Genomic DNA, 233,475 nt, shown 5'->3' with positions numbered 1-233,475 from the left:
CTTAACACTTTACGTTTCGTCATAGAAGAAAAATGTGAACACGAAGAAACTTTGTTAAAGAGGAAAAATATTATCCTTTCTTTCTCTTTCTTGTTTTCTTTTTTTCTTTTTTTTTCTTCAATTCAAATGAAATATAAATTATAAGTTCAAACGATTATAAAAATTTAACGATGCTATTTTATCATTTTGTATTTCATTATTTTCAAGAAAAATGTTAAGAAATCGTAGCGTAAATTTCATTTCTAATCGCGTAGTAAGAATCCTTACCGTAGATCAATGGTTTTAAATTTATATTCTGACGACAAATATTTTGCTTTCGATTTGGATTAACGGCCGTATATATTCTAGCAATCGTATATATATACATACATACATGCATATATTATATCGAGTCGCAATGATATTTATATACGAGCATCTTTATATAATTAATCATTTTACGATTGTTGGTTCCATTATAATATTTAAAACGAAGTACAAACTATTCGTTATTTGGTTTCCGATCGACGTGCCTAGTAGTCAGCAACATTTTGCGTTTTCGTAGACAAGTAGATGTAATTGTTCGAAATGATCTTTATTCGTTTTCCATATTATAAACAATAGCATTTAAAAAAAAACCCCGTGTAGAATTAAAAAAAAAAAGAAAAAACATTGCACGAAGAAGTATCGATCGATATAATGCACACACACACACGCAGACACATACACAGATACATAGACAAGCAACAAACAAACACGCGTGCGATAATTATTACTAACTCGAATCCTTCTAACGCGAATCGTTTTTTGTATTGTAAATAAACAAATTTCCAGCGTAGGCAACAATTTCGTTCTTGTAATCTCGTTAAGAAAGAAAGAAATGGGTAAAAAATAATATTAGACAAACAATTTGTTTAATGATTTTTTAAGAACGCCAATCATTTTTGCTATCCCCAATAATAAAAAGGGGCGGATAGAAATCGAATGAAATTTGGGGAAGAATTAGGTATATTCTCGCACACGAACCCGAGTCCCGATTCTTTGACCAGCAAATCGGCCGCACGTCGATATTGGCACGAGACCAGCCTTTGCTAAACGCAACGGCCGAATTTCTGGCTTGATTTTAGGCTGAGTTATTTACATACGAATAGAGATCCGAAACGGAATGCATTTGGCAAATATTTCTTCGTACGCTCGATCGTTTTGACGTCCGCATATGCGTTCGATGTATAACGATACAGTCAAAACCGCACACGGTAACACGTGCGATTATGAAATATAAGTTACGAGCTCGAGCTCAACCAACCCTCACCACCTACCCCCCCTTCCCCCTTTCATCTCCAGCCTCTCTTTCTATCTATTTCTCTTACACACGCGCGCATATACAAACACACACACACATACACCCTCTCTCTCTCTCTCTCTCTCTCTCTCTGTGTCTCTTTCAATCTGTCTCTGTTTCCTGCAAAAAAAAAATAGGAAAGGTACAAATTCTTTCGGTTTATCTCTGTCCTTTAAATTTTCAATACCACACCTCTAGCAGCAGCAGCAGCAGCAGCAACACCACCACTACCACCACCACCACTACTATCACGAATAGCAAACATTAATTATCAGCGGATCGATACTCGGCTTTGATAATTTTCCGAAAAGGCGCGAAACGAAATAATGGCAAATGAAAAACACATATCAAACGTAGGGTGTTCGGATAAAATTACCGTATCTATATGTACATTCAAACAATCTTTTTTTACTTTACCGAATTATTATAACGAGGCGTAATTTTTGAACGATCTCCGATAGATTCGATCGAGTAGTTGAAAAATATCAAATACACGTATATATTGTACTTTGTTAGATTTACGAATTCAAAAAAAACGTATTTCCCGTCCAAATTGTATTTTAAAAATGACCATTTAACAATAAGTCAAATTTGTTACATTCGGTCACCCTACTTCGAAGGCGTCAAGATATTCGAACGGAATTTTTAACAAATCTTGTATTCGATGGGAAAAATGAGACCGAGAAAGAGAGATAGCTTAAAAGCAAATGAAAGAAAAAGAAAAAGACAGAGAAAGAGAGAGAGAGACGAAAAGAGAAAAAACACGAAAAAGTAAGAGAACAATATATTTTCCGACGTAGGATCGGCTTTAAATAAAATTGGATGCGTCTGGATGTGCGCGAGTGTCTTTATCGATGTTGTGAACCGTGTTACGAGAAAAACAAATAAAATGAACAAAAAAAAAAATAAAGAAGAAGAAGAAGAAGGAGAAATATACACGAGAAAAATAAATAAAAAAAACACGAGAGACTACAGGAGAGGACGAAAAAAATACCTTTAAAAAAAAGTGAAAAAAATTAATAAAGAAGTAATAATAATAATAAATAAGACAACAACAGCAACAACAACAACAACAACAACAACAACAACAACAAACGTACGAAAAAGCCAATAAACACACCACAGCGACTCACAATTAAAACAAAAACAACAAATAAAACCAATAAAAATAATAATTAACGATATGACGAAGGAAGTTTACTGCGACGACGCGAGAGAAGAGAATAAAATAAAATAAAATAAAATAAAATAAAATAAAAAGGAAAAAGAGATACACACACTCTTAACAGCGTACCACGAACAAAGACGACAAGACACTGTATATTATTGCTATTATTTATTATTACGAAATGTTCGTTGACTTATTATGTTAGAAATAAAAATTACATTGAGAGAAATGAGGTCCTTTCTTTCAGATATATATATATATACACTTCTCGAACTATTTTATTCACCTTGTTTTTGCTTACTAACCTTTTTTTTTTCCTTTTTTTTTTTAATGATGTTTTTTCTTTTCCTAATGTTTTTTTTTCTCTCCACTTTTTTCTCTTTTTATTAGAAACGAAAAAGAAGAATGAAGAAAGTGCTTGCGAGGTGAGGTTTAATACCAGTTACCGCTAAAAATAATGAAATGGAATACGGGAATATAAGAGTGGGAAAGATAAAAAGAAAAGAAAAAAATAAAAAAAGAGAAAGAAAAAGAAAAAAAAGGGGAGAAACGGTGAAAATGGGGAACGATGCGCTACGGAGATATTTGAAGTAGTGGCATAAAAGGCGCTTCAAGGATTATAACTCTTGAATCCTTTTCTATCTGCACGTTGATCTTTTTTCCTTTTTACGTATTTCCATCTCCCCATCTCTCCCTCTCTCTCTCTCTCTTTTTATTCTTCTTCTATATTATTTTACCGTCGTTATTACTCGTCGTCGTATTCGTCACTCGAATAACGAATATATATATATATAAGAGAAAAAGGAAAAATAAATAAGTATCCTCGTGACGTTTTTCGAAGGACAACAAAGGATCGGCGGAGTCATTCTCGCAGTGGCGTCGTCGCTAAGGAAAGGTCTAGGTAAATGCGGATGGATTTCCTGGCAAGGAACAACCTTAAATCTGGGTCGTCGAAGAAATTTACTTGCCAATATTCGATACACCATTTCTCCGATTGCGACAGAATTCTCTTTCAATGTGTTGTTCCTCGTAGGGTGTGTTTCAAAACGGGGAAGTTACGTATTTCAAACAACATTTCTGTATAATTTTATTCAATTTTTTTTACTTACCATATTATTATTATTATAAGGACATATACATTTAGATACACACGTTACGTATGTATTTATATATTATTATTGTTATTATTTTTGCAATAAATTAATAGTTAAAACAAAATAGTGATCATCCTCGTAGGGTGTGTTTCACAGCGGGGAAGTTACGTATTTCAAACAACATTTCTGTATAATTTTATTCAATTTTTTTTACTTACCATATTATTATTATTATAAGGACATATACATTTAGATACACACGTTACGTATGTATTTATATATTATTATTATTATTATTATTATTATTATTATTATTATTATTTTTGCAATAAATTAATAGTTAAAACAAAATAGTGATCAATAATGAGAAAGGGTAAATTGTAAGTTATATAAATGTAGATATATAAAAATAGGAAAAGAAACGTGTCATCAAAAATTGAATCGTACATCTGATACTTGTTTTTTCTTAACTCGGAAATCGATTGGAGTATTGGATATAAATATATCAATTGAAATTTATTCTACTAGATCGTTGTAGCTTCTTCCCTTCCTCGATAACTAAAATACCGAAGCTAATAAAGATTCAGTCTTCTCCATAAAGATCGTATGAGTTGGTACGATAATAATAATAAAAAAAAAAGGAAAAACGAAAAAAGAAACGATCGTTCCTGTCATACAGATCGAAGTTATTGGACATCACGTGGCAGGAATAATTTGATCAAACCCTTTGTATTTGTCTTTGAAAGAATAATGGTGGCTCGGATGGCAACCAGTTTCCCTCGGCAGTTCGAGTTGGTAATAATCCGCTGTTCGAATATATCGGCGTAGTTAATACTCTTGTATTATTTTGATCGATCGTTTCGATTCCTTTGTCGTCGTCGATTCTTGATATTTTTATTTGTACCTTCGAGTCTGCACCTTCTGTAACCTGTAACAAACGAACGAACACGTTGGTTTGGTATTTTCACTTTCACTTTTGACATGCATTTAAATGTTATATACAAGAAAACACATACACAAACAAACATATATATATATAACATTTAAGTAGGAAGATTCTTACTTTAATTCGTACTTTCTTCTCACCGATATGAAACGCTCTAGAACCGAAATCCTCATCGTGATCACTATAATCCCCAATGTATTCGCGATCGTGAGCATCATCGTCTCTATCGTAGTATCTCTCGTAATAACGATTTTTACGTTTTTCTTGACGTTTCGGTAATTGAATAATTATAGTATAAGGTTGATTGTCCGAGACCGAAGGTTCTTCGTAAAGAGGAGCATATCTAGAAAGTATTATTAACCATCAAATTATATTAATAATATCATTTACGGATAATGTGCTTTTATTTTCTCACGCTAATAACCGTGACTTTTCGAGATCTTTTTGTTGATCGACATATTAATTATTACGAATTTTTCTCACGTTGAAAAATTAAGTGAAAGCTAATGGATAAATTCGACTCATTGTCTCTTCTTCAGTTCAAAAATTGATGATCGATCGTTCCAATTTATCTCAACGATATTAAATATTATATATCGATTATTATTGATGAATATTTTAATGAAGAAACTAAATGAATGTCATTGAAGTGATAAGAGAAAGTTCGAACTATACGATGAAAGATGAATTTTATAATATACCAATTGATTAATGTTCTTTACAAATTAATGTCATCATTTTAATTATTACACGCGTATAAATTTCACCGTATACGACAGCGTGAAATTTATTACACATTCCGGTAAATAGTTTGGACTCTGGTTACACGGTCGATAACCTCCAAGATTACACATAATGAGAAAACATCCGTTTGGAAAAGTAGGACGAGTTCCCTTTATTCGTTAAGTACCAGACTGATCTTGTCCGAAAACGGAAGTAAAGATCAAAAGACTCTTAGAAAATGGTGTCTTTATCACGATTAAACTACATTCGGTAGAGATAACGAAAATGAGAGCTCGTAATTAGCCTCAACGATAATCACACTCATCGCGAAATTTTGAATAGGCTTCTTTTTTTAAATCGTACTGCTGCAGTACTTCGTACTAAAAACCCCCGAAAGTGGGTTAACGTTACTGAAAGATAACGCAACAAAAAATATGGGGGAGAAAGAAAGAAAATTGTGCGAAAAAAAAAAAATACAAATAATATAATTATAGATACGATACTTGTTCAATTAGTAAAAAATAAAATGTTCTCTCGAATGTTCTCTCTCGCGTAACGATATTTTCTTCCGAAAAACGAATTATTAAAATATATTGTTAGAAGGACAATCAAGATGATATTAAAACAATTATATACGCGACCAAGTTGATTATGGCAATAATTTCATTTTCATATCATTCATCGTTAACTTCCAGACAATCGCTATATAAATTTTCGACGTATAATAAACGTTGCTATCAAAGCTGTGCAAAGTTCGTGTCTCAAAGTTTCTTCGAGCACTATTAAAAAGTACTCGAGTGATATGAGATATGATGTACGAGTAGTACACAGCACATAAGAGAGTGCCAAATATCCGTGGATGCCCAACGGCGTTGTAAGTGCGAATGAGGAACTATCGATTTTACGCAAAACCATGCCCCATGTATTATACATAGCATAACTACGGTCGTCTAGCAACGAACTCTTATTTAATTAATAATCATTCCTCTGAATAGCTTGTAATGTTTAGACTAATTCGATTATAAACTAACGGATTCGTGATAAACCCCAATATCCACAAGTATATACCCATCAATCTTTATACAAAATATCCAACGAAAATAATGATACTAAACGAAAAAATAGAACGGGTTTAGAAGTAGAGCGAATGAATTATTCGAATGATCATTAAAACTACGTTTTTTTGCAATCGTAAACTCCGATCCCGATCGATGATCGATATTTATCTTCGATATATTTTTTAATGACTGACACGTTGAATGCAATGTAAACTGAACGCATGGTTAAATCGTTTCTCTGGGATATTATTATTTCTGTTTATTTGTTTATTTGTTTATTTGAAATCTTACCTCGAGTATCCAGGACGAGAAGATGTGTAATGATTTTTCGTCGACTTTTTAACTGCTGAATATTTCGGCGAACGAGAGATCCAACGTGATCGGTGTCGTGATTTTGGATTGTAAAATTTGTACGGTCTCACGTATTTGTGTATTTCGAGAACATCGACGAATTCCATTAAGAGTATAAAAAATAAAATCAACGCTAATGCCTACGAAGAAAAGAAGTATTTGAAAATGAAAAAAAAAAGAAAACCAATGAAAAACGTCGATATTAAATTCGATTGGATTCGATTTAAATTGGGAACGATTACTCGCTTTTAATTTCATATCCGCGTGTCTTTTGATAATATATTTTACGAAAATATTTTCTATTTAAAATAATCGTCGATGATTTTTCTATAGAAATTTTCTAATCTCACGATTACAATGATCATCATTGACTCGATTGATTAATTTATTTATGCAATATTCGATGGATTTTAATTGAAAAATATTTTATACTCGTGCTTGCTTTGACAACAGATATATGTAGATAGACTGACGTCGAATAACTTGAAAGGTATCTCTCAGTGAATCTTCTTTTATACTTTCCCCACCTTTAGCTTTTAAACATCTTCAAGGAATCGGAGAGGAAGAAAAAGAAAGAGAGAGAGAGAGAAAGAGAGAGACAAAGCGAAAGAAAACGTTTCTTTTTCTCTGGTGTTAATTAGACATCGTCGTCTAGTGTCATTCAACGTTATTACGTTTCTTTCTTACCTGCATTGTGATCCGTTAGTTTTCTAAGTAGGTACTGTAACTTTTTTAGAACAGAACGGGATGCTGCAAAGAATTAAACTATTTTTCTCTTTTAACGTTCTCATTTCTTTTTTTATTTTTTATTTTTTTTTGTTTAAATTATGTTGAACAACGGTTAATTTCATAATGTTAAACTTCATTTCTTAAACATTTGGATTACCTGCATTAATTTCGCTATTTCATTTTCCGACACACGGTGTGTTTGGAAAATATGAATAAAAAATTATATTGGGACACATGGGTCCAACCGCACGTACGTATTTTTTTTTCTTTTTCTTTTAGAACACTTTTATTTCTTTATTACGATCCAATGAAATAAATTCATGCATTCAATGCTGCCGTGACGCTCGGCATCATCAATTTAAAACACGACAGATGCAGAGAATCGAGTTTAATATCGTTGATTGACATTCCGTGCATCTCCGCTCTTTCATCGGCACTTTAATGCTCACGAGGATGAAAAGCTCGAAAAGTTGTGACAGAGGGTGTGAGAAAAAGAGGAGAAAATCGGTCTTCTAGAATAATAATAATAATTTTAACTTCTTAAGAACCTGAAAGCCCGTAAAAATACCACCTACTTTCCTCGTTCTCTTCACTTTCGTTAATCTCGGATTCTTCGAAGCGAATGACCGAAATGAGCTCTAGAAAAATCTTAATAAATATTATAGATGAAGAAAAAAATTCATTCACGATATTACGGTTTATCGTAATAATAAATCTGATAATTTTGTCTTCCATCGTTTAATAAAATATCAACGGAATATCATGAATTCTCCTTTTAATTTGAATTCATCGAATAGCGACGCAAATGAATTACTTTCCGTGATAGATAAAATTATATTCTATTTTTTGATTTTGTTTGTTAAATGTATTACGATTTTATTATATCATCTTAGAGCACAATAGCAATTTTCTTTCAAACGTTTTAGTATAGAGTGTCCATTTGAAAAGAAATATCTTTAAGGAAGGAAGGAAGAGTCCGAGACGACGTGGCAAGCTTTGGAATCGGTTCTTGATGGATGATAAAGCAAAAGGATTGTCGAGTCTCGAAGGAAAGCTTTTTCATTTCCGATTCAGTTCGCTTCCATGAAGTTTTGAAAGGAGCGAAGCGATCGAAAAGTCGCGGTGAGAGAGCATCTCCGATGTCACAACGTTGGAGACGATGAATAGGAAATAGGGAATGAATCAACGTTGGGTAAGAGAAAGAGAAACTACACTGCTGAGCATTCCGATCGATAATTAAAGAACCAGAAACACGGCTATCTTTTTTCTCATCATCGAAAATGAAACTGTATCTAATGTTACTGCTCGTTTCCTTATCGAGATAAGATCAATGATCATAAAAATAATACTTTCAGTTCAATTATAAAATATCTTAGATTATTTCGGTGTTGGTAGAATGAACTAACACGTTATAGATTGACGTATATACTTATTCACGCCAGCTTATAATAATTTACACTAATACTTATAGATATTGATTAATTTTTTTCTTTCGGTTTTGATTGATAAATTTGAAATAAAAGACTGAACGATTATTATCGTATATATTTTATTTAACTTTCGAAAGAGGAAGAGTTTGACGTGCAAATACATCGTCAAATGTTTTCTTACATCATATGTTACATTTAAGTACAAATGCTTACGCTTCTTTATAAAACGTTTTTGATTATATGTATAAACGATTTATATAAATAAAACAACAGGAAGAGAGAGAGATACGTGTAAACATAATAAGCGATAAATATTGCGTATTATGTCAATTTTTGATACGATTTTGAAGCGATAGGCTGCACTAATTTGAATGAACGGTATTCAGAAAATATTGCAGAATACCATCGACAATAATGATATAATTACTGAGATCATCTAGCTCGGCATTTAAACGCGAAGCAATTTTGTTCCTAATACTTTCATCAACGTGGACCATACGACACATTCTAATATTTTATACGTGACTCCCAAATCGTATGCCATCTGGAAGAAAATGCAATTAAATATTATACATACACCTATATCAAAAACTTGGATATAAATCTATAGGAAAGTTTTACAGCGAATTGGCATGCTGCACTTTTCTGCATTTATTCGAACTATAATAAAATGCGATAGCCTCGATATCTCTAGTCTTCAATAATAATAATAATAATAATAAATATAAAAAAATTAGAATGTAGGGGGAAGCTGAAATTCGGGCTCGTTTTCTATTATTCTACTCATCAATAAATAAGAGGCGATCAAAGAGCCCCATTTAACTAAATGCGTAATACTTATGAATAGAACTTATTATTGATAAAGGACACGTAGAAACTGTGGCACTAGTTCTTCGAAGAACACGTAGGAAGCCTTGGCCAATCTATGAATTAGTTTCTTGAGTTTCGGTGCAATCCGTTGGCTTGATTTCCAACCACCAATCATTGGGGTAGTGATATTTTTGTAGTTCGATGCCCTCTCTTGGTACAGGCATTAATCGACCACCAAATTGTTTTGCTGGTAAGGGAGGAATCACCAGTTGGGGCGGAAAGCACTGCAAACTCGGTGAAAACTCGCAATCCGGTGGTAGGACCCTTCTTGTCCATCCCACCCTTCTTACCATTTGAGTCTGCAAATATAAAGCAATAGCACAATTGAATTAAACAATAATACCCTTCCACAAAAAAGCATGGACTCCAAGGAATCCATTTCTACGGACAACTCATGTAAATAAAGTTTTCCAATAATTTTGCAAGTAACGAACAGCTTTTTAACCTTTACCAATCCTATTCAATGGTTTTACGAGAATAAAAAAACCAATAGGAAAAGAGTGGTCTCTGTTTCAGTAAAATTGGCAGAGAAATGTTGACAAGAACCGCCAATCTCAATAAAACGGCGCCATGATTTACGGAAATACGTAAACGGGAAGTTCTCCCTGTCATTTTATTGCCGAATATGTTGCCAAGGAATGATTTTCGGTTGGCCTGGTTATGTGACATGGAAATACGGGACGTTAACATAGCAGTTGAAAATTTTTGACCGAGACAGTTTTCCAAATTCTAGGTTTTACAAGCTAACGATTTATATTCGCACAAATATGAGTAATTTACTATATATATTACAATAATAATAAGGAATAAGGGATGATTCGTCTTATTCGTGATTCATTTATATTGGAGCTATAATTTCTAGGCTGTCTACTAAAGCAATCTCAATATTCATCAGGATGTCCTATTATATTGAATTTAATCTCCCTTCTCCTCCTCTTCCTATATTCGGCAATTAGAACAATCGTCTCATTAAGCTCCCTACACCGACACTGTCGATATTATCGTGAGAATAAACCCCTTTAATCTATCTACCCAAGCTTCAAACAATTATCGATCATATTACGATCCCCTTGCAATTAATTTAAACAAAGCACAAGTCACTGTATACAAGTACCTGTATTCGATTAATTAAATATTTTTTTAAAACAATATACATAATTACCACAGCATCCTCTTCGAAAACGACGATTTCCACTTTAGGAGAATCTTCCCCAGCCTTATCCTCCTGGACACGATAAATTCCAGCACTGTGAAGATACGTAGCGCTTAAGCCTACCTCTCGAAACGTTTTCGTAATGAGAGCATCGTCCCTTAAGGTATCAACCAGGCAGAGTTCGACCTTGCGAGCCCAGGGCAGTGCCCGACCTATTCGAACTTGACCCCACAGAGCGCCCAAACAGAGAAAATGCACGATGCCCAGTTTAGCTAACACCAAGTGTGACCTGTTTCAAGAAGAAGAATTAAAAAGAAAAGTAGCTATATAATAAAACTATTTGATCGAGGATAACTTTATGAGTTGACCAAAAGAGAAATTTGTGATCAGTGAAAGTCTACTTTGCGCAATACGAAAGTTGTTTTTTTAATGAAGACGATGTATTAGTGACTCTTATATATAAGATTAGTAAATTGTTCGTAATGTACTTTGTGGTTTCTAGCACAAAAAAGTTGGAATAGAACCGCAACAGTAAGCTATTCGAGTGAGCCACTATAATGGCCCAACGACCTGGAAAAAATAATCGCAAAAGCCACTTTAGTGGCAGGCCGGCTAAGGCCACATCGGTAATAGTAGTGCTCTACCTTTATTTTTTCGACCGTCGGTAACTTCCACCGTCGGTAATAGTAGACTTAAAATTTTTTTTACTCTACATTGGTAATATTTTGTATTTAGGTTCCTGACGGTCATATATTTGCAAAGTCGGAAAGTTACCGACGGTCGAAAAGATAAAAGTAGAGCACTACTATTACCGATATGCGCCTTAGCCGGCCTGCCACTATAGTGGCTTTTGCGATTATTTTTTCCAGGTCGTTGGGCCATTATAGTGGCTCACTCGAATAGCTTACTTGCTCACCGTTTGAATCAAATAATCGTCTTCATAGTCATTCATATTTAATTGAAATGTTAAAGTTTGAGTATATGTAAAATATATTTTGAAGAAAAATTATAATTTAATCATTAAGGAATCTTTACGTAAAACATACGTACATTTTTTTATATACGGCTGATAGTTTTAAAACATTTAGATAGTAAAGTAGTGCTTTTATATACGGTAACTGTCTATAATAACAAACTTAATTATAATAATATATAATAATTATTCAAAGTGTAATAATTATTTTCAACTAATTAACGATAAATAAAAAATATTTAATAAAATAAAGTTGAGGAGCGTGAAATGGTTAAGGTATTCTTAAGCAATGAAGCAGGACAAACCTGTAGGCAAGCTCATGCAGTTTCTCAGTGTACTCTTCCGGAGCACTACAGGGTTGATGTGGAACTTCTTGCCGACCGAGACTGTACCAAAAGAGTACAATCATGAAGCAAAACGCTGCTACAGCTCGTAGCGGCGTTATACGGAATCTTCTTCGCGGCCAAAAACTCATGCTGGTAACCTTAAATAGAACATAATGGTATTGTCTAAACATTGATTATACTTTAACATCATCATACACCATCGATTATACATTAATAGCCAAATGTAATAGCTAATAATGTAATGCGAATAAATTTAGAAATTTTTGTACAAACCACAAAATATTCCAATAAACGAGGACAGTCTCTTGAAGCTGATCATTCAAACGACTCCACATCGTTACGTAATTCCAATAAAAGCTTCAACCGATAGCTCACAAAAGCGTTCTACTCGTTTACGATTGCGCGTATTTCGAACAAACAAAGTTTCCATGGCCCACGTGCACACCGAATACGTCAAAATTCTTCCCCTCGAGACACTGTTTTTTCTCACCCCTATCGTGCACCACCGTCACCTTCGCGTCTTCTTCAACATCAACCCCTCCCACCTCTAAAAATCGTTTTTCTAGAATTCGTGCACTTGGCAACATCGCAAATGGACGCCATTGATTAATCTGTTTTATCGGCAGAGTTGAATACGCGGTCAGTGGCGTCGTCTTTCGGTCATTTCGAGGAATCCCGTGATCTTGTGGCAAAGCTTCGAATGGAATTTGAATCTATTATTCTTTGGTGGCAAGTAAAAGATGGAGAGAGCAAAAGTACGAAAATAAATTCACCGACGCTCTGCGCAATCGTCTTTTTTGGCTCTCTCGGAGGGTGGGACTTTGTCATTTTGACAGAAACGGTGGCGAAAAAAGAGAGAGTCAAAAGAGCCGGAGAGAAAGCAAATGTCTTTAAGTCTGACATCTTCGTGTTTCTGAACCATTGACTACTGATAAGATATTTCAAGCACTTTTACGCATCCCATTACAATTTATAAAACCTAATGAACAAAATTTTCATTCCAATTGTGATGAAACAAGAGAAAGTACGAAGAAATAATAATGAGGACTATTTTAAATACCTCAGTATCGGAAAATTCAAAATACAATAAGATGTTCGTTTCGAGCACGCCTGTTTTCAAATTCCACCTACATTTTTCTTGACTTTTACTTGAGAAACGAGTAGCAAGCATCCGCAAATTCGTCAACACGAATGGCCAGTTTAAAAATAAGACGTGCTCCCTGAAACGTGCTAGCGTTATTGGCGTTTGTGCTCATTAGGGTAATTGAGTGGGCTCAAGGCTCTACTGCGATAACTCATTCGAAGAGAGAGCGTTCTTCGAGAAAAAGTAAATAGAGCGAGAAAAGGGTACATGAGAGAGGTACAAGCTGGAAAGTCTCTGACGCGAAAGAATTCTTTTTCATTTCTTTTTTTTGTTTTTGTTTCTTTGTTTTCAAAATAGAAAAGAAAGTAAAGAGGACGGTTGAGTAAAAATCACTGGGTTATTATATACAAGGATTTCTTTTTACAATAAAAAGAAAAAAACGTGTCAACACTGTTTCTAAGTAAATCGATCGTTGCAGTACGCACGAACTGAAATCTTTTCTAAGTCGATCAAGAGTCAAGCGTTAATACATTTGGATGCGTTGAAGAAACTCACGAACCGGGCACGAAGAGATTCCTCGCCGAATAAAATCGTTTTTCCTCTCGACTCGCGAAGGGGAAGAAAAAGTCTCGCGCGATGTCGTAGAAACGACCGAAATTCCAAAACAAACGGTCGGACTACTCGCCTTTCTCTCCTTCTAATTTTATCTTGTCGCTTCCCTCCCTAGTTCTTAGCGTGTATTTTCGTAGCACGTGTCACTTACGTATCGGTACCTTATCTTCGTCTTCGTCTTCTTCTTCTTCTTCTTCTTCGTTACTCCCTACGAATGAGAGAATAAGAGAAAGAGAAGACCCTGTTGGCGATCTTTCGAACACGTGTACACTCGTATGGCTGACGAGCTTCCGCTATTACAAAGTTGAATCCTTTTTCCACTCATTTCTCATTCCGCTTATTTCAAACTTGCCATACTCGTATGGTTTCATCGCGAGTAATGAAGCAATCATCGCTTAGAGTCAATTGGCCAGTTTATTCGCAAAAACTCTTAGCCGTTATTAAACGTCGATGAAGAAGTCGAAGAGGGGGTGGAGGGAGAATAGGATCCGAGGAAGAGATCGATTTCTTTGCTAAATTGTTTTGCTATTGCCAACAACAACAAGGTGGTTTGTTGTACGGATAACGAGGATAATTACTTCGCCGACGCCTAGATCATCGTAAAGCAGAGAAATCGAAAAAGAAATCGAATCCGGCTGTCGTATTTGTAGTTACTTCCCGATTGAAACAATTTCTACGAAATAAAAGTTCCAAAGAGAACTCGTACTAACCGGTATCGAACACTAAATCAACAACTTAACGATTTCAATTTTTCTAGTATAAAGAGCGAATCGATTTCTTTCGATTCCAACTGAAACTTTTATTATCTATGAAAATGTATTTAAACGAATGTATAAATAAAACATGCGCGAAACTACTTTCCATATTTTCCCAATAAAATAGTTAAACGTATTACGAAATGTCGACAAGGCAAGACGTTGGATAGAGTTAGATAGTTGAAAAATTTTCCATCCCGTAAGAAGACAACAATCGTCTATCGTAACATTCGATCGAATGAACGAACGAACGAACGTACGAACGATCGATCGATCGATCGATCGATCGTTCGATCCGATCGACAGATTCCAATTTTCGAATTATCTATCGTCGTTTGGTCTCGCACGGATAATCATACGGCACGGATTTTCTCCTGCGACATAGCGCTTGCAACCATTCGACCGAGCACGATCCTACGTTTTTCCACGATAATGAACTCGGCTAATCTCAAGTGTACGCGCGCCTGCAATGCTCTTTGAATATGCCGACTACGTCCGGCTTGTAGAAAGCCATGAGTCCGCGATTCCCCGTTTAAATAATGCAACTCGCGGAAACCTCTGACCTGAATGGCTAACGCGCTCAAAGAATCGGCACTCTGAGGAAGGTTTTCCCTCGGCAAGTCTAACAAAGTTTAAATCGTTATACACTTTTTTTGTACTCTTTTTTTTTCTTTTCTTTTTTTAAACCGCAAGAAATTTCTCGGCATTGTTGTTACGTTTCTAGTTTATTACCACGACTGAATTCGCATCATATTAATTGCACACATTGCTCTGTATTATTCTTTATTTCTTTCTTTGTTTCTTTCTTTCTTTCTTTCTTAGCAAGATTGTCTCAAGTATATCCAACGAATGATTGTGCTGGCACAGCGGGAAACGTCTCGCGGTTGGATCGTTCGTTCATTTTATTTCGGCTGAACGTCGAAAGGGATCCCAAGAGTCCTTAAAGATTTCTTGTCCCGTACCCCGTTTATAGCTCGTAAATAGATTTAATGCTTTACTTTTCTCTCGTCTCTCTAATTAGGGAAATCACTTTGGTAATTGATGAAGGTTTTATCGAACACGATAAATTTATATGATCATATTTTCTTCTTTTGCGAGGAATTATTTTCTCTCGTGTATTTTAGTATATTATTCCGTACCTACCAATAACTAACAATGAAACATTTATATTTAATAAAAGATTTTGTAAACACGGATTACTGAAATCTCAATAATGGTATAACGAGATATAATTGGTATTTTTTGTTATATTTGCGTTGATTCATTTAAATGAAAATTTTCTCGAATTAGTAAAATTTCACTGAGTTTCCCGGGAAATGGAGAGAGCGAGGGAGAGAGAGAGAGAGAGAGAGAGAGAGAAAGCGCGTTGTGTTCCGGGCGTCAATAAATCTAGCGAGTCGAGTATCTTGATGACATTGTTGCCGCCTCGCTTTTAGAAGGCCATAAAATTCGAACAGGTTTAATGTGAAATAAATGAACAGATTCTCCGGATGCCGCGTGTGGTCAACTCGCTCGTTCCCGGCGGTCGCAAGGACAACCAACATGCTCGCTCCCTTTACGACCTATAAACTATTGTATCTTAACTCTTAGCCAGTCGCGTTTCCACAAGGCACCTTTTCCAAGAGATAATATCGAGAATTCGTGCGAAGTTTGCAAGTCCAAAAAGATCTACCCGTTTTCGATCTCTGCATCCTTGAAAATTTCTGTCATCAGCATTGTAATAAAATAATAGTAAAACAATATAGAATCCTGGAGAACGTAACAGTATTTACACGTTTCTAGAAATTTCATTCGACACTTCTAAAATCGTAAAAAACAAAAAGAGATTCTTTTATGATCCATAAGATCATAAAAAAGAAAAAATATACTCAGTAGAATTATTTACACTTATTATCAAATGTGAAAGTAGGCCTCGAAAATCAGGCCGATTGGAAATTGACATTCCTCGGGGTGCACCACCATGGCTGCGGACGCGTCTGGTCAAGCGCAAAACGCGTCCCCGAAATGGCGGCGTCTTTGTGGGACCTCTTTCAGAGCGGCCATCGCCGAAAGGGGTTTTTACCCTCTTGGAATCCGCCAAACACTTTTACGTACGCGTTCGCCGCATTGAAATGCAAGTCGCGTTCGCCAACTGGGCCATCAGCCTCTTTTCAGCCCCGCCGCACCATTCCTCCTACTGATCTGACACGACTCAACCCTCCCTCTCCCTCTATTCCACTCTATTTCTCCCTGCGATCGGGCTACGATAAACCGCTAATCTGCCTCCACCTCCCTACCGTCATCGCGATCAATCTTACGCTTTTTCTTAGGGCACTCTTCCTTCTCTTGGAATATCCTTCAGAGTCAAACGTAAGTACCCAACGGATGGACAATGAGTCTGGGATAGAATAGGACGGCAAGAAGGACTCTGAGCATTCCCGTGAGGCTTATTAATCCTCCACGCCCGACGATTATTCGACAGGTATTATTTATTATCCTCCAGGTTTAGTTCTTCTTTCAAGATCTCGTCAAAAGATTACTTAAAACAAATACCAACAATATAGATTGCAAAACATTATTTTCAACAATTCTCAATACACTCTCCAGAGACCTGATCTAATTATACAAAATTTATATCACAGAATTACCGAGAACCGATATCAAGTATTTTTCTGATCTTCTTGCTGGAAAAGCCGAGAGAGTCTTTTGACGTGATTCAAGACAAAAGAAACGGATTCGCGACCAGGAGTACCGGAAAGGACCTGGAAGGAACCCGAAGACATTCGCATTTCGTTGTTCGAGGGTTCTCCCCGAGCAGGAAGGGAGCCAGAGAACGTTAGCGAAGGAGACGCTCGCCGTCGCGACGTGAGTTACGCCGACGTGAAAACGGTCCCTCGCATTCGAAATAACCGGCAGAACGTTCCGTATATTCGCGCGGAACGTTAAACGTTTACCTCGAGCGTTTAAACGCACATTGACCACATGGTTCGCCTTAACGTTTGTCAACGCCACCCTTTTGCTGGCTCTCCTTCGCTCTTTTAAACATCGCCGCTTCGTTAAAGCTTTTCGTATCCTTTTTCCTTATCCACCTTTTAGCCTCTCTCTCTCTCTCTCTATTTCTCTCATATACTCCTCTCCTCCTATTCAGCAGCCAGCAGAGAAGCAGAAGCGGTAACGAGCATTCCACTATCCGTAATCGCGAAAGCTCAAGCGGTTAAGAAGTATTTCGGTACGTGCGACACGCTGCAAGAACGTACGCGATGTCTTCGGATAATCGAAGTCGCTTCCGACCTCGACGTTCCACGCTCGATAAAGTAAGTCCATGTAGGGGAGGTTGTCACGAGGAGTGACACGCTGGGACCCCGATGACTGCCTGCCTACTGTCTCCTTCCTCCCAACATTTCATACTCTCCTGCATAATCGATTCTAAATTATTATTCAAAATTCCTTTTAATTAGAGAGATCTTCCTTGATAATCTTAAGCCAAATAACTAATACGAATACAATAACATATGTATATATAATCATATGAACATATTCGTAACACGAATTTTAACATGATGATATTGTTACGACTAATAATCGGTGAAAAAATTCATCTCATCTTTTTAACTCTTGTATCAAATTACAATGAGTAATAACGTTATTCTTTACGTTCCACGAAATAAACGTATATAGTGTTCGATGTCGCAAGAAGTATCGATGAAAAAAGATATTGGTCTCGCTTTCGATTACATTATCACGGGTGTCCGTCTTTTTTGTAAAATAGCCGCGTACACGGGACGCCTTTTTACGTAAGACAGGATACATTGATACGACTCCAATCATGATCGAAATACCATAAATAACCTTGTATTGAACCGGCCGCAGTCCAAACATCGGTCGGTGAGGAGAGTCTGGCTCGATGGCAGTCAGCTGCACGATCAGAATGGCCGTTGCGATGCGTGTCGGCGAGATACGCCGAGAAACGACGTTTCCCTGACAGTAATCTATGCAAGAACACAATTGCTGTTACGCGAAACACCTGTGTCTTTGGGAATCGCTTCGAGAATACCGATATCGGATCGTAGACGAGATTCGTAGACTCTCATGGTTATCGGCATAATTAACTTCCTCCGTAATCCGATTAATTATTTCCTAGATAGGGCACAATTCTTGTTATCACAAAAATGTCCCAGAATCCGCATAACCTATCCGTTTTCTATAGTAACACTTTTCACATTAAATTAATGTTACGATCTTAAGAAGAAGAAGAAGAAGAAGGAGAAGAAGAAGAAGAAAAAAGTTGCATTTTTCAGTTCAACTGGATTCCTTTCTCTGTCGGGGTTCAGTAAAAGACGTCCAAGGTCAGAATCGGCCTCTTTAACCTCGTCAATAGTCCTCTTGATTCAGCGAGGACAGACACTAAATCTTTCCTTGGTATAGGAAGGAATCAGTATATCCAACGATCGAGCAGGAGTGAGAAATACTTTAGATTGCTCGTTCGATCTGTTCGATGGCAGGCGTTCTCGGCATCCGGCAAACGGGTAAAAGCAAGAATTATCGCTCACTCGGTTGATCCCTCCTAAGAGAAAAGCGGCGCGTGAGCGCTTTTCTACGATTGCACTCTTCTTCGTTTCTTCGAGAAAGGTAGGGGGAGTAAAGAGATGGACAGTACCGATGGACTTTGATTGGTTGTGAAATCAATATGGCGGCTACCATCAATCGGGGTAATTGACAAGGTAATTGGCGCAGTTTCATACCTTGGCGTAGTCACCAGGACCCAGCCGCGACTACTTCCAACGCAATAAGCAGAAAAACCCGGCGCAAGGAAAATAACGCATATAGGGAAAGTTGTCTCGCGCGACTCTCCGCGGACGCTTGAGTATTTTTACGATATCCCTCCTTCTTTCTTTTTCCATTTCTTTCTATCCTACGCGATAGCTTTGAGGAATCCCATGACGAGCGGGCGCGCGCGCGAGCAAGCGAGCTGGCTGCCTTATTCTCTGGACAGCTTCTAAGAGGTCTTCGTATCATCGATGAAACCTGAAAGAAATGTACTTGACTGATCTCAACTTTTTTTTGATCATTAACACTCAAAAACTCTGATATTATTGCTAAGGACTCCTTTTACGTAACTAACCCTTTACATTACTTTAATTCCATGTAAATTGGGAACTTCGCGAGTATTAAACTTTTCTTTCCCTTTTATTTTTTTCGTCGCTAAATCCTCCATACTATATTTGTCTTAGAAGGTGTGGACTTTTCTAGAACCGACAGCGACGTATACCCGTCTCCACCCCCGAGTCCACCCTCCCGGAAAACACGCTTTAATATCCGCTTATGACGGCTATGTTTCACGGGCTGGGATACCCACTCGTCCCCATTCCGCCCCATCAACCCCTATAGTGCGTTTAATTTACGTGTTTTCGCGAGTTATTCGTCCCCACCCAGTCGTCGGAGAGCCTGGTCGAAGAGGGTCGGTCGCCATGGTGACGGCAACCCCTCCCGACGCCCAATCGTCGTCCGCCTACGACGAGAACCCGTACGATGTTCACCATCAGCCCTACGATGCCGCACGAAGACGATAATAATTGATGGTGGAACGTGAAAGACAGGCCTGCAAATGCGAACTAAGAAGGACGATTTTCCCGTTCCTTTTTTCCTTTCATTTCTTCTCCAGACCTAGAATAAATCCAATCGTCACCCCCCCTAATGTTTCTTTTTATTAAGATCATTTCTCTAAATGTCTAGAAGTTATTTCCAACTATATGTGATCTTATAAATGTTCCAGGTAACTTGTAATAAATCTTTATATCATATCGTAAATGAAAAATTGTCACTAGAATTGCGACCATTTTTACTCTCATCAATATATTAAATGCGTAGACATGATAAATGAATCATTACCTGAAACCTATTCTATGAAACATTCTGGTAAAACATTGGAACTCGTTTCCTGGGTTCACCAATGCGTAAACGAAAAGACATAGTTATTTCTCTCGTGTACAAATCCTCTCCGCGTTGCATACCGCACTAGGAGACGAAGTAGTGCAAACAGAAGCTGAAGTTCAGCTCGCCCGGCACGCTACTCGCGCTACGAATGCAGTCCGAGGGAAGTGGAGCATCTTGAGAAGAGGGTCGCCCGGATGTTGAGAGGGATGCGAAGGATACGAGGAGGGGAAGGAGGGTAGGACTTGGGAATGGGTGGATAGTAAAGGAAGGAGGTGGGGGTGGGGTGGGGGAGGAGAGGCAAGGGCTAGCGAGTGCTTTAGACGCGCGTATATACTGAAGCGAATCCGATCGCGACGAGACGCGTATCAAGCGTCGACGACCAGGAGAACGACGAGACGATGGATTCTGGTACTTCGAGGGAGAAAGAGAAGCCGGATCCATGGACCGCGAGGTACCCGGGCTATGCAACGCTCAGATTCCGTCGACTCGTGGTGTCACTCGCTGAATTCCGCTCGGCCTACGACGATTTCCTGCTTGGAGTCTGCTCGTGCCTTCGTTGTCCTTCCTCTTCGGCTTCCCTTTACCCTCTCTTTCCCTCGTCGGAACATATCTAGCCGAGACGCCTCAATTTGCGAGATTCGATTCCCTAACAGAAATGTTAACATCCTTTCGATCCATCCTCAAACGATGAAAACACTTTACATGTATAATACTATGCGTAAAAGTAGATCTTTACATTTGTAGTTAGAATATGAAGAATATTAATGCACAATGGAAACCTGTTTATCTGGATCTGCGATAAGAACATATTATAATTATCTTTATTAGAAAATGTTAATTGAAATAATCGAACAGATATATGAACAGGTATTGGAAACAAGTTATCCCACGATTGTCTAAATATTTTTCTAACGTATTCTTGAAGAGCAATTAACGTGCTGAAACGGTATGACGTAAATTCGAGCCGAGAGATAAGAACGTCCTATACCTCTGCACATGCTTAAACTCCCGTCGATAAACTCGTCTGGATTCGATTAAAAGGGCTGGATTGAAAATTCTCAAGGGGACCGTCCGCAACTCGAATAAAACAAAAGTCTCGACCATCGATTCAGTGGGAAGGAGCTGCTTCCGAGATTTTATCGTGCTTAATCGGCAACTGATCGCATGCAAATCCACGGCAATAACACGCGCGAAAGACGCCACGGTTGGCACGACGAAGAAGAAGAAGAAGAAGAAGAAGATCCCTCCTAGCCCTTCTCCTCTTCTTCCTCCTACTCCTCATCCTTTCACCACTACCACACTCTTCTATTCTTTCTCTGTCTCCTCTCAATGTTTCTTCTTCTCTTTTCTTATTCTCTTGGCTCTCGACCAGAACGAGACTCTAGATCGAGCGTGCGAGATAAAATCTTTCCTCACCCTCTCCCTCTCTCCCTCCCCATACTCACCCTCTCTTTTTATTTTCTCTCATCGTTTATTTCATTTGCTTCTTCTAAATGCACGATCTCAATACGCTACTTTACTGTTGCACTTTTGGCCCTATACTTTTAAGACTCTCTTACAACATACGGAATTCGAAATTCGCTCGCATCTTTTTCGTCCTCGAGATCACGATCGATTAGTTTGCGAATTTGTTAAATCACGATCGATAACGTGGATTCGTCATCGATAGAGAAGGGACGTTACCAACTACGAGAGGTGCCCGGGCGTTCTCGAAATTACGATTAGGGGTCGGGTCGGGAACCCGGAAAGTTTCTAGACACATAAACATATTCTGGTTGCCGTTATTTAGTCTTACTGCATATATCTACTATCTAAATGAATACTTTAGGAAAATTGTTTCATCGTGGTACCGTTTAGAAATTATTTTACTTGTTATCATAATACTATTCTAGAAAACTTCCAAATAATATTATCACAAATTTAACAAAGCGTATATTTCTGCTCGATAATCTTATAAGATCAATTTGATTTGTTTTAACAATTGGTCGCGCGAAACAGGCAGACAGATAAAACGATTTCTTTTATACGCTTATTATTATATTGACATGTGAGTTTTGAATTTTTCTTTTTTTTTTGCGCAATAACAGAAGTTCGGTGTACGCGATAAGCTACAAGCTCGTTTCGTACCTTGGACAGAAATTAATAGTGAATGAGAAAGGTTCGTTTTACGTCAATGGCCTTTTAGTTTGCACAGATGCGCTAAACGTTCCCATAATCGGTGGTATAAATTCGCCTCTTTGATAATTGAGACGTGACATTAAGTTTTACGAGCTCTCACGGCAAAGTGCGACGTTAAAGGTTTACGATTAGGATAGCCGCGCTGATAAATCATGAATTACGTAAGCGAATGGTGGTTATTAATGATTTCGATGCTACTTTTTCGCGATATCGCAAATCATTTAATCGGATAAATGTTAATTAGTACGTCGAACGACGAATGCAACGTTCGTTTGAAATTCATTTTACGTGGAAGGCTTAATAATGTTTGCCCATTGTGTGTAAATTCAAATAAAAGAGGTGAGCCATTTAATTAATATTTAAAGAAATTTTGTTGATATTTTAAATCTTCGCCAGTGACTCAATTTGTATCAAAACGAGAAAAGCTCGATCGAATATTTCATCGAATTTATTAAAATCTTTTGACGTTATTTTCATTCTCTCGGTAATGAAAAGTGTTTCGAAAACAACAGGTTCGTGATATAAAGACGTAAAAAAGAATGCGACGTAGTTGGGTGTCATGGATCGTGAAATGATAAACTTTGGAATCGTTGGCCTTCGTGCTGAAACGTGCGAAGCATAATACGTACGACGTACTAATTAACACGTGACGCTTTTATAACGCTCGTGCAAACATCTTGTTTAATCCATGTTTTCCATCCAATCAGTCCATGTTTTCGAACAGCCTTGTTACTCCTGCATGTTTTCATTATTAATTAACCTTATCAACCTGAAGAAATATTATTTCAAAAATCACGTGTCCTATTTTTGTTGTTTATCCTTCGATCAAATGCAATGTAATTAAAAGTCAATCATTAAAATTACAGATTTCTTGGAAAACTTTAATCGTCCTATCAGCGATAGCATACGTTATGTTTTTTCGTGATAGAGATGATAGGTACGACCCGATGAGATTCTAATCGATTTCTAATGGACATGAAAGTGCTCGTTTTTGGACCATCGAATGTTCAGTCTCCTAAATCAAGAAAGACGTGGAATAAAAGAGCTCGGAAGATATATAGAATCTTGTTTAACCTGATGCTCGTCTCACCGTGCTTCTATCAGCTTCGACTGTCTATAATGTCAAATTCCTCGCAATGAAACTGATGTTTTGGAGAAGAGAAATGAATGAAAGAAAATAAAAACAAATATTGAATTGAAACCATACCCACGAGGTACGGTGTTATTCCTACCGATTGAAGTGATATCGTTTCAAAGACCATAAATCTACGTCGTAGTCGTCGTTGTCGTCGTCGCGAACCTGAAGAATAAGAAAAAACGAAGCGACAAAGTCTTTGGATGGACATACGGCGCACGTATCATTGTATGCATAGCAGACAGCTGGGCAATGAGCGAAACAGGGAAACGTCCTTCATCAGTGGTCACTTCGCGTTACACTTGCCCGGTTTAGACGACTTATGACGTAGATTTACGAGGCACCTGGAGAGTGTAACCGATCGCACGTAGAACTCCCTTGACATTCCTACGAGTTCCCCCGCTATCAGGCAAATCGAGCAACACGTGCCTTCTAGTTAACAGTATCTGGTTTAAAACGTGTCTAACTATTAGTTAGAAATTAGCTGGTTTGTCTTCAAGAAAGATTAATTATTCCAGTTGTTGTTTATACATATATACCTAATAGTACAATTAATCTAAATATTAATATATAATTATAAAGTAATAAATATAAATTTGTATATTAAATATCGATCAAGATAAGATTTGATGGATATTCAAATTATTATAACTTATAATCAAATCCTTATAATCTTTCCTATCCCAGTTATTTGCCAATGCGAATCCGTTGGATTCGATTTTCTTTCGGAAGAGAACGTATCGGTCTTTTCTTCTTCATGACGTCCACTAGCAGGACGAGGATCGCGACGCGGAGGAATGTTCGAATCATGCTCCCTAATTCTTCGATCGAACTGATCGAGAGTAAGAGAAGCCAATGGCGTGCACATGTACGAGAAAGACAAAGTCCTTGCCAAGCGACACAGAAGGCATCCCGCGGAGCAGGTAGCTTCGGGGAGACTTTCTGTCAGCATCCAACATTATCTAAGCCTTTATCTACCTCTTCGTCTATCTAACCACCTCCCCCTTCTTAACTTTGCCTGCCATCTTCTCCACTGTCTCTCTGTGGCTTCTAGAATGTCTGTATACATCACGTGTATATAGTCAACCATTTATGTAATAGCAGGTAGGAGGCCTGCCCTAAACGTAAAGATTCCACCTGTGGCAAAGGATCTTCCTCGTAAATTCACATCGTGGGAGAATACCTTTACCTTGCGTGGTGCCCAATTATTCTCTCGATGAATTTTAATTACTCCAATCGTAACACTGACATATTTTGAAAATAATTCCAACGAAACATTGTTCGAACTTCGAATCTCGTGAAAGAATTGCGTGAACCTCTGCGAGATCGGCTCGTAAGACAAAGGTTTGTTTCGTCTAAGGATGAATCAGCAAAACTTTCTTTTTATATCTTTGCTTAGATGTTAGAAAAATGAAGATTTATGAATAAACGTTAGATAAGATTATAAGTGTCGTCATACGATCTTTTGGTTAGAATCGCTTGGAATATTTGGTGTCGATATTCTTATCTATTTTACTACACGATATCTGTGTCAACGAGACAGTGGAATGTAGTCTCGATGATCGATGTCGTTGACGATACGGTCCTCCGTTTTAGAGATGACTTGAGTTTATCGTATCTACGTGTCTGAGGAATTTTAAAATCAATTGATAAGTCGATCTGTTCGGCTATTGGGACTTCGATAGATTCAAATAATCGAATGAATACTAAGTGTTTTTCTTTCTCTTCCTCTCTTCTTCGTTACAAATTTGATTAAGTTCAATACGTATTCAGGAATCTGAATCGATTCAATATCCAATTATCGTCTCGCGTTGGAATTAAGTGATAAAAATTCTTGTACAACTTAAAATATCCATATTATCAGCACTCGATATTAATTACAATCAACCTACTTGATTTAATATTGATTGTATATCACTTAAGTATCGATTAGGATCAATTGATAAGATCGATCGAAAGTTTCGTAATATCGTGAAAAGTGAACTATCGTTGAAGGATCGTTTAACTAGAACGCGAATCTTCCTTGATGACGGCTCGGCTCGGCTCGGCTTCAACGGGGAAGCTCACCTCGTTGTGTTTTTGCTCTGCATAAATGATGAGCTCGGGTATTTTAATGAAGACATTCCATGGCTGCTTGCCGACTCCTTGGCGTACGATGAACGGAGATAGAGACAAAGAGAGAGAAAGAGAGAGAGAGAGAAGCTCTACGAAGCTCAGGTCGGATAGACACGTTCTTGATCGTCGGGTTCTGGCTCCTGTTATCAGCGTATTGTCATCTTCAATCGAATGGAATATACAAAGCTTGACGTCAGAAAAAAAAGTATTTTCACCGATCTCTCTTTTTCACCATCACATAGAACTTTTTCTCCAATTAACATAGTACAAATACGAATAAATATAATACGAGTAAGAATTACATAGAAATACGAATCCAGACAGGTAAGACTTACCAGTGCTTACCCATCTTAGTATACTCGATGAAGTCTTGACACCTTAAAGGCTCAATCGGCGCTTTATCTTGATTCCCTTTTCAAGAATAAGTATACCCGCTCGCGCACGCGGCTAGCCGTCGTAAATTCAATTCGAGTTATTCGCATAAGAACGAAATCGTGAATACGATCGTCGTTTTCGTGGTAGGTAGGTAGGTAGGTAGGTAGGTAGGTACGTACCCACGAGAGAAACCAACAACACTCGTCTGCTTAGATCGTCTCGAATGGCTGAAAGAATAAAACCTAGCTTGGCGAATGAAATGGCGTGAACGCGCTAAAGAAAAAGGGAAGAATGAGTGAACAACGGAGATAGATCGGGGGAATGTTTGAACATCCACCCGATTTACGAATGCACGAGGCGTGTTTCGTTCGGTGACAATGCTTAAGTGACTGCAACGAGCGCACGTGTTTCAAAGCGACGAGCACCGCAACAGAGAGAACCTCCCTAACTCGTATCCAAGTCACGTCTCATTTGCCGTATTCAACGACCTATCGATGGGGTACTGCAATACAGAAGAAGGAAAAAAAAGAAATAAAGAAAGAGAGTGAGCAGATTAAAGCACAAAGTGGGGAGAAAAGTAGCAGGTGCAACGTGATTCGTTAGAATCTAGACCGCGATACTGATTTTACTTATGAATGATTTTGTTTCGGTCGGTATTGACACAATGAGAGATTATATTTTTTACGTAATATATTACGTAGCTATTAAATAATTAAACGAACTTTTATATGTGTGTTTTATAATTAATTATTTTAATAAATTAAAAATTATATCACATACACACATATGTAAATATGATTAATTTTATATCTTACTCAATGAAAAGAAAATTAAAAAATAATGATATTTAGTTACACGATAATGAAAAAAAAACGTTTGATATAATTAAAAGCGAAAGGAATCATTGCAAAAATCCATTATAAACTCAATCGAGACGAAACGAAAATGTTTCCAACGAAACAAAACTACAAATTCTGATCTTTCTCCTTAACATTCCAGCCAGCGAAAAATTCATCGTCGGAGAAGAACCTCCGAGAGGTCCCATCCGGAAGTACCGAAAACCGTGATCGGTCGTTCAAAGGGAACGCGCCGGCTACTGGTTTTCTGGTAGCCTTTTGCAAAAAGTCGAAAGGAAGAAAGAAGAGAGGGTGGAAGAGAAGGTGAGGTGAAGCGAATTGAGGGGAGGGAGAGAACAACGTCATGTAGCTCTCTTCCAGGACATCGTACGTCAGTGGTTGTTCGAGCCCGTGGGAACGAGAGGGTAGAGACACCTCTCAGGCTCGCGAGAGGGACGCGGCGCCGACCCCGAGTCGACCTGCAGGTAGACGAAGAAGAAACAGAGGAAGAAGAAAAGGAAGAAGGAACGAAGAAAAGGCTTCGTGCGAAGACGAAAGGATACTTCTTTAGGGTAAAAGAGGTAGAGAGGATAGAACCAAGAGGAGAAACAGGAGGATGAGGGATTTAGATTTGCCGTACCGAAAGGGAGAAAGAAGGAGTACGAGAGAGAGATTTAGGATAGCGTGGGGCGCGAGAAGGAGAAGGATTCTGTTAGTTCTACTAGGGAGGAAATCAAGTTAGAGAAAGAGAGATGGATAAAACGAGGACTCCTCTCTTAGGTGACACCGCCGAAATATGTCCGTCGGCATTCCTAGACGTTTTTTCGGCCTTTGTCGAGCGCGCCGTCACTATGTCATCGAGGCCGCTTCTCGGATACGATTGGCCCAATGATCATCTTACGATATTTCTTCGATAGCCACCGATCTACGCTTATTCCTCTACGACTACATTAATTTTCAATCAATTCTTTACTTAATTCTATTGTTTGTACAACAATTGTACAATCGTGTTAGGTATAAAATTGTTCATGAGATTTTACGTATTGTTAACTAACTATCAAAATCCATAATTCTTTTGAAGCAAACGAACGGTGACCGTGTAAGAAGGGACACGAGCATAACGCTGATGACAAATGGCAGACGCGGAGGTTGGCCAAGTAAAATTAATATTCATATTCACGGTTGGGCCATTTATTCCCTCGTTGCAATATCAATAATCTGACCCTAGTAGCTCGTACGAAGGGTAGGTAGGGAAGTTAGGGTAGGGGCATTCGTGGATCCCACGTGCTCGGTATTTAATTACCAGGAATCGAGGGGTGTGCACAAGTGCACGGCTCGCTTTCACTTCCTAAATAGTTTTATTCGTTCATCCCGAGTATCGACGATTTCACGATTAACGATTTACGATTTTTAGATCCATTGTAAACGTGTTTTTAAAGAACTCGCAGCAGAATTCTTTGGTTATGAAAAATATTTGTGTTACTGGCTGTGAAATTGTCGAGTTTAAATCTAATGAAGAATTCTTCATTCGATCCTCCTACTCTCTAAACACATTTTTGACGTACGAATCTTAATGAAATATCACTGTTGTGTAATACGAGTCGATGGTCACGGCGATCGTTCTTCTTTCCCGGATGACTGCATATCACGTGGCCCTCACGTGGGCTTCCTGCTTGTACTTTTTCCGCGTCTAGCCAGCATATGCACGATTGCGTAACAAAACACACAAATCATACGCACAGCATAAGAAACTCAACAGACTGATTTATGCTCGCGGGGCAATGTTCTGTATCCATCTTGTAAGACACGAGCTAACCCATCGAAGCACACAGAACAGGATGGATCTTCCTTTCTTTTTTATTCATTCTTTCAAATATATTCTCATTTCCGGTCTTCGTACTTTAACCGAATTTAAAATGAATTACGAGACGAAAGAAAATGTTATTTTTTTATTTTTCTAAGAAATACTTCGTTGCGATAAGTAAAACTTATTACCTCGTTAAGCATATACTTGTCAAATAGAACAATCAAGTTGTGATATTGTTGAAGTAATTATATATACTTTTTTTTTTATCAAATTAATTTCAATGACTTTAATGGGATCATAAAGATCGTAGTTTATCAATAAGAGAATCCGGAATACGTTTTCTGAGTTAGTATTGCCATAGGAGCAAGGTATCGCTGAACAAAACTGAGCTTGGTAATTACAGGAGGTTAGAAAACGTTAGGTCGAGCGGTAAATCTTGAAGAATCTATCTCTCTCTCTCTTTCTCTCCCTCTGTTTCCCTTCTACCTTTCTTCCTCTTGTTCCTCGTACATCTCTTGTTCTTTCCTTATCCGAACATCGAAGCCAGCTAACCCCTCCCAGAGAGAGACGGTTGAAGGATTTATTTTATTATTTGATAGATTTAATGCCGACTACTGTTTATCGGAATCCGCGTAAATCAGAAGATCAAAAGGATGTGTTCCAACAAACTATATATATATTTTTTTTTTATTATTATAACTTAAACTGATACTTTGTCACGATCACATTTTCACTATTCCAAATAAGTAATGACAAATGACGCGTATTATTATTTTTTACTAATGAGACACGAAAACAACATAAATCTAAGATAAATGAATAGCTCGGTGAAATGGTTTGGCATGGGAGAAAAAAAGTCGGTGAATCATAAAGGATCCTAATTTCTGATTTTCTTAAGAGTTCAATCAACAAACATATGTTTCACACGTGATTACACGCAAGTCGATCGGTCAACTGCAGTACCGGATCGGTTCCGCTTCTCTCACTGTCTGAAAAGGTGACGATGTTAATTGCTCACTTTCTCATCTCGTTAATGTTACTTCCGTAGCAGAAACCGCTTGTGATAATTTAAGAAACATAAGGGAACGGAAAGAACTGGTGTAAACGATGTATTCGACGGAAATCGTTCGACGATCGGCGCAGATGTCTGACTTATAAGCACCGAAGATGTTTTTTTTCCCTTTCTCTACCCCTCATTTTCACTCGTGCTATTTTTTGACATTAATTAAAAGCTTTTATCCAGGCTCTCGATCTTCAATTATTTTCTTACGTAATTAGTTTGTAAATAATTAAAAAACAAAATGATAGAAATGTGTTTACGTACCTGCGTATCTCAAAGATTCTGCCAATGAATCGATTGTCCACATTTGAATGATTTAAATAATATTATTTAATAAGTGAGATTAGGGCAAGAGTTCGATGATTAAAATTTCAAAACTTTCGTATTATCTGGTGAAAATGAATACAGGAACGTTTAAAGTTATGTGACGTGTGTTTAGGAATTCGCTTTACGAAGACAAATATTATATTATTGTGGTACTGACGAATTGTTTATTTGATCATCTGCCAAAGAAGACAGTTTGTCGTTTAAAAGCAATGGCCATGCTGCGCGAAGCGATCGAGGTTGTAGGTATAAAAAAGAAACAAAATGGCGACACTTCGGGTATAATAACTATATCTCTCGTGTTATTTTTTTTCTCCTTTTTTTTTTTTCATCTGTTTGTCTTCTTGGTGTTTTCTTTTCATTTTTCTTTGTTATTCCTTCTTATTATTTTTATCGTTTAATTCTCGCCGACTAAATGATGTTCTCGGGAATCTTCTTCGTAGCGCCCAGCTTTTTGATACAATAGTAATAGCAATATATAATATTATGGCAAGGTCATTGGTCAATAAATACTTTACTTAAATCGCTCGCATCTAAATTCGCCAAATAACACGCAGAATCGTACCAATTTATCATCCGATGACTTCTTTATCTTTCTCTCTCTCTCTCTCTCTCTCTCTCTCCTCATTTTATCTATTATCACAATGACGATCTAAAATAAAAAAAACATACGTGTAGATCGTTTTATTCTTTATTATTCGATAAAAGTAATCCTTCGTCCGCGATTATTTGGAAACTTTAGATTCGCAAAAATCAGGACAAACTCCCTCAAAAATGTACGCTTAGAACAGATAAGCTTTCATTTTTTTTTGTTTCTTTTCTTTTCTTTTTTCTTTTTGTTTTTTTTTTCAATTGTTTTCCAACTATTTTGGTCCAACGGATAAAAAGGATTGAAAAAAGATTTCACACTTGCAATTCCAAGTTGACGGAATTTGTCCTCTCGACGATCTAATTAACCTACACGCTATGTGAACTAGAGATTCCTTTTCAGCATCGAACAGCAGTCACTATGAAGGTAATAGTGCGCGCAACCGTTTTATCTCTAAATACTATTTTGAGTTTACACTAATCGTAGATCCTTAAAAGATTTAGGTAACACTATGTACACTCCAATTTCCCCCTTTCCTTTTTAAATCTTTCTTTTCTTTTCTTTTCTTTTCTTTTTTTTTCTCCCCCATTCTGTTTTTCTCTCGACGTTCCTAACAAAAGTGTTCATCTCCTTATAATTTATATTGCCCCCTTCCGTTTCGATCGATTATAACAATAAGCTCGTAGGAAATTCTCGTCTAAAGAACGAACGACGAGCTCAAATGGACTCCTCGTGTTGGAAAATCACGCAGTTCACATCAGTTCGGTTCGCGAGACATCGTTGCTCGTTTCTAGAACCAGTAGAGATCTTTGGAATCCTGCACTTGCGACTCGAGACCTGAAACAAAAACGAGATGATAATTAATTCATTGATTTTTATTCACAGAAATAAAAAAAAAAGGTTTTCTTTTAATAATAAAGTAACGTAAATATAAAGATATTATTAGGCATAACGCATAATGATTTAATTAATCGTGTATCGAAATATCAAACGTGCATTCAGAAAACGGACTTAGGATGGTTCAGTCAATTCGAATTATTTATCAGCCTGGCGCGTAATAAAAGAAGAGACAACGTTTTGACGGATGCGAGGGTGCAGAACTGGTGATGGCACCCGCTGAGCAACACGGACGGACAAACCGACGTACGAGAGAACGAACATAACCGAACGAACGGACACAGACGGACGAGCTTCGAGCGATGTCACGAGATCGACCAGTTAAGATCTCACGTTCCCTTAAGACGGACGCAAACGGGACGCGCGCGCGACCGCATGCGTCCGGATTTATCTTCCGTACGATCTGGATATCCGAAAGGGTGACCCCGCAGATCTTCGTCCACTCGATGTCAACCTTTTTAAACGATCCTCTTCGATTCCAAATCGATAATGCTGCGTAATCGAGCGAATCTATCTCAACGAAGTATCATTTATGTGAACACGTCGATCGGGACCCCATTGATCTTTATCTTCGATCGTTGCTTATCTTTTCTTATTTGGTTGTTCGCTAAATTTTCGAAACAATTTTATTGATTTCAATCAATACCGAGAAAGAAATTCTCCAAAAGTCTTCTTCTTCTTCTTATTCTTCTTTGATTTTTTTCTTCGATACATTACGTTCGTAACTGTTCATTTGGCTCATCAATTTTCTATTCTTTTATTCGCACGTGTCTAATATAATTTGTAATTGCAACGCAATAACTGTTATGAAAACGAAGATTATGGATCTTCGATATTGGTGTCTTCATTAAATTGTCTAATGATGAAGTAACGTAACGTTGATATATAAAAAACAAAGTACCGTGCTACGTGGACCGATAACTCACAAGAGATTAAATTCACGTAAGGGTGGCACGTGTCAGCGCGTGGATCTACCTGCTTCAAAGTCAGCAACGTGTGCTCGTCGCGAGAGTAGATTCGTACAAGTGGAAGCACAAAAGATTTGATCGTAGTAGATAGTCATATAGGTATCGTTTTGCTCTTCAACGGTGAAGCTAGAACGGCAAGTATTATTTGATGGAAAGTCACTGAGTTGGAAAATGATCGTAGAAGGTAGCGTGAGAAGGGAAACAGGTTTTCGTGCTCACCCGCTTTTACGCGAAAACCTGACGCATGTAACACCGATCTCTCTCTCTTTCTCTTGTTTTTTTTTTATTGACCATTCTACGTAACAATTAATCTCATCGATGACATGTTGGGAAAACTATTGGCTTTATAGTCAATTGAAGATTATTTTTTCTTTATTAAGTAAGTTTTGTTTTCTAAAATATAATATGATAAATTTAATAATACAATGATTTGATATATTGACTTAAATTAAATTACGTTTCCATTGCGAATGACTTGACACCTAAACTGAGCATCAATGATTTACTATGACCATTCAGGAATATCCCAGAAATAAAAGGACAATTTTCTGATACCCAAAATTATTGGCCATAACGATGAATATGATCGAAACTGTAATGGGAAATTGGGAGATCACGATCGATTGCTAATAACAGATAATCTTCTTCCCTTTCTTTTCTCTCCCTTTCACGAATATCGAAGGGTCGGCTTCTGCGGGTGACTCGACAAATACCGGCAATATCGTCGACGTTATCCGACGCACCATTTACCAGCTAGTACCTCGTCCATTTTGCCAAGGGCTTGCGAACGATCACGCGAATATGGTCGAAGCGTTTACCTACGTATGTGTGTATTTATATGTGTGTATATATATATGCTTACATGTTCATGCGAGAAGAGTATAAATCGTCTCGCATGTATGACACTTATGGCAACGTTATTTGGTGGCAACGCTATCGAATTATAACTCTCTCTCTATCTCCCACGAAGATTAGACCTGGACGAATTGGTGTTGTTCAGAATTTCTAATTAGCGTCCTAATATTCGCCTATAATTTATAGTTTGACATTATTAATTATATGAGAGGTATGTGGGAAATATTTTCTATGATCAAAATTCGTTGAACGTATTCGAAAGTATCCGCATACTTGGATTTATAATATTTCCGAAAAAAAAATATCGCTACAAATTTATTGTCATCTAGTTGAGTGAGAAGATTTTTCAAGGATACAATAGTGATCAATAATAGGGTGGATAAATGTTTGAAATAAAGATATAAAGGATACCCAAGATAACATAGTTGTCTTTGAAAGCTTCAACTGCTGACTACAAAGTAACGGACGAACGCACCTGTTATGAACGTTTCAGTATTCAATATCATGATATCAAAGAGCAACTGTAAAATGTTGTAGGAGGGAGAAGAGTTCAGAGAGCAAGAGGAAAAGAGGGGAGGAGACCTTTCGTAGGAAGTCTAAGGAAACTGGGAGACAAATGTTACTCTTCGAGCATCAAGAATTTCACCGGAGTTTGCCTCAACGGTATAATTATGTTGACGTTGTTGTTTTACTTTGATCGTTACACTATATTTTCGTCTCTCTAAATAATATGATTATTAAATGTAGAGAAAATTTTATCTTATAATATATAAATATATATTTTTAAATAATAAGAAGAAAAATGATATAATTGTTAAAAAATGATGGAATGCATGGAAGAAACAGATTTGGCGATCTCACGAAGAAGAACCGGTTAAACAACAGACAAAAGGGCGGGTACCTGGTACGCGCTGTAAACCTTTTTTTTGAAGGTTCTCTCATCTGCTTCTTAAACGTCATGAAAAATTTGTTTTCAATTCATTGTTATGTATTATTTGCAATTCTCACTCTCTCCTTTTCTTAATTTCGAAAAAAACGAATCTTCATCTCGGCAGAGTTTAACGGAGGGTGTAACTTCACCAGTTTCCGGTTGAAGAACACGAATCGAGCGTAGTGATTAAATCAAAACGAACACCCTCGAGTTCGAACAACCCGAACGATTCCCCTCTCACCGATCGAACCAACCCTCTTTCAAGGGATGCATACGAAAAGCATTGTGATGACCCGTATCAATGGGGGTCAGAACCCTTCGGAGTTTGGAATCCAATATACTCGTGGTAAAGGAGACTCTCCCCACTTCAACACATCCACACCTCTGGACCCTTTCCAACACTCATATGCACGAACGTAAGATTACTAATTAGGTATTAATCAACACTATTACAATGATCATCGTAGGTACCACAAAACAGAGATTACTTTCTTCTTCTTTTTTAATAGCTTCGAATTTTTGCCATTTCTTGACGAGGTTCCGTGACACGCTTCACGTGTTCGACAAAAAAACCATCTATTCTCAAAATTCCCCTATTAAAATAGTTTGCGAATCCCCACGAAGGCATCAGAGATATTCGAAAAGATCCCCCCCTTCCCCCCCCCTCCTAACAGAATTGTTGCGTATTCGCGAATGCAATAGGAAAACCCCGAGTAGGGTCCCCGGAGCGAATCCGAAACATTTCCGTATGCTCTCGTGGACCATGTTTCGCCCCCCCTCCCCCCCCCCCCTTCTTCCTCTCCTCCCTCCCTCCCTTCCCCCCCCCCCCCCCCCCCCCATAGAACCCCTTCCCCCCCAACCCCCCCCCCCCCCCCCCCCCCCCCCCCCCAATTTCACGGGGATGCTGGTGGGATCGTCTCAAATATGGCCTCTAACCGCTTGTAACATGTCGTAATACACACTAATAAATAAAGTTCTCTCACACAGACCTAGTAAGTGTATCTCTATTAAAATTATCCACTATGCAAGAACATAAATGTCACCTGACAAATCAAATGATTATTGAATGAAACTATTCGAAACACGGTGTAGTTGTTGTCGAGCACGATGATGATGATAATGATGATGATGATGATCATTGGTAATGGCACGTATCAAAAGTTTGCAAAGTTGACAACGATTTGTTTTTTTTTCGTGTAAATTTTTTTTTTAAATGACATTTAAAAAGCAAGTTTAAAAAAAGAAAAAACCCCCCCAAAAAAGAAGGGGAAGGGGAAGAAAAATAAGAAACGAAAGGCGTTCGCCGATCTGGCAAAACTCTCGGTTCGCCGGCCTGTCTCACATCGAAGGAGAGGAAAGCAGAGTTCGAGAGATCGATATAGCCGGTGAGTCGACCACTCCCTCCATTCGACAAACTGACCAATCGAGGCTCACTGGCCATCCCCGTGCTGACTCCCGGTAGCCGAGTGCTGCGACGGTGTCTCTCTTTTACGTTCTCTTCTCTACCTCTTTTACTGGCTACCCACGGGTATATGCGAACTGTGGATTACGTGACGTCAGTGTGCGACGCCATTTTCGAGGCGCGTGCCAGAAAGCCTCCGGAGTAAGGTTGCACCCGCCAACTGAATACTTCCCATAAAATCTCCCGCGTCTTCAACGTCTAGTTAGTATCATCTACTATGATCGAACCACGATCATCGATCGTTCTAATTTAACACACGGATTCCATTGAAGTGGAGTACATATTTCAGAAAAATCAATTATATCGTTGTAACTTTCGAAGATGTTCACATGAAACAAAATACCCGTATCACAATACTTTCACTTGAATTTTTTACTATCACGATACACGTTCGAATCTAAAATCTAGAATACTTTAAATGAAAATTTTTAATTTCAGTTAACTTTTTGTTTTATCCCACGTGCAATTTATGGATAAATTAATATGATTCCTGTAGAAGGCATATTCAACTTTCCTTTTTAAATAAAATGTAAATGAAACTATTTGAAAAGCTACACGCGTGACGTTCCACAATCCCACAAGTAGAATAGAGATTCGAAAGAGGTTGTGGTTGGTAAGGAAAAAAACGTCGAAGGGTGGCTCGTTCGTCGACACCTTTCCGTTCGTCGGAGAAAAGAGAATCGGCACTTTTTCCGATCCTCCTGGAAGGACATCGAGTGGCGAGCTCGTCGCACGAAACTGTCGCAACGAAAAGCAATGCGAAGTTCGAGAAGAAGTCTTGCCCGCTTTTTCACCCGAGCAAGCAAGCGAGCGAGCATTTCGTATATCGTACTTGGGTAGTCCTATCTTGGAATCTCAAAGGGGCGGCGTCTCGGAGGACGAGAAAGAGAGAGAGAGAGGAGAGAGGGAATGAGGGAAGGAGAAGAAGGATAAGAGGGTGGGAGGGTAAGGAGGAAGATAAAATTCGGCTTTGATTTAGAGACTCGTACCGACGCAAGGCGGCGCCGGGCCGCACCGTGGCCGCATCGTACCGCTTTCGTGCTAGGAAGCAATACCTTTCTAAAACCCGGTTCCGGTCTTTCGTATTACTTTGTCTGATATCGTGAAAATTATCGTGAATCTAAATGATCTACAATGTCGACTAGAGAAGACAAATTATACCGCAATACTATTGTTACTAGAACGAAAATAAATTATCGATTAAATGAAAATTATGAATAATTTCGCGATTAAACAAGAGAAAACGAAAATTAACGTCAATTACAATTTTTGTTTATTAGAGTTAAACGTAGGGAAATATTACAATTATGTTTTCATAATTTTCTATCACAGCGTGTCGTGTAGAAACACGCGAAATGATAAATTATTCATTTACGTCAGTTCGAATTTGTCCCCCGATGAGGAGGACGAAATCGACAATCGTTGAGAAGGAGGGAGAAACTTGGGAGGGGTGGTGGTTGAGGGTGGATGGAGTGGGGACAGTGCCGACGACCAAGATGAGAAGAGAGTCGGCGTTCTCTCTGACTCTTCACAAACGTCAGCCGGTAATTGCGATTTATTTCTCTTAATAGCGCTTAAACGCCGACCAATTTATTCCGTTCGAGTTAATTTTACGCAATTATATAATTATCACGAGAGAAGAGAATAAGAGAGAGAGAGGGAGACTAAGATCGAAAGAAAAAGATACGCGTACCAGATCGTGTATATACGTAACCTAATCGAGAAGACACTATCGCGAGATGTCGTAATGGTCGACACTTAAATTTAAAGACAGCGCAACTCCTGCTTAACCCCCCGACGGTCTCTTGTTATTCGCCAATGAATACTCGTTAACGAGTGAAACTATTGTTTCGACTGAGCGTCGATTAAAATCTTTTTGAAGTTTTCTCCTTGAATTCAAATCTGTTATTAATTTAGGTATATAAAATAAGTCACAATAATAGTAACTGTTGCAAGATTAAATAATTTTCTTCTTTGACGAGTAATTTTCTTTGATCAATGCTAATTATCGAAACCATTGGATAATTAATTAACTTTATAAAATAACAAGAAAGATAATAAATTAAAGGCCATTTTAAAGATCAGAGCAATGATCGTTTACGCGTAGTATGAAGAAAAAATTTCGAATAAAGGGGAACGTTTGCGTGGAAGAAACTTCGGTTTCAATTATCTGGAATCACATAAGACTGTAATTAATTCGAACATTACTGGGAAACTCGCGACCAATCGAGATCGCGCAAGATCGCGGATTCGTTTAGCAATTTCGTTACTTTCGCGCAACGATCCGTTCTGCCAACAAGTCCGTATTTATTTATTCATTAATTTCGAGAAGAGAAGTCGAGTTTGGGATTACTTGGAAGGAGGGAGCACAGAGAATGAGTTAGAGAGAGGTCTCTTACAGTAGCACACGCCAACTCGAAATGTTCGAATAGTGAACGTTGTCGGCATTCCGCTAAGCAAATTCTTGAAAACTCGTTTGGTCGGTCCGGCCGCTTGAACCAACTCTCAATCTACACCGTAAAAGCCAGGCACGTGTGTAAGAGCTAACCGTCTCCTAAATTGGCCCTAAGTCCCAACTTGTTCTCTCTCTTTCTTTCCCTCTCCCAAAAGTAGAATACATACTTCAAACAAAACAATAGAATTTTGATCAATCTGTCATTTATGTTCAATCGAAATTCATTCGTTTGATCATTTTACAACAAATTGCTGTTTACGTTGTAAATCTCGGTTGTATCGTTAACAATAATGTTTTAAAATACGAACTCAAAAGAATCAAGTAAACTATCTTCGGAGAGGGTTGAAGACATGGCTGCTACGCGTTGAATCAGTGACATCTGGAGGGATGATAGCAGGGAACGGAGGTCTTTTATCGATTTTGAAGTCTCCACCTCACTAAACCTTACGATGTTAAAATATTGTTATTTCCTTTTCTTCCTGTGTCTATAAATATGAACTTCGTCATTTTTATTGTTGGCAAAAGTCATTTGCAACGTATCCGTCACAAATTCTATCTATAATAAATATACTTGGATAATATCTTTTCGCGACTGAAAAAGAAAAGAAAAAAGAAAAGAAAAAAACAATTTGAAATGAAAAGTATAATGATTGACATATTAGAAGATGTAAAAAAAAAAAATCTACACGAAAATAAGAATAAGTTTGGAAGAGGGAGACGAAAAGGACGAAACAGAAGGCGTGTATCCCGAATACCGGCGTGCAGACAGATGGGAGTGGTCTCCGCAATCACGATGGGCGTGGTGTTTTCACGGCATGTTGCAGCTGCACCCCGCAATGCAACCACGAATCGTGCAGTACATTTACATACAAACGTGCAAGCAAATTGTGCGAGCCTTCATCCAAGCTACGGCTTATTTAACGTGTCGGAGCGAGACCACCGTTCTTTCCATTCTTGTTTTTCTTACTTGACCCCACCTATTAAGTCTAACTTTAATTTACTACCCACTCCTTTGGATATCAATAAACGCGCACATCTAAAAGCATTTTTGGTGTAACGCCACTTTTCTACAACTTTCGTTGACACGCCTTGATGGATTGAAAAAGAAAAAGAAAAAAAAAAAGAAAAGAAAAAAAAGGAAAAAAGAAGAAAGAATCAAGTTCTGCGAAACTGGTTACCTGAACATTTTTATGTCATTTATGAAATGAAGAGATACACACTGCCGAGCGAAGCGGTTTTTCTTGATTTCGCGAGCTTCGTAAAACGATTGAAATTCTTTAACTTATTTTATGTACTCCTCTCTTTCTCTCTCTCTCTCTCTCTTTATCTTCAAGCGCAATCGTTTAAAGTAAGTGACCACAAGACGTTTTAAGACAGTTCAGACGTGTCTTGGTACTCTTACAACGGTGATATCAATAATTAGTAATGGAATTCTAACTACTTGAAGAACTTCAAAATATATTTCAAATAAATTCATATATGTATTACCTTGAGAAATACAATGGAAAATTATTTGAGATTAAAAGAGGAATAAAATCAAGGACAATATTTGGAATGTTCGAGGGAAGCTTACTTTTTGTCGGGACGTTTGTCCGAAGAACAAATGGGTTTGTTTGCTAACCAATTAAAAAAAAAAAAAAGGATAAAAATAAATAAAAAGACAAAGAGAAAGAGAAAGAGAAGAGGATATAGTCGTCGAGAGAAAGTTTAAATCGGGGTACTGCAAGACAGCATCCCGTTGAAGAGAAGCGAGGGATCGGAAGATGTAATCGCAAAGACGACCAAGAAGAGTGCCGCGTGTATCCTCTCTCGGAGAGCGTCGAAGCGGTCGTAAGAGCTCGAGTTTCCTCGTCTTATATAATCCGTAGCAGAACGGATCGCCTTTTTGCTCGGACGTGTCCCGAGCACCTCGCTTCGAGCGAAGAGAAATGTTTTACGGTCCGGTCGGATCTTTTTGCTATCCTCCTGCTTACGGATTTCGGCGTGGGAGAAAGACAGAGAGACAGAGAGGGAAGGAAACCAAGTTGAAGAGAGAAAGAGAAAGACACACATACGATGACAGAGAATGAGAGAGAGAGAGAAAGAGAGAGAGAGAGAGAACACGCACTATATCGACCGACTTGGTCCCCCATTAAGCTCTTATTAATTGCGAGCATCTGAGGGACCGCTCAGCCTTTCTTGCTCTACCTGGACGCCATTCTGCTCGAAGAAAGCCGACCAACAATCTCGGCTTCCTTTTGCAACTTTGATCGACCGCTTCAACGAGGATTTTCATATAAATAAGAAGTCGGGGCTATTCTACGACCTGGAATCCCTTATTTCTTCTTGCAAAAAGTCGAATCGTTTGGTGTAGAAAGGGGATGCAGAAGTGATACACTTTTGTATTTTTTTTTCTTCTCGACCATCCCACGATCACTTATCATTCTAATTTCGGTCAGATTATTGGAATGCCACGGTGGATTGCAATTTTAATGAAACGTTTTGTATCCGTATCCGTGAGTATACCTATTTACCTGGTATTATATTGAATTTACTTAATGCGTGGGTTTAAAGGGTAGGGGGGGTTGATAATACTCACCGGAGAGGGAGGCATAAGGACCATGAGGGTAAGGCGGCGCCGAGGAAACGTCAACGAGCGACTGAGAGGGCGTTGCCGACGTCCAGTCCTTGTAGGAGGCCGCGGCGTGCACGTGGTGTGCCGCGTGGTGAGCCGCGTGGTGCGACGTGTGATGTCCTCTCGCACTACCCAAAAGCAACCCACTGTAACTCGCCGCAGCGGCCATGTTATGCTGATGATACTCGTGCACCGCTCTGGAACCGGGAAGAGATTTCGATTAAGGCCAAGGTAAAGAAGATGGATAGAGGAAGAGAAGATCTGTGTAGCGAGCGGTAAGCTCGTCAGACGGGGGTAGAAGATGGGACTGGAAGGGAACGGAACAGGAGAAGAAGGATGAAAACACAAGAGGAAGGTTAAACAAAAAAAAAGAGAAAGAGAGAGAGAGAGAGAACGAAAAAGAAGAAGAAGAAAAAGGAGGGAAGAATTCTCGATATCGTAGCCTCTTCTCAAGCACGGTGACAGACTAGTAATTTATACGACGGTCCGCTCAGCATCAGTGCTAAAGATCTTCCCCCTTGGTACCTGCTGCTCCCGACGGTTTTCTGTATTTTTCACGTCGACTTCGTCCTTTGACTCTTTTTTATTTTTGTTTTCTGTTATTTTTTTGTCTCTCTTTTTTTCCCTTTTTTTTCTTTTTCCTTTCTTCTCTTTCCTTTTCTTTTTCTACTCATTTAACTCGCCTCGGATATACACCGAGGTCCTTGCTTTTATGATACTTTATTTCTTTATCAAGATTAACTTTTGTCGCCAGGAGATTTCTGCATTTGGTCCTTGAACCCGTGAACGCATAGTTTTGCAATAGGTTAAACGAGGACGATCGGGAAGTATATCAAAATGATGATGAGTTTATTTAATGAATTATAGAGCTGACCTATGTTGGTATGGGCCGTAATGTGCGTGCCATGGATCCGCTGGATACTCATAGACGTCGCCAGGATGCTGACTATTCCAAAAGGACGGTGGGAAGTTTCTCATCGACATAGGAGAGATATTTTCTGTAACAGAAATCAACAAAAATATTCCTATCAATATTGTCAAGAAATTTGTCGACTTGATAATCACCGTAATATCCTGTATCCCCGATCTTGACAATATCCCTAACTAAAAGATCGCTGTATTCGGCGGACCTAAATTGTACAGGTTAAAGAGCAAGAGAAAGCGTTTATTAAAATATTTCAGCGTTTTCCCACGAACATTTACGCGATCCTTTGGAAGGTTTTAGGGTTTATAAACGAGTGGTAGTCGGACTCCCACGGGATCGAACCGCGCGACAGAAGGGTACCGCTCGGTTGTTTTACAAGCACCCACTTCGAAGCCAGAAGCTTGTCCCGTGTATTCTCCCGCGGTTCCACCATGGTTTGCTCACGAGATTCCTCTTTTTTATTCTTTTTGTTTCGCCTTCTCTTCTTTTTCTTTCTTTCTTTCTTTCTTTCTTTCTTCCTTCCAATCTTCGAGCCCGACCAATCCGAAAGTGTGGTCGAAGGTTGGACCAACAAGATCGATCGCAAGAGACAATTTATTTTTCTGATTCCACACTCGTGCCATTCCAATTTAACTCACTAGGATCTACCGACATAAGTCATCATCTCTATTTACCATTTATAATCTGATAAAGTTATCGATAAATACGTCGGCATCGTCAATCATCATCAGTGACATGCGCAAGTCAGCGGGATACTGTGTGACTGGCGCTAGTACTTCTGAGAACGAATGAGGAAGATCTCGTAGTCTTCTGACTTGTTAAAAAGCGTCGAATCATCGTCGTTTAACAATGTGGACATCATGAATTTGATGACCAATCGAAAAGAAATCTTTTGGGTTTGTTAGCGTATCGGTTTCGCCCTGGTAACTCGACTAACACTTTCGTTACATAAAGAAGCCATGGATCGCATTGTTTCCCACGCATGGAATGTCGTCGAAGCATGATCGGAAAGAGAAGGAAAGAGAAGGAGAGAGAAAAAGATAAAATATACTTTTCCAAGTTATGCCCAACGCAACTGGTCACGGATTGCTTCAGCTAAAGATTTATTATAAAACAAGATAAGTTTCTACCGAAGTTGACACGAGTTAAATAGTTTTCTGAGAGTTCCACGAAGCGTCCAATATCGAGTAAATCGAAGATAGATTGCTTTTACATATTCCCCACCATGCTGCTCAGAGATCCACCATGGCCATCCCCTTTCCTTCTGCTTCTTCTTTAGATTCACGGCGATCGTCGGTACCAGTGGAGAATGTCCTTTATTTATTAACGCAATTAAAGAAACAGAGTGTCGAGCGTCCGCGCTTGCCTTTCTTCTCTGCCGATGCCGCGGAGGGGACGAGGGATTCCCTCTTTCCCTCTCTATTTCTCTCTCTCTCTTTCTCAGGACCGATATGCGGATGGAACACGGGCTGCTCTTCGGCCCCTGTCAGAGTCAGATGTGCCAATAAGCGTGGTAAAGCGCGTACAAAGGATAAAAGGATTTCGAATCGGCGTTCCTTTATCGGCAAGGATTCTGCGTGTGAATCTGATTTTTTTTATCCGTTTCGTTCGGGGCACCTTGCATAAGCTAGTAATTGAGAGAATTCCTTCAATGTTTTCATACGAAATCATAATGATCGTTCCTTACACAATGTATCTTTATATATCTATCTGCGAATTGTATTAATTATCTTGATATAGTATATGAAAGATGTTTGCTTTCTTTGCATATTTGTAATCTTAACTGACGAGGACTAACTGATCCTCGTTAATATTTGCAAATTGGCTTGATCACCCTACTCAACTTGAATCTAATCAGAATGACAACTGCGAGGAAGCCACTTTGGGAAGATGGGAGATGAGGGAGGATTTTTATAAGTTCATGTAGGAGAATTAACGAGGAGTGATCTGGTTCGAGATGAGATCTGGCGTGGATCCATGAGATAGCTTTTATAAAGACGTTCGGCGAGACGCGATTCGTCAAAACGTAACGGAGAGCAGATTGATGTGCCGCTGCGACTGGACAGCTTGTTATTTCGATTCAGAGTCGGCATGTATATACTGAGAAGAGAAAGAGAGTAAGTAATAAGAGTTGGAGTTGGAATTGGAGGTGGAGAAGAAGAAGAGACGACGACGACGAAGACGACAACGACGACGACGACGATGATTTGACTCGGATGTATCCGCCTTGCACTTTCTCGTCCGTCGCTTTGAAGGCACTTCGTGTCAAGTAATTGCGTTTCTGTTACGCCTCGCGATGGGATACGGGGCGTTAATTTGACGCCACCGACTGGAACGATGCGCTCAATTTCTCGGACTCAGCAATATTGCCCTTTTGAATACGCCCATCTGACTCGACCTTTTCCCTTCAAGCACGTAATTCCTCTAACGTCTGTCATTGCTTAACACTATCTTCCACAATATAAGTATCATTATTTGCGTTAGCGTTAAGATATGTTATACATTTTCATGGTATAACAGGGATATCAAATTGATTATACTTCTTGATTGTGTTTGATCAATTGGAAGAAAAAATTCAATTCTACGAAACTACTTTCTTAAGGATTATCTTCGATAAATGTAATGTACGACTTCGTAGAAAGGACTCTGGTAACGAGCGATAAGACAATTAACTTTAATACGATTTCGATTCCATATCAATGAAATTCTAGATTACTCGTTACAGTATGTTGAATTTCATGGGAGCATTAGATCGCACATCGCTTAGATATCGTAGAGATTCCTTAGATTTAAGATGAGTCTTGATGTTAGTCGGTAAGAGTACGGGCAAAAGGTTTTATCGTCTTGCCGTATCACTCAGCCGTTCCTGTACTGTAACCCGTATCGTTACCTTGCACAGTTAACTTACGTCGTTACCGCTACCGTGGTCGTTTGCTTCTTGCAGGTACCCTACCGAATAAAAGCCGTACCGAATGTATACTTCAAGAGGAGAGCGCCCCCGATCGAAAAAGAAAATAAAAAAGATTGTGGAAAAAGTAACGAAGGAGGCACGATTAAAAGCGCTTACACAAGCGACAAGTTTGTAACGAGCAAATTCTTTACTCGAAAAAGATTTACGACGTTCCGTTCAATCTACATTAATTAATGAAAATTTATGGAAGATATGAGGGAAAACCTGGACTTTTGATATGGTTCAAATTCTAAACGTTTTCTTATCTTTTACGCCAGATAATGGATTATTCTAAAAATTCCTCGCTACAATTTGCGAAAACAAAATGCATCATTTGTACAATACGATACATCGAACATTTGTAAAAATCTGAATAAGATCTTAGTAACGCACTTGTTAGAAATCGAAACATTTATCCAGCTTCTCTTTTAACAGAAAAAAAAGGTCGATCGATAAATCGTAAGTTTCGAGGGGTCAATGTGAAAAGGATGGCCGATCTGTATACGAAATCCCTTCGTCTCTTCTGTTTCCTCGATAAACATGAGAGAAGCTCTCCACTGTTCAGGCAGCGTTCAGGCCTTTTACGTACGTTAGCCGGCATACCGCGGCTAAAACTGTCTCCGGCTTTCTCTCCCGTTTGTTCTCTCTCTTTCCCTCTATCTATCCGCCTATATCCCTCTCTCTTTCTCTCTTCTTACCCTCGTGGAGGAGAGCACGAGGTTTGCGTCGTGCATCTTAAGGCCCGCCAGTGGAAGCTCTTAATTTACCTTTGCTACACTCTCGTGGTCGTGGAGAGATGCTGAAAGAGAGAGAGAGAGAGAGGGAGAGGGAGAAAGAAAGAGTGATAAAGACAGGGAGAGAAGAAGAAAGACAGCAAGGAGAAAGAGAAAGAGAAAAATACAGAGAGAAAGAGAGAGAGAGAGAGAGAGAATAAGTAGAGGTACAGAAGCAGAGGTGCGCAAGGCACATAACAATTAGGTCGTGTTGTCTTGAATTCTAAGCAGGCTAGTGAACTGATCCTGAGCACCGAGAGCGGGATAAATGCGGCCTTAAACGACACCGATATAGACGGACCGCTAACGTCGCCCGTGCTTGCCAAATCCTCTACCCCACCACCAACTTCTTCTTATTCTTCTTCTTCTTCCTCTTTTTCTTCTTTTTTTCCTCCTCTTCCGGCTCGACGACAGTCCCGTGATTCCCGTCGCGATGTTCCACGACTCTTCTCCGACTCCGCACCCTCCAACCCCCACCCCCCTTACCTCATTCCCCTACGTCACCAGAAAGCCAGGTTTTAAGTCTTCGAGTACCGACAACGACGGTACGATTGTTACGGGCCTTGTTAGCGTTGTCGCAAGCTAATGGCGTACTTTATTACCAGGGCTTCGCGTTTCCTTCCAAAAGACGATGCTGTCGTGGATGCAAGACGAGATTGAACGTTAGCAACCTCTTTTTCATGTATTCGTAAAACGTTTTTCTTCGGTGCTTTGGACGAGTACTTGTTTTTCTTTTTTCTTTTTTACCAGTACTGTGTCAATTTTTTGTATAAACATTAATATGATCTTGGTGAAGTCTTAATATATTATAATATAAAATAATTTATATGTATTTAAAATGTTAACGTGTTAAAATAAATAAAATATAAGATTTGTGAACACACCTTTGGGCTTGTCATGAGCCAGTGCCCTTTGGAAATGTTCTTCAACCTCTGATGCGGCATCCCCTCTGTAATTATTGAAGATGACGCAGTTCGCGCTGACATACTGCGCCCTACTTTCGCCATCGTCCGAATCCTCCGCTGCTGTAGCAGCCCCTACTATAAGTCAATTCAATCATGATCAATTTAGAAATACTGAAATTATTTTTTATTTAAATGACCGCTATTATAATTTACAACATACCGTCCGTCGATCTGTCATCGTCGAGGGTTCGCGAAGGTTGCGATGTAGTAGTCGCTAGGGGTGGTCGGGGTTGGGGAGTTGGTCGAGGTGATGCTGGACTCGGTGCTGATCCCACCGAACCCGCGCTACTTGGTTGACCTTGTGGTACACTACCTCCACCGCCACAAAGTTCCAAACCCGCTGCTTCCAAAGACCTTTGGTGTACGTTCAACTGTAAAAATAAAGATGAGTGGTGATTACTAGCGCAGCATTGCAAACGATTTGCACATCGGTTAGGTAATGGGTCATATCGTGACTCGTCTTCTTATTCTGTACCTATTATAGAATCAAACAAAGTACTAATCTTGACTACTTGAGACCAGTCCAATAACTCTGTCGAAATATTTGTTATTGGCTCGTTATAGAAACCCTGAAAACATTGTATTATATTGATGCAACGCGCGTCATACTTTAAGATCGAATATTGTCAATGAGCAGAAAATGAATTAGACGTTAATTCCGAAGTCTCGGGATAGTTTTAATCCGATTCGTTTAATTCGTCCTCCGATGCCAGAGGACGAGTCAAAGAAAGAGAGAGAGAGAGAGAGAGTGAAGTGAGATCCATTGAGCACATAGCGACGCCGGCCGTCGGTTCTCTTCATCGTTTCTCCCGCCCTTCTTGCATGGACTGCAAATAACGCGAGAGCTATGCTATGCGTACCAGCATCGTCACGGCCGTTGGCAATGAGACCAAATAGGACGTAATGCTCACTATTCATTAGATCCTAGCGATGCAAATGCCACGGCTGGTCAGGGCATTCTGTTCGAATTTTTTTCACGACAATCCTACGCGTAAGCAATTAAGAGTGCGCCAGAGATAAAGAGTCGGCCAACTATTCGACCGACAACGAATCGTCGAACGAAAGGTCCTTTGGCCATTTCACTCATCGTCGATTAACATAGCGAGTGACTCGACTTTAGAGTGAGTCTCGGTAAGTCAGAAGCATAAAAACACGACTCTGGCGAGGACTAATGGTAGAATAACACCAAGGATTCACATGATATTCGTTATATCCTACGCTAGGGTATCTCGTTCAAGGTGTTTCTCCATTACATCGATCCTGCAGATCGTTTCGAACACGATCGTAATGACCCCAGGAACCGTAGTGCTAGTACGTGCCACTTGCATACCTGCACGACGCGCACAACACGATGATAAAAGACGCGCATTTACAGGCGCGTTTGCAACGCACGCATCCCGGGCCCCGTATACATTCCCAGTAGCCATTGTTGTTTCGAAGAGCTACCGCCTATAAATCTAAAGAGTCTCTGCGACCGGACGATGGGCTTCTATGATTTATCGATCTTGTCTGATCAACTTAAAACGATATACCAATAAGCAAAATATATTTTTATAAGATATACCTCGTGTACTTTTATCAAATTACACATATCGTATATCGAAATATTGGCAAATTGTCAATTGTTTCAGAGTTATTTTCGTATAAAATAAGTATCACGTCATATTTCTAAATAAAAGTCTCTTAATGAGACCAGAAGGAATGTGTGATCTTCTTTATTTCTCAAGCTCATTTATCCGAGCCTTTGTATAAAACAAGCAGCATGCTTCATCGTTCCTTAAAGCGTTATCTTCTTCATCTATGCTAACACAGCTGGATTCTAATAAAACACCCGATCCAAGGAGCCCGTCCATTATCACGTTACGATCTTAGCCTTCTCGAAAAAAGTCCCATTCGTTTGATCAACAAATCGCCTATCGGGCCTAGCTATTTACGAATCGGAATAATCCAACTTATAGGAATGGACATTTCTAAATGGCGATAGAGTTTTTGGAGAAAATGAAGAAGAAGAAGAAGAAGAAGTAGAAGAAGGTTCCTCCTAAGTAGTAGTCGTCGCGACACTTTGGTTCCCTTCGTTCGTTGCTAGTTGACAGGGAGCCTTTCGGCATATATATCGAGCCGACCACGTACCCCGCCTAACCAATTACGTCCATACATCAGTGGCGAGTAGAAGCGCACGGAAATAAGCTGACGGTGATGTATGCTCCTGCTGCACACACGGGGGTTAGCGGGGGTGCAGAAGTGTGCTGCTGCTGTTGCTGCTGCTGCTGCTGCTCGAAAGCTCAACGAAGAGGAAGACTAAGACTAAGACTGAGACGACGACGACGACGACGATGGCGAGATGTTATCATTATCTACTCTAATAAAGCTGGACTCTGCATTCCATGTGGTAGTACATCACCGCCACGATTTTCAAAGTGCAAAGAGAGAGAGAGAGAGAGAGAGAGAAAGGAAAAAAGATAGAGAGAAAGTTTCGTAAAGAGAACGCCGAGTGACGAGCGCTTTCCTGGCGATTTCACGGAAAGTACACTCGATCACTCGCGTCCTCCAACTCAATGACATCCTCCTCGTCGTTTCCTCATTTTCTCTTTATCCATCGTATTCGTGGAATCCTCCATAGAAACTGGTCTGATCGAAGTAGTAACAGAGAATAAGAACGATACCAAGTTGAGAATTTACTGTTGGAAAATATTATGAAAAAAGAAAAAAAAAAAACTCTAACGCTTGAAATCGTCTCGCAGACGATAATGTTACGATAGCAAATTATTATATGTCTCTAAGAGATGACGAAGTGTCCCACGTGGAGATTCAATATCGTTCGAGCGCATCCCGATTCAATTACATTGGATTGCATGGGGCTAAAGAAGAGTCATCATTTACGAGGATAAAAGTATAAAAGAGATAAAATCGAGGATCAGCGAGCCCTCCATAGATTACCACCGGTGGAACATCTAGTGTTGCTTGGACGACAATGTGGTAATTAATCGAAGCAAGCCTGCTTCCAACAACCTCCCGTTTCCCCGTCTCTCTTTTTCTCTCATCCCATCTCTCTTCCTCTCTTGTTTCTTCAAGGTGCACTGGCTTCCTTCGAAACGGTCCACGTTCTCCACGGCTAAGGAGAAGGAGGTGCTGACTCTAGCTGGGAGCGAGAGGGAATCAGAAAGAAAGAAAGAGAGAGAGAGAGAGAGAGAGGAGAAAGCTGCTCGCGGCCTTTCAAAGCATTCCAAAGCACGAGCGCCTCTTCCACTCGACCTCAGCCCACCCCACTTCCAACCCCACTCGATCCCAGTACTACCACCGCCACCACCACTACCACCACCACCACCACCACCTTCACCACCACCACCTCCGCCGCGTCTCCGCGCCTATGTCGAGTCACTTCGCGAGAGCCAAAGCCCGCGTCTTTATTTCTTTCCCTTTTGTCTTATAGATCTTTGAATCTCTGTATCGGGGGTTCAACTCTTCCCGTTCCAGCCCATTAAAATACTTGATGCCTCGACCAGGATTTGAATTTACGATTGTCCCACAGTGCGGACTCGATTGCGAAAATCGAATTTGCACTTTCATCAATTACCGTGCAGCAACGGGAGATAACAATAAAAAAAAAAACAATGATAATGAAAAAAAAAAGAAGAAAAAAAGAAAAGAAAAGAGTGATCTTGGGATTGTAAATTTACGATTTGAGTAAAGCGTAAAAAAGTAATGTCATCGAAAGGAATGAAATTCGGACGATTACATTCGTCAGAGACGATCGGTGTAGATGGTGTAAAAGCGGACAGCTCACATCGATTCGAAAGGAGATCGGCGGCCTCGCGAGATCTCTCCTTCGATTCCCACATCAATTTAAGTCAAACCTGGAAGAGGGAGATCTTCGTCAATCCACTCCTCGTCTCGTTGTCTCTTTCTTTCGTGTCCTCCTTCGTGGAACGGTAGCCCGAAAGGGAGAAAAGGATTCGAACGACCTAAGGAAGAAAGGACGAACGGAGAAAAGAATAAGAAGAAACAGAAGAAGAAGAAGAAGAAGAGAAGAAGAAGAAGGAAAAGAGGATGATGGTGAAGAGGGTAGAGAAACGTAGGGAGACGGTAACAAGCTACCATACAGCTACGGGGTATCTCGCAATTTGTTTGCTGGACACGACCATTCGTCGACACGATTCTCCTATCTTCCACGAAGATGAGAGAAGTCCGCGTCCTCTCGCTCTCGCACTCTCGAAGCCTTGGATTACGACTATCGATAAGGTACCGCTGAACGAGTTCCCTTTAGTTAAGTTTAGTTCATTAGCAAACTCGCCAGGTGGACGATGGAACGATTCCCCCATCCGTTCGACAAATTACAACGAGATCGTCTCCACCCCTTTCGATTCCCGCTACTCCTCTCTTCACCAAAGTGCATCTCCTTCTCTTACAACTTTACGATCTTTCGAAGAACTTCTAATATAATCTGTTACCGATTGTATTTTTATTCATCCAATTTTATATTTTATTATTATTATTATTATTATTATAGATCACATATTAATTATTTGCTATCCCGTGAACGTAATTAAACGTTCGCGAATACTTCGAATTCGAGGAAAAATTCAAACACCCATTCTAAGATCGGTATTGACACATCGGGATAAAATGAAAAGGAAAAAATGCGTGTTCCCTTATCGTTGTACTAGACGATAAAAATCATATGAGACATCAAAAATAATTCAGTTAGGAATTTTAGGCTCGCGTAGATTATAGCAACCGGTTAGATCCTATCGATAGACTCCCAGGTATTTTCTCCTAAAAGTGGAAGCGATTAATGAACCTTCTCGCACCGGTATTAACTACTCCTCTACAAGCATATAGATATGGGTTTTATTTTATAGGAACGTTTAAGCGCTAGCGTACGTCAACGGATGACTAAACGGTGCACCGCCCGCCGATAACGATACGCATCGGTAAAAAGAGTCGGGGAGAGTGAAAAAAGATCAAACAGGTTGGCATTCGTTTCGTGTAAAACTCAGTCGGCGAGTAGAGAAACAGAGGAAGAAGTGGAGAGAGGGGGAGAGAACTTTTGAGTAATGTCGCCGACTTGCTATATAAATGTATAAACGTATCCGAGGGCACCTTTGGTCAAGATTATCTTCTTGTAACAAAACGTTAGAATACGCTTAAGTGATCAACAAGTTAATGAATTATTTAATCCTTCTTATTGCCACAAAAGTTCACTTTCCTCCTAAAGCAATTTATAAACTTTTTACACGTATTCTCTTTCATCTTAAACCGCATTTACTTCCCATCCCCGTTTATCGCGTCTCATGGTTAGGCCATTAGGTAATTTATTAAAGTTTACAATAAATATTAGTTTGGAAATGCCTAGAATTAGCTATCGATTCTGTTAACAACCTAACTTCATACGAGTTGTGATCAATGGATTTAACCAAGGTTTTTCTACCTCGCTCGATATTGTCTCTTCGGAATCGGTCATCCCTGGAAAGATACTAATAAGTTCTGATTCTTCGAAACTTCTCAGGAGGACACCAAGAGATAAAGAAAAAGAGAAAAGAAGGGTTAGGCTAAAGGCTGACTAAAAAGCCGGCACGGGACCGTCGAGATAGCGGGTCGAAAGAGCGTCTTTAGTGTCCGTTATCAGGTCTGATCCGATACAGTCACCAATAACTTGGGCTACCTACCGCAGAGCCCGTAGTAAAGGTTATCCTTGTCGGAGCTACCGGTCGAGACCATTACGAACTTATTACTATGTACCTTCTCTCCGACGCTTATTGAAAGTTCGCGCTCGGCAATAGTTGTCCAATAAAAACTCCCGCTTTACGTTCGTCGTTGTAATGCCGGTGCACGAGACCGAGCACAGACCGACATGCATAACTTAATGCACTTTATCGGAAGCCTGTTTCTTCTCTCCCTCTCTCTCTTTCTCTCTCTTTTTCTCTCTCTTTCTCTTTCTTTTCATCTTCCGGACCACCTGTCGTTTCGATGACTTTCTAGCAGATTTCTTCTAATATGGTTGTTCAATAATATAATATCAATGAGCATCAGCTAATAACTTTTTTCCACGTGTCTTATAAATTGCATCTATTACATTTCAAATGATCTTAAGAAAACATTTATTTTATTATACGACAAGTCTGCAAAGTTTGTGGAACAAACGATTTTATTAGAAATTTACTACTCAATTAATTGATATATAGAGAAAAAAAAAGTAGGCAGGTTTTAAGACTATTTTTATTCATCCGAAAAAAAAATAGGTAAAATCTTCGAAGGATACTAATACTTGGAAATGCCGGTTTCATACCTTGGTTAATCGTGTATCTGCGAACTGCTAATTAGTATCTCTCGAAAATCTCAACTTCGAGCGTAACGTCGCGTCGCGTTAACATTGCCACGAATATCCTTCGTTATTTTGGTCATTCTTCGTTGGGTAACTGGCGAAAGTAGGCAATATTGTAATTAAAACATAGAGCAATCACGCGAAACGCTTCGTTTCCTTATGAGCGGTGCGCGATATATGCATTCCTACTTGACATTTCATTGCATCAAATAGCACTCGAACCACTCTAGGAATTCCACGAATGTCTAGCATCGGTCTGAACAGGTCGACACGCGTGATTTTCTACGAAGATCGCGGCGGTCTATCGTTATCGCCATTTTTTACTTTCGACCTCTTGGCTCCGATCGACGGCTTTATCGTCTTTGTCCGACGATAGTTTTGATCTTCAACCGATCAGTAAATTCATCGCTTAACCTTCCTTCAATATTTCATCGCTTTCAGTACTTTTTCTTGGTATTTAACTGGAAAAAACTTTGTTTTAATAGTAGATCGAACCTTTCCATTTACGGATTGCGGGATTTAAAATATCTTTTTATGAGATTTGCTATACTGAAAGATTCAGGTCGATCATGGAAATAAAAATCGAAATAAAAATGAAACGCGCGACACCGTAGCACGGAAATTTTTTTATCCCTCGTCTAAATGAACAAGTTATGATTCATTACGAAGAGACCGAGGTTAGATCTAAAACCGCAATCCTCTCTTTCTACTCTTCTCTCTCTCTCTCTTACTTGGACGGAGGTCGCGATTCGATAAATATTGATCAGTTGGTCGATCGCGAGGCTACTGCCAAGCGACATCGACTTGACTTTTCTCGCATAACTCGAAGACCTTTCCACAACGTTAGTCGAGCGTGCTAGACTCGATAAGTTATTTTTTTCTTTTTTTTTCGTCGCTAACAGTATCACGTTGCCCTCGTTGCAAGAACTATCGAGGACATGTCCGTTCCTTTTGAATGCAGCGAGGTCTCCTTATTACGGGAAGTTCTGAAAAGATCGTTTTCCAGATGGATGGGGAGAAGAACGAGAGGTCAGGAGGAGTTCAGACAAAGCAAGAACAAATGGCCGAGATTATGAAACGTTCATGCCGCGTTCATGTCTGGAATAAAGATGATAATCGTTGACCGATTCTTTGTAATAATATAATATATTAAAACGTTAATCGTTCAACCGGTTGAATACAATTTATTGGACACAAAAGAAATTCAATGAAACGGTCAGTTATATCGATATATTATTTAATCGTCGATACAACAACATGGTATTATAAATGTTTTGGAAATGTATTCGAAGAAATAGAATGATAAAATCTATAAAATGGCGTCGGTTGATCGAATGGAATGCGATCGAGAGAAAACAAAGCCCGCACGAAGAGTACCAGCAACGACCAACGACGACGACGACAACAACGACGACGACGACGACGACAGCAGCAGCAGCAGCAGCAGTAGCCCTTTTAGCGCGTGTCGCAAAGAATGGCGCTCCTAGACTAAAAACGGAACAGCGCCAAGGAATGCAACGTTGCAGCACACCTTGCTTGCTCTCGAACACAAGAGAACTGTTTGCGCGCGTGTGCGCACGCGATCGAGAGAAGACGACATAGTCGGCGACCGTGCGTGAGATATGGCATCGTCGTACCGATAATTGTCGCACATCCCAACAATGCCGAGACAATCTCACTCTTGTCGCGCGACTTTGCGTCCTCGAGGAATGACGTGTCACTTTTCTTCCTCGTTCGAATTACGCTCCTGATAATAATACTGTTCGATGACGGATCTTACAAAGCTGAGATATCATTTTAAAGTTCATTTAGAAAATCCTTGAGATTAGAACTCGATGTTAGCAATACTTATTTACCTATATATATATAAAAGTTGAACAAATTTGGATAAGAGGTGAGACGGTTTAAAGAAAAAATTGATCATTCTTCTTGATAGTTTTATAAGCATTACGAGGAATGCGAATGAAGATTGTATGCTGTCTCTTCTTTGTCGCGATTATTTACTCATTGTCGAGTCGATGCCGATCGTTGTTTCATTCGAAGGATGGTCCTCGAGGAATACGAAATAGCAGAGAGAAGATCGGTTTGCGCGGAAGACGCTTGTGGCTACTTCAGCGATTAATGGCGTCTGCTTGGCGATCGTAAATAACAATAAACCAGTTCAGTGGAAGCCGCGCGTATTCTATCTCGGCTTCGTCGCGTGGCTTCCGCGATTCTGAGAAGCATTCGAGGCTGTTTCACCTCGTCAACGCGTGTGACGAGCGGCGATTAATTTTCGCGGACACAAATCACGAGAGTCGATACGATCTCGAGCTGAAGGATCGGCTGAGAATCGAGAACTCTTGAAGAGAAGTAGAAGAAGGGATGTTCGAGGATAGAGTCACATTGGCGTCGCATGCCTTCCGAAAATCTCTACATCTCTATTTTACTCCAAAGTATAAAATATCATTGTAAAATAAATAATCCTATAAAATGTATTTTTCTTACTCATTCCAGGATACATTTCTATATCGTATAAAATCATGAAGAAACATAATGAGGACGAACTAATAGAACATTTTGAGGTTATCTCCAATTTAAGTTCCAACAAGGAAAAGAAACGATTGTTCGATTTTCGAAGTGCTGCGCTCATGGGGACGGAAATAGGACTAAAAAAAGAAAGGAAGGAGGATAAAAAAAGAGAAATAGAGAGGGAGAGAGAGAGGAAAAGAAGGAAAGATAGGCGCCTGGCTTTGACGAACGTAGAGTGGCGTAGCGTTCGTTCTTCGAGAAGTTACGCGTCTTGATGGAAACTGGCTCTCTCTCTCGAAGGAAAACCTTATTCAATTCAATTCTAATGTGTCGGTAGTACCGGAGGCGAATAGCATTGCATTCGAGATTGCGGCTACCTTTCCATCCGTCCGTCGATCCACCAGGAGGAGAGCCGGTACGGCGGTAAACCATTCGCCGTTGGTTTCACAATCGTCCAAATGATGAGAGTATTCTCACCACGTTTCCGCGACAACGGGTATTACGGATCTTCAAAGGAACGGTCCGACATCGGTGTACCGAGTCTGCCATCGTTAATATAAATTACACCCACCATGCCTGTTGTCTCTGGTACACACACACACGCATACACACACACATCCTAGCACATACATAGTACCTACCTATGCTTTTGTAAGCGCATGTATAGGTTGGAGCTAAACGTTTTGCTCGTCAAAGGAAGAAGGAAGACAGGAGGATAGCGGAACATCGAAGACTCTGACACGCCTCAACGTATTAGCAAGGAGAGATACCAAGGAATGTCTATAATTTTACGAGCGTCTTTAATATGCGCTTAGCTTATGCCGCCATCGCGTTTCCGAGAGCTTCGTCGTTGTCGGTAGCTTCGAACGATGGAAGCTTCCACTCGTTTGAAAGAACGTATTTAGCTTGGTATGCCTCTTTCTACGACATTTTCTACTTAACCTTTGAACCTGCTCATTCGACCGAGTCAGGTGCATTCCACCTGCCGACTTGATCGTTTACAAAAAGCTCCGATCATTTAATTGTCCGATTCATCTTTTTTCCTTCATATTACAAACGAATGTATGATGAGTAAATGAAAGAAGTGCGTGAATGTGCGTGTGCCTTTCGTCTAATTCAGCGCAATGTTAATGTAATGAGAGGTGTAACGTTATATCATATTTTATGACTGGTTAATTTGAAAATGAAAGAATAGCATGGCACAAGCAAAAAGTACAACTCGTACACGAGTTCAAATATATGCAGTTATAATGTACGGTTCTAAATTATTCATATGTTTTCTTACTGACGTATATATTACTATAGTATATAGTATCTTAATTATTTTCGCATCTTTATCATTAATTACAACGGATCGAAAGTTGGTACAATAATCAAGATTCGTAATTACCAGAGAAAGGGAATTAATGCGATTACGACTGGGTCGGCCATACTTCGTCGATTACACACTTAAATGGGAACTCGGGAAGTCGCATAGGCTAGTAAAAAGCGCGGCCCTTCACCTGTCACTTAAAACGAGTCGAGTCGAGTCGCTTTCGCGTTCCATACTTGTTCTGCACCTTGAGTAATAATAAATATTCCTTCCTTCCGAGTGCGGACAGTGGATCGTGAAATCAGAAAATTCACCTGGACGACCCGGCGATGGGACTGATCCTTGGCACCTGCGAAGCCCGACTTCTTCCAAAATCGTTTATATATTTCTTCAAGAATATCTTCTCGCGCAACCTCTTTATTTAAACAAACATAACTAAATATTATCAACAATTTATTTCAACTAATAAACGTTAAATATTAAATATTAATCGAGTACACGTTATACGGGACAACGTTTCGCGTAAATTAATCAAAGTAAATAAACGGGATTGTTTAAAAATAAAATATTCGTTGTAGAGAAGAAAGTCTTAGGTTGCTGGCATGGTTCAGTTGATCGTGAGACGAGAGGAAAGGAGACAACACTGGCAGCAGCCAATGACTCAAAGCTCCACTCGGAGACTGTCGATTCGTCACTGTCAGCTGGTGCAATGTCACGAACGCCCGAGATGGAGGCGGACGATTATGAGAGTGAAAAATGATCCGCGAAAAGCTCTGGCATTCCTTTCATTTATTCCTTCCAGAGAGGTAACGTTCTCGCGGTGGGATCTTGTCTTCTCGAATCTACGGTGCTTCGGGAAACAAAGGGTTGAGACAGCAACCTTTTTTATACGAAGCCCATCTTCGAGACGAACATTTACTTTTGTGAGATATGCAAATCAACGTATCAAGATAAAATCAAAGATCTTCTATCATTTTCTTATATATATATATATAGATATATTTTTCTATCTATAATAAATTTAATTCATCTTCGTTAGCTACTGTGTTTCACGCGCCTAAGATTGTAACGTGGAATTAGCAGTAATTGCAATTAGGATATCGAATTAAAATAATAATGAGGAGAAAACAAGCATATACCTTTTAACTCGACATAAAGTGGCAATTAACGAGCTTCTCCTGAAAGATATCATTTTTGTAGCGATCCACGTGAGTCGATAAATTGATGGAATTTACGGAACCGACGGCGCGTAACTCAAAACATGAAAACATTTAATTATCCGGTGTCATAGCTACTAATCATTCTTTTTTATTTACTTACCGATCGCAAATAGTAAGCGGGTTATTAATCAAGCATCAAACGACGAGGAGACGCGCATAAAGCGGTCACTTTCGCTTTATTAATGCGACGTTCATGTCAAACTCTTCCGATGACGCTCCTATATTACTGGCCGTTCTTCATTGTTAATTAACACCTTAATTAACACAAAGAATCGCTACGTGCCGATCGATCCAACTTAACCTTTATTTCTCTTTCTCTTTCTCTTTCTTTCTTTCCTTCTTTCATCTGAGGTCATTCGATTTATAGACGCCGAAGAGTAGTATCTTTTACGAAAGGTAAACTTCGTGTATGAAAGCTGACATCGTTCTTCTTTAACGATCGTAATTAAAGAAACGAACGATGGCTCAATTATCGTTAATGCGGTCGCTTGTATATTTATATATCTATATATATATATATATATATACCCAACTCGATCATGATACATAGAAACCCTAAGATAGCAGAATAGGAGAAAGAAGTAACCGAAAAAAAGAAAAGAAAAGAAAAGAAAAGGAAAAGATTTCTAATTAATTCGCAGTTCATTCGTTAAGATCCGGAAGTGCGACCCTATTTGTGAACTCTTGGTATAATTGTCTTAGTTCGAACTGTTTCCTTGGCTAATTGAAATTCTTATCCAAGTAGTCGTACCTTCGCGCCATCGAGAGAAAGAGACCCGAGACTAGGAGTTCGCTAATTAATCGATAATTAACCCGTCGAAAACCGCACACGTATGTATTTAACTTGTTTCATATCCGAATGGTTGTTAATTGTGAATTTGGAAATATTCGAGAAAAGCGTATAAAGATCTTTTTAATCGCGTTTTCATGTTAATGAAAAAACAAGATTATAATACGGCAAATAAAATTCCAACGTTATTACGATAACTAAATCGGGAGCAGACAACAGCTGCGGTGTCCGAGCGGTTAAGGAGATGGACTTGAAATCCATTGGGTTTTACCCGCACAGGTTCGAATCCTGTCCGCAGCGAAATTTTTTTTTTTTCCTTAAAAATCGCAAATCTTAATAAAACTATTTATCTCGTGTATAGTCTGTAATTAAATAAATTTTTTACGCGAATTGTTATTAATTATTAAGCTACTAGCAACACCGAGGCATAATTTTCTACCTGTTACTCACAAGTCATGCTGTATCTTATCTCTCCGATAAGAGTCGGCGAGTATCAAAGAGACTCTGGAAAAGTACAGGAATGGTAAACCGTGTTATAACTAAAATAAGATCGTTTTTTAAACGAGGACGATTGGAATAAAATAAAACATAGATAATATGTTCCCTGTGGAAACGTAATATTTGATATGGTCATGGGAATAAAAATATTATTTTTATTCGTTCTTTTTAAATTTATTCTCAAACAACAATGGCTTAGAACTATGAGTAGGCGATAGTAAAAAGACAATGCACTTGATAAAAGCCAACGGTGGCATCGTCGGCACCGTCAGAGATCATTTCATAAAAATTCTTTTAGCCAACGTCGTTTCTGCCCTCTCGCATTTCTTTCCTGCCGTTTCTCATTCTCTCTCTCTCTCCCTCTCTCTCTCTTGTTTTTTCTCTTGCTCCACCCACAAGTCTCTCTTTTCCGCATCCATTTCTGGCGTCTAGACGCGTAATTGATGAAACAAAGGGGGCAACAATTACGAGTCACAATTACGCCAGCCAGCTAGCAAGCTTCAGCCCCGCTCAACTCCGCTCTGCTCCTGACCCGTATACGAAAACGAACATGGCGTCGGGTGTATGCTATCTTCCACGCTCAACTCGAGAGTCGGACTTTTTGATGAAATTATTTCCACGAGGAGAAGCATAAAGCAGCCAGAAAGTAGAAGTTTGCGAGATTGGAAGGAAAAACACGATGCCGGAAGTGTTGCACGATTCGTTCTCGACTGATAATGATACCCTAACCTTACTTCTTCAGACTATTTTTCTCCTCTGACACGTTCCTAAGAAAGACGAATATTACTAATATAATCTTCCAATGAGAGAACAACCTAATATATATCCCACCGTCATGTGCGTATTCCAAGTAATTATTTGAACATCGAGAAGCAACTGTGCCGGTATGTTATTCACGCCTCCGTGACCACATAAATCTTGAATGCACTTGATACGGTATAGTACGTGTATGCTTTTAAACACTCGTAAATCCGTGTGTTTTGTTGAGTAAAAAAAAAATTTCCGCAAACATAAGGGATACTATGAAAAAAGTTTACTTCAACTACGATGAGTAAGTCCAGCGAGTCGAGAAAATCCGCGCGTAACGCGAACCCGACTTATGCGCTTTTGCATAAGTTATCAACGCGTCCGTAAGCTTTTGCATAAGCGCTGAGAGATCAAACTTACGATCGGCCATACATCTCCATCTTTTTCTGTTTTCAAACGCTCGTAAAGATGCCAAGAAGGGGCGGAAGGCCACGCCAGGTGCAGCTGCCCATTGTATCGCCGTCGACGAATGTTCAATGATGATGATCAGACAAGAATAGGAAGACGATGAACAAGGAGAAAAGGATAAAAAGAAAAGATAAAGAAGCAACGAGGCAAATCGACGTGCAAATAAGCTAAAGACCTTTAGTTTAATCGTTCTCGCGGTAACAGCATGAAAAGGATTAAGAAAGGTTTACTACTACCATTATCCTTCATGCGTAATTATCATGCCAAGAAAAACCCTGTTTTTCCGTATTGTAATAATGAAATAATTAAATCACGATAGCTTTAGTCGTGTTAACTTTTTTTTTCGTGTCCATCCTTTATTTGTCTTTCGTCACGTCGTCAAATCCTCATCGCAGTAAATTAATTCGGTCAAGAATAAATATAAAAAATTACTACGAGTCTCTCCCATCATGCACTCCAAGTTACACCTTTTTATATACACGCAAAAAAAATAAAATAATTCTATTCTCCTTTTATTGATCTGACATTAAGAATAAGTTCCTCTCACTTCTTAAATTGAAGTTGAGAGGCAAATTGAATCTTTGTTGAAGAGATGGAAGGAGGATCGTTACTCTAAGGAAGATTCTAAACGTTTTTACCGCAATCTTTGCGTTGGCAAGTTAGCCCCCCGTCAGCAGAGAGGCTTTTCATCGCCTGAATATCGAAGAATTTGTCGCTCGGCTTGCTTTCAGCCGAGCGAGAAGACATCAAAGGATTCCATCCATCCCATACCCATCTTCTTCTCTTTCTCCTTTCTTCGCTTCGTCTTCGACGCCACCCTCCAACGTAATAATCATTTATTATCCCGGACGAGTAATAACGAGTACGGCTTGATATTATGAAGTTGCGGAAATTAGGGCTTTGTTTAAAAATTAGCTCAACGCAGCCCCCTACTCTACTCTTTCCTTCTCATAAACTTTGCCTTACCGACTATTCAAACTTTCAAGGAGTTTACGTAAAAAACTTCAAGCCGTTAATGTACCCTAATCATATTCCAGAAGACCCGCAACATTTTATATTTTCATACAACATCAAGATATTTTTAAGATTCTTAAGACTATTATCCCAAATCCGAATCGCGATATGATAAATAAATCTGTTTACCCTAACCCCCAATTGATAAATGAAATCACTATCCATCTACGAAATTAATTTTCATAAAAAGAAACAAAACAAAAGGTTCTCGAAGGAGAATAGGCTCGGTGGTCAGGCATAAAATCAGAGAAAGTATAATTCGTGAAGGAATCGTTCGGGCCCGGACACATTCCTCGTGGACATTTGGAAGACGGGAGAAGGTTTAATCGTCGGTGGGGCAAAGCAAAGCCTCGTGCCAAGTCGCCCCTTTCGATGCAAAGAGAAACTCGCGTTTGCAAAACTCGTCAATGAAATAACTGTGCGCTCTGACTGCGAGACGCGCGAAATTGATGGAACTATGCACGATCCGCGAATTCTTCGAGAGTTTGGACGGCACGGACCGGTCGCCTTCGAAGTTAAGAGTAAGAGAGAGAGAGAAGAAGGAAAACGAGATATGAAGACAGAAAGAGAGAGAGAGAGAGAGGAGAGGAGAGGAGAGGAGAGCAGTATCCGTCGTACGATTCACGCTCCTTGAAAGCGAGAACGAGAGCGAGCGACGAGTCGCGACGAGGGAATCGGTCTTATTAATGAGGAGACATTCTCAACGGGTTTCGGATCTTTGCTTGCCACGAGATATGCGATCCACGCTGCGTGTACGCGAAAACCACGAAGAATTCGCCGATATGCGAGAAAGAGAGAGAGGAGAGCGTATCAACGCCGAGAGTGCCGCTCGTGCGACTCAATGAAAAACAGATGGCGAGCCAGCAGCAATAAAAGGGAGAGAGAGAGAGAGATGGAGATAGTAAAGGAGAGACGCCTTGCACTTTTTCACGGCTCTCCTTTGATCATCGCGAACGTGTCCCCAAGACTTTCCTGTCGATCATCAGTTTCTCCTTTTTTTTTTTTCATGTTTCCTCATCAATGATCTGAAATTGTGACTTTAACCCCAAGTCAGGACCCATATCTTTATGATTAAAGTCTAATGTTCATAAATTTGTATTATCTGATAAATGTATGTCATAATAATTTCTCAGGTATTATTATTATTATTCTAATATCATAGATGTACGATGTACTAACTTGTAATGGATTTATGGATTAGAGTAAAGTGTTCTCTATATTAGTTCACTTTGTGCCGAGATTAGATCGAATTAAGTCTAGGTGCTAGGTTGCTTAGATTAGTAGTAGGGTGGATACCAAGACGTCGAATCTTCTTGATTTGAGAGTTGTTTCCCTTTGACTCCTACCTAATTTCTCACAGCACTTCCGTGAACACGATACGTGGTATTCATTAAGGGTACCTTCGGTTCGAATCTGAAGATCGTGAGTTAATCATCATCCCTTGGGAGATCGAAGTTCGCGAGAGTTTTATCGGTTAACGACGTTGTAGAAATTCCACAGACAGCTGCGGTTAGTAGAAACATTTACGATTTGTGCAACTGATCGATAGTGATCGGCACGATCGCAATGTCCTTTGGGAAAAATTGACCGCTAGCTATGTTAGACTTGTTACGCTTCGATGAATCGTTGATTTTTTTTGTTTCTACGAGCAAGAGACACTTGCTCGATCTACCGAACAAGATGGAAAAACTTTTTTTCGGGATAGAGCGCGTAACGTTAAGCTGACATACCTTATTCGAAAGTCTCACGAAAAAGCGAGAAGAAAAGACAAAGGGTTGTTGTAGTTCGTCCTGCTTTCGAGAAGACCTGCTGTGCGAAAGATGGTAGGATAAGAGGATATAAATGGATCCCGCTAAAGTCTCAGGGCAAATATAGACCAGCGTGTTAGCAAAAGGTACTGGGGCCTTAAATGGGACCGAATGGCACCGGTATGGAAATGCGATCGGCTTTTAAACGTCGAACCGTGGTCAGCTATGTTAATTCCATACGTGTTACTCGAGGTGTAACTTCTGTTTATCTCCAAATCTACCCAATGTACCTTAACGAACATTTAGGACCACCTACGTTTTACCGATCTTCCAACTAACTAAATTAATGTTTTTTTTTTACTTGTCACGCTTTTCAATAAGAGGTATCTATGCTCGCGTGTACTATACTGATTAAAATCTTTAATATTTGATTATTTCGACGAGTTCACTCTCTGTTTTCTGATGTTTCTCCCTTGGCTCGTGATACTGGTATACGAAAAGAGATATCATTTTGCAGTCAATGAATCATTCCGACAGTACGTGGACCACGATTTCTGGTATTCAAAGGAGGCGTTAAGTGATTAAACGCGTGCTTGTCATCGGTGACATTAACATATTATGCGACCAGTAGCCGAGGGTTAATGACTTGTATCTTGACTGTTCTCGCCGCGAAAAAAATCTTATGCCAATGTACGTAGATTCATGCGACTGTTTCTTTAACACTGTTCTTCCTAACGTATAGCTAAAAAAAAATTATACGCGCGCGCGCGCGACAAATATTTTTAAATAAAACAATTATCAACGTTTATTTTTCGTTTGATTTTTGATACCAATATAGGAAAGATTTTTCTTTTTTTAATTGATTAATTTATCATAAAATTCATAAAATTATAAAATAAATAAAATGAAAATAGTCATTAGTTTAATGGTAACAAATTATTCTCTTCGGTATTAGGAATTCTATATGCCGTGCTAGTTTTTGCCGCGCGTCTAACTTTCGAACCGAACCGGACGTGTGACTTTCCGTGTGCTACGAACTAAGTCAGAAGTCATTACTTAAACGCGTTACATTGCTCTCCAAGTACGATCGAATCGTCGGAAGATAGTATGTTTCTCTGAAGAAACCGGGTAGAGACTCATCGTTTTCGCGATTCAAGCTCGTAAATTCTTGCCGAGTGACTCGAGAGCAGTAGTTACCGGCACCGTTCGTTATCCGCCGATATTTCGGCTTGAAAGTTAATTAACGAAGTCTCTCTCTCTCTATCTCTATCTCTCTCTCTGTCTTTCCTTCTACTAAGTTATTTCATCTTTTTAATGAAAAGTTAGTAACTTCTTAGCCGAGCAAGGTGACTTCGTTATTTCTGTTTGGTATGAATTACGATAACGATATCGTAAGAGACACTTCGAATAAAATGAAGTATTATTTAAAGGTACGAACCAATTGATAGCAAAATAAGGAATCAAACGTTAATACCGACTTGTAACTACTCTCTCTAGCAAGGTACTTAAGTGTATTTGCGATGAACGACTGGTAGATACGTGACATTTGGCATGCTAAAGCGAGAAATCTAAGAAAAAGAAGTTGGTAGTAGTGTCCGGCAACAGTAGCTTAGCCGTTCGCAAAAGCAAACCACTCTCGTTATGGCTTGGCATCATAGTAAAGAGAGTCGAAGACCTCTCTTCGTCGTCATAAAATACGGCTTTACTATCGTAAAGTACTCAGCACGTAGTTACACCGGCTTACAAATGACTCTCTTAATGTTCACTGCACGGTGTATATATTTTACAAGGACTCTTCACTCTCCGCCATAACTTATACTTTCTGCTAGGAGCTTCCGTAGGCGTGCAAGAAAAAGAAGGATAGCAGTGGATCCGTTTTCCATCTTAACTCGATGTCTATTCCGTTACCGCGATGATCTTTCTTCGTGGATCGGTACAAACTTCCAAGACGAGGAAGTGTAGCATCCTTTCGAAACGACATTAGAAAACCCATCTCGTTAATTTGTAACAATATTACGGATAATTATTTAAACTCGTTACAATTTTAAATTCTATACAACGTGTTATTTCAATATGAAATCATTTAAAAATCATCGATTAATTATTATGTAACAGATAATTCGTTAGACGAGCGAAAATAAATATCTATTTATTATAAATATTGATTGATTTCAATCGACGAGTATCTTTGATCACAATTGCGATTAATATTATAATATCCGTTTTATAATTAAGATCAAATGCCTATCTCCTTTTTCTATTTAAAGAGCAACCGCAATAATAATTGTTTTACTTTGAGATCGACTATATACATTTCTTCATATCTTACTTGAAACAAGCAAAAAACGATTTCCAGAAGTCCGATTCTTGGTAGTAAGCCTGGCTTTTACGTCTTTTCAGATTCTTGTTGATTCACGGATGAAGATAATTCGATTCTACGTTGAAATCCGGGAACGAGCGGAGAATCAGTCAACCGGGCCACTGACTTTCTCGCATATAAATATAGAGACGTCTTCTTCTTCGTCGTCTTCGTCTTCTTCGTCGTCTTCGTCGTCTTCTTCGTCGTCGTCAAGAGGCTACTTCTCTTAGTCGACTAAAGAATCCGCGATGCATTGTGCTTTCAAACGGAAACTAAAACCACGTGATACCAAAGTACTTTTTGTTTCCCCCGCCGTCATTAGCGGTATCTTTCTACTACTTCTTACCACCTAAAAAGCTTTTCAACTCAACACCCTTTTCTTTGTTACGATAAGAAATACTCTGTTTGTGGGACTTAACGCAATGGTGAGCTGGCTGGCTAACGATTACGCTAATGTGGATGACTACTGAACGATACAATGAAAATGGTGGGTTTAGACTACTTGAAACAACAGACTAGCTTCAACGAAGCTTATTGCCAAAAAAAAAGAAAAAAAAAAGAAAGAAAACAGTAGAAAAGGAAAAAGAAAAAAGACGCGACAGACGTGTATTTTCGCATTATCTCGAATTCGTAGGGTAGGGGGGGGGTTATATACCTATGTTTCTTTGCTGGCTTTCGTTCTTCACGACATTCTCCTGACAAAAAGCGTACATTGTATAGCCAAGGAGGTATGCTAGTTCAAGACAGAATAATATCCGTCCCTTTAAATACCACCGCAACATTCCTCCCGATGTTGTTGCTTCGATGCCGTTAATTACCGTCGCCGATACCCGTGCACTTTAATTTCAATCAATTAGTTCCGAATAAATCAATTAGAGAAGGTCGGATAATTGCAAACCGAGCGGATGGCAAAAGACAACCGCGATCCAGGATTTCCTTGTTTTGCTCGTTCTAATGTAAGAGTTATTACAATCGATTCTAGTCTTGCGATGATGGATTTTTCATTTTTCTTCGAACAATTGCATTACGTAGAAGAATCCTTAATCATCATCGTTAATGAGTTTTACGAATCTTTGAAATCAATTTCTGATTTACACGAGTTGACCTCCTAGTTGAGAAAAATTACGTGTCACGTAGAAAAATGATCATCGACGACTAATCGTTGCGTTAATAGACGTTTATCGATTAGGTTTATATATCTAAGAATTTTATAAATATCAAAAGAAACTATTAATCGAATCACGATAGTTCGTATAAGTCTAACTCTTCTTCATTTACCCTCATAAAGGCCGAAACGCTATTGGCTAGGAGCCAGACCGGTAGCCCTGAAGGTTTATTATAGTTTTGTTATGACAGAAAAGCGTTTCGGTAAATTAATGTCGAAACAAATGTATCTGGTTTTAACGGGGGCCGGCGGTTGTACTTCTAATTGAATTGGTAAACATCATAAGTTAACCGGTAAGTAGTCACGTCAACGTAAATCACTTTTGGAAGATGAGCTGTCAACGTTAGCGACGACGAGAAAGAAGATAAGAGGGACACACGCTTGCGGGTCTTTGCACTCGGAGAATACAATATCATTGATGCAACAACGAAAAAAGAGAAAAAAAAAGAAAAAACAAATTTTAATGGAACATCTTAAAACAAGGAAGAATCCAATTTTTTGTCGAAAACCACCATCGTTGCCAATATCGAGAAATGTATATATTTCGGTTAAAACAATCTTAAATATCAATAAAATATATTAGAGTATTAAAAATATCTGAAATGATTGTTAATTTATTTCTAAAAATGTATATTTTAGTCTAAAAGTACGGAGTATAAATTTTATTTACCATCCTGCTCGAAATCCACCGTTAGACTGAAACGTTGTCTTCTATACGAGTTCTTTTATTCAATGTTATTTATATTACTTTCCGAAGGTCTTATATATGTATGATGAAAATAGTATTCGAAAATTTGTATAAACAACAATATAAGAACTTTCATAGGAGACAATAAACAAGTCTAACGGTAGATTTCCATATGAATGATACATCGAACTTATACTCCGTGATTATCGATTACAATATACGTTTCTTTCGATTAATTAACAATCATTTGAGCTATATCGAATACTATCAAAGTATTTTACATCAACACTTATCTTACGCATTTCGCAATAACTATAGATTGACGTATTTTATAATACACACACACACACACATGAATATCACACTAAACTAAAAATTTCTGTAATCTTGTTCAACTGTTAATCGATTATGGGTTTTATCATACTCTCTCTTTCTCTTTTCATATGATTTCATAAAATGTTATCGTTACAAATCGATTGCAAGTTGAGCTTACAGTCGTTAGTAAAAAAAAAATGTATAACAAAACAAGCACCGGAAAACAGTCATTGTTTCCTATAAATTAAACCGAAACTCGGTGCAATGTGTTTTGGAGACCACGGCAACACTCGTTGCGCTGACATTTTTATTAGACGAAAGAGTTAAGACGCGGTTAAGATACATGTTGATAATAGATTATCCCGCCGCTTTTAGGTTCGTAAGGAAGAATAATATCTTGGAAACGTTGACGCCTTTCCTCATTCTTGCCACCGGCGAAGAAAATCTTATTTTCGAACGAATCGACTGAAGGGAAGTAAATATCCATAAAAAAAAAAAAAAAAAAAAAAAACAAAAAGAAAAAAAAAAGAATATAATTACATCCCGTATATAAATCTTATGGGAAATGAACGAACAAACGTTAATGTTTTATAGAAATTATTAGAAATAGGATAGGTACTGTAGTATATGGTTTCAAAGATATTACGAATTCTCAAGTAGACCGACTATACCACGCGACTATAATTTTCACGAGAGCGACTAGGTACACGTACGGATTACCCTTTGAATAAAATTTCTCCTTTTTCTCCTTCTCCTTCTCCTTCTTCTTCTTCTTCTTCCTTAGGCATGTAACGAGAGGAGAACGTTCGATGCACGTGCGCGCAGGGTGCATCATGACTACTAACGAAAAATAAAGAAACAAAACAAGGAATAAAGTAAAAGAGTGAACGAGAGTTCGAGGAGGAAAGGAAGGGAGGGGACTCCGATAGAAATATATTTTTGCCAAGCCAAATGGGTTTCTTCGGAAAGTCCGGGAGAACACGAGGGCGGCAGCTGGCCGGCGATGCGACAAATCATACCTGCTGGACAGCGTACACGTTGCATCGCCGGCGACTACGAAGCAGTGAGCACTCGTATGCAACGAGACGATGAGCACATGTGAGGAGATACTATGTAGATAGAAAGAGAGAGAGAGAGAGAGAAAGAGAGCAAGAAACGATACGTTGGAAACAAATTTCACTAGGGCTACCAACAACTACGAGGGATGTTCTAACGATTAGATGGAATTAGAAAATTATAGTTAATTAGAATAGATACCAATAATCGAATCTCCTCTTACGTTACCCACCCCAAACGCGAACATAAGCTTACGATAAGACTAAGATTACGATGAGATAAAAGTAGAAAGAAAGAAAGAGAGAGAGAGAGAAAGTAAAAAGGTTCAAACAGTTGGTATTTCAGTAATGGTGCCTTATCTTCGACTACCGCGCAAGTCTCTAAGTACGAATCGGGATTCGCTGATTCTCCGGCGTTTATTAATTCGCTATTAAACATCTCCTCTCCGAGAGCACCGTATATTCTTATCGATAGAAGAGGGATGAGGAATTAGAGCCGTTCATTCTTGTTTCTACTCGCGCTAATCGGGCCCCTGGAAAACGTCGCGCGTGATCAAGGAAAGCAACGCGATCGTAAATAACGGCTGGCCACGCAGAGTGCATCAAGCTGCGATTAACTGGTTTTTCTTCCCCCTTTCCTTTCTTCCCCCCTTTCCTTCTCCGATCTCTATACAACCGCCACCACTCTCTTACCGACGACCACCACTCTCTTTCTTTCTGGAATAAGCCGCGCACCGGGTCTTGATCTATGGAGTGCACCCTTCGATACCGACTTTTATCGTTTCGAGATGCACTTCGCTCGCTTATTAAGCGTCCTCGGAGTTGTACCTCGTGCCGGGGAAAAGAAATCCATGTAACTTGAGAAAGAAAAAACCAGTATCCACTTACAATACAATCGTTTTTAAAGTAAAGATACTTAAACCTATCCTCTATCACTCTTTGACACAGACCAAATTGTTACTCATCGTTTTAAACATTTCTTATCGAATTGAAAAATATTTTAACTATATATATATAGGGAAAGAGAGGAAGAATTAATGCACCCTCGTTGCCCGTTCAAATTGATAAATTTTAATGTTCGTCTTTACGAGCTCCTTACGAGCTTCTTACGACTCCGACCCATTCTGAATTCTTGATTTTGTTTTTTTTTCTTTTTTTTTCCTTCTTATTCTCGTAATTTGCAATACCGAGACCGACGATGGTTGACACGTGTTGAACGTAGTACTATTTGGACTGGTCAGAAGGAACTCTTGCCAAGGTAGAAACTGGTCCGGTCGGACAGCTGACGTATCAAAGAGATACCGACACGCTGGTGTCGTTCCTCTGTACGGCCACGGAGATCACCATGTGAGATACCTGACGAATAATTTCTAATTAATTGTCCCCTCTCCCCTCTCCCTCCCACCCCCTCTCTCTCTCTCTCTCTGTAGAAGACACGATCCCTGAGCAAAACCATGAGCGGGTTCAATGCAATGCACGTTTTTCCGTTTTACCGAAGCATGATGACTTTCTTTTGTCAACATCCATCAACATTGGTTTCGATCACCACCATCATCATCATCATCAGTCTTTTCAATCTCGTAAAAAAGAATTTTCATTATTTATATATAGAAAATGATAAGAAATCTAATGCTAATATCGAAATTATTTGTAATACGTGCTTTTAATTATACAAAGAGACAGATAAACAGAACTGATAGGAAAATCAAAACCGTGTGCAAGGTGTCGTCGTATAAGACTCGAGATAACCCGTTGATATAATACGCTTGGTAAATCTTGATGTGTACGCGGTTGCGTGTGGATTGATACGAGTGCCATAGAAAAGTGGATCGCGTGTGAATTTATGGAGAATGCGCGAGAGGATGTTGTAGTCGTTCTCTTCGAGACTCAACTCAGCTCGTTTATCGGCTGTGAGAAGAGGAATTCCTTTGGAATTCCTAAGAAGAATCGGCCGTTTTGTTGTGCTATTTGTAATCGAATAAAGTTGATACGAAGGTAGGTAGGTGTATCAGGGAAAAATGATCGTTTTTAAAAAAGATGCGAGGGAGTCAGATAAGTTGTGTTCTTTATTAATACGTCATAGAAGGTAAATCTTTTTTTAAGCGCAACTCGATCGAATAATTCCCAACGCGAGATTCTTACGAAATGGAATTGACGCACGTAATCGTTCGAGAAATAATTATCGCGAAGGCCGATCGATCTAACGAACGAACGAACGAACGATTGATCAACGCGTGATTCACGATAGGAATGATCCTCTCTTAAAGAAATGAATCTATCTCTTAGTCGGTGAAGTAAGATTTCCTCGAGGGATCGATCCAGAAACAATGGCGAGAAGTGGCCTCGCACAATTCTACGAGCATCGTTCCGGAAATGAAGTTAGATCGAATCGATAGTAACCGAAGTAGACAAAGAAGGATGCTTTAAGTGTGTCTCGCAAAAAGTTTATTCAAGAAGAAGGTAGTGCGTGTCCCCTAAGCGTGAGAGTCCTTCAACGTTTTCCAGCTCACGTTAAACTTTCAAACGAAATATCGTGAAATTAATCTTGATGATATATTTATTCATAATGAAAATTAAAATATAGAATTTATTGTGTGTTGCAGGAAACAGTGGTAACAATAAAAAGTGTTTTCTAGAAGGAAACACGTTAGAGACCTTGGCTCGAGGTAATGCGATTTATCATTGAAGTTAAAGTGCTATGTGCGTATGTGTGAGGTAACTGAGAAGAAATACGATTAAAGAAAAAGGAAAAAAAAATGATGAAAAAGAAGAAGAAGAAGAAGGAAAAAAACAAATAAAATGGAAAAACAAAACTGCAAACGATAATCGAAGAAAGAGAATGAGGGATAGGGATGGTGAACGGACCACTGGAGAACGCTTGGAATTGCAAATCGCGAGAGTCCAGATGGACTGGTGCGGTTGTCCAAGGGTGAAATTCCTACGGACAGTGAGCGAGTCAACGAGCGGCCCAACTAACCAGCCAATGGAATAATATTTGGGTTACGCGAGCTGCCGTGAAACAGAGAAAGGGGGAGAGAGAGAGAGAGAGAGAGACGAACATACGAAGGAATGACGAAGAAAAGGAAGGAAGAAGAGAAGAAGCAAGAAGAAAAGAAGGAAGTGTAAAGAGAAAGGAGTAGTGGGGGGCTTGCAGTAGCCTCTTTATGCCTTTTAACTGTCCTCCCTGACAAGCCGCGAATGCGTTCTCTTTCTCTTCAGCTATCATTGAATTGCAGATTCGAACGAACAGATGGACACGTCCGCCGACGAACTTGCTGTACTTACGATCGACAAAAACTCTCGGGATCTTGGAAATCTGCCGGGTACTCGAATCGTCCCCTCAGAACTGTTAAACCAATCGACTTCTTTTCCTTTTACTGTTTTCAGACGTCTTCTTTCCTTTTTTAGACGCTATGTTGGTAGAATGTTCTGGATATAAAAAAAAAGAGTACAAGCATTTCGTCAACGAATTTTAAACTGTAATCATTTCTAATGGCAGTGTTTAACGTTCGATAGAATGATTTTCATCATTTCGTTGAATGAATTGTGAATAATTTTGTAATTAGCGTAGCGTATGATTAGTAAGATCCCTAAAAATTCGTTATCCCTAAAATTGTACTATTTTTCTTAAATCTTAATATACCATTTTCAATGAATTAGAGAAAACTATCGCACGTGAAAATTCATTCAGAACATCGTTAATATTTGACGTACCGTAGAAGCGCAACGTGTCGCGTGGGATCTTGAAAGGTTGGACTTAGAATGGAATTTTTACTCGCAATCTGGCCTAAATTCCAAGCGTCTGGTCTTCCTGGCTCGCGTGGCCGCTAATCTGCTCTTCTCAGACGCGTTTCGTGCGAATTAGAAGACAGCTCGAGCGAAGAGAGTACGTTGAAATATGTTTGACGTCGGAATCAGGAAGACACGAATCTCGGTCTGCGATCTATGCGATAACTTTGACGACTAATCGTTTACGTAAAGGAAAACAATGCACACCATAATGTTTGAGAAACCTAACGACTTCAGTTAAATTCATTCTCATCGAATCCGAACGATATTGTTATTAATTTCCTCCCCCCCACATCAAAAAAAAAAAATAAAAAAGAAGACATTAATGGTGCGATGCAGCGACGAATCGATTTCCCGTTCTCGAGAATAGTCCGTCTCTGGTATAATTTGACGATGGGCGTGGTCCCTGTGACAAAGTGCAACCCGTCAGACGTGATCTATCGCGCAACACGTGTTCCACATCTTTCGAAATTCTTCGGGAACACTTTTACGCGACTCCTCGCGACGTGCGCGCGCCATCCGAAAAAAGGCTTCTTCTTCTTCATCTTCTTCTTCTTCTTCTTCTCTTCATCGGTAGAGGATATATTTCCGCATGCATACGTTGTCACGGGGAATTCCCCCGTTCGTACATCATTATTAAAATCTCAAAGCTAACGCACGGTAACGAGTCAATAAATCAGAGTAAGTTTTAAATTAAACTACGAATCTTTGTTCTCAGCTCTGTTACGAAACAAATTCATTGTAATTAAACAATCGATTAGATTTTTACCGCATATGCGATAATCGTAACGTTGAAAAATACAAAATGCGAGAATTGAAAATGAAGAAACTACGAAAACTGAGTGACTTTTGTACGAGATTGATCAAAAAAGCTGCGATCGGAGGACGAAGAGAAAGAGGAGGGCCGGCAAGCTAAGAGGGAGTAGTTTATCGCTCTTCTACCTCGGCGTCTCGTTAGTGACTCAGCTCAGATTGAAAAAGCGAGCAATAAGAGAATCAACGAAACGTCGCGAAATCACAACGGGTGAAGCGGGCAACCAGCCTTACCGGTTTCCCCGAAAAAATTAATACGCGACCCGGGCCGATCGACTCTCTCTCTCTCTCTCTCTTTCTCTTTCGAATTTCTCCTCTTGCCACTAGAATCGAAGAAGAGAAGAGAAGAGAAGTCTCTCAGCTTGCCGAGAGTTGAGTGGTACCAGCAGTCGATGGACACAATCCGTTTGTTTCCTTTCCGATGGCCACCGTAAAAAGTGATCCGACTCGTCGACGGAATAAAACCTGATTCGACTTCGAGGACCGAAGCAGTGTTCCGTTCGGTTCGAAACGTTCTCTAAGAACGTTTCGTCAAGGAAAACGGTATAACGCGTGACTCTAATCAACGCTAAAGGTGGAAACCCTAATTGTCTAAAACTTTCCCGATAATTTTTTAACTCTATTTATTTATTCGTTTTATTTTTATACTTACAAAAAGAGAAAAAAAGAAAAAGAATAATAATAGAAATGATATCAAGTTGAGAAAGGAAATACGTTGATTTTTACGGAGAACGATTTCACGATTAGCGATGGGGCGAGTCGACGACAATCGAGTCAACCGGTTCGGTTTTACGACAATTCTATGACCGCTCGAACTTCGATCGTAATTAATTTGTTTTTCCCTCTTTTAGCGGTTCTTGGGCGCGCGCGAGAGATATGAAAATGCAATGGAGAGACGTTCGCGTGACTGAGCGCAATGTGCAAGGAGCTCAGGGAACCCGAGAGACCGGAGTTGCACGAGGTTATCGGTGTGCTTTGAGCTCCGTGAAATGTGCGCGCGCGCGTACACACACACACACTCATACATATACCTGAGAAAGAGAAAGAGAGAGAAAGAGACGTTTTATACGTGAGCGAAATACACGCGGTTCTGAAAACGGGAAAAGGAGAAACGGAGATACAAAAAGTGTTTAACCAAGACAAGGAAGGAGGAGGAGGAGGATGGTGAAACAGACAATTATAAAATGTATGGCGCTAAGAGAGGTAAAAAAGAAAAAGGGTTAGAAACGAGGAAGGTTGTGAGGGACGAGGATTCATCACGGTTCGCTACTTCAGGAAAATGTTCATCGTCTGGTCAAAGGGTTAAGTTCAAGGCGCGGGTTTCTTTACCTCTTCTTCTTCTTCTTCTTCTTTTTATTTTTATTTTACCCTCCTGCTCCTGCTCCTCATCCTCCTCCTCTTCTCTTTCTCTCATCACGTAAATTTGTGATATGTAACCTATCGTCGAGGTCTGCTGCGCTCTACCATACTCGACTGAAGATCGTTTGCGTTTTTCATGCCGACTTTTTTTTCTTTCCTTTTCTTTTCTTTTATTATATTAAATATATGATCTATAACGCGCGCGTACCTCTCTGTGAACCAACTCGTTTGGATTTCGACCTTTTGAACTGGGTGCTAACTAGGGTTTAATTAAATCAGAACACTTGCTGAGTTGATAGTTCGATACGATGTGACGTGTCAAATAATTTTCTCGCAAAATAAAATATATTTAACAAACATTATTATATATCGTAAGATTATATTATTACTATTATACAAAAAAGTCTACTATCGAGTTAAAAAGGAAAATAAAAAAAACATTCTATAATAAATCTAACGTTGTTGACGAAAAAAATAAGAAACGGCAAATCACGACGAATGAAGATTTCCGATCATTGACAGTGGACTGATAGAAACGAAATAAGAAACCGATGCTCGATACTATCGGATTTCAATCATTTTTGTCGTTGTTGTTCCGGTTGTATAATTTCCCCACCCTTCCCCACACCCCCACACACACTCTTTTCATTATTTCTTTTTTTCTGAAACATAGGTATCTCGCGGGAAGAATGTCTCGCGGTGGTCCGAGAAACTAGTACGCGTGGAAATTTATTCCGTTGAAGCGAGAACAACAAATTACACTCGGTAGTCGATCTCTCCTAATACGACCGGCTGGTATGTTCGTGCTGCTCGAGAGAGATCGGCATCGAGTTTTACGCCATAAGACATCGTCGGTAAGGATAGATCGGCAGGAAGAGAAAAGTAAATCGTCGCCAATCGGGTACGTCCCACTTTTCATGGGAAAAATCGTTACGTGTCAATTCGATCCTTTATATATATATTTTCGATAGGAAAGGAGATACCTTTTATTTCTTTTCTCTTTCTTTCTTTCTTTCTTTCTCTCTTTTTCTATCTTTTGTACTGGTATACCGGGTGAACCATACGTGTAACTGTGATACAACAAAAAAGTATCAAACGAAACTCGATTTTTTTCTTTTTTTTTCAAATAAAATGATATATTTTGTTATAGATACCCGTATAGTTTTTCTAATATAAAATTTTCGAAAATTATCTGGAAACTAAATAAATTTCTTCCCACACATTCTTTTTTCCCATCATCGAGTTATTAAGAAAGTGATCTGTTTTAAATGTCTCACCCGTTATATGAGAGTTATTGGAGTCACGTTGAAATGCGTTTTATGACTTTACAGGAGCCATCATTATCACTAATTTATGCTTATTTTATACGAAACTGTCCTTTTCGATCACGTTCGAATGATCACAAAACACACTTAGTAATGAGATAAACGTCTATGATTTATATTCACAATTAGAAAGGCAATTGAATTTTTTTTTCGTAAAATAATCTATTGCCTACTAACTTTCTTAATCTTTGATGTTAGATTATTTGATATTTTCGAAACAGATTTTATATATATATATATGTAGGTATCTTTTTTAATCGTAATCACGAGGAAGAAAAAAAATATATAGTATAATAACGATAAGATATCTTAAGAAGACCACCGTGGTAGTAGACTCGGAATGTTTTTCAACTATATTCTACGTTCCACGGATTATCTTTATCGCGAAAAAGCTGTCAATGAATTCTACGTCATCTTTTCTATGAATCTCTGAAGAAGAATGCGCGAAAAAAGTCGTCGAATAAGTTCTGAGATATTAAAATTCGTTCATCTAAGAAAGAAAACGTAAGAGAGAGAGAGAGAGAGAACACGTGAGATCGTTCTCAATCTCCTTATTCAGAATAATTCTAACATTTAAATGCCTTTTGTATACGACTTACGTAAATATTTGCACGAAAGAAAGAAAGAAAGAGAGAGAGAGAGAGAAGGTTTTTCCAATGAAAAACGTTCGACGTTTAATTTAACTCGATTAGAACGGGTATTAACAACTAAAAATACCGCAACAACTTATCAGGCAACGCCTCCAATCGAAATTTTTAATCGATCAAATGGATTTACTTCGCGTGTAAAAATTTCGAAAAAATATGTCAACAATTTTAAAGGGAAAATATAAACGAACGACGGCAAACGACTCGTTTGATATTTTTCTTTATTTTTATTCTTGTTTGAAAATACGATGAAAATATCATACGATAGAAATATAAAATAGTAAATTAGATATTAGAGTTTCGTAATTTGTTCGTCGAATTTGATTACTGTCGTTAGCATGTAAAACCACGATGATGACGACGATGACGACCGAGAATAGAATGCAACGCGGTTATTTAAGTATTAACGATATTTTTTCTTATTTTTTTTTTTCCTTCATCGATTAAATTTCTCAGCCCGAGGAGCGATAGATAAACGTAATATAAATAAATTCATGCGTAAGTGTAAATTCAAGATTTGACGTTAAAAACGGAACGATAATAGCCCTTGGAGGACTGACTGAGGAAGTTTCGTCTCGATAGGATGTATGAACGAACAACGGTCTCCACCTTTATAAAAGGATGCCGCAGAAAAAGTGTAAAAGAGCCTAATAAATAAGTTTGCCGGTAGTGTAATTAAAGAGTATAATTACACCTTACTTCTCAACCATGGCAAAGGCATACTACAAGTTCTTAACAAGTGTAATATCGATGAACGAATACGCGCATGCGTCGTCATATTTTTATGTACTTTCTTTGTCTCTTTCTCTCTTTCTGTTTCTGTTTCTGTTCATTCGCATCGGTAAAAGAGAGAGGAGAGAGAGAGAAAGTCATTTGAGCCCTGCAGTGAAAGAGCAGAAGGACGAATAGAAGGAAGAGGAGGTGGAGAGTCCCTCCTCCTTTAATTTATGTAGGAACCTAGGAAACACAGAACGTAAAAAAAAGCCCACAACATGTGACGGCGCAAAAAGCAACCGGAGCCGTTATAATTTATACGCTAAACGCCTTCTATCTGCACTCAGTGAACCGTTTTTACGCTCTCGTCCTGCGTTCTCCGCTATCGTGTCGGGCCACGTGTCGCCACAACAGTCTCTCTCTCTCTCTCTCTCTCTTCCTCTCTTTCGTCTTTTTATATTGGAATCAAAGTAGACTGTAATTCTTGATTAGAAAGGATCACAAGAAAGTAGTTACCAGAAATTGCATTCAAGATAAACGATCGAAAAAGATATTATTATAATCTTTACAATTATTTTTTTATTATTATTATTATTATTTTTCTAATATTCGATAACTAATTGTATTCTTATTAAAGATTAGTTTATTCATTTGTCGGTATATCGATTTTAAAAAAAAATAAAAATGTTGTCTGTAAAACGAAACAGATGATTTTCCAATGTATCATATTCCAATATATTTTTAAAAATAAAAAAAGAATAATTCGTAATATTGCGATATCATTATCATATAATGTTACAATTTAAAAGATCTAATAATACATCTCGTAAAAATAATATCATAAAATAACGTCATTTAAAAATCTTATCAAATAATCGATAAGAATTTAAAATGAACGTCACAACCGTTCCCTCGATTACAAAGGAGAGAAATGAGGACGTTAACATTCGAAAGATACTTTTATTTCAAATCCCCCCCAACGTCCCCTCCTTTTGTATTTTACTCTTTCTCCGAATTACTCGATTTCTTCTTCTTCTTCTTCTTCTTCTAAAGAAGAAACGAACGAGTTATCTCCGATCGGTTAAAGAAAGCACCGAGAGAGAGTCGAATCAAATCGGCGAACGAGATCGTTGCGCGGGCTCGTGTCGGGAAACAGTGTGGAACTTACATACGATCGGTCCTTTGCTTTCTTACAAAGTGTGAGAAGGTAAGAAGAACCAAGAAGAAGAAGAACCAGAAGAAGAAGAAGAAGAAGAAGAAGAAGAAGGTAGGAAGGATGAAGAAGAGGATGAGCAGCAGCAACAGCAGCAGGAGGAGGAGGAGGAGGAGGAGGAAGAAGAGGTGGTGGATGCAGAAAGAGAAAAATAATAAGAGGTACCGCGACGAGAGAGAGCCGGTGCTTTAAGGTTGTCCAGATCCCGCCAGGACGATAACGGGAGGACACATCGCCACCTCGGCGCGACGATCGTAAAACTTGGTCAGGTAAAGGCGCGGTTCGTTTGAGGCCTGCTGCGTCGAAGGACGGACAGGAGCTGCTTATAGGTTTGGTATTATAGTCAGGAAGAAGTTAACTCTGTCTGTCTGTCTGTCTGACTGTCTGTGAGAGAAGATGCTTTGGTTCATCTATCGGAATCTATCGGATTTCTACTATTTCTACTACTGTAGAGAGAGAGATAGAAAATCTCCCGTACCCTTCGGGGTGGTCTAAGCAACGACATCGGTTCATTAATCGTTCAAATACTCCGGAAAAATGTGAACAGGACTTAGCTTCTTCTTCTTGCACGATACGTTAATCCTTATCGTTTTTGAATAATCAGGGCTACTACCTTAGAATTAGGTTGTTCCGATAATTTTCCTCGATGAAGCGTTAAAACGTGTTACCGATGATTCAAAGTATTTCAACTATCTTTATTATTGTCAGAATTTTTGTCATTCCTTTTTTTTGGGGGGGAGGGGGGAAGAAGGTATTTAAAAGGATTAAGGTAATTCGACACCCATCGTCAAATATTGAGGTAGTAAACAAGGGAACACTTTTCTTTCTGATTATTAATGATTCTTATAACATTGTTGTTGTTTTTTCTTCTTCTTTCTTTCTTTCTTTCTTTCTTTTTTTTCTATAATTCGTAGGAATCAAGTTGAAACGAGTTCCGAGCTATCCGAGCAAAATAATCTCTGTCTCGGTCTCTCTTCCCTACTCTTCCTAGTTGACTCTCCCGCGAAGCGAGGAGAAACCGGTAGGCTGGAAGGGAAAAGTCCATGTTGTTCGTGGTAACACGATCGCTTTTTATCGCCATTATGACTTTTTATTGGGCACGGAAAGGCGCGGTGACATAATACGATACTGACTTTCAAAACGGTCAGAGTGGAAAGAAGAAAAGGTAAAAGGAAAAAGAGAAAAGTAACCTGGAAGAAGGGAGTGGCCGTAAGAGAGCAACGGATTCTGTTCGAGTAATAGTGAGGAGGACTCTGAAGAAGAAGAACAACAACAATAAGAGGAAGAAGAGGAACAAGAAGAAGAAGAAGAAGTGGAGCTCCCGTAACGAGAGACGAGAGTGCTAATGAAGGATAGCTACCTTCTTACGGGCTTCGACCTGCACCTGTCCTCCTCCTTCTCTTATTCCAGTCTTCGACCTTCCCCCCTCTCCCTCCCCCGTTGTTTTCTCTCTCTCTTTCTTCCTCCTTCGTCTTCCTAAATTTCTTCACCTTCCGAAGAACCTACCCAAGAATTTATAACGCCAGTCTTTCTGGTCCAGGTCAACTTTTGACACTTCCAAAAAAAATATGTTTATCATTTTATTGCCACGTATCGGACATGTGCCAAAACTCCACTTAGTTTTCTTCAGTCTTGTTAACTTCAAGTATTTTATCTATTGCAGCAGCAAAACTTATACGATTCTTTTGATTATAGTAACAATGATATAATATACGTGTATCCCTTTAAAGGACTACGATCGCGATGAATTCTTTGAACCTTTTACTAAAGTTCTTTAAACATATAGAAACGTGAAAACAAATAATCTGATGTCCGTATGAGCCAGTTACGAGTAAACTTTTCGAAGCAGACACTCAAAATTCCTCAGCGACTTTTCAATACATCCGATCTGTTGCGGTCGGTCCTCCTTTCTGACACTAAAATGTCGTTTATGACTTTATTGCCTTTTCTTCGGGACGTTTTTATTCCGAACATCCTCCTCCTCCTCCTCCTCCTCCTCGTCAGCCGATTCGATTTCCTTCGTAACGCGCAATCGAACGTCATCCTTTTTCTTTTCCCTTTCTTATTTTCTTTGACAGAAAGAAGGAAATATTCGGGTCCATTACGGGACACTCGAAATGGGAAATAAATTCTGAAGATCCATGATATACCACTCGGCTCATTAATGACAGCGCACGGTAAGGTATGGGCGCCGTGAATAAACAAAAAAATAAAAAAAAAATAAAAAAAATCAAATATAAATCATCCTTCTCTCAAAAGTCCATGTCGCATTTGAATCATTAGCTGGAAATACGATAGCAATGTTCCATCCTGTTAAATACTATAAATTACCGTTGTTTAACACGTGGATTTACATGCTTTAAATCCTGAAGAGAAAGGCATCGGGGCGTCCTGCTGCTATCTCTACCTTTGGGTTTCTCTCGTTAGCGATTAAACGAACGACAGATCGAAAGATTAAAAGATGACAAAGATTGTATCGACGAAAAAATCATAATGATTAAACTATATCCTTATCCTAATTTTGTAAAATAAACAAATCAATTTCCAACGTTCCACCGACCACATAAAAGATAGAGATAAGTAGGTGTATATGTACATATACTTACATACGCACATATATATTCACGGTAAGTAAGGTTCGCAAAGAGTCAGCATAGTATTCTCGAAGTTCTCGCATCTCTTCCGATGGTGAGATAACGGTGAGCAAAAGCTTAAAGCCCTTGCGATCGTACGCAAGGTCGATCTCTACGGGCGGACAGGTTTCTCGCAGGATGAGAGGGCATAACGGGTGGCGTACGAATACGCACGAGAAAGGAGGTATAAGGAAAATAAAGTAGAGAGGAACGGAAAGGGAAAATAAAGAGGAGAACAGAAGAAATAAGAAGGTGGATAGAGGATAGAGTACGAGAATGAGGGGGACCAAGAGAAGACAAATAAAAAGAAAAGGTAGAAAAAGAAAAGGCAAGGTTTTCTACCCCGAAACCCAGCAAGCAAGCAAGCAACCAAGCAAGCAGTTCTCTTTCTCCATGAGAGAAAGAGAAATCTGCTCTAACGCACACGCCTTGCGAGCGACGGCCGACACGAGTTTACTTTTATTTAAACGTTCCTTCCTTTTATTTAGGGCCTGACCCCCGAGAGACACTCATTTTGCTCCTTTCCTGCCCGGCGCTGACCGGTGTCCACCCGTTCCCGGTCCCTTGAATTAATAGCCCCGCGTTTTTCCTCGTGTTGGCTAATATACGCGCGTGCGCGCGAGCGCACTCTTCTAAAGAGAGAGAAAGAACGAACGAACGAACGAACGAGCCCAGGGCCGCGTTAAAAATGCTTCGCTTCTGCCCGCCGTTTTCTCACGGCAAACACCGAAACGCACCGACAGCGTGCTTTATTGCCATCCCACAACCCCATCTTCTTTTCTCTCTTTACCTTTTTTCTCTCTCTCCCTCTCTCTCTCTCTCTATCTATCTTACACTAAGCTCGTTCTTACACCATCATACGAGAAAACTCTCTTCTAATGTTGGTAACAATTAATATTTAATATTTTATCTTAAGTTCTGCAATGTTATGGACCGTTTATTTCGAAAATCTTGTAAGTTCGTTTTTTAGACGAAAACACACACATCTATAATCTTTATAAATATAATATCAAAATCATGCGTTTTTTTTCTAAATTTTCTTCAAAATTTGATTCACATTATTTTCATACTAAATGCTTCGTTTATATATAAATATAATATTTGTAAAATCATATCCATTTACCAAGCTGAATAAAAATAAATTATAAATAATTTTCGTAAAAAAAATATTTATTCAACAATTTTGCACGATCTTGATAAACGATTTGAAATCATTAAATTTGTAGATTGAAAATAATGATTCGCATTAAAATGTGCATATTACGCTTTAAAATTGAAGCAAACGGTTGCAAATGTTAACTCGGACTACGATCTTACCCCTGCGATTTACATTTTATTAATGATTAAATAGAAACTATTTTTAATTAATATAGATCGTATATGTCTCTAAGTAATTATGTTAGGAATATAGTATTTTACATTTTTTACTACTTTGTTTTACGTCTATACGTTAATGATCTTTCGCAAAAACGAATGATTAATTGGTCAAATAATTAATTAAGACAACTACAAAGTAATATTACTGATCTCTATTTAATTCGATGATATCTAAGCTATTCATTCAACATCTATTTTCCATGTAGCGTATGCACGTATTTAATAAATCAATGATTTTTATAATTATCGAGATTCTCGAAGGAACACAATAACTGTTAATCTTACGTTGAAATTTATCAATAATATCAAAAACTATTACGATTAGTTAAAAAACGATATGACAACACTAATAAGCCGATTGATTATCTATAAAGATTACTAATTAAAAGCATAAGTTATTATTAACATAACATATAAGTCATTAATTTTGATTTGTGCAATAAGTAAATGAAATTTTTCTATAAACATAATGTTTCATCTATTTCTTATTTCATTTCTTTCTCTGGTCCACGTTAACAGATATTTTGCTACTCTCTCTCTCTCTCCCCCTCTCACTCTTCATGAACGTAGATCTTCTCTTCGACGCTCATTAACATATTCGTTGATTTATATACCATAGCGGTAAGTAGATTAAGATAAGGTGATAAATAGTTTAAGTGGCCCGTCGGCGCGATACTTCACAACACGGATTTATAACGCATATATGGGGAAGGTGGGGTAAGACTCGAGTTAAATCCACTTGAAATGTTACGTTGAGTTAGCTCAACGACAAACAAACAAACAAGGAGTAAGCCAGTTTGTGTGTTGATCGTGTTAGATCGCGAAAAAGATTGAAATCGAAAAGGATAAAAAAAAGAAAACAAAACTAAAATAATAAATTAGAATATAAATTTCGTTATAATATATGAATATAAATATAAAACTATGTATAGAGAGAGAAATGATATTCATATTTAACTCGATCGATCGTGTCATTTAATAAATTCACGATAAAATGAGTGATAATGCGAGTAACATTATTGCGATAATTATTATCGTCACGGAAGCGACTAATTAAAAGAGATTTTCCGTTGAACGATAGTTTAACATTTGATTATGTAAAATTTGTCTACTACCACCAACACCGCGATAGACACGTTTCTCGTCGAACGATCGTTAACGATCAAACCCGAGATCCTTCGTCGATTTGCCGATTTCAAGAATCGATTATATACCTACATTTCCCGGGGATTACAAGTGAACGTATTAATGCGTCACGCCACGCTAACTCATGGAGTAATACAAGATAAGAATTTATCGTACCACTTAGACTTATCAATTGTAAGTGAAATTTAATGTTAAACCGATAAAACGCGGCCCGACGCGCCTTTAAAGATGCCGTGCATTTTCGAATAACGAAGTATCACTATCCTTCCCTTCTTCTTCTTCTTCTTCTACTGCTGCTGCTGCTTCTTCCTCTTCTTCTTTTTTATTCTTTTTTATTTTCTTTTACCAAAGGAAAGGGTCGGCCCTTTCGTAAGAGTCATAAAATACGAGAAAAAGTATTGATAACGAAATTGGACCGATCTCATCTTTCCTCATATTTTGCTAAATTTTAATTCGTACGATTGGTATAATATTAATACTAACGAGACATTTCACAAAATCGTATGTATCGTTCTCGATAAGAACGAACGAATTACAAAATTTATGTAAGCGATATAAAAAAATAAAAAATGAAGAAAAGAAAAACCATGTAAGTCATTTGCCACCAAGGTCGTGAAAAAAGTTTTCGAAATAGAGGGGACTTAATATATATATATATAAAAATAAAAGAATTAGAGGAAACAAAGAAAAAAGGAAAAATCCTGAGATACGAGGAGATAAGGAGAGAACGAGATGAGAGAAAAGAAAAGAAAAGAAAAGAAAAGAAAAGGGACAAGTAAAAAAGACTCGAGGACAGGAGTAAGAGGCAAAACGGTACTCGACACCCTGTGGTGTACGGATGAGCTTACGGATGGGTGCACCAGAGGCTAGAAACACGCCTGACCTCCCAGCAGACAGATTAAAATGATGCAGAGGCTATCTACCCCTCCTAAAACTCTTCCTCCTCCTCCCCCTCCTCCACCTCCTACTTCTTCTTCTTCTTCTTCTTCTTCTTCTTCTTCTTCCTCGCTCTGCCTAAACTATTTCAAGACTCTCCGAGTGAAACATCTTCTCGCCTCGCTTTTCTACTGTGTTTGTAAACACGCGAGATTTGCCTTTACGAGGCTAACATTTACGTACTTCAAAAATTTGCCCATGCATGATAACGAATGCATCATCATTATCCTCGAATTTGAGATGTATAGGAAAAAAAGGGGGGAGGGAGAGAGAAAGAAAAGAAAATAAACAAAAATAATGTACATCGGAGTTTTAGTCTCCCGAAGTTGGTTGATATTTTTAGACGCACCTGTCCATGATCTTTGGGATCACCAATGTCTCCTGCTGTGAAATCGATAAAGTACATTATGTGAGTTAATATTAAGTCATTGGATAGGTGCAATGTGTCATAAGCGAGGTGAGTACTCGTCTAACGAGATTCCACGATCTTTGTACACCTCTGAATACTGATAGGGATGATGATGATCAAGTTACGACTATCGGGAATATTGCATCTTACATTTAAAAGATGTCTATATTCGTTGCAAGACAAATTTGGAAAGGTGGATATTTCAGAAATATATAATTTGTTAATAGAGAAATATTATCTACGTTTTTGTCTTCCATCTATCCTAAATGTTCTCATAGAATTGGGTCGTCCTAATAGTGTTTCGTTATTTTACTGCTATTATGAAATATAAAAAAAAGTATGCAACAGAGAATGGGTTGTTTATTATTTAGATAAAATAACGTTAACAAAAAATATTGCTCGTGTCAGACTTATTTTGAAAAAACGAGAAATTTTAGGGACCACCCCTAACGATATGAATTACAATAAGATTATATTTGACATTAAATTATAATAAAATATGAGATATATATACATTGTATTTTATCGTGTGTCTACAAGATACCTAAAATGATTTAGCCAGAAGAATTTTAAAATCCTCCGTGACACTTTAACGTTGACGCCTTTAGGCGTTATAACGCTGTTCCTAATCTTTATAACGATGCTTTGTTTAAAGCGTTCAAGCTTGTACTCTTAACGCGATACACGTTACCCACGCGATACACTTTTGAATAATGATACCTGCCCATAACGATCGCTTGACATCTAAATTCCCAGCACGATTCGATTCCTTTCACTCGTTAGCGTTAATCTGACATGCTGGAAATACCGTTCCAGTTTGTAAAATATGCTCTAATATATCTACAGATATACACACTATCTTTCTAACGTATCATACGATTTTTTCATCGCATAGTTTTAATGCTATAAGTACGATTATTACTCAAAATTGCGAAAGATTGATAGAACTCTTAAATCGTTTAACGTACCTTATAATTTACTCAACGATTTTATTTTATACGTTAACCGACAACAACAAAATCATACACATTTAACTCGACTCATAAACAAAACGTCATTTTTCGAAACATAGTAACTGATCAGACTAAGAAAAATCGTGTGCATGGTTTAAATGATCTAACTTTTATATTTACCTACCCTCGTAATAATTTTCTAACGATTCCTTCGAAAAAATTAATCTAAAACGGTCAATAACTTCATCGAACTCATAATCGTAAATAACAAATCTAACGTAGACCTAATTCTTAAATTTGACATAATTAATATTTTAACTGGAAACAAATAAAATCATAGTTATACCAAAGATGTGATACTTACCCTGTCGTACTGATGCGTCGCCGTGGCGGAGGAAAATGGTTGAAAAGGTGCCGGCCTAGCCGGACTGTGATGGGCCGCATGAGGATTCGCATGCGGGGCCGCATGGGGGTGGGTCGGGTGCGGCGGCGGCGGTGCCCTCGAATAGAGGTAAGGATGATAATATTGATACATCACCTCGGAGCAGCTCATCACCCCGCCCGGGCTTGGCACCCCAGACCCGGCCTGCCGACTTGCGTACCCGAACGTCGCACCACCCGTTCTAATACCACCACCACTTGGCTCCTCCACTCTCTCTCTCTTCTTCTCTCTCTCTCTCTCTCTTTCTCTTGATCACCTTCTTCTTCTTTCTTTCCTTTTCTTTTATTTTCTTTGTCTTCCTTTTTGTCTTTTGTTTCTACTTCTTTTTCCTCCCTTTATTTTCCTTTTTTTTTTCTTTTACATCAAGTAAAAATTTCAATCCAACAACCAATAACAACCACGTGCACCGGACAACTTCAGTTAGCTACCCAACCTAACGTCCTAATTTATTTAGCAATTAACAAGGTGAGCAATAAGTTTGGACGATGAAGAGTTACGCACTTCTCAAATGTGATTACAATTATCGTCCGTCGGCGAAGAAACGTTTTGACAGTTTCGAACTTTCACTCAAGACACTGCTATCGGAAACGCAACAGTTGGTATATATGGTACCATCATCGTTGTAGTTGCTTATTTCGTCTAAGGAGAACATTTAAAGGATCTTAGCACAAATGTAAAAGCTGTCATGTCGATTAATCGAATAGCCAAGCGATGAGAAAGAAATTTTTGCGGAGCTTGTCAAGGTTCTCGTTAAAGCGCGGGAAGATGGATCCACCTTTCTGACGTTTTTGACGGATAGGAGGAAGGAAAGTAGGAAGATGATTAGATCAACACACGTTTTAGACTTTTCTCTTCCTTTGTCAGGATCCTAATACGAATGATCGATCAACATCGATCTCTCCTTTTTATTCTTCTTTCGAAAACTGAAGAAACACGAAACTGTCTTGCCGAGTCAGACACTCCTGACAAGCTGTGACACCTTCAAATCGTTTTAAAAGACCTCGAAAATGATCACGTATACTCCGAGCATTATCACTCTCACTTCTCACGTTCGTGCGTATCGCACGTTGATCGTTTCCCGTTATCGAGTAAGAAAAGAGATAGACCAAGATTACCAAAAAACACGAACGAACGAACGAAACGTACGTACGAACGAACTGACGAACGAAGCACGAAACACAGGAACGCGAGATCTGCACGAGTTCAACGGATAGAGATAGAGAAAGAGATAGAGAGAACGGAACGGCTGTCTCCAGATTGCACCGCTGGTGTGTCTCTGATGGGCGAACACAGACTGAACCCCCCGAACCGATCGTTGGGCACCCTCTCCCTCGTCCCCTAGACTCGTCCGCCGTCTTTTTCCAACTCCATGGTCAGGTTCCTCTCTCTCATTCTCTTTCTCTTCCTCGCATCTCCCTTCTCCCTGCTCGCAACTCTTTCTCTTTCTTTTTCGTGGCCGTGCGTGGCACGTATTCTCCACTCCTTCTGCTCGCTGGAGGGTCGGAAAGGTCTCTTCTCCCTTTCCCTTCCCTTTTTCGATCAGCCCCTTTCAGAGAAAGAAGGGGTTACGGGCAAAAGGAAACGCCTACTGGCAGTCCCAAGCTCGGCCAATCAACGAGCGAGAATCAGTCGTCCAATGAGGCGTCAGTTGCCACTCCTACGTACCGTCGTCTCTGTATTGATCCCACAATGAACCCGGACTACCCAGCACGGTATTAAGAAGTTCCTACTCGGGTTGAATCCTCCTCCTCCTCCTACCCTTCGATACCCACACTCTAACCCTATCTCTCTCTCTCTCTCTCTCTTTCTATTTGCTTCTGATTCTCTTTCTTCTTCTATCTTTCCATACCCAACAACTTTGCCTACCACCCTTCTCGTTTCGTCCGGCTTTAACCATGCTTCGAGTCGCTTTTTCCCAACAACCCCAAACCTTATCCACCTTCTTTCTCCCTCCCACCCTTTCAACTCCTTTATCTCTCTCTCTCTCTTTCTCTTTACTCTCCAACGCTAGCAACGAACTCGGCAAGCCGCGCGCATAATGAGTCTTAATTAACAGTTTCGCGGTGTTTCGGGAAGCTTAATTTGCTTCGCCAAGAGAAAGAGAGAGAGAGAGAGAGAACAGTGAAGGTTGCCTTGGTAGGGAGGCAGCATGGTAAAAGAGATTGGAGGATGAGAGCGAAAGAGGGTAGGAAACTCCGACGAAGTCAAGCTGGTTAGGAATTTTCTTAAACTCCTTGGAAAATCAGGTTTTTCCTGTTGAGAAAATTGGTACGTGACTATGAATCTTCTGCCAAGCGAAAAGTATCCCGACACCTTCGACTGACGATTCATTTAAGAAGAAATGGGTCAAGCCACAAGTTGCACCATCCCCCATTGTCCTTTGATACGCGCGATTTAATTTTTGATATTTAAAATCTCAATTAGGAAATTAAATAATAATTGCATCGGTCAGCACAAGCTTCATTATTGAATTTTTATTCAATTAATATTTAATTTGAATCAAGATAAAATAGGTATAATTATATACATTACACGACACTACTATTCCGTAATAATTATCCCCCTTTTGCTACGTATTCCTAAATGTATTTCTAACTTAATTACATTGTTACATATCTTCATATTTCTCACTTTCTCCATAAACATAAAATGTCAAAATTAACGAACAAAATGAATCGAAAGTGTCATAATTATTGAAACAAATAATGTTTTCTATTCATGAACGAGAATCACAAGATATTTTATTACCATTGTCAAACTACGCAATTTATAATCTGGTCCAGTTTGCACGAAACGAATAATCCTAAATGTTGAGACGTATCTTTGTCCTATCGGTGACGCAACACTTGACCGTGGCAAATGTAGAAGACCGTGGCTAATCCGACGTGTAATCTAGCTGGTCTTTATCATCAGGGAGTGTCGGACAAATCCAATAAACCGTCGAGGAGCGTGAAACGGGGTAAGAGTTTTTATGCGAGTCGACCTTTGCTCTACTCAATACGTTCATGCTAACGTCGGATCACCGATCAAACGTTTCATAGCGGGGCGGCGCAGTCATCCTGCACGTGGCCACTTCAACAATGGAGGAAGCGCAACTCACCCCTAAAACTCCTGCTGCTAATAGTCGAGCATTAAATTTGTCAGTGATATTGCCAAGTGGGGTGGACCTTGGCGTTCTCTTTTCCTCCCTTATTCGCATCCCATCCCTCGTCCCTCATCATCTACGGGATACGAGACGAAAGAAATATGCTTTCATTCTCGCATTTCATGCTACGATAATACGCGAGTGGTAGGCGAATAAACGATTGGAATATCAAGCGAAATACTCGTAACATGATCTATAGATGATGCTTCGTGGCTTTCATTGTGTAATCGATTGTGTTATTTATATATATATATATTGGACCAGTTTCCTTCACGTAACTGCATGACATAAAAATAAAATCATCTTCTATACAATATAATATATAATAAATAATGTCGTTGTTTTTACATACCAGAGAAATCTCTCATAATTATAGCAATTTTACATATCGCAATTATACGATTGGCTCATTAAAATTAACGAACACGCTATTAGACTCCACAGGAGGTCTAATTACTTGTTACAAAAAATGATGATATAACGAGTATTCTCCTTCTCTCTTCATTTTCCTTTTTTGTAATGAAATTCTATGAATCGATCGATTAACAACAAACCACTCGCACCACTCGCCGTAATTTACCTTCCTAACCAGAATTGGTTGTTTCTCATAAACGAGAGAGAACACAGGTCTTCTTCCTTCCAACATTCGGATACTCTGACCGAGAATAGGGAAAAAACGAAAGGGGGAAAAAGAAGAAGGCCGTGGCGGCGACCGAAGAATCGCGTTTTTTGACAGATCGGCAACAGCCTCTCTTAGGAGAGAAGTCCCACGAACGGGGCACAACATAAGGATCGCCAGGAATGCCAAAATAGCAAATTAGGGAATTCCAGGAGATCTACCTTCCTCTCCTCTCTCTCTCTCTCTCTTTCTCTCTCTCTGTCTCTCTTTCGCTCTGTTTTTTCTCCTCTTCCAAATCCTCCTTCACGACTACTGTTACCTTCAGTGCTAACACATATTGTTTCATCATTTTGTAATCTCCGATTAATTTTACAATCGGCTAATCAACGATGTTAACTACTAATTTTATAGAAATTCTAACATCATAATCTCGTAGTGGTAAATAAATATAAATTGTAAGGAATAATATGTATATATATATACATCAGAGGATTTTTATTATTAACATTATCTAAACATAAATAATTATCTTACAATTGTAATAAAACTAATACAATAGATTTATGTATACATAAATATACACACACACACACACACATATATATATATATATGTATGTATGTATGTATGTGTATGCGTATGTGTATGGGATTTGTTGGCCGATTAACTTAAAACTTTTTTCTATGACCTAACCGAAAATACGAAAGAAAAAAATACTGAAAAAAATTCCAAAAAGAAAGGGGGAATGCGCTTTCTCGTCTCGAACGCTCGAGTCGAACCTAGGTCAGTCACTTCGGCTTGTTCCGTATGATCTCTTCTCGTATGCCGAAGCACGCCAAACGCGTTTCGATCAAATTGCATCGCGTAATCCGAAGAACGTCAGTAATGTAACGCTTTACATTATCCCTCGACGTTTTATGGAGTGCGGGACAAAAGTGAACTGGGCGAGGAAGAGAGAGAGGTGGGGGGGGGAGAGAGAAGAGAAGAGAGAGAGAAAAGGATTGTTCACTTTTACACTCGCGGTATTAACAAATGCTTTATAAATCTACAACAAAAAGGTTTTCTACGATAAAGAAATATCGTTGGTATTTCCGTAAGGAATGGCTTTACGTACTTTGTTAATACTAAATATAAGACAGGTTGCTCTTTAATATTTATATTACCGTATATATAAATAGAACATTAATCGATTTGCAATGATAATATATTTTGTACTTGCAATGCGTCGGCTATTGATACACCGACGATGGAAGATTTAAGAAAAAATATGGCTCAAAAAAATCTTATTTATTGTTTCTTCTTCTTCTTATTATTATTATTCTTATTCTTTTCCTTTTTTTTTTAATGATTTTTTTTTCTTTTTTTTTTTTTTAAATTTGCATCAGTAATAATATAGCACGAGACGACTTGAATATAGTAAAATGATCAAAATTACAAACAATTTGGAACGCATATAAAAAGAAATACTTACTGTAATATATCGACCAAGGGTTTGACCCAAAAATAATAAAAAAGAAAATAAAAATCAAATTTATATCCCCTGTATCGTTTTCGTCGACGATTCCAATCCTTGTCTAAAAAATAATTGAAGGAACAAAATCGTTGCAATTTTATTTATCATCCTATATTGTTTATACACCCCGCTTCTATCTAATCCGAAGGACTTGCTCCGATTTCTTTGTCTTCTTCAAGCCCCTTCCCCTCCACCTTCTTCTTCTTCTTCATCTTCTTCTTCATCGTCTTTTACTCCAACTTAGCTTCCACCTTCGCCGTCGCCTCCTTTCTTCTCTTTTTCATCTTCTCGCTCCAAAAACTTGTCCCATTTGTCTAATCGCGCCTCGATCTCAGCATCCGTTTCGTTAATTCTGAGATCAGATCGTAGAATTTGCAAATATAATGCGATCGGTTAACAAAAATAAATGTTATTGCTTCAAGATATTTGCGTGACATGCGTCTAAATGAGAACAAAGTATTTGGAAAAAAAAGAAACGATAATTTGTTCCTGTAATCGCATTCACGCGTTTTAAAATGCACATTTTAATCTTATAAAATTCGCTAGTATAATTTTTTATTGAAAAATAAAATGTAATTATCTTTTTGGTATTTCTTAAGCTCGGTAAATAATTTGCTGATTGTTGATAAAGTAGATTACTAAAAAAAATATATATATATATATATAAATATATTTTATCTACAATGGTTAATGTGAAAATCTACGTTACCAACAGTCACAAATAAAAATTTCAGCCTGCTGTTGATAAGAAAGAAATTGGCATTCGATAAACTTACTTGTATTTCGTTTTCCCATCCCAAATTTCGGCTGATATTTTTCTTTGACTAAACCAACGTCCGTTTAACAACTGTACGCAAGCTTGAGCCTCGGCAGGCTCACGAAAGGTTACCTGAGCAACTCCTTCAGGATGCCGCTGCAATTATACATCAATGATTTTTAATTATTCGCAAAATTAATAATTAATATAATTAGAAAATATATTTTATAATTAATATATAACAAAAAAGTTGTGTCTGCAAGCGATGCGTTTCAACGGGAAACGCGCGAGAAGAATATTAGAAGGGGATGAATATTTAAAGTTCTTTTCTAGAAAAAAAGAAAAAAAAAAGAAAATATTTATCTTCAAGTTCCACTCGTTTTTATATAATAATCGAAATACCATAATTAAAAACGAAAGTTATAATAGAACGAACAATAGTTATAATTAATATCCTGACTTTGTTATTAAAAAATTTTCCCTAACGTAATGTTGTAATTTAAATTCATACTTCGAAGAGAAAAGTAACGATAACGTTTAAAACTTTTTCTATTTTCTCTTTCTCAAAGAGTAGAAATGATCTTTTCAAATAATTTCTATGATTCTATCGAGTCAATATTCAACGTGTCGTAATTCAAATTAAATAATACGGGTCCAAGTTGATTGCTAGAATCGTACAAGAGAAGAATTCGTACCCTAAATATTTACTCGAAATAAACCATATATTTTTTTCGAATAAACCACGACCATAATGAAATAATCAAAGAAAATTCTTTATTCGTACAATCGAATGAAGACCTTCACCTTTTTTTTATATTTTTTATTCTTTTCGTAACGTCACTCGTATTGAAGGTAAGTTCAGCCTCGAACGACGTTTCGAAAACGTCGCATGCATCGAACCGAGAGTTAAAAATCCCGCCTCCTTGTCGCCGTCGGCCCTTGGTGATATTTTTTCGCTTCGCCTTGAACCGCAATTTATGGACCCTTCGGTTTCGAGCATTAATTTTACTGCTAGGAAACACGCTCTCGACACGAGCCTCTTTGTTCCTTTGTCGCATTTCGGAACGTGTGTTGCTACGACGCGACTCAGAAACCGATCATCGTTTGTGTCGTGTTGTTTTGTTCCATCAAGCATCACGTAGTAATAGTACTTCTTCTAGGACTCTATGTATGTATCTATGTGTGTGTATGTATGTATGTATGTATATGTACTATACTTCTCTTCATTTATTCATAACTGTAATCTCTTCTCAGAACGGTCAAAGACTTTAACGATTAGGTCAAGAAATATAATACATAACTGTAGTTTTAATGAAACGCGACTGAAGAATGATAAATTAATATTAAAAGTTAAAGTGAGGGAGAAAAAAGGGTTAGCAGGAATACGTGAATGTGTCGATTATTCGTATAACCATGAAAAATAATTTGAAAACACGTGTACGGCTAACTCCAACATAACACACGCACAATGAATTTAGAGAAAACTAAACTGGTTCAGGGTATTGGCTGGTGCTGTTGCTGTCGCTGCTGCTGTTCACCGCGATAGTAAATTGGTTGGGGAAAGGCCGAAAAGTTCTAAAGGGGCGTCTCGTCGTCCCTTTTGATGTCGGCGCTATTTTTCGCGCCGACCTCACGTACGAGAAACGACAACACAACAGGGGAGTGGGAAAAAACAGTAGGAAGAGAAAAATAGAAGAAGAAAAAGAAGAAGAAGAGAGAGGAAGGAATTTACTTTGACATTGAATAGATTCACGGTTGAGACTCGACGACTAGGGAGTGTCCCGCGGCGAATTTATGGGGTTATGTCCTTTCCCTCTCTCCCCTACCCCTTAACCATTCCATCTCTCCGGCAGCATCAGCAACTCCTTCTCTTTCTCTCTAACAGGGAGAATCGTTTATTTGTATCCCTTCGCAAGGAGAATTTTCTATTATCCTCTTTTTGTACTTTCCGCTTTTGCGCAGCGAAGGAGAACACACCCTTAACCGAACCGACGAAAGTTTGATCGTTTCTAAACGATTCATCCGCCGTTCTATTCTAAGTTACTTCTTCTCTTTCGAATAATAATAGTAGTAGTAGTAGTAGTAGTAGTTCTGGCAACGAAGCATTCTCTAAAATCTGGGTCGTGTATACTTTCATACTAAAATAGGAATCCTTCTTCCGATATTCGTTTTGTTCCCCAATTAACATTGGTTGCTTTATATAAACGGTTATTTTTTTTTGTTTGCTTTGCCCCGTGTTGCAATTGCATCAAAGTACGAATATCGGACTTTTTTTTTTCTTTTTTTTTAATCGCGAATAATAAAATAATAATAAAAATGTCACGCAAGCCTTCTCGCGCGGATCCCATGACGCCGCCGTTTGCGTAATAGCGTCGACTCATAAACAACAATATTCAACTTAATGCATAATTTATCGTCCCTGCAGTCGTAAAGAAAAAAAACTTACCGTCCCCGTACATTAATATTATTAACCACGACGTTATATTATGATACTCTTTTTGTTCCAACTTGTTCGTTCTCTTTCTCTTCTTTTCGGTTTTTGTTTTCTCATCGAGATTTTTCATTTTAAATCATAAATTTGATTCGATCCAACAATAGAGAGAGAGAGAGAAAGAGAGTAAGAAAAGGAACTTCCGTGAATTGAACTCACGTCAAATATGGTGACTTTCCTAACGTCTCCACATTTGAGACATTCCTGTCTAATGTCCTGTTGATATTCCAACAGCAAAGCAACCTCCTTGTCGAAGTCCTCGGGTGAGAAAAGATTTTTAATAATTACAACCCTCTCGCATTTTAATGGCTCCCCCCGTAAACGATCCGGCCTCCAATCGAATAATCTGTAAAGCAGATACACGCACACTTATAAACAATTATAATTAGTATGCTAATTACAGGGATTCGATATCTCGTACTAAGTTGACCCATATACGGATCACTATAGGTGCATGCTAATAACGAACGGAGTTTCCACAAACACCACAGCGTGCTGCTCTAGGGAACAACATAATTCGTGAACGCCGTATCTTTGCATTACAACTGCGAGGAGAAGCACTAAGCTGCATGCACATACGTGTGATAAACGCACACAACGTAATACACACGTACAATACACGAGAACACGTTTCACAAGGGAGGTCTTGTACAATGCCTTGCGTACAAGATCGAAGCCAGTATATTCGGAAACATTAAACTGGAAGGAAGAGAGACTGAGAGAGAGAATGTATATGTGTGTGTATGTGTGTGAGAGAGAGAGAGAGAGAACCAGCGTAGATCCATGCGCATAAATCAACGTACGAAAATTTATGCTCGCTACACTTAGATTTTACCTTGGTCTCGGAAACTAAAATCCTTGCGAATAAGCAACTAACGTAAGAGGAAATTATTTTGCAAAACTTAGCGCACTATAAAATAAATGACTTTAACGAAATTCTCTTTCTTTATTCTTCAAACAAAAGAGAGCTGGCTTTGTGTGTTATCCCCGAACGTTTATAAATTTTATCAAAATTCAACGCGACGAATTTTGATTATATATTCTTATTCTAACTTAATATATATATATATATATTAATATATAATATTAATTTAATAATTAATATATAATATTAATATATAATATAATTTAATTAATAATTAATATATAATATATATATATAAATCAACATCTAATAAACGGAATTGAGATTTATTATTAGAATTAAATGGAGTTATATATGAATCAAAATTAATATTTTTATAATCAGAAAATTCATATGATCAATATCATTGATGTCCAATAGATTTAATAGATAATATGGGTGAAAAGTATTCTGTTATGTATAAAATTTTTAATTATGGAATTGCAATTATAAATAAAATAATTATTGGAGCTAGGGTTATATATATATATACGTGTATAGTTTTACGTTATAAGTACAATTCTATGTTTTTTTGTATTATTAAGTATAATACCAGCTGCCTTCCGCATAGAGTTTTTGCCAAGAGAGTAGTCACCGAGATGGCATGAACGCGATGAAAATGTGTTCAAAGTATGGTAGAAGGGTACGAGACTCTCATATAAAGGCGTGAATAAATGACTACCGAGAAATAGGATGATTTTACGCTTTCGTAGAGTTTAATAAAGCATAGGGAGTCTATCGAAAGAGAGGAGAGAAAAGGAAAGTACGCTTCTTAAAGAGACCTTGAATATATACGTCAAATGTTTCACATCTAACGTCACACGGTAAAATGATAATAATAATAATAATAATAATAATAATAATTGTATTATTTGCTTACGTAATAATATAGCGTTTAGATAAACGTTATACGTTATCTCGTAAGAAAATCTGACTGGCATAAGTTGGTCGAGAAATCTAACGCGAACGAATTGTAGAGAAAAATGTTATATTACTATTGGAATTTATGACGAACGAGATAAGAATCGAAATTGTTTGATTATTCTTTTCGATTGACTATGTGTTCATAAAAAAAATAAAAAATAAAAATAAATGAAAAAATATGACAAATATATATCCAAGGATTCCTAAATATTGCGTAAGATACATATCGCATGCTAGAACTCCCATGTTCTGACTAATGAGACGTAACAATTCATAGCATCGTGTGTGGCACATCTTCTTCCCCGTGTTGCTGCGAGCAAGATGTTTAAACGTCCATTTCCTAGGACGCCCGTAAATAAAACTAAAACGTCGAGAAAATACAGCTGCAGCACGTACCTATAAACTATACATCATCGTGTTTCTTAAAATATATATATTTTTTCCATTTTTTCTTATTTTTTTATATTTTTCACATAATATTCGTATTACGTTGATATACTTCCGAAAAGTCTGTATTCGATAATACGATTTTTTCTTGTTTTTTTTTTTTTTTTTTTTTTTTTTTCATTACACCGATATCAATATCGTTGAGAGAAAAAAGTCAAATAATAGAAACGAACCGTGAAGTCGAAAATCAATTAATAGCTCTCGTCGAACATTGCAATCGCGAATCAACCACCTTCCCCCCCCACTCCATTCCCCCTTTCAATCGTCAAGTTTCATTAGCGTGAAGAATTATAGGACGGATATTAATATTCAGAGATTGCTCTTCTAGTTCACTATGAATATAGAAGCTAACTTTCGTCGTCGTCGTCGTCGTCTTGACGAACATCGTCTTGCGAAGATGATAATCAAAGTATTATTTCTCGTCTGTAAACTAACACAAAATTAACTCAACGCGTATAGAATACTTGTGCATAAGCTTAACAAACAAATCAATTAAGATGATTCAGAATATTATCGTTTATTATCATATATATATAATATAAAATAATATAAAATAATATAATAATAAATAAAATAATAATATAATATAATAATAAATAAAATAATATAATAAATATATATATAAATTATCAAAAAATGGACTACTATTTAATTAAAGATTATTATTTTGTCTACGATTAGATCTAAAAAATAATTCGAATAAATTACCAATATGAATGATCTTCCGTACTCGTCTACTTCGAGTAATTATAATTGAGTTAAGTGACAGAACTAAAAAAAAAAGGCTAAGAAGATTTATTTCTTAAAATACTAAAACTTGTTTTATTTCATCCGACGAATCTTATCGTACTTATAAACTTTGCTTTGATAATTATTCGTTAAGCCGAAAGAAAATCAAGATGACTGAGAAAGTTCATGAAAATGAGACGTTAGACGGCGTGAGAACTTAAAGAGAAAGGATTTCTCGATCACGACCACCACCACCACCACCACCTAACTAGACGTAGATGAAAAAAGAAAATAATGTTCAATAAGAAGGCAGATAAGAGATTTGCGAGTGTCGAAAGACCGTTACTTCTCGAACTTCCGGTTAAGCTGAGGAACGAAAGAGTGGTTGCGTCGCAAATAACTGGTTTTCACCAAGTTCAGGCCATCGAACCTTCGACATTGCTTTGCCCTTAGGGGGGCAAATAATCGTTCTCGCGAACGAAGACATCAGACCAATCTCAGACCAGACCAACCCGTGATTACACCCTGTGTTGTTCGAGAAACACCTTTACGTTGTCTCACAACGAGCAAGAATTAAAGTTCTACCTCGATTGTCTGTGAAATCAGATACACCATCGAAGATAATTCTATATATTGTATAACGTTAACATATATTTTTCTAACTTCTCATTTATCCAATTCGAAGAAAAAAATAAATGTTAACGATTGCGAATTCGATCTGTTCCAACAATTTCCACTTATCTTACTCGTGGGAAAAGTGTGAGAATAATTCAAGAGATCCGTCCTAGACCTGGAAAATTAAAATAAGAAAAAAAATAAGAAAAAAAAATAATAAAAAAATTACATTGTGTATCCGTATGAGTAACACGAATAAGAGATGACCTATTCCGGTGATCCACAATTTAACACACAACAGTTTTCTTCGCTTATTTCTCCTCTGCTAACTGCTAATGCAAAGTATACGCATACGTTGACAGAAGTCAACTGTTTTAAGTCGATCGCGCGAAAGTAAATAAAGTGAGTACTTAATTGCGTACAGTCACGTTCGCGATTTTCCGTGGTATGAAAATAAAATAAAATTTCGAAACAAAAATTATGCCTCTCTAAAAAAAGAAAAAAAAAGATGTAAGTTGCGTTACAACATTTTCCCCGTAATTGGATTGTGAAAATTGTTCCTTTAAAATAAAATCAAACGATACAATTAAATATATTTTCTCCATCGAGAATGGGGAGGGGAGGGAAGAAAAAGAAAATGGTAAGAGTCTTTTCTTTCTATCGCGCGAGAAGAAATTTGATATCGGATTGTCGATGAAGAGAAATAAGAAAATAAGATAAAAAGAAATAAACAACAAACAGAGAAAAAAAGTAAGGTATATCTTGAAGTTTCTCAATACGCGTCGTTGCATGCACGTTGCATCCTCAATCGCTACTGTTACTTCTGCAACACAGCATCAGCAGTAGCAGTAGCAGCAGCAGCAGCAGCAGCAGAAGGGTAATAGACGTGAACAGCTGGTGTGCTTTTACCGGAACCGCCAACGCCAAGCAGTCTGGTGGTGGCTAACATGAACGTGGTCCAAAGAGGCTTGGTAGTATCCGGTGCACGTGCGCAATACGTTCAATCCATCCATCCACCATTCGTCATCCTCTCCTTCTTTATATGTGTCCTATTATATGTGTGTGTGTATGTGTGTATCCCTTCTTCTTCATTCGCATAGATACTTGTTAACGTCAAATGTAGGTAGAGTATACGTAACCATATACACAAACACATTTATATAGTCGTACGAAAAAAAAAAGGGAAAGTTGGATGAACGGTAAAGGGGGATGAAACCTATCTCTCGATTCCCCTGAGGATAGAAGAAAACGAGAACGTTTACACCGGTGTTGCGATGATGTGGTCCAACTTCGCGAGATTGCTCGAGAAAAATAAAGAACGGAGAAAATACGTGTGGATGTGATCTGGTTCATGCAGCATTCTACGTGTGTAGAGGAAGAGAGAGAGAGAGAGAGAGAAGATGAATGAACACAACTCTTACGGATGAAAGGAAATCGTAAAGGGGGAAAAATAAGGATGTCAGATAAGGATAGAGAAGAAAGAAGATAAAAAGATAGTATTTTAATGGAAGATCGAAGCTCGTTCGAGTCTTTCGATCTTTCTCTTATCGATAAAAAAACAAGAAGAAGGAAAAAAGGGAAAAAAAGGGAACGGGTACTTGCGCGGGTATTGAAAAGATCTTAGAATTTTTTTCTCCCAACTTCCCCCTATTCCTCCCACCGAGAATGGATGATCATCTTTCTTTTTCAGAATGGGTTATTGAGATGAGAGCTCTCTTCTTCTTCTTGATCGATCTTCATCAACTCTCTTTCTCTCTCTGTCTGTCTCTCTGTCTCTATTCATCTTATCAAGACATTTTTCATTTCAACGCCAATTGAAATTATATTGACAAAATTTATGTATACCGAAGCCAAGCAAGCAACCAACCAACCAATCACTAACTAATAATTGATATTTAACAAACCTCTCGTGGATCTTCTTTTGTCGATCTTTGTCCTTCTTTTTTCGTTTTTGTTTTAACGCCGGATCGTACTCTCCCTTCATTTGAAATTTAGCCCTTTGCACCGACAACGTTTTCCCTCTTATCTTCCATCCGTCGAGAATTTTCAATGCTAATTCGACTGACTCCACCTGGACATAAAATAATCGTATTGTTATATAAAATAGTTATTATTATAATTAAATGAACAAACAAACAAACAAACATTCAATTCATTGGAAATGATAACAATAATAATAATAATATTTATTCATTCATTCTATTCCCCGAATAGAAATTACTATCAATATGATACTTGCTCTTGCATTTCCGGCAATTCCAGTAGCATCGATTAATATCAAATACAAATCACGTCGTTCGGAAACAACCTGCCAACGGCAACGTTAATTAATTCGTCCGTGAACGTTCATCGGGCAATTTAAAAGAATCGAACGTGACGTATCTCAAACCTATATGGTATATGTTTTTCCATGCACGAATGCCAATAATTATTATCATACGTTTTATATAAAAATGCCCCGGGCTCGTGCAACAGTCTGGAGTCCCTATTTATTGTGCTGGAATAATGGCCACCGTCCATTCTCATTGTGAATGGACATCGCACATAGAAATACCCCGATAAAATTCATTGCAGATACTTACGTACGATCGAATCTCCTCCTCTCTTTTTCTTTTTTTTTTTTATTTTATTTCTTTAATGAAACGTCTGTTTCATTAAAGTAGATATACGCGAGAAGAAACTATCTCCGTAATCCCATGGCATCACATTCCAATGAATTCTATATTTTCTTGACATATCCAATAATTAAAAGATGCAAACTATCCTGCATAATTAATCGTACGCTTTTAAGAAAAAAAAATATCTCAAAGTATTACTAATACAAAGATTGATATTTTTATCACGTAGACACACACACATACACACACACACACATATACATATAAAATCGGTCAAAGGAGAACGTTGCACGATTTAAAAGATTTTTTTTTAATAACTTCGGTCTCTCGAAATAGGTTGACTAAATTACATATAATTATTACCACAGTAATTAAATTTGTAATTGATATGAAAAAAAAGGAAGGACGAAAATTTATTTTTAACAAATTAAGAACTCGCAATCTTGTACTATTTAACGATAGCAACGATTAATTTTGAAAATGTAATAAAAATTTTACGAGTTATATATCAAAATAGATTTAATCTATTATATTCTTCTCTAAAAATGATTAAAATCGTTTCAATAAAAAGGTGAGATTATTGGCAACTATGGCAGATTTCGTGCATCTGTCACATATTATTCACTTTCTTTGGACACCAAACCTATCGTAAGTAATACGAGCGAATATAATTTCGTGTACGATTCGAATAGAAAATAGTTAAACGACGACGTCGACCAACGAAATCTTTAGTCAGATTTATTTTTAAAATTATCTCACACATTATCGCGCTTGAGTATGTGTGTGTGTGTGTTTGTGTCGTTGAGAATAATTTCTAAAAATGACGTCACGTTCATAGTATTACGTTAACAACGATCAAGCCGATACACCGTTCAAATACATCACGATCTTTCTTGAATACATTAACATCAAATGCGAACGACCAAGTCTTGTGAGCTTTTACGACGCAAGAATTAATCGATCTATCGATAAATCGATAGATCGATCGTGTACGTTCTTAACAACTTACCAACGATCGATACGAATTCCATCTTTGGAAAAGTCACTTTTTTTTCGAAGTACAAAAAGAAAGAAGTCTCTACATCTTTAAATGAGAACGATGATGATTAGTTACAAGTAGCTGACTGATAAACAAAGATACCGCAGCAGCAAGCATTAAACCTGTTAAACTGTGTTTGACGAGAGTATATTAATCCACGTCAATTCGTTCGCTTCGGTTTTTTTTTCCTTTTCTTTCTTTTTAATTTGTAATATTGCTATTTCATTGCTAAGAAAAAAACAAGGACTCGCTTCGTAAGAGAATCAAAAGCAAAAAAAAAGGAACGAGCGCAATATTTCCAATTGATACGATATATTTAAATTAAAAAAAAAAAAAATAAGAAGAAAGGAAAAAAATCAATTAACTCGAATCGAATAAAATTAAAATAAAAATTATCATCCGTAATTGATGTTACCTCGAGGAGCACAAGGATCCGTCATTATTTCAACTTACTTGTTTGCCCTTTGTTACTCGTTAATATATCACTCTAACGTTTGCAATGGGGGAACAAACGACGCAATGACTTTAACTCTTTGAGAACGAAGTTTCAAATAACGGCAAAACTAACTTCCAAAATGTCATAAAACTAAGAACGATGTATGTATGTATATATATAACATCTAAGTATTCGTACGTAAAGGTACCTACCAACCTAGGTACCGCAAACCCGGCTAAAATATGACGTAATTGTACGTTCGTACAACTCAAAGGTTAAATTCGAGAAGGGGTAAGAGATGGAAAAGAGAAAACGCGAGTGAAAGAGAAGAAGGACGCACCCCCCTTTTTACCTTTTTCCCTTTTTCTTTTTTTTTTTTTTTTTTCCCCAGAGAAGTGCTGTTAAGAGATATAGACGAATGAAGGAATTCTTAAGCGAGCTTTGAGAAACTGTAAAACGAGTGAGAAAAGAAAAGAGAATAATCAAAGAGAATGGGAACTCGAAGTAACGAGACGTTTAAGCCACCCCACCTGTTTCTTTCTCTTTCCTTCTTTCTTATCTCATATTCCGTATTTCTCTCTCTCTCTCTCTTGAAACGGAGAAACGCTGTTTGGTGTTTAGCCTGCAGTCTCACAGCGAGTATAAACGTATCTTTTCTTCGTCTTCAAGTTCGTTTTGCATTACTGCGATAGTGGAGGAAGAAATAAAAAAAAAAAAAGAAAAAAATAAAAAAAGAAAAATAAAGAGAGCCCGCAATGAATTAAAAGGCAAACGAAAATGCAAGAGTGTCTGTCTGTCTGTCCGTTTGTCCGTCTTCTTTGTGCTTTAAAACGTGACGTTTGTTTTAACGAACACCTTAGAAAAAGCAAACGTGAAGGAAGGAAGAGTCCAAAACTATTTGAATCTAATGAATATTCCGTGTGGTGGTCTACCAACGAGTTAACCGAATAATGTTATTTTAAATTCGTTGGAATATATAAACTTCGATAAAATGTGAGAAAGAAAGAACCGTATTTTGTTGTCGTTTTCTGTTTTCTTTTTTTTTTGTTTTCTTCCACTTTTTATTTCGAATGCTATCCACTGTAAAATTATGCGAAATTTACGAAAGCATAGGCAAGCTTATATATATATATATAATAGTAAAAAAAACTTAGATTGAGAAAAATAAACGAACGAACGAACAAACCAACGAATGAACGAACCAACGGCGTGGCATTTTTTTTTTTTATCTTCTTCCCATTTTTCTTGTCTTTTTTTTCCCAGATTTTTCAGATGCTTTCAAATTTCTCCGTATAATGCGATTCTTCATTCAGATGCGCGTGTTCCAAGCGTAATAATATGTAAACGAGGGATACAGAATATGCCTCGGCACGTACGTACTACATCTTCCCAACCCAACAACCAAGTGCGTTAGTGAGTATGCGTGTATGTGAATGATGACGTAATACCATAAAGAGACAAGTCCCTTGTAGCGATGACCTACAAAACACTTTTTTCTCCTTCCCCCCTCCACCCCCCAAGTACAAGCTATACGTCAAAACGTTGAGAATCGTGGAAGAGAAATAATAATCAAAAGAATGGAACATTTGCAAACAATATCTAAAAGTTACCCTATTATTTCTGACTTATAACTCTTTTCAGTAACATTTGCGTTAGCTAACTGAAACTTCTCTTTTATAATACTTCTAGTTTTTTTTTTCTTTTTTTTTTTTTATAAAGAAATCGTTAACTATGCGTCGTATGTAGATATTTTGTATCAAAAGAAAAAAAAGAAAGAAAGAAAAAAGAAAGAATAGTCGAAACAAGACTAACTATATCAATGATATTTTTTATTTAATTATATAGAATTTTAGTTCATTACGAAGGAATGTGTGCACATTCATTCCTCAATCGTTACCGAGTGATTCAATCAGTCAATTAGTAATTGATCGAGCATAATCTCTCTCTCTCTCTTTCTCTCTCTCTCTGTATCTCAGTATATGGAGAACGAATGGTATAGCAGTAGCCAGTCAGTCTGTGAACAATGATTAGATACAAGAGCCGCACAATTAGGTAACCAAATGGAATATGTATCAGTTTGAAAAATAAAACAAGTAAGCTATCCGTTAGTTATTTAATTTATACGATTGCATATTCAATAACGTACGTTGCATTCGTAGAAACACCCCCTGCAGAGTGAAGGAAACAGAGAAAGAGAGAGAGAGAAAAAGAAAGAGAAATACAATATAATGATCCGCGAAATGGAAAAGTTGCTCATTCGTTGTTATCGTTTATATATGTATATATAAAACGAATCTATTAAATCTCTTTTAATTTATACGATGATAAACAAAAAGAAAAATAAAAAGATAATAAAAGCAATTAACGCAAGGATATACAAGTTTAGCTTTGCGAAAGAACTTTAAAAGTCAACAACTTTTAGAAAGTTCAAACGATCGAACGATGAATTCTTCGATGTTAACGCGACGACATATTTTCTCGTATATAATATTATATTTGATTTTTTTAATAACAACGACGAGAGAACTATTACAAAACTAATATGATATTTGTTCTTCTTTTCTTTTATTTGATTTTATTTTCTTAGAATTGTCAGGAGTCTCGAAGAATGTCGAATTAAATCCGTTTCGAATCCCACCCACCGGTTTAGACTCTTACACCCACGCGTGTCGGTACTTACGAAGATATATATCGGTAAGCGTGTCTGACGGATAAAAGTTCGAACGTTTCTCTCTCTTTCTATCTTTCTTTCTCTCGTCTGAATGAACCCACGCGAGACTAAAGAGAGTCTCGAGGTCATTCCTTTTGTAACAAACCCTACCCCTCTGTCTTCCAGCCCCCCTCTATCATCAGTCGACTCCTCGTTTCCCTTTTCGATGGGTGCAGAGGTGATTCGCCGTTTTGTTTCCTCCCTTTATTTCCTTTCGTTTTCATCATTTTTAAACGAGACATAAAGGGTTTCTTCTCTAGCCTTCTATTTTATTTTCTCGAATCTTTCTTGGGTCTGACACATCCGCCGTTGAACGCGCCCACGTTTATCTCCGACGCTATTATTTTCTGTCTCCTGGAATAATCCTACGTTCTTAGAAAATAATCCGTAAGGAACAAAAAAAAGAAAAAGAAAAAAGGGCCAAAGACCTATTCCATCAACCTTTCTTCTTCTTCTTCCTCTTCTTCTTCTTCTTCTTCTTCTTCTTCTTCCTTATCTTATTCGCGATAATAACGTAGTATGAAAAAGGCGATTAAATTTTAACGGAGATTCTTTGTTTGTTTGTTTTTTAGTTTTTGTATTCCTTTTTCTTTTCTCTAACGATTAATTCAATGAAATCATTCAGCGTGAATTCATTTATATTTTTAGATCGCATAATCTATCTTTAAAGTATTTTTTACAGTTCTAATAATAAATCTTGACTAATTGAATAAGAAACGATTCAATTTAATTATCACGATCGCGATAACAATGTTTTTATAATCGACGAATTAATTATCTATTTATCATTATGGAAATATAATATATTTAAACGAACTTATAGTTCTTATCGAACATTTTTATTTATTGTAGTTATATATATAGAAAGAGAGAGAGAGAGAGAATGGAAATGAAAAATGACGCAATATTCTTTAATACGTGATACGATAATAACATTACGCGTGAATTTCTCCGTCGTTATTCTACGTGGTGGTAGGTAGGTAGCTTCTGTTACAACTTATAAATAGCGTCATAAATAATTTTATGATTCTATGCTTGTGCGCCGGGGTTGACAGTGAAATTACTTCCATCCGCAGAGTTTAAAATAATACTACGACGATTACAGAAAATAAGATCCTCTTTAAATGAACTCGCGATTAATAATAAAAAATGAATTAACTAACGTTTCCCTTGCAATTGTTTATATTATTACATTTAATCTAAATCGTTATATTTTATCCACTTTTTTTTCCCAACTCTGTTATTATACGGTGAACGAGAATTTGCTAAACAATGTGAGAGTTTCTCTACATGCAAAGATAAACTTTATGCGATACCAGACCGATGAAATTCGACTACCAAACTACTTGAATGCGTAGGCACTTGTATGTATATGTATGTATGTATGAGTATGTATAAGAAACTTAGACAATAGGTAGTTCTAGATATATTGTGTTATCGATATATATACATCTTCAAATTGGTTCTACTCTCCTTACAAAGAACCCTAACGTTGATTATAAAAATATTCATCCCATAATTTACCCAAATGATGAGCGGACGATCAATTACGGGGTACCAACTAGTTAACCTAAAAACGTCATGCCTCTTTAAATGGTATTACGAAATCAAGCGCGTTTGTATACGCTTTTCTTTCTCTTGCTAATAACTATGCACGAGAAAATAACATTAATTGGCATAATTAAAGAAGATCAGTTTTCCTACGCGTATAGAGAGGGCAGAAAATTATTCCTCTACGTTTACAAAATATTTTATATTATATTAAATGATCCTAAATATCATCGAAATTATTTCTGTCGAACTAAAAATCAACCACTTAAAAAAAAAAAAAAAAAAAAAAAAAAGAATGAATCATACAACCTAACACGAAGCAAGTGTTAATTAACACTGCTCTTAATTGGCTGTAATGATAATATGATTTTAGTAAGTCAGAGTTAAAGCCCTGCACTTGCTTTCTATCTCTCAATTACGAATCACTGTGTCCACTTTATCCTCTGGAATATCGGTTTGTCAATGTAATCCATTCGAAAATTTCAAGAGACATGTGACATTTCTCCCACTCCCTATCACATCTATCTCCCCTCCCATTTCTCTTTCTACCTGTGCTCATTGGCAAATCTATTTGGAAATCCAATCGTACAAATTATTCGTCCGAGCGTTTTAGGGGTTCGGGGGGAGAGGGGGAAGAACATCATCGTTGCGATATTTCCCTCGAAATTAATCAGACTATTTCGATAACCGTATCCCAGATGATATTAGTTATCGTACGAAAATTGATTCAATTAATAAATTGAATAACAACAACAACAATAACAACAGCAACAGCAACGAAAAAATAAAAAATAAAAAGAAAATCATTGATTTCGCAATCTGGTCAAACGGAAATGGTACAATTCTCTCGAACTAAAACTGCGACGGGGTTGTATAAATCGAGACGATATTTCTGGATTTATTGAGAAATTTTCCAGTTTAAAAGATGACCGACCAACGAAACAACATTTATAGGTTAACGATCGAACGAAGCAGATGCTGTAAGATTGACCAATTCGTTATTTCGATTTTCTTATTATAAACATCGAAATCGTCGTGATTTCTCTAACGCAACGAGCAATAAAAACTTTTGATACGAGCCAATTTATCAACGCGATATTGCTTTCACAAACACGCGTTCTTTTTTCTATCAAATACAAAAAGATAGAAAGCAACGGGAAATAAAAAATATCTGGAAATAATCCTAATTGAAGATAGATAGAGAGAAAGAGAAAGAGAGAAAGAGAAAGAGAGAGAGAGAGAGAATGAGAGAAAATCGAATGTTACGCGAAGGTGGAGAGAACCAGTTCACTGATTAAGACGTAACTATATGTCAACGTCAAACTACTTTCCTAACTCGATTCGCAGTGCATCGTCGTCGTTTTCAGTATTTTCAGTTGGCTCGACTAGTAGATCCCGCAATACAAGTTGGACCACCCAGGGAATCTCTCGGTGGTCATTCGCCGGCAGCCGTTCGAGAAATCTCGCAGCAATTACCTAGCTACGCCTAGCACACATTAAACTGCACCACCCCGTCCAACAAACATATACACCGCCGAGTGGTGTAATGGGGTACCATGATCCCCCATGTAATGCTATAATCAGAATTAAATCCATCTGCCTACCCCCCACCCAATGCTACCATTCATTTGCTCACTTTAAATGAATCAAGATAATGACGTTTCCAACTAACGTAATATTTGATCCCATTAATGTATTAAACAGTATCAAATCTTATTAATCATTTACTTAGTAATTAAGAAACTTTTCAATTTGTAGCAGCAATCTTTTACCCCCTTTTTTCGAACATTAACGATTTAAACTTCATTTCTCAAATGAATCAATTGAACGTTAAGATTCACATAATAGGACTCCTTTCAACCTATTTATAAATTAAAAGCATCATTTAAAACAATGTTCACGATTCATATTAAATTGGAACTACTTGTGGGAAAAACGATAAGACTTCAGCGATCCTTTCACCGTTTGCATATTTCCCGCTAGGTAAACACATCCAACCAAAGTTTACCGTCTTTCACGCGCACGCTCGTGGTGACTTTAAATTCGTCGTATGAAACGTAAATTATTAGCACAAAGTTTACTGACCTTCGCGAATACCGCAGTCATCGATGATGACGTCGTCGAATGTTTGGTTAAAGGAAAGATCCTCTCTTTGTCTCCCTCTCTCTCTCTCTCTTTCTATTGCTAAAGGCAACTTTAGCTCTCCTACTCTAGTATTCCTCTCTCTCTCTCTCTCCTTTCTCTCTTCTAGGTTATACAAAAGACTCTTATTAAAATTCTATCGAGAAAATGTAAGCTACAGTTCTCGTTACTCACTGACGGGCCTCATTCATTAAAGCTCAAGATCCCAGTGCGCTTTGTATACGATAATGAATTTGAAGGAAGTTTAAAAAAAAAAAGAAAAAATAAAAAAAAAATAGATGGAAGAAGAAGAAGAAGAAGGATTACTTGATTATTCAATCGAGCGCAAAATACTTTTGAGAAAATTTCAACGAATTTCATTTTCAACGCACGCCGTTGTAATTATAAATTTTATGACAGGAAGAAGAAGAAGAAGAATAAGACAAATTCATTGACGTATAATACGCATTATGTTTCATCGAACACACGCACGTTTATTCTAAACGTTTATTCTCAGCAGTTACGTGAGACTCTACTTACTACAGGTTAGTCTGATAACAGTTGAAGAAGCTTACATTAGAGGAATCCTACATTCTTCAAGCTTACTCGAGTACCGGACGACAAACAACTCGCCATATATGCTATTACAAGTTTTCCTAATACGTTAGTTACGGAACCGTTTAAAAAAGGTTCGAACGTTACTTCACTACCTGCCTCACTGTCCAAGGTTGGTCGTTCAGGATTACTTCAAGTTCAATGACAGTATATTTGTGTTCGTAAAAAAGGAAACGTTCATTTTCCTTTTTACGATAGCACAACGAGTTGTTATTTATTTATTTGGTTTTTCTTTTCAACGGTGAGAAAAATTTTCAACTTTATTTTTCATTAGAAAAATTGTTCTCGATGGTCATTCATTTCATTCGGATAACAAAGTATGTCAATTAATTCTAACCACGATTATTGGAACGATCTACAAGAGAGAAAGAGAGAGACACATCATTGATCATCGTTAACTCGAGTTGATTCGCGTAATCTTGTCCGTTTTGAGTTTAACGGTATGAAATGAATAGTGACATCTCCCTCCCTCCCTCCCTCCTCCTCCTCCTTGCCTGTCCTTACTCCTCTCGTGACAACTATAGTTAGCGAATGCCCATCATCATTATCAACTCTTGGCGCCTGCCCAAATCTCTGAGCTAACATGCATTAGGCACGGTTTGAACGCAATGAAATGTAACAAGGTGAGTCATTTGACTCACGGTATGAAACCATCACCACCCACCCACTGCTTGCTTTTATACTAAATCGATCAAATTTTGAATAAATAGAGAAAGATGAGAGAGAAACATTATGAAATAAAAAGTTGTCTCTTGAATTTACGTTAAAGAAATGGCTTTCGTGTAACAGTTGACTATAACATCAAGACAAATATTTATACAACTAAACGCAAGCTTATGTCTTTTGTGAATTTATAATTGTTACGTTGTTTGAATTACTGTAAAGAGATAGAGATAGAGAGAGAGTAAGAAAAAACAACTCGTGTTAAATAAATATTAACCCTGTGATCGTTTCTTTTTCTTCTTTTTTTTCGAACAAATAAAGTAGCTATTATTATGGAAATGAGTCAACCAAAATTTCATTTCGTATCAGTTATAATATTTTTTTGTTTCAACGCGAGAGTCACTCAAAGAGATTTGTAATTATTATAATCGCGTGGAATATTTTTTCTCGTTGACCATTAGAACGACCTCTTAGTAAAAGGAAAAAAAAGCTCGAGGTCCACGGCTACCAGTTTTTCATCGATCAGAACTCTTTCTTTCCTTTTTTTAAAACAAAGAAAAGAAAGGACACGACGATGAATTTCATTGAACGTTCTAACGACATTCTTACCGAGAAACGGTTCATTAAACTAAATCGTACGATTAATTCCAAACGCGGTTTTAACACGCGTATTTTCTAGAATATTTCGTGCCTCGCTAAACTATACGTGTCCAAGATTGAATCTTTCGTTTTTTTTTTCGCAAAAATACCAATTCTCGCGTTACTTTCGCGTGGCTTGACTAACAATTCGTTATTGCATATCGAACAACATGTTTTTTTCCAGCATACACGTATCCCGTGATCATCGAAAGAAATGAAAAACTTTGGAAATAGTAAAAAAAAAAAAGAAAAAAAAAGAAAGTTCAATCGTAAAGAAAATATATAGAAAATAGGAAAAAAATGATACAATAAAGTGAAGATTAACGAAACTGATAACTCCGGTAACATGATTGTTATTATTAATCACATTCACTGTGAATCCAATCGACCTTCTATGCAATTATGGGATCGCTGCAGGTGCTTCGGTGTACTCGGGGTTAAAGAGAGGCACAAACAAAATGAACAAAACGATGTTAAATATATGCCGCTAAGTGCTCGAGAGTCAGCCGCAAGCAATTCGAACGTTCTTATGAGTAGAGAGAGAGAAAACGGGTGCACATGTTGCGTTCGAAACAGGTCGCTGGCAACCATCAACTAATTTCACACAACCTACCGAGAAATTTCTCATATTTGGATACGATACGATACGATACGATACGATAATATACGACCTACTAAAACGTACCCACCCACCCACACCTCCTCCTTCCTTCAATTAACAATAGTCTGTGCCTTTGACACCAATGAATAAATATACGTATACTTGCTTGTTGTATTACCCTCAAGGCTACGTTTAAATCGAGTAAATGAATTGGAACGCGGATAACAGAACGATAGTGCGATAGTAAAGCTTTTAAAAAAGTAAAAAAAAAAAAAAGAAAAGATCTTCGACAAATATTGACAATATACTTTCGAAATCATGATCATCTCCTCCTCGAAACCTAAAACTCGATCGAAAAGTGAAAAGGCTGACGTTTTAACCAGCTAATTGCTCGAACGAGGGAAAGTTCGAGAGACCGTGTGTGATTTGCTCTCTTGATTTTAATGGAAAAAAATTACGGGGAAACTTCGATGTAATTCTACGTTAATAATTGAAGAGAAAAAAAAAATAGAGAAAGAAGATATATCGGAGAAAAATCGTTAAAATGTTTTAACGTCGAAGGGAACAAAAATCAAACAAATAGGAAAAAAAATATTATATTCTCGTTGCAATCACTTATCTCGTTTTACTATCTAGAAAAATCGTGACACGAGACACTAATTTACGCGATATAAAAATTTCTAGCTCGTCGATGAGTCAGCGAAATCCGATAACCATCGTCGTCATCATCATCATCATCATCATCATCATCTGGTGAATGATCTACGAGAAAGCAGACGGGCCAACGTAATCGTACAGAATGAATGCATCCGATAAGATCGTCGTCCGTCCTTCGAATGAGAATGCATTGTCGATGCTGTCGAATACAACGGGTGGGTCTCGTTCTGTTTATTTTATCCTGACCGATTGCTATCCTTACGTCACTTCAATTCTGCATCGTTTTATAAAAACTTGTCATCAATTTTGACGTCTACGAAGTATTGAATCTGATAATTAATTTAAAAACAAAAAAAAGGCATTATTTTATGCGACTAATAACGTAAATAAAAATATACTGTAATATTAACGCGTATAATTATTAATTAAAGTATATTTCATATATTTTAAAGAGTAAAAAGTTAAATTAAAATTATTATTAATTAAATGAATAATTAATAATATACTAAATTTTAAAATTAAAATAATGTTCTCGTTGCAGTACTCTAAAATAAATATCAAACGTAATTATAATATTGAATTAATCCCGTTATTCGCATTAGTTTATAAATACAAAGAAAGTTTTAAAACGAACGATAATAAAGCTAAAGCTTCGGAATCGTGCAATTTGTATTATGCAAAAACTTGTCTCTGTGATTAAAAAATTAAACAAAATAAATCGAACGAAATAAGTTAAAAAATTGAGATAACGAGACACATTGACACGCACAATTCGTAATACGTTTATTGTACGAATATTTTCTTCGTATATGTATATATATAAAAAAAAATTGATTTCTTCTATTCATTCGTGATATTTCTTCGTTTATATTTAACATTCGTAAGCCGTAATAATACTTCAACAGACAAAATCTTCCTTGAACTTTTAAAGAAAACCGACGTGCCGAGGGAATGGTAAAAAATAAGTCTTGTGTTAGTTAGAAAACGTACACTTAACCACGCCTCTTTAACTCCTGCGAAATTATACGTTTTCCATGAGTTACGTTTAATTATACTTCGAAATACCGAACGTTACATTATCACCGAAGAATAATGTATATTTTATAAATATAAGTACTTCGATTTGTAATTAAAAATTTCGTTTGAAATGATACGACTGTAAAAAAAAAAAACTTAATAAATATAAATTAAATATAAATGAATCTAAATACAAAGAAAAATAGTCTTCTTTTTTTTTTCATTTTTCGATGATTATTACGAAATATCGAAACAATATATATTTATTATTTACATTAAAGGATCGAAAGATGTAGGATTGTATATTTATCCAATATCTGTTACAGTTGAGCTGTTCGAATCAAGTGCTTTATTACTACATCATGCTAGGTCACGTGCATCAGCTTAGTGAAACATCTTCTATCGAGTTAGTTCGAGTGCTACTACATCTAGTTTAATCATTTCACTCAAGAAATATATTTTGAGAATGATAATTTTCTATTTTAAAATCTGACTATACTTTTCTCTAATAAACATTCATTATATACAAATTCGTTTATGATGATTATAATAGATATTTTATAAACTATATAAAAATACGAATCAAGAATTACAATTATTGAGATAAAAATTGCTAAGATAAACATTAAATATTATTCAACGTTTTTCGTGATACTTTCTTGAAATCCTTTTATATATTCTCCAAGAACGAAAGCTTTCAAATTTGCATAGATTCAACATCTTTTTAAAGTCTGGACCTTTGCACGGATAATCCTAACGTCTTAGAAATTCTACAAAGATCATTCGCCAAGAGACGATAAAGGTTTATGCAATAGAAAGCCGTATAAATTATTGAAAAGCGAGTTCCAGTTCTACCTGAATGGGTGTAGCGAACCAACCGGGTTCGTTTCAAACGCACGGTGACCGCTTCCTTTCGTGGAAAATCTTCTTCCAGGTACGACATCGAGATGAAAGAGAACGACGACTTATCTCGAACTTCTTAACCCGATGATCAATTATTATTATATATAAATATGACAGTAAACTGGCAATGTGAAATTTATTCTGTTCCAACAACGCAACAAGTTAGATAACGAAAGTCTGCTCATTTTACATGCACATTTGTATAATTGTAAATGTATTATAAATAATATTCAATAATTTTGTATTAAATCTCATTTAATCTACATGTTATTATTATTATTATTATCATTGTAAGGTACACAACAGAGATGAATAAGCCATAGAAATGATATACTGTGCAAATAAAGTAGGTATAAAAAGTATGAAAGAATGTTACGAGGAGTGACAAATTCTGAGAATGAATATATAAGAAGAATTATGATCGGAGGGAGAAGAATGTAAGGATTGTGGGTGTGGATATGAAGGATACAAGAAACTTATTATTAGTGAGTTTAAAAGTGCAGACACATTTCTACTTCCGGCCTAACGGAGTATACACTACTTCGAAATATTCACTTTAATTCGGCATGTATCGTTTAAAACATTATTGATATTTACATTTCCGTAATAATATTATAACTGAAAATCCATAAACGAACATTTTAAGTACCTTATACCAAGGTTCGATTTTCGACAATTCATAAAATCCAAATAAGGATAATAAATGAACGATCCGTGGTAAGTGAAACCATGAAACGAAATCGTTACGAAGATTAATTACAATTGCAAAATCAACGATTCTCGAATGAGTCGCAAATGGTTTTTAAAAGAAAATATAAAAAGAAAAGAAAAAAGAAAAAGAAAGGAGCCGCCAAAAGAGTTTGTATGTGCGTTATACGATCGGCAACAACTTTACATCTGGACAAGCTGCTTGGCAGACAGCCACGAGAAGAGAAAACTCGAATGACTCAGGGAAGAAGTATTTTTTTTCGACTATAATTTTGCGTATTAAACTTTTTTCCAATGACATTATCTAAAAGAAATAACTCCCCTCCCCTCCCCAACAAAAAATGTTCTTACTTAAGCCAACAAAAATAATAAATTTTAATTAATTCGGGGGTGATGTTATTTAACTTTGTCGCATTCGTTTAAAAATTGTTAAGAAAAAAAAATAAAAAAAAAAAATAAAAAAAGGAGACACATAAACTAAACGAAACTTTGCCATTATCGAACCAACAACGGCATTTGTTTTCTTTTTCTTATTTCCTTGTCCATTATATCTTTTTTAAAAGGTTAGTATACTATGTGAACCGATAAGTATTTTAACTAAAGTTTTCTACGACGTTGGACAGGACCGAGGAAGTTTTCCAGAGCTTCGTGCTTTCCGAACGTTTAAAAATGCATCGAACCACGAAAGGAATTGTGTCGGATTTCTAAGGAACCAAGGAGAAACGTTTAAAAAATAAAAATCTCACTCTATTTCTTACCGGACGAGACGTTCGTTGCTAGCAGCAAACGTATTAAACTCGTCGAACGATATACTTCTTTTTTTTAAAAAAAAAAAAAAAACAAAATAAAACATTCTCTTCGTTCTTACGATTCTATTTACTATGCAAAATGTTTACGAATTAAATAACATACAAATAGATTTGAAAAATAAACGCAATCCTTTATCATCCCATCAAAAATGACACATCGATTATGCGTTTCACTTCTTAAAATAACGTTGAGGAAACTTTCGAATATAAAATAAAAGAAAAAAAAAAAGAAATATCCCGATATTCGTACCGATATATAACGAAATTTAATTAAAATTGGTAGAACGTTGCCTCTCTGAACATTCCAACGTTGTTTTCGATTCGAATAACGTTCGTTCCTCCTTGTATCCCATACCGAATCGCTACGGGCTGATTCATTGGACAAAAATATATAATTACGTATATTCTATCATCGGTTCTTTTTTATTTATCATTTCCTACTCTTTCCTCTCTCTCTTTCTACCTACCTATCTGTCTATCTATCTATCTATCTATTATGTAGCAAGTTCTTCAGTTTTTAATTTTTTGTTTCCTTTTTTCGATAATAGAGCGTAATAACAAGTTAGTCCTATCCTGGAAATAAAAATAATTATTTATGATGAACGAGTCTAATTAAATAATTACGTACGATTTAACTCGTTGATCTAAGGCGTGTATCACGCTTTGACAAACTAGAAATAAATATCTGTATAAATAACTGTTACTGTCAAACCGTAACGACGAAACTAACGATCCGAGTTATAAATATTGATAGGCGTAAATAAGACTTCCTAGAAACATATTTTATCGATAATCGAAATGCTCGGACACAAGGAATATGCGTTATAATAAAAAGAAAAAATCTGATTATCACTGAGTTATTATTTAGAAAAGAAAAAAAAAACAAATAAATAAAAGCTCCGACAAGGAATTCAACTAAGTACATCATTAATCCATAAATCGAACAATTTTATATCGCTTCTGATAAGATAAATGACATCCGAGTTTTCTCTACTACTCTTTTGCAAATCTCAAGAAAGAAAAAGAAAAATCGAACTACGAAATCCATTTGTTCTTTACCAGACGAAACTCAAAATGAAATCCACCTTTGCTTCTTGTTTTTTTTTTCACGATCTCCGCGTTTACTCCACTTTTCGCTTTATAGAACCGGTTTTAGTATAAGTGCGTGGAACCATCGTAAGGTCAAGATGCAACCGAGAAACTCGCTCCAAATGAAGAACCTATGTTTGAATTTTTTTTCCCTATTTCTTTTTGTTTATTTCTCTCTCTCACTCTCTTTTTTTTCTTTTTTGTTTGCGAATAAATTTTCACGAACACGCATAAAATAATTGTATTAAAAACTTGTCGATCATCAAACAGATAATTATTATTATCATTATCATTATTCTTTATAGATCATTTAATATGAAATTGAAAAAACCTGTTTTAAGTGTAATAAAAGTATGTGTGTGTATATAAAATAATTTAAATACAAAAAAAATATATATATATAAAAAGAAGAATGACATAAGATAAAAAACAAGAACGCACGCGAGGCCAATATACAAAAAAACCTGTTTTAAGTATAATAAAAGTATGTGTGTATATAAAATAATTTAAATACAAAAAAAAATATATATATAAAAAGAAGAAAAAAAAAAAGAAAAAAAGAAGAATGACGTAAGATAAAAAACAAGAATGCACGCGAGGCCAATATCCATTCAAATTTTTGAAATAATTATTATTCATCGGATAACACATCAAAAATGCAGATGACGAAGTTTTTAAAGTTACGAGCGTCAATATCGAACACGATAGCTCATCATCGTGCAACGATGCGAGAAAGCATCGAAATTATTCAACAATAATAGCACTATGCGTATTTAAATGTACACGTGTACGTATATATGTGTATATGTGTGAGTGTATGAGACTAAAGAGCATAATTACTCGCATCGACGATTTCTTGCTTGTCTGCTACACATTCCATCTTTGTCTCTCATTCTTTTTTTTTTGTGCTTTCTCTTTCCCTTTCTCTATTTCTCATTCTTTCCCCCTTTCCTCTTATTATTTTTCATTTTTGTTCTCCTTTCCGACAATAGCTTTATTAAAGCTTAATGGAACGAACTGAATTTCCATGGTCGACATTGGATCGCATTATTCAAGCTAGCTTTTGAATTCGCCGTTACCACTGAAGTTCTGCGAAATTCAACGAGATTTAATATACTTTAAACGCGCCGTACGTGATGGAATCACCGAGAGTTATAAATTTTTTTGATTCGAAATACCACGATGAGAATGAGAGCGAGGAAGAAAAAGAAAAGAGAAATGAGAAAGAGAAACTGCAGCAGGAGGATGTAACGCGTTAAAGTCGAGTTCTTGAAATTTATTGAGTCGTTTGATAGTAGTCAACTATTATTATTTTGTCTTACAAGAGATATCAAACTCTCTTAATAATGTAAAAATATTTTTCTTTTGTGTCACCCTATATATATTTTTTTTTATTGAGTACAAATTAATGATAGAAACATTATCTCGTAATCTATCACAGATACTAGAAACTAATTGAAACTAATTTTTATTGATAATTTGAAAATTGATTTTATTATATGGTCAATTATTTTTCGCATCAAAAAACTAATTTTTTCTCGAATGATGAAAGAAGCAACAAAAGCAACGGAGAGTCAACGAACCCGTCGTTGTTAAGGTTTTAACCCAGAATCCCAAATGGTTGTGCGACAGTTATTGCCACGTACGCCACATAGTGGGGGGCATAGGCTTTAAAAGTATTGACTCTAGGTAGGGTATGAAAAAAGAAAAAAAAAAAAATAAATAAATAAATAAAAATAAATGAAAATAAATGAAAAAAATATGATATGTAAAAAATTCCAGAAATTGCAGTGCAAAAACATCCAAAGGTGGATTAAATTTAATAATCATTTTCTTTTGTTCGATTTATTTGGTATTTATATTAATTTACTTTTTTGTTCCTCCCTTTCGCGAAAGATAATTTCATTTTATAAATAAATTTCCCTTCGTGCGTGTTTCACGATAAAAAGCGCTTATCGGTTGAAAAACGACAAAAACGGGGGAAAAAGAGAGAGTTGGGGGGGTGGAGGGGGAGAAATTAATTTGCGTAACGCGAAAACAACGTAATTACTATGTTGCGATCGCGAATTTACGCGAGGAATTTAACGATAGGATGATTATGCCAATGACTCACGGCCATCGATGCGTCGTTCTACCTATTTTTCGATGATATCCGGTTAACCGTGTTAAACGTAACGAATAGCTCAAACAAGATTCTATTAACCCTCCCCCCGCCTTCCTTTTCCACTCCTACCCCACCACACCTTCTCTTCTTCATTCTTTTGCTACCGCGTTATCGAAATAAATAATAAAATAATAATGACAAGAAGGGGGGGGGTGAGATATAGAAAAAGAAGAGAAACTAATGATTAGATATAAAATAATTTCGAACCGAGATAGAACGAAATTAAACGGAATTACTTTGACGCGAATTAAACGACGACGGAAAACAAATTTTATATATTTTTTTTTTATATATCACGATTTAAAAATAATAATACGCGTGACGTCTTTCTTGTCAAATGACTTCTGAAAATGAGAAAAGTAAAAAAGGAACAACATGGAAGAGAAGGAACTGAAAATTTTGGCAAAATAAAACCAAATAACTCGGAATATATAGATGTGTGTGTGTGTGTGTGTGTGTGCGTATTTTGGAGGAATCGAAGCGTAACCAAAAGCTCATCGGTCTCGTAGCAAAATCGATTTGTCGTTGGCCGAACTCGTGAACTTAAGCACCTCGAGATAAACCTGCTTCAAAAATATCGTCACGCCGCAGAGAAGCTAGCTCGTGGGACAAGCGTTTCCGTTTAATGGCCACACGCCAATTCCATTTATCACTGTGCTATCTATTGGATACATCACAGTCGTGTATGAACCCGATCGAAGCCGCGAGTTTTCGATTTAAACTACTCCACCACCATATAACCATCATACCAAATTCAATCGGCATTTTTCTTCTTTCATTTTGTTTATCTTTCGAAGAAAAGTATATCATCATCAGGTGTGTGATTATACGTTTGTTACGTGCAAAATATGAAGAATGCAATTAATCACGATAATCATTAATTTTAATTTGATACAATATATTTAAACGATATTAATTATTTATTTACTAGTATATATAAGTATAATTGTTATATTAATTATAATAAGTATAATTAATTATTTACAAGTGTATATACGAACAGAAATTGATTTGTTTCGATCCATCGATGACTAATAATACGATTGCAATTTGAAAATCTGAAATAAATCAAACGTCGTTTAATTCGTTAGTCGACTCACTATTAACTGAATTCACGAGAGGAAAAATATGATAGAAATGATTTATAAAAACGACCAAACGACTGTTACTGTCTTATAACTGGACGGTCGCAAACGTGGTAGACTACGTTTCGAAAGAACAATAAAAGTTACTTAATCGACCTGTTGAGATGGAACGTAATACTTGCAGCCAAGATTTGACTCGTGAGATTTTTTGAGATAAACGAATGCTCCTACTCAAATTCGCGTGGGATTTTACGAGGCGTAAGCGTTACTGCAATCGCGTGTCTACTTTCGATAGGAAAAAAAAGATAATTAAACCGTGAAACACTAGTCGATAATTTTATGAATAAAAACGTCGTAGATTTTTATTTGAAACATTTATCATCCGGGAGCCAAACGTATGTTAACAAAAAAAAGAAAAAGAAAATAAATAAAAGGATTGAACAAAAGAAACGTTACAATGTCTTTTAATTAAGAAGACGCGTATACGAATAACCAACTGCATGGCACGAGTGAAATCGTTTTGTATGAAAAACGAAGAGTCTCTCGTTTAAAACGTCCTTCGAGATACCAGAAGAAAGAAGGAAATAAAAAGCAAGAGATAGATACACACACGGAAAAAGTAGAACTCGCGTGAAAGCAATATCTAATGAGTCGAACTGATTAAGATTCACGTAGGTGTGAAATACGACGATACAAAAATACTGTTTAATTGTAAGTACAAAAATGCATCATCTTTGATGTTGGCTATGAATATTAAAGTATTAAGAATAGAAATATATTACGAGATACGTGCTTAAAAGAATGACTTAGGAAATAAAATGTACTGGAACAAAGAAAATTCGTATAATCCTTCTTAAGCGATAACAATTATAAAATCTGAAGAAAATAAGTATGCAGAGAAGAGAAGTATAATAGCTATGATGCACCTGGGATCGTAAAATAAAACTCTTATAAGCAAAAGGAATCTTAATAAAATAATAATAATATAAGGAATAAAAAGCAAGAAAAGAAAGAAAGAAATATAAATAAATACTTAAAATCAAATCTTCGCAAAATTGTTATTCCTTTGAAATAATAAAGAAGAAAAGAGTAAAAGGGGAAGAAAGGAACTGGGACGAGAGGGGGGAGGAAAAAAATTTTCGTTCTTTTAATTAACCTTAGAGCTCGGATCGTGCGATCAATATTTAACGTTTATATGAGAAGAATAGAATGCGAGAGAGTTTCAAAAGGAAAGACACACTCCGAGTGGAGTTTTACTTCAGGGAGGGAATAAAATCAACGAAGGTCGTTCGTACCATAGAGTACGGTTTTACGTATGCCCATAGAATTTCAAGAAAGAGAAGCCGGGCGGGTATTGGCGAATGTAGACGGTGGTACAAGGTATGTAAACGTGAGATGGTGACGCCAAACGGTATCCGAGTTCAAGGATGAGAAAATAACTGAGAGGAGAGATAACGATATTTGTTCAGTCGTTCACCATTGGTACGCATAAAAGTTGTCTTCTTCTTCTTCTTCTTCTTGTTCGTTGTCGTCGTGGTTGTCGTCGTTGCGGTTTAAAATCTGGACTCTTTGCATTTTATCTTCGACGATAAAACAAAGGCAAAGATAAATAAGAAAAAAAAACTATAAATAACGTTTAATATTCGAATGTGCGATGATGGCTCAGCAAAACGTTACAAGACCCAATTAAAAGAGGAATCGAATTTAACCGAGAAGTTCCACTCTTATCGGATCATCAAAGATACACGATACGGTAATTAACGTTACTCCCCAATCAACTATCGATAAGATATTCACCTATTTGTTCCCTCGCTCATTAATGAACAATTATATCGGCAATCAGCGCTACATCCCGAAGAAAGGCATAATTATTCCTTCGAATCACTACATCGATCTGTATTATAAAAGAAAAAAGAATGAAATGAGTCTATCTAGTGGTTCAGGGTTTTAGCCAATCGAGTGAGTCTACTCGATAGCTCATTAAATACACGATTAGAACTCTAAGATATTTCGATGATGAGAAAAGATAGAGAGAGAGAGAGAGAAAGAAATACAAAAAATAATACGAAGAGAAGAAAGAAAAGCAAGAAAAAAAATTAATAATCTCTCTTCGACGAAAAGATGTTCATGACATCGACGAGGGGAAATCTTGTTAGTAGAGAAAATAATGAGTAAGAATCTATAAAGAAACAAAGAAGAAGAAGAAGAAGACAAAAAAATTAGATCATCTCGATTTCTTTATAGAGCGTTACAAATCGTGCAAAGTTTTATAATATACGTGTCTTGCATGAATAAATTCGAAACGAGTAGTTTAATAATAGCGTATAAAAAAAGGGGATGACGTTTCTCGAATATCTTACAATAGACGACGATTATTTAAATGAATTCGAAGAGAAAAAATTTTTGTTGTTTACCTCGTTGAATTGAAAGGAATTGATAACTGTATCAATGTATCGTACATAATGTAAATACAATATTACGTATGTACGAAAAATAAGGTACGTAAGAGAATATTAATGGTTCGTCGATGTTACAAGATGAATAAGACCCGTACTCGTAAATGCAACGACCACTGATCTCAATTCTTACGAGCGTGAACTCTATGCACCGAACATATTTCAACCGCCAACGCCTCCTTCTCGGTACGAAATACACGATGTTACTCTCTCTTTCTCTCTTTCTCTTGGGCCAAAAGGGGTATGGGTTCGTTGAACCGAATATTTCGACGTAGAGAGAGAGAGACCACTCTCTTTCTCTGTCTTTTTTTTTTTCTCTCTCTCTCTCTCTTTCTCTCTTTACGATAATCGCTCTTGTATTTTATCGTCGAGCTTACAGAGTCGCTCCTGCGTTTTACATCCGCCGAAATCGAATCGATGCTTCCTCCACTTCAATGTTTCAACGAAGCGGAAGCCAATATATGTACACCTATATACATGTTTAAATAAATGCATACATGTATATATCGTGTTGAAGTTATAAACGAGTCGTTTATATCAACGCGCGCACACTTCTTGCCCCTGATGAATTATTTTATTTTTAATCCAAATCCCTTTTTCCATCCTTTTCATTTTGTTTTGTTTTTTTCTTTTTTTCTTTATTTATTTCCGATTAATTTCAACGAAATCTTTCTCGAATAACCACGGTAATACGATAGGATAAAAATGAAGTAACGATGTTAAATTCGTTCGATCGGGCTGCTTTACGTCAGATACAAATTTTTGATTTATTTACGTTTTATTAATGTAACATTTCAAAAGAACGAATAACATTCCGAAGAGTAAGAATTTCATTTTCTTCCCATAGCAATATCGTATTATTCCTTTAATGTTTTATTTTCTTTTGAGGAAACATTTTTGAGACCGAGCACTGCTATAAGGGAGAAGGGATTCTCAGTTAACTCGAGCGAAATCGTAGTATTCGTTTTGTTCGGGTTGAAAATAAGGGTACAATCTCCCCCTCTATTCGCTTATTAAACCAGCTTGGTAATTTAAAGACGAAGACTGTATATTTCTTTTCTACCTTTATCTTTCTTTCTCTCTCTCTCCGTTTCCTTCTTTCTGCTAACCCACCTTTCAGCATTCACAATCTTTCCGGACCAGTTGCGTCAAAAATTTACCCACTTTCTCAAGGAGTTTCTAGATTAATAATATTTATAATACGGAGTTCGGTAAAAGAATTGTTGCATTTTCCCTCGAGCGTAAATCTAAGAAGTGAATGAATTCCGTCTCGTTAAAATGTAACATTCAAAAAAAAAAAAGGAGCTCCTGCCTCCGGGAAATAAAAATTATATTTACAATAGCGTTAGTTCGTTCTTTTTCTTCTTTTTCTTCCTTTTTTTATTTTTTTTTATTTTGATTTATTTTTAAATAAACAACAACGTGTACCGTATAGAATACAATACTTCGTTATTATTATTTTCAAATATTTATGCTGACGAGAAAAAAAACAAAACAAAAAAAATACAAAAAGATCAAGTTGTACGTCACGTTGTTCATCTGCATATCTACATATCTACATATTATTTTACATTTGAAAAAAAGACAACAACAACGACCAACAAAAAATATATAAAAAGAGAGAGAGTAAAAAAAAAAGAAAAGTTAGGAACAACCCGTGCATGGGAATACTTTTTTTTGTCGCTGGTGCATAAAATAAATCCGTATTATACTATATCCATTTCGCGGATACATCTAACAATGAGAATATAACGCGGAATACCATCGAAATCTATTTCATGACACGAAATAATAGATAATTCGTCTCGATGAAGAGAAGATTTATCCCGGAGGAAATTTTGCTCGAGGGAGAATAAAAAAAAAAAGCTGACCCGCGTTCGTTTTGAAATTTTTTATAATAAAAAAAGAAAAAAAAGAAAAAAAACGAACTACCCGGAAAAAGAATCGGCCGCGATGAAAGGAGAGACGAAAGCAATGCGACACAATGAAAGAAAAATTCTTTTTGCATCTCTCCCTCTCTCTCTCTCTCTCCCTACATATATCTTTCTTTTCATTTTTTTCCTCGGAAGGAAGAAGAAGCTCGTTCTTCCCGCAATATTTTCTTTTTTTCTTTCTCCTTGCCTCCTTTCTTCTACCACTGCGTTTTTTATTCTCTTTCTCCATTTTTTCCCTTCTCGCATTTCTCGAGAGGAAGAAATCCAGGTAGTGTCACATGTCACCCTGCTTGCTCGTTATTTGACAGAAGAAATGATGGCAAACGCAGCTGGGTAAAAGTGTAGTCTGAAAAATGCTACGATATCGAGAAAGTATCCGGGTAGGAAGTACGAGTAGTAGTCAGGATCGAAAACTCGCGTTTCTCTCTCTCTCTCTCTCTCTCTCTCTAGCTCTCTCTATATCTATCTATCTTTCCCTTATACTCTCTCACTCTTCCTCTTTCGTACTCTCCCTCTATACTCGAGACCTACACCTCCTCGTCGACGTGGTGGACTCGATGTCGGTGGCAGCCTCAGTCGTCCGCGAACCTTCATCGAAGAACGTTCCTCGTACAAATTCATATTAAATGAACGACAATAACTAATCAAAAAAAAAAAAAATGTTCTAATTCGAAGAAAGACTAAAGAGAACAAAAATATGTGAACAATCGTTTGATATTATTTTTTCCCCCATATCGAAAAGAACGTTCTTACTTTCATTCGTTAAGTGCAAAACCAAAAAAAATATATCACGATCGTTTTTGTTTATATAAGATAAATATATATATATATATTTAATTATATTATAAAGATAATATATAATCGAATTAACGAGAGAAACATTTTGATCTATTTAGCTTTTTAATCTATTTTTAGTAAGATAGATTTTAATATCTGATCGATAGTAGATCGATCGATCGATCGATCGATCATCTATCAAGAGAGAAAAAAAGGTCGAAGGTGATATAAACGCGACTAACGAGTGCTCGAGAATGAGGACGATTTCGTATCTTCGTCTTCGTAACTCTAACGACGATTTTGGTGAATAAGTTATCGCGATTTTTGTACTCTGACATAAATCATGTGGAAACTTTGGATCGTTCTGCTCTGTGCGACAGGTAAAATAATTTAACGTCTAAACGTTTATTCCTTATTTTTAAACGAAAAAAAAAAAAACAAAAAAACGTATCCTCGTGTTTGTACATTTATATACATATATATATATTTTTTTGTATCTTCTATAATCGCAACGTTTATTATTATTAAAATAATCGCGTGAACTTGTTAAATGACTCTGACGAATATTTTTTCTCGTATAACGAGATAAACAAAATAATCGCGTGCAAATATTTAATAAGAAATTATAAAATTTGTTTACTCAACCAATACTGATAGGTATTAGACATCAGAAAAAAATCGTCTCGTTAAAAAATGGATATGAATCGATAAACGAACGCGTTAACGAATTAACATTAATTAACGATATGAAACATAGACGGTGTTATCGATGCATAAATCTTTGAGGATGGAATGCGAAACTCACATTTGTCCCACGTACGAACTAACACACACCAGGTAACGATCGTCGCATGCGCGCCAACTTAAATGTATACACGCGACGAACCAATTAGAAATTTTCAAATTGGTTCGCAAAGATAACACGCGATATCTCGGATTCTCTAGATGAGAATATGCGTGAAGTGTGTATTCGATTATAAAAGCGACGATATAAGACGTCTTTTTCGAACGATACAAAAAAAAAGAAAAAAAAAGAAAGAAAAAAATAGTAAAACAAAAATCGCATAATCGATTTTATAAAGGCGTCGTAGATTACGAAAAAGAAAAAGACGTGTAGGTATGAATATATAAATTCTTCCCGCGAATATAACTACGAAGGTTAAATGTAATATTATAAAAACAAAAAAAAATCAACGCGAGATGCAATTAACTTGTACAACTTTATTTTTTTTTTATTCTACAAACTCGAGAAAGAAAATGATTGCGATATTATCCCGATTATACGTCTCTAAATAAATTTGAATCTATCGTGTTGACGTCTGTGTAATCGATAACCAACAAGTACAATTCTTCATAACCAACCTTGACCATTCTCCCGCCGCGTTGTCCTTCGCCTATGAACAATTTTTCTATTACTGTCGCGTATCGTTAAAACCTTTCGAAATAACGATAATAGAGTGATACCAATTTGTAATAAGGTCTACTTGTAAATCGTCTCGTTCAATAATATCGAAATTTTTACCCTTAGGGAATGTTCGTTCTTTAAATAGAAAATTAATAAGATACCGATATGATCTTCGAACTAACATCGTATAGAGAGAGAGAGAGAGAGAGAGAGAGAGAGAGAGAGAGAGAGAGAGAAAGAGAGAGAGAGAGAGAGGAAGCTGTATCTACGTGAAAATGAGCTATCGTACCAAGTCCGACGTATGCTGGACGTGTTAATTGCTCAAGCGATTGTCAGGTAACTTGATAGAACACCAGCCTTGCAAACTAGATGCTATCGGTAAATGATCCAGTAATCGAATTATGTTGTTACTCTATCCCCAAAGCACCAGAACACGAGAGTGCAAGAGAGAGAGAGAAAGAGAGAGATGGATAGATGAATAGATGCAAAGCTTTAGAGCCAACCGGCTAAGATCTATTTTCGCTTGTTCAGAATCTGTTCACGAAGATAGGGCGAATAAGAGAGGAAGAAAAAGAGAGATAGAGATAGAGATAGAAGATAGCAAATAGTGCGAGCACATATTATCAAGCCAGATTCAAATTTATTTCATTTTCTCTCTCTCTCTCTCTCTCTTTCACTTGCATGTCCGCGAGAAAAGGCACGATAAATTTTCAAAGACTAAAACAAACTGTGGTTATTTTCTATCTCTCTTGCACAACTTATGTAATACTGCTTCTTATCCTCTTATCGCATAAACGTTTCAGTCAGATACGAAAAGACACCGAATTAGCTTATCGTTGGATTTCTAATATATTCTTTAAGAATTTTTATGAGTCTTATATATATATATATATATATTCTTTAATGAATTTGTATGACTTTCTTTCTCTGGAACGACAATATTCAAGGATAAACCTTATCGATGAACTTCGAATATCTCACGGAGAGACAAACGCGAGATCTTTTATTTCTATTTTTAGAAATAAAAATTGAAATCGTATGGGATAATGTATTAGGTGAATAAGATTAAGTTTATAGTCAAATTTAAATTACATTACGAATTCAGGTATCCGAATATCTTTTTCGTTTATATTCAAAAAAGACATTTCGATATAAGTGGAAAAGAATATTTAATTTACGTATACAGATGTATTAATATTTATCTAATTAAGAAAGAAATGTATCTTGGTGAAATAATCAAGTGGATATTATTAAATCTACCAAAAGTTCGTGAATGAGTCACGCGCGAAATTGAACCTGTTACAATACAAAGCTCGAGTTTACCTTGTAACACATACCATATATTATTTACTCTATGAAAGTAAAAACATTTAGTGGGTGGATCTAACAATCTCTTTTAATTATTAAATAAACGTCAGCTAAGAAAACGTAGAAAACGATTTATTTTTCAACTTGGCGAGAAAATTCTAAAAATATTCAAAGTTTTGAGAAAAATTAGGTCGATTAACGTCATAGTTAGCAGCAGGATTATCGAAAGTTTACCGTTGTTTTATCATTATACGAACTCGCGAATTTCTACGTAACTTGACTTGCTCTATTACTCACGAATTACGTTCTGGAAAACCATTTACGCAGCATGTTCTTTTGCATATCTATTCGAACGTGTATGCGTATTTACAGAGTGAATCAACGATTCCTGTCATCCATCGTAATCATCTATTTACCGAATTAAGATAAAATATAATTTATATAATATCGTTAATACTTAAGATTACTCGGAATCAGTTAATCTACGAAAAAAAAAATAAAAAATTATTCTTACATAAAAATCGATAAAGAAAATGATTTGAGTAAAACAACGTTTGACTCGACCTGTATTCCTACTATTCAACGCACACTTTTACTAATAATACCGACAAACAAAAAAATAGATAAAATCGAATATTAAGAAGGCAAACGATAAAGTGTTTCGAACGTTGGTAATAAACTTTCTTCTATTTTTTGTTATTTCCTTATCTTAGAAACGAATGATAGGAAAATAAAATTATGATCGATATATTAGATTGGATAAACACGAATACTCGTTTTAAAAGACTCTCTTTCTTCCAACTTTGAAATAATAAATGGAACACGGTGTCGTTATAAAAGGATAGTGATTATTCGATGCATCGAAAATGGTATTGGATAACTGCGTGCTTTCGTTTTCTCTCTCTCTTTCTCTCTCGAATTCGAACTTGTTTATAGAAAATGGATCTTTCGAAAGGTAGCATCGGTGCTACTACGATTTAAAGCGTAAAGATGATATCCTATCTTCTTGATGTATGGATGATATCGTTTTCCCAAACAAACGATCCTTGGCCAAATACTAAAACGGAATATAACTCCCTAGCACTCGCGATGTTCCAAACCACGAAACTGGACCATTTCTACAACACAGTGAAATTTAATTTACGATAACACGTGACCGCGTATGTCCAATAATTCACGTTCTACCTGTGTCGACGTAAATTATTCTGCTACGAGAACTCGAACTCGAACGTTTCGACATTGACTCCTATCCGAAAAATAAATGAAAATAATTATAAATAAATTTACGATTTTCAATACTCTACGTGTGTGTGCGTGTGCGTGCGTGTGTGTGTGTGAAAATTCATTTCATATTTTTCTTTAAAAAATAAAAAGAAGAAAATATAAGTAGTGATACGAAAACCGAATGATATTAAATTTCTATCGAGATATCTTCGATAAAAATAAATCTATTTTCAAAGTTTAAAGAGCTTATTATCGACATGAATGATTAACAAGTCAAAGTTGGTTATGCACACACACATATGCATGTACTACGTATTAAATAGTAGCGTGTAATATAATAAGCGTATGCATACATGTGAAAAAGTTACGTAAATTTTCTTTTTAACGAGTACCGCGACTCGACCTATCGAACATAGAAAAATTGTTGAATAAATTCGTCGCCGTATATACACGTTCGCGGTGTATGTATAAATAATAATAATAAAAAAAAAAGGGAAGATAAAAAAAAAATAAAAATTCCCATACAAATTTGCATCGAATGCATACGCATCCGCTTATGTCGGCAAACTACCAACAGTTTACGGTAGACGATTACGAATATACCATATATGCGAACAAGATAAAAGTTAACGATTTCTGAAGCAATATCGTTTGTGTTACATGTTCCTGAAAAAAAAAAGAAAAAAAAAAAAAAAGGAATAATTCTAACCAAGAGACTAAACATCAATCAACGAGTAATTCTTGGCAAGTTTTAAAGAAATTCTTCGCAGATGTTCCACATTAGAAACAACTCGCCGATTTATTGTCGATTAAATTTAAATTCGTGCAATAATATAAATTATGTAATACAATAGGTCGTGTTTTGCTAAAATATATAATAACTTGAATATAAACGTGACGATACGATTAACAAAAATAATACTTTCAATTGTTTTCAAAAAGTATCTCATTAAAGTTAAAAGATTAAAATGTACAAACGAATTTACAATTGAATTTAGTACTACTATTAGAAATATTGTTTCTCTTACAATAAGATTATCTTATAGTCGTTCGTTCACACGCGAATAGAATTTTCGGTGTCTCCGTTTGGTTAATAAAACCAAGACAATTTTCTAGAACAATATTGTTTCTCGGAATAGGCATCATTAAATGCATTGAACCGGGTTAAGCACATTCCACCCTACGCGGAAGTTTATTTTCAGCTTGGCTCTTCTCTGTCGATGGACTGTTCAATTTGTTTCTGAACTTTCCGATACGATACTTCTTCATCGATCTTCATATCTCTACAGGATGTTTCGCGTAACTGACATAAAAGTGGCGACGGGGGGATTTGAAAGAAAAGTATCATTGATAACTAATCGAAATTTCGTAATCGGGTCAAGAAAATTACAGATAAATCAAACGGAGAACGTGAAAGAGAGAGGAAAAGTTAATGCATTCGTAAATACGAATAATAGTTGTTTCAAATATATCAAAATAATTGTATGAAATAAAAGTAATCGTCGCAAAGTAATAAAAGATCTTGGTGAACGTGTGAATGTAATAAATAGTCGGTTGTTCTCTGAGAGAATCCCCAATGTCGGTCAATTAGACGAACGGGAATGACACGAACCATGTAACCGCCATAAATTCGTATTAGAAAGAAGCCATATAACTATTCACGAATACCAGAGACTATTAAACAGAATAATTCAAAGAATATAATTAATATCGAGTATATCATCAATTTTCGTGCAACTAACGTCGATATAGTCGTTTGTAACAATTACGGATTTATTATAGGGATAAACGAAAATTGTTGAAAATAACAGAAAAAATGAGGACAAAAAAGAAACAAATAAAAAAAAAAATCAAATAAAAAAAAAATAAATCTAACGAACAAGAGTGATTTTTCAGGCAGGATTAATACAAAAATAACGAGTTGGCAGTTCGGTTAAAATTGATCCCCATATAATCTCCCATTGTATTCCGACATCGTATGAGAGAAAATTGATTCTCAAACAATAGCCCGCATTTGTCAGAACGATCGAAAAATATATCCTTTCGTAATAACATAGGCGTTTACGACTATTCAACCATGAAACAGACACATGTACATATGTATAGATATAAGTACTTACGTAATCTTTGAAAATTCCATTCAAGGATACGTTTGAAAAATGTAATTTATTAGAACGGCCGTGCTCCAACCTTCTATCCAAATACACACACACACACACACATATATATATATATATACATTGTTCGAATGAAATTCAAATCAAACGATGTACTGCTTCTGATTCGATTCCATATGTCGGATTTCGCTAGACTTTGAAATTAATTAAACCGAGCATTAATTGAAAAGCAGAGAACCGAACGCGCAAATAACTGCGCGAAATGCTTTCAAACTGTGCAACTAGAAATTCATGAAATAAACTTCAAAGATGAATTCTACGTATTATTAACAAAAGATTAGAAATAAAATACGCGTAGCGTATATTCGTATGGGCGTTAGATGTTAATAAATAATACATCGTATAATATTTGATGAATACGTTACGGACGAAATATTTCAAAGTAATGAAAAAAGAATTGTCTAATTTTTTACAGGGATATCCTCGACCTTGGTAGATCCTCACAGTTTCGGTATAACCATTCCACCAAAAAATCAAGATAAACCAAATCGACAACACGAACGGATCAAACGATTCGCCTGCCCGATAGGATTTTTTCGATTGAAAAGATTTTGCTATTACTTGAGCGCGGGTACAGCACCCTGGAGAGAAGCGTACTTTCATTGCAAGGATAGAAATGCAACTTTAGCGGTACTCGACAGAAATGGGAAGGATAGAATGTTAAGGAAATATCTGATGGGTGATCAATTTAGTAAGTATAACAGATTTACTTATATACATACACGTACGTGACTACTACAATCATTGAAACCGTTAAAATAAAATTTCTTAATTAACAAAATCGTAATTGCTCGTTAACCCTTCCTAACGAAGACGAAACTTTTATTTAGCAAAATTGGAACGATGGATAGGTGGAATTTATAACTGGCAACAGATGGCATGGGAGTGGGGTGTTACCGGCGAGAAAATGGTTTTTCAGAGCTTTGGTAAAATAAATCCCGGCAAATCTGAACAATACGCCTGGCATTGCATTGTATTGGATCCTTCTTTGAAATATAAATGGAACGCCAAAAGTTGTGTGCAACGGAAGCATTATATTTGTGAAGTACCAGCCGGGAGAATAGGTGAAAATATATTAATATTTCTTAATATAACATCGAATCAACATGACTTGTTAATTAAAATTTGTCCACGAATGAATTTTCAAAGAAATACTTTTTTTAAATCTAATTATACCGTAAACAAAATTATAGCCAGAAGACGTAAAAAGACGGCCGATCCTTTCGCACCGCAAAACCAAAGAGCAAAGCCTCGTAAACAAGGAAAAAAATATCCCGGCGAGTTTCAGAGGCAAAATAATAAACGAAAAAAAGGACGGGTTGATTGGAACAGAGATTGGACCGAACAAAACGCGAATCAACAATGGGCGCATGGTGTGAATCCTGGCTGGAGGCCACCTATCAAGTAAATCATCTTAAATAATCTAATTAAAAAAAAATATATCCTTTCTCTCTCTCTCTCTCTTTTCGTTCTAATTTATCTTTCTAATAAAAAAAAAAAAAGAAAAGAAAAGAACATAAAAATAGACTCATCTTCTTGGTAATTCATATTTCAGGCAGAGAAGTATGAAAGAAAAAATGCGACATCATTCTAACAGGACGATTTCGAGTGCGACGACGCCGAATGTCGCACAAATTTTATCTCAAAAGCAAGAATACGGTGCTTTTTTGGGAGATGGACCGAGCAGCGCGGAACATAATCAGCCGCAAACATTATCGAATGTAAACGACGTATTATCTCAATTCCAAACAAAAATCAATGATTTCGCACGAGAGGAGGTTTTGCTTAAAATTTGAAAAATGTAATCCGATTTACACCACCGAGTCATCGGCTTCTCGTAATGCCATTTGTTTTTCTTCTTCTCTCTTCCTCTCTTTCTCTTTCTCTTTCTCTATCTCTCTTCTATCTTTTTAGTAAAAAATTTTCCTCCTTTTTTTTTTTTAGATTAGGAAAAAGAAATTTGAGAAATCTCTCGAGGCTACAGACTGAGATAATTTATTTAATTGAAAATGAAAAGCCGATTCCTTCGTAGTTCCTTTTCTCTCTCTTTCCTTCTCATTCTCTATCTTTCTGAACTTTATTAATAGCTAAATCGAACGTTGCGATAAACGATTTAATTGTAGACAACGATATAAGAAAAAGAACAACTACATATAAATATATATACAACTACATATAATATCTGTTAGAATCTAATTGTAATTCGTTCTCTTTAACAACGTTATATATGTTTTTCAACATATTTATTCGAAGATAAAATAATCGTCTATTTAGAATCTTCCCAAATTTAAAAAAGAAAGGAACAAAAAATTAATAATGAACTCAAGTTCGAGATTACGAGTATTAAACCCTTGTACTACAACATATCAAATTAATATTTCTTCGCTATTAATGAATGCTTCAAAAAAAAAAAAAAAAACATGAAAATTTGTAATGTATCGATGTTATATAGAAGTCCATGTTATTGAAACGAATACTTGTTTTTTTTAGTAATTAAATATTACTGCTAGTTGAAATTCTTAATTTTAACTCGTTATACATACGTATACATGTATATTATATATAATTCTATCGAAATAATGTTACTTTTACACCGCTTTATCTGTAAATATGTAGAACCGCAATCGCCTGCCTCAAACATTGTACGTTTAACGTCTCATGTTATAATTAGAATAATATCGAAAATAAAAAACATTTAATCGAACATTAAAACAACTTTAACCACTTACCTTGATATATGTGCAAAGAGCGTCACCCTTCAATTCCCCCACATGATCCCTATACAACTTGATCTTGTCTTTGTTTTTCTCATCCCTTGCAATAAGACCGCATTTGTTGAAGAGTTCTGTAACTTCTTCCATAGTGATGTCCAAAGGTAATCCGGTAACGTAGATAGCAGTATTGTGGGCCTCATCTATCTCGAACCAAGTCGGTGGCTCCTGAGATTTTCTTTTAGCTTCTGCTTTTTTCTGTTCTTTCGTCAGCTTTGGTTGAGGAGGAGGAAGTTGTACAGACTTTTCTGGTAACTTCTTCGATGATTTTGTTTCATTTGAATCTACAAACCCGTAGCTCAATTGATATCTAGCCATAAAATAATCATCCACCTAAGATCAAATTTGAAGATTAGAAATTAGATTTGAAATTTACTTTGTATTAATAAAACTCAAGAAAAGTATATTACTTTGGGGAACCATGCGTTCTTCTCTCCATCCCAAATATAAACACTACCATCATTAGGGTCTGTATATGTGTGAGTATCATTTTCAAAACCATAAACTCCACCTGGTGCAGCTGCCGCAGGTCCACTGGCTTCCTCTTTCTTCTCATCATCTTTAACAGCTTCGGTTTGGCCTTTATCTTCAGGGACCCACTGATTTTTCACTTGATCAAACTTATATTTCACATTAGTTGTTTTATCCACGTATACATAGTGTTCTCCATCGAATTCGTATTGATCAGGATTATTTGAAGTCAATTCCTCTGTTTTCTTTGAATCCGGAGAACCACTCATATTGACAAATTCTTTTCTACCGAACAAAAATTTGAATTAATATAAAACAACGTCACTTATCTTGATTACGATTAAAATGACAAATATTAAAAATTGTATAGCATTCTATACATAAACTGTGTTATAAATTGAGGTTAGACATTAATATAGAGGTTAGAACGAATAATACTAAATATAACAAAAGTTAACTTACCGGATGTAATACTTTTATTATTCTTTAATAAAAAATGTCGTATATTTCACCAAAAATGATTATTCTCGTCTTCGACGATAAAACTTTGTTCAAATGATAATTAAATGTATACACGAACTTGATAGTGTGATTTTTACAAGCTTACTAAAGTTTAAACTAGCGCACTCTATCGATTGTCTAAACAATTGATAAACTTTACGTAGTACCAAGTCGATAATGTAGATTCCCAATAATCACTATATCAATTCTCGGGAATCTAACATATGGAGCATTAAAAAGTAGATAGAATATAGAATTTTATATAATTATATTTAATTTTTAATATATAAACATGTGTGTGCCTTTAATTTTAAAATTAATGACGAGCAAATAAATAATACAATAGAATATAAAATATGACTAAAGAGCTATTTTCGAAAAGTTCGAACTTATTGTCGAACCTTTGAAAATAACTTAATAGTCTATGTAATTGTAATGATACTTCGATAACAGAAGATATTAAATGACGATATTAATTAAAAATGTTCAATTTTGCAATACTAAATGCATACAACAAATATGATCCAAGATCGAATAGATGATACTGACAATTTCGTGTAAACCGTTGGTATAACTGTACATTCAACTCCAATAAAGTAGACGCCAACCAAGATACGATTCACAATCATTGGAAAACCATAATCCGCTCATAAACCTTTCTTATTGTAGATCATTTCCTGTGTAAAACATTATGCTCTTGTTATACTTGCTTCCGTGCTCATTCCGACAAGTGATTGGATCGATAATCGAGAGAATCAGCTTTCGAAGATTAAAAAAAAAATCTGTGCCAGTTGTCGCAAAGTCCCAACCAGTCATGATAGCAAATAAACCAACTGATACATTTTTATTTTCAAACAAGATTCTAAAATTAAAGAAAAACGAAAAATACATTGATGTTTTATTAACATAAAATATATCGATAAAATTTCGATAACTCAGCAAGAGAGAATATAATTGATAAACTCATGAAAATGAAGACAATCATCTTGATCAGAATATATCGTAAGCCTTACTTGAGACAATGATATACATATGAAGATAAATTTATCATCAATTTGTCATTATCAATCGAGAATACTTGGAATGATAGTTAGCTTTATAACGATAAGAAGTAATATTGGTTTTGAAATCATGTAATACCTAACTCAGATTATGCTTATCTTAAACAACTCCTAACAATAGTTCAATTTTAGTATTGGCATCATTTTCCGTGAGGATTTGAAAAAGTTCAAGCTTTCCCGCCACATTGTTAGAAAGATCATTTTAAAGCGTACGACCCGCAGACGATCGAACAACGATCGTTCCCATTATTCTTATCGTAAAGGAACGCTACGTGGGCCCGGTTGCCATTGGAAATTGATTTCCGGTTGCCAAGCAACGTTCACTTAAAGTCGCCTACCATGCTTAGCCATGCCTGACCGGTGGTTTAGTCAGCTGCAGGTTGCGCGCCACCAAGGTGCAAGTAAACCATGGGTCTGCCAGACATTGAAAATATACCTGGTAATAGAATATTATTTATCTCCACGTAAAAATTGCACCAACGAACGATGTTTCAAATAATCCAAAATATTCCTTGGCACATGCAAACGCACCAATAGTTAAGTCAATTTTAAGACATGGCAAAAAGAGAACGAACGATCAGGCGCGAAAAGATTTCACGGTTGCGAAGGAATCGGAAAAAAGCTTTCGCAAAAGAAAAAGTATTCAAACCCGATCGTTTTTTCTCGTACAGCAAATGTTATTATTCGAAGTCGATTGAAAATAATAATAATCGTTCATTTTTACGAGCCGAGCCGCAGTTACAACGCGTGCACGGTTTATAAAGAAAGTTAACGCTTCATGTTTCCCAGTTATGCGAAGTTACGACGTCGGATATTGGAATATGCTTCGGTTTTTAGATTTCTATAGTCTTTCTATTGCTATTCTATTTTATCAAAATACTTTATTTCAAATAATTGAACGTAAAGTTACATCGTTGTTTATTATTTCTTCTTTCGAAAAACCTAGTAATTAATAAACTCGTTATATTATATTATAACTTAAGAAAATTGTGCGTCTTCATGCACACGTATTCTAGTGTACAACAAACGCGTGAAACTAAATTGTCAAGCTAATCGATCGAATGTAGCAGCAAAGTGCGAATGTTTAGCTCGCTTATTCAAGGTTCGATCCTTTTCTACGATGTACATATTTTTCAATGCATTACATTAGGCAGAACGTGTCAAGAACCAGTAAAGGGTCAATGATCTACAACAGTAATGTATTCATAGATTGAAAATTAATGACTCATTGCTTCATGTTTATTTAATTTATAATAATGATATTACTGTACGGCAGAATATTATTCACAATTATTTCTTTGAAATGTTTTAAATACAACAAAAAATTTAGTTTAACGATAAATCAACATCAGTTGGTCTTGTGGTTCGCATTTTCTTTGAAATAAATTACTTCAAATTAGATTATATCAAATAATCATAAAATAAAACGAATCATTAACCTCGAATGTTAGTTTAGTCCTATGAATAAAAATCAGTAACACAAATTATATTCACGATGATATCGAAATAATAAATTGGCCATCGTGTATCTGGAAATTCGCATAACGAAACTACCCTTTAATGTATTTCGCATTAGGAGCAACGTCCCACTTTCCTACATATTCCGTTTAACTCGTTCTTTATATTTCACTAAGTACAATTCGTGCAATAAATGCGATGCTTCGTGTACCGGTTGTAATCTGCGGTTTCATAAATTTTTCTTAGTTAGAGGAAAGAAAAAAAGATTTACACCTATTTAAATTCGACCTAAGATGACGTGACCTCAGTCTAACCGTTGAAAACTTCTTTACAAAGGTGTATAAAACATTGCTCACCTAAGGGTGCCATTAAAAGAAAGCTAGCATTAACATACTTTCGAGGTGAACCGAAAAAAAAGAAGCACACATCCATAAAGACGGTTAACCGGAACTAGAAAAATGGTAGATTTTACTCTCAACTTTTGAAACATTCACGTGTTAATACTTTTCCGTCATTATAACATCCAAATTCGCGCTACTTTTTTAAAAGTTCGTACTTAAAAAGTCTTTTAAAAATTCGATACGTTTCTACAGAAGCTCGCGAAATTGAGAAACTTGATGTTGCGTTAAGAAAAAAGGATAAAACTTTTTATGTGGTACGAAATAGTACAGCATCCTGTCAGACTATAACTCTTTCATGTTTATCTCGCAAATTTTCAATCCATAAGATAAGTATGGGATGAATAATGCAAAGGGCTGCCGTTTGAACTTTTGATAAGCAAAACGTAATCGTAAATCGTACGGAGGAGGATTTACGTCGGGTACCGCATCACTGACCTTTATAAACCAAGAAACTGGAATACACCTTGCATCTTGATGCATAGCCAACAACTGGTTTTCATACTAGCCTCTTACCCTACTACTACTATTTCAAAATTTATTCTCTAACGTTCACTTTAATTTAAATTCTCCAAATATAGAAGGATCGAAATTGTGTCCTACCGACGATTACGAATTTTGATTTTAAAAGTATTTCTAAAGTATACCTCCTATCGTCTTGTTGATGAACAACTGCCACAAGTGGTTCCACGTGTACGTAGATACAGTACGAAAAATCTATAAGCTTTCTACGTGTCTTGAATACCTTGCATAAACTCAGACCAAACTTCTAATAGTCTGGCCGCAAATTCAATCTTGATTTCTCGTTCCCTTCGTGTTAAAACTCGATTGTCGAGAAGAATCGTATTTGTTAGAAAATTCTGCTTTATTCTGATACTTGTTAGAAACAAGAGGTTGTCGTTGAATAATTTGAAACAATTGGCATAATCTACCTCATTTGAAACTTACATTTCATTACAATCATGCAATAAATAAGTGAAACTTAATAAGCGTACGATTTAACAAGCCTACACGAACGTTAATGCAATTCTTGCGCATATAAGAAGAAAATTATAAGAAGAAAATTGATAATTATTAATAACACCAATGTAAATTCATCGTAGTGATTCCTGAGTGAATACAATAAAGGTTGTATATTCTCGATTTACATTTTAAACTCTACTTTACTTTCGTGCCAGACGTAAAAGAAAATACTGATGAATTCGTGATAAAAAGTTATCGTGATAGACCCTTAAAAAATCACAAGTAAATCAGCATGTTCCCCGCTTTCATTTGTGCTTACCGTGATATCACAGATAATTTGTACGATAAAGTTGACCATCGTTGGGGAGGTCAGCGAGCGTTTGAACTTTTTAAGCATAGTGAAATCTCGGCTTCTTTTTTACTCGTAAGAAAAAGAAAAAAAAAATCTGGGTTAAGAATTAGAACGAAATAACTAATGATTTCGTTCCAATTCCACATACATATACATTACGATTATATTTCTTTTGTACCTCGAAGAAAATAAATATAAATTGAGTCTTTCATTGTTCATAATGGAAAGTTTTTAATCCTACTTAATATTCCATATCATTTTAATTATGATTTATTATTTTTACTGATAACACCATGCCAAAGCGATATTTATAGCATTTCAAAAATACGACTACGACAGGCTTGTAATTAAATAGAATACGTAGTCGAAGAAAATAAAACATGGGTACTCGTGGAATAAGTTTTACCTTCCACCTAGATGTATTTAGAAAATTTAATCTAAGAACGTTATCGCATTTACTTTTGTGGCACGTTGTTCGAATTAATTATGCAAACAGCGATTAATGATTCCTCTGTTTCGACACTTGGTCGTGTCGGTATAATGGCACGCGTTACATACATGAATTCAAAACGACCGTGAAACGACCGTATTTTTAGAAGAAACAATTATCGTCGTGGATCATATAATAGTTGGTTTCTCCTAGCTTTTCATTAAAGAGTAATTACGTACAATAACGATTACATAAAATTAACATTTCAAATGAACGTAAGGCAAATAATAGAAAAAAAATTGATGATTTTTAGAAACTGGCGCAGTCTTCACGATCGGTAGAAGCAGATTTGCCGATAACATAGCGTCACATTTCTTCATACGTAAGGATCCAGTATTGACGATCACTTGTGGAGATGAACATTCTGCCGTGGTGTGTCGTAAGTATTTTCTTTTGATGCACATGTATAATAAAATAGGTTGCAACGTTACACATGTCGTTTGTCAGAAGCTCAATGTTTAACTCAATCGAATGAATTTATTATTGAAATAGGAATGGCACAGGAGTCTCTAGCGAATAGCAACTTATCAATGTCTACCATTAGGAAGATTTGAAATTGTTGTCGCATTAGATGGACGATCCTTTGACTAACCGACCGCCATTAAAGAGCCTTTTGACAGAAAGAGATAAAGCTTAACTAAAAGTTAATAGAAGTTAACCGCTGTAAAAGGGAACTCGCTTAAAGCTTACAATTAGCTTTAAGGCAATAACACAGTGCGATATTATTAATCATTGATTCATTGTAGATAGTTGTTTGTAGAAGTACTTTATTGATTCGAGCATTAGCGTGGCTTGATTGAAACGGAAATCAATATGTGAATGACTTCGAGCTTAACGTCCATCTGCCGCCCTGTACTGCACACACATGCGTTTATTTTTTTATTTTTTTTATTTTTTTTCATTATTCTTTTAATTCTTTTTTCCTCTTCTCCCTCGGTCTTCCAATCAAATCGTTAAATTTCATTGAAATTTACGATTGAATCGAATCGGCTTACTTCAACGTTGTTAATCCAATTTTCAAATTGTTTATATAGTTATCACTTTTGCCGATGGCATTCGAGTACACACCGACACCGCAAGTTGAGTTCGAGGTATCTCATAATTTCTTTTTTGATTTTATCGTAAATATTTAACGGGGTTAAATGTTGATAGAGTCGGCCGTGTTTAAAATGGGAAGGATCGAAGCTCGCATGATTTACAGCTTCTGCAACATGCCATGCAAGAAACTTACAGTCGAACTATGCTTACATAGGGATAGCCACTGTCCGGTAAATCGATATGGACACGCAACGGTTGAGCTCTGCATGACCAGACTCAAAAACATTGTTATTGTTAATAATCTTGCTCGCTCGCTAAGCAAAAGGTACAACCAGGATCGATACGGAAATCGTAACTTCACTTCCTTTCCATTGCGGACTGTGTTAGTAGACATTTGGAAACGTTCCAGTTGATTTTTCTTGCTGAAACCCTGTATATTGCCATTTTACAGTTGTCCTATAATAAACGAAGCGGATGTCACTAATGAGTTATACCAAACTGTTCTCAATTCTAAAAGGAACCTTAGATGAAAATTAAAAAAGCATAACTGTTCAACTAGAGATAGATATATAAAGGGAAAACCTTGCTGCGTTTTAAATATACCTACAACTGGATACTCTTTTGTCTAGAAAAAAAAAAATACTTCTCTAATCGAAGATCGGATCGTAGAGTTTATGAATGCAATGAGAAATAGGATGAAGAAAGTAATACTATAGCGCTTATAGTTAAACGTATATAAATGTGTACTTTAATATAAAATTGGATTTCAGAAAGTGGCAGACTGTTCGTATTTGGAAGCAACGATTGGGGTCAATTGGGTCTCGGTCACAAAAACCATGTCAGCAAACCATCCTGTGTGAAAAGTATAAACTTTATTTCGAACTTGAAAAACTTTTTATCACATTGTTGGATTTCGTTAAGGTCAATTATTTATAAGGTCCATAAATATTTTCGTGTTGCAGTTTTAAAGCCAGAAAAAGTAACACACGTAGCATGCGGAAGAGCTCACACCTTGATATGTACAGGTTAGTCTTGTACACTTAAGAATATAAAAAATATATATTAAAAATGGCAAAGTACGTGGAATTAAGGTATTGGGGGGGTTAACGCTTAGAAATATTACATACTTAAGCGAAACATGAATGGTAATTTATTCGTTTACGTGTGCAAGCTATTTTTATGTGACAAGACTAATTATTCTTTTTTATTAACCCGATAAGTATGACGTACGCATTCGCGTCTTTCCGTAATATCGATTTTAATTGAACAATAAGTTAGCTTTGAAAATATTTTCTATATTATTTTATTTTCTATCGTCTCTCTCTCTTTCTATTTTATTTTCTCTTAGGTGGACAAAAGATATTTGCTTGTGGAAGTGATCAGGAAGGACAACTGGGTCGCGGAAACGCAGCGATAGGAGACAGCGCAAGTACACCAGTCTTGGTATACGATTGCGGGCTCGCAGGTTCAAGAGTAGTTCAAATAGCTGCGGGTTCTCATCATTCGATGGCTCTTACCAGCGACGGTGGTGTCATCGCCTGGGGAAGCAATCTCGAGGGACAACTCGGACTATCGGGAATCTCTGGACTGGTAAATAAGCCGACGAAGGTCCCAATTTCCGAACCGGTGAAAGAAATCAGCACGGGATATTATCATTCTGCGTTCTTAACCGGTAACGTATATTCCTTCATCAAGAAGTTCCTTGTGAAAAATTGCAAAGACATTTTCGTCGCATATCACATCGATGATTCGATACAATCGATTTGAATCTCTCGTCATTATGTTAATGAATATGACAAATATATTACTTGATTATTACTCATCGTTTTGTTGTTCTTGAAAATAATCAACCTACATTTTCTCTGACCCTGATTCCGTTCATCTAATAATGGATACTGATCAGATGTCGATCAATTGAGATTCCAAGCTTGGACTAATGTATTCTTCAAAGTTTTCTATACTATAGACTATCGTTCAGCTTTATAAAAAAAGACTGCCATGTGTTCCCACGCAAAACTATAAGCTTATATACGTATATATATATACACGTATACTGTTCAAGCTCAATGATATTTACAGAAAGCGGTCTCGTTTATGTCTGTGGCGAATCTGAAAGTGGTAAGCTCGGGATCGATGTCAACTTCTCAACGCAAGTCGCGCCGAAGCAAATGCTATTGCCCACTACAGCGATACACATCGCGTGTGGAGGTCATCATACCCTCGTATTAACAGGTATCACATGTTACCCGAAACAATTATAAAAATCGCTTTACCAATTTGATACGTTGTTATCACTGTTCTACTTAAGACAAAAAAAAAGAAAAGAAAAACTTATTCTTATTTTTCTTTTTATATCGTTTAGAGAGCGAGAATGTTTATTGCGTTGGAAGCAATGCCAGTGGTCAACTGGGAATGGGGACGAACGTGACCGAAGTTTCAACGCCGAAACTTCTTTCTCGTGATGCTCTAAAGGATCAGTCGATCGTCAAAATCGCTTGCGGGGAAAGTCACAGTGCAGTTCTTACTGGTACAATACGCGTATAAATTTTGATCTTGTGATTTATTCGCTTTTGCTTTATGATTTCTCTCTTGTAACACAGAATCTGGAAAATTGTACACTTGTGGTGACGGTAGACACGGAAAATTGGGCCTCGAGGAGAATGAAAATAACGTTCACGAATTAACATTCGCTGTCAAATATCAAGAACTCTTCATTTCGAATGTGAGTTGTTTTTAATTCGTGCGTTTTTTTTCTCATCGTATACATGTTCCTAAATTTTTGTAAAACCTACGGTTTGTTCTTTCAGGTATCTTGCGGTGGTTGTCATACAATTTTATTAGGAAAAAGACGTGAAACGAGTAATCAAACGGAATTAGAATCCGAATCTGTACAGGTAATGAGTATAAAATAAAAAAAAAAAAGAAATAAAAATAATTAAATAGCTCGAAAGTGTTTATTGATTTTTTTTAATTTTAGGATCATCAGATCCAAAAAAAGAATCCTTTGCCTCCCTTAAAACTTCCTGTAAATAGATTACAAACGGAAAGTCATACGGATAAAATGGACGAAATTGAAAAGGAATCTACAGAGAACGAAAATATTCTTGAAAAATCTACATTGGAGGAGAGTGAAGAAAATAAATTGGACAATGAAAAAGATAATAACTCCGAAACACCAAAGGATAGTATGAATAATATCGAAAAACCTGAAATACCTGCAACGAACGAGGAACCGGAAGAGACACCAAAAATCATGGAAGAAGAAAAGACTGAAGATACGAGTGAAAAAAAGGACATGGAAAATAATAACGAAGAAGAAACAACGAATACCAATAATATGAGTAATGTTGATACTGAAAAACCAAGTGAATCAACGACGGCAAATGCAGAACCAAGTAATGTGGAAGAAAACACAACAGATGAAACGGCAAAAACAGAAGAATCCAAAATTGAAGATGAAACAAAAACCAGTCCAGAAAAACCAGCATCTCCTGACCCTACGCCACCGCCGAAACCACCTCGACAAAAAATAGGGAGTCCTCAAGGTTCTGCTGGTGAAACTACCGAATTATCAAATAAGTCTTCGGAGAATGAGGAAAAAAAAGAAGATAGCCAAGAAAACAATTCAAAAACGAACGAAACCAAGGAATCCGAGGAGTCTGTAATGAAATCTATGACGGAAGAAACAAAAAAAGAAGAAGAAAGTCCTGCAAAAATGTCTATCAGCAGTCACAAATCTCGATCGATGAAATCGAATGCCGATATTGAAGAAACTATAATATCAGATGCTAAAAATGTTTTGGATGAAATAAAAGCGACGGAGAAGATTATAAAGAATGAAAAAAATGATGAAGAACACATACACGATGATGCTGATGTGATACAATCACCAGCGCCTAGAACTGGTTTGTATAATATTTTAATTTATATTTTATTATTCTTAAGAGTTTAATATCAAAAATTGTATGATTATTTTAAATTATATTTTTAGGAAAAATGGCAAAATTATTTAAAGGTAAGAAACAACAAGAGATAGAGAATGGCACAAAATCTAGCGGAGCTACGAATCCAAAATCAAAGGTACATGTCATATTATTTTCATATATAGTTTCCTGATATATATTATTCAATGAAAATGTCTAATGAATTATATTCTGTAATTGTTTTCAGTCGAAAACGTGTACCATCTTGTGATCTAAAAGACTTCAAAGATTTCATTGTAATTTATTATATTTTTTTATATCAAACCCTCCTACGCAAATATTAAACGCTTGGGACCAAAGCGGTTAAAATTGAATACTTTTCCAAGTAATCTTGGAACACAACGATGAAGTGTCTTATCACGGAATTTATTATTCATTGTGGCCTTAATATGCATTCCTTTAGGTGTGCGTCATTGTTAAATTGCTTCAACGATGATTCAAAAATTGTACCATAAAAGTGTACCTATAAATAAATTTTCCCATTGTACTTATATTAAAAGATCATTTTTTTATAATCTAACTTTTCAGTAAATTAACCGTACAGTGTTTGACGAACATTTCTTCATGAATTCAATGTAACAAGATTTTAATTAAATCAATACAATTGTATTATCTTAATTACTTATATATAAATATTAAATAAAACTGGTTTGAATGAAAGAAAAGAATAGAACATTTGAAATTTGGCGCCTAATAATTCTGTTACAATATGCAGCGCCTTGAACTACACTAGCGCTGCTCGAAAACGGTCAGTTAACGAAACATTCTTGTAGGCGGATGTTCAAATATACACCACACTAACGAAGTTTCATGACTATACTATTTGAATAATAGCGTGTAGTATCATGCGTCGTTAATAACCGTTAACAAAGGAATAGGCAGGTGTCCGTATATTATATTAAAAGTGTATTATATTATGTAATATTAAAAAATTTACTATATAGATCAATTAAAAAATTATTATTTATTAAGAGATATATACAATGGCAGATATAAATACAGAGAATAATGACCCAGTAAAAACTAATGAAAGATTTTCTCGCAATCGTGGACGTGGTTCTGGTAGTAAGAATCGTGATGGATTTTTTAAGCATAGCGATCGACGAAATGAATTTTATAATTCGCGAGGATCAAATAATAGATCTAATCGTTCGGAATCATATGGAGGAAGTAGTAAGTTTTAATTATATAAAATTTTTATTTTATCATATATTAGATTATATAAATAATAAATATTACAAATATTGTTATATTAAACAGTTCAAAATTAAATAAATCATGTCTACTTTGTACAGGTTCAAATGATAACAGTTATAGTAGAAAACCTTACAAACGAAATTGGACTCCACCGCAAGGAGATGGAAAAAGAAAGAGGCTCGAAGTTGGAAACCGTCTCAAAGAGCCTGACATCGGTGTGACTGAGTTTATAGGAGATCATCTTGGTTTTCCCGGTCTAGTTAAAGAAAGATACAGCGATTTCCATGTCAATGAAATATCTCTTGATGGTGAAGTTGTTAAATTAACTAATCAGGATATTCCTAATGAACCAGAGGAAACTGAAACTTTAGATGATTTAAAGAAATGTGTTCCCGATAACATATGGGAACAATTACAAGCATTGAAGGAAGAAGAATCATCTAGTTCCACTATTGAAATTGATGTTACCGATGTACATAAAGATGTAAGAAGAACTATTCATGAAATTGCTAAAAGACTGGCAAATGTTACAAGCCAAACTATTGATCAAAATGATAAAAAGCTCATGATAATGATGAGAACTAATAAAGGAAATAAAAGTAAAAATGGTAAAATCACTTGTTTACAAACTTCGGTTATTATTTTCTATAAAATACTTTGATTCTTTCTTATTTTTTCAGATCAGAGATTCCATGTCGATGATAGAATTAATTGGAAGAAACACGGTGGAGATTATTGTTACTTTTCGTTGCATAAAGTAAATATGGATACTATGGACGCTTTAAATCAAATGGCCATGATACTACGCACTAGACCAAATAATTTTAGTTACGCTGGAACTAAAGACCGTAGAGCATGGACTACTCAATGGGTTAGCTTGAAAAAGACACCACCTAAAAAAATATTACGCGCAGGATACGCGATACGTGGTGCCTATGTAGGAAATTTTAAATTTGAAAAAGTACCACTCAAGTTAGGTATGTTGAGAGGTAATCGCTTTAAAATTGCGATACGAAATGTTATTGCATCAAATGAAGAAATTGAAAAGGCTATGATATCGTTACGCGATCGTGGCTTTATTAATTATTATGGTCTTCAAAGATTCGGCACAGTTGCTGCCATTCCAACGCACGAAATAGGAAAGAAATTGCTACAGGGTAAATGGAACGAAGCAATAGATTTAATTTTAAAACCCCGAGAAGGTGAAAAAGATCAAGGCTTGGCAGAAGGTAGGAAAATATACGAAACGACTAAAGATGCACATGCAGCGTATAATAAAATTCAAAGATCTGATAAAATTGAAGCAACCCTTTTAAAGGGTTTAACAATATGTACAGATAAAAATCCTCAAGGTGCATTAGATTTATTACCAAGAAATATTCGTTTAATGTATATTCATGCTTATCAAAGTTTCATATGGAATCAAATAGTATCTAAAAGAATCAAAGAATTTGGTACGCGTCCTATCGTTGGTGACTTGGTATATTCAAATAAGATGGAAGACAAATGTTCGGAAGAACATTCCGAACAATTGTCTCAAGATAATAGTGAAGATGCTATCTTAGATAATGATGAAACCAACAATTCTGCGAAAGAAGATCAAAATGAAATGGTATCTGAGACATATGAAGAAGATATTGAAAACGATGGCAAAGAGTCTAATAACGATATTAAAGAAGTTACAAATGCTACAGAAATTAGCCTTAAGATAGAAGAGAAATCTGACGAAAGTAATACCGTTGAAAATAAAGAAGAACAAGAAGACTTTTGTCATATTCCTTCTGTGAAAATTCTTACTGAAGAAGACTTGCCAAATTATACATTAAATGATATAATAATGCCACAGCCTGGTTGGAAAGTGACTTATCCTCCGTATGCCAAGCCTTGGTTTGATGAAATTTTAGCAAAAGATGGATTGACTACTGATTTAAGACAAAATAACAAGTAAGTTTTACATTTCATGTGAAACTACTTATTATTACGTAAATTATATTATTATTATTTCCTTTTTTTACTTTTATAGGAAATACAGTTTAGGTGGGGCTTATAGGAAAATATTACAAATCCCAAAGGACTTGTCTTGGAAAATAATGCACTATAAAGCTAAGCATGATAATCTTATTTCCAGTGACATAGACGAAATGAGGAATGTTACTCCTCCAAAAGATGATCCTGGTAAGTAAAATAATATTTATTTTTAACTTGATTTTTTCGATCCGTTATCGATATGGCTATTTGTAGAGGGAGAATTTAAAGCGTTAATAGTAGAAATGAGTTTAAGTGCAAGTACTTATGCCACAATGGCATTACGCGAAATATTAAAACACGATACGTCACCACAAATACAGGCTGCACAATCAGCAGCTCATGACGCGCTTGTAGAAAGTAATAAAACTATTGATGGTGAATCAGAAGTAAACAATAGTGATAATAAAAATACTCAAGGAAAAGAAATTGAAAAAGAAGAATCTGAACGGTCTAATAAAATTGATGATAAAATGGATGATGAAATGGATGATAAAATGGATGATAAAATGGATGTTGATAAAAATCCAAAAGAATTTGTTGTAGATGAAAAATGCTTAGCCGAATCTGAAACAGAAATGCAAGTAGAATCTATGACTGATGACATAGAAATGAACTGAAGAAAAAGCAACTGCAAAAAAAAGTGATGTTAATGCTTGCTAAAAATGTTTTTTTATTTTTAAATGAATATTCATGGTGCTACGAAACATTGTTGTTGTTTATCAGCATACACCGCAATAAGTGAACATTTTATGTATTTAAACATTTACTTTTGTTTACAAAAGTAGACGATTTTTTTATCTCATATTATTTTATTTCGCATAAAAATAATTATCAATTAAAATTCAATCCAAACAAAGCAAAATTTACGCGTTAATAAAAATATGTGTAGCTGGATAACTTGGTCAATAAATACATTGTTTCTTAAATCTACCAGAGATTTATTATTATCCTAACAAAATTCATCGTACTGTAAGTTGTTTGCGTGTGTGTATGTGTGTTTGCGTATGTATACTTTAAAATTACAATTTATATTTCAATATTGCGCAATGCTGATATTAAAGCCCAATAAAGAACAGAAATTAAATGGATCTGAATTGAAATATTCAGATCTTGCATTACCATTTTCCGGAATAGTAGATGACTCAACGTTTCCGGAAACTGTTAAATTAGCTAAAGGAACTTGCGAGCAACGAGTTCTTTGATGAGATCGTAAATTTCCAATAATAGAAAATCTCTTGTTACATACAGGACACTTATAGGGACGTACACCTAAAAAAAACGTCAAACAAAAATATATAAGATCTTATATATATATATATATATATATATGTTTTGTTTATTTGTATAATTATAACAAATAAAATTACCTTTATGTACATTCAAGTGATTGTTAAAAGCTCCTTTTTTAGAAAATACTCGATCGCATGTTGGACATCTAAAAGGCCAATTTCCGCTATGAGAATATCCGTGTGCTCGGAGATCGCCGGGGGTTGAAAATGAACGGTCGCATTCTGTACACTTATGTGGCTTATCCTATTTCATTATTAACGAAATTAATTAATCACCTTGTATTTTTCATCACCTTCTCACACTTATTCAATACTACCAAAGAGGTCGAGTCTTTTTTACCACCTCTCTGGAGTCAACAACACGCGGTTTTTATTTTTTCCGAACGGATCTCCCATCCATTTAACTAACTAAGCCCACGTGGTTTGACTTTAGTTGAATCGTATCGAAAACTAATAATTTAACGTGACTGAATCGTTAACAAGTTGAATGATATTTAAATTTATTATCCGTTGAAATGAATTCGATATATTTTAAAAACAAATATGTAAATCTTGCCATTCTGTGTTTACTAATAGTAGTTACAAATAATTTAATCGAATTCATTTTTAAACTTAATAAATTTTAAAAATTGTAATGTGTTATGTGAATTTAATTGTTCAGTGATCAATTAATTACCTTAGAATGAGTCAGCCGATGATAGTAAAGATTTGACGAGGCCGCGAAGCATTTATCGCAATACGGACACTTATGGGGACGTTCACCGGTATGTATTCTTTTGTGTGTTTTTAAAGAACTGCTAGTACTAAATCTTTTACCACATTCCGAACAACTATGCGGTTTTTCACCTAAAAATATAAACAAAAAATTAGAGTAAATACAATTGCCAGTCAATACCATTGTATGGCAAAAAGTGAAAAATATAAATCTTATATTTTCTTTGCGTAGACTTCAACCTGTATGCGTTCGCACATGTCTCGTAAGCAGTGAGGGTCTATCGAAATACTTATTACAATATTGGCAAGGATACATGCGCCGTGATTTGGAATGACCAGCATTCAATTCTTTGTTCCTCCCGCTACAACTCAAATCTAACGGCGCGTTCTGCATTGTGTTCCAAATTTATCTGTAGACAAATTATTCGCTGAACTAAAATGAATACGAAAAGTAAAAGAAAAATTAAAACAATGATAAATATATATATATAAAAAAAGCAAATAGAAAAGTTTTCACATAAATTTTGATCGTAGATTTAAAAAAATATTTGAAATATTATATATCACAAAAGTTAAACAGCAGAGCCTATAACTACTGATAGATTTGTGTAAACCTCGAGGACGGCCAAATCTTACTACCCTGAAAATTACGAGCGTGATTATAGGTGAGAAATAGGATAGGTGCGACGATACCTCCGCGCATGTCGGAGGCGGGGTCTTCCGGAGGGCGGAGTTTAATATAACTTTTGACAATGTACCGTAAGATCGTCTATATAATATTTTGAAATGCCACGTAATGAGTGGCATCGCTATCAACCCCCTGTATATACGGAAAAATAGACTTACCAATGACAAATGATGTATACTTCGAAGGATCGTTTACAAAATCTTATACGTCAAGAAACATTTAAAACATTTCAAATTTCCCATTAAATTTTGGTCCGTTCCATTTATTTTTTTCTTTCCGTCCTTTTCTAAATAAATTATGTTATAAATATGATTATTTCTTCGTTATATATCAAATTGTTCTAATTTCATTGTTTTTATAGATTAAACGAGATAGTCATCGATATAATATGTTATATATAGGTGTATACTATATATTTTAAAAATCTCTTTGTACTCTTTCCTTCAAATGAACAGATCTGCTGCAAGCATTATATTTTTTACATACCATTGTAATTATTACTGTAAAAGGCTTAGTTTAAAAAATAAAAATAACGATAGAAAAATTGTAAAAGATACATAGGATATGTAATTGTGTCAACTTCGGTAGATAGTGAACCTGATAAATAGAAATATCATGATATTAATAAATCATAATAATTTTGCACGAAAAATCAGTAAAAAGAAAAATACCTCAAAAATACAGCTTGCAGTTCAGAATTCCCTCATTAAAATAAGTTTATCGATACTTTAAATACTATCGGAAATAAATGTCGAAAAGTATATCGGAGGGTATCAACGACTATCACACATTTCATATGCAGATTCTACAAGCAAAAAGTAAAAGTCATTGGGGTTATCGTACTCTTGAATTCGTTATGGATTTAAATTGTATATCTTACTAGTTATATGAAAATTATGCGAAACAAGATTAAAACAAAATCAAAATATCTTCTTCCATTTATATATTCCGGCACTTAGTACTTTTTCACTGTTAATTATTAAACATTATTTAAAATAATTATAAAATAAACATTATTTATAATAATAATATTTAATTTAAAATAAATATAAAATAAATTATTTAAAATAATAAAAACGAAAATGACGAGAAGTGATCAACACTTCGGACTACTGGCAAGCAGAATTTGGAAATTTAAACTGGCAAGATGTTTACTTCTTCCTGCCCTTATATACCTCTTGTCCTCTGTTCCTTCTTTCTCTCCCACTTTTCGGTATTAAAAGGAATTTAAAAAGAAATTTAAAAGAAATTTCGATTTCTATACATTCATTTCGTTCCATAGAAAATTTCAAATCATTGTTATTTTTTCTTTTATTTGGTTAATCCTTAGATTTTTACAGATGTTAATTGAATATATTCCGTTGGGGATTGATTTTTAAATATGACCTTCGGAACATAATTTATAGCGATATAACCTTTTGAAAATAACAATAAGAAAAAAATTCTTTTGTGAATAACAATAAATATGTCTTTATACTTTTGTCCTAAACATACAAACACACACACACATATGCGCACACAAATCCTAAATAAATACCAAACCGTGAAACTTTACAATATTGTTACATAATTCGATGTTTCGATACTTTTATATATAGATATCGTATATAATATGAATTAATTCATAGAACGAAGGGCTGAGAAAAGATCGCATAGCCCTTAATTACTCTCCGAAATGGAAGTTTTTTTTTTTTTTTTTTTATTGACGAAGGGAGTAATGCGTCGTCACGATATCGGTAATTTTTCACAAATATTCAACCGGAAGTGAGATAATTCGTCGTATAGCATCAGGACACCGGATGTCCCGCGGTGCCCTTCCCTCGTTTGTCACCCACCGAAGGATATTAACGCTATTGAAGTCTCCTTCGGATCTTTATAAAATGCTCCTTCATCGTCCTACAAACAGCAATGTGCCAGGTACGTGCTATCTATGTATATTACAGCACTATCATTGTCGATCGATTTCACCAACGTTCAAAGCATAAACCAGCGTTTTCTCTTTTAAAATAGACTTATTCTTTTGAACGTTGGCATTTGTTAATAAAAAAATTTCTTTGTATTTCAACCTTTGTTATTATAAATTCGAAGAAATTAAAGGAAGGTATGCCTGAGGAAAATTAAACATTTTTTTATTACTAACATGTGTAAGGATAGTGTCTATCCTATAGTTTAGCATCGAACATTTGGAAAAAAACTATTGTTCATTTTAAGCATGCTAAGGTATTCTTCAATATCCTTGAATTTAGAAAGCCTAACAAATAGATTTTGACGGCCATTTTCGAGGGAAGAGAAAGTTAGTAAATATGCGTACCTGAAGGTACTTTTTTGAAAACATTGGAAAAAAACGTTAAAACGAAAAAAAGAAGGGATAGTATGATTATATTGTAGGATTTTGAAAATAAAATGTGTTGCTGGGACACATCGGAACAATGGGACTTGAACAAAGGGTCTTTCTTAACAAAAAGCAACACAAAAGGTCTTCTTTTATTATATGGGTATATAAAATGTGGAGAAAACTTGTTCATTCATATATTTTATTTAACAAAATTTTCAAATTTATCCTAGATTAGTTATTTTCATCGTGTATATATGCTGAACCTAAATTGGGTACATTCTGAAATCTCATTTTTCTCGTACTCGGTAGATACTCTAATTCTAATACTTCTAGTACGTTTTGACCGGAATTTAAAAATGGTGCAGGTACGTAAAGCGTCATTTGTGGACCAGCCAGAGGCCAATATCTACCAAGGTTATAACCGTTTACGTATGCTACACCTTTACCCCAACCTGTAGTGTCTAAATAAGTGTCCAATGGTAGGCCAGTTATGTGGAAATAAGAACGCAAGATCACCGGTCCGTTTCGAAGGATACCACTTTCAATTGTTTTAGTATTAAAACTATTTAATCCATTCAAATTGTTGAGCCGAAATCCTGTTATATTCCACATTGACAGGGGAATTCCACTGATGCTAACGTTAAAAATACCCTGTACATAATAAAAATTATGATAATAATATCCACGTGATATCGAGCGCGATTTAAATTGTTAAATACCTTGAAATCATGAATTTGGTTGCCATAATTCAGATGTCCTTGATTTTCTACGAGTATTTTCAAACGTTGGGAATATGGACTCGTTAAAGATAAAGAATTGATATTCTTGGTACGACTTAAAGTTCCAGCGAGTTGATCATCGACGTATACCAATGCTCTGTCTTTTGTTATTGTATTTAATACCATTGGATCTTGAACATTGGATGGTATGTTAGTTTCGTATAAGACTAACCAGTGTGGTAATCCTAATTGTTCAAAAGTCTTTGTCTCGGATGATTGTAATAAAGGAGACCCAAACAATTCTCTGGATGATGGTTCAAATAATTCAAGTACAGGTTCCAATAATACTGGACCATAATCACCTTTAGGTGATGTCGTAGGTATGGATATATTTGGCAACGGAAGATACTAAAAAAAAAAACAGTTAAAATATGACAAGTATTAAATATCGTAATTGATTATTCGTTTCTACAAAATATTCTACCTTTGATATAACATTTCTTATTTGAAAATATTTGTCCGTTGGATCACCAGCCTCGGTCAATGGTGCATCATAATCGTAGGAAGTTAATTGCGGACTAAACGTTTTGGTATCGCCATTAGCTCCTAAATTATTAAATAAGATTAGATAAATGAAAATAAGTGGTAACAAATTATATTAATATACTAACCTGAAGTAAATCCAAAATTCGTGCCACCGTAAAACATGTATACGTTAACCGAAGCACCAATCGCCAACATTTCGTCTAATTTATTTTTAACAGCGTTAGCCGAAACTTTTTGAAATGGTTCTTCCCAATGAGTCAACCATCCAGGATAAAACTCGGAGTTCACCAATGGCCCCTAAAACGATTATTTCAATCAGTAAACTAATTGTCTAATTGTTATCGACAATTAACGATTGTAAGAATATTTACTTTAGCTTGATAATGTCTCATAAGTTCGAAACTAGCATTTACATTAGAACCAGTACCAAAATCAATTGTGGTGTATGCACCAGGCACTGATCCACAACGAATCATTCTATCAATTATTCCATCTGTCGTATACAAGACAGCTTTATTTCCAATTATCTTTTGAAAAATTTCGTATAATTTGTTCATGTATATCGAATCACAAGCCTCATAACTTCCATATTCATTTTCCACCTAAAACATAAAAGGATCGGATAAGAATATCATTATCCTAAAAATATTATACTAAGTAACTTACTTGAACCATAATAATTGGTCCACCATTTCCTCTTAGATAAGGTTTAACTTTATTTAACACAGTATTCAAGTACAATTCCACGTAATTTAAGTAACCTAAAGACGAAAAGAAAAGTAAAGAAAAGAAAAATTAAAACAAATTCTATAGTAGACATACGAACAAAGGCTACTTACTTAAATCATTGGTACGTAATTTTATATTTGGTTCACGTGTTAATAACCAATATGGAAAACCACCCTAAAAAAGAAAATTGTTAGAACAAAAATGAATGATTTTGAATAGATGTAAAATAATTCACATACGAAGTCTCTTTCCGCGCAAATGTAAGGTCCGGGTCTTAATAAAACTAAAAGGTTCTCCTCTTGTGCGATGTTTAAAAATTCGATGAGATCTGCATCGCCACTCCAATTCCAAACATCAAATTCAGGTTGATGTAGACTCCACTCAACGTACCTGTAAAAAAAAAGAAAAAATATATATATATATATTTATACGTAGTCTACTTGTTAATTTAATATTTCTATCATTCTTACGTCGAAACGGCGTTAAAACCAGCTGCTCTCAATTTTCTCAAACGATCCCGCCAATATACTTTAGGCGCACGAAAATAATGAAAACTGCCGGAAATATAACGGAACGGTTTACCATCTAATAAAAATTGATCATTCGTGTAATCCACTTCGAAGCTGTATTTTGACTGCAAATCCTGCAATTGAACATTATTCTTGATATTATTAAAATAACACGTTCGTCAGAAATCGATCGGATTTTATTTGTTTTATTTAGTTTATATCAAACACAAACATTTCGTTCGAATTGATACAATTCTCCGAGCGTATTGCAAACGATCGCTGCAAATAACGCTAACACCTTCCACATGTTGAACTTGCTGATGTACATTCAACTGGACGCGGCCCTTTTTGTTCTTCCTCCAAGTTGCTAAGAGAACGACGAGATCCGGTTCGTTTTAATGACGATACTCAACTGAAACCGGCCAAACAAGTAGTATCTCTAATTGTTTATGTCTAAAGTTCAGCATACAATCGCAATACGATCTTATAAGTATATATATATATATATCTTTTTTTTTTCTTTCTTTCTTCTATAGTGTTATTGTAATCTATTATTTGTTTTTATTTTTCTTTTTTTTATGAAGTTAAAAGCAATACGAAATGACACACTGAAACATTTTGCTGGACTCACATAACAATTTACGGCTTATCATTAACACTTATCGTACAAATACATAGATGATAATACAGTCCACTTGATACTACTGACTTCCTCGCACCAACTAAAGAAGCTTAATACGTGTGCTTCGACCTAAAGCATACTGTGCGATATATCGCGACGGATTATGGAACACGCAATGTACAGTCTAATCGGTGAATTGCTGATGACTAACATTCGCTAGATGAATGCTAACAGAATGAAGATAGAAAGAGAAAGAAAGAGAGAAAGAGAAAAAAATATTGAGGTAGACTATAGTTAGCCTAACACGTGCTATGGTCACTTACCTCGATCGGCGTTCATTAAAATGTCCGTTTGTTTATTATAAATTTTATTTCATCAGGTGTTTCCTAGTTTTTTATCTTATCTGATTTAAAGGATACTGTAAATATATTTTATTTTCATTTTTATACGGATATTTTTAAATAATTAACAGAAGTTAATGGGCAATGATGCTAGGATATTTGTAGATTTAATGATTCGAGAATGAATAAATTTATCACAAAATAATACGATACAATGCTAAAAGATTTGATATCACTATGTTAATGTACTTCAGCATGGCGCCAGAAAACCGGCAGGTTTGTACGTACCGTTAACTTCACTGCGACTCGTTCCACTTAAAGTTAGTCAAAATTGATGACTAAATTGCGGCATGCATATTTTTAATGAATCTTAAGAAAAAAAAAAAAGGGTTTCAAATATATACCATTGATTTTACATATTTCATATGTTTCAGGTGTATTTTTTTACACACATGTCGGTGTATATCGTTCATATTAATCATATCTATTTCTAACGTCTGTTATTAATTATTGTAGTTCCGGGTAATAAAATTATTGCCATTAATGTTGTACGTTTCAAATATGCTTATTAAATATTGTATTTCATCAACTTTTACATACCTTGATATAGCGTAGCAAATTGTTCTATGATATCTTCATATTTTGCACATGTTGTTTACGTATTTCAACACATTTCAAACGCTTAACTAACTACCCGCAGTTAATTTATAACCATTCAACACTTCTGCGTATAACTTCGTTCGTTTAAAAACAAATTATTATTATTAATTTACAATTAGTTATCTTGGAAATCTGCGCAATTAATTAACGTAGCAACAACTTGTTTATTGTCATTTATTTGTTTTGTATTTATTTTTATTATGTTGATAAATTGTAAATATTTAATCATTGGCATGACTTACACTTTAATATTTGCTATCAATAATACGGCGATAAGATTATTCATGGATAAATAATCTTGATTAAAAAAAAATTGATTAAATAATCACATCTTCAGTGGTTAAAAAGAAAATATAATAAATAGATAAACCCATGTATTCTGATATAAATATATTTTTTAATCAAAGAACGAGATAAAATATAGACATCGATATTATACTTATGTAAAGTTTCATTATTTTTCTATTATACTTAAGTAAATCCCTTTCTATAATAGGTAATAATATATGAACTATACGTTAAAATTATGTATGTATGTCGATGATGCTCATAAAAATTCGTACTATTGATTCATTATTTTTTAAACAATGTCAATTATCCTGTCAAGACGCACTAATAAAATTACAACGTTCACCTAATAAATTACTACAAAATGAATATTATTTAATTAGTTCCCAAATGACGGTATATCTCTTGAAGAAGTTCCATTATTTGATTAGTATCGTTCATATCAATTGTCTTAATAATTGTCCCGTTGTTTGAATATCTAATAATTGTTGCAGTTGAAGGAGTTATATCAGAAGGTGTTATATCAGAAGTTTTAGATATGCTTGTTGTTTCTATGTTAGTTACGCTACTCGTAATGGGAATTTGTTCTGTTGTACCGTCATCTATACTTGTACCTACAAAAAACAATGTCATAAATTGGAACATAAAAATTAATTTATTATACATACTAATATTCATATAATTTTTTATTTCTTTTTTTTTGAGATCAATCAACATTCCTATGTCATACTAAATCGATAATTATACATAGATGCGCTTTTAAAACTGCTTACTTTCTGTTGTAAATTTAGAATAAAGATTACGTTTGTCGACAACCCCATCATAATTATCTTCTCCGCTTGGAATTAAGGGATCACCAACCTGTTTTTCTTCAGCGTTAAGTATATCAGGCGTTTTGTATTTCGTAGTAGGTAATATAACTCGATTAGTGTTAATATCCCCGTCATTGTTCGAATCCAGAGCAGTGTTTGTGTCAATACGTACCGTTGTTATCCCTGCATCAGCATCTTGTAGACCATCTACAGAAGCAGTATTGATTGGTTTGAGATATTCAGATGTAGATTAAGCATTTGTTGCTTTACGCTATTTAGGAGATACTACTCTTAGAATTCCCTTTAGACTCAGAAGACTCCTTACCAACGTTTGCTGAACTACTAGATTTCGTTGATCCACTTTCAGATTGATCGTTAACATTTATTCCATCGGTTTCAGCGTCACTTCCATGCGTTATTTCGTCCGACAAAGTGGAGGGTAGTAATGAAATTGTCGAAATTTTATTATTATTAGATTTCGAGTAATCGTTGCTCGAATGTGAAAAGCCAGCGGCAGAATTAGATGATTGATCATCAACCGTTGAAAGTTCTTTCTTCACTGTTTTACTTGGATTTCCGTAAACTCCTGAATTCACATTCTCATTATCAGAATTTATATCATTTTGTGTTCCAAGCGTATTTTGCGAGCCGACAGTTGACGAAGATTCGGATTCGTTTGCGTCTACGGAAGACTCTTTATCGATTGCAGAAATTGGAATTAAATTCTTCCATCCTGGACGATAAGTTCTTGGGGTAGTAATAAGTACTGACGTAAATATTTTCTCGGAGAATGTTTCTGTTGGTCTTGAGGTTGATTGCGAGTCCGATTTTCTTGTATTATCTGCATCTGCATCTGCATTAGAAGTTGAAATATGACCTTGCAAACATGGGGTAACTGTTGAAGGGCCAGCTTCATTGTTCGATACAGAAGATTGTGGTAATGTAAAAACATTGTTATTGTTATTTACATTCGTATGATTATTAATATAGCTTGTAGTCTTATCATTTTCAATTGATGAAGAAGATGATGATCCAGTTGCAGAGGTCTCCACTTTATTCTCTTCGGTGTTTTGTGCATTTGAATCAGAATTGGTCTGATTGTTCAGACATACTCTTCTGCCCATTATATATACACAAATAGGTTTTATGATATCTTCAGATGGTTCAAGTTTTGATGAATCTTCAGATGGCTCTAGTTTTGATGAATTTTCTTTTGGTAAATATGATGTAAATGGTAACTTATCAATGTCAACTTGAGAATCTTCAGTATTTTTATTTGATTCATATACGATAGAACTTGATTCAACATTTAAATCAGCATTTTGATTATATGCTGAAGTGTTATTACTATCGTTTGTATTAGACTGATCTTGTTTATTTGAAGTATCAACAGGTTTTTCTGATGATCCAGTAAAATGCGGTTTATTTGTAGAAGTTGAGTGGTTTGAATTATCTGTTGAAGTTGGCAAATGTGGTCTATATGTATATATTGGTAGTTCTGGTTTATCTGTGGTAACTGGCCAGTCTGGTTTGTTTGTTATTATCGGTCCGTATGGTTTTTCTGATGATACTGACACATCTGGCTTATTTGAAGAAACTGGCAAGTCTGGTTTATTCGACGTATTTGGCAAATGTGGTCCATTTGTATATATTGGTAGTTCTGGTTTATCTGTGGTAACTGGCCAGTCTGGTTTGCTTGTTATTATCGGTTCGTATGGTTTTTCTGATGATACTGGCACATCTGGCTTATTTGAAGAAACTGGCAAGTCTGGTTTATTCGACGTATTTGGCAAATATGGTCTATATGTATGTAATGGTAGTTCTGGTTTATCTGTGGTAACTGGCCAGTCTGGTTCGATTGTTATTATCGGTTCGTATGGTTTTTCTGATGATACTGGCACATCTGGCTTATTAGAAGAAACTGATAAGTCTGGTTTATTCGACGTATTTGGCAAATTTGGTCTATTTGTATATATTGGTAGTTCTGGTTTATCTGTGGTAACTGGCAAGTCTGGTTTATTCGACGTATTTGGCAAATGTGGTTTATATGTATGTAATGGTAGTTCCGGTTTATCTGTGATAACTGGCCAGTCTGGTTCGATTGTTATTATCGGTCCGTATCGTTTTTTTGATGATACTGGCACATCTGGCTTAATTGAAGAAACTGGTAAACCTGATTCAGATGATTCAGTAGCCGATTGTTTTCCTGATTTCGATCCGCTTGAAATATTTTCATTATTTTCATCGACGTTATTTGTTATAGTTTTACTAGCTGTTTCGGACCCTTCTGAATTATTTGATCCATGATCAGACACATTAATGTCTTGCGATGATTCTTTCGTTGTCGTTACAGTATCTGCAGTATTCTCGTTCCAGTAAGATGATTCCGAAATAGGTTCGTTTAAATCCGGTTTATATCCATTATCTCCATCATTGGAATCTTGATTATTCGATACTACTGTATCATTTTTTGAAGGTAATAATACACCTGAATCTACATCATTTCCTTGATTTATTACTGTTCCATCTTGTTCAGATTGATTATCGTTATTTGTATCAAACGAATCATGTTTTTTATTCTCAGATTGTAGATCTTTGCTATTCTTATTATTTCCGGAAGTAGAGAATGTTGTTTTATCGTTGCCGATGGGTGTCACAGACTGTTGATTATCTACAGATTGTCCGTTCTTTGACTGATTGTCTTTTGAATAGTCATTTTCATTTGATTTTTTGTTATTAAAATCTGTCTTACCACTACTAGTTGTAGAGGATAGAGAATTCGGAAATAATGGAGTTCCAGAAACTATGCCGTGTATATCGTGAGCACCTTGATTGCCAATTATCGTAGAATGTAAAATTTCATCAAAATTAGAAAATCCTTTAGAATAATGATTTGTACTGGGCTTGTTATGGTTTCCATTGTTCTCAACCGATGGCAAAGTAGGAAATAGTAACGGTCCATTCCATTTGTGAATATAATCATTGCCTTGTGGTTGTGTGCCAATATTTTTTAGTATAGATTGTAGTATATATTTTGATAAATAATTGGAGCTCGTAAAACCATTACTATTGCCAGAAAAAATAGGATTGTTTGGTATACCAATATGGAAATGTGGTCGATTATAATGCACAACTTTATCTGTGTGTTTCACTGGTATTAAATGATGAGTGCCTTCGAACGGTACTTTAGCATGAATTTTATTCTTTTTCGAGATGATATCGTGTGATGACGTTTCAGAAGGATTCGTGATTGCACTGCTTTGGTCTATAATAAAAATAAGTAACAATTATGAAATTATTAATTACAGGAGATGTGTGTATTTGTGATATATTATATTTAATACGAATTATTCGTACCGTGCGTTTTAGGTGGAATTATAACTGGACCTGGTCCAAGAAAAGGTAAAGAGGGATTGAACCATGGTAATTTTGTGTCCTTATAAATTGGAGCAGAATTATCATTAGACGTCTCTGAGTTAGACGAGGAATGTAATCCTTGATGATGGCCTAAAATAAAAAATAATGTTAGAAATAAAATAACATATATAAATTGGAATGAAATTATTTTGATAACATATTTACTATACCTGTGATTTTTGAACCACCTCCGATATGTGAATCCACGTTTAAGAATCCACTTAAACCATAAGATTGAGATTTTTTTGCTACGATTTTATTAATAACGTTTAATGCAGCTCTCACACGTTTTGGCAGATACGAATTGCTACCATATTTATGCTGAATACGTTCACGAAGTTCTTTAAATATTCTAACAATTAATATCCTTCGAGCGTGTGTGCATTCTAAAATTTCCTTGCTAACGTTAGATCTCTTTTCTATCAAATCTTTGACAATCGTTGACTTTACTTCATCATTTTTACCGTCGTTCGACTTATCCTCGATCTTATTAAGCGTTCTATTGCAATTGGAACTTTCCTTTTCACTTTTAGATGATGACGTTTCATCGTGTTCCTTGTCGATTTTATTTTCACCGTATTTCTCCTTCAATGACGATAATAATTGTTTTAATATTTTTAAATAGCGTTCGATGTACGCGTCGTCGGACAATTTGCCAGTTGTCACATCATTCCCATTTCCAATCAATGTTTCATTTACTTTGATTTCACCATTGGTATTAGAATTGTGTTTAATATGATGATGATGATGATAATGATGCTTGTTTTTTTCTTGTTTCTTCTCCTGATCTTCGTCAGATTCAGTGTCCTTCGAATTGTTCGAATTTTCATCGGACTCAGTGTCCTTCGAATTTTTCGAATCTTCATCTGACTCAGTGTCCTTCGAATTTTTCGAATCTTCATCTTCCTTAGACTTCGACTGGGAGAAACTTGAACTTGAAGAACTGGAAAGGCTGGAAGAGCTGGGATTATTAGAAGATCCCGAAGAACTGGAAGAACCCGAAGCATTCGAAGCACTGGATGAGTCCGAGGAACTGGAAGAACTGGATGAACTCGAAACACTATAAGAACCTGAAGGTTTTGAAGCACTGAAAGAGTTCGAAGAACTGGAAGAACCCGACGAGTTCGAGGAATCCGACGAATTCGACGAATCCGAAGAATCTGACGATTCTGAAGATGCTGACGATTTTGAAGAAGCTGACGATTTTGAAGCATCATCATCGTCGTGATCATTGTCCTTCTTGGATTGTTCTTTCTCGTACTTGTAAATGTTCTTCGAACGATGTGGTCGATTAAATATATCGCCCGACAAATCTCCAAATGACGAAAATTCTTTCAAAAAATCACGATCTCCTTTTACATTCGTACCAACTTCACCAAATTGATTCTTATAATCGTCAACTTTCTTTTCAAATTTATCTTTCAAATTTGCTCCTATTTCTTCATATTTCTGCAGGTCTAGATTCTTAAACTCGTCTTTAAGATTCTCTCCTATTTCTTTGTATTTATCTGGCTCAAAATTCTGAAATTCTTTAGCCCATGGTACATTTGGTTCCCAATGAGGAGCTCCCAAAGCGTACGCAAATAACAAAGTGATAACAACGGCACCTAGAAGAATCAATAGAAATGAGAATAAGAAAAATCAAATAAATAAATTGTCATTTCTTAACACGAAATGATTGACACGAATTTTGATACAGAAATTTTGATAGACACAAATGTTACAAAAATGATTATTACCTTTCATGATTATATTATTCGAATAAAATCCGAATAGTTTCATCCGAAAATGTCTTGCGTATACTGTCCTTACAAATTGGAAGGAAATCGTTTATATAGCAATCGAGTAGGGATTTCTTATCGCAGCAATCCGCAAAGAAGCACGAAATTTACGGCTGTTATTCTTATGATTCAACTTATTATGACGGAATAATTATTCAATTATCACAATATCATCTCTAAAAATCGTCATTATCAAGCATGAAAAAAGAAATTCGTTTGTCACTCAAATTTAGGGACACATTGTTAAATAGTTGACTATTTTTATCATCAAAGTAAAATCAAAATGTTCATGTTTTCATTAATTAATTTCTTATTTTTTTTAAATCATTGTATAATGATTCACATTATCTTTCAAAATCTTTCGTCAAACATTATGAAATCTAAAAATAAAAAAACGAAGACCGTATTTACTTTACATTAATATCTATGAAAAATTACATATTCATCTTACCATCTAATAAGATAAATCTATGCATTATGAAAATTAGCGTACAGATCCGTTATAATAATCTCACGTTCCGGTGACCAAGATAATTGATAATTCATAATAATCAATAGTGTATAATATCGAATTAAGAAAATCAATCGTGTTTAATCGTAGAAATAACATGATTTATAAACGTGACGATAATACAGAAAATCTCGAAGAATCGATATTCCAAATGATCTATCGGTTTTAAATCATCCAAAAACGTGATCAATTGATCATGCAATAAATGACACGTACGATATAATTGATCGATCTATTATATATTCGATCATCCTAAATTTGTAAAATAAAACTTTGATTGAAGATGCAAAAGAAAAATAAGAATTGTGAGTTGACCAATTGCATTTAATAGTTAGAAAAATCAAAGAATAAGGAGTAAAGAATTGTTGAGAATGTTTTATTTGTACAATTTAATTTCGATAAAAGAATTTTAAGTGTTTATTTATTTTTAATAATCTGACTGTCGAACATCATGCTTTTTATGAATAAAATTGTTCCGAATATTTTCAGAATAAAATTTATGAATTATAAAAATTACTCCATATCCATTTTTACATCTCATATTCCCTATCTTTCTCACTTTCATTATTTCGTAATAAATATATACACATTATACGAATCTATTGATTATTTTTCCACTAGGCAACCAACATTACATTTCTTTTTTTATTTAATCGATTTACATACATATTATTTAAAATTCACGTTACAAATAATAATAATTTGTGTCGATCGATTGATATATTAAAAACATGATCGAAAATATTGATTCTTTGGTTTTTTTTTTTTAAATTTGTAATATCTTAATTAATTAAATTCAAACATCCTAAAAAAAAAGAAAAGAAATAGAAAAAGAAACAATTTCTTCATAAATCTGTAATAGTACGAAAAGATAGATGTTAGTATCCTTGAACGAGATACATGTGAATATATATCTATATCTAGAAATTAGAAAACGCGTTAGTGATAGAAATCGAAAGTGGGCAAGGTAGTGAGGCCAACGGGCGAAAGCGAACGCGATCCTGACCTAGGATACACAGCTTCCTCGGTGAGAGAACTGTTCAGTGATCGTATATCGGGTTAATAGAAATCTCTGTTAGGTCGGGTCAGGACGATCGTCGGCCAGCGAAAGTGAAAACGAAACGAAACTAAACGAAACTGGCAAGTCGGTCGCGACCGACCACCACCAATGTAGGAGAGTGAAATTGAGGACAGTAAAAGTGGGCAACTAGGACCGTGCCCTATATGCGACCGTCCTCCTCCTATCGGTCACGATTTCGTTCAAACGCGTTCACTTTCAAACGTATCAAACTATCCTCTTACCTTTTAACTTTTCTCACCCCCGATTATCACCAGATTCAAAATATTTCGATTATTTTTTTTTTTTATCTTGGATTATATCAAATTGTTCTCTCTTCGTTTTTTCGCAAAAAATTATTTCCTTTTTGATTTTTATATTGTATATTGATTTTATTATTTCTATCGGAAATATAGGATGAATTTATTTATCTTTTTTATATGTAATTTGTGTTGAGATATATTATCGTCTCGATAACGTTTTATTTTATTTATATTTTTCTAATTGTATAAAGTTTTATATCATCGTAGTACGTTGACAAGTTTTTAATACGTTTGTAAGACACAATAGAAAAGTTTCTGAAAATAAATAAATCAATCATTGTAAATTATAACGGGAAATTATTGCGATCGTCTCGATTAATAATACTTTTTAGAATTTAATTATAACTAAATCTTTCCACCGTTGACAATGGATTTATATCAGTACATAAATATATATGTGCTTTTTCTGAGAAACTGAATAATAAACGTCGTAGTATACTAATTGTAAAATAAGATTTTACTTGTTTTAGATTTATTTGTTATTGTTAAAGTTACGTATTTTGAAATTGTAAGAAAAACTAACATTTTACTTGTGATACCAAATCATATTGGTAATGCAAGAAATTATATTCCTACTTTGAAATAAATAATGTTTCGCGTTAAATATAAATTAGGCAACGTTTTAATTCTGATGCTTCGCTTATTCATCATAAGTTATGACGTAAGCAAGACAACAGTATATTTACACATTTAAGATCTTTTTTCTTATCGAAACTGATAAAATACCAAAAGATTTAACTCTCTAACGAGTGTTAGTTTTTTCCCTATTTATCTCTCTAATTGTAAGACAATTGAAATTTTTTAAATTTATTGATAAAACGCTTTAAATCTTTGATAACGGAAAAAAATATTCTGATAATAAAATCATACGGCACGTGTAAAATATAATCAATACACGAGTAACATGTGTTTTAATCTTTAAACATCTCAAATGTCTTACTCATTGTTTTTGCCGATAATAAACGTATTTATTCATTAAGAGCAATAAAAAAAGAAAAGAAAAAAAAGAATTAATAAGAATAAAATTACCGACTGTAATCATGTCAGTAAGTCGATAAGTTATCAACGAAAGGTTTCTTCCTATCTCTTGATAATATACCGACGGTCGATATAAAAGATTTCTATTCGAATATCGATAGATGACGCTATAAATTCAAATATGAACTCTAATATTCGTATACTATTGATAGATCAATTTCATTTAGAAAATAATATTCTTAATTTCGAATTCAACGATTCGTTGAAATTTAAGCGATATTAAAAATGATTGTTAAAAGATGTAAAAAAAGGAATAAGATTTTATTTTTGAAAAAGATTAAAAACGTGAAATCAGCATTAAAAAGTTAGCAATTATAAATTTTGAATTAGCAAATAGCTAGCAATTAAATGCACTTAGTAATTTTTTTCCTCTGTTGAGGTTCTATGCCAACTTTTTAATGCTCGTGAAATCTTGTACAGGTAAATCTCTCAGCTGAGAGAACTATTTAAGAAAGAAAATTGTATAAGGTCAACATCTTCTTTAAAATTCTTTGTAACTTAATCGACTCGATTTACCGTACACGATATCTTTCTTACAATCATTATAGCAAACAGTTGTACGATGTTTTACATTGATGTCTTACACTCCATCAACGAAGAAAGTAACATATTTTTGGTCTCCGGTTTTCAACACGTGTGGGAACCCCCGAAAGTATTTTTATCGAGTGTCGCGAATATTTCGCGAAGACGGTAATATAAAACGGTTTTCGGCGTCGGAGAAAAAAACATTGAGCCAATCTGTGTGCTCCACATAGATGCGTCCGATATGAGATCGATCGGTTATCGTTGGTTGGTACTGGTGTAATGAGAGGCCAAAAGCCGCCACGCTTGTATCTCATCCTCTCTCCCCTTTCTTATGGGAATCGACAGATTTCCATCGAGATTACGATCGTGGGTGGATCATCTGATTTTGCAACAAGAACACAATCAACTTTAACTCGAACCTCTTAACTCTCGAATGAATCTATCTTTACTCTACGTATCTCTAACTTCATACTCAAACTTATCAAAGATCTTACGAGATAAGCAAGCAACCTTCCCACCAAATTGATGTCTAACAATTATCGTTTAATAATTATGAATCATCTGCTAAAATCTTCCGCAAAATACGAAATCATCGTATTAGATATTGTCATAAGGATAATCTATAGAAATATTTCATCATCGGTTGAAATTGCGATACGATTGGTGTTGTAGGATCCACCCACCTCCCGTTCTTCGATGTCGTCGTTGGTTCGTTCGTTCGTTCGTTCGTTCGGTTGATCGATAAACCGTCGATTTTACAGGTAAGTGCGCATGCATGTAGGCGCAACGAAATTAGTATGCCGCTCAGTGTCGATATCCCGAAGCAATTATTTCGAGGCGGACCGGCCCTATCAGCTTCGTATACCCTTTCTGAAGTTAATGGCCGGCCAATGTTTTGATTCTCGTTCGACGGGTTTCGTAACGTCGCTCTAATTCTCTGCGAGGTCATCCTCGTCACATAAAATAGCCACGTTGAAAATTGCCAAATCGATCGTAGATTAACGAAACACTTTAATGAACCTCTATGATATTCAATTATTAAACCGATAGGTTGGGATTAACGCGGTTCGATTTAAATTTCATTTTATTATCGAAGTCAAATCTTCTTCCGTTCCAACTTGCGAAGAAAAATTGAACATTAGTAAGTAACAACTATTACTAACGCAATCTCAAATGATCAAGTATAATTGTATGTAAAATCGATGGGGTCACCGCACCCGGAATCGCAGGTGACACGACACTTTCATCGTCATCGAATTCGGTACGTAACTCTCTTCAACAGAGCACTACGAACCCACTTACGCTACGATACATGTATATACTTACTTCGTGAAACTGCATTAATATTCTTGTCGCAGTAGCAACCTCACGCTTTGTCGTGAACGTATTCAGATGCTACACGAAGTGGAAACACACTTGAAGAAAGATCGGACCAACGTAAAAAGTCAAGAAATCGCTTACGTAATTCCGAGAGTTTCTATCGGGTGAGTAAATGTTTGGCTTGTACCTATGTAAATGTCCGATTTTATAGAGTTAAAAATAAAATTAAAAAAAAAAAAGAAAATAAATCAATCTGTTCGATTCTCATACTTATAATCGAGATAGGTGTACAAAATATGAACGAAATTAATCAAGTTTCCTTTTCGTTATTGAGACCAACTCTCCCCCCCCTCAAATGGTGAAATTATTTAACGTATGATCTTTGGTTATATAGCAAAATTTCCCCTTTAAAGAAAGCGACGCGTTCTTGCTACGCGTCCCGACTTTACAAATTTAAAGGAAAAAACGTGAAACAATTCGTCTTAGTCTCGTGTGACGAATGGTTTAGAATTTAAAACAAACAAAAAGAAAAGAACAAAAAATTATGAACTACTCGAACGCGTATTTTTCAATATAAAACGGAAGTTTTATTTTTCGAAAGATTTTCTTTCCGTTCGTTCGTTCGTTCAGCGGGAGATCGAACTTTGATGTTGAAATGAGATATGAAAAATAATTGAAAATAGGTCGTATATAGCGTGCCATCACGTTTTCTCGGATCCAACACGCAGCAGCAGCAGTGCACGTGCTACGTGGTGCATTGGATTAGCTTTACGCAGTAGTCGTACATTCCACGCGTCACGATCTTCGATCTTCGACGACAAATTTCACGAAATACCGAACGTACCGATCAACGATTGCTAGCAAAAAACATAATACATTATTCCTTACTCTTATTCCAAGAAACGGTACACCGTTGATGTGTCACGTCGTTGATAAGTCGATTCGTACGATCTGTTTTTTAAACCTTTTTTTTTTTCTTTTTTTTCTTTTTCTTTTGAATATCGATTAACCCCTTTTTTAATTCACACAAGTTTTAATTATTCTCCTTAACGTTAACAATTAATTTGTATATTTAAGAGTTAACTATAGTTAGTAAGAAACCTAGAAATAGACAAATCAAATGACTGACTAGTTTTAATTAATGATTCTCTTCTGGTCGGTCAAGAAATTTCATTTCAATCCTCTTTGCATTCTTTCGTTATAGATCATCAAACGTTTTCTATATTCTATGTTATGTATAGATCGTGACAGGGAGATTCATTTTTCAAACAGTCGTTCGATCGTGAGCAAGTTTCTAAATAGATAATGGTCGTTACCAACTACGATAAATGGAAGTCAACTTTCGACTCGACACTTGGATGATCTCTTTTTTTTTCTTTCTTTCAATTCTGCAAAATAATAAAATAATTTTATAACCGATTTTTTTTTTGTTTATTTCCAACGAACTAAAGTGATCTTCGTTTTATGAAATACAATGTAAAAGTCGTGTTTTAACATGGTTTTAAGAAAAATTGAATAATTATAACGTATTAACGATACGAACCCTTTCGTACGATCTCTCGACTAACTTAATATCCAATATGATGGATACACGCTCGGACACTAGGAGGAAAGAGAAAAGAAAAGCGAATAAAAATGTTTCAAGTGAATTTTATCCTGGGATAGTAGTAGTAGTAGTGCACCAGGTACTACTAACTAGATTACATGCAACTAGGTTACTTGATACATTACCCTCCCGCGCAACACGGAAGAGACCCAAACGTTAATAAGGTTTAACAACTTCCCCGTTGTTGTCCATGAAAGTAGAAAACCTTTTTTGCTGTGAGAGTTTAATTATAAAAAAAGAAAAAAAAAATAAGAAAAAAAATTTGAATTTATCGGTCGTATACCATAACCCATGTTGTACAATATTATAATATCCTTGGTAATATCGATGCATCATTTAAATTTACAGATTATGATTGAACGATACATTTAAAAACAACGCGGCCAGTAGAAAAAAAACACAGGAAGTGTTCGGCATGCCGCCGGACAAGGGACAACCGCAAAGTCGGTAAAGATTTCAAGCAAGCTGCTGTTGCTGTTGCTGTTGCTGTTACTGTTGCTGTTGCTGCTATGCCGTTCCGATATCGGTACGAGGAATCGGTAAGTCGTCAGTGTGTTTCTGGAACTCACGTACCATTTGGACGAGCTCTACGAGCCGAGTTCTCGACCTTCCTACGATCGTTTCTTTTGTACCGGTCTAAGCAACCTGTCGTTCCCCACACGAGAGAATCGTTTAAAGTAGAGGAGCAAGGGGGGAAAGGAAGACTACTCGATTGTTAACTCACCCTCCAATCTTACTATTACAATCAATTCTTTCACTTGGGAGAATTATAATTAAAATATAATTTATATAAAAAAATTCTAATTTCGGCCAAATTAAGTAGACATTTTACAGTTTAAAACATTTTACACTTTAAAAACATTTATAAATAAACAAGCGTATAGAAATAATAAACTATCGTCAGTTTATTCATTTATATGTCGAAAAAAACAAACTTTGATAAATACTACACTCTGTAATTAGTTTTGGTTGAGTTGACACTTGAAATCGGCCGGGCGCCGTATCGGCGCCGCTCGAGTGCAAAGGGTTAATTGTCAATTGAAAATTTGTTACATCACACAATTGTTAAGATTTTTTTAAGCTTTCTGTCAAACGAAAGATAACATTTAATTTTGCTAATAAATGTTGATCGTTCATGACCTGGTAGAAAGAGAGAGAGAGAGAGAAAGAGGTTTAAATTCATTTAAGAATCTTTATGATTAGGAGCTGTTAGAAAGAGGAAGGAAGCATCTAGCCGTAGGTGTGGGTTCCAGGTATTAACTTGTGAACAGGTGGGGTACGAGGACATCGATATTGGGTTAGTTTTTACTTAGAGTTTCTAGTTTCCACAGTGGTGCAATGAGGCCTGCACTTCCCGTAAACGATATCTAACAACAACAACACGTTCCAGATACTAAAAATCCTCACGTGGGACAAATAATCGAACGACGATAATGAAAGTGATGATATAAAGAGGCCAAGAGATTTGATCGAAATGATATGACGAATTTCAATAAATTTTATATTAAAATGAAATAAATATCCCCCATCTCTCTCTCGCGTCTGTTTATTTTATCCAAAAATTTCAATCAGATTTTATCAGCGAGTTCTCGTATATTTCATCCTTTTCCTTTTTTTTTTTCGTCTTCTTCTCTTTTCTTTTTTTTTGTTCCCTACGGAAATAGATTCGACGATAATTCGGACAATTCCCTCCCGTATCGGATACGGTTTCCGGAATTCTATTCGCGATGGATACGCGTTCGATATATCGGAATCCGACGAGAACGACAACAGGATGCAAGCGGCGCGTGTTGTGTTCCCTTGCCTTGCCGCGTCCGCGAATGGACGGGACGACTTTTTTTCACGGCTCGCCTAGAAATAAATATAACGCTCTCTCATCGATTCACCGTGATTCACCGGATGCGTTAGAGAAATTCGACTCGGTTTAATACAATTTTTCGCGTTCTACGTGCGCGATCATATTAAATCAACTTTTTTCTCTGTCTCTCTTTTTTCTTTTAAATTTCTTTCCGACAATCTCGGTTATGAAGTTGTCCTTGGGTAAATACGAATATTGGGTGTGTATTGAAAAAAAAGAAAAAAATAAATAGAAAATAATATAATGAAAAGAAAGATTACGGAGGTGGTAGATCGTGTTAAGTCAATACTTAAGTCAAGGTAAAAGTTCGGTGATAAAGTAATCGTGAATTTTTCTCACGTTCGACATTACCTTTTTCGTCTTGAAAACCCACGCGAGGACCGGTAACGGTATGGTAATGTAGCGAACATCATCTCGAGGTTTGACTTTCATTATGGTTGGGCGCGTGACCTTTCCAACGTGGTCCCTTATCTACCTGTCGATGCGTTAAAACCAATACTTCTTTTCCCACGTCTACTTCCATGACCACTGGCCGATTTAAACGTCTCGTAAATGAGTTAACCATTTAATGTAATACGTTATTTTATTTTTTTATATATATTTTCATCAATAATTATTATGATCTTATCGTTACGTTGTAACAATATTAAACCATATTTTTTTCCCCATAGAATTGTGAGATACAACGTTGGAATGAATTTTCCTATGAAATTTGATATACGAAACATCTTGACGAAAAGTTTACTTCCGTCGGTTTGATCAAAATTCACTTGTCGCGTCAAATAATGCACTATTTCTCTCTCACTCAAAGAAATTTATTAACGTTCGAGAATGTGTAACATTTACAATTAATAAGCCTACCCTAGAATATCATCGAACTAGATTAGAACGAGATATGAATTTGTCTAACATTTGGACAAATTTTTGGGCCTGACCTGTAAAAAAAAAGGAGAATAAACAACAAACTTTACAATCCGTTAAAGATTAATTTGAATGATAATCGTTGTCGTTTGTCATCGACAAATCGTAAAGCAAAATAAAATGACGCGTGAGTAAAAAAAAAAGAAGGATAAGGAGACAGAAAATAAGAGAGAATAAGAGAGAGAGAGAGAGAGAAATCGATTAAATAAAATAAAAAGTAAACCGTAGCTGGGTCTTCTTCCTCGTCCCCCACCACCCCCGTCCGTTTGGAGAACTTTGTGTTTGGTGCCGACTTTTTTTTCCCCAATCCCAGGGCCCGGGCCCCTGTCCACCGTCGGAAGATTTATGCTGCCGACATTGAAACTAAATTACACCATAAATTAGCCTTAAATTCGTGCTTTCGATGCAACCCCGACGGCTCGGAGGAGACACCACACGCAACCCCCCTCCCTCCCCCCACCACAATTGTCCTTTTTTATATTCCCCCCCTCGATATTCTTCTCTCCTCTCAACTTTACTCTACTCTACTCTCGTATTCTTTAACCCTCCCTCTCTCCCTCCCCCGATCTTCCATCTCTCCAACTCAATCCTTTTGCGGATTCGTACGCGTAATTAAATGTCGGCGAACAATGAAACATTTGTTTGGGCCGTACGTTGACAGGTCCAAACGGCGTCCGGTAATACTGGAGTCGACGAGTTCGCTTGGTTGATTGACGTTTTCGGTACGCACGATTTTTCGACGAAAAACAGATCTCAATGTTCTTACTTCATCTTATTTATCCTTTTATATTATTTTTCTTTAACGCATTTAAAAACCCTCGCGGTATATATTAGGTATACCGGAAAAATCTGTCCGTTTTTTTGTGATTAAAATAAAAGATGTATAGAAAACGAAGTAAATAAAATAATACATTTTCAATATAACGAATCTCACACACACACTCACACTGCAAAAAAAAACATCAGTTCGAGAATACATATGTAAAAAATACGATGATGAAAAGAAGCAGCCATTATGGACAGTCAAAAAAAGATGACAAAATGAAAAAACAATGAGTTTATTAGTTATTTCGCAGCACATTATTTTAAATGAAATAAATTCAATGTAATTTTCACGATACTTATCCCTCTTCTTTCCTTTTTAAATCGATTTATATTTTTTCATTCGATTTGTTTTCTTTTTTCAAAAGATTACGTAGATACGTGTAATAATAATAATAGAAAAATAAAAAGAACAAGCAGCGTATATTTGTTGAGAAAAAATATCATCAGGACCAACCATCAAGGTGATCTGTTATATTTTTCACGATGTAATTACGTATTCGCAGCGTGGCTTACGTCAATTGATTTCGTGTCACGCTATCGAAGTAGCACGATGGTGGGGGAAGTTGTGATAACAGTGTGAGTGTGAGGGGGTTAACTGGGGTGCAGGAGAATGATTGCACACTTCGATACGTAACGGGGAAACTGCAAGCGTAATCAAGCCGAATTGCAGAATTTGTCATTTTCTACGCGGATTTGAGCACTTCAATTACGGCCAATCGAAATGGCACCACCGCACCAGGAACAAATCCTGCTTTATTTAAATACCCTTTTGAATGTTTTAGAGTGGTAGTAAAAAGTTACCATTAATCGTTGCCAATGCCTATAGCTGACCAATACGTTACTACGTACGTTATTTGTTGTCCGGAACACTGTTTCCGTTAATCACGCACAATGCAATATCTTTGTCCTACTACTACTACTACTACTACAGTGACAGGTAATTACAAATGGGAAAATAAAATAATAAAAAAAAGAAGAAAAAAAAAATAAATTAAACAGAGCAAGTAAAAAATAGGAAGAAGAAATACAGCTCGTAAACTTGCGCGCAATGCGTCCGAGCTATTTAACTTTAACGAGGGGAAGGGGGTTGGCAAAGGGTTGAGGGGTAAATAAAAAGAATCGATATCTTTTTATTCGACGATAAAAGCGTTTTTGATTGAAATGAATTCGAAACAATCGAAGTGCGGCGCTATCGTACTTTTCGTTTGTATTTTTATTTATTTTTATTTTTGTATCATTTCGTTTTTATATTCATTTATAATTATTTATAAGAAATAATATAAGAAACAAACGAGATGCACTTTTGTTGCACGTTTTATAAATCATATAACCAGAGCGTATATATTTATATATATATATATATCATATATACTCGATAATGCGATATTTTATTCAATAAACAAAATGATCTCAACATAACGTGCGAACTTCAGGTACAAATATCATACATAAACGTAATATACATTTTCTAGAGCAATATATTATATATCTAGATGCGAAATACTATGCTTATAATTACTACGTTGTTCATTTTTTGTGTTTATTCATTTATTTATTTATTTGTTCTCTCATACGTGTGCGCGTGGTCACTTAATATTTTTTTTTGTTCTAAATGCATTCTAACAAAGACATGATGAGCGAAGAAAAATAAAAAAATAAAAATAAAAATAAAAATAAAAATAAAAACAACAGCGCGTCCAAAGGATCGATTTGAGCTAACTTTACGTGTCAATGCATGTAATATTCGTGTACGCGTGTGTGCGTGTATATCACACTAAACAGCAAGTACATGTATATATAATTTACATAAATACGTATATGTGTGTCATATATTAATATATATAATTAATACGTTTAATCGAATTATTTCTACGTATTAAGTATAATACGATATATTTGATGTTAGTATAACGTTTTGCGATATGTTTGGTAACTGTTAAATGTATAAGACTAGTGTTAATATTAAGTTAATTACGACAATTGTCATTCCTTTTTTAAATGGAACCTCGAAAACGTTGAATAATCTCGCTGCTACTAGCTAAAATGTTTTTTATAATCTATAAAATTCATAAAAGAACAACAATGATTTTTTTCGCACATCGTTAGGCATAAGAAATCCTTACTTAAGATCCTAGAATGTGATTTTCTTTTATAATTCAATAAATATAATACTAGAATGAAGTCTGTGTAAACGAGCTTCACGTAATCGTATATCGACGAGATTTCTTACATTTATCGAAAGATGCGCTAAATTATTCTCACGAAATAATAATAATAATAATAATAATAATAATAATAAATGCAATTAGGTAAACGAAATGTACAAAACGATCGAACTAATGAGAAGAGAAAAATTCAAAGATAAAAAGATAAAAAGAAAATGATTAAATACATTATTTGTATTAAACATAAATAACAAAATATTTATAAATAATATATATAATATATATCAGCTAAATTTTTATGATCATTTAAATCTATGACGAGGGAAGAAGAAATACAATGAAAATAACGGAAAAATTGAATAATACGTATAACACAAGTCAAACACGTTCTACCTTACGATCGATTACTTTATATATGTAATGATGTGTAACACATGTATACTGGCACATTTGTAATTGGCACGCTTTAATCGTTCAAAGTGGAATCATGAGAAAGATTATAATATATATCTCAGCTATATATATCGCGAATATTTCTTTATCCACACTAGTAATGACTTTGCTTCGAGTATCTATTAAAACCTGATACCTAATCTTGTTTAAACTATTACAATTACACTTCACGTCTTCCAACATCTTCTATTTGTCTGTAACTAATCGTAAATGTGAATACATTCTACCAGAAGTTTAGTCAATTAGACCGCAGAATGAATTTTTGTTGTTCTTCTCTGTTCTATTGAACCTCTCGCAGTACATAAAAAGAAACACTCATCTATGATCGTGATCATTGTAGTTGGGGGTTAATCGGTTGGTCCTCCCTGATCGGAATAAGGAAATCTATTATATAGATACGATTTAATTACCATTAACCTCAACAGTGGTCACAGAATTACCGAAATGCTCTGTCTCTGTGACAGAAGAGGAGTGCGGTACGGTAAAACTACCTAATCCGCTTTCCACGAGACTCATCAAACTATCTTGGCTGGTGGATGCACGTTTTTCAGCACGAATCTTTTCTTCTAATTTTTTCTTCTCCTCCGCGGTCTTATCTACCTTACCGTTCTTCGTATTTTCAATGATCAGTTGTTCGAATTTCGACAAAGGTCTCTCCGTAATATTATCCACAATTTCATTATTAACCGGTACACCGTGTTTGTTGATCGTCGGTTTATATGTTTTAACTTTAGAATGGCCTTGAATAATTAGATACATCGGACCTTTGATAGGTTTGGCCGGTTGTTTGTAATGTGAAAATATTGGATCGGTTGTCAAACTGGGCACCGTTGTTGTTTGCGGTGGTATAGCAGTGGTAGATTCCGGTTTAATCGTCGGTTTATTTTTTGAACTTTCCTCATCGGCAAAAAGTATTGCTAAAGATGATTGATTGGGCTCCTCCCCTTCGGAATTCTTCGTACTGGTACTGGAAGATAGTTCCATAAACGGTACAGTGGACGTCAATACGGAGGACGTCGATGTTGTTGTCATCTCAGGAGGACTATTGGATTGATAGCGATTGCCCATTTCATCTTCCCCTTCGACAGTTTGCAGAGTTAACGTAGTAGGTGCTGGGAGACTTGTGTACGAGGAGCCTGGAAATCCTGACTGCATTTGCGGTGGTCGTGGATGTGTTTGATCGATGCTACTTGTTGGACCAACCATACCCTTCAACGCTGGTGCGTGCATATGCGACATGTGCGGTGCCATATGCGACATGGTCATAGGCGGTGGTGGCCGAAAACCAACATTCGGACGCATACTGCCAATGAAGTGCATCATACCGTGATTATTATTAGGTCTTGTCAGAGAATGCATCGACGAAATAGACTGACCCGATCCAAACATATGCGTTGGATTATTCATATGTCTAGAAGGTGTCATGGATAATTGTACAGATTGATGAGGAATTTGATGATGCTGATGAGAAATCATTCTATTCGGCGTCGACGTTGGTGTAGACGGATCGTATGCGAAAGTAAACGAACTTGTCATCGTATTTGTTTGAATTTGGGTTTTCGACGATTGCTGAACTTTTTCCATTTCCGAAGTCAAGTTTTCCGAAACGTTCGTCGAGACTACGGGTGATTCGGTTGAGATCGTTTGATTATGTTTATTGATATAGTTGGTTGGCATGATAACAGCAACAGGAGTTTTATTCTGTGCCTCGAGATCAATAGTGGAAGGTGAATTGGCCACGACAATGTGCATTTTAGGAGAAGTCTTGTCCGACGATTCTTCGTCGTTTTCTTCGATTTTCGTATCAAAGTTAAAAGTTGAATTCGAGGGCATCGTTTCGGAAGATATTATTGGAGAAGACGAGGATAAAATATCGAAAGGAGGTGTACTCTTTTCACCAACGACAACCTCTTCGTTCTCGTTATTCTCACCGTCTACAATTATGTTTGCATTTTGACCAATAACGACCTCGTGATTGGACGAAGCTGCCACGTGATGATCGGTATCGTAATGATCTCGAGAATGATCGGGCGTTTGCCATGTAACTTGATTTACATCAGGAAGGGTTGAAGTGGGTCCATTATTAGCCAACCACCCACCTGAGATAGTTTGAGTCGATTGATAAATAAGATTGGACTTTTCAAAGGATACCGAGGGAGTAGTGGTAACATCGTATCTTGGTTTTGTCGAGGGGAAAGGCGTGTACACGTTTTTAATGGTTTCGATTTGAGAAATACCCACACCCTTCGTTGGTAATTTCGAAGGGGTTTGAAGATATTGCGGTCTCGAGGGTTGCAACGAAGGAGAATGATGTTGGTTATAATTCTTGGATGGTATTCCGTAATATTGAGGATCTTGAAGTACCGGACCCTCTTCGGTTTGCGTGCTTAATTGTTGAGATGGTTCAACGTAACCGGTGATTTTTTCTTTCGACAATATACCGTTGAAAGCTGTCGAGGGTTCGATTTGTTTCTGAACCACTGGCGGTGGTAACATCATTGTATAAGGTTTAGTCTTTTGATTATAATATGGACTGGGATAATAGCTCGCTGCTTGAATCCTATTCTGATTTCTATAGTCGACAAGACCATTTCTAAAGTTAGTAGTACGTAAAACTTTAGGTGGTTCGGCACCACTACTACCGGTGAAATCATTCCTGTAAGTGTTGTCCTGATTCGTTCTGGTAAACTTTGGGCCATCGACAAATTTCAAGAATTGCTCGGGTATTTTGGGACTTGTTTTCTTCGCCGTTACTCCGAGCACCAAAATATCACGTTTAGCTGATGCTTCGGTTGTGTGAGAATCCAACCAATATTGAACACGATCCAACACTGGTGGAACGTAATCGAAAGTAGGATTGTTCTTTAATGGATCTCCTCGTCCAAGAGGCGTCCATTCGTCGTAGTCCATCCTTGGGGAGAAAACTCGTGGTTTGCTGTCATTGGTATCTGCGAACAAAGGGATTCACCAAGTTATTATCGTTAGCCTGAAACGGTACAATACTCGAACGATAAGTATCTCGCTTCTATCCTGTATATTTCTATTTAGAAAACATCGTAGTTATATCGCGAAGTTTGATTTACAACGATTATGTTATCGGCATAACGATTTCTCGCAACTCGCATAAATTTATGAGCTTTTATCCTACTTCATAATTCGTCGAGTAGTATGACGAAAATCGAAGATAAACTATCGTATAAATTTACGCGTTTATACATAGAAACGACGTAATCATCCACGTCGAATATTCGTCTGTGTGTATGTATGTATGCATGTATGCATGTGTGTTTATCTATATACAAATGCGTGGCCTAAGGGGTAATCGTTAACAAGTGTCACAAGTGCAAGCTATCAGTCTCGAGCAGTCAAAGAAGGGACCCTGTTACAAAGTTGCAATTCACCATAAAAGACAGTAATATGGGCATACACGTAACATCGTACAGAGTGTTTCGTTCGAGGTGAGGAAGCGTGGAGAACATGACAGGTAGGTAGGTACTCGGAGTACAGCGTTGATGCATCGACGATAAAAGAAAGAGAAGACTGGCTATGCGAGATGAGAGAAGCCGATGGCACCCTTTCACCGTAAGAACAAAACAAACAACCGCCTTTTCACGCGAACGAATAGGACCTCGAAGAAATGGACGAATAAACGTACTACACTGTCGACGAAAATTACATTTAATTGAGACGCATCAGACAACATGGCGTCTTTAACGATCAGTTACTTTAAAACGTGATTGCTATTCTCCAAATTTCGCGTGCTCACTCACTCACTTACTCACTCTCTCTATCTCTCTCTCTCTCTTTCTCTCATCTTCTACAACTTCGGTCGTGGTAATCATCTTGCTCTCCGCGTGATTTACGAACAAACATTGCCTGTCATCGGCAACCACCGGCCCTATCTACTACCAACCACCCCTTTCACACGCTCATCGTTACTCATATTCCTCTTATAACAAGTTCTCCGTTCGCGGGACAGCCAACTTGTTGAACCTTTCAATGAAATCTTTCAAACGATTCAAGCTAACTACGAAAATACTAAATCAATTTGATTTTTATCTTATTCTCATTTAGAAAATTTCTACTTCTTTTTTTTCGATTATTTTAAATCCTATGAAGTTTTTCGAACAAATATTATAATATTTGACAAGGATTTCATTGAATATTCTATAATCGTATTTTTCCAATTTGTATTTGATTAATATTATTATTATTATATGTTTTGTAAATATCTTATATTCGAGAAATGTTCATTCATAAGCAAACTCTCCCTCCGAATCGAGGGAAAGTTCACTACGTGTACATTAGTCACGCTCATTACGTATACCATCAAACTTAATGTAAGCTCGTTGAAAATTCATAGGTCGATTTGCTCGCAAAATGACATTATATTCAACAGAGAGACAAGCAATAAACGCATATATGGGGGGTCCATTAAGAGAGAACATTCAACTACGGGGTCACGCATTTTCTCTGACATTATCGAGCCAATCAATGTTTCTATTCTGGACCGTCCATTGTTATACATATGTCAGATGCAAACTGTTATAGCTCGTGCATGCGCAAACAAATTCGGTTTTGGTTACTCAACAATGCTTGTTATATTATCCATTTGCCTGATCATCAACAACACTTCATACTAATACTTACGTTGATCCTTTTATCTCCTTTAGAATCTCTGTTGTGTTTTCAAATTGAAATCCACTAAATAAGGATAATAGTAATTATTGAAAAAAAAAAGAAATGTCATGATTTTGTAAAGATTTGATCTCAATCCTTCGTAATTTCTTTTTAATAATCCTCGATGTTATCATCTGTAAATCAAGTTAGTTACGAGGAAATACATGGTTAGTATCCGCAGTAAATTTATCATTTTACGTGCTACTATAATTTTCCATACTGACTTCCATATGTCGGGTTGCTTCGTTTGAACTAGTTATGTATAGAATATTCACGTATATATATGTCTATACATATATATGCGAATATGCATTAGAAACGTTACACCGAACATAGATATATGAATGTGAAAGCATATGACAAAGGAAAGTAATAACATCATAAATATGCAAGTAATCGATCCTCGCCATGTTACCTGTAATTAAATACTACGACTAAAACATAATAATATTCAGTATTGATAAATCAATATAAAATTATAGAGTTACATTTTGTACATAGAAATATAGATATAAAAAAAAAATGTATTTTAATTAATGCGGAAAGTGTCCCATTTGACATAGTGGGAATCGATAAAGTCATAGGAAAATGAGGCTTCGAAATAGGAAGTGCTAGAAAAGTATTATTCAGCTGGGTATTGTCCTTCCTTAGCATATATATATTTGGTGTTAGTACGTGTATCTTTATATGTATGAACGTATGAATGTAGGTATTTTGAAGACAGTAGGTAAACAGTCCGACCCTTCTATCTAGCAAGCTTTTTAATTTCGAATTCTATATTTTTTTGTCTTTCCCTCTCCACCCCCCCCCCCACTTTTCTATCTCTTTCTCATACACACACACACACACACACACACACACAATCATACTCCTTCTTTCTTTCTTCCTTTCTCTGTTATCTAGACTCTACTCGCCTAGCAAAGATTATTCTTTTTGTCTTGCCATGTTCTACCCTTTCTTTCGTTTTTTCTTCTCTGATTACAACGGATGGATGAATGTTTTCCCCCGTATCGGTGTATATATATATATATATATATATAAGCAACGTCCAAGGTGTATACACACGTGTGCTCACACAAAGAGGTGAGCGTACTTGAATATCCCAGGAGGACAGAACGAGCCGCAGGCGCCAGCACTCGAGTCATCTCGCATAAATACACGTGTCGTGCAATACAAACGTAGTTGCACATGAACACACACACGACCGACCGAACACGGCTATTCCACCACCCCCTCACCCTCACCCAGTATCTTCAATCCATGCACTACTCTCTTATGTACAACATTTCCGTTTCCTAGACCAACTCAACTCTCCAGTTTGCTCTACTATCCTTTACTTCGTTTATTTTATTTCTTGTCAAGAATTTACGGATTATTCGAAAACAATTTTCTATGAGAGAGAGAGAGAGAGATAGAGAGAGAGAGAGAAAAAGGTTTATTTAACTATCTATGAAAACGTTCATTCAAGTTGCATGCTTGTATAATAAAATTAATTGACGTATTAACTGAAGTTTTCTTCTCGTAGAAATAAGATAAATTGTCATAGTAAAACAAACGATCTAACTGATACCAATTTAATTAACCATGTGTGCTCAAATAGTAGGATATAAGAGATACTTTACTTGTTAAATATATATTCACTAAAGTGAAACTCTACGAGGAATACGAAAATGAATTAATGATTGAACTTAATCGTTTATATTATTTTTTTCTTCTCATTCTTCCTCGCGTTACATTTAAATCTAAAAAGAAAAAAAATACAAATCTGAGTATAAGTATCGTGACCTAAAAAAGAAAAAAAAAGGGGAAAAAATAACCACGTTATAATATAATCCAACTATATAACCTGTGAAACACCGTAATTGTACGAAGCAGCTCGTGAAAATGATTTTCCCAACCTTTCCCGTATTTATTATTTATTATCCTTTGATCGTTGGTTAAGCGAAAGCGTTAATTAATTAATGATGAAACTTAATGCTTGATTTCTCTCTCTCTCTCTCTCTTTCTCTCTTCGTTCTCATTGTACTCGTATTATTTTACGGTTAGTTCTTTAAGATGAAAGCAAGTTAGATTCGTGTCCCACGATATATACCCCAGCTATACTTGTGTGTGTGTGTGTGTGTGTTAGCGTACACATACGGTGAACTATTTTCAAGGAAACTCCGACGTCCGTCGACAACTGAGTAAAGATTCATTAGGGTTAAGAGCTCAGAGTTAGTCTCGTCAGTTCTGTCGGTGTTACCATGTTCTTCTTCATATTCTATCTCCATCGTCCACGTGTTCGTTCGTGGTCATGTCTCATAAACTATCCAGTCAACTGGTTTATATCAACTTTGATAATCAAGTCTATAACGAATTAATAAAATAAACTTACGACTTGTTAATCCTATTTATCCTATTTATTTTATAAGTATGTTCTAATATTATCAAAATAAATATTATTTCATTTTTCAATGATATATTAACATATTTCTTTTTTTTTATTAATATTACGATGATTATATATAAATATTATTTATTTTATTTTTACGTGCAAAAGTTTTAATACAAAAAAAAAACTGAAAAGAGACCGAAAGAAAATCTTATATACAATGGAAAAAAAATGATGATAAAATGTCTAACTTTCTTAGCAATGTTTATCTCTTCAAATGACAATGCACAAAAGGAGCTAGTTTTTCTACGTCGTTCTTAAGCTTTATGCTGTCACGTTAACCGTACGACTATGTTAGCCTTCTAAAGTATTTTCAAAGCTAGGAGAGAGAAAGGAAAAAAAAGGTGGCGTGAATTTGTCTAAAGAAGCTTGCTTGGCTACCATCTCTACCTAGTGCAGTGCCATGCACCGAACGAACACTAGCGCGAGATATTAAAAGCAAAGTTCAACGGTGCGAGTTTAGTCGTGTTAAAGGCACCACTACCTTATTTTCTTTTACTTTTTTCTACCGAACCGTTGTCACTAGAAAGTAGAACAACGCGTTGCCAGGGTTGAGACTACGTAAAGAAGAGTATGTCAATAGATACTTTGAAGTGTGCGAGCATACTCGTTTCTTTTGTTTCGCCGCCATTTTAACTTGTCAACCAATCTCTAATTTCCTGATAGAATGCAACACCGTTCATTCGTTCGTTCGTTCGAAACTACTACGTCATATCTAAACGCCATTAGACTGACCAGAACGAATCTTCTTATAAGGATTGTTACGATTCGATGTACACACATATTCTTGAATTAATATAAAATCAATGATTTTAATAATAGATATAATTCTATTAACAAAAATAGAAAATTTCAAATAATTCGTTTCGAGTAAAAGTAATTTTAGACAGGTTGTTTCATTCAATTATAACTATGGAAAATAATATGAAGATAGAGTCATAGCACGAAACGTTACTTTGGGTCACACTTTTCATTTAGTTCGTAATTCCCATCGGTCAGACTACATATTGTATGTCACGCTTTTAACGTGTTCCCTTCAAACATAACCTAAAAGGCCTTTGTTTTTTTTTTCGACGTGTATAAACCGTTCATATTTCATAAAACGCGTTCTCCCAGCCGAAGGCATTAAAATCTCGTTCGTGACGATTATACTTACTTTTACTACTCGCGTATGATTTTTCATAGAAACATATATACACCTATATATATATATATTTATTTATATATCATATATTTCTATATCGAAAACGTAAGCGAGATAAAACGTGTAACACCATCGAGTTTTCAAATGTGTGTTGCGCGTAATCGACAAGAGTGTTCCTTTAGCATCGAGTAGTTTGACCCACTGACCCATCGTATATACGCATACACACACTTTAACACATATGTGACACTTGTCTCACGATCGATAGGATCGAAAGATTATTAAAATTTCCAGAGAGAAACAAAAAAAAGAAAAAAGAAAAAATCGTATTACATTATTTTCAAATTAATTTTTTACCCCTCCCGTCTACCCCCCACAGTGTTCGGATCTCATAGTGAGTTGTTATTGATGCGATTAAAAGCAAATAACTAATATTGTTTCCTACGAGAATATCGGAAAAAGGAAAAGAGTAATCTCTAAGTAACTCTCAAAAAGTTCAACGTATCGAGCTTTGTTCTTTACCGAAGTTTTTAAAGTGGTAAGTTTTAAACGAGGATAAATCTTATCACGTAGCTTTATATATATATATATATACATACAATAAAATACGGTTATTGCAACGTAATACTTTTGAATAATGCATCACTTACATAGTAATAACTTTATCATACATAAAAGTATAACATAAGTTACGCTTTCGTACTTCTAGCATAATTATATTGTTATTAAAATGAATAGGAAAAAACACAAAAAAAAACAAAACGATTAACGATCTAACACGATCGTTCGATCATTTTTATCGATTCTTAAATATTGACTCTATTATCGTCTTTGGATTATTAATTAAAAATAGAAACAAAACTAAATATTACATTTTGTCGAGCGTCAAATTTAATCATTTAAAGATCTTTGAAATTTTCCAAACTTCTCATTTATTCGGCGCTTTTATATTGTAAAATCCTGTCTTACGAGATTAAGACGGATCGATCCGTATTTTAATCAAGGCAGCACACGTTCGTATCCTCCTCTTCCTTAATAAGCCATTTTTCAATCTCACCCACCCTCTCTTTTACCAAAGAGGAGTGACAAACGAGTCCCGAGAAGGTAGAATAAAATTGCGACCCCCATGATTCTTCCTCCTATATATATATATATATATACACACACGTACATATATAGTAGTGTACGTAGAAAACGCAGAGGCACAGTTTTCGATTAACTTTTTTACAGTTTCGCGAGTCGATCCTGAGATTGGCATTTTGAAATCTACTTTACGCTCGAAGAATTCGCGAAATCGCCACGGCAATCGAACGAAATCGAGGCCGCCGGTGTTATCGACCTTGCCCTTTTTTTTTTTATTACCTTTTTTTATTTTCGTGTTCTTTTTTTCCTTTGCTCCCCTATTTTTTTCTTCTATCATTTTTACTTCTTATTTTTACTTTTTCCTTCATTCCGTTTAGTCGTGAGAATTTTTATCAACCCTTTTTCATAGACCATCATCCCTCGACGCGCAACCTTCTTCTTCTTCTTCTTCTTCTTCTTCTTCTCCAACGTCATTTTCCAAATTGTCGTCTTATAGTCGGAAACGGAAACGCGCGCGCACCCACGGTAATATTGCTGCTCCATTTCTTTTTCTATTTATTTTTCTCTCATACTATTGCATTTTTATCAAGATTACTCGTGCAAATTGGTTTTGTTATTTTTCTCAAACGTACGCTCGCGAACTATAAATTCTTTCGAATTTCAAATAGACCCAATGTATTTTTTTTTCTTTTCTCTAGTTCAAATTGAAACGTTTTCGGTAAAAGCATTCAAAATTTCAAGATACTATTTCGTGGTTGGATGTATAGTATCGTTACGTGGAAGACCCTTTTACACGAATGCCTTGACCTAAAGAGAAAGAAATCAAGAGAGAGAGAAAGATATAAAGAGAGAACAACGAATTGAGATGCAAGAGTATAGATAAGAGCTGGCAAATCCCAAGACGGTCTTAGCTCTCCTTTCTTGCTGGCGAACAACGAAACGCCAGTGATAAATCGTTCTTTAGTCCTTAGTTCTTTTAGTCCTTTGCCATTGCACCGGCTAAATAAATCTCGAGAAAGTGAAAACGTTCGCGGCATCTCGATGGAATTACCGAGCGTTACCGGTTTTCTCTATTAAATCAACGAAAAAGTAAGAAATAAAGAAAGAAATAAAAGAAATCAAGAAAAAGAAAGAAGAAAATATTAAACGAACAAATGCGACATTAATGGTTCGATTATTTCTAAACTGAATCGATCATAACCTCAAAATCATATTATAGCAAAATATTTTCCCAATTCTAGATCGGCATTAAAAAAAAAAATAAAATAAAAATGTGTAATTATTATATTATTATATTATTTTGTCTAATTATTTATCATCCTTACGTTTTTATTATTTCTTTCACACTTATTATATGTTAATCGTAGAGAAAAAAAATGGAAAAATTCGTTCGAAGATTCTAAACTCAATTGAACATAACCTAGAAATCATATTATAGCAAAAAATTCTCCCAATTCTAGATAGACATATTAAAATCGTATAATTATTACATTATTTCATCTTATTTATTTTTACTCGTTACGTTTTTATTATTTCTTCCGTACTTATTATATGTCAATCGTGGGAAAAAATGGAAAAGCTCGTTCGGAGATTACCCCCCTTTCACCCTCACACTCACCGGTTTTATTTTCAAAGGACGACGACGGTAAGCTCTGACAGGCGACGCAACAAAGAAGTCCGGTTAAAAGCAACCACCTGGATACGTCCGTAGATCCTTTTAACATCGTCTGAAAACAGATACAAGAATACATAAGGAAGGATTAGAAAAAGGATTACAATAATATTTTATTTTTTTTAATTAAATAAATCATCGCGAGCTTATAACAATTAACGAAACTATTGTTTCGACGATGCACAACTTTATTCTTTATTATCTGTTAATTATTTTATATTCTTTTTTACTTTTTTCTCCCCCTTCATTTAGAAAAGAAAAATAAATAAGAATAAACGAAGAGAAAGAACCGACCGAGGTTTCTTTTCTTTCTCTCTCTCTCTCTCTCTCTCTCTCTCTCTCTCTCTCTCGTAACGAAGTTCATCTTTTCTTTTCCTTTCTTTTCTTTTTTTTTTTCTTTTTTATCGACTCGAACCAACGAGGTGACGATGATCGATCCATCAAGGAGCAACGTTAGGAACTCGATCTTGAACGTGCGAAAACGAATGGGGGGTATCCGATGAACGAATCATTACAAACGTTTGCCAGGGGGATACAACTTCAATACACCTTTCTTTTCGTTTACTTCTTTCTTTTCTTTTACTTCTCTCTTTTTCTTCCTTTTAAATTTATTTTCTTTTTTATTTCATTTTTCTTTGCGTTTAAACGAAGGGTACTTCGGCTGACTATATCGAATGTTAAAGGAAAAAAGAAATTGATACCAAGAAGTCGAGAAATCGATACGAAATAATTGATTTACCGAGTCGTTCGAAAAGTAGAAGAAGAAGAAGAAGAAAAATAAATAAAAACTGTTCAACCAATTATCAAAGTTAAAAATTATATATATATCTTTTATTTATTCATTGAATTATTATTTTCTCAATTTATCGTCATTTTTATTAGTCACATTATCGTCTTATCAATAATCTTTACGATTATCAAAGTTTTAATTAAATTTTTTATTCCAACGAATGAAATTCTCAGTTATCACGTTATAGATAAATAGATAATTCTTGGAGACTCGGGTTTCACATAGGTTCGCTTTAACAACGCGATTTCCTTTTACCAAATACAAACGAAGAAATTCACAATCAGACAGACACGGTGGTTTCGTACGATATACGAATATACAAAACGTAATATACGGTGGCGGATTATGCCGTTGTCTTCTCCTTTTACGAGCTTCCAAAAGGAAGCGTATTGTAGGGTATCTCGTAAAATGAGTCATAAAGAGCAACGTTAACTGCTACCAAACCATTTCCCCTTCTAACCCCCCCCCCCTATTCTTAGTCTCGTTCAACAAACCAACAAAAAGAAGCAAGCATTTTCTTCCAACACCTCGAATATTCTTGGATGCTTATCCGCAAAGCGGATAATTTTACGTGCGAAAAGGGAGGAGGAAGTGGGAGGGGAGAAGGAGGATGGGGTCGTGACCTATCCTAAGCGAACAACCTAACCGAACAACCTACGCGACCAACGTACGTTAAATTACGTTCCCACGATTGAAATCTACGACGTGTTTCTTTTACTATTTTTTATTCTTATTATTTTTCAAAAAAAAAGAAAAAGAAAAAACACCATTATAAAGTCTCTTCCAATTAAAAGAAACAAATCAAAATCAACAATTTGAACGATTATTATTTTACGACTTGAAATAACCGCTATCTAATTAAAGGATGATTCTGTCAAAGTAGATAGAAAGAAAAAGAAAAAAAAGAAGAAGAAGAAGAAGAAGAAGAAGAAGAAAAGGACAACACGGAAGATAAAGTTACACAACTGAGAAAGGCGTATCTCAAAGTCTTTGCGAGAAATTCTCGGCGCGAATCATCCTTTCTAAGGTTTTCTATTTCCACTTTACGATAAAAGCTCTTGGGTCCCCCTGTATCTTAGATGGCTCCGAAGGTAAGCGATATGAAGCTTTAGTTGAGATAAAAAAAGAAGAAAGAAAAGAGAAGAAGAAAGAGAGAGAAAGAGAAAGAGAGAAACAAAATAAAAAAGAAATATATGAAAGTTTCTTCTCCCAGCGCGTAAATAATTAAACGATCGATCGAACGTCTCGCAATAAAAAAAAGAAAAAAGAAATAAAAAAAAGAAGAAGAAGAAGGAGAAGAGAAAAAAAACATTTATTTATTCAAGCTGAAAGTGATATTTATAATATGTTCATTGATTTTATATGTTAATTTAATCGACAATTCCTTTTCCATGGATTAATTTGATAATTTCGAGATACTAGCCCGGGGGTTCTTTATCGTATCCGTATCGTATCCGTATCGTATCCTGTCTTATTTCATCTCGTCGATGATGATCATGATGATCGCAGAAAAAACGTCTGAGAAGGTATTGGATAAAAGCAACCCGAAATGGTTAAAACTTTGACGATCATGCAAATGTCATCTGTAAACTCAATTTTTCTATGTCGCTGATGCCGATGACCCATACGACGATGATACTTTCACCATGTTTCAGTGCGAACGGATTCTAACCATTCATAAAGACGATTGTTTTCTCTCTCTCTCTCTCTCTCTCTCTCGCTCTCATAATTTCTTTTATCGATAAATATCGACGATTGAAACCTTCAAAGTTGAAATCAAGTTTAATAAAGTTGAACGTGAACGCTCAAACGCATCCCTTTTTATTATTTTCGTGAATTATCCGTGACAAATGAAAAGAAAATTATTCTCTCTTTCTTTACCCTGAAAGAACCCTTTGACAATAAATATCACAAAAGCTTGTTAGAAAGAAAAATTGTGTTCGTTTAACTGGGTCAAAAGGTGTCTTTCTTTCTATAATATTTCGTTCTTGGGATATCCATTACATTGTTAAATATACCGAGTAAAATATACTTCGTGGGAGGGGAAATAAGATTGATGGAAAAGTTTTGATATCGTTAACGAGGTTAATATTATCTAATAATTATCACAGTAGATGACTGATGAGTTAAGATAAATCTATATGTTGGTATATGTAACTAAAATTAATGTATTCTAAGAGGTTTCTCAGATTGATCATGTTAAAATAATAGGAGAAAGATAAGGAGTACTAGGGAAGCTTGAGATACAGTGCTCGTTTTCGTCCTATTTGCAAGAGGAAGAAAAGGAGGAAGAGAAGAAGGAAGAAAGGGAGGAGGAGGAGGAAGAGGAGGACGTCTTGTGGAGGAACATTAACGGTAGACAGTGCTCCGGGCGAACGATCTCTTCTCTCTCACCAACGAAAATTCCCAAAGAGAGAACGAGTTGGCGGGTCCAACCAACCAACCATCCAACCAACCAGCCGAAGAACCAACCGGGCAAAGAGTTTTGCCGACTTTGTACGAAGCCGCCTTGATAATCGGCCAGCAGCATCGACCTTGAACATCGAATCAGGGTCGAACGGATCGGTTCGTCGAGTTTTGACCATTATTCCGTAATTTTTTTCTTTTTTTTTCTTTTTTCCCCCTATTCAATGCGAAAGTACCGAGTGTGCGTTTGCGAGGAAAAAAAATCTTAATGAAGATTTAATAATGAGAAAGGTCGTGACACGCGTCTGTATGCGAGAAGGTATACAGGATACGGGTACGAGTACTTTTTGTAAATTTGAAGATGATCTTTATGAAGGCCCTTGACACGACTTCGCGAATTTAATAAAGTTGTTAAAACGCGAGAAACATTGCCGAATATATGGGTCATGTATGCACGTACTCGAGTATAAACCCCTGCGCGTTTATATTTTTTAATACGAAAACGTTTTATTTCGTACTAACAAACACCCGGCGCTCAATCTTATTGGTTATATTCAAATTCGAAATATTTCACAAATTCGTACGCTTCTACACTACATTCTGTATTATCATTTGAAATTTTATTACACTATTTCTATTTTCTTGTTTTTTTTTTTTCTACTTTTATTTCTCGCGTAATACGATATTTTCGTATCATACGAGCAACGTGATACCTATCATTGTACGCAATAAATAAAGAAATAAAGAAATAAATAAACGAATGAATGAATGAATGAGTGGACGAATAAACGTCGATATCGGATAAATTCATTCGCACCGATTTTGTATCTATTTTTTCATTTTATCTCGATGAAAGTTACTAGATATTATTTTATATTACATTAGACAAAACACTTATACGGATTAACCATTTACAAATGGAATATCACGAAAATGATTTGTCTTGTTTGAAATTCTTACGAACGTAGGAACGAGTTAACGCCCGGAGATAAGTATCGCATAGCGTTCTACACGTAGAACAACGTCTGATAGGTTTATACCCTTAGGCAGTAAACGACCGTTAATTGATAATTAACCGCCACGTGCAATCGCATTTCCGCTTATCAAGGACGAGCCCGAGGGAGAAAGTAGGTATGACGGAAATTATCGATAGTATACCAACGATGATTAAGGAGAATCCTAATAACGTTTTATTATTTAAAAAAAAAAACAAAAAACAAAAAAAAAGAAGAAGAGAATATGTGAAACGTATTAAGATAAAACGTTGTTTAAAGAAGGAAAATAAAATTAGGGGTATAAAATCAATGTGATAAATTAATTCTTAGAATATATATATATACGTACACATATACGTATATGGTATAGAATAATAATATGAATTTTAAACAACGAGCATTGATTGTCAAGTTGAAAGTGACTATCTTTCGCGTAATTAAGTAGGAAGGAAAAGTTAAGTTTTAATTGCACGCTTATATAAACACGTTCAATGGCGACTTAGGAAAGAAAAAAAAAACACACAAGAAAAAAGAAAATGCAATGAGTATAGAGAGAAAGTATGGAGATATACGGACTCATCATCCTAACCTGGGGAATCGTTGTCGTAGGTACATCGTGACACGAAGATCAATTACACGGAACGTTATTTAGCAATTAGCGCGTTCCCGAGGTCGGTCTAGTGTTGATTATACATCATCGAACATGCTTGTATGCAAATTCGATCGTTAACCTAAGCCATATCCGTTCGTAATTAATCTTGATGGGTGATAGGAGAACCTTATTCTTCTTCATCTTCTTCTTCGTCTTCTTCTTCTAATTATTATTATTATTATTATTCATTTCTTTTTTCTTTGCGACGAGTTATTATTAAAAGGAGACAAATTTTTCATATACATATAGTCGTTTGAACGATTCGAACCTATAGCTATAAACATCCATACGATCGTCCTACTTTGATTTTATTAAGGAAAAAAAAAATCTTCAATTTGTTTCATGCTAATGACATTAAAATATATATATATATATTTCTTTTTTATCTTTACAAGCTAACATCAAAGACATCCGCGAAACATTTTCAACGTATGAACTATTCAGCAAACTGAGTTATCAAACTTGTCTCTTATTTACAATTAAAGAAGATATAACAACACGCATTAGCATAAATTTATCACGAGGAAAGAGTTGAAGACCATAAAATAAACGTCTGCGTATAATTAATTTGATATATCCTTTGTAACAATGTTTAATTAAAATAAATCATGTATACGTATATATATTTATATTGTATATAAAATTTGCATAAATTTGTGACTTACACACACACGATTGAAAAACGCATATATCGTATTTCATAATTATTCATCGATATATTATATATTTATATTTAATAGATTGAAAATAAGATAACTTGAGGAGAATCAAAAGAAAACATATTAATAAAGAGAAAAATAAAATAAAATAAAAAATATAATAAATATAATAAAATATAATAAATATAATAAAAAATATATATAATAAAAATATAATAAAATAAAATAAAATAATATAAAAAATACACCAAGAGAATTAAACAAAAAGAACTCTCACTTGAGTTCGATTTTGATGAGAACGAGTACGCGTGAACCCCCTTATAGATAATATTATTCGAGGATGAACAAGACAAGGTCGTATCTTGAGAAAAACTCACGGAACGAAAGCACCTTCTCGACTAGACAAGCACACACACACACACACACACGATATATATATATGTAATTATAGTTTACATCGTTAGAAAGTTATTACCTCGCCGTCTATCACGCAAAACACACACACACACACACACACACACATATATATATACAAACCCAATATAACATAGAGAGACCACTTTAGTCTTTCTTAACGTTCGATCGATTTTAATATCGACATGTAAGATCGATCATCGCTGATCGACTTTCGTTATTTCTCCGAAGTTATCACCATTTCTTTTTTTTTGATCTATCTTTTTTATCGATCGTGATCATCAATGAATAACCAACCAACCAACCAACCAACCTTTTACTCGATCAATTTATTTATCATGATCGATCTAATGTAAGACAATCGACTTCTTCTTCTTTTTTCTTTTTTTCTTTTTCTTTCGAACGAAATAACGATTGTATAAAAACGTGGGATATCGTTGATCAATAAGAAATTATGGTTGAGAATAACCTCGGGCGATTTTGATCGATAAAAACATAAAGAAGAAGAAGAAGTGGTCGATCATGCGTATCCATTAGAGATTCTTATACTAAACATCCTATATCTACGAGCACGTGTGTGTGTGTGTGTATGCGTGCAATATGTGTCCTATGCGTGTTAAAAGTCTCTACGATTATTTTTTATGTTCTAACAAAAAGAAGAAGAATAAAAAAAAAAGAAGATAGAAAAAAGTTAGACAGATAGGTGTTCACGAGGTATTTTAAATCAAAAAGCACACGCTTATATATAATAGACATTTGAAACGTTGAAAATTATCAGCTACCACCTAATTTCGTAAAAAGTAACTGGCAATTACCATCATTTTCAAAAGGAAACACGAAACACGGAACGGAACGGAACGGAACGGGGAGATGTTTAAGGACACTTGTAAATGGTTTCACTTGTTTCCTGAATCCCCGTTTACCTCATTACTGTTCGAACACGAGACCATGACTAATTTCTCTAAAGAGGTAACACGCAGAAATGCAGAATTACGTATAAACAAGTTGCGTTAACGTAGGAGATACCCGCAGAGTCCAATCAATTGAGTATTAACCCGTTAAACCGTGCCAGGATCGTCGTTCAACGTGAATGCGTGAAATTTCTTTTCATTAAAAAGATAAAACGGCAGTTAGGTTTTCAATGAAGATAAAAAAGAACGTTGGGATAAAAATGAATGAATTGATGAAAGAGAATATAAGATACTTCAAATTACATTATTTAATATTATAAGAAACAATTGATTTAATTGTCCTGTTCTAATGAGAAACTATAACACTACCTTGATTAACAGGTTTAAAATATAATAGTAGTTTAAGTTTCGTCCCATCGGTGCTTTTAAGAATAAACATTGGAAAATCGTCGTACGGTCAGCTGACAGTGACCACTTCGTTCTACTACATGTACCTTACTATGATTCATTAGATTAAATGGCTATAGTACAATTCATGGTGTACAATTCGTGCTCCCAGGAAACTCATTTTGGTACCTTTGCAATCTTGAAACGTTAAATTACGATACAGTAGAACAGAGCGTAATGAATTTCGATACGATAATAATAAGAAATAAAAATTGACGATTTTCTTGTTGTTAACCTTTAGAAACCACACGGGGTGACCAATGTACGGTAACTAGGTTACATTAAGTTGAAATGTGGCTGCTAAGGGTTAATAATCATCGAATGAAACGAAATGTCGTGATGATAATCGATTATTATTATTATAGGAAGTCAATGGAATTTTGATTGATGATTAAAAATATGAGGATGAGGATGATGAGAAATGTGACGAAGACCAAAGGTAGCTTTATATTTATATCAAGTCAAACCGGCTCGAAGAGCTTTAATTATGCACGATGTTTCAGAATTAAGGCCACTCGACTTTACGGTTCCGCGTACGCGAAACATTTTACATAATAGCTCCCGCGGGGTGGAAAATAATGCTCCCCAGAGATATATACGCAGGTAGAAGAAGCTCGTTCTTGGATATAATACAAATACACACACTTACATACATTTATATATATATAAGTAAAAGTATATATAGGGTATATAAAATCGTGCCGGAGTGTGTGTTCGCACTACCTAGTTCCGAGCTTACGTTTCTTCTTCTACTTCCACATCTACTTCTACTTCTACTTCTTCTTGTTCGTAATACTCGCTCAAAAGGTATTGTGCCGCGACAATAAAGCTTTTAATAGCGACACTCGCGAGATTCTTCTTCTTCCTTTAAGTCACGTTCGCTGAATCTTTGAACTTTAAAAAAGTCAGTGTCATGAGGCAAAAGATATGACAGAAAGAAAGAAAGAAAGAAAGGGAAGGAGAGAGAGAGAGAGAGAGAGAGAGAAAGGGTCGTCTTTTATTTACATTTTCATTTTAGTGATATCTAGAGCGAGCTGGAAGCTGCTCAGTGTTCCATCTCATTCTATTTTTCGTGCTGTTAGTAATTATATACACTCGCCCATCTTCATTTCGTTCGGAAAAACGAGAACACTCTTGATTTAATTTTATCATTTAATTATATTATTTGTCTCTTACAAACACGCGCTCGGTCCACCCCCTCCCCTGTCCCCCCCCAAGCTTAACCGTGTCTGTTAGAAATATGTTTCCTCCCCTAGCAATTTTCCATAATCTACCGCAAGACCTGGCACGATTTTTGGTCGTTGAAAATAATCGAGGGTGAGAAAAAAAGTAATTTTGTTCAAATAATCGATAATCGCAAATGAATATCGTGATAAACGAATGGGGTGGTGGTGGGTGGTGGTGGTTTAAAGAAAAGATATTACTCGACGCATAAAATAAAGAGAAGTTCTGGTAAACCGAGAACAAGAAGAAGAAGAAGAAAAAGAAAAAGAAAAGAAGTAATAAAAAGGTATTCGTTTAAAAGTTAAGCGGCCCTGAGATCGAACCCGAACCACGAGACAGCGTGGCCCCGTGGTTTCACTTTATCTCCTTCTCTCGATTCTTGCGTGGACCACACGCAAGGTTACTCTGTGTATAAGTGTATGTGAGAGCTCGTTCGAAAAGCATGGGGACTATGGGAATTTATGCGTAACGTCCACGTCGACGTATGCCTTCGATATCCGGTCTTTCGAACGAAACGACTCGATCGTGAATGAAAGTGGTCTTTCTCTCTTTCTCAATCTCTCTTTCTCTCTCTCTCTCTCTTTCTGTATCTTTTTCTCTCTTTTTCTCTCGTTCGGAGGTTACGAATTCAACGTCGAAGAGGATCCGAGTGTAATCGCTTCGATGAATCTCCTCCAACCAACGAGTATTCCGCTAACGAGGACGTTCCTTTCAACCTTCTATTATCTCCAAAATAACGACTCTTTAAACTTCCTTCTTTTTCTTCTCTCTCTCTCTCTCTCTCTCTTATTCTCTCTCTTATTCTCTCTCTATCTCTCTTTTTCTTTCTTTTTCTTTTTTTTTTCTTTCCAAGGAATTACTTCTCAGCAATGATCATCATGTATACCCCTTTTACTCGGAAAAATGAAAGAAATTATGTTTGGTTAATTTGGGTATTAATGATCGATAAGAAGTATATTGTAAATTCATTTATATATCCGAGCAACGACGAAGGAAACAAAATAATATTAAAATTTATTCTTTTATTATTATACCTACTTTTGTGTTACCCTATCGTTTCTAATAAGTCACGTTTGTTAGTATCGTCAATATTGAAATCGATTGATTACCGACAGTTTTTTAAAGTCTCCATTGGTTAACGGTGAAATCGAAAAGAAAATAACCCGTGTAATATATATATTGAACATTAGATTATTTTTGGTTCAAAATCGTTCAAGAATCGTGATATATTAATTAATGAGCGTGCTCTGAAAAAGAAAGTGTCAAGTTTGTTGAATTTTTTAGATGATTAAAGAGAAAGAGAGAGAGAAGAGAAATGATAAAAAAAATATGATATTAAGAGGAAAAAAAGGTGTAGATAAAAGGGAACGGGAAGAGTAGAGTAGGGAAGGAAATAAGGAAAATAGTATTTTGTAATCCGCCCCTGGAGGAGGTAGCAAGTGCCCGTAAAGGGGGCCACAAGGGAACCCACGGCCCCAAAACACTGGCCTATATTAGCTAAGAAGGTGTATTACGTATGCAGGCCGTCGGGCCCGGTCCTCTTCTCTCGCGTGCGATGAAATTTTCATCGTACCGTCGTGCAGGGCTTTATGGAATGTGTACGCTCATGCGAAACCGTACCGATACGCAGTCCCACGAATGTTGTACACCCAACAGAGAGAAGAGGAACTGGCACACGAGCAACAAAAGTCCAAGCAAAAGTAAGAAAAAGTTGTCGGTCCTTCGTCGTCTTCGTCGTGTTACGAAGTTGTGTCGTTGTTGTGTTGTCATTGTCTCAATTCCCCCCACCCCCACCCCACCCCCCATCGAAGAAAATTAACGAGAGAAAAAGAATTGTTGTAAATGATAATTTAATGAAAAGAATATAATAAATACGCGAATAACTGAGATTGTTAATAATAATTCGTTTGAATTTTACACTAAGGGTAAATTAGTGTAGTGTCAAAATATTTTCTATCTTGAGATGAACGAATTTTTATGGGAATTATATAAGGATCGTTGGTTATATCGTTTAATAAAAAGTACGAATGATTATCACCTCTATGTATGTATTTCAATTTGAAAAAGAATGAAAATTGGGAAGTACAATGTCTGTATCAATCCTGATTGGGTGTTTTAAATTCATGAAAATAAAAGGGGAAGGTAGGGTGGAAAAAATGTAACAGCCGGCGAAACGTGTCGATTATACTTCGGTGATTACGCGACTTCGTTAAACTCGAACGCGCGGGAATACATTTTCTTTCGATAAAAAAAATATCGAAGGGAGGGTGAATAGAAAAAGAGAGAAAAAAGAAAAAGGACGGAATAAAAGATCGATAGATAATAATACATACATACATATATATATATATGTGTGAAATAATAATGATAACACTTCCTACGGTTCCCAGAGAATTTAATATATGTACTATATACCTCAGAGAACGCGCCCGAAAGACCTTAATTTTTAGATGATAGACTTTCTCTCTCGTGTGCTTCTCTTCTTTAAATATGAACGACTACTTTTGACCGACGTAGTCGTAAATGAAGTCACAATGGATGAAGCGAACGCGTACAAAAGAGAATTCTGCTCAATTATTCCGAGGAGCAAACCAGACGTATAACGGGAACCCCATGCAGTAATCCTCTAATAATGGCGAAAACAGGTACTTACGATTAAACAAGGAAAAAAAGGGAGAAAAAACAAAGCAAAAAAATAGAATAAGGGAGAGAGATAGGAGAAAAATGTAAAAAAAAAGGAAAAGAAGAAAAAAGGTAAAATCGGGGTTCGTCTATAATGAAGTTAAACGGGAAACAATGCAATTTTGTCTTCCTTTTTATTCTTTTTCTTTTTACTACAATTTGTAATTTCCCTCGAAAAGGGAAAAATGTTCTTCTTTTAGTTATTAAAATTAAACGTCGAAAAAAAAAGAGATTTTCTTTTTTTTTTCTTTCTATTATTACTTTTTACTTTTCTACCTCCCTCCCTCCCTCCCATGAAATCGAATCCTTAAAATTTCGTGAAGAGACGTTGAAAAATTTTCTACATGTACCGATCGTGTTCCGAATACGGGTCATGATTTACATGCGTACTCTCTCTCTCTTTCCTACGATATATATATACGGGGATATTTTTTTTTCTTTTATTATTTCTTTTTTTATTTTTCAATCTCCGTTTCTTTTTCTAGGTGGTCCCGCGGTCTGATTGGAGAAATGACGAAAGTTACGGGGCTCCCGTGAGCGGCATCAATACTATGAAATAAGTTACGCTTACGTTCCGATGGTGCTCTTACATGATTATTCGTTTCCAATCACAAACTTTATATACACATATATTATTATTATTATTCTTTTATTCTTTTATTCTTACCGTTCGAATCGATAAATGACGAATCTTATCGAACATTATCAAAAGTTATTGGTAAAAGAGAAAAAGAAATGTTCTATTCCTAGGATTCCTAGGATTCCTAGTGACATTTATTCGTACGGGATAGGTCGTTTAAAATTTGTTTTAAAGGGACAAATCTAACATACGTTTTTACTATAGATATTCAATGTGATTTAATATTTCACTTTACTATCCTTTCTCAAAGTTCTTTTTTTCCTTTTCGATAAGTTTGCGATAGAATACGAAACGAAGGACAGAAATATTCGTTCCGATTGAAAATTCTTTCTAGTTGATTAACCTTCTTCTTCCTCTTCTTCTTCTTCTTCTTTTACTTTCCAACAATATTTCGTATTAATAATTCTGTCAAATTTTCATCTAAAGAAAAAAACCTTTCTCTGTACCTTTTTCCTTTTTCCTCCCATCGATAAAATTCTTTCGCGTAAACGTCTGGAGAATGTGACGTTAACAGATAGAGAAGCAATATTAATCTCTGGGTGCATTTTCAACGATCCCTTTTGTCGGCCCTAGAAACGTAATAGAAACTAACAAACGAATGGAACGTTTGCTTTTACGCGTTCTTTCCATTCCAATCGTCATTAATCTAAAACTACAATAATACATTTTACGACAAAAACACATTTAATGATCGATATTTCCCTTGGCTACAAATATCACCAGGAACGATTATTAATTTTCTTATCGAAGCCCATTTTCGTATTTTTCTCCCCCCCACACCCCCATCATCGTCTCATATAATTTCCGGTTGTCTCGCGTTGAATTTTCTCTCTCGATATTTCTTCATCGTTTTTCACCCTTAGACCCACATTTTCATTTCTGCCCATACCCTTCGAGTTTTTTACGTGTAAATACTACGAGTATATGTATATATAATATTGTATATTTAATTCTTTTTAAAATTCTTTCTCCATCTCGAATATTCGCATTTCGTGCGAATAGATTAGCAACGTGTTCGAAGAGTGAAAGAAAAAAAAAAAAAGAAAAACAAATTAAAAAATAAAAATCAAACGAAACATTGAGAGATTTTTCCTATTTTTTCTTTTTTTTTCTAATTTCCCAATTAATTCTTTAAACTCGAACGAATAATAATTTTATCGAGTTGCGAATCGTAAAAAATCTAACATCGAAATGAAATTACATTTAACTTCTTTTTTTCGTATTTCATGTACTGTTTTTTTTCTTTTCTTTTTCAAACAATTTTTATATTCTCTTTTAGTTTTTTTTAGATTAAAACCTGCTGAAAATTGATACGAATCTCGTTGTAACATTTGAAACGTTTCAAATGCCTATCACATACTACTCTCATCGTTTCTTTCTTTCTTCCTTCATTTTTAATTTTTCTTTCTCTCTCTCTCACTCTCTCATTCTTTTTTCCCTTCAAGAGGGATCATTTTGTTCAGCAAACTCGTTACTATCTTGCAATAATCTCTACTGTATTTCTCACTCTGAAATCGAGCAGCCACGAGACCCTGAAACTCTCTTCAGTTACATTTAATGCCTCTATTTATTAAGCTTATCCAACGTTCATGGATTTATCAATGATTTAACTTTGTTAAATCGATCCCCGTTTTCGGAAGGTAACGCACGATATAACATTCTCATACTTATCTCAACTTCATTCTTATGAAAATCCTCAGTTTAAATAATTCAACGACGACGACAACAGCAACAACGACGATTCAGTCATTTTATTTCTTATAGTTTTCTTTTTTCTTCTCATTCGCACTCAATGTTTGCCGCATTACCTACGAGAGAAGCCTAAAAAATCGATTGGTACACACCCAATAGCCTCTTGACCCAATATACCGATTCTTCAGAAAAGATCTTTCCAGTTGACTGGGTTTATGAATTTTTCCCCTCCCCCATCCCCCCCACACACACATACCATCTCATTTCTTTTTGATAAATTTTCTATTTTTAACACATTTCGTGTTATACTGCGCAAACGCGCACGATTAAAGTAGCATTTAATGAAATTGTTCTAATAAGAGAGAATAACATTTTACACGGATCGATGGTAATAAATTTTTAAAGTTTACTTATAGAGGATGATGCAAACGAGATAGATCGTAAATGGTAAAAGTTGTAAAAGAGAAAATGAGAAAAAGCATAGGCTTCGTTAGCATACAAATTCAATGATAACTTATCGACGCAAGTAATATTCTCGTACGCGTTGTTTTCCTTAAATTACACGAACGTTTTATACGTTTTATACTTTTATATTTATTTTTTGGTCATGTGAATATCAAAGGATACACCAGTTAAATGCTCGTACCACAAGTTTGACTCAGTCAACGTTGGTTAACCTGGATTGTCTGAAATTTTTGGAAAACGAAGCTACGGTAACTGGAAGAAAGAAAAAAAGAAGCAAACAAAAGAGATAGAAAAAGAAGGAAAAATGAAGACAGAGATGAATCGTATGGTAGCGATACGACAAAAAGAATAAAATATATATATATTCGTGAACGAAAGATAAAAAAAAGCAATCGTTGCAAACTACGAACTCGAGGGTATGTTTAACCATTCACGACGTGAAACGTGCTGTGCTCTTTCGTGAAATTGCGAGCTTCGTTTTGCCAGCGTGTATTCGCGGCTTGTTGGTTTCGTCGTAATTCTGCATTGCAGAGAAAAAATGTATCTATATATATATACATAATGTATATGTATATGTATCCAACATGCACGTATATATGCGTCTACCAAATATATATAAATACATATATATATATATGTACATAAGTGTCTAGGGTAGAAAAGTAAAATGTGCGGCAAGTAAATGAAAAATAAAGCTCTTTTTCGCGGCTGGTTATATTCTCCGTAAAATCTCTAGAAGCGTAAAATCACTACTCCGTTGGGAATTCAACATAAAGAAGAAAAACTGTAAGAGTCATTGCTATCACTCGTGGGAGGAGATTTCGTCGTCTTGTCCTTCCCTTAGAAACGGGGATACCTTTATCTCATTCGATGAGCAACGTTTGTCCATTTTCTAGATCAAATACAACATCTGATCGTTTAATTCTTAGCCCGTGTTACAATATTTAACTTTCGCGATCGAGAAATAAATTATATTTTTGCGTCCTTACTTTTTCTTTTCTTTCATTTTTTTCGTCGTTATTCATACACTTTTACAGATTATCAATGATGTAATATTACGCTTGGAAAATTTATCCCAGTCCCGTTAAATTGATGAAAGTTGTTCGATGCTTCGTGATCGATCAGTTTTTACGAAAATGAACACAAGGAAGAGAAATTTTTCAAGACGATACCTCTCTCGTCTAGTAGCTGAATAATTTTGTGTTTACTTATTTTCACAGTTCGACGTTACGTCAAAGTTTTATCTAAGGGGGACTTAACTTAAAGCGATTGATCTCGACTTTAGACGAGAAGAGTGGGGGGAGGGGGGGAGGGGATGATGATAATAATAATAATAAATCGAAAGTTCACTCGACGGGAAGAAGAACGAATGATGCAAAAGGATGATGCAAAAGGATGCTGATGCCAAGAAGATTCCGTTTTCTCATCCCAATCTTCCTCTCACTTTTGGATTTATGAATGCCGCACGTTGTAAAGGGACCGTAGCCATTTCCTGGTTGTAAAGGGAGATATATGAACCTTATGGGATACCGTACATTAAACCTTCTTCTTGCATACTCTTTGTATTCCAACGCGAAATAGCACGAAGATTCATCGATCGTTCTTTTCATCGATGAAATGCATAACGGTTATGAGTTAATTCGTTTGCGTTACCTTTCTTATTTTTTTTTTGTCTTTTTTGTTTTCATATTTGTAACCCCTCCCCACCCCAAAAAAAAATTAAAAGAAATAAAAAGGTAATTCAATTCTTTCGGAATGTAAAATTTGTTAATTATGTGAAATAATACTCGAACGTAGCCCACGCGTATACCAGAAACTCCAAATGTTTATAGAATACTTGCTACGTGCATATACCGCAAAACAGTTATTATACTTTTTGAGAGAATGTTAGTACAATGTACTACAATGTGGCGCTTACAAGTTTCGAAATAAATTGTCAGAGCCCTGTGACGTCATTGCGAAGCATGTTCTCCTCTTACTCGTATGCGTCATCGTCTCGCTATGGTTAAAACTAAAATTGCTCGTACGAAGTTGCAACGGCGTACAATACACATTCTCGATTCGGGATGTAACTTAAAATTAATGTAAAACGTTGGAAACACACCAGTGTGTTTCGTAAAATGTTTTTGGCCAACGTTAGACGAGATGACATAATAAACGTACATTCCTTCGCGAATATTACCAAGGTATGAGAATGACCGAAATTTGATGATATTCATGTTTTTACGTTTATCAAAACTTTCGGATTATATTACGTGTAAATATTTTTTTTGGTCTATTTTCTAATATAAACCGATGTTTAAAAATGATTTTCAATATAATCTTAAGCTTTTGTAATCCATCCACCGTTCGATCTATAAAAGAGCATCGTTTTGTCTACTCAAAAGTAGAACAACGCAAGTTTCTTGAAACGATACTGGGTTGACCTAAAAAAAAATAAATCTATTGTAATACGTATCTATTGTTTAACAAAAATATTATTTAATTGTGATAGAAATGAATCCTGCAAAAAAAGAAAAAAATTCCACAAAATTTCTATTCGAAAAACGTAGAAAAATAATTTTCAGCATGGGAAGTTAAGAACAAAATCGCTAGTAGAATTCAAATACCAATTGCTGTTATATACTCGTAATACCGTAAGTTTGAATTTTCCTGTAAAGCAACTACGGTACTACACATCGAAGAGGAGATTTCGTATCAAGTCTCGGATATTTCCCTCAGTGCAATCACTAAAGAAAGACCGAACTTTGGCACTATTCCTGAATGAGCCGATGAAACAGATGCAATTTCGCGCGTGCGAGAAGGAATCTTGGCAGAGAATGTGCCGAAATGGGGAAGAGGAAGGAAGATAAAGACCAAAGTGAAAGACAAGAAAGAGATAAGAGAAGAGAAGAGAAGAGAAGGGTGGATGAGTACGGGGTATAGGGTGGAAAAAAAGGTAGAAAAGGTGCCGACCCAGTTCGAACAGTTTCTATACGTTATCTGCGGCTGTCGCTTAGTTCGATTCCGTACGGAAGACCCGGCTTTAGTAACAGCTTGCCAACTTACTTATTCCTACTCTAGAATCCGTGTTCTACTATATACATAAATATACACTACTTTAAATCACGTGTATACCGAGCGAGTCAATAATTATCGCAATCTGAAATTAACGTAACATTAACTATCCGTTACTATTACATTTACACATACTAAATATTCTCTCAAAAATGACCAATTAAAAAGAGTTATTGTTCGGCAAATTCCAAATGATTTTTTTTCTTTTTTTTTTTTTACAACCAAACCAACAACAACAATGTATGTTAGAAAAAAAAAAAAACAAACAAACAACACTTTTCCAAAGCTGCTCGATGTTATTTTTTGTTTTTTTTTTTTGGTTTCTTTAATAACGCGAATAATCGATTAAACGATAAAATATATATAAAAAAAAAAAGAGATCCTCGCGTTGAACAAATAACGAGCTTTTAGCGGTATTATTCATTTGAACAGGACAACGAGCAATTGCATACGCGATTAGTGCCAATCAAGCAATGACTTCGTGTTCCGAATTCACGATCGAATTAATACAAGAAATCAATAGGCACCGCAAACCGATGCGATTGAGGATGCATTTGAGAACGAGACCACAAATCTAGAAATACCGGTAAACGTTGATTTCGATAAACGTTAAAACGATAAAGAACTTTTTCCTCTAAGAACTTTCTATCATCTATTCCTGTTCTAACATTAATAAATTCGAGAATATACTGCATTGCATCGAACGATATTCATTATTAACAGAAATGAATTTATCAGTTTTCTTCAAGTTAAATATAAACGCGTAGGATAATAACTAATGAAATGCTAATTGACTGAATAACGATGTTGCTTTTAAAGTAATATTCAAATTAATAAAACGATATACACTCTATCTGTTACATACAACCGATAGTATATTAAATTGTTGAAACTGAAAACACTTTGGAACATAGATATTTACTTATCTACGAGTGAACACGTAACAGAATGGATAATTAATAGAAACTAACAATTACGAGGTATCGGTAAATTACCGAGTTTCTCATTTCTACGAGAATAAATTGATTTTGAACGATATTACTATTAATAGCGAGAATAAAATCTCTCGGAATTAAGAAATGGGTCGTACGCGATTTAGATGATGAAAAATAAAGAAAAAGAAAAACAAAGGGAAAAATAAGAAGAAAATTTCTATAGTAGATGTTAGATTTGGACAAGCTGGAAATGCGTTTGGGAGTTTCGTTATTCCCTGAAGTAAAAAGGAAGACAAAAAATAATATATATATATACATTTATGTATAGATCTATACACGGATATACATGTTTAAAAGAACCGAAACTCGGAAATCAGGCCGCGGTAGAGACAGAAGTTGATGGGCAACCCCGTCATCTACCCCGTCTTCTTCTTCTTCTTCACCCTTTAAATCTCAGCGGGGTTGCGCTCGAGGATAACGACGAGTCTCGGCTTAAGTCGTCGCTCGAGAAAACACGGCGATGCACTTAAATTAAGAACACAAGGTTTCTACTCTCTCTCTCTCTCTCTTTCTTGCATGCGCGTTTGCAACTGAAAAATAGTCGAGAAAGAGAATACGATAGTTTCCTAAGTATTTTCCTTTTGTTTTTGTCTTTTTTTTGTCTCCTCCCTCAAGCCTCTTCCCCCCACCCCGATCTTCTCGAATTATTTCATTCGTTCGTTCGAGTTAATCTTCTTCCTTGACACGCGTGTTACGTGAACAATTTATTTGATTTATTAGAAATTAATTTGGTGCCTTCTATATACGTTAAATTTGTCTCGTAAAAAGAGAACCGAATTAATTTCTACACCTAATAACATCAAATACGAGAATTTCATTTCGAATTGTATTAAAAGTAATTGCAACGAACTAGGACAAATTTGTATTTGTTATTTTCCTCGATCGTTAAACGAATCTAAATTTATTATTAATACCAGAATTATCGTCAAAATTGATTGGATTTATCGAATCGAACGAATAGGAGTTTACTTATTTTTTCTTTTTCAAATCTCGTCGTTGTATCTCGTTAAACTCGTGATAAAATTTCATTGTTATTATTCGAGCAATAACATTCGTTAAGATTTCAAATCAAATATTGCGTACAACACGATTAATTAGTAATAATTAAAGAATAATTTTCAATGAATTTTATGAAAAAGAAAAAATAGAAAAGAACAAAATATTACAATTAATGAATCGATGATGAGATAAAAAAAAAAAAGATACTAACCGCGATCATGGTGATGAATGCGTGTTTCCTTTTTCAAGAGCCTCTTCTTCCTCTCTTCAAGGGAGGGGGTTGTCACGTATATATATATATATATGTATATATATGTAAATATATAAATATATATATATGTATATGTATATATATATATATATATATACGTATCCCGATCCTCGGATAAATTCCTCGGAGCAATTCAGCAGTTTTCTCTATCAAAGTTGCGCCTCTAAAGCACCTGCTGCAGCGACTTTTTCTCGTAAGCGAACATTCTCCGCTTTTCTCCTTTGCTCTTGTGTCTTTTTCTTCTTCTTCTCGTTGAACGATCGCGAACCGGTCTCCGGGACGCGGAGAGGACACGGACGAAGTGTCAAACTTTTTCCTCCTCCACCTCCTCCACCACCACAACCTCCACCTCCACCACCACCTCCTCCGCCTCCTCCTCCTCCTCCTCCTCCTTCTCTCTTTCTTACAACGATTTCTCTCTCTCTCTCTCTGTCTCTCTCTCTCGGAGTAATTAAACGTATCTAAAATAATCAACAATATATATATATATATTTTTTTTTTATATATTAACACATATACAAAAATGATTTTTATATCGGATAAAAACTAAATAAATAAAACAAAACTAACGGCTAAATATTTGTCTCTGTGGTTTTTTTTGTTTTTCTTTTTTTGTTTTTTTCTTCTTTTTAGACAAATAAGCTGCTAGCCGTCCTAGTTCCTCCGAGTGTTACGATAAAAAATTGATAAAAGAGAGATAGAGAGACAGGGAGAGATAAGTGGTTGATAAAAAGAGAGATGGATAACTCGAGATGGACTATGAAGGGTTAGGTGAATCCGTTTGGTTAAAAGCTCCGCTTCGCTTGGAGCGCAGTGAAGAACTGAGCGAAGTGCCGGCCGGCCGAGCAGCCAGGTGGGCTTTTCCAAGCGGCTTAACCAATCGCGACTTCTCTCTCCCTCTCCCTCTCCCTCTCCCTCTCCCCCCTCTCTCTCTTTCTGATCCTTTCTCTTGCTTCCTCTTTCACCTCCTCTACATCCACCTCCACCACCTTCACCACCACCACATTCACCACCTCCTCGTTCCTCGCCTCGTCGATTCGGATTCCACGAGAATTACACTGCATCCCCCGTTTTTGTGGTACTACGAACACTTTGAACACTTTCCAACCCGTCTTCTTATTCTTTTTCATCTTTTCTAAGCTTTTCCGCACCTCGACGAACAAGCATTATTTTACTTCTTCCATTTTCTTTTCCTTTCTTTCTTTCTTTCTTTCTTTTTACTGTTCCTCTTCGAGTTTCTCTCTCTTTCTCTCTCTCTCTTTCGATCTCCGATCGTTTTCTCGAATCGAAGAGAAAGTTACCTCGATTTCGAATCGAGGAAAAAAAGCAACCCCTTTGATTTTGCTCCAACATGCTATGCCCAATCGAAGATATGTTTCTACCTTTAAATGATCTTTAATCTTCGTTTTTATCGAACGATTATCGAACGATTATCGATTTGAATGAATTAAGTATGTGACGAAATTCTCTCTCCTCTCTCCTCTCTCTCTCCTCTCTCTCTCTCTCTCTTTCTCTCTCTTACCATTTTTTAACATCTACGTGTTAAATTATTTCAATTTCGTAATAAATATTCTTTTTATCTTTGGTACGACCATATACTTATTATCATTTCAAAATGATTCTGTAAATATATACGGCTGATGATCGTGTCGAAGACTTCATTATAAAAATGAATAGATAAATGTTAAAGATCGTCGTTAAAAATCATTCTTTTTTCGTGTTTTTCTTTTTTTTTTTTTTTTTATGTATGTTCGGCGATTTCCTACCTGAGAAATACTAAGTAAGAAAAAATGTAAATATATTCGAACGAGTCGACAAAACCACCGCCTCCGTCTCCGTCCATCTGTCTGTCTGTCTGTCTGTCTATTTATCTTCGAAATTTTTGGCGCCTTTAAGCGTAAACATTTTCGAGATATTTCGAAGTTACACGCGCGTCCTGAATATTATTTAACGCGTTTTTATTTTTCTTTGTTATTTTTTTTTCTTTTTCTTTTTCTTTTTCCTACCAGGTCTCTCAATTATTATATTTTTCTTCAACCGTATCATTCTATTCTTCTCGTTCAGCTTTCTTTTTCTCTGATTCGTTTATAAATGAAAAATATCTACCTAGTAAAAGCGTCATTTTATCTTCGTGATAACAGAAAAAAAAGAAAGAGAGAGAGAGAGAGAGAAGAATATCAATTTAATTTGTCCGGTATTACGAACGAAATTAAAAAAAGATTACGAAAAGAGAGCCGAGACTTTCGTATGAAATTGCGTTACCCCCTTCTTTATTATTATTATTTGTCCTCGCAAACTCGAATACGATTTTCATCGTTTCTTTACATCGTATCTCGCAAATACGATTTACATTTTATACCTTTACCTAGGGGAGGTTCGTTTTTCTCTACCACACCCGACGAGGGACAAAAAATCAAATCTGATGAGTTTTCTTCATTCGAAAAGAAATTGATACTTTTTTTAACAGGTAAAACCAAATTGACAAATATTACGTTTGACCTGTGTAATGCGCGACGACGGATATACGAAGGTTCACGAATAATTTTATTTCCTGTTTGGAAAAGACAAATTTCATTCGGCAAATTTTTCATTGAAAACAATATGAAAATCAAATGAAAATAAAATGAAATAAAATCAAAACGAAATTGTTAGGGGAAATTAAAGATGACAGTTAGGAAGAAAACAAAGCTTAGAATGATATCTACGTCTACTACTACTACTACTACTACTACTACTACTACTACTACGTGTAGACGCCAAGTTGGTGGCATCGAACGAGACGTGATCGAGGCCTTACTTTCGAAGTTGCCTGCAGTACTCGGTCAGTCAGTTGGATTATAGCTTGGTCGCTTTCCTAACGACGGACGGGGCTATGCTTTTACCAACGAGACGATGCTTTTACACGCGCGTGATGTGCCGTTTTCATTGACGTATTACAGGTATACGCGATAAGTCAAAGAGAAATAAAGAGAACGGGAATGAGGTAGTACCTCTGCTTGCTTTGCTAGCGATATAGAAACGATCGATATCAATGGGAAAAGCTACGTTCCTTCCTTCGAAAAGGGATAACTTATTGAGAAATTACCACGGAAACCCAAACTTTACCTTCTCTAGAAACTTCAATCATTCGGCTCACCGATCCAGACATATTTCACTGTCATTTACTTTATATCCTCTTTCAACTACTCACCTCAACCCTCCTTTTAACGACCCTCCAGTTCTTCTAATTTTCTAAAGAGATCCCGCGAGATATTCCCCCTTCCCTCTTCACCCCACCACCACCACCACTAATCGATCTTACATTAGATACGTACGTACGTACTCGAATGAAATTCAAACCCACTCTTGAATTTCCTTTGGAAAATTATTTGATCGTTATCGTATCTAAAAAGAAAATGAAAAATCGCGCAAGGAGATATTAACTAACGTTAAAGCTTAACGCGAGATCGCGAAAGAGAAAAGAAAAAGTCAACGTAATCATCTTCTTTTCTGCGAGTTGAAACGGAAGTTGGGTATACCTCGAAACGTGCCGAGGTTGCGTGCCGATTTTACTTTCGTACGGTGGTATTATTGCGATGGCAACGGCGGCATCGTCAACCGATCGAATTCCATCCTCGTGCCTTCACAAATATTCCTCCTGTCTACGATGTACATATTACACCAGTATCAACTACCTATCACTTCTTCTTATCAAGGAACCCTCAAATTCCTAAATTTATGGAATTGTCATGGATTATTCGAAAGATACTATACTAAACTTATTCGAATTGTTTATATTTCATTGAAACTAAACTAAATCCTTCTTTATAATACTCTCGTCGTTGTCTCTTGTCTGCACGAAAAATAAAAAAAACCACATAAATATCGATAAACGCTGAATTGAAGTACGCGAATCACGTACGTGGGTCATCGAACTTCTCAAAGTCGTTGACATTTTTTAACCAACAGACTCGTCAAAATCTTTCTCGTCCATTATCGTATACACCAGTATACAGTGATTCGTGTTCTCTTATTTTCGTTCATTTCAACTTTCCAACCAAAGCCGCTTCCCAAAGCGATGTATATCACGCGTTCAAAGGGACATCAAGGATCGGTATGCTTTGAACGAAAGAACTCATGATGAGAGAATCAAGGGTAGAAAAGTAAAGAGAAAAGAGAAGAAGGGGATGGGAAAGGGATGGGGAAGAGGGAGAGGGAGGAGGAAGAGGAGAGGGAAAGAGAATCGATCTCGACCGCAAATCTCACGCGAGCCGCATTGAGGAGCCAACGTCGAATCAATTTCTAAGAGTTGAAAGAGAGGAATACGATTTACCTATCGGTGCCGGCACCGATCTTCCACGAAGGAAAATCTAAAACACTTCCTGGAGAATTCCTGACACTCCAAGTGGGTCGTATATCGGAAGAAACGAAAGTTCAAATGCGAGTCTCGTACGTGTTACGAATCGATTGTTATCAGCATTGACGATTGTCCCTTGGAGAAACGAAAGGAAAGTTTTAAATCCATTTCGATTAATTGTCGATGAACTCTCCATGATAAACCCCGATGATTAACGCCAAATTTTCTATCCGTATAATGGTAACGTTGAAAATAATTAAGTTTAATTAAAATATTGTAGAAAGAGAGAAAAAATATGAAATAATAAAATAAAAAAAATGAAAATAAATAAAATTGCCAGGTGAATTATGATAGATCAATTCGCATGGAAATAAAGTTGAATTCATTTTTCATAAATCTCGAATGGGAACGAGCACGTGGCCGACTTTGACAGTTGTCGAGTCAGTGTATTCTTTTCAATTCCGACTAGTAAACATCGCAGCTCTCTCTCTTTCCTTCTATGCATTTAATGCTTCAATTATTTATTTATTATTATTATTATTTGATATTTATTTAATATAATATTGTATTTGCTAAAACATATTACTATTTAAATTACCTTAAATGTAGAGTAACTTCCATTGGCCAATGATGTAAGTGATGTGCATCTGGAAATCTTTCATGCGTTCAGACCATTGAAACGTATCTCTGAGCAGATATATAAATTAAAATAATTTATACAGAAATATATATAATAATTTATGTTACGTGTCTTCGTGTAATTATGAAATATAGTTATTATTTTAATAATAAAAAAATATTTAATTATAAATAATTATAATTATAATTATGTTTTTGTGTTCGAGCATAAATTTCCATTCTTGAATATTTTCAGCTCATCCATCATCGGACTATTAATTAGGTCGGACGTGGATGAATTTATAATGTTACGTGCTAGAACAAAAAACTGTTCAATTTCATTTTATGTAGAAAAAATTTGTTTCTTTTTTTTTCTTTTCGGGTAGGTAGATAATTCTTGCTATGCAATCGTTTTTCTTGCATTAATTAAAAAGACATTAAAATAATTACATTGAGTAGCGTGTAAAATTGGAATTACATCATTTTTACTTGTGGATTTTCGGAAACAGTAAAATCCGATAAGCGATGAGAAGACTTTATACTTAAAGTTTATTTAAAAATAAAACAGAAATATAATAAAATAAAATAAAATAAATTGAAATAAAAAGGAGAGAAATAGAGAACAAGCTCAACCGCCCGGACACACCTCTATTAGGCTTCCACTTACCCTCTGCACTTTCTCCGATCATTTGTTTTCCGAAAACGTATGTAGCCATATATCCAACGACATACTTTTTACAAAGGCTTGTTTTATGAAGCAAATAATTACGGCTCACGTATCTCCTCAATACGATAACCCTGTAATTTGTATTGAGCAACATGATTAACTTTTTTACAACTATAGTGCCAACTTTACAATGATATTTTCTTATTTCTATAACTACTACCTTCACATTTTAACACTATACTTTGTAATTATTATACTTTATACTTAATCATTATTACATATTTAACGGCAACACCCTATATTATTATTATTATTATATATATAATTAACAATTATTATACTATTTATATGTATATATAAATTTGTATAAATTACGTCAAAAAAGTAAGAAAAAGAAAAATTGCGAATAAATCAATGAGTAATAGACAAATTTCAAAATTAAAATAAAACAATCAATTATATTTAATTAATTCAACTAATCGTTCCACGAACGCGCGCGCATCCAACTAAAATCACTTAACAGAAGTCCCTTTCACCGGACACTTTGACGAGTTTAATCTCGTATTCAGAAAATACAAGCGTGTAACGGTTAATCGAAGGCCGACTAATTCGCGATTATCTCAATCTTTGAAAATAAACGTTAGAGAATATTAATTTATCGACTTGTTTATTGATCGAAAAAAAGCAACTTCGAACATATTACCTACGAAAAATTTCTTACTCAAACATCAAATAAAAATGAATTCTTATTTTTCTTATTACAATTAACACTATTTTCTCTATTCATTTACATTCAATAAAATTTCCTCGTTTGCTCCTTATAATTCGAATTTTCAAAAGAACTTCATTTTTCTAAAATTTAATTCAATTTATTTTTTAAATGACACGAACAAAAAAAATGCATTAACGATCTAATGTCTTGAAATAAAATGTTCCTATTTAATTTCGACAATTTTAATTACTTATATATATATATATATATATATCATTGTTAATAAACCAGTTTTTTATTATTCAAAATGTAACAAAGTAATTGTCATTATAACAATAATAAATTAATGCGATTATGATAATCGTACAATTTTAACATACTTGTGAGTCATAATAAATAAGAAACATTATAAAACAAAACAGTAATAAATAACTGTACTTATTCAAATTATTCTTCAAGAAAGTATTAAGTATTATTAAAACATCGATAGGTGTGTACGAGAAAAATAAAGATCGGATTGACACAAGGAAATTTGTGGTAGCGAACGGAGGAAATAATTTTAAATATGATGCGTAAGAGAGATTTATTGTGTATGTGAAATTTAACGTTTTCTAATATATCTTTGGATTTCAAATGATCAACCCACTATTATGCATATTCGAAAATACATATTTCGGTTCATTTAGCGATATATATATAATAAATATATATATTCTCTGTGTGTATATATATTCGTATGCTTCACAAATTTAAAATAAATATTTGACAATATAATTAACATTGTTATAGAAGATTAATTTATACAACATTGTGTAATATTTTTTTTTTACATATTAATTACAGTATTCGCATTGTTTCATAAAAGATATAGGAAAACCAAACTTTCGTATACCACAGTGATATTCTTCAAGTTTTTACATTTAAAAAAATTAATTATATTGTATATAAAATATAATCAATTTTTAAAAGGATAGTTTTCAACGATTATTACATATACATATGTAGAGATGTCATCGTAGAGATTAAAATTCTATAAATAAAATATATACGTATGTTCGCGCATTAATCTATTAGGAATAATATGGAAATTTGTATACGCAATTAAATTGGCTAAAATAATATTTAAAATTTAAAAATTTCTTAACAAAAAAGAAAATATATATTAAATTAAATCATACCTCGTTCTATTTAATCAGGAAACATAAAAAATCACAGATATGTTCCATTTCGTCCAAAATTAAAACTAAAGCATTTCATTTTCCTTCGAGAAATGCTTAACTATAAATAATTAAAATTATTATAAATACCGAGCACAAAAATTGTGCAATTATCCAAATGTGTTTTCAATATTACTGATAAGATTATTATTGTTTTTTTGTGCCATAATCATGTAGTAGTTGAGAATGTTTTAAGTACATATTAAACAGTAAGTAGTTATTAAGTAGTAAATTAACTAGATTTCCGCAAAATACATTGCAAGAAATAATTGTACTGCGAAGGCAATTTGTTATGTCTATTAAGATATATACCAGATATGTTGTTTATCCTGTCTCCAATATTTACCTTAAAATATTACAATAAATAAATCAATTAATAAAGACATCGTTTAAAATTTAAAAGATATTTTTGATTCAACAAAAATATCGACTGAAGTAAAATAATGTTTTAACTAATACTATGATATCACCTAAATAAGATTGTAAAAAATCGGAATAAAATTGTGCCTAAATATTATTGGAAATATAATCACGGAGTAAAAAGATATTCAAGATAATTTGATCCCATGTCTTCATCCTGTAGCACCAAATTGACACGTATAATTTAGAACCATGATGTGATGATATACATATCTTATTTCGTCAACAAGAATGATGAAGTCAAGCTATTTGCCTTTGTACAATTGCTGAATTAATATTATTTCATTATAATGTCGATGCTTCTTTGTCAGGAATATTTCTGAGTCCATTCGTTTCCCAGTAATAAACCGGAGGTCCAGGAGTAAAGCAATACTTCATGTCCAATGGCTCATCATTCTCAACATAGTACATCAAATAAAAGTTACACATTTCGTCTTCATTTGTAGAGCCTATATTAGTCCAAGTATCGCGTATATTTTGCATGGTGCAACGAGCTGCAACTCTATCATTCATGTTAATCGAAACATTATTGCTTACAGGATAAAACATCTGCGGCGTAAGAGGATCTCTTTTACCAAGTTCAATCCATTTCCAATCAGGTTTTATAACATATCCAGAAATGATTCTACCCAAGGAATGACTATGCGTTCTATATGCTATAGGATATATAGTTTTATTTTCTCTAATACTACAAGCGGATTCCATATATTCCACACTTCTAGGTGGTATAACACCCGCGGTTCCCAAAAGAAGTACACCGGCTAATTTATTTAGTGGACGCAAAGTGTAATGTAGAAATACTCCAGAATCATCGGTACTACCATCTTTGAAACGATCAATATGTGCGTAATGTACCTGAAGTACAATGTATTTGATTGGCGAATCACCTCCAACTTTAAAACCAACACCCTCTGGTAAATTCAAACGAGGCGCATCTCTAGCCCAAGCATACAAGATCTATATTATATAAAAAATTACTTTTTATATATTCTAATACATTTTTTTTAATTATAGACATTGAAAACTTATAAGTCATGTTTTACTTACTTGAGATCCTTCGCTGCAAGGAACAGCTGTTTCATGTTGGCCATTAAGAGATTGTGCCATCTCACCGCAGTCCCATACAGTCTTGGTACTTCCAGGTTTTGTACATCCATACAAGAGCATATGGTGAGCTGTTTCCATAGTAGCATTTGGCTCAAAGCCAACAATATAATAACTCCTACTTGGATCTACTTTTATCGGAGTGCATAAGTACAATTCTGGCTATAAATTATAAATACAAATTATTATTATTAATCATTAATATTTAACAATGAAATACTTCATATCACGTAGTTACATTTTTTACAATAAATCAAAAATAAGGAAATCATGAATATAATTATTATGAAATTTGCCTATGTTTAAAAATAAAAAAAAAAAACATAATATAATACCAATAATCATTTTCAATCGCAGAAACGTATTGTCGAGGTCTTAAAAATGCTATATAAATGTTCATGAAAAATATATAAAAATGTTCTTACCACGTTCGGGCTAACATTTGGCATTAATAAAGAATATTTTTTCACGTTAGAACAATCGATGGACTTAAAAACAATGCCAAATAAAATAACGAAAATAAATAAAACCTTTTCGTTCATTTTTCTATTATTATTATATAACGTTTAATAAATAATAAATTTAATTAAAAAAGCATTTACTTCGGTTATCGCGCGTTATGTCAAACTCAATAGGTCAATACAACTATAGTTTGCATTTAACACGTAGGACGCGCGTAGGCGTTATATACGTAAAAGTATAGACGTGATTACAGTTATAACTGAATCGATTTTACACATGGCGCCATCTTGAAAAAAGCGCGAAAACATACGACATTATGAAATGAAAAAAAAATATATATATTTCTAAAATGTTATTTAATCTAAAATAACAAGGCCTATTTAAATAGAAATATTCTATATTTTCTTCTATTTCTTCTTATTATTATTAGTTTTAATTTTTTGGACGGATTCGTATTATAATTAAAACAATATTATAATTTAACATTGTTAAAACATGAGTGCTATTTACAGTGTCTTCTCATTGACATTTTAAATAAAAATATTTAAGATAATCTTAAGCATAATTAAAGAATAATAATTATATTAATAATTATTGTCTTTTATTAATATAAATATCGCGAATTTGATCCGTGAGCCATTCTATAGCCGGTTGTAATCCTTCGCCAGTAACTGCATTTGTTGCTCGTATATGCCATGGTTTATTCTGGATTTTTTCCAATCCAAGACCTGCGACTAATTTAACAGTTGTTAATGAGTCCGGTAGATCCATTTTATTTGCCAAAAAAAGAATTGGTATTTTACGACCTGCAATAATAAAATTAAAAAATAATCTCAAACTGAAACTTTAATAAATTCAACAATTATTGTAATTATTATACCTGCTATGTCAGGATGTTGGAGTAGCATATCTAATTCTTCTTTAACAACAACTAATCTTAGTTTATCGCTACTGTCAATAATAAAAATAATCCCATGACATTCTTTATAATAATGTTCCCATAAGGATCTGTGACGATCATGACCCGACATATCAAACGCGGTAAAATTAACATTTTTGACTGGAAACAAGACGATATCGATGTTTTGTGTAAAATTGACAATTAATATATATATCTGTGAGTTTGTATGTGTACATTTTTATTTAATAATATAGATAATTACATATTACATAGAAATAGTCATTAATATTCGTGTATCTCTTTTTAATTTTATGAACTATTTAGTATTACTATATAAATGAGAACCACTAAGCTATAATCAGTTGAAAGTTTCTTGGCGGGACTTTATTTAAATATGTTTATATGTATACAATTTTAATTAATTTACAGTAGCATGGAATCAAATAAGTCGTCTTCTGATGATAAAAGCAATGAAGATGAAAATTTGTCCAAAGGTATGAATGAAAATAATTTATATATGAATATAATAAACCTAACCCTTAAAAATACTACTTAAAATATAATATTATTATGTTATATCAATTTTAGATGCATCAAGTGATAAAAGAAAAAAATTAGAGAAGGAAATAGAAGATTTAAAAGACTTGGTTAAACAATTGCAGGAAAAATTAAAAACTGTAAGATTAAATAATATTAAAGAAGGCATAAATAACCAAAATACAGTTGCCGATACAAATAAACAGGTTGTACCGATAAATTTAAATCATGAATTGTACCGATATAGCGGATTGTATTGTGCGCATACTACTGCAACTAAGCACGTAATTGGATTTAGTTTATTTTGGGAGCAACAGAAGGAAAATTTATATGCGATAGAATTTGTTAAGCTGAACAGAAAAATACAGATAGGTAAATGGGTAATGCCTATGTCAGTTGATATAAAACAGTTATCGTCAGAAGTAACACTTGACACGATAGCCGATATAGTTCCTTTTGCAAGAAATTGTAAACTGCATGTCGATTGTTATATGATGAGATTGCAACAATATCAACAATTCAAGGTATTTATTAAAATTGTTCTTCTTATGCATGAGTTAATAATAAATTAATACAAAATTTTCTTTCTTTTATATATTTTAGTCTTTCCTGGATAATTTGAATAATTGTAATGTGCAAACAAATTTGGGATATACTACATTTATATTAGAATTATCACACGTATACGATAAGATAAATGAAAGTTATGCTCGTATAACAATTTTTTTATGGTATAATTCTAAAAATAATAGACCAAATGAAATCAAATTTGAAGTACATGGAAATACACAATACAAAAAGGAGACCGAGAAAGAACTAACAAAATCCTTAAAAGTATTTTATAAAACTGATTTGATAACAGCATTTGGTAAGATTTTACAAGAAGACAACGCACATTTTACATGGAGAAGGGAGAAGAAGGATGATACTATATCAGAAATCGACGTATGAGTTTAATAATTATTGATTTTAATTTGTTTGTCTAGTTTTCTTCTAACATATAATAAATATCGAAAATATTTATAGGAATCCAGTGATTCAAAGGAGGATGAAGATAGCTTAAGTTTAGAAAAATCTAAAAATAAAATATTTAAGACAAGACAGAAGAGAACGATATCACTAGCAAAAAGTGCCAAAAGGATAAAAAAAGATAATGTCGATGAGAAATTAAAGCAACAGAATAAAAATGTAAAAAATCCAGAACGACCATTACAACAAGAGGTACACAAAGAAGCAAGTACGAGTAAACATATGAAAAATGCAATTTCTCTTAAACCGTCAAAAATTGTTAGGAAAAAATCAAAACTTCAAAATAATTTTTCCATTCAATTACGTTCACAACGAAAATCAGTAAATACTTCTAAAATGATAAATAATAAAGTAAAAAATGTAAAAAGTAATGTTACTAGTACTCCTAAACGCCTACATGCAAAAAAACTCACTTCAGTTGAAGAGTTACCTCAATTGGATATAAGTGACATAGTTGATAAGAAAAATAATGAATAAAAAAATCAAAAATATTGTTTTAATTTTTATACAACTTATATATATATATATATGTATATATATACATACATATATGTTTATGTACACATTAAGTTCATATATATAATTTATTCTTTATATAATTTAAAATTGTACACACATTATATTGTAATGAATTTAAGAAAAACAATAAATCGCTTTTAATATATCAATTTTTGTATATTATAATAAATAGAAAAATTATGAACCACAATATCGATAACAACAAATAAGTGCAATAAAAACATGTAAGTGCTGTAAAAAGCATCCACCGTCATTTGATCCTCAATATTTAACTTACATGAGAATTTTTCGACATTAAACCCAACCGTGGGCACTATGTCTATGCAACGGTCATCCTCATGTTTGAAATTATTTATGACCGTCGACTTACCACTGTTGTTAAGGCCGACTACTAAAACGTTTACTTCTTTCTTTCTGAGACCTAGAAGATTAGCTAAACGATCCAATAACCCCATTGTTTCTTCTCTGATTTTGTTATATTTATTGAACATCAATATTCCATTCCTACCCCTTCTCCTGATAGCGTCCAGTCTAGTTTTATCTATTTGAGACTAGAACTATCTATAATCATTTATACCTATACATCAAGGCCGTCAACCAGCTTTCCCTTCAAACGTATTTGACTTCAGCGATGGTACGGAAATAATATGAACTACAAACATAGCAGGGTTCTTTTTCAACATGCACCTGTCCTATTGATACATTAATCTACGTTGGTGATTACGGTTTAACGAAAAAAATTAATTTTCATTCAAAAATAACCCGCCTACGTATAATTTCAATTTATACATATACAGAGATTTCGAATTAAAATAATATTATATTTAATAATTATATATATACAGAAGAGAGAAAGAAATATTGAAGAAAAATAAAAAAAAAAAGGAATATGAATATATAAAAGTTATTTCAAAATTAACCATTCACGTACCTGTAAAAATATAAGTTACTAAAAAAACATTATAAAGTAATTAGTTTCTGTATATTAAATGGATAGAAGGAACTAAGGAAAGGGGTAAAAGAATATAATATTAATTGGGAAGTTAAAAGAAACTAATTACAATTATAATGTATATGGTAAGCGGTCTTTGGCTAGATTTTACTTGCAATGGAATGTTTAACATATAAAATATGTTAAACATTATACTGAAAGTAAAATACCATTGCCCAGGTCTAACCACGTGGAGGTAACCGCTTCTGAAGACCCGGGATGTGCATCCTGAAGATGTCCCCATCCGACGACCTAAGTCGAAACCCATAGAAAATGAAAACCTCGAGAACATTTTTTAATGAGCCCCACTCTTAGGCCCCACCCTAAGAGTTTTATTCGGAAAATTTTTACAATTACTATCGAGAATAAGAAGAAAAAATTAAATACTGAATAAGAAAATGAAACCGAGGAAGTGCATCTGAATAAAATTCAAGTAACATCGGTGATTTTATTTGGAAACTAATATACATTAATATAATATCGATAAATAAGCATACGGAGATAACAATTAATGAATATTTTATACATAATAATTGTCAATCTACTTAAAATATAGTGTTATAAAAATAAATGCATATAATTTTTGATTGATCTATGGCATCTGTAAAAGTAAAGAAAATACATTAAAAATAACTATCATACATGTGCAATGCTACGAGGAAAACAATAAATGGATTAAATTACTTCATTTATATTGAGAAATAATTATTTTATATTACCGTTTACCGTTTACCATTTATTTTTTTTATAAATTTTTCTATCCTTAACAAGGAGACGGTCAGTGAGTCCCACCTCAGATTTTTTTCAAATTTTGCACACTTGTAGTACTCCATTAGAAAATTAATTCTTCTGAAAATAAGCCGTAGATAGAAAACACGGATTGAAATTTCACATTAATACGTATTTTTTTGGCTGTAGTAGTGTAGTTGCTAGAGTAGCTACAGTGTGTGTGCGTTTTTCACGTCGTCGATACCTATATCTTATCTTGACAGCGCTAACAAGTATGTTTACCTTTCTTTCTTTCATTTTCTCTTCGTCCTTTTTCTTTGCTTTCTTATTTCTTTTTTTCGTTATTGTTTTATTCGTTTTTTTCGTTATCATATCGAAAGATAAACAGGTTTATAACTAAATGTTTCATATCTGCTTTCTTATTTTACCGATTTCTTAGATTTCTTAAATTACTATAAACGCCTGGCATTGTTCATAATTTTGGCATTTTTCAAATAATCCATAACATATACATATCAAAGAAAAAAAAAAGAAATTTAAAAGTTCTCACGATGGAATTCTCATTGAAGAAATTTCTAATTATTAATTATACGAATAAAAGGGATGATTTTTTCATGAACACTAAAACATACATAGTTTTTCTTTTTTCCTTTTTTTTTTAATATTCTCACAACATGACAAAATATATTACCAATGTAAGAAAAATATTATACATAATTATATTATAATTATAATAATAATTACGAATAGATAATAAAATACATCAATATGATTTCAGGATAAAACTAATCATAGAATAATTGAATATAAATTTAAATTAAATAAGTTCATCCTTCATTCGAATTTCTCCATAAATTCATTTCCATCATCCTTTTAATTCTTCGTTTGCTTCATTTTCTTCGTCCTTGCCATTAATCGGGTACACTTTTTTTTTTAATTAGGAAAACTAGAAAAAAAACAAAATAATGAAATATTTTTAATTTAAATATTAACAAATATAAAAAATGCAAATGCAAAAAAATTAAATAAATATATCGGTATTATATTAATTTTTAATACCAACCGAGGATATTAAATCAATGGTTTCTTTATAAAGAGGCATTGTATTGCGCTTATTGGCGTATTTAATAAGTACATGCGATTTATAAAACAATTCATGTCTACTATTGTTCTTACAAAATACACATACATTTTGTTCTGATTTCTTTAACTGTTTCTCTTTAGACCGTAGTTGAAGAAGAGGTCTTGCTATGGTTGATATCGGATTCACCCTCTGCGCCACAGATTCAGATTCATACTCGACATTAACTCCGTTCAAACGGTATTCATCCATCGGATGAACCCCTTCCGCCTCAGGTTTAGGACAGTTTTTAACATCAATGTCATTATGATGTGAATCATTTAATGCATTCCCTGCGTAGAAAAGACAAAAAAATAATTTACGTAATATGACATTAAGACTTATTTTTTATTACCGAACATATATTCTTGTTAATGATTTTTTGCAATTTTAGTATAGTATTATGATTATACAGTTAATCGCATTACAATCTAATGGTTCATTCTAATGAAAGAGAGCAGACACATACGAAAAAAATATATAATCCAACGTAAGCGAATTTTTATAAGTATAAAATATTAGAAATTTTGTAAAAAACGAACATTCGAATTTACTTTAAAAAAAATTTGTCGTTTCTAAGAAAAGATCTAAAGAAAAATGTTTCAAGTATTTTTTTAATAAAAAAACGAGGAAAAAATAATCTTTCAAACATTTACTGCCTCTGGATTTGTTTCGCGAATGTGATTCGAACGTTTAAGAATAATAATATAACATAGGTACAAATCAAATAGAAATAGATTAGAAAAATTCAAAATACGTTTGAAAGATTTGTTGCGTATCCCACGCAACGAGTGAGTAGGGCGAAGCACCTAGGCGCGTACGGCCCTGCCAAAGCGTTAGACGCGTGCGACAAAGCAATATCGTTGTTTTTAGTGGTAACCACGGTAGCGCTAAGATGCCTGCAAGGGCTCTTTCTTTATTCTAGCTCGCGTTCTCCCACTACATTTATCACGCCAATCATATGTATCGACAGCCGCGTTATGCTCGGACTTTTCGGTGATTGGTGCAGCATTGCATCGCCTTTTGGTATAAAAGCCAGCGCGTTTTTGCGCCGGTTGTCACTCTGGATTCATCGCTCGAGATTCATCTAGCTGAGACTTGCGAGAACTACTTCAAGGAGAATTCTTTGTTTGCGTAATACCATATCATCTAAGTTCGGCCAGCGACAAGGGACAAAGGTCCTGCACGTGGCCAGAATTATCCGGATTTGTGGATTCTTCTTCATCGTTTTCAACCAGGGTTTTTATGCCGAAAGGCTTTTCCCTGACGAGCCAATAAAGCGTACTTTTTAGTACTGATTGGGCTCAAATAAAGTTGTTATTGTGTTCTTTATTTTCCTATCCTCCTTCCCATTAATAAGGAATCTCGATATCACTCGTAAGGGCATTTTTCGATTCACTACTATCCACTGGAGTACCGATTAAGGCATCGGTCGCATCAACATTTTGGTCCTTCGAGCCGGATCGAGGGAGCTTCCTCCCCACTCTTCGTCCGGCGTCTATTGTGCATACAGTCTTCTTCAACGGAGGAGAAAGAGGCAACGGAAGACTTCCGATCGAGCAACAAAGGAGGTATTGCATCATCGCTACAAGCCGAGAAGCTTCTATTGTTCCGGTGCGTGAGTACGCTGCACGGGACGCCTTATTCAGAGGATTCACGTGAGTTTTGTAATTTCTGTTGCTTGATCATTCTTCGAAGTTGTATTTTTCCCCCTCTTTTCTCTTCTTAATTTTGCCTTTTGTCGTGAAAATGCCTCGTTCGAGTAGTGCACGTGGTGATGTTGAGCGCGTTATACGTAGATTCGAGTATGTAAAGAGAAATTCGCGCAATTTCAAAAGGCGGTGAGCGAGATAGATCATACCAACCCGCGCGATATAATGAAATTAAAGCTTAGAATTTCCAAAGTTGATAAGAATGTGGCAATATTAGAGGATTGATAGAAAAGACTTCCGGTGAAACGATGGGAACGCTGGTTGACGAAATTCACAATCATGTCGAGTCAGTCATCGACGCCAGGGCGGAGGCGGAATTGATCATTAATAGAGCTGAATCGGTAGCCACTTTAGACACAAATGCGCCTACTACGAATCTATTGTCTCCAGTTAGCACTACGGTTAGCAATCCGTCCGTAGATAGCATTTACAGAGTACCGGCGGTACAATTACCTCGTTTTGACGGGCAGCATGAGGAATGGCCGAGTTTCGCGGACACGTTTCAATCGGTGATAGGAGATAATCCCGCGATTCGCGATATACAAAAATTTGCATATTTGAAATCATGTTTATCGGGACCGGCCGCGGAGAAAATAAGAGTTTTGGAAATTACCGCGGATAATTATCCGATTGCGTGGAAGACCTTAGTCGAGTGCTATGACAATCCGTTAATATTAATAAATAAGCACGTACGAGCTATTTTAGAGGGTCCCCCTATTGACAGTGAATTTCCCTCGTCTTTAATTGCCGCGTCCGATGCGCTAAGCGCAAATTATAGGGCTTTAGTAGCGACTAAAAAAGTGTTTGTCGATCAATTTGCTATTGCCGCACATCTTTCGCGAGTGGATCCAGCAACACGGCTTCAATGGGAACAACGGTATTCCCGAGATGCTTTACCGACGGTAGACGAATTTGTGATATTTTTGCGCGATCGGGGAAATGCGCTAGTAAACTCCCAGCCGGCAGAACATTCTAAAAGAATTAACAATAGCAGAAGGAACGCACCGTTAGGACCCGAGAGAAATTTTCGCTCAAGGAATTTGATGCGTAACGAGCCGCGGTTTAATTCTCCGCGAAATTGGCCGCGAATTTCCGACCGAGGACAAGTTCAAGCGTATTCCACAAGCGCGACTGTCTCGTGTGGCATATGTCGCGAGAGGCATAACACATCGGAGTGTGAGCAGCTACTGAGAGCCGAGCCCGAGGAGCGCAGAAGAATCGTGGTTAACGCCAATTTGTGTTGTAATTGTTTACAAGCTGGTCACCGCGTATACACATGTATTAAGAATGACTGCTGCAGTAAGTGCAACGGCAGGCATCATGAGTTGTTACATGTGAGAGAGGCCGTTGCAGAAGGTGCAGCGGCGGGCATCACGAATTGTTGCGTTCGAACGGCGTCGGCGGTGCAGAATGCACATGTAGAGCTCCATCACTCGCAGGCACCCGCGCTGTTACTAACTGCAGTGGTGCATTTGCTGGATCGCGACGGCAGGCCGCACGAGTGTCGTGTGCTCCTGGATTCGGGTTCCGAAGCACATTTCTTAACGATCCGGTTCGCGAATCTTCTGCGAATAGCCAAACGGGACGTGAATGTACCCATTTCTGGCGTAAACCAAACGGAAACTAGAGTCAAACAGGCAATATTAGCAACGTTGAAATCGCGAACAGAAAATTACGCGTTAGAATTACAATTCTTATTATTACCCACTGTAACGAATAGGTTGCCTTCGCAACGAATTCCGCAAGAAGAATTGACTATACCGGCAGGGATCCAATTGGCAGATCCCAAGTTTTATGAGCCCGCGAATATCGACGCGATTCTCGGTGTCGAGATTTTTGCTTCACTATGGCGCGCAGGTCAGAGCATTAGGTTGAATGAAAATTTAATGGCACAAGGAACTGTACTAGGATGGCTCGTTATGAGCACAGGAAATACGCGCACTCCGCAGAGCGTTAATTGCCACACGGCCACGGTAGATTTGAACTCACAATTGGAAAAATTCTGGAAAATTGAGGAAGTAGCTGAGAGTAGTATTAGGTCGCACGAGGAAAATTTGTGCGAAGCACATTACAGAAGCAACACGCGACGGGATGATACTGGCAGATATATAGTGAGATTGCCCTTTAAGGAAGAAAATCAGTTAGGAGATTCGTATACGAGCGCGTTACGAAGATTTCACGCATTAGAGCGATCATTATCGCGCAAGCCGAAAATTAGAGATGAATATATTAAATTCTTATCCGAATATGAAGAACTAGGGCATATGACAAGGATAGAAGGGGGACCCCACGAAGATAGATTCTATTTACCGCATCATGCTGTATTAAAGCATACTAGTATTACGACCAAATTGCGAGTAGTGTTCGACGCGTCGGCAAAAACCAGCAACGGGAAATCTTTGAATAACGTATTAATGGTTGGCCCAACCATACAGGAGGATCTATTTGCACTTTTAGTAAGATTTAGATCACATGCTATTGCTATTACCGCGGACATCGCGAAGATGTATCGGCAGATAATAATTGATCCGCGCGATCGCAAATATCAAACTATACTGTGGCGTCGACAGGAAAGTGATCCCGTGAAAACATATAGATTAAATACAGTAACCTATGGAACTGCCTCCGCGTCGTTTTTAGCAACTCGTACGTTACATCAACTCGCGAGCGACGAATTTAACAGATTCCCGAGAGCTGCCATCGCGCTTAAAGAAGATTTCTATGTAGACGACTTGTTAACCGGAGCGCGTACGGTTAGGGAAGCGAAGCAAGTCCGCGACGAGTTAATAAGTATAACCGCAGGGGCAGGCATGCATTGCGGCAATGGGCGTCAAATTGCGCCGAGATTCTAAAGGACTTAGATACCGCAGATAATAACATCATAAATTTAGATTCGTCAGGAACGATAAAAACATTAGGTGTTAATTGGAACGCGGCCGAAGACAACATAGGCTATACGGTAAAGCGAGCAGCTGATCCATCGAAGGTTACTAAGCGTGTTATATTGTCCGAAATTTCTCAGTTATTCGACCCGCTAGGTTTATTAGGACCGGTAGTAATCAACGCGAAATTGATGATGCAACGGCTATGGCAATTAAAATCAACATGGGACGAAGATGTCCCCGCCGATATATATAAAATATGGCAGGAGTTCCGCCAAAATCTCCACACGCTCGAGGAGATAAGGTTCGCGCGCAACGTAGCAGGTGATGGAGAGAAATGGAAATGCATGGTTTTTGTGACGCGAGCGAAAGGGCTTACGGCGCGTGCATTTATGTTAAAACGTTAGGAAAAAATCCCACTTTACGATTAGTCTGCGCCAAATCCAAGGTAGCGCCGCTTAAAACGCAATCGCTTCCGCGACTAGAACTTTGCGGCGCCTTAATACTTTCGCGTCTCTTTAAGGCCACTAAAAACGCTTTGCGTAGAAATGATTTCTGCCGTACAATATTTTGGACGGACTCTACGGTAGTTTTGCATTGGCTCAACACTCCGCCTCACACGTTAAAAACCTACGTAGCACATCGCGTAGCTGAAATTCAAGAGAGCACAGCTCGCGAGCTGTGGCGTCATGTATCGTCCGAACATAACCCCGCGGATTTAATTTCTCGCGGCGTTACACCTGCCGAACTCCGTGAAAGTAAGCTCTGGAAGTCCGGTCCTGTATGGCTTATCCAGCCGGAATCAAATTGGCCGCATAGTAGATTAGAACCAATCGAAATCCCGGAAAAGAAAAGGATTGTAACTCACGCAAGGGTAGCTACTCCGTTCGAACTATTTAGACGGTACTCCTCGTTCGTCAAATTAAAGCGCATTATCGCGTATTGCGTTAGATTCGCACGTAACTCGCGCAATTTAAAAGAGAAAAGAATAATGGGTGAGTTAACCGTGGACGAATTGAAAGGCGCGGAAATAATCGCGATTAGATTGATACAGGAAGAAGCATTTCCCGAGATCATCAAATTAATCAAGTCCGGTAAAGAGGTTTGCGCATCATTCTCCGTATTAGCCCGTTTGTAGACAATTTAGGAATATTAAGAGTTGGAGGTAGATTGGCAAGGAGCAACTTGCCATACGAGCAAAGGCATCCCGCATTATTGCCGAAAGACCATACAATTACAAACGCGATAATACGCGAAAAGCACCATCAAATAGGGCACGGTGGTACGCAAGCCACTTTGAACGCACTTCGCGAATCGTTTTGGCCAATAAATGGGAGAAGTAGCGTTAAGCGCGTAATATATAAATGCATTACTTGTCGACGTTTAAAACCCGCTACGCCGCAATATCCTATGAGTGATCTACCTGCCAGTCGTCTTCTACCGAATCGTCCGTTTATCCACACCGGCGTAGATTTCTGCGGTCCGTTATTCATCAAGGAAAGGCAACACCGGAACCGTGGTCGCGCGAAAATATATGTGGCGGTATTCGTCTGTTTTAGCACCAAGGCCGTTCATTTAGAACTCGTGAATGATCTAACGACTGAAGCATTTTTAGCAGCTTTGCGTAGATTTATGGCACGCCGTGGAAAATGTTCGGACATATATTCCGACAACGCGACTAATTTCGTAGGTGCGGCGAACGAATAGAAGCGCGCGTCTCGCGAAGTTTGGTAAATGAAGGAATCAAGTGGCATTTCATCCCACCCCGTTCCCCCCATTTTGGAGGTCTATGGGAGGCGGCCGTAAAATCATTTAAATATCATCTAGTTCGAATTATAGGCGAGACATTGCTATCTTACGAGGCATTATTAACATACGTCCTCGAGATAGAGGCGATTCTTAACTCGCGTCCTATCACGCCTCTGTCTAATGACCCGAATGATTTGCGCGCTCTTACACCTGGGCATTTTCTAATTGGAAATTCGTTTACGAGTTTGCCAGAGGACGAATACAGGGATATACCATCCGGGCGCCTGTCCCAATGGCAGCACGTACAGCAGATGAGACAGCATTTTTGGAACCGATGGAATAAGGAATATTTGAACGAGCAGACGGTCCGTAAAAAATGGCACAGAGGCACAGCAGACAAAATAAGTCCGGGTACACTAGTCATCTTGCGAGAAGATAATTCCCCTCCACTCAAATGGTCATTAGGACGTATCGCGGAGTACATAAAGGAGCCGACGGTATAGCACGCGTGGCGAGCGTAAAAACTGCCAACGGTCTTGTAAAGCGCGGTATTAAACGTCTTTCTCCTTTACCAAGCGATTTATAAAAAAAAAAAATTTTTTCTTTTTGTAATTAAGTCGCGTTAATTACTGAATATGTATTGTAATATGCGGTTAACAGTATGTATATATAGTTTATAATTTGTATTTAAGTGTGCGCATTTTGGTTTTTAAATTTTGAACGGTGCCCGTTCAAGGGGGGGAGTATGTTGCGTATCCCACGCAACGAGTGAGTAGGGCGAAGCACCTAGGCGCGTACGGCCCTGCCAAAGCGTTAGACGCGTGCGACAAAGCAATATCGTTGTTTTTAGTGGTAACCACGGTAGCGCTAAGATGCCTGCAAGGGCTCTTTCTTTATTCTAGCTCGCGTTCTCCCACTACATTTATCACGCCAATCATATGTATCGACAGCCGCGTTATGCTCGGACTTTTCGGTGATTGGTGCAGCATTGCATCGCCTTTTGGTATAAAAGCCAGCGCGTTTTTGCGCCGGTTGTCACTCTGGATTCATCGCTCGAGATTCATCTAGCTGAGACTTGCGAGAACTACTTCAAGGAGAATTCTTTGTTTGCGTAATACCATATCATCTAAGTTCGGCCAGCGACAAGGGACAAAGGTCCTGCACGTGGCCAGAATTATCCGGATTTGTGGATTCTTCTTCATCGTTTTCAACCAGGGTTTTTATGCCGAAAGGCTTTTCCCTGACGAGCCAATAAAGCGTACTTTTTAGTACTGATTGGGCTCAAATAAAGTTGTTATTGTGTTCTTTATTTTCCTATCCTCCTTCCCATTAATAAGGAATCTCGATATCACTCGTAAGGGCATTTTTCGATTCACTACTATCCACTGGAGTACCGATTAAGGCATCGGTCGCATCAACAAGATTAGTAAACAGAACTTTATAACAATTTAAAAGAAAAGATGTGTAAATTGCTTTATATAGAATATAATATATAATATAATTATAATTATATTACCAGCGCTGATTTTTGCGTCGTTGATGTTTTTTGCAAGGCATAGGCTGCGAAGCGTCATGCGGACTTTCGCAATCTTTACATTCTGAAATAAAAAGAAATAATAGGATATTGTAATTAAAATAAATACAAATAAAAGGATAAAATAATTTTAATAAACGATCGAATAAATTTATGTATGTAATTAATAAATATATCACTACTCTGAAGTTGATTAGATTGTTTAAGATAAATTTGTCTACTAAATAAAAATTGCTAATAGTTAATAAGTACATATGATTGTTTTGTATTTTTTATTATATTATTTACTTTTTCTTCTTCTTCTTTATATTATTTACTTCTTCTTCTTCTTTTTCGGAAATAATTTCTCTTAAAGATATTCTATTTATATTTTTTAATTGTAGGATAAATAATATCATTGAGAATATATATTTTGAGTGATAGTTGGGAAAGTTAATGTTTGTTTAAAAACGGATCGGTGGGTTTATTAAGTTACAAGATTAAAAGAAATTTATACATCTCTTTTTGGCCAACAGAGTAAAATGAGAGTATAGTGTTTAAGATTTAAAGATATCAAAAAAGAGATTTTTAATATTTTAATTGATCAATCACTTAAAATCAATTTTTCATTATATTATTTATTAACAATATTTATGATAATCAAAGTAGAAATATTTTACCAATATCATGAATAAATAAATCGGTGAAAGTTTCAATTGTATTATAAATAATTATTTACGAGGTATATCATCTAAAACAAAAATTTAAAAAAATGAAGAAGAGAAACGAACAACTATTTTAATTAAAATGAATTTAAATTTAACTCCTTATTAGTTGTTCAATCAGAATTATTGAATGGACGTGTTATCGGAGATTGACAACAGAAAGTTAGAGATAATCAATTGTTTAGTGCATGCAAATAGTATATTACAAAGTGTAACATGGTCGATAAAGTACGATTATTTTCTCTTTTTTTTATTTCTCCTAATATCATTTTTCGACCTTACTTATGGATTTTTCCATCAATTTTAAAACATTTCAAGATTCTATCGAATTATAGAACTTTTTTTAGAGGGAAACTTTAGAGATAGTATTTATCAAATATGAAGTTCACGAAAAACGCGTAAATACCTTTTATAAATTTATTATTATTTTTATTTACGCATTACTATTTATGCAGTTTTTATGTGCGAAAATCTCCCCGAAAAGATGTTGAGTTGAATTCATCGAAATATTCGTGACTATTTCTCAATACGGAAAATCGTAAATGTAAGAATTGATAAATGACCGTTGAGAGATTCTAATGTTAATTTTTTTTATACGTTGAAATAAAAAGAACAAACCGTTACTCGTTTTATTTGATTCCTTCTTTTTGCTCTTTTTTCTTTTCTTTTCCTACCTTTTTCTTTTCTTTTGTATTTCTATTTCGAATTTTTATTCGATAACTTTTGGTCAAATCAAGTCGTATCCTATAAAGTAGCCATTTTCAAGTCGGAAATAACCAAGGCATACTTGGTATGTAAGTCGTAAGTTAACAAGCTACTAAAATAAATTCAAAATTGTATTTCGAAAGTACAAAAAAATAAATTAAATACAATTTGTGATTTTTTTTTAACAACAAAATAATACGAAGTTAGGTACAGTAAAAGTGGAATGGACGGGAAGCAAAGTAATAAACTGTTACCGGAAACAAGATAAAAGCATTCGTGGAAAATTAAATTTTTGTTTGCGTACTTGACCCTTTTTTTTTACTCTGCACAGCACGATCTTTCAATAGTAGAATTTGATGCAATCGACGTAACAAACAAACGCATCATAAACACTAATGTGGGAATGTAAGAGCAAAAGTAAGAAAGTAAGAAAGAACATGCTTGTAGCGTACGTGATCTTAAGCAGGTCGATCATGAAATCCGTTGCTTCCCGCGATGGTGCGAAGTGGGGATTTCAAACGAATTGGTAGTTTAAAGAGAAATACGCAAGAAAGAAAAGACGACAAATAGATACTTCTAGAATAAGACGAGGATGCTTCTAAATCTATATAGCTATTTATAGAAAAGTAAAGATTTTTTTCTGATAGTTAAAGCTACAACAAATGTTGTCCCCTGTTGTTATGATATAAAGGAATGAAAGAGTATGTGTGCATGCATGTATGCGTGTGTTTAGCGTAGAGTAAGAAATAAGTAATGTAAGACACACAAATGCGAATATATATATATGGGATTGGATTAAATTTAGAAGGAAAAGACGTTAAAATTTGAATATTCAAGAATAATCGAGAGTAAGTAATAATTATTGTAGAATAAATATAGAAGTAAGAAACGTTGAAATTTGAATATTCAAGAATAATCGAGAATAAGTAATAATTATTGTAGAATAAATATAGAAGTAAGAAACGTTGAAATACGAATATTCAAGAACAATCGAGTATAAGTAAAATTGTTTTTCTATTAGGCAGAAGTATAAGAAATGTCTTTCTTTATTATGGTAGGATAAATATAGAAGCGAGAAACGTTGAAATGAGATTGTTCGAGAACGATCTAATATAAGTAAAAAGTTGTTTTTCGGTTAGGGAATGAGAGAGTATGTGTGTGTGGATGTGCTTAGCGTGGATGCGGGGAAGATAAAAAGAAGAAAGGATATAAGGTGAGAGAATGGACAGAGGGGCAAGAGTTTTATATGAAGAGTTTTATGTAAAGAGTCTACGAGCATACGAGAGTAAAGAGTAAAGAGTATTAACGAGTGTGTGAAAGAGTATCGACGAGTAAAATAAGAGTTAGAAGAATAGATTAAGAGTTAAAAGAGTATAGTAAGAGATAATAAAGTAAGTCAGAGTATCTGTAGGGAGTAAAAATAATATTTCCTACATATATATAGAAGAAAGCGTGTATGTGTGTGTATGCGGTAAGCAGCGAGATACAGAGAAGACAATAGATTTTAGTTAGTCCAGTAAGAGAATTGTCAGAGTAAAGAGATGCATCAGTGTAAAGAGTAGCATCAGAGTAAAGAGTAAAAAAATGTTTAAGTTAAGATTATATGTTAATTAATAAAATTTGATTTTTTTTTGGTTAAAGAAATTACAAATTATTGACACCAGCCCTTTATTTCCCACACTAATATATAATTAAACGATAAAAAGAAGAAGAAAAAGATAGACAAAAGTAAAATTAGATTAGTTCAGTTAAAGTTTAAAAGTACACATAAGAACATAACGAGTGAATAGAAAGATCGAAGAAATTAAAATATAAAATTAAACTTAAGCTTATCATCGATTATTAACAAAGTTTCAAAAATAAATAACAATAAAATATTCTTTTAACTATAGAGGATAAAATATTGATATTTGCTTACCGTAAATTCCAGGAGTTTCGCAATAAAAGTTTCGATTTGTCAAAGAATCCGGAAATAATCTTCGATTTTCTGAATCTAAACTTTGATTCAAGAAAAAATAACTATTATCTGGTACATTTAACATCGGAAGTCTTACTGGTGGGAAAGAATTAAACTTTGGTTTATGGGACGTCATTTTTTCTGAACGAATTATTATTAAAATTTGATCGAATTTGAATTTTCTTTTATCTTATCTTATCTTAATATATATAAATCTCGTGTCACAATGTTTGTCCTCA

The 233,475-nt window shown here is 35.7% G+C and overlaps 14 protein-coding genes, 3 long non-coding RNA genes and 1 other non-coding gene across 21 annotated transcripts; 7 read left to right on the top strand and 11 right to left on the bottom strand.

The window, feature by feature from the left end:
• Positions 1-8,922: 8,922 nt before the first annotated feature.
• LOC122525746 lies at positions 8,923-12,726 on the bottom strand. The gene is made up of 4 exons (XM_043648675.1): positions 12,437-12,726; positions 12,122-12,300; positions 10,853-11,132; positions 8,923-9,989 (listed from the first exon to the last, which is right to left on the bottom strand). Exons 2-4 carry the CDS (start codon positions 12,289-12,291, stop codon positions 9,744-9,746), a joined length of 696 nt encoding a protein of 231 aa, XP_043504610.1. The 5' UTR covers positions 12,292-12,300; positions 12,437-12,726; the 3' UTR covers positions 8,923-9,743.
• A 17,778-nt stretch (positions 12,727-30,504) lies between these two features.
• LOC122525768 (protein vestigial) lies at positions 30,505-86,946 on the bottom strand. Its single transcript, XM_043648699.1, has 6 exons — positions 86,632-86,946; positions 46,902-47,112; positions 46,661-46,816; positions 42,003-42,126; positions 41,093-41,325; positions 30,505-31,783 (listed from the first exon to the last, which is right to left on the bottom strand). Exons 1-6 carry the CDS (start codon positions 86,818-86,820, stop codon positions 31,737-31,739), a joined length of 960 nt encoding a protein of 319 aa, XP_043504634.1. The 5' UTR covers positions 86,821-86,946; the 3' UTR covers positions 30,505-31,736.
• Positions 59,115-59,196, top strand: Trnas-uga. Its single transcript has one exon. It is a non-coding gene; the product is annotated as a tRNA-Ser (tRNA).
• Positions 86,947-92,205: 5,259 nt separating the features above from the next.
• On the bottom strand, positions 92,206-135,407 carry LOC122524165 (HIV Tat-specific factor 1 homolog). The gene is made up of 7 exons (XM_043646268.1): positions 135,264-135,407; positions 134,741-135,086; positions 134,289-134,663; positions 100,758-100,924; positions 95,394-95,580; positions 92,763-92,899; positions 92,206-92,338 (listed from the first exon to the last, which is right to left on the bottom strand). The coding sequence occupies exons 2-7, from the start codon at positions 135,068-135,070 to the stop codon at positions 92,227-92,229; spliced, it is 1,308 nt and encodes a 435-aa protein (XP_043502203.1). The 5' UTR covers positions 135,071-135,086; positions 135,264-135,407; the 3' UTR covers positions 92,206-92,226.
• On the bottom strand, positions 101,098-102,391 carry LOC122524180. 2 transcript variants are annotated; one of them, XR_006305494.1, is made up of 3 exons: positions 102,316-102,391; positions 101,436-101,636; positions 101,098-101,350 (listed from the first exon to the last, which is right to left on the bottom strand). It is a non-coding gene; the product is annotated as an uncharacterized LOC122524180 (long non-coding RNA). The 2 variants fall into 2 exon arrangements; XR_006305493.1 differs by having other exon boundaries at positions 101,436-101,617.
• Positions 125,191-134,263, top strand: LOC122524173. The gene is made up of 5 exons (XM_043646278.1): positions 125,191-125,825; positions 131,975-132,250; positions 132,390-132,623; positions 132,753-132,963; positions 133,115-134,263. Exons 1-5 carry the CDS (start codon positions 125,789-125,791, stop codon positions 133,353-133,355), a joined length of 999 nt encoding a protein of 332 aa, XP_043502213.1. The 5' UTR covers positions 125,191-125,788; the 3' UTR covers positions 133,356-134,263.
• Positions 135,408-136,727: 1,320 nt separating the features above from the next.
• Positions 136,728-145,536, top strand: LOC122525429 (X-linked retinitis pigmentosa GTPase regulator). The gene is made up of 12 exons (XM_043648231.1): positions 136,728-136,802; positions 140,278-140,403; positions 141,833-141,925; positions 142,025-142,087; positions 142,411-142,734; positions 143,142-143,294; positions 143,425-143,589; positions 143,663-143,784; positions 143,870-143,956; positions 144,040-144,967; positions 145,054-145,142; positions 145,233-145,536. The coding sequence occupies exons 1-12, from the start codon at positions 136,772-136,774 to the stop codon at positions 145,254-145,256; spliced, it is 2,205 nt and encodes a 734-aa protein (XP_043504166.1). The 5' UTR covers positions 136,728-136,771; the 3' UTR covers positions 145,257-145,536.
• Positions 145,537-145,854: 318 nt separating this feature from the next.
• On the top strand, positions 145,855-151,613 carry LOC122524830 (pseudouridylate synthase 7 homolog). 2 transcript variants are annotated; one of them, XR_006305639.1, is made up of 6 exons: positions 145,855-146,218; positions 146,341-146,850; positions 146,923-148,186; positions 148,266-148,417; positions 150,241-150,323; positions 150,506-151,613. XR_006305639.1 is itself a non-coding variant. In XM_043647306.1 (5 exons), exons 1-5 carry the CDS (start codon positions 146,029-146,031, stop codon positions 148,885-148,887), a joined length of 2,520 nt encoding a protein of 839 aa, XP_043503241.1. In that variant the 5' UTR covers positions 145,858-146,028; the 3' UTR covers positions 148,888-149,200. The 2 variants fall into 2 exon arrangements, 1 of the variants encoding a protein (XP_043503241.1); XM_043647306.1 differs by lacking the exons at positions 150,241-150,323; positions 150,506-151,613 and adding an exon at positions 148,484-149,200 and having other exon boundaries at positions 145,858-146,218.
• Positions 149,188-150,499, bottom strand: LOC122524836 (putative zinc finger protein 56). The gene is made up of 3 exons (XM_043647321.1): positions 150,236-150,499; positions 149,638-149,803; positions 149,188-149,539 (listed from the first exon to the last, which is right to left on the bottom strand). The coding sequence occupies exons 1-3, from the start codon at positions 150,455-150,457 to the stop codon at positions 149,304-149,306; spliced, it is 624 nt and encodes a 207-aa protein (XP_043503256.1). The 5' UTR covers positions 150,458-150,499; the 3' UTR covers positions 149,188-149,303.
• A 1,865-nt stretch (positions 151,614-153,478) lies between the features above and the next one.
• LOC122524820 (beta-galactosidase) lies at positions 153,479-156,620 on the bottom strand. The gene is made up of 10 exons (XM_043647294.1): positions 156,032-156,620; positions 155,761-155,933; positions 155,530-155,680; positions 155,401-155,464; positions 155,228-155,322; positions 154,933-155,163; positions 154,687-154,858; positions 154,500-154,621; positions 154,016-154,423; positions 153,479-153,947 (listed from the first exon to the last, which is right to left on the bottom strand). Exons 1-10 carry the CDS (start codon positions 156,125-156,127, stop codon positions 153,528-153,530), a joined length of 1,932 nt encoding a protein of 643 aa, XP_043503229.1. The 5' UTR covers positions 156,128-156,620; the 3' UTR covers positions 153,479-153,527.
• Positions 156,621-157,910: 1,290 nt separating this feature from the next.
• On the bottom strand, positions 157,911-163,685 carry LOC122525926 (putative uncharacterized protein DDB_G0277255). Its single transcript, XM_043648969.1, has 7 exons — positions 163,679-163,685; positions 162,875-163,546; positions 162,110-162,637; positions 161,880-162,029; positions 158,848-161,787; positions 158,484-158,729; positions 157,911-158,324 (listed from the first exon to the last, which is right to left on the bottom strand). Exons 1-7 carry the CDS (start codon positions 163,683-163,685, stop codon positions 158,086-158,088), a joined length of 4,782 nt encoding a protein of 1,593 aa, XP_043504904.1. The 3' UTR covers positions 157,911-158,085.
• Positions 163,686-168,230: 4,545 nt separating this feature from the next.
• Positions 168,231-171,634, top strand: LOC122523964. The gene is made up of 5 exons (XR_006305419.1): positions 168,231-168,435; positions 168,536-168,658; positions 170,449-170,639; positions 171,304-171,397; positions 171,491-171,634. It is a non-coding gene; the product is annotated as an uncharacterized LOC122523964 (long non-coding RNA).
• A 3,439-nt stretch (positions 171,635-175,073) lies between these two features.
• Positions 175,074-207,005, bottom strand: LOC122523955 (mucin-5AC). The gene is made up of 3 exons (XM_043645951.1): positions 206,572-207,005; positions 187,279-187,387; positions 175,074-179,270 (listed from the first exon to the last, which is right to left on the bottom strand). Exons 1-3 carry the CDS (start codon positions 206,578-206,580, stop codon positions 176,725-176,727), a joined length of 2,664 nt encoding a protein of 887 aa, XP_043501886.1. The 5' UTR covers positions 206,581-207,005; the 3' UTR covers positions 175,074-176,724.
• A 7,299-nt stretch (positions 207,006-214,304) lies between these two features.
• Positions 214,305-216,392, bottom strand: LOC122525337 (peptidylglycine alpha-hydroxylating monooxygenase). Its single transcript, XM_043648064.1, has 3 exons — positions 216,131-216,392; positions 215,649-215,867; positions 214,305-215,558 (listed from the first exon to the last, which is right to left on the bottom strand). The coding sequence occupies exons 1-3, from the start codon at positions 216,245-216,247 to the stop codon at positions 214,887-214,889; spliced, it is 1,008 nt and encodes a 335-aa protein (XP_043503999.1). The 5' UTR covers positions 216,248-216,392; the 3' UTR covers positions 214,305-214,886.
• A 362-nt stretch (positions 216,393-216,754) lies between these two features.
• On the bottom strand, positions 216,755-219,905 carry LOC122525322 (ADP-ribosylation factor-like protein 6). Of its 2 annotated transcripts, none has more exons than XM_043648054.1 (3): positions 219,524-219,905; positions 217,048-217,227; positions 216,755-216,973 (listed from the first exon to the last, which is right to left on the bottom strand). In XM_043648054.1, exons 1-3 carry the CDS (start codon positions 219,642-219,644, stop codon positions 216,759-216,761), a joined length of 516 nt encoding a protein of 171 aa, XP_043503989.1. In that variant the 5' UTR covers positions 219,645-219,905; the 3' UTR covers positions 216,755-216,758. The 2 variants fall into 2 exon arrangements, with proteins under 2 accessions (XP_043503989.1, XP_043503980.1); XM_043648045.1 differs by having other exon boundaries at positions 219,431-219,899.
• Positions 217,984-219,125, top strand: LOC122525313. Its single transcript, XM_043648037.1, has 3 exons — positions 217,984-218,129; positions 218,209-218,550; positions 218,632-219,125. Exons 1-3 carry the CDS (start codon positions 217,989-217,991, stop codon positions 219,109-219,111), a joined length of 963 nt encoding a protein of 320 aa, XP_043503972.1. The 5' UTR covers positions 217,984-217,988; the 3' UTR covers positions 219,112-219,125.
• A 1,848-nt stretch (positions 219,906-221,753) lies between the features above and the next one.
• LOC122525162 lies at positions 221,754-223,112 on the bottom strand. Its single transcript, XR_006305723.1, has 3 exons — positions 222,751-223,112; positions 222,063-222,286; positions 221,754-221,819 (listed from the first exon to the last, which is right to left on the bottom strand). It is a non-coding gene; the product is annotated as an uncharacterized LOC122525162 (long non-coding RNA).
• An 841-nt stretch (positions 223,113-223,953) lies between these two features.
• LOC122525925 lies at positions 223,954-228,839 on the top strand. Its single transcript, XM_043648968.1, has 5 exons — positions 223,954-226,453; positions 226,597-226,911; positions 227,019-227,681; positions 227,726-228,277; positions 228,427-228,839. The coding sequence occupies exons 1-5, from the start codon at positions 223,954-223,956 to the stop codon at positions 228,837-228,839; spliced, it is 4,443 nt and encodes a 1,480-aa protein (XP_043504903.1).
• Positions 228,840-233,475: the final 4,636 nt, after the last annotated feature.

Source organism: Polistes fuscatus, unplaced genomic scaffold, assembly GCF_010416935.1.
Source record: "Polistes fuscatus isolate 324 unplaced genomic scaffold, CU_Pfus_HIC Scaffold10, whole genome shotgun sequence".
NCBI lineage: Eukaryota > Metazoa > Arthropoda > Insecta > Hymenoptera > Vespidae > Polistes > Polistes fuscatus.
Note: the sequence above shows the minus strand (reverse complement) of the source record. Positions and strands in the feature narration are given on the sequence as shown.

Excerpts from the sequence above, each read along its gene's own strand:
- LOC122525746 (XM_043648675.1), bottom strand. The coding sequence starts at position 12,291 with ATGAGTTTTTGGCCGCGAAGAAGATTCCGTATAACGCCGCTACGAGCT. Across the intron at positions 11,133-12,121 it reads CTGCATGAGCTTGCCTACAG|GTCACACTTGGTGTTAGCTA; the intron begins GTTTGTCCTGCT and ends TTCTTGAAACAG. Across the intron at positions 9,990-10,852 it reads TTTTCGAAGAGGATGCTGTG|ACTCAAATGGTAAGAAGGGT; the intron begins GTAATTATGTAT and ends TTATATTTGCAG.
- LOC122525768 (XM_043648699.1), bottom strand. The coding sequence starts at position 86,820 with ATGAGCTGCTCCGAGGTGATGTATCAATATTATCATCCTTACCTCTAT. Across the intron at positions 47,113-86,631 it reads CGACGCATCAGTACGACAGG|TTGAACGTACACCAAAGGTC; the intron begins GTAAGTATCACA and ends TTATTTTTACAG. Across the intron at positions 42,127-46,660 it reads GGCTCATGACAAGCCCAAAG|AAAATATCTCTCCTATGTCG; the intron begins GTGTGTTCACAA and ends TTTCTGTTACAG.
- LOC122524173 (XM_043646278.1), top strand. The coding sequence starts at position 125,789 with ATGTGGAAACTTTGGATCGTTCTGCTCTGTGCGACAG. Across the intron at positions 125,826-131,974 it reads CGTTCTGCTCTGTGCGACAG|GGATATCCTCGACCTTGGTA; the intron begins GTAAAATAATTT and ends AATTTTTTACAG. Across the intron at positions 132,964-133,114 it reads GGCTGGAGGCCACCTATCAA|GCAGAGAAGTATGAAAGAAA; the intron begins GTAAATCATCTT and ends TTCATATTTCAG.
- LOC122524165 (XM_043646268.1), bottom strand. The coding sequence starts at position 135,070 with ATGAGTGGTTCTCCGGATTCAAAGAAAACAGAGGAATTGACTTCAAAT. Across the intron at positions 134,664-134,740 it reads AGAACGCATGGTTCCCCAAA|GTGGATGATTATTTTATGGC; the intron begins GTAATATACTTT and ends ATTTGATCTTAG. Across the intron at positions 92,900-95,393 it reads GGAAAGTCACCATATTTGAC|CGGCATCCTGAAGGAGTTGC; the intron begins GTGAGTTCAATT and ends GTATAATTGCAG.
- LOC122525429 (XM_043648231.1), top strand. The coding sequence starts at position 136,772 with ATGGGTCTGCCAGACATTGAAAATATACCTG. Across the intron at positions 142,088-142,410 it reads TCACACCTTGATATGTACAG|GTGGACAAAAGATATTTGCT; the intron begins GTTAGTCTTGTA and ends ATTTTCTCTTAG. Across the intron at positions 143,957-144,039 it reads TAGAATCCGAATCTGTACAG|GATCATCAGATCCAAAAAAA; the intron begins GTAATGAGTATA and ends TTTTAATTTTAG.
- LOC122524830 (XM_043647306.1), top strand. The coding sequence starts at position 146,029 with ATGGCAGATATAAATACAGAGAATAATGACCCAGTAAAAACTAATGAA. Across the intron at positions 146,851-146,922 it reads AGGAAATAAAAGTAAAAATG|ATCAGAGATTCCATGTCGAT; the intron begins GTAAAATCACTT and ends TTATTTTTTCAG. Across the intron at positions 148,187-148,265 it reads GATTTAAGACAAAATAACAA|GAAATACAGTTTAGGTGGGG; the intron begins GTAAGTTTTACA and ends TTACTTTTATAG.
- LOC122524836 (XM_043647321.1), bottom strand. The coding sequence starts at position 150,457 with ATGGTATTGACTGGCAATTGTATTTACTCTAATTTTTTGTTTATATTT. Across the intron at positions 149,804-150,235 it reads ATCGGCTGACTCATTCTAAG|GATAAGCCACATAAGTGTAC; the intron begins GTAATTAATTGA and ends ATAATGAAATAG. Across the intron at positions 149,540-149,637 it reads TCACTTGAATGTACATAAAG|GTGTACGTCCCTATAAGTGT; the intron begins GTAATTTTATTT and ends CGTTTTTTTTAG.
- LOC122524820 (XM_043647294.1), bottom strand. The coding sequence starts at position 156,127 with ATGTACATCAGCAAGTTCAACATGTGGAAGGTGTTAGCGTTATTTGCA. Across the intron at positions 155,681-155,760 it reads GGTTTTAACGCCGTTTCGAC|GTACGTTGAGTGGAGTCTAC; the intron begins GTAAGAATGATA and ends TTTTTTTTACAG. Across the intron at positions 155,164-155,227 it reads GACCAATTATTATGGTTCAA|GTGGAAAATGAATATGGAAG; the intron begins GTAAGTTACTTA and ends TTTATGTTTTAG.
- LOC122525926 (XM_043648969.1), bottom strand. Across the intron at positions 162,638-162,874 it reads CAGCCTTTCCAGTTCTTCAA|TAAATGAAACATTGATTGGA; the intron begins GTTCAAGTTTCT and ends GTGAAATCAAAG. Across the intron at positions 158,730-158,847 it reads TAGTAGTTCAGCAAACGTTG|ATGGTCTACAAGATGCTGAT; the intron begins GTAAGGAGTCTT and ends CTGCTTCTGTAG.
- LOC122523955 (XM_043645951.1), bottom strand. Across the intron at positions 179,271-187,278 it reads GTCCTTTGAAAATAAAACCG|ATACCAATGACAGCAAACCA; the intron begins GTGAGTGTGAGG and ends CTTTGTTCGCAG.
- LOC122525337 (XM_043648064.1), bottom strand. The coding sequence starts at position 216,247 with ATGAACGAAAAGGTTTTATTTATTTTCGTTATTTTATTTGGCATTGTT. Across the intron at positions 215,868-216,130 it reads CAAATGTTAGCCCGAACGTG|CCAGAATTGTACTTATGCAC; the intron begins GTAAGAACATTT and ends TATAATTTATAG. Across the intron at positions 215,559-215,648 it reads CTTGCAGCGAAGGATCTCAA|ATCTTGTATGCTTGGGCTAG; the intron begins GTAAGTAAAACA and ends TATATAATATAG.
- LOC122525313 (XM_043648037.1), top strand. The coding sequence starts at position 217,989 with ATGCCTATGTCAGTTGATATAAAACAGTTATCGTCAGAAGTAACACTT. Across the intron at positions 218,130-218,208 it reads AACAATATCAACAATTCAAG|TCTTTCCTGGATAATTTGAA; the intron begins GTATTTATTAAA and ends TATATATTTTAG. Across the intron at positions 218,551-218,631 it reads ATACTATATCAGAAATCGAC|GAATCCAGTGATTCAAAGGA; the intron begins GTATGAGTTTAA and ends AAATATTTATAG.
- LOC122525322 (XM_043648045.1), bottom strand. The coding sequence starts at position 219,644 with ATGTTCAATAAATATAACAAAATCAGAGAAGAAACAATGGGGTTATTG. Across the intron at positions 217,228-219,430 it reads TAATGTCGAAAAATTCTCAT|TCAAAAATGTTAATTTTACC; the intron begins GTAAGTTAAATA and ends TCTTGTTTCCAG. Across the intron at positions 216,974-217,047 it reads CCAACATCCTGACATAGCAG|GTCGTAAAATACCAATTCTT; the intron begins GTATAATAATTA and ends TTATTATTGCAG.
- LOC122525925 (XM_043648968.1), top strand. The coding sequence starts at position 223,954 with ATGGGAACGCTGGTTGACGAAATTCACAATCATGTCGAGTCAGTCATC. Across the intron at positions 226,454-226,596 it reads CGACTTGTTAACCGGAGCGC|ATTCGTCAGGAACGATAAAA; the intron begins GTACGGTTAGGG and ends TCATAAATTTAG. Across the intron at positions 227,682-227,725 it reads CATCAAATTAATCAAGTCCG|ACAATTTAGGAATATTAAGA; the intron begins GTAAAGAGGTTT and ends GCCCGTTTGTAG.